This window comes from Scaptodrosophila lebanonensis, unplaced genomic scaffold (assembly GCF_003285725.1).
Source record: "Scaptodrosophila lebanonensis strain 11010-0011.00,11010-0021.00 unplaced genomic scaffold, SlebRS2 tig00001415-arrow-pilon, whole genome shotgun sequence".
NCBI lineage: Eukaryota > Metazoa > Arthropoda > Insecta > Diptera > Drosophilidae > Scaptodrosophila > Scaptodrosophila lebanonensis.
Genome location: NW_022060742.1, coordinates 8307339 through 8525112, shown reverse-complemented (window position 1 = coordinate 8525112; position 217774 = coordinate 8307339). Strand labels below are relative to the sequence as shown.

The window sequence follows — 217774 nt, the reverse complement described above, 5'->3', positions numbered from 1 at the left end:
AGGATACTTTGGAATACATATTAAATGATTCCTGCATCACAGACATCTCCACCTAACCTATCCTAGCCTACCATTTTATTGATCAAAAGCAGTCATAAATCGTTTATTTTGTGAATGAAATCTATACCTTTAGCCATTAAACTAATTAATATTGGCTGTTTTATCTCGAAGTGGTTGGTATTCCATCATATTTTTATGTGCCGCTCATTCGGGATATTTATCGGAGCACAAGCCTAAAAGGTGAGCAGTAAATCTGTCCAATTAAAGCTTAATTTAATAAATTCATTTGTCGTTATTGTCAAATTTGGTTCACAATAAGTCAAGCAATTGGCAAGTAACTACATTTTGGCCCAATCTTCCAACGCAAATGGTCTATTGCCATTCGTTTTTTTTTTTTCTTCATACGATTATATTGGGTTTGCGTTTGTGTGCATATCGAGAAACAATTTTTCACTGGCCTGCCATTTTTTCCGTTTCGAATCTACATGCAAATCAGCAACAAGAGCCAAAGTAAACGGAACGACACCCAAAAGCCAAGGCAATGCACAAAACCAAGAGGCATGCCACAATGCCATGAGGAGAGCAGCTCTTGTTTTGCTTCTACGAGGAGCAGCGACAACGGCACCGGTCATAGCTTTTTACCTCTAAGTGGGTGCGGTTGTTGTTCGGCTTCGACTATTACTTGCCTAGATTTATTTTTTGCTTTTTTGGGTGTACGAGTATATAACTATGTATGTATGTATGCATGTGTATGGCTGCAGCTGCAAAACTCGCTCAACGCCTGCGCTTGTTGGCTTGCGTGCCAAAAACTTTTGACTTATTTATGCCTTTCCACCGCTTTTTGCAATTTCTATATCAGGCCGAGAGAAAGTGTAGATGATTTTGTCTGCGAGCGATAAGTAGACGCTCCGTCTAAGGGGCTGAGCCCCAAACCTAAGACAATGCCTCGTTTCCAATAAATTGATTAAATTTTATGTGGCATTGTGCTCGTCGCAGCGCAGCCATTTACATATCGTTGCTCATTTATCGAGAGGAACATTACGTATACGTAGCATGTCAACATGCGGCCGAACGACTTGATCGATTACATTGGCATTTCAACAGGCGGCTATCGCTTTATTGCTTGCGACAGACTCCTACACACACACACACACAGACACACACACGAGTTGAAGAAAGAGAAAAAAATGCAGGCCAGCATTCCTATCTACATCTTTACACACAAACCAAATGGCCTCCTAACAACTGATGATGTCTTCGAAGTGGTCTTGAGCTCTTCTCTGGTACTGGTCTGGTCCGCTTTGCTCTGCTCTGCTCCATCAGCCTGTTGCGGCTTACATTTCTGGCAAAATTCATTTGTTGCAAGTTGTCTTTTAAATAAATTTCTTGTCAAATGTCCAAAGACGTCGTTGTCGTTATATATGTACGAGTATGTATGTCCACATTGTCGTTAGATGCTGTCCATGTCCGCTGTCTCCGACCATTACATTCGTCAGTTGGGTAGCCAGGCAGGCAGTATAGCGAACATATCGGCCATGTCGGCCAAGCCGCAGTGTGGGCAGTTGTAATAAGTCACATGCCTTGACAAAGACAAAACATTTTAAATAATTTAATGAACTTTTTGCGTTTGACAGACACACACACACGCACGCACACAATTTTCGCCATTTGTTAGCCTCGAAACAATTTCGACAACTGAGAGCAGCCAAAAAATTATACAATAGTAGACTATTTGACTGACTAGTCAGATGGCTGTCCAATCGTTTCAAAGAAATGGGTATGCCAGGGGAATAGCTTTGAGTCTATGAAGAGTTAAAATATAGTTAGAATATGGTTTGTAACAAACTTGCACTGAGTATAGATAAGACAAGCTTGTTGTTCCTAGCTGATATGGCTTAATAGTTCTCGGTTCATCATGCTAGGCATTTCCCATTTCCCACCTCTAAAGTTCAAATTATAACGTGCTATAAGCAGCATCATATAGATATATAAAAATGGATGTATGTATGTATGTTCCCTATAGACTATAAAACTGCTCCACCGACTCTGATCAAATTTTGTGGCAATTTTCAAAAATCTTTGATAGAGTCAAGTATCATGTCTTTGGTGAGACATGCTGGTGGATGTGTTCAGTGACGTTGCAGAAACGCAGATTGCCACATGCACATATTCCTATTTGGATAGTCGAAAAAAGCATACCTAATTAAATATATGATGTGCTATCAGAGCATGATTTATGGGACCGTAAAGCGTTTAATAGCAAATCAAACGGGTATTTAGCTAGGAAACATTAATTATTATATATATTACTATATGTACACCTAATTCTCTTTTTAAATGGTTTTGTTGTATCACGGTTTGAAAATTTAAAATTTGATATATGGTTACACGATTTTAAAACTTTGGTTTAACAATGTTTCACAAATGTCGGTTTAATTCAAATTTCACTAAGCGTCCTTCCTTGACTGGTCAATATCAATTGACCTCTTACTTCCCTGCTATCGGTTACTATCGATTATTGATTACTTATCACTATTTAACTATTCAATCACTATTCGGTCACTGCTTAATTATTGTTAGTGATTAGGGGTGTTCTACTATCCCATTCCTACAATATGATGTCTTTTTTACAGGATTTTTTTTTTTAACGACTTTTTTGGGAACCAATCCGCCAATTAGGTGTATATATTTTTAATGAAATCTGCATTGACAGATTTATTAATCAAATAAATTATGAAAAGATATGAACCTCCTTCTGCCTGTTATAGTATATATGTGCCGTTCATGGTAATTGATTAAATTATTTATTTATTTTATTTATTTCATCGACAAACAATGCAGTCGATGTAAAAGAAAAGAGAAAAAAAATATATACATATATATATAAAATCATTACAATAGAGAACTTAAACTAAAGAAATAAAAAAGCCTGTAAAAATGACAAAAATATCTAATAACGAATCCGACACGGTGGGGAATTTTATTTGCCAAACGGCCAGCTATGCCCCGATTCACACCAGAGAGTAGTCAGAAGAATAATTTTTCTAATTTGCCGATCTAGTTTAGAGCCTAACGGAAAGTTCGTAAAAATCTTTTTATTAATACTTAATAGCAGTTTTCAAATTTGCACACTTCTCACTATATATTGGAAAATTGTTCTGGCAGTCAGAGTGAATCAAAATTTAATAGGTTTTCACACCAACGCGTATTGAAATTGTGTGCAATTTATTGGGTGCAACATAACAACAACAACGGCAACACGTAGTTGAAAATGACGAGCAAATCATTGAAAGCCCATGCAATCATTCAATTATAATTTGCAGGCAATGAGAAGCACACACACATACACACTCACACACATACTCGCACATATATAAATATGCACTTAATGCTGTCAATGATGTACATGAGCCAAAGCAATTTCTTTGCAACGAATTGCCGGATGACTTTTCAAACAAGCAACTGCAACTGAATCACTTCAACTGCCACAGCACCAGTAACAACAACAGCACGTAGTTGACGATGAATTGTTTGCCATGTGCAACTTAACGAGTTCAGTGCAATTTTGTTGTTGTTGTTGTTGTTGTGGTTGTTGTTGCTGGCAACTCAAAGCCAAAATTGCAAGCGCAACAAAATCGAAGCAGCCGCTGCAGGCGAAAATAATTGACATCTGTATAAGTTTGCTATTTGATTTGCAACGATAGCAAGTGTGGCGAACTCAACTAAAGCCAAAGCCAAAACCGAAGCCGAAGCCGAAGCTGACTCTGAAGTCCAAGTGGAAGTGGAAGCTGCAGCCATAGCTATAGCTATAGCTCTATGGATGAAGCTGATGTTCATGGAGCGACCGTCCATATGGGGGATGCAGTGAGAAAACGTCGCGAAATGTCTGCAAGTTTGTCGTTGCCGTAGTATGCGCCTGCCACGACTGCCAGTCTATTTTTCACCTGCCTGTGCATTGTGTGCATTACATTAGATTGTATTTCAAATTCGAAAAATTACGTCGAAATGAGCATGAAAGGTGAGGGGCAATCAACAACGAAATTGTTGTACGTGGCAGCCAAATTATGTGGAAGTCTACGCTCCACAAACGAGCACACACTCGTATATGGGAGGGCGAGCTGCCTAGAAAGTGAGCAGATTTGATGACTCTACTTGTATGCCACATGCGAGTTATGACCATATTAGCAAGAAGTTAACCCATTCACATGTGCATCTGAATTCCGAGAAAAAGAGCACAGCTATTTCCACATTTCACAACCCACAGAGTAGTAGTTATGAAAATATTTAAACATTTTGTTGCATGTTGCTGGGAATGTTTCAAATAATCGAACGCCTTATTTTCTACAAATTTCATTTCATTTAATTTTCGCAAAAAAAAAAAAAATAATTCTATAAATATTTTTTATTTGCTATCAATTAGTTATTATTTTAAAGCAAATAATTGCACACAAATTGATCGAATTTTTAATTTTTTGTATGTCAGGAACAACTCCAATAGAAATAAAAGGAATTCTTTACTTTCTTACTTTCTTTAGAAGTAACTTTTTAAACTTTGGGTTCAAATAATATGCATGTCTGATCATAGCTTCAATTTTCTAAAACTGAGATTTGAATTATTTCAAATAATACCTTTATTATATTTAAAATAGCTTAAAAAACTTTCGTAAAAATTGGTTTTTATTTTTAAGCGTTAATAAAAACTGTAAATACGATTTTTGAAGACTATTGTTTTTATAAAAAAGTATTTAATTTAAAAAAATATATATATATACTCATTGTTTATCTGTGGAAGCACTGTCAGTTTTAAATTTATTTTTGCTTATTTATATATTAAGCTATTCATTTTCTGGCTAACATAAATACAAAATAAGCATTTAAAAAATATGTTTTTACTTTAATTCTAACCTCAAAGTGTGGTTAAATATTTTATCTTCTTCGCAATAAAGCAACTAAAACAGCAGCCAACGATGATTTAAACACATCCATATACATTTAACTGATTCCTTGTGCATAATTTATCAAGCCTAAGGAGTTAAGTGGCTTTATTTGGATAAATCTGTGCTAATACGCCGTCTTAGCTGCCTAGAAAGCACCGCCAACTTTTCAGTTATGGCTCTTGTTGCCTCTTGGCCGGCTTCTGATGCCGCTTGGGCTGCTGTTAGACAAATGTTGCTGCTTGTAATGTTGACAGCAACATGTTTACCGTTTTCATAAGCAGCAACAAAAATATTTGTTTAGAGCAAGCAGTCGCTGTCTACTCAGACAATAGCGACAACATTTGGCATTTACATGAGAATTGTGAACACAAACATTTGTAAATGCATTTTTATACTCTGTACATGAAATGTACAAGAGTATATTAGGTTTGCGGGAGCTGAAAAATGTAACAGGCAGAAGGAGGCGTGGCAGACCCCACAAAGTATATATATTCTTGATCAGCATGACGAGACGAGTCGATCTAGCCCTGTCTGTCTGTCTGTCCGTCTGTCCGTCTGTCCGTCCGTATGAACACCTGGATCTCAGAGACTATAAGAGATAGAGACACCAAATTTTGCACAAAGATGCGTTATGTGTGTATTCTATACGAGTTTGTTTTATTTTTTTGATTTTCCCCCCCACTTCCCCCCTATGGGGGTTTTCCCGATTTTCCATTCGTATAATCGCCTATATCTCGGAGACTATAAGACCTAGCAACACCAAATTTTAGTCCCAGATGCCTTATGTGAATACGCAGAAAATGTATATTTTGGAATTCCCCTCCCTCCCCCCTCTACCCCGCAAATCGTAACTCCCGTAATTCTTGGAATTTCGAACTAAAATTTTGGAAATACCCCCAGTTGGTTATTATGTGTCCGTATGCCAAATTTCATTATGATAGACCGATTTAACAAGAAGTTATAGCCATAAATATATTTGCTGATGCAGCGCTGCTGCAGCGCTGCTCAAGCGCTGCCCGCGGCTGTTGTTGATGTTGCTGTTTGGTTGACTGCGAAAATGCTTACACAGACACGAATAGATGCGCATAGGCATACATACACTCACACAGACGCAATTGCTATGTAAATGTGCAATTATACACCGTTTACGTGAGTTCGAATACCGAGAGAGGTAAAATCGATCACATTTTTTTTTTTTATTTTCTTAATTTTTTTATTTTCTATAATTATTGTAAACATATGTACAGAGTATTTCAAAGTCGGGACACCCGACTTTAGCTTTTTTACTTGTTTTTCTTTCTTCTTTTCGTAATTTTGAATGTTGCTGCTGGCGGCGACCAAGCAACAAATTGAGTCTAATTAATTTTCAGCAAAAAACTTAGTCAAAGTAATGGGCGACTTTTTCTGTTCAATTTGCCCCTAACGGTTGTTTTATGTTTGAACAATGCAATAAAAACAACAACAACAACAAGAACAAGAAACTGTGCAACTATGCTAAGCAAGCAGCTTAAAAAGCCACATTGATGCATTGATGCAACGACCATTCATCGACTGCTTTAGATATGCAAATGGACAAAACTCTCCGGCAGCTGATTGGCCTAAGCTCTTGCTCTACCACAGAGAGAGAAAAACTAGTTGAGTTGATCATGAAGTTTGAATGGATAAAAAAATTTGCCCTCCCAAATAGAAACTGCAATCTACTTTGAGGAACTCACTTGTTGTTTGAACATTTTAGCCTTTTAGAAAACGTTTTCAACAAATACGATCAAACCCTGGAAACGCGACATGTCTGAGAGTTTATGTTCTTTGTTTTGTTTTGTTTTGTTATTTTATTTCTGTATTTGCAAAGCATTTACTTTAAAAATGCAATCTGAGTCGCGTTTACCCAACAAGGCTTTAATTTGTACAAAAATAATATAACAGTTTTCTTACAAAGTTAAGTGTAGATTAGAGTTAGAACGATCGGTGCAGAAATCATAGTTAGTATAGTATAGAAAATATTTTGTTTGTTAAGATATAGTAAGCAAATCAGGTATCAATGAGTTTTTATTAGTGTTTTATAATAAACTAAAATTTAATCACAATTGCTAAACTAGGAATGATTTGCAGAACAAACTTTAGTTTAATGGAAAAGCTATAGAGATGAAAGGACGGGTACATGCCATACAAAAGTCGGGTTGGCACGAGATTATGGTTTTATTCATTGCTACTTACAATAGAGATGCTTTCCATAGCTATTGGCACATCAAAAAAAATCTGTAAACATGGTATTAAAGTGCAGGATCAACGCGTATCAATATACTTAAAAAACTAAAATAAACTCGAACATCAATTAATGTCAAAAGAATTTTATTTTTTCCATTCATAATAAATTTTTCCAAAATAATTGATCGATTTTATAGTTCACACTAACATAGTGTCACACATTTTTTCTGAGTGAGTGGGTTGGCTGGAAAGCGGCGATGCTGAAACGCTGGCTCTTTTGCCTAATTGTTGTTTGAATAAAATTTACATACATATAATATTGTCAGAGCTACCGTCAAAGAAAAGTGAAGTGAACTAAGCTAGTGGAAAGTGGAAAGTCTGAGCATTTAACATATTTTACGGTTTTTAAGTTTTGGGTCAGACTATGTCAGACTAAATGTGGAGAACTCAACAAAAAATCACAGGCGACAAAGGAAAACGAGTTTCGACGCAACGCGTTGTGCAAATTGACTTCTTATGTAGTTCAGAGACAGCGACATGCCACACCCAAGGTGATAGCTTCGATAGCTTCAGGCCTGGTGGCAAATAAAAAGGCGGAATATCTGAAGCAGAAGTGCGACTTATCAGCAACTTGGCCAACTGCTGCTCGGTGGCCATGCCAATGCAATTGACATGCAGCGCTCGGGCGTTGTGCTGTGGCTGGGGGCAGGAGAAGGAGGAGGACAGAGCCGCACAGACAGTTCAGCTGCTATCGTAGCTCATTACGAATGCGACAAGTTGTACGACAGCAGCAGCAGCAACAACAACAAGAACAACAACGTCTGCGTGCCAAGCTGTCGTGCTTCATGGGGCAGGCGGCAAACAAATAGGCAACAAGTTGTTGCAACAAGGCCAAGAGGCTCTTCTTCGTCGGCCTGCCACCTCCTGCTGGCTGGCCATTTTAATTGGCAAAGTTTTAACACGCTCATAAACGATTCTTTATCGATTTATGATAGTGACTCAAAACTCTTACAACAACTTGCCTAGTCAGCAGCGACAAGTCATTCAGTCCGCTTTGATGGAAGCAACAATTTGTGCCGACTCACGCCACAGTTGCATTGCAAATACTATACATACCTTCTTTAATGCACTTCTGTCAGCTGCCAACTGCCAGCAAATGAAATGCAAATTTAAATGGTAACATCCGCTTGCGATTAGTCAGCCAGTCAGCCCACATAGAACTGGTCGCCCAGTTGGCGATAATTAACACGAGGCTGTTGCATGAAGGAGCAGTGTGGAGCAATTGCAACAACAACAACAACAACAACAGTAAGTGCCAGCTGTAGCCGTAGAGTAAATAAATGTTATTACTGTCATAACTTGGCGTGCTTGTAATGCTGACTGTGCCCACATTTAATTATGCCACTCAGCCAGGCCAGAGACAAGCCAGCCAGCCAACCAGCCAGCCAGCCAGCCAATGGCACCATGGTGCATTAGATCTAATTGGCAAGCCAAAAACAAGCATTTATTATAGAGCAGCGCCAATTGAAACCAGTACTGTATCATTAGAAACTGAAATCAATAAAACTTTACCATTTCGAATAGGGGCACTCATATTAAACCACATTTACATACTTTTAAGGAACAATATCAGTCGCTAATTACTCTAAATATCGAAAGATTAGCACTATTTTCAAAGACTGTATTTTTTTAAATGCTGGCTTATAAGTTTTTTCGTACCGGATTCCATTAGATTAGGATTCCATTTTTTTTCTACCTTTTTCGTACATATTTTTAATTAATTTAATTTTTGAAAATAAGCTTTTAACTAATTTCTAAACTTCCTTTCTCTGTTAAGTTTTTCCCTTTTATTTGGTAGATCTTTTGTCGCCTCAACACACTCGGCTGTGAGTCGGGGCATAAGTAGCCGAAAGGCAAATAATATTGCCCCACCGAGTCGAAGGCGTTTATAAAATATTATTGTAAATTGATTAAATTCTCTCCTTCTTAGGCTGTCCCAGCTTATAATGCTTTTTTTACAACTTTTATATTGTTTCTTTATGTCAACAGTCATCGTTTGTTGACATTAAAATATAATAAATAAATATTTGCTTCAAAAAGATAGGTAAGCAAAAATTTTAAATAACTATTGGTATCTTGTTCTTATTCTCTGGACATTAAAGACAATAATTGAAAAATGTAATAGTATTTCCTAAACATTTTCAGCATAAAAAATTATATTCTTTGATACATATTTTCCATTTGACTATTAGACATATGCACAAACTTTCGACACAAAATTATGAGAGTTGAATTCATAACAGAAATATAATGTTAATGTTTATTTAAAAATTAAAGATAAAAAAGGGAATTTTGTGTTATTTTTTCAGGAGTTTTTTATGTTATATTTTAGATCGCTGCTTAAATAATTTCATGAATATTCTTTTTAGAGTTCTATAGAAATTGCACCAATGGCGATTCATAAAATTTAATAATATTTATTTAAAGAAAAAAGAAGAAATTTTGTCAGTTGCAGTGTTTTTTTTTTTCAGGAGCTTTTTATATTGTGATTAAGATCGCTGCTTAACTCATTTCATAGGCACACAATGATCCTTTTTAAAGTTCTATAGAAATTGCACCAATGTCTTATACAAGTATGTTTTTGTTGGCATTGTTTTAAACAAATAATATTTTCGATAATGGACTGTTGGTGATATGCCAACGAAGCTGTTTAATTGCTCCATTGTGCAATCGAGCAAGTCAGCAGCAATCCAAAATCAATATCATTTCATGGCTAAACTAATGAACCATTGTCGGTGTACACAATTTTTAGCACATTGTAAATAAGTCGCCGATACAGTTCAACATGTTTTGGTGTCAGCCAAAGAGATTGGCAGGCACACAAACAGCAACAACAACAAAAGTAACTACAACTAAAATATGGCAGACCCCATTGCATTGCTTTTGGCCGTTTTAATGAAATTCGTATTAACAACAGCAACTGAGTTGCAACTGCAGCTGTGCGCCGGCGCCAAACGCCAAACTGTATCTTGTAGTTATTGTTTTTAAGTCCACACCCAAAAATACATATAAAAAATAAAAAAAAACAATCTACAGTCGCTTGTTAGACAAGTTACCAAAAATAGACCAAAAAGCAATCGCGTTGTGGCCATAGGAAAAAAATTATGAAACAATTTTCAACGGTTGTTTTGTGGTTTGGTGCGCTCGCAATTAAAAAGCAAAATACTCCGAGCTTAGACGGCAAATAATTGCAGTGGCTATAAAAAGAAAATACAAAAAATGGAAATGTAAAGTCAATGCATGTTGGACTTTTATGGCTGCCAAGTGGCAGGCTGGCAATTTGCATATCAAGGTCGTTTGCAGGGGCGTTGCGACTGTCATTTGTCGAACCTTGCACCAATTACGTCTGCGCCTAATTACAGAGCAGCAGAGAAGTAGCAACAACACCAATAATAATAACAACAATAACTGCTTGAGAAGCATCTGGAGGGAAGTGGTCCAACAACTTGGCCATCAAATTACAGGTTTATGCGTTTGCACTGATCTGACAGTTATTATATAAAGCACATACGCTCGTTCGTGTAAATTAGCAGCCGACGAAGACATAATGAAGTTGTCTAGGCTTCCACATCGTAAGCTGTCTCTACTGTCTCTGCTCTAATCTGTACACTCAGAAAAGTACATTTTCTCCATTTCACCATCAAATCAAAAAAATAAAAAGTCTTCCATTTCGGATTTTTTCTATAAAAAATTCAAAAAAAAAGCCATAAATAATTGTATAGCTCGCAATTCGTTATTTTTAGAAAAATATTTTCTTTAACTGAGAAATCAATTTTTACTAAAATGTGCCTACCTATTTCTATATGTCTCTCCTCAGTTTAGTAAACCTTTCCTAATTCACGTCAATCTTTCGAAAAATGGGCTTGTCTCTTCTTACAGATTTTGTAAAATTTGCAAAAGGAAGCTTTAGCTTTAATTGCAAAATTGTTTTTCCGGCATTATATACTTGTATGTACTATTATTCTTCTAAATACGAACTGTGAGCGCTACATTTATATAGATTTATGTTAGATTAATAAAAAATAAAATCAAATAATCAAATCTATGACAGACCAGAGACTGATGACCACGATTAACCAAGGGCCCAAAAATATGTTTAAAAGTATAATTTTGAAGAATTAACATATAATTCAGCTTGTGGCATTAATCAGAACAACTTCAGAGGTAATGATAAAAAAGATATTATCTGATTTTAATTTAACACGGGACTTCGACTTTATAAAAATACTTAGTTTATTCTACGAAAAATGTTGAACTCGGTTATTGTATTACTTATTTTCTTTCTCGATTTCGTATTGATTGCCCATATAATTTAATAATTGTCTTCCTTAGGACAGATCTTAAATAAAGAATAAAGATTTACAAATATTGATTCCCTGTCTTACCAAAAGCCTATATCCTGCTTCTGAACAGTCTTCTTAGCTAATGCTTATTAACTAGCTTATGAAGTAGCTATGGAACTAGCTATTGAATTAGGCTCATGAGGCAGCTTCTGAACTAAATTAATAAAATGCTAATAACGCTCACGTGGGGAAATATTTGCTCAATCCAAGGGCAAAGCACACTTAATAAAATTAGAGAGCACACATACTATTAAAAAGAAAGTTTCTCGCTAACTACAACAATACAGCTAGAGGCGTATTTTCAAAAGCAATTTTGTAAGTCTAAGGGAGATTTCGGGCGATTCTTGTTCTGAGTGTAGAGAAGGAAGTGGTGGTGGCAGAATAAACTGGCTCAGAAATTGCATACAACAATTTATGGGATCAACAGACCCGTTAGTGCCAAATTACAAATGGGTTCACTGCAAAGTGCAAAACAGACGTGGAAATAACCAACAAGACATTAACCCGGCGCATGCCTGCCCCACCGGCCGACTGACTCTAGGCACAGCTGCAACTGCAACTGCAACCAATAATTGCAACTCTCATATGCTGCGCCAAACAGCTGCTGGCTGCCACTGCCGCCAACTCGAACTCGAATCAAAGCTAACAGCGATTGAAAGATATGAGTGCAGCCAATCGACCAACGGACCAGCCGACCAACGGACTTACCAACCCGCCAACCAGCCAACCAGCCGACCGTCGCGTCGTCGTTGGCCACAGAATAACGAATACATAAAAACAATAAAGTTGGGCGCTGCGCAAAAGAATAATCGCATAAATCATGCGGACTTGCGGCGGCGGCGTCTAAACTCCACTAACGGCAACAGTGCAGCAAACCGCAAGAACAACGCGCGCCGCTTTCGTGCCACAATGCCTACAGTGGTTCGAAACATAAGAGCAATTTGAAATGCTAATTTAGAGCAGCCGGCTGCCTGCTTATTGAGATAATATAATAAATAAATCCGCAGATATAAATTTGATTTCAAAAGTCCAATGTAAGTCTCTTAATCGTTGGGAAAATTGTGCTTCTTCATTAAACTCCTCAATTTTTGAAGTGACGCACTATATTTATAAGGTAGGGGAGCAGGGCATGATCTCCGCAGACCAACATTCAGGAATAAAAGCAACGAGTTGGAGAATACGGCAAGAAAGGCGAAATACACATTTGCCCCACTAATTCTCTATAATACCGTTAACAAGAAAGTCATAAACAACTTCGTTAATAGGATAAGCAAGCTATCTTCAAACTATTACAAGCTTTCACCCTTTGGGTAGATGGCATAAAAATATCTGTCACGAATATACTTATTACTGCAGAAAAAAAGCATCCTGAAAACCAACAAATATAAGCGGAAAATATGCAATTTCTTACAATTGTAAACTTCGTATATTTATTTAACTTAATTCGCTACGGATGGCTTATATTTATTACGATTTAAACTTCTTGCACACTTTATACAACCCTTCCCTTCTTCTTCTACTTTCAGTGTGTCCCTACACCCTCGCCATATCAATATACACTCGTATTCAAATACTCCGTATACGTTACAATATTATCGATACCTATCGGTGTACATTAGACCTTTACACAAATTTTACTATATTATCCAAACTTTATAAGACATAAATTTAATTGAAACGTCACACTAAAAGATAAATAAAAGCAATTGATATTAATTATTAAAGGCTGAAAATACTGTTCAGTTTCATATGACAGATCAAATGAATGATCCTTACTATTTATATAAATATAAAAGATAACTTAAAAACTTAAGTATTTGGTATAAAAGCCTATGCAACAAACATGGAATCGACCAGTAACAGCCTCGATGTTGCGTGGAATCGACCAAAGTTTTAATATTTACTGATGAGATCTTTGTTCGGTCGTCTTAAAGCTTACTTTTCAGGTCATTTCGATTATAAATTAAGCAATTCTCAATATTTTTTTCCAGGTAGCTGTCTGGTAACTGTCGGTGCGAAATTCCCTGCTCCAAAGGTATATATAAAAAACTTTTTCATCTGTACTTTAATTAAGGCATTTCTTTCAATCCGATATAATCTGGGGTACAAAAATACTCGATATTTCTGAAGCTTTCTATTTCCATTTTATACATTTTTGACTTTAAAAAATCAGAGTTTAATCATCACAGACTTGATTAGTTCGTGAAATATTAATTTGTGACACTTTTTATTATTATTATAAGTTTTATTTCTAATAGTGACCGGTCCCCAGTCCTCTAACTAACTACCTTTAGACCCATAATGGGAAGAAAGAAAACTCTATTTCAGTATACAATTCTTATTTGTTTTAATTCAAGGAATATTATATTAGTGATATGTTTGCGAAATTCAACAAATAACAGTTCAATTTCTAGATCTCAACTTTACAATTTCTGACTCTTTTTTAACTCACTATTCAATATAAGAAACTATAGGGATTTTGATGCGACTTAAATCCCATTCTAATTGCTTGCAGACCACTGTGCAGCAATGGCCAAGGCGGTGGCGGCAACACTTTTCTTGCCTTAAGCCAAATTTATAGCGATCTAAGTAGGTATAAAGCGCTCATTTTGTGGCAGTTTCTGAGGCAGCGGCTGCGACTGTGGCTGCGGAGCTTCGGCGACTCTGGGTTCGTTACGTTTTCAAGGAGTGCCCAACAGGAGTAGAACGACAATGACGAGGATGACGACCGGGGAGCGCATCAAACGGTTTAGCATTTACCTTTGTATTTTTGCCCAGTGTTCGCGCTCTTTCTCCTCTTTACGTTTTCAATGGCGAGAACAATAGAAATGCATTGCACGAAAGTTTTGGAGCGTCCGACCGGATTGGGGGCTTGGGGAGGTGACTAAATGTTGTGCACCCGCGGCCAACATAAGACTTGACAGGAAGGCAACGGGCGCGGCATATAATTCAATAGGACTTTGTGGATGGGGGGAGGGAAGGTCTCCTCCTCGCTGTGCTCACTCGTGCGAGCATTAAAACCATTTTCTTGCCGGTCTTTCGTTTTGCGGCCACGTTGCCTTATTTACACGGCCCTTGTTGTGGCTTACATTTTGAGGACTAAGCTGAATAACCAAATGGTGAGGTAAAGGGAAGGACAAAACTTTTGTGATAAAACATACAATAACAAAGTAGGTTTTAAATCATAATGCGAATCGTCTAACTAACGCACTTAATAAGGTCTGTCATATAAACATACAATATACAGTTACTAACAAGACTGAAAACTAAACTTAAAATTCTTTATTGCAATTGTGGAACATTTGAAAACTTATTTATTTTATAAATTATGTCTTTGATATATTATAAACCTACCATATACTATGTATATTGCTAAAAAAGGGCTGAATTGGAGACATTCATTAAGATAAATCTCTCAAATTTATAAGGCTTGTGATTTTGCAATTTACCATTTCTTACCATTTCTATGTAATCTTCTATATGACGCATACAAGTTATGACGAACTGGCAGCACTACTTAATAGCAAATAGGATGATTCGTCCAAAAGAAGAAAATTTTGTTTTGAAATATGAAATGTCCTCAAAGTTCTTAGTGCCTCTAAAATGCTTTATAGCCAACCCCAAGCTGAAATTATAAATATCTTTATTTTATTTCATAATATTATATGATAATATAAATCATAGTTTATGTGTATGTATCGACAGCGCTATTTGTTGATTTTCTAAATAAATAAATATAAGATTTCTTTGTTGGACTAGATTTTTATGTAATAATCGTATTATTTTAAACGTAAATGTTGATATTTCATACAACAATTTCAAATTTAAATAATTTCTTCAAAATGCCAACACGGGCGACCAATCAAAAATTATTTCGAAATTAATTTATAATAACAATATTCCGCTTCACTCTTCTCTGTAGCCACTGATGTATTTATTACGTATTCATCCAAGGCAGGGTGGGATGGGGAAGGGGGCCTTGCTTACAAAAATTTTCGCCATATGAAGTCGACAACACATTCATTATTATGGCGTACTACTTCGCCTTAAAATGGAACTAAGTTGGATTTGTTGAAATTTTTCTATTGATCATATGCAAAGGTTATTATTTTAACGCATCGTGCATTATTCAATCAAAATTAAAATTTGGAAAAAGCTGCCTTTGGAAAAAGCTGCCTACGCCCTTGTATTCAAAATTTGTAAGTTCATCGATAAGCCGCAATGCTGCCCATTAATAGCATTGAAAATAAAAAGTGCTGCCAAGCAGTGCGCTACTATTGCAATACAATAGTTAATTAGCAGAATTTAATAATTTTGATTTGTATTTCTTATCGCGGCAAATATTTGTGATGATATTCGGCCGAAGTTGTCAGCTGACGTTGTTTAAAACATACTGTTAAAAATGGGAAATGGGAAGTTTGTGCCACAGCTGTGAGTTGAATGCACCTTAATGCCTGGACAAATGTTATTCTAATGCCCCCATTGGGGAATGGCTCAAACAAAAATCACATTAATCACATATGACAAAATGCGACGAGGCAAGAGTTTGGCTTTGTTTTATGCACTCGTTGTAACTGCAACTGCAACTTGCTTCGATTGTGGCCAAGGCTCAAACGGGTTTCCAGTTGGAGCTGCTGCCTCTGTAGCTGCCTCATTATTATGCGCGCATTGTGCGTGCGTGGCAACAGGAACTGGGCATAGGAATTTCTGCGAGGCAGGCAACGCGAAGCGTGCTCCGATTCTCAATTGCAAAGTGCGGTGCATGCAGACAAACATACTTACAAATATACATACACATGTATGCCTCCAGGGACAATTCATGCGGCTGAAACAAAACATAAAGCAGCAGCATAAAAGCACAAAAAGAAAAAAATCAACGATTGCAACGCACTGCGAAAAGGAAGCAGCAGCAATGCCAAATGCAACACAATTAAACAAAGTAGGGGAGGGATGAGGAGCAACCAACGTGATGGTCACAGACAATGCGACCGGCTGCTCGACCGGCCGCCAAAACAGGCAAGATTCAGTGTTCGGGCATTGGTGCCACATTTGGTTGCATGTTATTACGGCAAGCAAGCGCGCACAGCGAAAATTTATTCAACTCTCAAAGGACTCTAAACGCATTTCCGCTGCCAAGATGCATTTGCTTTGCATTTATGTATGCAAAGGTTCCTCCCTATCAGCCCGTTCTATCTGGTGCAGCCCCGGGCCCAGCACTAACAGCCTATTCCGCAGAACTGCATCGCCAAATGTGGCTTCCCCACATGTCATATTTAGTTAGTGGAGTCCACGGGAATTGTAAGCTTATAAATAGTTACTTTTTAGTCGAGTTGGAGCTGCCAAATTAAATCGGTTTTCAAATGTATTTACTCTTAATCAAATATTAGCCAAATTAAATCGGGTTTCAAATGGATTTGCTTTTAATCAAATACTTATCTACATACATATATGCTATACGAGCAGGTCTTGCCCGTCTTTGATGGGATCAGAACTTCCAATAGCAAATTTCTTTGGTACTGTGACCATACACGTACTATGTACTTACATATAAGTAGTACATATGTATGTTGTTGGTCTGTAAGTAAATTTGTGAAAAATTAAATTATAATATTTAAAAAAAAATTAAATACAACTATAATATAAATACCAATACTTAGCGTTGGCAAATCGAGAATTAAATTGTGAAATTTCTGAAAAATTAAATAATAATATTGTGGATTTAAATTGTGAAATCTCTGAAAAATTAAATAATTATATTGTAGGCGCCCTCCTCAGCGATTCTCATACCAAGTACCTAAGCTCTGGCCAATCAACAATTAAATTGTGAAATTTCTGAAAAATTAAAAAATATTATTGTGGAATTAAATTGTGAAATTTCTGAAAAATGAAATAATCATATTGTGGGCGCCCTCCTCTGCGATTCTCATACCAAGTACCTAAGCTCTGGCCAATCAAGAATTAAATTGTGAAATTTCTGAAAAATTAAAAAATATTATTGTGGAATTAAATTGTGAAATTTCTGAAAAATGAAATAATCATATTGTGGGCGCCCTCCTCTGCGATTCTCATACCAAGTACCTAAGCTCTGGCCAATCAAGAATTAAATTGTGAAATTTCTGAAAAATTAAATAATTATATTGTGGGCGCCCTCCTCTGCGATTCTCATATCAAGTACCTAAGCTCTGGCCAATCAACAATTAAATTGTGAAATTTCTGAAAAATTAAAAAATATTATTGTGGAATTAAATTGTGAAATTTCTGAAAAATGAAATAATCATATTGTGGGCGCCCTCCTCTGCGATTCTCATACCAAGTACCTAAGCTCTGGCCAATCAAGAATTAAATTGTGAAATTTCTGAAAAATTAAAAAATATTATTGTCGAATTAAATTGTGAAATTTTTGAAAAATTAAATAAATATATTGTGGGCGCCCTCCTCTGCGATTCTCATACCAAGTACCTAAGCTCTGGCCAATCAAGAATTAAATTGTGAAATTTCTGAAAAATTAAAAAATATTATTGTGGAATTAAATTGTGAAATTTCTGAAAAATTAAATAAAAATATTGTGGGCACCCTCCTCTGCGATTCTCATACCAAGTACCTAAGCGCTGGCACATCGAGAATTAAATTGTGAAATTTCTGAAAAATTAAAAAATATTATTGTGGAATTAAATTGTGAAATTTCTGAAAAATTAAATAATTATATTGTGGGCGCCCTCCTCTGCGATTCTCATACCAAGTACCTAAGCTCTGGCCAATCAAGAATTAAATTGTGAAATTTCTGAAAAATTAAAAAATATTATTGTCGAATTAAATTGTGAAATTTTTGAAAAATTAAATAAATATATTGTGGGCGCCCTCCTCTGCGATTCTCATACCAAGTACCTAAGCTCTGGCCAATCAAGAATTAAATTGTGAAATTTCTGAAAAATTAAAAAATATTATTGTCGAATTAAATTGTGAAATTTCTGAAAAATTAAATAAAAATATTGTGGGCACCCTCCTCTGCGATTCTCATACCACGTACCTAAGCTCTGGCCAATCAAGAATTAAATTGTGAAATTTCTGAAAAATTAAAAAATATTATTGTCGAATTAAATTGTGAAATTTTTGAAAAATTAAATAAATATATTGTGGGCGCCCTCCTCTGCGATTCTCATACCAAGTACCTAAGCTCTGGCCAATCAAGAATTAAATTGTGAAATTTATGAAAAATTAAAAAATATTATTGTCGAATTAAATTGTGAAATTTTTGAAAAATTAAATAAATATATTGTGGGCGCCCTCCTCTGCGATTCTCATACCAAGTACCTAAGCTCTGGCCAATCAAGAATTAAATTGTGAAATTTCTGAAAAATTAAATAATAATATTGTGGATTTAAATTGTGAAATCTCTGAAAAATTAAATAATTATATTGTAGGCGCCCTCATCAGCGATTCTCATACCAAGTACCTAAGCTCTGGCCAATCAAGAATTAAATTGTGAAATTTCTGAAAAATTAAAAAATATTATTGTGGAATTAAATTGTGAAATTTCTGAAAAATTAAATAAAAATATTGTGGGCACCCTCCTCTGCGATTCTCATACCAAGTACCTAAGCGCTGGCACATCGAGAATTAAATTGTGAAATTTCTGAAAAATTAAAAAATATTATTGTGGAATTAAATTGTGAAATTTCTGAAAAATTAAATAATTATATTGTGGGCGCCCTCCTCTGCGATTCTCATACCAAGTACCTAAGCTCTGGCCAATCAAGAATTAAATTGTGAAATTTCTGAAAAATTAAAAAATATTATTGTCGAATTAAATTGTGAAATTTTTGAAAAATTAAATAAATATATTGTGGGCGCCCTCCTCTGCGATTCTCATACCAAGTACCTAAGCTCTGGCCAATCAAGAATTAAATTGTGAAATTTCTGAAAAATTAAAAAATATTATTGTCGAATTAAATTGTGAAATTTCTGAAAAATTAAATAAAAATATTGTGGGCACCCTCCTCTGCGATTCTCATACCACGTACCTAAGCTCTGGCCAATCAAGAATTAAATTGTGAAATTTCTGAAAAATTAAAAAATATTATTGTCGAATTAAATTGTGAAATTTTTGAAAAATTAAATAAATATATTGTGGGCGCCCTCCTCTGCGATTCTCATACCAAGTACCTAAGCTCTGGCCAATCAAGAATTAAATTGTGAAATTTATGAAAAATTAAAAAATATTATTGTCGAATTAAATTGTGAAATTTTTGAAAAATTAAATAAATATATTGTGGGCGCCCTCCTCTGCGATTCTCATACCAAGTACCTAAGCTCTGGCCAATCAAGAATTAAATTGTGAAATTTCTGAAAAATTAAATAATAATATTGTGGATTTAAATTGTGAAATCTCTGAAAAATTAAATAATTATATTGTAGGCGCCCTCATCAGCGATTCTCATACCAAGTACCTAAGCTCTGGCCAATCAAGAATTAAATTGTGAAATTTCTGAAAAATTAAATAATTATATTGTGGGCGCCCTCCTCTGCGATTCTCATATCAAGTACCTAAGCTCTGGCCAATCAACAATTAAATTGTGAAATTTCTGAAAAATTAAAAAATATTATTGTGGAATTAAATTGTGAAATTTCTGAAAAATGAAATAATTATATTGTGGGCGCCCTCCTCTGCGATTCTCATACCAAGTACCTAAGCTCTGGCCAATCAAGAATTAAATTGTGAAATTTCTGAAAAATTAAAAAATATTATTGTGGAATTAAATTGTGAAATTTCTGAAAAATTAAATAATTATATTGTGGGCGCCCTCCTCTGCGATTCTCATACCAAGTACCTAAGCTCTGGCCAATCAAGAATTAAATTGTGAAATTTCTGAAAAATTAAAAAATATTATTGTGGAATTAAATTGTGAAATTTCTGAAAAATTAAATAATTATATTGTGGGCGCCCTTCTCTGCGATTCTCATACCACGTACCTAAGCTCTGGCCAATCAAGAATTAAATTGTGAAATTTCTGAAAAATTAAAAAATATTATTGTCGAATTAAATTGTGAAATTTTTGAAAAATTAAATAAATATATTGTGGGCGCCCTCCTCTGCGATTCTCATACCAAGTACCTAAGCTCTGGCCAATCAAGAATTAAATTGTGAAATTTCTGAAAAATTAAAAAATATTATTGTGGAATTAAATTGTGAAATTTCTGAAAAATTAAATAAAAATATTGTGGGCACCCTCCTCTGCGATTCTCATACCAAGTACCTAAGCGCTGGCACATCGAGAATTAAATTGTGAAATTTCTGAAAAATTAAAAAATATTATTGTGGAATTAAATTGTGAAATTTCTGAAAAATTAAATAATTATATTGTGGGCGCCCTCCTCTGCGATTCTCATACCAAGTACCTAAGCTCTGGCCAATCAAGAATTAAATTGTGAAATTTAAGAAAAATTAAAAAAAATTATTGTGGAATTAAATTGTGAAATTTCTGAAAAATTAAATAAAAATATTGTGGGCACCCTCCTCTGCGCTTCTCATACCAAGTACCTAAGCGCTGGCACATCGAGAATTAAATTGTGAAATTTCTGAAAAATTAAATAATTATATTGTGGGCGCCCTCCTCTGCGATTCTCATACCAAGTACCTAAGCTCTGGCCAATCAAGAATTAAATTGTGAAATTTCTGAAAAATTAAAAAATATTATTGTGGAATTAAATTGTGAAATTTCTGAAAAATTAAATAATTATATTGTGGGCGCCCTCCTCTGCGATTCTCATACAAAGTACCTAAGCGCTGGCACATCGAGAATTAAATTGTGAAATTTCTGAAAAATTAAAAAATATTATTGTAAAATTAAATTGTGAAATTTCTGAAAAATTAAATAAAAATATTGTGGACGCCCCCTAAGCGCTGGCACATCGAGAATTAAATTGGGAAATTTGTGAATTATTAAATATTAATAATATTGTGGAATAATATTGTAAAATTTTTGAAATCTCTGCGAAAATTTGTGAAATTTGAGAATTTGCATTTTCAACTCGAACGCCTTCTTGATCATCATACGGAAATTTCCTTTAGTTGAACTTGAAAATTTCCCGATTTGTTTATTAGCACTCAATAACAGTAGTATTAAGTTTTCTTCTGTGGTTTCTGTTATTATTATACCATCTTTAGCTGTACCCATATATGTTTATCTCTTAAAATAAAATAAAAATACAGTATATTTCGTTTCTTTGTTTTTACTTTAATATCAATGGACACTTTTCATAAATTCTTAGCACAAAATGTTTTATAGGTTGTAAATAAAACACAACTGTAGCTGCTAAGAAAGTACTTACACAAAATTTTCACAATATTCTGTTAATGTTTATCTTAGTACTAATGTATATAACATTTGTCTTATGTTTTTAAAACAAAATCTTATGTTCTAATGAATTGTATTTAAAACTATCGGTGTTGAGGTTGAAGGAGCTATCGATATTGAGGTGAGAAGTTAGGCAGAAGGTCATCAAATTAAGACAGCAAGTTAGTTTTTATTATTTGTTGTCGCAGCTCGGCACTATCCAATATGTAATAATACAAATAATTTGAGGACATTACTATAAAAAAATATTTTAAATTTTGCCAAATCCTGCATCAATAGTTGAAAATTGGATATGTATATATGCTTCAGGGTAAGGATAAAACGTATTATCCGAGACAACTTCAAAGTTGATAAAATCGGTGTTCATTCATAAAAGTACTTCTTCAATGTATTCAAAGTATTGTCAGAAAAGAATTTCTATGTACAGAGTCTGGCACTCCACTATTTGGAAAGATCTGGTTTAGAGCAGGCAAGAGACTAACCATCCAAATTCGAATAGGGTTTTGATAGCTTTTTTTTGGTCATGCATGGCTCGTTTCGCAATTTTGTTTGCCCACACATGCAGGTGGATGCTCAACCCTCACTAATTTAATTGCCCGCCACGCAAATGAGTTTCTTTCAACGCCAATGCTAGTCCCCAAACCCGAAACAACTCCATGCCACATGAGTCGCCCGAATTATTGCTGCAGTCCTCTATCCGAAAAGCTTCAGACATGTCCGTCTCAGGCCGGCCGGCAGACAACCGATGGGCGCATCATCTGCTTCGGTGGCTGGAGTCGGTCGCCAACGTTTGTTGGTGACAATTTAACACAGAAATCCATTGAAGCGTCAAACTGGGAAGGCATAAATTTACAACATTTCAGTGCTGTGTACTGTCATACCTACTATATAGTTTGGTGTGTGTGAGTGTGTGTGTACCTTAATTTTTCCTTTTTCTTGCAGTTTCCTCCTTTTTACGTTTGCGTGAAAGTCAGTGAAGCAGAAAACTTTACAATCCATCAAATTAATGGAGCAATGTGTCACGAGAATCGCTGCCTGACTGACTGCCTGCCTACAAGTAGTTCCCTAGATCCCACCAGCCAACTGACTGACTGATAGAATGGCAGACTGGGAGACTGGCAGGCTGACAGGCTGGGATGCTGATGCTGCTGCTGCTGCCGTTGAAATGTCACCAGCTTGGGGTTGTAAATCAAACAAAAATTGATTGAACAGAAAGCATTGCTGAAAGCAAGAAACTTTACGCCTTGGATTATGTTGCTACAATAGTCGGAGCCTTAAGTAATCAAGCGACCTTCTGAAGGTTAAGTCGGGTAAGTCGTTTGATTTTTATATATTTAGCTACTCCAGTGCCGAAAAGTTAAGAAGCTGCTTCCAAACAAGATACCAAGTTTCTTAACAACTATCGACGTTAAGAAGAGTGTGTATGTAATAGAACTTAAACATAGAAGTATCCCTATATCTGTTTTTACACGGTAGATTAGTTCATAAAAAAGTCGTGTAAAAATCGTGCTAAATGGAATAAAGTCGTGTAATAGTCGTATAAAATTTTTAATTTTCAAACCGTGTTAAATCAAATTCGTGTCAAAATGCACCGTTTAAAAATAGAACTTGGTGTGTATAGTAGATACTTGGTTCTAAAATATAAGCAAAAACAAATCTCGTCAGAGTCAACAGCACTCCATCGAATGTTAAGCAAACATTTAAGCAAAACATAAAGGTTCTCAATACTTCTTTGTGGAGTGGCAAACGATTTCCGTTTGGTAACGATCCGTTTCCTACCCATCTAGGTTTCTAGTTATTAATTTCTGGATCGCCTAGGCAAGCTCTTTGATCCGTTTATCTGACCACTTCCTCTTGCGCTACGCCTGCGCACAAAGGTACGAGCAACCTCAGCTAAGGAGCTAGCTGGCTGTGCAAGGAGACAGCTGGCGAGCCGCACACTCAGTTGCTCGATTGTTGCCAGTAGCGTTTGCTGAACGATCGGACTGGAGGACTGGCGGACGGACGAAATAAGAGCAACCAAAGGGGCCAAGTTGATTTATTCTAATCTGTATAAGCGTTGCTATAATAAAGCAAAAATAGTGGACAATGCTGGCCAAAAGGCTTTCGGCTGTGGCCAACTAAATTGCAGCCGCTTGCAGCATGCAGCTTGCAACGAGCAACTTACAACTTGCTGTGGCGGCGGCTGCGGCTGGGCGGCCCTGCCCGGGACATACCGACTGACCAGAAACTGGCCTCTCTCTCCATTGTAGCATTATACACATTTTGCTCTGCGTCCACTGCATTGTAATTGGATTTAAGCCGCCGGTGCATGCGCAGCTGCAAATTCTAATGACTCAGCAGCAAAATGGCGGCAAACTTGAAGTTTTGGGGCGCACGTCAACCAGAAACCTTTCACCGTGACTAATGCGAAGCACCTCTGAGATTCAGAGCTCCTCCACTGGCAAATGAAGATGCAGACGCTAATTTATAGTGCATTAACTTCCAGTAAGTGCAAAACCCGAAGCTGCTCGTCGTACACATTCAAAATGTCGCCAGAGCCTTAAAATGTTATCGCATCTCGTAAGTCAGCATTGAAAGTGTTTGCCAGGCTCTGCACACTGAAACGAAACCTATGAAAAGGTGCGAATAGGAGCAGCAACAATTGTACTATATATTAAGAATATTAAAGTTTCACTTCACTATTGAAAACTCAGTACCCACTCATTTCCCCGCTACAACTAAAATAGACTCTGCATACTGGTACGAAACCAATAAAAAACTGCGTATAGGTGGTACATTAAATTAACTATATAGAAGAAGAAACCCAGTAGAACTTTGGAATTGTGTCAGCAGAACTCTTGAATACTCAGTCTCCCATCTTTTCCTCGCTATAACTAAAATAGACTCTGTACACTGGTAAAAAAAAAAAACTAGAAAAAAGTGCGAATAGGAGCAACATCAATTGTACTATATATAAAGAACATTGAAGTTGTCCCAAGTTTGGTTTTGAATACTCAGTACCAGCACATTTCCTCGCTACAACTAAAATAGACTCTGCTCACTGGTACGAAACCTATAAAAAGATGCGAACGGGAGGAATAATAAAGGTAAGTACTATATAGAAAAAAAACCCAGTAGAATGTTGAATACTTGATACACAGTTTTTTCCTCACCACAACCAAAATAAACTTTATTGCACCAATATTTTCTTTGACAGCTATATGATACACATAGTTTACAAATTTTTTAACACTTTAGAATATTATACTAAACCCATAAATACAAAGTTTCTTTAACATATGTATGTCCATTAACAAAAAAGTTATCATACTCAGAGTTATTGTCCACCGATCGGTCCAATCCAATTTACATAAAATAATTCTACTATATGTAAATACCTATATGGTTTATAATAATCTCCTTTCGTTAAGTCAAGTCTACAGAAATTCTGTCGATATAAGTACAAAATGTTTATATCGATTCATCTCTTCGTGCTGGCTAATAAGATTCATTCTAGAACTTAAATAAATAAATTTTATAAAAACAAAAATTATTTTAAAATATTTTATTGCAACTCAAAAGGCATCCTTCCACGACTGGGAAGATGACAAGAATTTGGGAAGCTTTTAATTCAATAATCTCTTTTCCTCTCGATAAGTCAAGTCTACAGAAATTCTGTCGATATAAGTACAAAATGTTTATATCGATTCATCTCTTCGTGCTGGCTAATAAGATTCATTCTAGAATAGAAATAAATAAATTTATAAAAACAAAAATTATTTTAAAATATTTTATTGCAACTCAAAAGGCATCCTTCCACGACTCGGAAGATGACAAAAATTTGTAGAGCTTATAATTGAATAATCTCATAAGCATATACAATAATATTTACAATCTGGGTCCAGTGTGCGACAAATTCGTGTGGCAAGTGGAGAGAAACTACAACTGTTGGCGGCGACTTCGACTTGGACGATATGCGAAGGCGTCAATGGGCTGCACGAGCGGGAACCGAGTGATGCAGCAGCCTGTAGCCTGCAACACCCACGTTGTGTTTGCTCGTCGTTGCTGTTGTTGCTGTTGCTGTTGTTGTTGCTGCCGCGTTTTATTCAAATTTGAACATGTTGCTAACACGCAGGGGCAACAACAACAACAACAGCATCCGCGAGGCAGAGCACGTAATGCGCCATGCAAACAATGCTAAAAACACTTGTGGCCCAGACGACAACTGGAAAGACTACGACTATGACTGCGTTCGGGAGGACCAAGAAGAAGGCTAAGAAGAGTCTTCGAGTTGGACATTGCCACTTCACTTGATTTTATTTTAGCGCTTTGCATTTTGCATTTTCAATGCCTGCCGCCTGCCTGCCCTGCCGCCGTGTCCGTGGCCGTGGCCGGAAAGCGCAACGCAGCGCGTCCCAACTTTATTCAGATTTATTTTCCTAGAATGCCCAAAGTATGCACATCGATGTGCAATTTGTTGTTGTTGTTGTTGTTGGCACAACTCTCTGGCTACTGCTGCGTCTGCGTATGAAAATTAATTGTTGGCACTCGTGACGACGACTTGCCAACATTTGCCGCCTGTCTGCAGTTTTGTCTCCCTGGCTGTTGAGTGGGCGGATGGGCGGTCTGGCCGTCCGGCCGTCCGATAGTCGGGTCTTTGCATATCGCTTAGATTTATGGACCGAACTTAAATGCAACCAACACTCGCGTACAGGCTACCACAGTGTCGAGAGTGTCGCGTGATAAGTCTATAAAATGTATTTTACATTTGTACGTGCAAATGGCAGTGGGCTGATTTGCATATTCGCGAAAGTTGCCGGAGGACCCTCGCATTAACCGGCTGCTGCCGCTGCTGATGCTGCTGGTGAAAGGCAGCCATCGAACCATCTTTGGAGCACCAATATGGCATGGCATCAGCCTTAAATGCCTCCAATGTGGGCTAAGTACCGCACATTAACATTTAATTGCGTTTATCAATGTTTGCTGCCTCTGCATGGGTTGCCGTAACGGGTGAAAGGTAAAAAGGGATAGCTATCTGCAAAATAAATTATAAATATTTATATAACATTTAAGAAGAGATTTTACTGCCAAATGTGTAAATATCCCCATTCCAGAGTCAACGTCTGCTCCAGTCTTTTAAATTAAGCCAGAACCTATCAAAAATGAACTCATCTTGAGTCTATACAATTCATAAAAATGTATATATGTATTTATAATTCGATGTTAAAGCCTGACTCTTAAACCCTCTGTAACCAACCTACAGTCATTCAATTGACAAATCTTTATTCCACCAATCAAGGGCGTAGGCAGCTTTTACCAAAGGGAGGTCCCCCCTGCCTACGCCCTTGCCACAAATTATTCCAATTACAGCTTTATCTTAAGTGATCCGATTTTAATACACTTCCGCTCATTGCGGGGCCGTAGTAATAACTGATAAATTCCAAATTTGTTTAAGATATCTTTACAAAGAAAAAGTTTTCTCTCTGCACCGATTGTTCCTTAATAATATTGTGAACCGCATTTACTAATACTTTAGATCATCATGAGGTGTTATGAACTAACTACCTATTAATACCAAATTTTCATTATACATATTTATAAGTAAAAAAAAATTATTCTACCAAGAGTGATTTTTCCATCGGTTCTATGACAGCTACATAAAATAATTGCGCAGTATATGGTTTGAGATAAATATGCTCTGCAGATAGATAGAGCAAAACTACATACAACATTTTGGGTGTCTAGCTGTTTTGGTTTAAAAGTTCTAGGCGATCATACAGACGGACAGACGAACGGGCGGAAAGACAGACGATTCGTCTCTTAATGCTCATATAACTGTAACATAGCGCCCCACCGCCTTCTGAATGTAACAAACATTTGGACATTTAGTCATTCTAGTAAACCCTTTAATTTTCCCAACTAGCCCTCGATTAATTCTTGATCACACTATCAAGACAATTCAATTGGGTTATTTCGATCTGCCCGTCTGTTGGTCCGTTCGTAAGTGTGTCTGTCTGAAGTACATAGGAAAGTATAAGAGCTAAAATGACCAAAGAGATATGCAACTTCTCCCAAGTTTTATAATTCCAAGTAAATGTCAAAATTAACTAAACCTTAGGCTTCGGAAGTGAAAGTGGTGTATTTACGCTCTGATTTTGTTTAGATAAATATTAAGTCTAAATGTCATATGTGTAGCATTAGTTACCACTAATTAATGCACAGGAATTTTGAGCGAATGGCAAACTACTATAGAGCTTATATCCATCTTTAATCACCATGATCATTCCCAAGCCCTAGCCTCAGCAAACCTGATTCAACTTCTGATTCCTCTTCAACAGAAATAGGAATACACGTATAACTCTAACCCCATTAATTGAATAATGTAATTAGAGAATGTGGTGAGACACTTCTGAGGTTTATTCTTAGCCATCTGTACAACATTTCTCAATATTATAGGCAAATATACATAAACCCTCAATGCCAAATAACAAAATTTATTCTTTTCGCATACGAGTTTGTGAAAATGAGCGTTCTGTGTTCCAAAATATAAACTGCTTAGCCCACATCATTAACAACTATTACTGTGCCGTACACAAAGTTCAACACTTGGAACAAGCTAACAAATTAAACGCATTCAAGTGCAACAGCAAGGAATTTTGATTGGATCGTTGGACCAAGTGCAGATCGAGCGCGGTAGCAAAAATGCCATAACAAAATGTGTCAAGTGCCAGACATAAATGCTTAAGTAACGGGCGAGTGGCCAACCAAAGGCAGCCAACCACGAACCCAGCTCCACCACTAGCTCCAATATCAGCCGCTTCTCGGTCTTTACTAACGTATTGTTGCATTGAAACCGATGCTGAGCTGGGAGTGAAGCCGAAGATGCAGCCTGCGGCCTTTTTGCTGTTTGCTTTGGCCATTCGACATGCTGTTCATGGCCTGTTCGCGATCCAACTCTGAAACAATAAATTTTCGGTGCGTCAGTTTTTGTGCGCAGACGCAGGGCACAGGCTCCTCCATTCTCCCATCCACATCGATGTTGTCGTTGGCCTCTCTGTAAGCTTTTTTCGTTGACTGTGTTTATTTTATTTGTGCCGTCTGCTTTCCAATTAAAAATGCGCACGGCTTTCAACGCAATTGGACTTTCAATTGGCCCGACTTGTACTTATTTGTAAGTTGCACGCAAGCTGGGCGCCGCTGCCCCAATCCCCGTCCCTCCCCAATCAACGCACAGATTGCCAGCAGTGCTGTCAACTTTAGAATGGCCTTAAAAGCTGGACTTAAAGACAAACATTACTGGGTTATTAGGATGTACCCAACGAAAATTTACTTTACATTCATCTTTAATGTCGGGGTCACTAAATAATCGCTAAGCCGTCCATACTGGTGGCAAGAGCTAAAATCTCTTCGTAACACAAGCTCTGGTTTAAAAACAAACTAAATAATTATCTTTTATTTATTTATTTATTATTATTAACCTATGCTAGCGTTACAAGTAACAGATTACTTTTAAGTTATTACGCTAGTCATTTCAATACATATTCATTTCCAATTTAATTCGGCCTAATTTAATTTAAGTTACAAAGTTTGATTTAATTTAATGGACGTTGAACGTGCGTGTTACAGACATGTGATATATATTACAATTTACGTTATTTAGATGTCCTGTTGTAAGTGTGCTTGAGTTTTTAGTTTGAAGTGCGTTTCGCTGGTAATTGTCTTAAGGAGGTGCGGTAAATCGTTTCACAGCCGAACAGCGAATATAAAGAAGTGCCTTTCCGAACATGATAATTTGTATCTAGTACAGACCAAATTATTTGTTCTTCTTGACGTGGAGAAACTGATTCTTTCGTACAAATAATTTGGTTCTTTACGTGTTTTAGTTCGGTGTAAGAGAATTAGAGTTCTAAGTTTTATCCAGTCGTTAAGGGTCAAATTGTAAATTTTGTTGGCGAAAGCCTCTTAATGACAAAAATGTATCGGGCTATACTATTAAAGGCTACTTTGATTTTATTCTGGCTTACAGCATCACAGTTCCCGAAGAAGAATAATGAGGGTGTCAAGTAAGTTTTAGCAATTAGGAGCTGGAGCTTAACTGGAAGGAAATGCTGCGTCAAGGACAGATGCCTTAGCGAACTATAAAGCTTTGGTTAGTTTTTCCGTTAAATAAAAAGCTAACAGTTCGCACAACACTAATGGATTGCACAAAGCCTACGCTAGCCTCACTTCTCGGGGTCTGGCTTCCCTTTTTTTTAATATTAATTTACATAAAAATATCTTAATTGCGACGCTGAGATGGTATTTTTTCCTTTTGCCTTATCAATGTCATGTCAGGCGGCCGCCGTCAACAGGATTGTCGGCTGAGTGGCCGCCCTTGGTGTACAAATTCACGACAAATTCACAGATCTCGACGGCCTTGTGGGCGTTGCGATGGAGAGAGAGAAAGCCAGACGATGTCTTGCCATATGCTGCAAAAAAGTATTTTCAGATTGCTGTTGGGTACACATGTTGTGCGACACTTGCAACTGTCCAATGCCATCGAACGAGCGATCCGATCCGATTCGATCCCTGGACCATGCATAATCGTTGATAAATGTGGCTTTCAGTGCAACAAAAATGATTTGTTGATAATTAATGCACAACGTGCAGAGCAGAACAGACAGACAGTCGAAGAAACACGCGTGCGCCCTTCAGACAGCCAAGTGGAGATCCATAAAAACGAAACCCGTTCCCTACCAGTTGCCGCCAAAGAACAGCAGCCGTCCTCGTCGACAGGACAACAATTTGTGCGAATTGTGTGCAGCAAGTAGTTGCCGTTGTTGTTGCTGTTGTTGTTGTTGTGCAATCAAGCCTAAAACGCAATCAACGCACAGTAATTCATGCTGCCTGACATCTCAGCAACAACAGACGTCGAAGCCTACGATTACGACCCAAAAAAGCAAACGCTTCCTAGTTTCGCGAAAGCGTCACGCAGCTAATTGCCAGCAACAAGCAAGCAGCCAACGTTGATTGTGGCACGATGGGTTTGGGGAGGGGGTGGCGGGGCAACATGCGCGCAATTAATGCGACCAAAGCTAGATATATGTATGTACATACATATACCTTACACAATGCACATAGCCGGAGCCTAATCATAGCCACTTCATCAATTTGGCACGCACGGACACGCCAAAGGCCAAAGACGCTTCATGAACAATGCCGACCTAAGCCAGCAGCAGTCTGGAAGCCAAACAACTCCATCTCCATTAGGCTACTTAAGGAATTATACATAAAAATGCATTCACTAATTGTAGTTGTTCGCTAGTTTTATCTTATCTTTTCATCTTTATCTAAAGGCTTAGCTCATAGTTGTCATACACCGATTCTGGCATACATAAGTATTCAAAGAGCAGCATAGGAGGGGCCTTGTTTAAATTGGTAGTATTCCTTGGCTCCAATATGATTGATAATTGATATATACCCTATTTGCTTGTCCTATTTTCACTGGCCACATCTATTGGCCCATTCTGAACTTATATTATGAATAGAGCTTTGGTTCCGCGCAACGTTTTAGAACCTTTAGAACCTCAATAAAGAGCTCCAGTTACCGGGCACGTTTTTTATGAAGTTGTGGGTAATCGTCTAACATTTCCATTTATTCTTCATCTTCGTCACAATTGAGAAAGTACACTTTTACCATACCTTCGTATGAAGCGAATCCTCTTTTTTGGAAAGCGTCTACATTATCCAAGTTGCCGCCGTTCTTGTAAATATGATCAGGTCGCAGAAATCGAAAGAGCGAACGCTTCAGATCAAATAAATACCAAGCTCTTTTATAATATAAGTAAAGAATTAAATCCATATAAATGGTATGTTGCAGCTATGTACAACGGCTAAACAAAGGGTTAATATTAAAATATCTGGCTCCCTCTGATTACTATCTATTCCCAAATCTCAAAAGATGGCTGATAAATAAAAAATTCAGCTCGCGCGAAGAGATCATTGACGCTACAGAGGGGTATTTTGCAGACCTTCCGGAAAACTACTTTTCCGATGGGATAAAAAAATTGGAAAATCGCTGGATTAAGTGTATAGCCCTAAGGAGGTTACTTTTTACCCCACCTAGTACAAATAGGTTTAAAACAAAGACTTTGGCTACTAAAATTAATTTTCTGAATCCTCTTCTTCGGATATCGTCTACATTATCTCACATCCCAACAGGCGTTACAAATAAGTTTAAGACAAAGACTTAAAAATTAGGCGTTGTATAGGTTTACTAAAATTAATTTTCTGAATCCTCTTCTTCGGATAGCTTCTACATTATCGCCACGTTTCCCGCATCTGAGATTAAAATCTCACACCCCTACATGCGATACAAATAGGTTTAATACAAAGACTTACAAAGTAGGCGTTTTATACGTCTGTCTACTAACATTTATTTTCTGAATCCTCTTCTTCGGATAGCTTCTACATTATCCACGTTTCCCCCATCTATTGTTAAAATTAATATCTCACATCCCCACAGGCGTTACAAATATAATACAACAACTTAGAAAGTAATCGTTTTATAGGTTTGTCCACTAAAATTCAACTTCTGACGTCACACATCTCCTCCCGTGTTTTCGTACCATTTGAAATTCATATCGTTGCATTTTTAAAGCTGACGTTATAATAGTATTTTTTATTCATGTTCATAACATATGCAACCGATCGCATATCAATCGATTTCATTTTTTTGAATCTGCAATACTGATATTAATCGATACTTTAACTTCTGGTAACTGGCAATACAAAGTGTTGGGAAGTTCTGAGCGGACTTTCCAAACTCCTAAGGAAAAAAGCTTTGCGTTGTTATTAAAAGTATTATTCGTAAGCGTAATTTTCCGGTGAAGTTCTTAAGATCCGTTGCACTTATAATAGAACAAAATATACGTAAGTATAAATATTAATAGTTGGTTTGTTCATTACAAATAAAATGTGACATTAAATGCAACATATTTTGTGCTTCTTCTTGTGCTTTGACAATCGCCTTCAAAATAATGGCAAAAGTCGTACGTCTTGGACATAAAAAAGAGGAAAAATTTTAATTCTATCGCCAAAACATGAATGTGGATGAATCTAAACAGGAACTGTTCCACATGGTGGTACATATCAAAATAGATTTCGAGGTATGGCACCATAATATGCTGAAGGGCCGAGACGTAATGCGCCAAATAAGCACAGTTCAGATGAAAATCTTCGAGAATGAGGAGCGCCTTATTAATGGTGGCAGCGCGTTCTTTCTCCGTTTAGTCGACAGACGTTTGAGGGATATGTACCAACGACGCGATATACTAATTGATATGATGAAAGATCTCTTCGAAGCTCTACGTCGACACAATGCATCTACTCAGTGCATGCTGAGTCGTGTCCGCATGTGGCACGATGACGAACTGATCCGGGACCATTACATTGCCTTGAACTTCAGCACCACACAATTTCTGGAGTTTCTCGAATTTCTGGCGTCACGCTACGAGGCCGAATACGAGGTCAAGGAGGTGGTTGTGCGTAAGTTCTAACATTTGAACGATCTGTCTGCCTTTTGTATTACAAGAATAGACAACAAATACATTTCATGGCAAACGGTTTTTTATCGCTCTTTCTTCTTGCGAAGAAACTTGCGATCGTTTGCTTGAAAGTGGTTCCCAAACTACTTATTTTCGAGGTTTTTGGCGGTACTTCGTCAAGATTTTGGATCAGTTATTAAACTTCTTGGTGACCACACCTTCATGGAAAATTAGATAGATAGACGTTACTCCTTTTAATGCCCAATCAATAACTCGGTATTTCTCTTATCGATCGTGCATTATGAACACTTATATTGTTTTTGGCACAACAGCCCTTTTTAAAAGACCTTCAAAAGAAGAGATTCGTGATAAGGCGAAGGACGTCCACGATTAAATTCTGAGGACCACCTTTATACTCGGGCTTTTGATGGCGTTCTAATCCAATTATGAACTTAATGCACTTTCGCTGATATCGTGTAAGAGAACTTCCTGCAAAGTACCCGATGTTCATTCTTGAAAAATAAAAGGCAACCCATGTAAACCAGGCTCCCCTTTTGGCACGTATTTATTGTTGATTGCTTTTTCTTCAGTCAACTTGCATCGCATGCGTAATGCCCATGATGTGGACATATTGGAGAGCTGCTGGCGCGATTGTATTCATGCTGGCGGTGAAGAATTTCAAGGGAGGTTTCAGGAATTCTTTTTGGCCACCACGCGTCGCAATATGATGCGCAATAAGGAGCAGCCGATCAACTCTCGCTTGCGCTCATCTACTTCCTGTAACTAATCCTAGAAGGCCTTAGGAATAGTGGTCGTAGCTCTACAGATCTCCTTAAAACGAATGTGAATCCTTAAAGGCTGCAAATCGCATGCAATATGCATGCTAATTATATTTTTGTTTTAAATAAAAAATAAGTTTTGTTTGTATTTGAAAAAGTTTTCATGTTTTAGTTTTTATTTTAATTATGATCGCCTGCTTGCCAAAAACTTTTAGAATTATATATAATTCGCAAAAAAATTAAATTACCTCTGTCGGCCTGAATTCTATTTACTCTCCGCTCATTTACTTTTGCTTATGTACTTAACGGCTGTGTTTTTTTTTTTTCTCATTATTTCTCATTAGTTTTATTTAGTTGCTACGCTTTGCTCTTTGAATTTGACTTTTGGTTTTTCTTTTTTATGTTCTTTTTGCTTTTGTATCCTTTTGCTATGCAGCAAAACAAACTTAAATTTAATTCTACTACAACAACGTATTGTTTTTGTTTGTTCTTTTGTCCATTATATAATTTTATATATATATATGTAAATATTAATTGTATATAATATGCAATTCTGTAGCTAGATTTTGACATTCTTTTCGCACACTCCTAACGCACAACTAAATCCTAAATACTCGTGTCTATATATATGTATTTGTTTTCAATAACATGTTTTCGCGCATTCGTTTTATAAACAAATGTTCATCCAACGCGTCGCCTAAGCATCAATTTTTGAATTTTTGGCCTATAAAGTGCTGTCCCGCTCTAACATCAACGGCTGCCGCTTCTCAAAATGTAACTTAATAATTGCATACTTTTAGGCTAAGCCAGCAGCCACCGACCGAAAGGAAGAGTCGCCTCACAAAACCCTCAATAGCATAACTAGTCGAGCAAATTGTTTGATTTTACTTTCCACAAATATACTTACAAAGCTGTTTCTGAGCATTTCAAATATAATTGGTCGTTTCTACATTTCAGTTTTTTTAATTTAAATCCTTTTAACCTTAAATCTAACACAGTTTTTTTTGGGCCAAAAAATGAAATTAATTGAAATTGGTTTTTATGAAAATTTGTTTTCTAAAAACAGGAAGATATTTATGTAGATATGTAAAAACAATAACGACTTTTATTAGCTGATAAATACGTAAATTTTTCAATTTCAACATATGTGTAAAAATAAAACCACAATTATAAATATTCGAAATACAACACATAACCTTCTTCGGTGTTTGGCGACTTGAGGAGGATTTATAACGATTATCATAAAAGCGTGACAATAAATAATGCCTGTCTAAGAAGAAGCCATTATGGGGCCTTTGAATAAGAATATAGAGAACTAATTGGGAAAGAATTTTATGATATAGTACGAAACAGTGGTAATAAAACTGATGATAAACGTCTTGGAGGAAAAAGCTCAAAAGAAACACACAAAGAATTTAAATTCTAATAAAATACATACAGCTATTCCTCATCGTATTTCAATTGGTACTGTCCTTAATGTTCCTTATCTTATCATTGAAAATATTTCCTTTTTATTTTCAAAATTTATTGACACGATGGAGCCACCAATTGAATGAAAAATTTATTAGAAATCCAGAGTATTTTCAGAAATTATAAAACCAAACAATTTCTTCAAGTAGCTAAGCAGATACAACGACTCGGATTGTGTCTATTCAGGTGACCGCTGGTGTGTGTGGTTTTTTAAATTTAACAATGCACTTATGAAATGTTTTTTTTTTGGGTTTTCTTTTTTGTTATGTGCCGCAAAAAATGTTCATTTTAAGCCTTGCCTTTACACTTAACTACAAATACAATTTACAATGTATAATTTGTCTTTTGGTTTTATTTTTACTTTTTAGGTGTTGTTTGTTGAATTTTTGTGTTTTTTTAGAAAAATTTCAACTCGTAAATTGAGTTGGTTTTTAAAAAAACTGTTCCCTCCATTTTGGTTTTAATTCATTTTTCTTATATATGAATGCTTGTTGTCAATTGTTGCGTTATATGTTTCGTTTCTTTTGCTTTCATTAACTTATATATGTTTTTATTCTCTTTTTTGTTTTTAATTTATTTACTAGGCGTTTCGGCTTCATCATTGGTTTTTTCTTCATATTTTTTATTGCTATAGTTAATCGCGTTTTCTTTTATGTTGCAGACAAAAAGTGTGTTATAAACAAACTGAAACCTTAGCTAGGAAATATTTTTTTTTATTTTCTTTTTATAATTATTTAATGTTAGTAAAAAGCCACGTTCGCTACTTAAAAACTGTTCTCAAGCTATATGTAAAGGCGCATAGATGTCCAAAAATGATTGTAAGCATTCATATTTACAGCGTGCACAGTTTTGTTCCAATTTTGTCTTACTGACTAGCTAACCGGTCCAATTTTCTCAATTTGATCGAAAAATGTAAAACGGAAACATTTTCTGTATTGTGTGAGGACTGTGAGTACGAATAGGAATGTTGACGTCAAATTGTTTCAATTAAAATATTTCGAAAGAACACAAACTAAATTATAATTAGATAATTGAAAGGAAGAGAAATTGTGGTCAAATCCAGACGAAATTATACACGATGATTCCATTCCTTATTGCTCTTTCATTGATCGATCTTTTCTTAATAAGCTCTAGAAGACAGTCAACCGATCTATTTTATTCTTAAACATTTCTAGAAACATGGCGAGTTGAGATTCAGGAAGAACGTGCCTGGAATCGTACTTAAAATATTCAGCTCGAAATTGATTTAGTCTACATAAATCAAGCAGAATCGTAATACAATAAAAAATTACACTTTATTTATTATTTAATCCCAAAAGATTAATATTGGCATTTTGATCTTGATATATAAGAGAGAAATGAATTGTTAGAGAGACATTAATATACGAATTTAGATCTCTATGTAAGTGTCCAGGAGACGCAAAAACTGTGAGAGTGACATTAATTTAAAACTTTTGGTATTGGTTTAAGAATTCAAGAGAGGCTACAATTATGAGAGAGACATATAAAATATCACGCTCAGCTGCGGTCGTGCTCTCAAAGATTCAGCAACTCCAATAATTGACTGCGTTTTTTTTCTTTTTGTTACTATTTATTATAATTTCCAATTGAAGTAATGACCTGAATTTTTTTAATACAAATTCTCTATATGTGGATGGAATTGAAAAAACGTACTTTAGCAAGATTTTTGGTCTTTTGGAAAATAATGTGCGAACAGGTCGTTATTACGGTTTTAACCTAAAAAGCTTGATTTTTCATTCAAGATGCCAATAATTTATCCATTTAGCATTTTTCGTAAAGATTTTCAAAAACGAGCTTTCATCATATTAACAAGGAAATTATTAAAGAATTGCCTAAATAGACTTCCATTTCTCATCAAGAATTGTAACAAACGGTCTCGATCGTTTCCAATCCCATTGGTAGGGGCTATTAAGCAAGAGTGTTAACAAATTATAGTCACAAAAAAATCAAATGTTTCTGATATATATGCAAATAATTTTTGTTTATTACACAAAAAATTCTAAAATAAAAACCAAGCTACTTAAAATATGTATGCATGTGGGGTGTATGTGTGTGTATGTATATGTATGTGTGTGTTTGTAGGTTTGGATATTTTTACATATAATAAAAAATTGCGCTGTTTTTATCCGTTTGCTTTATACAATTAAATTAAATTAATTTATTAGTGTAATAATTACTAGAAAACGTCTTTGTAAATGTAGGTTTTTGTTTCGCTTTGTTTTTTGTTTATGTTTTTAAATAGATAAATTATGCTAATTAAAATACACAGGTAAAAATAATTTCATTTTTGAATAATTTGCAAAACTTACTTAATACGTAATAAATAAATTGTATTTAAAAGCCTATCGAAATATTTTAACGTGTAAAATCAATTTGTTGTTTGTTTTGTTGTTGTTGTTGTACGTGTGCATATAAAAGTGTTTATGGATGTGGGTGTGAGTGTAGGAAGCTTTTTTCAATCATTAAAAATTATTTTAATTTGTACAATTTTCATTTAAGTATTTTCTTTTAACAATTGGCTATGTGTTGTCGGTGTGTGTGTGTATGTGTATATATGTGTTGGTCTGTGTACGAGTATATATATAAATATATATACATAAATGTGTGGGTGTGTGTTCTGAGTAAAGTACAAAAGTTTCCTTCGATTTTGTATCTCAATTTAGTTATTCTAAACGCTTGCGCTTTGTTCGCTCGTCACGAATTATTTTCTTAACACAATTCAGAAAACGACAACAGAAAACAAATTTGAAATGGTGTTGTGGCACACTTTTGGGGGGCCACGCCTATTAAACTAATTCGCCGATCCTGTAACTATATTTTCTCGTTCCCCATCCCAGCCCCCTTCCTGCTAATCCTTCTCTTTCTGCTCTGCGCTTAGCGTCGAGATATATATGTATATGTAGTTATATATGCATGTACAGTATACCGTTTCTTCTTATATGTGTTTGTGTGTATGCGGAGAGCGTCTGTTATTCAAGGTTTCTGTTCTCTCGTTTAATCTTTACATTAAATCTCTATAATAATAATTTAAACTAATTTTTGCCGTTGCTTTGCACAAGAGTTTATACAATTTCATTAATTTATATTTAAAATTAAATAGTTTTTTCGATATCTTTTTTGTTTTGTTTGTTTTTAAGCTAATTGGTTTGTTTTTGTTTATTGTTTATTATTTTTAGTTTGTATAATTACACTTTTTGTTGTTGCCGTTGCTTAACTTTGTGTGTGTGGTTGTAAATATGTACAAATTTTTTGTTGCTTAATACATAAGTTACTTTTTTGTGTATATGCTCTATATGTATATATATATATAATATATGTTCTTGTATATGTATAAATATTAAACACTAAAACGAACGATACCGCACGACAATTGCGCGGCATCCAAGCCTTAAAAAAAAATTCTTGCACTTGACATACACTTTAAAAATGTTACTCGATTTTCAGTTATCCTTTTTTGTTTTTTAGTTTTATTTTGTTTAATAAATAGTAATGCTGTTTGCTGCTCAAGACTTTACAGTAATTTCATCTACATATGATCATCATCATCATCATTATCTTCAATCATCATCTTCTACTTCAGTTTTTTCTGTTATGTATCGATAATGAATGTGTGTGTATGCTTTTTTTTAGCCCAACTGTTGTGTTGGCTGTAAGGCTGCGGGCTCTGTTAATGTTTATGTTAATGTTGCTGTAAACTGTGCGTTGCTGTTTTTCTACTAGTTCTTATTCTTTTAGTTGTTGTTGTTGTTGTTGTTGTTGTTGAACTGTTAACTTCACTTTTGCATTGTTATCTGTTTCTTTGATTGGTTGTTGGTTGACTAATATTTTGTTTGTTTTCGAGTAAACTATTGGAAGTACAGTACAAACGGAAGCTCGGCATTCGCTTAGGTGTGAGTTTTGCAAACTTAACAGTAACAGAAAGATTACTGAGTAGTAGAAGAGGGTGCATATGTACTTGTATGTGTATGCATGGGAGAGAGTGTGTGTGTGTGTGTGTGTGGAAACCGTCTTCTATTGCATAAATGTTGAATGTGAATTTGATTTGGTTCCGGCCCTTAGGCAATCGCTGCCGTCAGATAGTACAGATCCATCAAGGTTTGGACATTGATTGGTAAACAGGAAAGACGATCGTGGGTATTCGAGTCGAGTGCAAGCCAGGAGAGCGCATTATAGCCTTCCAGCACGAAGCGCAGAACATCGGCCGTCAGTGTTGAGTCGAGCGGATGATCATTCGCCGATTGATGGGCGTTGGTCGAATTCAGAATATCATCTGTTGTTTGAATATTTGGCACATGCAGGTGCAGCGCAGTCTTCAGAAAGACGGGACACACATTCTCCAGATGTGGACAGGCGGACCAAAACCAGGCGGGCATGGGACCTGTCGGTGCCGTTGAGACCATGTAACCAACTGAAATCGGCTGTTGATTGAGCGAGCCAACCTATTGGAACAAGGGTAAATAATAAGTTAAGAACTAGGAAATCTTTAGTTAAATACTAGAAACTTATTCTTATTATTCCCGTTATTTTTCAATAACTGTAACCTGATTTTATGGCGTTCCAAAGCTTTTATCACTCCTACATCTTTTGTAATTCTCACTATCTTAACTTTTAAAGAAGTTATTTGTTAAGTCCCCAAGATTATCTACTCATTTTATTGACAGTCTAATTTTAGAAAACCTCAGTCCCCATGCCCAGAGCTTACCCCTTCCACTTGCTGTTCCAATATCTCATCTTTTAAAGCAGTTATGGGATCATTTTCAAAAACCAAAACTCGTCTTAGCAAACTAAATAAGTTTTCTAATTGTCCCCCTATATTAAGACGATCCATTTATCCAATCAATATTATGTCTACTGTGCACTTTTGGCAAAACTTTTTCAGATTCCAGTCCCAAAAAACTTACTTACCACTTTATCCACTTCTTCAACTTTCTATCCAAATATCTGCATTTTTTATAGCAGTTGTAAAAAAGTTTTCTCCTTTATATATTTTAGTTTTAGAAGCTGGAATAACATTCCAAAGCTCCTCTAAGACCATCACTTTAAACCCATAACTTACCTCTTCTACTTCCTGAGGGGGCGTGCACTTGAAGTTATTACCGCCTGCGCTTTGCCAACTACGATTATCCTCCATGCGTCCTGGACTGCCGTGATTCGAGACGCGATCCATGTGAGCTGGTTGATAAGGGTTTAGGGAAATTTAGACTTAAAGTGAAACGACAAACTTCAATCATACTCACTGTCCCAGAAGAGTTCACCAATGTCGGCATCGGAGAAGTCCTCGTTGCCCTCCTCCTCGAACGTGAGAAAATCATCATCCACTGGCGGCTCATTTTGAAATTGCCGCGTAAAGGACTGCAAGAACAAGATTGGATTAAAACTTTATAAACGTGGTTGCTCTACGGTTCGACTTACCGCACACACCGCACTGGTGGGAAAGACTAGGATGTGCGTGCAGGTGACATCTTGTGGCGTTGAGAGTGGATTTTGCATGGATATCTGGGAGAAACGCTCATCGGGAGTGAACTGATCGGGCATGACCCGTAATTTGGCATCCGGCTCAAGCGTTACTAGACAGGCACTGAGAATGGTGGGTGGATACATCAGAGTACATTGCTTGCACATATCCTTGAACTGCTTGGAGGCCTTCTGGAGCTGTTGCTTGCTGAGCAGATAGCTCCAGGACTTCAGTTCGCTATGTCCGATGCGGCCAATGCGTCCGATGACGAGACGCCACATCTGTGAGGTCTGCGAAATGAGACCCATGATGAAGTCCATCAACTTTTTCAGCGCCACATAGCGGGCGGGAGCTTTCCGTCTTCTTGCGCGGTTCGGCACATCGATGTTAATGCAGACCTTCTCCAGCAGCTCGCCACGATCATCGGTAGCTGTTGCCAGCAGCCAGGCCTGGTCCTCACTCAGGCAATAGTTACAATACATGACCGAGTAGCGATGCTCGTTCTGGCCATGCATGCTGCCGGCGGCTCGCGAAAAGTCCGTCTTGTCGTTGCGCTCATGCATGGGTGCCAGCACAAAGGGTGCCGTGTACATCTTGTAGGCGCGACGATTCTGCTCGTCCTTGGTCTTGAGGAATGTTTCCATGTTGGCAGCTGTGCCGAAACCCGTCAAACTCTTTACCGATTGTGCATGCACCAAGTGGCGACGGCATTGTGAGAAAATATTGAGGGCCAGACATTTGATCTCGTCCGAGAAGCGTTTCCGATTACCGCACGGGCCCAGCTCCATGATGGCCTCCAGTGATATGATCTGTATATTCATGTTGGCCTTCACCGAGTCCGGCAACGCCTTCAATAGTTCCGCATAGCAGCGCAAGAGGGCGATCAGGGCCAAACGTTCCAGCTCGAAGCTGTCTGTAGCAAAGGTGAAAGGATTCACAACATATAGTACAATGGCCGGTGGATTTATCTCCTCTAAGGTTTCGCCCACGCCCAGCGGATCGCCAAGCACAAGCGCCGGCTTCGTATCACTGCCCTTGATATCTGGCTTAGTATCTTGTTGGGTGGCGCTCTCGCTATTTGGCGGCTCAGTGCCTGGCTCCAATTTAATTTGAGTGTCCACACCACAGTCGCCGGTAGTGGAGGCATTGTTGAGTCCATTGCCACTGTTGCTGGGACTGCCACGTTCCGTGCGCTGGCCTCCACCACTGTTTGTTGTGCCTGCTGTCCCACTACATCCAGTTCCCGACTGATCCGGCGGGTTGAGAAGCGTCTTATCCGTGGGAACGCGACTCAAATACGGAGCCAGCTGATGCAGAAAGGCTGACGCATAGCGACGTATCTGCTCGGCCAACTGAGGATGGTCCAAGGTGCGTAGCCAATCGTCAAAGGGCGTAGGTTGCTCATTGGTTGTCGCCGTCATCGTCGTAGCCGCTGGGTTTGCTGTCGACGAATTACCACGTCCACCACCCACCGTAAGAATACCTTCCCAGCCTCGGATCGGCGTGTGTCGACCCAGCTTGCACATTTCGTAGGTGCTGCTCAGCTCACGGAAGTAGGTACGCGTGCAATTGATGACGTGCTCGTTGTCCGGACAGACAACCAGATACACTACATCGCGTGCATACGAATACGGCTCAAGCAGGAATTTGTCCCAGTAGTGAATGGAATGAGGCGCCACCGATATCCAATCCTTCTCATACCCTACAATCACGGATGGTATAGGCTGGGGCTCACACTGGCCGGATGCTCGGCCGGCCAGCCGATGGAATTGCCGCCAGGTGAGCGGTCCACTGACCGTGTTATACGACGAGGCATCCTTGGAGCCTGCGGCCCCACCTCGGGACTTGCAGTGGAAGGCATTCTGCAGCATGGGTTGAATTGAGTTCATAGTACGCACAATTTCCTTGTTGCTGCGGGTAAATCCCACCGGCAGGTACGGCCACTTGTGCACAGTAAGGCGGCCACTGCCCAGAATCTGCAGTTTCTGGCGCAGTGCTGGTGGTGCTGCCTGAAAAGCGGACAACTGCTGATGATGATGCTGCGATGAACCGAACTCCATTAGATCCATGCGCTGACTCTCGAAGGCTAGGCGCGCCTGCTCCAAAGCTAATGTAACCACATCGTGGGCATCCATAAACTCCAGGACATTGGTAATGGAGGCCATTGAGGCGGCGGGGGCGCCAGTATTTCCGAACAAACGTTTCTTGCGGGACATGCGCCGTCGATGCGATTGCAGGGCTCGATGCACCGAACTGCTGGACGTTTGAATGATGGAGCACTGATCAAGAAGCAGGTCGAAGATGGTATGCGTCAGCTGTTCCAACTGCCCTTGACCGGATTTTTCTAGCGCGCCCGCTGTCGTCGCACCATCTGAGGCCTTGGACTGCAGCCCCGTCGACTGGGCTTGATTCTTGCGGCACAGGGTCTGAATGAGGCTCAAGAGTGTGGGCTGCTTATTGCGTCCTGGATCGGCCGCGATGCCCGTAATCTCCAGCTCATCTTCGTAGAAGAGACCGGCATGGTAGGAGAGACGGCGATTGACGACAGCACTGAAACCGCAGGTGCAATCCACTGGATCGTCATCCACATAGCCAGTAATGTGAGGATTACTGCTGGGCGGCGTGCATGAGGACGAATTGGAGCCGGCATGCCCAGAGCCAGCTCCGGGCAGCGAGGCGGGTGAGTCCAGTCCACCGCCAAAGGCACTGATCATACGCATGCCACCCCCACTACTGCCACCGCCAAATGAATTCGAATTGGAAGAGGCCGGCCCATTGGGTAAGCCCGCCAGCAATCGCGTTGTATTCGAGCCAGACCCCACCGTGGGAAATGGATTGAAACTGCCACCGGGAAGCGGCACATAAACACCAGAATCTGCGCCACGTATATTGCCAATCTTCTGCGTGTCCGCATTGCAGACGCACACAGTGCTGCTGTCAAAGTTGTGATCCCGGAACACATTTAAGGCCGTATCGTACAGCAAAATATTGACCAGTACGCTATTAACTTCGGGCAGTTCATTGAGCAGATTGGCAGCAGCGACACCTCCATGGCTACTGCTGGCGACGCCTGCGTCACCGGTGTAGAGCGCCATGGTGCCTGGACCTCCACCGCCACCAGCACCACCTCCCATGCCAGACACAACGTTGCCGTGAATACTGCCGGGATTGCTGTGCATAGAGCCATGAGGATGTTGCTGCATATGATGCATACTCTGAGGCGTGTGCGGATGTTCCTGCGAATTGTACTGCTTGTTCAAATACGACGAGGTGGACGTTGCCGGACTGGCCACGGCTAGCTCGTACGGTGGCGGCGGATGTATCGGCGTTTGTCGCATCATGGGACTGCTGCGGGGGAAGGGTACCACACCGGGTCCGGGTGATATGGGAGACATGCCAGCCCGCTGCATTAGATGTGTGTTGGTTAAAGCAGCTTGGGGGCAATTAAGCTGATTTAGCAGCAGATTGCTACCTCCGCTGCTCAAAGGTTGAGGCACCGTATTGGGTCCACCTCCTCCACCACCAGCACCAGCATGCATGGGAGAGGGCAGCATGGGTCCCAATGGCGTACGTGGCTGCTGTAATGGAGTGCGCGGCCCGGCCGAGAGCAGTTCATGAAGCTGCTGATGTTTGTGTTTCTGCTGCTGTTGTTGTTGCTGCTGCTGCTGTTGTTGTTGCTGCTGTTGCTGCATTTGTTGGTGTTGTTGATGCTGCTGGATGTGGTGCTGGAGTTGCTGATGCTTTTGTTGTTGCTGCTGCTGAGCTGCTGCAGCTTTGGCCGCGGCTGCTGCATGCGACTTCTGCTTCGTCCACGTGGGCTTATAGTAACAGTTCGGGGTTATTACTAGGGGTGGCAAAGTTTGACTGGGCAGATTGGTTAGTGGGGCAAAGCAGGTGGATCCCACGAATTTCTCCTGCTGTGGCGGTCGGTACACATAGGACCAATCATCGATAGGTTCCAGCACGGGACTGCCCAGCTCTACGGAATATTCCTGCTTAATGGTCGCTTTCATGCTCAGCATACCAAGGGCTGAGGGTACAGATGTCAACGTGGGCGCCACAAGAGGCACATTTGCTGTTGCCACGGCAACAGCTGTCGTTGCTGTTGTTGTTGTTGTATCCACACTGAGATCGGTCATGACGACATCCGTCTGGCAGGGACTGGAATTCGGATGCTGTTGCTCGTGCGACGGTGGGGTCGGGAACATTTTTGTCAAGTCCTCAGCCTGTATGGTATTTGCGCCAGAACTGTTGTTGCAGTTCTGGAGAGAAGCCATGGCCATTGAGTTGCCAGCAGCGACCACATTAGCCATGGCGGTGCTGCGCTTCAACTCGTCGATGGTGTTGGTAATGGTGCTGCACCCACCGTTCGAGGGGTTGTTCGAGTCTGGCGGCGTATGAATCTGCGCACTGCTGCACTCATCGTTCGAAGAGGTCTCGAAGAGCTGCTCGAGATCGTTGAGAGAGGGGTTGAGGCCTTCGGCTGTGAATAGATTACCACCGGTGCTGGTCGATTTGGATTCCTTGCAGGGTGAATGCAGACCCGGCTCGGTCTTAATGTCCAGGCCCTGAAAGTACCCGCCAGCCAGCACATTGTCACGGTCGTCGCCATTGCTGGTTCCCGTGCCATTGGTATTTGTAGTGCCACCAGCACCAACAGCAATGCCCACCAGTCCGCCACTGGCTCCAGAACCGCCACCAACTGCAGTATGTATCGCCGAACTGGCGTCAATTGAGAGCAACTGGGCACCATAAACGGACCCCGGCGAGGGCATTTGAGGTTTGAAGTGCTTGTGGCCTTCGTAGAGGTTCTTGAGATGTCGTGGCGGTCGCTGCTTGTTTGCCTCATTTAGTTTGGCTCGCTTCACAGGCAGGTAGTCCCTAAAAAAGTTCAAGGAATAATTAAATAGGTTGTCAATTGGAAACTCCATTCGATCCCCACTCACCATGAGTCTTGAAAACTGAAGTCATAGATGATATCTTTCAGCCACTCTCCGTCATGAAAGCTATCGTTGTTTCTTAGGGTTAGCTTCGGCGGGTTGTACAGCTTCAGCAGGTTGTTCATGGCCTCTGTGGTGGAAATGGTCGAGGTTGGTGCGGGCGCGGTTGTACACAGGTCACCCAGTCGACCAGAAGCAGTAGTCGGCAGCAGGCCCGGCTCCTGTTTCACTTCAACTGGATGCAATGCGGTTAAGGATTGAGGTTGTTGCATTTCCAGTTTCTTCACACTGATTGTGCCGCATTGCGGCGCCGCCTGCTGTTGGCCTCCGGAACCAGTCGTTGTGGATGCTCCCCCTGAAACAGCCCCCGTTGTAGGCGTACATCGACCGACGCTTGCTGGCTGGGAGACGCTGCTGGGTCCGCCAGTGGGTTGTGCAGCTGACGCAGCTCCTCCAGCTCCAGTTGGACCCCCGTGCACCGCCTCATTGTATGAAGGTGGCTCCACACTGGGCGTTTGATGCACATAAGGTGAGGCAGTGATGCTTTTGCTATCGTGTTGATCTGTTGGCGTTGGCGCGGGCGTATTCTTGTCAAGCAAATGGTCGATGGGTGTGGGTGGTTGTTGCAAATTCGATACGGATGTGGGTGCATGGGGACTCATATTGAGCAGCTTTAGTACGCAAAGATAAAGTTAAGAAACAATAAGTTAAGACAATCAAAATGAAAATATGCATATTTTGTTGTTTTGGGTGTCAAAAAACCTCGACTTGCACTCACTTGATCAGCGGGCGGCACCGATGTGGGCTGTGAATGCGCCGAATTGGGATGAGGCGAGGGCGCTGGGGTTGCTGGTGAACCCACCGAGGCCACCGGCATGGAAGAGTCGCCCATCGAGTTACGCGAATATGTAGAGGCACCTCCATGGGGTGTGCCATGTGGTGTATTGCTGACAGCGGCCAATTGATGTCTGTGGGTAGCACAAAAAATAGAAGAACGTGTTTAGATCCAAATCCCCAAGATAGCGTTCTATTTTTATTATATACACAAAATATCAAACTACTAATTAGCCATAAAAAACATAGTTGGTAGTTAATGCATGTATTGATAAAAATCAAAAAAGTATGTTAACAAACCACATCCATGTCTGGGCTTTTCAGTGGACATACAAAGTATTGTGTGTTGAACAAGGCTTAAAGGAAATGCAAAAAAAACTATACCAAACTATTAAATAACGCAGCTTTACGTGGCCGTCGGTTAAAAATGCAATTAATGGTTATATACAACAATGCTAGAAGGGAACTAAGTCAAAAATCAAACTGAACTACAAACCAATAAAAAATACACCTTGCTATGTTAAAGTTGCTGATTAAGTAATGCAGATGTCTGATAACAGCTTGAGTTAACATTGCTGTTATTCCCATGTTATCCAAAATTGGCGTGGATTAAACTTTTAAATTAAAATTAAAATGCAATTCGCAGGCTACATGCACCTTAACCAAATATGTGATAATAATAAACTGCGACCAATGGTACTGGTAAGTTAAAGCGAATCAACACATTGTTGTGTTGCAAGTCGGGAAAATATTCGTAATTGATTTAATAACAATTTTTGTTTTTTAACATTCTTGTTTATATGATTATATGTTTTTTTTTTGTTATGATTCTACACCATTTACCAAAATTAAAACCAAATAAATTAATTAGTGAAAATGTTTTATGTTTTCCCTAACTGCTTGATTTAGCTTCTAAATGGAAATTCAAGTATATTCCTATGGATTGAGTTGAGTTTTGTGTTGTGAGTAGTGAGTTTTAAGAAATTTGAAATATTGTATATTGTTTTTGAATGCATTTTAATTACAAATGCTTTTTATTATGCATTACTATATGTGTGTTGTTTGCTTGTTAATAATAAAAAAAATTATAAAAAGTAACCAAAGGTAAAACTTAATTTTGTATCGAGGAATGAGAGGCAAAAATAAAAGTGAGAGTCGTGCGCCAAACCAGTATTGACCCAACAATCAACGATAATAATAATAATAACGGTTTATGGCCAACATAACCAAAATCATAACAGAAAATTAACAGAGCGTGTTGTGTTGTTTGTTTATTGTGTTGGATGATTGAGAGATATTAAGTAAATAAACGAAAATGTAAACAGAAGAAGGGAAAAAAGAAAGATCGGTTTTTTTTTCTTTTTGTAAATAAACATAGGCAGCCACTGTTAACGCTCGACGCTAAACAGCAACACAAACCTTTGTTGTTGTTGTTTTGGTATATTGGTGTCTGATATAGTTGTTGTTGATGTTGTTGTAGAGTAGGAAGTGGTGTTGTTGTTGTTTGTAGACAACTTGCTTAGGTTAGATTTGAATGCAGAAGACGACGAAGTGGTAAGAGCGTTTAGAAAACGCTTATGAAACGGCACAATTTGACGCTTCAACGCAGCAGAAGATGAAGTTGACGTCGACGCAGGCGAACAGGCCGAGGAGTTGTAAGAGTTGTAACAACTAACAGCACTGTTACTGGAATGATGCACTGTTAATGTTGTTGAGCTCGCTGCCGATCGCTGATGATGATGTTGTTGTTGTTGCTGATGTTGATACTGCTGCTGTTGTTGTTGTTGTTGCTGCTGCTGTTGTTGTTGTTGTTGTTGGTGACTGCTAATGGCTTTGCTGTTAGCACTATTGCTGCTGCTACCAACAACAGCACGCAGCGCTGCATTCAGAGGTGAGCCAACGTTGCTGTTACTGTTACCGTGCTGTCGTTTGGTGCTGTTGCATTGTGTACTGAAAATTTCGGGGTTTTTTGGTTTTATATATATAAACAAAAAACAACTCAACTTGACAAACTCTCTGATGCGCGCACGTGTCAAACTTTTGCCCTACATACACTAAAAGCTGCAATTCATTTGCTAAGGGCTAGCAGGTTTGGGCTGGGAGGAGGGGTGGGGGGGTTAACAAGTAGCATGCAACATTTTTTCATAAGTTTTAAATAGTACAAAAAATAATTAAGTATATGTTTAGATATTGTAGAAACTATTTTTTAGCTAATTTAACGCTTTGAGGCGCGCTAATGAAAAAATATTTATGTATATAGACATGCCATCAAAGCGGGCGCCATTACATCAATCAATCATTCAATCAATCAATCAGTTTACACAATACGCGCTACAAATGAAAGAAGAGGCAAAAGACGCTGAGGCCAGGCTTAAGTAGTTGGCAGTTTATGCAAAAATATACGTACATATACATACTTATATAGTATGTTGTCTTTAGTAGTCAAAGAAATAATATCAAAAAAATTACAAGAAGGGCGGGATGTCACAGAAACTTTACAAAATCCTATCCAGGTGAAATCACAAAGAAAAAAGGAACGCAAACGTTAGAACAGCGTCATCTAGAGGCTAGTAACAAATGCCCCTTCTTCTTGGTGATCCCGCAGCCTATCGTGTTATAAATATTTTGATAAAACACTAATATTACAGATAAATCAGTTTCTCACTCCCGCAGGAAACCACTCCTTTATTTATTGTGATGCGAAAACCTACAAGTTCGATCTAAATAACTCATAAAAACGACCTTTTCGGTATACAATATATCTTGATATTGTAAATGGAGCTAGTAAATAAAGTGTTTCTAAAGTGCTAAGGAACATTCCACATCTAGATGCAGTTCAATAATGCCTCGTATTATATTTCGGAGTAATATATAATGTTAGAATTGAACTTTCGGATATTTAGTTTTACTGCGCTTGAATTTATCTCTGACTTTAACTTTTACCAGAGTCCTTTAGAAATCTGGCTCGTATTTTGACCAATAACTGTGACATCCCCATTCCGTGAACCGCAGGACTAACAAAAATAATGGCTCAACTTACTTTGTGCAGGTGCAGGGGGCCTTTTGCATGGGATCCACAAAGTTCCAAAGGGTTTGGCGTTTCTGCTGCTGCTGCTGTTGTTGTATTTGCTGCTGAACCAGCTGCTTGGAGTCCGGCTGTTGCTGCAATTGTTGCTGCAGCCCAGGTGGCGGCTTGTTCTGCTCATCTTCATCGGCGGCGGCAGCCGCATCCACATGCAGCATATTCGTCACAGAATCCTGCCAAGCGCGTTCGGGCATTTCGACAGCAGCCGACGCGGGTATGTGAGTATTGTTGGTGTTGAAGGTGAAACCCGATGTTGGACGTTGATCGTAGTAGGGTTGAAACGTTAGACGTTCCAAAGCGCTGACCGCATGTGAGGTCGGCTTGCGAGATGCCAGCGCCGCCTCCTTTCCGGCGACATGCATGGTACCGGAAGCTGTAGCGGCTGTGGACACTGGAGGACTGGAGGAGCAGCCGAGAGAGGCCAACATGGCTGTTTCAGCCGATGTGGTGGCCGCTGCTCCCTGCGCCTTATGCAGCTCCGTGTATTCCAAGTGCTCCATATCATCCAGATCTGTGACTAGTACATAATTCGTGGGATGATACATCTTATGACCACCTATGGGGGACGTTAAAAACCAGAAATTAGTTGCATGCCTTTGGTAAAGATTTGATGTGGGGGACACTTACCCGACACCACTTCAACCACTGGTGGCACATCCGTGTTATCCTTATTGCACAGTGGGAAAAATGAAGCCCAATCTTCCAGTATCTTCTCGGCCATCGGATCACTGGCTTTATAGCTATTGCCGGTGAGTATTGCTGCAATGCCGAACGGTGCCAGCATTACCTTGCGCGCATGCGCCGGTGTCGAAGACGGTTTGGCAGCCACCTCGCCACTCTGCGGATCCATCCCCGCTGTTGGGGAGTTTTCGGGCAGCGTTGCCGACCCTGCATTTTGTTCGTGGGAATGCGGCGACGCCGCTGATGATGATTGGGCCGCATTGGCTGCCGCAAAGGCGGCCGCAGCCTCAGCCAAATGTTCCTTAGTTAGTGGACGCACGGCCGGATGCTCTCGTAAGTCAATTGAGGCGCATACCGTGTCTCCATGCACGAAGAAGGTGAACGAGAAGGACAAGTGCTGGGAGCTGCATAAATTTAAAAAAATGTTTAACAAAGTGAGTAAATTGTTTGCAATCGTTTTAAAATAATTAATCATTTCGAGGGTCTATTTCTGTTCATTATTCAAAAGAAGCTCGGAAGAAACTTTTCGCAAAACCCACCCGATTAGTCATTTTCCGGCACGGTTAAACGGTTTAAAGATAAAACATTAAAATGTAACCTATAAATTTTTGAATTAAATCCCAGCCCAATGGTCCGACAGAAAAGTTTCTCGAATTTATGGAATATTTCATAAGTTAATAGTATCTACTATCAAAATCAATAACAACTCTTTACAAAAAATAATTCTTCTACAATCAAAGGCGCTCAGGCACGTATTTGAGGGCAAATTATTTGCCTGTCTGACAGTAGCTATGAACGGATAACTTAAACTAAACTGTAATTTTAGTTACTTTAAAGCTGTATATACATAATCATAAATGGCTTTTTGTACTGAAACTACATAGTTCATAGCTTTTAAAAGTAACCACAACTTCAGCTCTGTTTATAACTATTAACTCCATTGAGTGCTAGGTTATTGTTGACCAAATTTAAATGTCCGTCTGTTTGTGTTTTTCTGTCGTATGCTTGTAACAGGAAGAACGATGTGACCGCAGATGCTTCAATGTGATCACACAGAGTTCCTGTCTAATGTTTGCTCTGGGATGTGGCACGCTATTCAGCAAATTTGAACATTGTTATAAACTTTAAGCAATGCTTTGAGAGTTTGCAGCACACAACCCATAATGAGATGGCCTGACAACTCAGGATCTTGAACTTACCTTCGACCAAAAAGGCGATCGCTCGATGTGCAGGGCTGCACAAACCATTTGCCAAAGCGCACAATATCCTTAGTGAGCACAAATCTGTAAGGAAATAAAGGATCAGGGAATAAGTTTCTGCTCTTTTTATGCATGTAGGATTGTATGAAGGCTGTAGGATTACATACCTCTCCATGAGATTGTGCAACGCTTTAAAAAGCAACGAGCGGCACTCATAGGTGAGTTCGCCTTTCCAGGTGCCATTCCAAAGCGCTTGATTGGCTATAAAGAAAATTAAAGATATTTATTTAATCGATTAAAATTGATTTTTATACTTTCCATAAATTTTTAAAAATAAATTGAATTCTTAATTTACTTTCAAAATCTTTATTTTAAATAACAGAAGATCACAATGTAAGCTGGTAACAGCGACCTGAATTCGATTAACAGCGCGTGGGGTTCTGCTAATTAACAGACGGCCTCGATGTATGAGTTGCTTAGTGGGTTGCGCATGTAAAAACGGAAAATTACCAAATATACTGTTTCTCTTGTGTGTGTTTGTGCAAAATCAACAATCAAAAACAATGCGCACATACGAGTACATATATGTATATAAAAGGAACAATAGCAATAAATATGTGCATATGTACATACACATACTTAGGTATGTAGAATTAATGAAGAAGTAAGCGACGCGCGTTTCTCTATTTTAAAAGCAATTTATTGTTATTGTTTTGCGACGGATTGTTTGTTCATATTTTCATGCAAATATAAAAATGTATGTATGTATGTACATAAGTGCTGAGCACAGCAATGACAAGCAAACAAACAAACGGCAATCAACAACTCTCATGGAAAACAGTTGGATTAATAATAGTGCTGAGCAAAAGCAGCAGCAGCGGCAGTGAAATCCAAAACAAATACATATGTATGTTGTACATACACAAAACAAATGGCAATATGCAAATGCAACATTTTCTTTTCTTTTGGCGTTTGTATCAAAAAGAGAATAAATAAGAATAAGTCAACAAACAGAAGAGAGAGAGAGAGAGTAACACAACGGCCGTAGGCGGCAGCTTACAATTGAATCAAAAGCGGAAGCACAAACAGAATGCCACTTACAATACAAAAAGAAACGTAGACAAGCAAAAGGGACGAGCAAAGACATTTTTGGAAAATTCCAAGCATCTGAGACGATGATGTCGCTCGCCTACACAGTTGCTGCCCAGTTAGAAGGCAGCTAGATACATACATACGTACACACATAACAACAGTCGCAGCCAGCGCCGGTCCACCCTCTCTACATTAAAAAGTAATCAAAGCGTGTGACGTGCCGAAACCAACCATACAACCACAAGTGAAAAAGAGGCCAGCAGCAGTGAGCGTACGCAAGTACACTTAAATACACACACGTATGTATGTATTATATACAACAAAATAGCGCAAAGATAATTACGTAAAGGTAAACAACATTATAAATAACAAAACAGAAGAGAGCTAAGAGAGCGCCACATCAAAGAGCAAGCAAGAGCGCCAAAAACAGCGAGTAGCGAGTAGTCGGCGACAGACAGCGGCATGTGGCAACTCTATGTGAGTCCGAACAATGCAGCGCTGCCACCATAGGCAGAAAATACATGTTAGCGTACATAGACACCGATATACATACACACATACATATGTATCCGTGTACATGTTGTTTGTAGCCAATGTTTTAGTTGTTGCATATTGTTGTTGTTAACAGGCCTGCGTCACTAACCAGTCATTCAGCCAGCCAGGCAGAGACACCCGTTGGCGACGTCTTTCTGTTGTTGCTTGTGGATTGTATTGTTGTATGATTTTCTTTTAGCTCAGCTCAGCGAACACATAATTTGAGTCGGCTCGACTCTATAAGCAGAGGGCGATGTACGATTATTTATATGTGTGTGTATATGTGCGTGACGCAAATTTGTTGTTACTATGTGCCGGCTGGGGTCGCAAACGACACAGACGTCAGGTAAAGAAAAATATATATAAAAAGAACAACATCCTACGCAGCATCATCCACAAAAAGTTTAAAACTTACTCAAAACCCGGATCTGACAAGCCAATATACACAAAAACGCAAAAACTGACGACCACCCGCTCGCAAACCGACAAAAGTGTGTGTGTTCGTGTGTTCATCAAAAACAGAAAAGGGTAGCTTCGGTTGCACTGCAATCTTCAAACAAAAGAATTGAAACGAAACGGTTACGAAAAAGAGAAAAAGGCCGAAACCTATGATGGCGAATCTACACGAAATTGCCGCCATCATCGCTGTTGTTGAAGGTATTGTTGTTGTAGCTGTCGGACTTCGTCTACAAAAAAGCCCTCCCCAACTAGCCCATAACAGGAATTGACGACAACAACAACAACGACAACTAAAGCTGTCCAATGCAAATTCCAAATATACAAGTACATACATACATATGCACACATAAATACGAGTATATGTATTTTTGTACGTATATGTACACATCTGTGTATATGTGTGTTTTTTGTAGCACGTGTGGTTTGTGCACATGTTGCTGAGTGGCGGACTAGCTGCTTCTGCTACTGCCGAAACGCTCTCGTTCGCATACTCACTCGTTTCTTTAAAAACTAACAGAAAAAGAGAATAGCGGTAGCTAAATCTCTGTGTATCTTCTCATATGTACTAGAGATGGGCATGGCCGGCTTTTTTAGGTCGGGCATGATACGACCATGATAAATTATAAGTAATAAATTTGCAAACATATTAGTTTACTTGCTTCATTTATGCTTAAATTATTTTACAATGTTACGTAACTAGATTAGAGAAATGAAAATATTATTAAGTGCCCAGTGTTTATACTTTTTCAGAAAAAAAGGGCTTAAAGATATGAGCATCTTATTTTCTTCTGCACGCAATTCCACGAGGAGCCATGGATAAAAACACGCCCCATGACCACCTCTAGTTGGTGGTGGCGCTGTTCTGATCTGAGCGTTGTTTTTACCAAAAATGCCGCTAGTTTTATAAGGCGTGCTCTTACTCTCTTTACTTCCAGCCACTACATTTTGTTGTGATCAAAACGCTATTTCAGGTAAAAGTTCACTAGCAATGACAACAAATGCGGCTGCGTGTTTCTATTTACAAATCAATGCCAATACACGCTTATATTTCAGAACTCAGTTGACTGTATGAGCTATACACAATTGTATTACGAAAGCATTGCGTGTGAGAATAATAACAAGCGGCAGCAACAAATGTTTAATCAAGGTCAATAATCTGCGACGACGAACACATTTAAAATTGGTTAATAAGCACAAAAACGGCTAAGCGAGGCAATGCAAAATTGTACAACAACAATAATAATACAAATCGCATTGCAATTGAGTTTGCAAACCAGTTTCAAGCACAAAGAGCGACATAGAGAGAGAGAGAGAGAGAGCGCATGCGACGCACATGTATATACATATACTCACACACATACGACACATACGTAAATTGAGAACTCCAATTGTGGAGCACACACACACAAACGTATATGCACAAACTCGCTCACACTCAATGTCTGTGAGTGACAGCTGTTTAAGGTAAAGTGGTGTGTATAAAACAACAACAATGATAACAAGTAGCGAGGGGAGTTGAGGACGGGTGGCGCGCACATACACATATGTACAGATACAGAGCCACGCGCGTAGGTTGGCTCGTGCACTAAGTCTATAAACAAAAATACAGTGCCGGACAATTTAAAAGGTTTTAATTGTTGGTTGAAGGTATTCTTTTAAATTTAAATTAAAAATAAGGTTAAAATAACTAAAAGTTTTTGGCGTTTTCTTGAATACACATTTGTGGCCAAATCATAAATAAAATACATATTCCACTAGTGGTTCGGTAAGAAATCTTGAATATATTATGTTGAGCGGCACTGTATGTACATACAAATATGTATACTTGAGCGAGTGGCGTTCATTTCATGCGCCGGCCAACAACAGCAACAAAACTTGTGCCGCTTAACAGCCAAGCAGCAAGCAACCAAGTGGCACATACAAAATTACTTTGACTGCGGCGTTGCCATTTTTCACCACACTTACGCGGCATCGACATCGTATCTCTGGTTTCATTCACACGCACAGCATGCACACACACAAACACATTATTATTATGTTGTTGGTTGGATGTTGTTGCTCATAAAGTAAAAGGCGGCTATAAAAAGAAAATGAAAATTTGCACTCACACACACGCACTCGCAGGCAGCAGGCACAACAACGCACAATGTAATGTCAATGCAATTATTCAATGTCCTTGTCATTTAAAACAAAACAACAAAGGCTAACGAACATGCGGCGGCATCGGGGTCGACGCTAGCATCAACAATTTCACCATTTGAGGTAGCGACGTGCATTCAACTCACATATGTATGTATGTAGTTGTTGTAGCTGCCGATTTGGGTTTGCCAATCGCCCTACGCGGGCGTGTAAATACATACATATGTACATACATACATACATAAATAAACTTTTACAAAAGTTAACCGTAAAATCAGTATCAGTAGCAATGACGTACTAACGTGATTACAATGTGGCCAATGGAATTCGCCTAACACAATAAAAATAAAAACCCGTTGAAACAACACTTGTGTTTCTGGTCAGAGATAATGACACACATTCACACATATGTATGTACATACATGTACATGTGTAGCGTACAAAAACAAAAGAAGCGATAAAATTGAATAAATATTAAGCACGCAACACTGACTGATAAGCGGTCGGGGACAAAATTGTTTGTGTGTATTTAACAACCCTCAAATAGCGGCCAAGTTAATGCAAAATGTGCAAAACACCCACACAGCAAAATAGATGTTAAGAGGAAAGAGAGAGAGTGAGAGGAAAGAGAGAGAGTGAGAGGAAAATCCCATGTCGCAGCAGGAGTAGCAGCCTTTTTACATTTTATAAACCTATGCACACATGTACGTACATATGTACATAAATGAAAAAAATAAAGAAATCGTTTATCCGAAGCTGCGCAGCCACAATTGCAGTAGCAGCACGCGACGCTGAGTTAGAGGCAGACAAGTGAGCGCACTCGTTGGCGCTAACAATGGAAGAGAACAAGAAGAGATTGTACAAAATTGAGAGCTAAATGGAGCGCCACACGAAACAAAAACATTGCAAATGACAGGTGACGTTTACGTGTTTTATGTGGGCGACGACAGAAACAGAAAGAGAAACAGCGAAAAACAAGCATTGGAAGAGAGAGACAATGAGCGGGTGGGTCGTTCTGCATTTTAGCGATTAACTGAGCTACTGCCTGACAGACAGAGTGTTAAACGGACGCCACGTGAGTGACGTTGAACATTCTACAATAATTTTTGAGTACATATGTATGCATGTATATAGGTGTATGCATATGCGTGCGTATCAGCATGTCGTGAGTGTATTAGTACGTTGTTTTGGTTTTCTCATGGGTAAAAAAATTTGCGCTGCGCTGCACGACCTTGAAGTTTTATTAAATTTAAAAAATATTTATGCATGCTTGTATGTATTTTATTTATACCTATTCGTTCCGCTTGTTATTGCTTTTGCCGCCAAACTACAATTTCTAAATGCATAGTTTTTTTTTTTTGTGGCATAGATATTTTATATACATACATACATACATATGCATATTCATTTTTAACTCACCCGCTATTCTCAGCAATTCGGCATCAACCAGCTCGCTGAGGTCCGGCTCCTCGCCATACCAAAATATCCAGAGTTCCTTGGCCGCAGCCAAAGATAAAGGCGGGTGTACTTTTGTCGATGTGGTAATCTCAAAGGTTAAGGCATTTGGATCGGTGTTGTCCTGTTTGGTGGATTGAACACGCCTCCACACGCAGAGCATGTCTGCTTGCATGCATCGGGAATATGAGCGGAGTATGGGATCGGACAATGGATTGCTCGACGCATTTGGCCGCTCCACATTGACGAACTTGCGCCATTTTATTCCACACAAATCAGTCTGCAAGGCAAAAAACATAAAAAACAATGTCATATAGTATACATATGTACTTAGTTAATAAATATTGATTACTCAAAGCAATTACATCATGCTTGAAAGATAAGACCATATTTTACAATAACTATATTTCCATGTCGTCTACTGGAATTATAAATATTGATTTCCTAATGACTCATAATTGCCAATGGAACTAGGTTAACAAATAGAGTAGGACTACACAACTTAATGAAAATATACTATGGAACTTAAAGTGTTGTTAAATTAACCTAGTTGAAATAAACCCAATCGTTTTCGGTCATATTACTCTTAAGTCGAACTTTCAAAAGAATTATTTTTTTGAAAAAATAAATACCTATTTGAAACCCTCTTTGATGTCTACAGAGTGTTGTCTTTAAAAGTCGTTACCATTTAAAGATCTAAAAAAGCTTGGGTGAACCGGAACGGTTTCAAAACGCTTATCTATGCCCTTCCTAGGCGGACCCTTTGTTAAAAACGTTGGTTGGTTGCATTAAGTTTTAAGTATCCCCTTTACGGACACTGCCTTTGGACGGACAAAAGTTGAACGACGTATGTATGTGTCCAGCCGAGAGAGTTTTCACGGCACATATGTAGTTGTACCTTTATTCCGAATGCCTCCAAGAAAAAACATTATAGCCAAACAGTTTCAAATTTCAGGATTTTCCAGGATTTACATACAAAGAGCTATATACAATTTTGAACAAATCTATATATTAACATACCCTGTAATATTTTCCAATATTTTGTACACCTAATTCTGTTTTTACCTGATTTTGATATAACACGGTTTGAAAATTAAAAATTTCATATTTCTTTATAAGGAACCAATCACCTATTTCTGCATATGATCAACGTCTTTTTTACACTGTTGTTTCTGGAACCAATCTACCGTGTAAAAACAGAATTAGGTGTATTTACATTGGGTCCTAAACTATTGAATCTAAACACAATTTTACACAATATTGCAAATAATTTGGTGTACCTATAATGTTTCAGCTTTTGTTTTTAATTTCCACCGTTTTCAAGAATTTCTCTGATATGCCTCCTGCATTATTTTTGAAAAGATTGTCTAGCATTTGTATATTTGAAACACAATTTCATGTGGAAACACATTTGATGGTGATGCTGTTGCTCTTCATAAATTTGTGTTCTTTCATTACAAATAATTCGAATATAATCTATTTGCTTATACCCTACCCGAAGGTTAAAAAGGGTGTATTGAGTTTGTGCAAAGTATGAAACAGAGAGAAGAAAGCATAACAGACACCGTGACGCCGTGACGAGAGAAAAGTCGGTTTGGATGAACGCCTGGATTTTGGAAATGGCTGAGCTCACATTTACAATACTTGGTATGTACACTTTCCTTATGCGACTCTAGTTAATTGCACACAAGTACTACATATTAATGCACTATTTTAAGCTGTGTTCGTTCCCTGAAGCATAACTTCAAACATACAAAATCCCACTATTCATATATAAGTAGCGGAAATTCTTGGATTTATGGCCCCATTGTTTGCCTAAACCTGACACAGTATTTATTTCCGGAATAACAAGCTTGCACGCAGCTAAAAAAATACAAGAAAAAGCTTCTTTGGTAAGGTGTTGTAAAACGCTTCAATATGAAACGCATTTACAAGTGCAGGCAAATGGCAGCCTAAGCGTTGATCAAAACGAAAGGTACCAAGGTAAAGCCAAAGACAGCACCAAACCAAAGCTCTAAAAAACAAAAAGTAGTGGAAGACGCAGCTACAACAGACATGGCGAAACCTAAACAAAAAAAAAACAAAAAAACAACGGCACAAGAAGAAGAAAAGGCAAACTCGGCTGGTCGGACGGGTCGGTCGTGTCGTTCGGCCGTCATTGGCGGCTTCCGTTGAGAGTTGTATAGCTGCTTGGAACAAGTTGTTATTGTTGTTACTGTATATGTTGTTGTAGCTGCTGCTGTTGGTGCTGCAAGCCCAAATCAATGGAAGCACCCCGAAGCCAGCCAAATGTTGGCTAAGAGCGTAAAAACAATTCAACGCAGCAAAATAACTGCACCTCACCCGCACGCTCTAAATACAAACGAACACTTGCAAATAAACACACACACACACTCAAATATGCCAAGAGACAATTTGAACACAATACAAGCAAAAGGTATTCCCCCAAACCACAACTGACTGATTGCCGCTGCTGCTAACGACGACGACGCTATCTGCGCTGCTGCTACTGCTTATTAGCGAGCGACGGCGTCAAGAGCCCCCACACTAAACTCAAGTTAAACATATGTATGTATGTGTGCGTCTGTTCCACATTCTTCCGTTTTGATTTTATTTCGGCGTTTTGCTAGGCCACTTCTCAGTCACGTTCTCTGCATCTCTCTCTTTCTCCCTCTCTGCCTCTTAAGCTTAACGAATGCTTAGACATGCAAAGCTATTATGAATAAAATGTTCCTTCAATTAAAACAGATAAGATTCTGAAATTTAGTTTTCTTTAAAATTATACAATTTTCGGCGGCCGCTATTTCTGTTTGCATTTCGCTCCCATTGAACTGGTTGCTTCTTGTCTTGAATATTTGCCGTTCTTTTCTTTATTTTGAAAAACATACTTTACCCAAACTTCTAGGCCGGCTATCATCTGCATATACTATGTATATGTGTATTTACACTCAGACATTCGCAGCTATTTTGCGTTTCCAACATTGTCGTCATTGCCGTTTAACGTCAAGTCTACTTTGTCGTCGCGTTGGTATTACTCGTTGAGTTGCACATACCTACATTTATGTATATGTGTACCCCCGTATATGTACATTTCTGTGAGTTTGCAATTTTCATGCTCAAGCTGCGCTACATTTTAGCCTTCGGCCTTTTGCGCTCGTTTCACTGTAGGCCATATTTGAACGAGTGTTGTTTGCGTTTATGTATGTGTGTATACATATAGATATGTTTTGTTGTTGTTTTTTTCTTCTGTGTGTTATCATTCTGACGCCTGTATTTATTCACACGCGCGTGCCTCTCAAGTTCATGCAAACTCAGATATTTCTGTTGTCGCTCTCACGCTCTGTAATTGGCCGTGCCATCGCTTTTAATATACCCTGCACTCAAAGGGTGTTTAGAGATCGCACATTTTTTTTGCAACATCTAAAAAGAGACGTCTCCGGCACAACAAAGTTATATTCTTGATCAGCATGACAAGACAAGTTGTTCTTTATATACTCGTTGGTCTTCCTTAATGAGCTTGAGTCACCGTGAGGTCTCTGAAGTCCAAGTTTTTTTTTGATTTCGATACATGTTTAGGTAGACATTTAGTAGAATAACTGTTATCTTTATAAATATCGATTAATCGGTAACTTTTTCCTTTGGAATCGGTGCTCTATATTTTGTACATAGCTGCCATAGGAACGATTTCTGAAACAATGTATTACAGCTGAAGGATTGTGGCGGGTACCGAGTACGCGGACTCGAGCCATTTAATCATTCAACTCGTTCCAGTTTTAAATTAAAATAGTTCCTGTGAGCCGGGTGCAGGGTATAAACGAGTCAGGCACGCGTGACTCTAGCACTTGACTCATTTTTAAGTGTGTGTGTGTGGGGGGCGCTGGCGCTCTATTCGTTTTCGATCTCTCTCTATGTGACTCTCAGAGAAAGTTTCGCGCGTTTGTTATTGTTTCGTTATTTCGTGCGTCGCTCGTTCGTTGGCGTCGTCGTTACTTAGCGTCGTAAAGAGAGGGTCAAGAAGGGGGCGCACCGATGCTTGGGGTTTGGGGGGGGGGGGGGGGGGGGGTGGAGCACGTTGACTTGTTCACGTCGCTGCCGACGTTCACGACGCTGGCATGCTCGAGCTGTTATTTCAAAGCTTTTTCCTACACACAAGCACACACATACTTAGTTTTTCTATCCACACATGAACGAATGCGGCTCTTGTATTGTTTTCCCGCTTTTGGGTCTTTATTCTTCCCGTTCTGCCGCTTTTCGTTGTTTTTTTTTTGTCAGCGAAAGATTCATTAAAGAAATATGCCACCTTATGTTGAAAAAGCTTAACGAAAAGAAAAAAACGCTATGGCAACAGCATTCAACTAAAAGACCGACTACTTGGCCGTTGAAGAACCTGTTATAGACGGTCTCACAGTACACACAGCCTACTTGCTATTTTTTTTGTTATGTCGCTTCTTTTTTTGTGTTTCTTTATGCCACAATATCGTCATATCTTTTAGTTCTGCTGCCTTGGTTTTTACATCTCTTGGTTTTCGGTTCGCTTGTTATAAGGTAAAAACGGCTTGTTGCTTTTGTTGTTGTTGCTGCTGCTGTTGTTCTTGCTAGCAGCGTTTTAAGGCTTGTGAAAATAGCGTTATAATGCATTTCTCTGCTATCGTTCTTGTTGTTAGTGTAAAACTCGTCTCTATGCACATACAAACAACAACAAAGAGTCGACGAAACTCATCTTCATGGCCCGTTATGCGCGCATCTGCAGGTGTTTGTGCAAAAACAGTAGCTTCCATTACACACACACAAAAACTATACACAGTGTGAGTGTGTTTGTGTTATGCGTATGGGACTTTGGCTTCACTTGTAAGATAATACAACTTATTTATATCATTGTGACGCCACAAATTGGAATCCAAATATGCAATAACCAAATTGCAGACGAAGCATCGGTTAAGTTCAGCTTTATGGACAAGCATTTTATCTAGCCCTAATCCATAAAAATGTTATATGGCAATTGTAATCTCAAAATGATTTGATCTCTAAATTATGTATATTCTGAAGTTCAAATAAGTTTAAATTTGCAGTTACTTTCATGATGGGATTTTCCCGGAATTTTAATTCCGCTTATTGAAAGTAGTATCTAATGTACCAGAACTGCTATTAACAGAAATGCTTCCATATGCAAAAACGCAAAATATGCTATCGTCTTTGGATGTAAACGCACTTGAGTTCCCTCTTCACCATTATCATATATAACCAACCATCATTGAGAATTAAGTTTTATACAGGTTTTTAATCTACTCTATTCCTCAATGAAAATCAATATAATGCATCTGTTTATTCGTGAGCCAATATCAACAGGACCACTTTTCTAGGCCCACATTCAAGAATTCCTCGCAATTGGCACACAATATTTTAGCATGGTCTTAAGAACCCTGTTCTATTCATGAATACATTTAATCGTTGCTTCCTGAAGTGATTTATGTTATTAAAACTGTTCCCAACTTAATGTTATCTTAATTTAAATGGACTTCCCGGCTATTTCTTTAACAACTTAAATGTCTTTAATCAATGTCAATATAATGCATCTGTTTATTCGTGAGCCAATATCAACAGGACCACTTTTCTAGGCCCACATTCAAGAATTCCTCGCAATTGGCATACAATATTTTAGCATGGTCTTAAGAACCCTGTTCTATTCATGAATACATTTAATCGTTGCTTCCTGAAGTGATTTATGTTATTAAAACTGTTCCCAACTTAATGTTATCTTAATTTAAATGGACTTCCCGGCTATTTCTTTAACAACTTAAATGTCTTTAAAAACAGTTTCGCGTCATTGTTAATTCGTCTGAAGAATGCTTTTCATTGTGTTTGTTTAGTGACAAATACTTTTGGCAGTTTAAAACATTTGGTGAGCACACTTACCAAGGCATAAAAGTTTGTATGGCAATCCTCCAAACTTGCGCCGTTTGTCTGATGATTTTGGTGCGTCATAGTTCTTGGCTTTTAATTTTTGCACAACAACAGCACCTCATTTTCTCAAGATGTACGTTATATTTATTTTTTGTGGCAATTATTTCTAGTATTTTAGATTTGTAATCTCACATGATTTGATCGGTAAGCGAGATCCACATTCACTTACATTCATATTTATATATATACGGAAATTGAAGACACACATATAAATACACACATATATACATATACATATACATATATATGAAACGGGCCAATGGTGATGATGTTGTTGTGGTTGTTGTTGACGATTTTGTTTGTTTTGCTCTGTTCTGTTTTATTTTACTTCTTCCTTCATTTTTTGATTTACAATAGAAAAAATGATTGGCGGCGTTGCTTGCTGGGCTGTTGTTGTTGTCGTTGTTGCACTTTATGCAGCTGTTGCTGTTATTGCCGCTATTTGTGGATTATTATTATTATTTTTTGAAGATTCTTTGGCGAATAATATATGTATATTTTGCTGCATATCAATTATTTTTCATTATTTTGTATTTTTGATTGCACTGCGGCACTTTTCATTTGATATTTTGTTGTAGTTGGTTGTTGTTGTTATCTACGTCGTTGCACTGCAAAAAGATTGAGGTTGTAAGTTACACCTGATTGCTGATTTTGTTGTTATTATTGTCAACCGTTTGCTATATTTGCGCCTCCGAAAGCGAAACACGACACGTTCAGTTAAATCAATTTTGAAATCAACAATATACATATACCTCACCTCCATATACCGTAATAATATAAACGACAAAAGAGCGACACTCTGCTGAGAAATGCACTCTCACATATACACATACATATGTCGGTATATTCATATAAGTTTAAGGCATACGCGTACGCTGACTGAAAGCATCTACACATACAAAGGGGCGACAATGAAAAACAATAATTTTACGTTTTCTTATTGTATTTTTTAGCTTATTTGTTGCCACTGCGCTCGCTGTCGTTTTTACTTTTTGCTTTACTCGCACACACATACAACAATTGCAAGGGTGGACGAACGTTGCTGCCTCTGCCATTCATTCGGCTGTTGAGCGCGCGTGAGAGCGCCCAATGAGCACACTACACACACACACACATGAACACAAAAACACGCGCAACACACAAAAATTGACTTTTTTCGACGTGACGGCGAGACCAATATAGACGTATCTGAGTGTGTGTGAGCGAGTATCACACACACACCGACGCATAACGACGACAACGACGACGATGAAAGTCGTTGGTTTTCGTTAATCGTTGATGTAGACAAAAAAAATAAAATAGGTAGTTTTCAGCTACAGTTTATTCAAATTTTCATATGGGCCAAAGAAAAACTAAATGTTGCCTTCGTTTGCGACGCCATTTGTGTGCAGTGGGCTAACGAGGTTTTGTTGCAATGCACTTTGAAATACATTTTTATGTATACATTTTTTCGATTTTCCATTCACATTCACAATAAATACTTCTGTTTCAGTCCGTGCATATGTGTCGGTGTGCATGTTTTGGAAAGCAGATGAGTAATATATTTGTACTTCAAAATTCAAACAACACACTTTTGCAACCAAGCAAATCGTACGATTAGTAATGCTTACACGGTTTGAAAATAAAAAACAAAACAGACGCACATTAAGTAAAGAAATTGAAATACTTGTATTGAATACTGAAGAACGGTCCGCAAAATCGTAGAACCGACCGACCGGACGACGACAAACCGTTCTGCGCTTGTTAAATATATATTATTTTTAATTTATTACTCAATGTATACATATGTATACATTTTTTTATCGCCTTTCTTGTGTTTCGCACAAATGACGAGTCAGAAAATTTTAAACCGACTGCGAGACTGTTTCTGCTGCTTGCTCTGCTGACTGGCAACGGCAACGGCGACAGCAACAGAAACGACGACGGCGACATCGCCATACACAATGGAAATTTTGCTCGTCTAGGTTTGCTTTTGCTTTGGAGTAGTGCTTGCTGCCTACTGCTGAGCAATTACGGTAAGAAGAGAGAAGGTATAGCAGTAAAGACTGCAACTTTACTACTCTCAATGAGATGGAACGTCATCATAGCATAGGACTCTCCGGTCGGTTTTTGATATTTTTACGTGGGATTATATATGCGATTTTTATACAAACACTAATCGGTTCGATTTGGCGGCCTCTTTTGCTTCATTTCATTTCTTGCCAGCAATCAAGAAAACGCAATCAAAATCACACCACACACCACAAATTTATAATTTTAACTGCGCGGGACATGGTAACACTATTAAGCATAATGCAACATGGCTACGGAACATCATATGACGACACATGAAGAGAATACCGACAAACAGACCTGCGCACTCGAGGTTGTTTGTACCATCCTCAGCAACAGCAGTTGTATTGTTGTATATAAAGAGCGGCAGTAGTATCAGCGAGTAGCGAGTGACGAGCAAAAGCAGCAGCTTGCTCAAAAGAAGATTTGTAAGTTCTCCACACATAAACTCACTCACACGTACACACATTAAAACACAGCAGAAACAACAACAATGGACAAACACATAGTGGCTGCGCAACGAATAGCGGCTTCTGCTCTTTTTGCAAGCAGAGTGCAGGCCCAAGAGCGAACAGTTTAAACAAGTTTTACTTTATTTATGTACGTTTGTGGTTGGCGGCTCTGTTTATTAAATGCGCTCTCTCTCTCTCTCTCTTTAATGCTGCTGAGGGATGCAATTTTTGGTTTTAAAACCGATATTTCCGGCCAATAACCAGATCGATGCGGCATTGCAGCTCTGATGAAGATATTTTTAATCGTTTGTTACACCAAATGAAAAACGTCTAGAAATAGTACGTTTGGATTATGAAAATTAACCACAGTTTAAATGAGAAAGATGCTAAGCGATGCCACAAATTTCTCTTGAACAGATTATTAAGCAAAGAATCTGTTGCCTATTTATTTCATGCACTGCTCAACACTAAGCAAGCATTCCTCTCGCATTCATATGGCACACATACATATATACGCAAACGCACCTACATTGCAATGACGCGAGCAACCACTGTTTAGTGTGAGACCGTTTCAAAAAGTTAATTTTAATTTAATTTACACTTATCCGTACATTGGTTTGTTTGAAGAATTTCATTATTTGTTGCACGACACGCCGACCTGTCTGGTCCTTAACCCACACACACACGCGCTGACGCACAAAGTTGTGCCCCCCACACTCTCACACATATGCAATACATACAGACGTTATATGTAGAAGCAACAAAGCGCAGATAATGACCGCTATTACAATTATTTCTGTGCTCTGTGAAAATGCTTCGGAAATATTTAAATGTTATTATGGCTGATTTTATGTTTAAAATAATGTTAAACAAATCAACATCTACTGCACTTCACTTATTTACTTTAAACTGCTCGTTAAGCGCTCGCTCGCTCGCACACACATGCACGCGTATATATTTTTTCGCATTTCTTTTGGAATCTTCTTTGCTTTCGGTTTTATCATCATTTACATTTTTGTGCCACTTTCTATTCTCATACATTTCAATCGATTTTTTGATATCCTTTAAACGCCATTTTCAAACATTTCAGTGAGGCAGAACTTAATAATAACACGTTTAGCACGTACACACTTAGCTCTCAGTGTTTGCAGTAATTTAATTATTTTACTTCGCGAAAATTTTAATCAAAAATTTACGAGACGAGACCGAACAGTAAGTGAGGAGCTGTCAAACTATCGATAGTCTTGTCGACCCTAGAGATGGCAAGCATTATGGAAGGCGGCCATACGGCTGTTTGTCAGTGTTGTGAAATGCTATAAGCTTCCACAGATGGTGTTGCACATCACAATCATGAATTTACGTAAAGGCCTACTTGTGTCGGAAAATGTGAGTAAATATAATAATATTTGAACTGCAACGAAAATTGCTTCACAACCTTCACCTACAGATCGCAAAAAGGCTATGGTGGGCGAGTTACGCCACTGCAGCTAAGCGTGGGGCGCCAAAACAGATCAAAACACTGGATGCTGTAGGCGAATCGATCGCCTCCAAAGGGTATGCGGTTTGTTTATTTTGTTGCGATCCCTGTATTATATAGTCACATGTCCATAGCTTTTTACGCCCACACAAGCCGTACGCTCCGCCCAACGATGCGGCAGAGCGTGTTCGGGCAGTGGCAGCGTCGCTGCAGCTGGTCCAAGGCGGCGACAATCACATATTCTCAGATTTAAAGCAAAAATTTGAGTTCCTGGCTGCATGCTTTCAAGAACTGAAACACGGTGTACCGAACTCACAGGTGCACGAGCTGACCAGCATTGCCGATGTGATTGCCTTCTATACGACTCCCGTGGACACCACCGTGCCGTTTGATGCATTGAAGCGTATAGAGCTGCCAGAAAACCTCCACATACAGTATGACTACGTGCGTTTTCATCCGGAGACCGACTCTAAATTCAACGGTCAAACGGCTTTCCCCAAAAGCTCCACTTTGGTTACAGGCCTCAAGTATAGGAGCAAGTACGAAGGGCATGAGGCAAAACGATCTTGGCCATAATGTTTTAATTAAATATGTAAATGTTTACAGTGAATATAATAAAATGCGATGATGTTTTTAAAGGTACTTTGCTATTGTGTCCGTCAAATCGGAGTCGTAAATACTTTCCAAAGCAGCGAATACGCGTGGATCCTCCAACAATTGAATTAGCCTTGTGTCCTCCCGTGCCGCCTCAAAAGTGGGATACATGAGTTCATAATTGATATCGGTCACCGAAGGTTTATTCATGATACTAAGAATCTTCTTTTGCAACTCAATTTCCGGATCAATTTCTTGTAATTTTGCCTCTCCATGCTCCACGGCTAATTGTTTGACATGCCTCTCCTGTAAATATTTGATTAGGGTTTCATATTCAAATGACCGTAACGCTCGATTATCGGCCAACAGGTTTAATAGCTGCTGCATGGGTTCCGGATGTCGGTACTGATGCTGAATAATCTTTTGAGGGGGCTGTGGTGGCGGCGGTGGTGCATTTTTTGGCATTGCATTGTCCCGATGCTTTTTCAATCGAAAGTCAGTGGCAATTAATGTGATGGCATCCTCCACAGGCATATTACGATGCTCTGCCGGCACCCCATACAGAATATTTACGGTAATGCTGTTTAGCTTTTGATGCTGAGGCGTCACCAGAACCGCGTAAAGGCAACCACGGGCTGAAATGTTTGCCAAAACCTTGCCCAGCATTACGTCCTCGTTGGGATAAAGCACATCTACAAGCATACCAGCCTGCGTAAGACGTTCTTCAACAAATTCTGCGTATTTACTAATAGGGCGAACATAATAAACATGTCGACTTAAGTTTTAATGACCATCAATTTGAGTTATACTACATACGTGTTTTCTCGGTTAACCACAATGATCTCACAATCATTAATGGGAACGACTTCTGAAGGAGCGGGCACACATTGAACAGTATTTACTGTTGGTCCTACTGTATTGGCTCCAACACCAATGCCGGCTATTGTGTTTTGCAGGCCCTTTTTGCCACTCTGACTGGGCCAAGCTTTGACGCTTGCGTTGCGCACTGTTAATGCATTGGATTTGAAAATGGACTTGTTTAGGGCCGCTGCACATTTATCGGCTACCTCCTCCGACTCGAATTGTACAAAACCAAAATGAGTTTGAACCAAGGACCCAATTACTTTGCCATACGGATGGCAAATACTTTCAAGCTCCTCTCGCGTGCAGCTTGGAAGGTTTCCGACAAATATACGATTGCGCACCAGGGTAGGATCGCGTGCAACATTGTATCCTGGAGCGGTGGGATCGCGTAAAGCCGCATTTATTTTCTTTGCAGCTGCCATTTGGGGAAAATAAAAATAAATAAATGTTGGTTGATAGGCCCATAAAATACTACAACCCCATAGAGATGGGGGATAAGTCACAGTTACCGCAATAGAACAACCGTAGTACAATGTGCTATCGATAATTGGATTGCAACTCAGCAGGCAGATGCAGTATTGTAACGGTATTTGTCATTTGTAATTTGTGAAAATATTTCCGTTTAATTAATTTTTTAAATACATGTTGTATTCTATGGACTTGAACGTGTCGGCAAGTCAAGTCCCCACTTACGGTCCTGAAGCGGAGAGTATGCACAAATTGATGAGTTCACCACCATTGCGACGCTCCCAACGATTGCTGGATAAAACGGAAGCGGTAGTAGCTGCGAAGTCAATAGAAAACAGGGAGCATCGTGAGATCCGGAAGACAAAATCACCACAATTATTTACTGAGACGGATGAGGAATGCAGTCAACTGCCACCTAATCGACCCACTGGCTATTCTCTAAAAGGCGTTTTAAGCCTTGCGCTGAGTCAGGAGCAACAACCAACAGCACTTAGCCAAGTTCAAAACCATGTTGCCAATAATAACGGCTCCATTGAGTTATTGAAAAAAAAGCCGGCCGCCGCGAAACGCAGCCGTAATCCTAATCCATCCAAAGCTCGATCGCAAACTAATTGTGCTCCCAAGAAAACGTAAGCTGATACATACATACATATTTGTATGTACTTGTATATATCCAATTAATCAATTTATTTTTTCGGTTTAAGCACAAATCAAAAAAGAGGCAATTCTCGCAAGCTAAAGGAAACGGTTACAGCGTCACTGCCGGGTCCAACTACAACTGCTGCTCAGCCGATATCAGGTCAAGCCTCGTCTTCACTCTTTTCTATTTCTGGTCAGCCGACACAGATAGCGGAAGCAATTCTTTCAGCGCCGTCATCTCTGCTACAGTACAGAACGCCGATTGTAAATCGCAATACCGCAGCCCCTTATAATAGACACGCGTTTAGCGCGGCCTTGGGAGCAGCTGTGACATCCACACAGTCACTGCTCCCCGCTCAATACCCAGAACATTTCGTCCACCAGATTCCGCCATTGCAACAGGCACAGGAACAATCGCCTAATGCAACCACCTATCTGACTGATATCAAAGCCGAACTACAGCGCGTGGCCTTTCAAAGAGCCATTAATGGTGTTGGCCCACCTATACAAAAGCTAATTTCCGAAATAGATCAGGGAACAAGCCGTGAAACAACTGCTATTGCCGCTAAACTGTGTCATATATGCCCCTCACAGGATACGACACCGCTTGCACTCACTGCCACCTATGGCGAGATCTATGGTCAATCGTCAGATCTGCGTCCTAGATCTCCACAAACATCAACGTCCACTTCACCATCTCTGAGTGAATCACTGGCCGAAATATTCGGTACTACAAAAATACGCAACGCGCTACAAATCGCAAACACGCGCAAATATCGACTGCAGGATGAGCATCTGCCCGCCATAGCCGTTATGCTTAATGTGGATCTTAACAGATTGCGTGCCGTGCTCGACATTACCGAACAACTTACATATGATCAACTTCAAGAAATGTGCCTCACATACAAGTACAAATCGACACCAGATGATGAAATAGACGACGAAGAAATGCCAACTGTGCCATACAAAAAATGAATGGATTGAGAATAGTTGAAAGCTTGAGCATATGTTTTTAACCGTGTCTAAATTTGTTTTTAAAGTTTTCCTAATATTAAAACCAACGATCCAAATTTTCCATATAAAAATAATAAATTCGGGAACAGTTTGACGAACAATTAGATTCTCTACCCAAATTCAGTGAAATCTTATTTAAAACATCCTTAACAGCAGCAACAACAGCTGAGGCAACAAAGCTTGGGCAGATATTAATATTGTGGCTATAAATTTCTTTACAATTAAGATATCATGATGAAACTTAATATGGAAAATTACTAATAAGCGGAGGATGTGGGTGCATCAGAAAAAAATGTCCTTTCTCGGGATTAGAAGAATCTGGAGACCAAGTTTGGTTACTAGCTCTTATACATTCGCAAAATACTAGTATACACTTCTATCCTTTGGGTACAGGGTATAAAAAGATTTATACAGAACCAATTTTATTTTTTACCTACCGCATATATGGAATGTAGGCACTATTAAGGTTTTGTACCATCAAAACATGAATCAATACCTAAAGCACCCATCATCTAAACTGCACATGAGCTTAGATACTCATATATGATAAATGTATATAACTATCATCTCCCTGCGTATGTAGCAAGAAATTGAATCAAAAATATTGGCATTTTTTTTTAAATATCTGATTAAATTGTATATTCTCTTTCTTTGTTTTTGTTATTATTACGCATAATGGCCAGCACTTCACAGCGTCGATCCCCGTTGTTTGGATTCAGTTTTTTGTTTTTTTTTTTAGCTGCCTCGCCGGCCTTCGACGCCGTCAAGCTCTGCCGTGCAAACACGACTCAAACTTATTTAACTTGTACAATTTAATAGTAATAATTTTAATTTGCATTCGTATAATTTAGTTTGTGTATACTTTTTTTTTTGTTTTTTTCTTTTGGTTTTGCCTTAAACATTCAGAGTGCACAGAGTTCTTTAAACCGTTATAATTTTTTACGTTTCGATCTTTTCTTAAAGTTACTAATGCTACGAGTTCTGTTTAGACTTTATTATGCTTCATAATTGGTTTGCTCTGCTGCCGCTGGAAACTTACAGAAAGCGGCGACGATAACGACGAGATTGGAGTAGCAGCTGGAGTTTTCTTTCCTATTTGCATAAATATATATCTATATACATATCGGGGTCCGAGACATGCCTAATAGTCACTATCATAGCTAACATCCTGTTGCGCTTGCGTCGAGTCATCTGAGCGCTCCGAGGTTGGTTCGAAGTCGACATCCAAGGCGGTATCGCTAGCCGGACAACAGCTGGGATGGGCCATTGAATCGAAGGCATCTTTCATTTGATTATTTGCACCTTTGGGGTCCAGATCGGTGGCCCAGCTGAAATGCATTAATGCCAGATCCATGTTGCCCAGCGTTTTGTGTATTTTTCCAATTAAATAGAACACCACAGACTCCTTTGGCACAATCTCCTTGAGTTCCTCTAGCTCGCGTAACGCCTCCTGATACTTTCCGAGGGAAAAGTATATGGAGCCACGATGGAAGCGCGCGAGCGGATTTTTAGGATCCAATGTGGCCGCCGTATTGAGCGTCTGCAATGCCAAATCCTTTTTCTGCATAAAGAACTGCATGGCTCCGATGTGGACCAGTATGACAGAGTTCTGTGGATTAATTTTTAACGCCTTCACATAATGCAGTTCAGCCAGTTCGTATTTCTCCTGCTTGGAATAGATGGTGCCAATGCCAAACCAAGCATTATAATGCCTTGGATCACGCACCACGGCTGCACGGAAATAGTCCATGGCCTTGTCGAATTCTTCCGTGAGTGCAAGCTCATGGCCCAATAAGGTGTAGCTGTACACAAAATCTGCATCCACTTGAACGGCACGTTTGAAGAACTTTATGGCCGTTTCGTGTTCTTTGTGCAAAGAGAAACAATTGCCGGCCACACACCACGTTACTGGATTACTTTTGTCCTGATTGATTAGATCTTGCGCCAGTGCCGATAATTCAACTTCCTTCTGCAAATGCCAAAGCGATGTTGAATATATTTCCATATAATCCAGACGACATGGCTCCGCTTCATGTATGCGCTTGAAAATCGTAACTGCAGCCTCATAGTCGCGCATCTCATAATTGGACATGGCAATCAAAGATTGCACCCAACTGGAACACAAATGATGCTTTGGTATCGTCGATTCAAACTGCTTTATGGCCGCCTTGCATTGAAAGGTGGATAGCAATTTATAGCCGTCGCCAAGATCGCGCAGCAACGACATTAATCCATCGGCCGATTGCTTCTTCATGCCCAACAACTGATGTGCCATCGTTTGCGCATTGTTTAGGCTATTATTGAGAAGCACTTTGGCATCCTCGGCAGCATTCCGATTGTTGTTGTTGTTATTACCCGTCGCCGATGTAATTGTCTCGACTTTCTCTTTACGCGCCTGCTTTTCACTTAGCTTGTCAGTCAGATGATGGGACTTCTCCTCAATAAGCTCATTATTTAAACAGATTTTGGGCATGCGCGTCTTTGTTTTTCGCGGCGGCGAACGCGGCTGTACAAATTTATTGTTGGTTATATTCGGCGATTTGTTGTTCTCCTTAACCGAGTACGCTGAATTGCTGAACAGGCGCGAGCTTCGCCGTACAGCGGCATTTGGATTGGGAGCCACTGTGGAAAGAAAATAATGAAATATGAGTTTGATTCGTATGCTTGATACCGTTCCTCGAATTATTGCTCTTTACTTACCCCCCGTATTCGGATTGCCAACATTGTTTGGCGTGCGCGGAGTTATATTGCCGGTCTGTGTGAAAACGGCGGGTTTATTATTACTGCTAGTATCCTTGCGATTGATAATGCCGCCGACATGTGTTTTCAGCTTTTTACCCATAATCTTGGGCTCCTGATTGACTTCGACCAGCATTTGGGGCAACGGTGAGTAGCTAATGTTTAAATTGGACTGCACAGCCGACGTATTGAAGTTGGCAATGAAAGAACCATCACCATTGCCAGCAGCACATGGACTAGTTAGGGGCATGATGCCAAAGCTGGGTGTCAATGGAGAGAGGTTTGACAGATATTTGAATTGTTTGCGGAATGGTGTCCCAGCGCCATCATAAAGCTGCTGCTGCTGTTGTTGACCAGCTGGTAATGCCGTCACGCCACTTGTATCGTGCGCATACGCCATGGGCGTGTCTTCCAGCATTAGCATATTGGTGTTTTGGCTATTCTGCTGCAAGGCTATACCCCCACCGCCTCTCAGCATGGTTATTGAGCTATTGAGATTATTGTTGTTATTATTGTTGTTATTAGGGGTTATTAGATTCTGCAAGTTGGCTAGGCCGCTGTTATTGTTTTGCTGCTGCTGTTGTTGCTGCTGTTGATTCGCCGGCTGTTGATCCACTGGCGTGGACAATATATAATTCGTATTATTGCTCAGATTACTCAACAGCAGAGTCTCGAGTGCGGTTTGCTGTTGCAGCTGCTGTTGGTTTTGGGGTTGCTGATCGCTTAGCAAATGCGCGCCGCCAAACAGCACCATTGAATTAGGATTAGCATTGCCCTGGCAAGTGTTGAACACATCTGTGCTGTGGATTTGGAATATTGTTGACGTATCCGTGTCCTGACCCAGCAGGCACAGATTGGCGAAGGCATGCCACATGAAGGGATTCAATTTTAAAGCACGCCTCAATGCGCTCGCAGCTAATTTGTTGCGTTCTGTTCGAACACAAATTTGGGCAATTAGCTCATAGGCAAAACATGCCAGTTCACCAAACTCCTTTTGCAGTTCGTCGAAGTTCTTATTGTCTGCAAATCCCGTGCTTATTAACGCACATTCGGCATCCGCATACTTTTTAAGCTCGTAGGCACATTTGGCCAGCAAGTAACGACACTGAGGCGAACGGCGTGGCTTTTCCTTGAGCAGCCAATAGGCTTGATGCACGAGATTGGAACGGTAATAGCTGGTGGCTAACAGGAATATCGTCTCATCGTTTTCCACTGCAAAACAGATAAGTTTTATTTAATTTACACAAATACTACAAAACCTAGCACCAAACACATCAGCTGAAACCTACTGAAGGTTGCGACTGAGTGTACACGCCAAGGTCGAAAACTACATGCAATTTCATGCGCACGCTCACACTTACCTTCACAGCAGAGGCGTTCGGCCAGGAATATGGCATCCTTGTGATCGTAGTGGTTCAGACAATGCCATATGGCTGCCTAAATTCGGATGAAAGAAAGCCAGAAACAGGTAATAGTGTTATGTTCAAAATCAATGCGCTGTTATTGCCATTGTTCTTTATGTATCGATTTACCTGCACAGGCTCTTGTACCATCATATTTGAATTTTGAGAGAAATTTTGCTATTGCCTATCTTCTCTTTGCGTCTGCTGTCCAATTCCACGATCAGCTTTGGGATGTCCTATTTACCGTATGCAGTATGTAGTTTGATTCAAATCCGGTTTCGGTTGCTCACTGCGTTCAAAGTTTTACCAAATCAACATGCAATATTTATAACAAATCTAAACATGCCGCACTTTAAGCCGACACTGACGCCACACAAGCGGTAAAATTTACAAGAAAAACGCAAAAAAGTAAAACGGTATGTGTGTAACGAGCACGGGGTGTACGATTGGTTGGGTGCTCCTCTGACCACTTATGTTTAAGACTTGCTGCTGGCGACGCTTCTTCTTCTGCCTGCTGCTTCACTCAAGCCCACACCGTCCGTCACTTTTTGTAACACTTTTTAATGTTTTTGCTTAATGATTCGCGCACAAAATATAACGCATATGTATTTGCACAACATCTAACTAAACTTTTGCCATATTTCCATTATATAAACTACTAAAAATAAGCTGCTTTCCATTTTATTAGCAAAAAATTTCTAACTTTTATGATTTTAGTGTGAATGGCAAGGCAGCAGCAGCAGCAAAGATGGCATACTACTTGGTATCGCTAGCTAGGTATCGATGCTGGTCTTTTCAGCATTAACGATAACGATGAACATTTTTGGCACTACCTTTAGAGTAAAAATTGGTGTTCTAGCAACTACGGTCGTTTGCGGAAAGGCCATTTCAAAATTGGACCAATAGAAAGAATTCCGAAGGAAAGCGATTCAAATGTCAAGAATGCTTGTTAAACGGAATTTAAATTCAAATCAGTCGTTGGTAAGGAGCTGTTTGAATGCAAATCAGTTGCCCGAATTCTACTATTTAAAAGTCTACATTTAATTTTTGAGAAACATAAAGCCTGTCTTACGTCTTACATTAGACAAATTAATAAACTAGGTGTCCAGGAATACTCATTATGTTTTATTAGAAAGAAACCCAATTTGTTACTATTTATGGATCTATATTTTACACCTGTTTTGCACCCGATCCACAATTTGTAATCGCAATCAGATAAAGGTTGATAAGACAACGAATAAAAAGTATTCGTTATAACTTAGTATGGATTCCCCTTTCTGTAAAATTACAATCGACTGGATTCGCAGAATTTTATATACATATGTACATACATTTTCGATAAGGGCATTTGATAAGCTTTCTTATATACTCGCACATACATATGTATGTACAATGTTTTCTTGCTTCCCTTCAGGTGAAGCGCTGAGCTGGCTGATTAGTTTCTGTAATGTTCCCAGTAGTACAAGACGTACACATTCCTAAGACGTTTTCATCCCTTTTTAGCAAATGAACATGTTGTTTTACGTACTAGTTTCAATTTGCTTTCATTTGACTCTGTTTGTTATATGGTGAGTGCTACGAAGGTCAAGTCAACTATTTGTACTAACTAATAGATTAATTTCGTTCATTAGTTGGTATCTTCTAAAGCGACTGAACATCAAGATTCGGATCGGAGCAATCAAATTCCCCCTTTTAACGTTTACAAAGGTTTTCTTTAGCAATACAGTTTTTTCAGTGGTAAGATTGCCCTAACGCTTGGAAATCCAACTATTTCTTATCTTACGTCTTGTTTAGGAAATAGAGCTGTTGCATTTAGGCAGCAATCTCTTCAATCATGGCCTCTCAAAACTGATTTCTATTGACATATGTGGCTTACGATTAACTAAAAACTCTTGTAAGTCCGCCAGTAATCATTCTGTTGGACGGAAAAATGATCTCGATTTCGATAAAGTACATGCCCGAATCAGATGGCTTTCAAAGTTCATAAATGTGTATATAAAAGACTTTGGGATAGAGTTGACGATCGATGAATTAAAATCGCGCTTATATCTTAAAGCTCCGACGGCAGAGTTTTACCTGAAAACCGAATTACCCGGACTTGTTGGCCGTAATGAGATTCATGTTCGTATGCTGATATTATTCTAAGCTTCCTTGAAATAAATATACATTTTAGGTTCTCGTAGATCATCCGACAGCTGTAATCAAATTTCCCCTTTCTAAATGTCTAATCGAGGCTAAAGCGGAGAACTGTAGAATGATCATTCTGGACTATGGAATAAGCCATATTAGACCAAATGATATCAGCATAGATGCGGAAATCTTAGATATTACATTATGGGTGACGGATCAAGCTTTGTGCTTACGGACTATTCACTTAAACATTGTGCTTGATCGAACCGAAGAGAATCGTAACACACTCTCCCATCACACCAGCGTGGGCCTTAAAATTGATCATTTAGAGTCTAATTGGAGTCCATACCCGGATGAAAACAATCCTGTTCTGAAGTCGGCTTTCCCTTTTTATTTAAAGGATATCAGAGCCAAACTACGTCCTTACTGCGACTCCTCTATGGACGTATCCATAGAAATGTTTCGCATCAATTACGACTCTGTGTTGAGGGATTTTGTAGTGGAGCTCATGGATTATTGTAGAATAATTGCGGCGTTTACAGTCGATGTTGCAACGAAGAAAAAAGCCCCGAGAGTCTCGGTAATGGTTAAGGACTTCTCCGCCTATTTTGAGGATCATAAAAAGTATCTAACTTTATCGAAGTTGAACATTTTGCAAAACAGCCAAGTTTCTGAAATCGTGTTAGAAGAACTTGAACTGTTCATAAAAGATAAACCTATAATTGCAGAGAGCAAGCTAATACGGATAGTGTTTAATCAAGTAAGCAGCAGTAATGGTCCTTTCTCTGTTCAAGTACCCGACAAATTGTTGGTTCGCTTGGACGTTAACTTGGCTTTGGAACTAAAGTCGCTTTGGAGCGATTTAGAACAATTTTATAGAGAGGTTTGTGAGACGCAGCTTGATGAATCGGATTTTTCCAAAATATTTTATAAAGGCATTCAGTTTTTTTTCAATTGCCCCAGGGAATGTCTAAGTATGTTATTTGGAAAGAATACCATACTGGTAAAAGATCTTAAATTTCAACAAAACATTATTTATGCTGAGGAAGTCATGGTAACAAATGAAGGTGGTCGAATTTTGCAATATAGTCCACTTAGATATAATTTAAATTGAATAAAAAATAATTATTTTGATCTAATGAATTAATTTAATATTTGTGTAATAAATAATGCGTTTTGATTTTTCACGCAAATTATAAAAATTCTCACTGCACTGAATACATTTCATAATGAACTTAAATACGTAGATGCTAATGCTCTTAAATCTATGAGTCTCCTTACATCGCAAATTATTGCGAGTCGCTTGAGCTGGAGCTCGAGCTGTCTGTAGACATAACCTCGACATCCTGAGCAGATGACTCTTTTGACAAAGCCACCGAATTTCCCGAAGCACCCATTGTCATATGCAGCTCACCCATAGGATTCCAGTTAAATTGATTTTGGTAAGTGTTGGGCACCTCACCGCCACTACTTAAATTGCGTTGGGCGTCAGGAGGTATGCAACTGCTTTGATGTGTTACCGGTCCGCCATTGATGTTCTGCTCTGATTTACCCAATAGGCCGTTGCGCATTTCAATGTCGGTCGGATATGGTCTTCGCAGGTCACCAATACACCAAGTCAGAGGCGCACTGACGGCGTTCGCAGAGCTAATGCGGTGTGCATACTTGATGAGTTCTTCTGAGGAAACCGGACGTTTGTTGGCCTGATTAATACTGGCGAGCTTTTGACGCGCCTGAAATATGGCTGTGGACAGCACGAGCTCAGCGTCCTTGAGGGATTTCTGCAACTTCTGAATTTCACGATCCTAAAGTATAAAAGTGAAAGGTAAAGTTAAAGTGGCTGTCAAATCCTACCGCATTTGCTACTTACATGCACCTCGACCTTGGCACGCAATTTGTCCATGGATTCCTCAACCTTTGCCTGCTCGTCGGCCAGCTCTAGCATTTCGCGAAACTCCTCGTCTTTGGACACCAACAGGTCCACAAGTGACGCGTGCTCGACACTGGATATTTTCTGATGTTTGGGCATGGTGGCCTGTTCGATGAGCTCTTTAGCAATCATTTCGATGTCATCAATGAGAAGGAGCAGTCTCTCCTTTGTACTTAAATGGAACGACATAGCTTTTATTTAAAGCCTTCCGCGAACAAATAAAATCTGCGAAAGGGCTGCGAGCATTTACCAGAGGTATCGATATAATTGGAGCTGCCATCGATAACGTACTCAGTGCATATGCGTCCATCACTACGGCCATCTGACAGCTGAGAGTTGTTTTGATCCTCAGTGGAAGCAACAGACGGACGAGCGGGGCAACAGTACAATTTAATTTACCAAATTTATAGTATTCACATTATATTTCGCGCTATGTAACAGTGTAATCACCCCTAAAATGCTGTTGCAGTTGCTCGGATTTTGTCTACTGCTTTTTCTTATAATTTATTGGTGAGTACGGAGAAAAACGGCCACGAAACGCGGACGCGCCCCATCTATTTGTAGCTGATTATTGATTTGCTTTATCGCCCGGTAGGATTTTACCCACGGGCATAAGCTGGTATCTGGTTAAACGGTTTCGGGTCAAAGTACGCATCGGACGCATTGCGCTGCCCTATTTATCGCTTAAAAATGTACACATTAGCAAAAGTGGATTTTCTGTGGTAGGTGACGATTTATATATATCTGCGGTTTTCTGTTGTGGAATTTTATTGTTTATTCTTTGTCTGCCTTCAGCAAATCGAGGAGGTGTGCTTGCGCAGCAGCTTCTTCACCACCGAGGTCACAAAGCTCTTGTCCATATACATACGCGATATTCGTATAAACAAGGATATACATAGCCGGCAGGATGACGTCGGCGATGACTTGTACGAGAGCCGACAGCGCCAGAACCACCTTTATGGAAGTACCAAAAGTGTGCCCGATTTTCGCCAGACGAAAGTGCCGGCCAGCATTATAACTTTTGCACAATTTATGGCCGTGCATGTGAACAATATTTCAGTAGTTCTGATGAACAATGACTTTGATCCAGGCTGGTTTATACATGCCACGGCCAAGGAACTACATCTGGATGGCAGTATTGTGCAGAATGCTCGTGTACTGTTGGTCAATGCTGCGCTCAGTGATGCCGCACTCAAGATGTTGCGTCATTGCAATGCGCGGCGCCAGTCGCTGGAGAACCTGAACAAGATTCGCCCATGCTTAGGCGAGATGAGCTTTGATGTGACGCTAGATGCTTCACTCTTTGCACAAGGACCGCTGTCTATGGATGTAAGTAGTAAGGTAACAATGCTAAACGATGTTTTAACTATCACTAATTTGCAGACTCTTAGTTTGGTCATCAACAATGCCAAATCAGTCATACACGGCGGTCTCTATGAGTTCCTTAGCGAGGCGAAACAACGCACAAATCGGGGACACCAAGCAAAAGGCTTACAGCGCAGTTTCGCCTCCCCCACACGCAACTATGACAATGAGAACTATGAGAAGCTAGCACCCATCATACCAAAGAATTTTAACTTTAGTATAAAGGCGGCTACATTTTCGGCGGTCAAGGAGAATTCGCAGAATGACTTTAGTGCCAAACTACAGCTTTTCAACGTAAAGTTGTGAGGGGTTTGTAAAACAAATTTAATATTAAACGTTATGTCTTGCAGATCACCGGTAAATTCAATTCAAAAGTCGTGGACGAAAAAACGCTGTTACCCTCCATGCTGGCCAAGCTGGTGTTTCAGCATTTGGACATCGACACAAAGTACGAAAAGTTGTTATTTGTCGAGCAGTTCACCATTGATTCAGTGGTAAGAGTAACATCAGCTGCAATTTTAATTGTATAACTTATAAACTCATTTTGATTTCTTTTATTTTAGTTGGAGAAAGACATATTCAATTTGTATGTGAAGCTAAAGACATTCCAAATCATTTACAACCACAGCGAAATCTATGACTTTGTTAATAATAACTTTTTGGCACGTCAGCGGGCTAGCAATCCCCAAATGCTACATACGCACAAGCAGAAGTCTCTGCCCGATAATTTGGGTCTCGAAGCGGATAGCAGTTGGTTGGCTGCCTCAAAGCGAAGTCACGAGGGCGGCATTTTGGAATGGATTATGGAACGCATTGTGGTCAAGGGCTGTGCCGAATTATGGAATGTGTCGCTACTAATGAAACTTGAAGATGAACACATAGCAATGAGCGTCAGTCATACGCGATTTCTGCTGGAGCAAATGGAGGAGAAACGTAGTTCGCTCTATCGAAATAAATTCCTGAATTTGCTGCTTAATAAGCGCCAATGGAGCATGGAACTTATGGTAGAGACGCTGTGGTCCAATCTCGGCAACTCCATCAATGACACAAACAATTTGAAGAAAACCCATTCACCCGGTTCACCCTTCTTTCTGGGCGTTAGTCTAGTCAAGTTGTGCTCTTATGCCAACACCACCAAATTGGATATATCCATACACACCTTTCGCACGGAATACAGCATGCAATTGGCCGAGTTTGTGGTCAAGTCCATGGAGTGTGTGAAACAATATGGCGGTCTGAGTGCCAAGCGTGCGCAGCACTTGCCACAGGGTTCGCGCTCGAGTTCGCTGGAACAGGAGAGCCATGTGCCTCAGTCGGCCACTTCACTGCGTGTGTCCGTAAAGGTGAAGGACATCACCGCCTATTTTGTTAACCATCACAATGTCTACACACTGCTGAGCTTCTCGGAAATCAATCTAACGCGAGCGCTGCATGGCGCCACAATCAAACTGGAGGAGTTCCAAATGGCCATCATGCGTTCGATGACGGCCTCATCGCTGTGTCTCACTGATTTCACAGACGTTTTTGCCAATTGCAAAATTATACGTATGGAGTACGAACAAGCGGAAGGCACACGTGGAAAGCTATCCATTCGTATTCCGGGCAATACGGAGGCCATGTGGAATTCCAATTTGCATATGCACCTCTTGACTTTAATGCGAGATATGCAGGATCTGAAAGCAGAGTTGGCCTGGCCAGCGACAGACGCAAAGGTAGCAGAACTGACAAATACTGCCGACTTAAAGCGTGGCTTCATAATTGAACTGTTGGCGGAACGCAGCACCATCTGCGAACTGAAGCTTTCGGAACGCCACTCCATACAGTTCTTTGTGGAAAATTTGTTCTTCAGCCACAAGGAGCGCAACATCATCTATGCGGAGAATGTGTTTGTAAAGATTGATGACCAGCACATTTTTACGGTGAAGGAGGTGGATATGCAGTCGCTGCCACGATTAGAGACGCTAACGCACGAACGTCACAACTTCCCCGGCTTCGTGTTGCCATCCAATCGTGTTTGGGTCACCACAATTGGTTCCTTCAAGGCAATTTTCCCATACGATCACGACTTTTATGACGCCATTAACAACGAATGCGTCACACACTTCAAGTGGCTAAAATTGGTGCATAACTATAAGAAGAAGCCATTTACTGAACAGTCGCCGCTGCCCAGCGATTTGGTAATAAAGGTGAAGGAATTTTTGCTCGAAATTAGCGACGATCCATTCGAGGTGAAGTTGCGCGATAACTACGTCCTCCTGGTGGATGAGTATCTGGAGAGCTTGAAGCGCAAAACGTTGTTTGACAAAAAGATTGCCGAGCTCTGCTCAGAACGATTGCTAGTTCCGGCCGGCACCATTGAGAGTCTGTACGCGAATCTGGTGAAGAAGAATTCGGAGATTTACATACAGCGCTCGAAAAAGATACGCGAAAGTGGACCTGTACGCACCCGCTTGCTTGCCTGGATTATGACCGATGTGGAGATACTGGCCATGGCCGATACCTCCATACATGGCTATGACAATGTAACGCGAACTATGCGCGAAATCGACTGCGATACACCCTGGCCGGAAGAGGGCTTACAGTTTTCAACGCTCTGGTGCCGTGGCGTTAACGTCAGCTGCACGGAATGGAAGTTCATGCTGCGGTAAGTACCGGATGTGTTTCCCTGGCATACTTTTCGTCAATGATCTGAAACGATGATAGTCTGAAGGTGTAATGTCTGAAGAATAATGCGGTTTTGGCGGAACATCTTATTCGAATAGTGAGAAACTTCTTTAGGGGATTAGCTGGTTTCAATGTCGTATCACTTTATTACCGGTCCGGAACGGTCTTCATCTGGTACGCCAAATTCACCTCTTTTAGACCAATGAAACCTTTCCCGAAACGTTTGTTCACTTTTTAAAGATTCACTATACATTTCAATACGCAACCCGGGCGGATTTCAAAACTTAAGATATTTATTTATATTCGGACATATTACCATATGTCCAAGGCTACCATTAAGAGTTTTGTATCGAGCATTACTGACTAGAATCTATTATTATTTTCTAATCGCAACTTTTTACAATTGAATTGTTTTTAGCGATTTCCCCCAACCAATGTTCTATGTGAAGAGCATGCGGCTCTACGGCAACCTCTGCGGAGCTGAGCAAATAGCATCGAAGCGTGCCAAGCGGGATGTCTTCGTCGAGGTGGGCGACCCATTCGAAACGGATGTGGTGCAACGCAGCATGCCGTCCTTAAAGTTCTACCATGACTTTGATTGTGAGCTGGAGAGCTGTAGCTATGCATTTGGGCCGTGTTGGGAGCCCGTGATGGCGCAATGCAATCTAAGCTTTGAGAAAATATCAGCACCCTCCAAAGATCCGAGTCCACCCTTGCCGTTTTGGGATAAAATGCGACTGCTCCTCCATGGACGGCTGACCTTGATAGCTAAACAGTTTACGGTGTTGTTGCATGCCTCCCTGGATCCTTATAATACCACAGAGGAGATGGAACTGACGTGGAACAATTGCGGCATTGTGTGGACCAATGCTAAGATTATGTTCAAGGGCGAGCTTAATGTGAGTTTGAAAGCTGATGCTCATATTATTAGAAAGTATATAATTTTCTTATCTCTCAAGGTAACGGTGCGTACAGCCTCACGCTATGATGATTGCCGACTTCTGCACTTTCCGAATTTGAAGCTAACGTTTAAGCTCAATTGGGTTTGCCTAGCAAATCCGAATGATCATCATGCAGTCATGCCCTGCGCGCCTGATAAGCTGCCCGAGTACTCCAGCAACCAGGTGCACGATTCGTTTCGTGCGTATCGTTCTCTCAATCTTAATATTTGGATAAGCTTCGAGACGAAGCCGAAGTCTGGCGATGAAGTTGAGATTGACATACCCAGTCTGGTGCTCTACGGCAGCACCTTGCGCTGGTTCGAGAGTCTGAAACTCATCCTCTCCGGCGTTACACGTCCAACGCGACGCGGACCCGTTTTCAACAACGTCCGACCTCGCAAGAAACAATTAAGTCGGCACTACAAGAAGGCCAATCTGCAAATGTGCCTCCACAAGTTCCAGGTACTCTACTGGATGTCACATGCTCTACACAAGGGTTTCCAGTTAAATGGAAGACGTGTCTCATTCAGTTCGGAATACAGTTTAACTCTGAATCCTATCGACGACGGACTCATCCATCGTCCACGAGCCGATTGGTCTACGGTCTACATGAACTGTGAACTGAACGATGCTGAGATCTGGCTGAAGAGCATTGTTACCGAGAAAATGGACAATAGCAGTTCAGAGAATTTGGCTAGTGCGGCGGACGCATTCAAAATTGTGCGCTTCTATTTCCTTAGCGTGGCCAAAGTCTCGTATGGTCGCGAGGCGCTAATTCCCGCAGCAAGCAGCGCAGAAGAGGATGCGAAGTCCAAGTCAACGACACCCACACACAAGCTCGTCGTCTACGATTTAAAGGGTGCTTGGACGAAAAGCAATCGTGATGTGGCATTTGCGCTCTTTGATTCGTTTATGAAGTCGCAGAAACTGAAGAACAATCTGTCCACGGAGGCGGTGAAGAGCTACCGCAAGGAGGGTGGCAATTCGGCGCTCGTCAAGCACAGACGTAGCGACAGCACCATAACACTGTCCAACGCGAACACCGAGGTGTTACCGAGTAAGTCTAACTCTATCATAAAGCCGGGCTATCTCTATAACATTCTGGGAGGTGGGATTCAAATGCTCTTTACGCAATGTCATATATGTATTTCCAATACAGTTCCATTCTCCAGAAGCCTTCATTAGGTATGGTTTCAGGCAAAAAATGTCTTTATTGGTAGACCTTCGAATACCGTATAACTCCTTAGCTGTTAGATTCCAGAGATTCCCAACGAGCAGTTCCGACTGGACATAAGACATGAAGATTCGGGATATCGTGCCCAGAGAAATGCTTTCTGCGCTGCATATCCCCGTCCCCAGATAATAAAAGATCTCCACGTTTTCTGTGACTTCTCCATAGATTAAGATCTCTGAATACGTGCATTTACTCCGATAGATTTTGTGCTACCGACATTTATCTTACTGTCATTTTAGCTGCCATATCAGAGAAGGAGCAGCCATCTGCCTAATTGGGGTCATTATCCTTTACTGTATTGAAAGGATGCAGCGCACAGCCTTGTCTAATACCTTTGTTCATTTGAATACTATTGCTTTTGAACCCTGCTAACGATATTCTATAAAGCCTGATAATGCTTGTAGAACTGTTCATAACAGTACCTTTCCCTTTTCCTACAGTTGCCAATGCGAATGCATCGCTGAAGAAACCTCCGGGACAGGTTCATGCGACGGCTATGCTACAGCAACTGATCGCTGAGGCGGATCACAAGTTTAATGTGTACAGCGATGATCACAGCACGCAATCGCGGGAGCTGCAGTTACAGGGTCTAGAGGCTTGCTCCGCTCAGGATGTGATACATGAGAACTGGTCCATTAGTCTGGTCAATTCTCAGGTGCTGCTAAAGGGGTGTGAGACTTCAGGTTATGTGATAATAAGCGCCGCCAAGGCGGAGATTCTACAGCGCGTACATCGTCCTGTTTGGCGCGATCGTTCGCTCATCTCCAAGACGACGTGGAAGGGTCTGCTCGAATGCATGCAGTACTATGCCACAGTTAGTGCCGGGGAGAACGATTCGCTGCTGGAAAAGGAGATTATGTGGCTGACGGTGGACAATATACAGGACAAGGATGAGACAGTAATCAATAATATGCCCGAGGATATTTCACATTTGGTCGGCAGCGGTCGCAGCGTGGGAGGCGTGGTATCCGAGACAGTGGGTGCGTTTCTTAACGACAATTCTGGCCAAGCACAGCCGGTGCAGTTGCAACGCATTGTCTCGCGGTGCAAGTGCGAGTTCTTCTACGTGAGCTATGGAGACGCCATTGATCCGAACAGTATTACCGAGGTCCCACCGCCACCATCGGAGGAGTCGCTCTCGCCCTGGGAGAAACAGGACGATCCTGTTGATGCCTTCACTGTGATGCACCACGATCTGGACGTCTTCACCAACTCGCTGCAATATGCCATGATACTCGACATTGTCAATAATCTCCTCCTGTATGTGGAGCCGCAACGCAAGCAGGCGGCGGAGAAGCTGGCCCGCATGCGCTTTCAACTACAGCTGCACTCAACGGAGGACCAGAAGCGACCTATACAGCAGAAACAAACAATGATTCGCAGCCTGCTGATGAAGATACGTTCGCTAGAGAAGGATATACATTTGATTAGCAAGGAGCGGATTGAGGAGGGAGATACACTCGAGCTGCGCTCAGATTTTGAACGTGTCCAGCAGCAGATACGTGAAAGCAAAGAGGAGCTAAACACATATAGCGAGGAGCTGGATATGATGCTGTTGTGCTACAAGGAGACTCAATTGTCGCAGCTAAGCAAAATCTCCAATGTCCGTTCCGATAAGTCCGTGACGATGGTGCGAGCCAATGAGATTTGTTTCAAGCATGCCCAGTGGCGTCTCACCGAAACGGATGGCCAAATCGGTATAGCTGATCTGATGCTGAGCGGCTTCCTGTACACCAAAAAGTCTAAGAGCGATGATTCGGTGGAGCATCTGCTGGAGTTGGGCAACATACACATGAACAATCTGTTGCCACGCGAAATCTATCGCGATGTGCTGCTGGCCACTGAAATCCAAAAGGACATGCCGGTGGTAGACACCCATAAGCGAGTGTTGCGTGTCTTTTGTCGCGAGAAACCACCCGTTGGTGGCATTTCGGTTAAGGAACACTTCGAGATTAATGTGGCTCCCATTACCATTGCTATAACGAAGAAATTCTACAGCACCATGCTTAAGTTTTGCTTTCCGGATCGCGACGCATCTGAGACTGAGGCCAGCGACGACATCGATGACAATGCTTCCACGAGCTCAGCGTCGACAACGAATTTACAGGCCAAGTCTAACTCGAAGAAAGCATCAAAAAGCAAAAAGAGTGCGAAGGATTCGGAGTTTTATGTGAAAATCGAAAAGGACGATGTAGAGAAGATGAAGGAACGTGCGGAGAAAAACAAACTGTTTATATACATTAAAATACCCGAGGTGCCTGTCCGCGTCAGCTACAAGGGAAATAAGGAGAAGAATCTGGAAGATATCACCGACTACTCGCTGGTCATACCCACTCTGGAGTATCACAATGTTACCTGGACCTGGTTGGATCTGCTTCTGGCCATGAAGTCGGTCAGCAGACGCGTCATTGTCTCGCAGGCCATCAAACAAAAGCTGCAAATACATCGACGCCAGCCGGTCTCCTCAGCGGGTGATCGCGCAACACCCCAAGAAGAGGACAAGGCAAAAATGTTGTTCGGCAATCGTCTAATGGTGAGTGGGCCACTCAACATATACGAGTAGTCAATAATTTCTAATAATAAATATCTCTCTCTGTCTATTCTTTGCAGAACGAGAATCGCAGCCAAAGAAAGGCTGGTGGCGTCTTCAAGTTCCCATCCAGTGGCAAATGACCACTGAACCATGTATTAAATGTAACGGCCGTCTTTTCAATGCTTTAAACTGTTTATTACTGGAATATCGTAGGATTTATCAAAATACGTGCAACTCACAAAGCGTACAATATTTTTGTTGCGCCCCGAAATTTAACAAAGAGCATCGAGCATTTGAGACATTGCACGAATTCACAAACACACACACTCAAGTATTATGCTATGTATGTAATTCTATAAATATAACTATATAAATATTTATGTATGTATTTGTCTGTTACAACTGCTTTTGTTTGTATGTAGCAATAAAGGGTTTAGTGTAATTTTTACAATTCAAACGCTACTGCAAAACTTTAAAATACTTAAACATCTAGAAAATGATGAATGGACTCACACTCCCACCTTAGTTAATTGCTTAAGGGGTGGCTGTGGAAAATCAAAAGAGTATTATTAATTATATTCAAAAAAATAACACTGCCCTTCTGTACTTACCAGCACAAAGACACGCTTCGGCAGCGCACGTTGCACTAATTCGCCCAGCAACTCGTTTTGACTCTCATTCTTTTGCGGATCAACCTTAGTGTTGTATTCCAGCGTCAGCACAGGCAGCTCTTGCCAACCCACTTGCAGCGGATATAGATTGTACACCAGATCCTTCTCTTCGTAGGCCATAATGGAAATATCCAGCTGAAAATGAAAATATAGATTGTAAAGAGCATTGATTATAGGTCAACTCTTGTATGCCCTTTCTAACCGCTCAAAACCCCCCATCTAAAAAGGGCCTTCGATGAAACTACAGTGTATAGTGAGATATTTGTATTTAAACTTTAAAATATTTATCACTAATATGATTTTTTGCACCGATTGTTTAGCTATACGATGCGGGGATTAGATTTTAATTGTACTCGTGATACTTAGGTTGGTTACAAAACTGAAAGACAAAAGAGTAATTCTAGTAAGACTGATTATTGAACCAATCGCCCCTAACATAAAAGATGAGAGATGTTGGTATGACACGTTTGATATCTCCAACTGTTATGGTTCAAAAGTGCCCCACAGTATTGTCTGTGCCCGGTGCAAAGCTTTCTCACCCGATACATTTTCAGTGAAAGGTTAAGGAAGAAACTACATCAAGTTTTTTCATAGCATGGGAACAATTTTAGATTGACGAGGATTAAATAGTTGTCGCTTAATTTTTGTCCATCTCATATGTTCAAAGGCCTATTCAGAAATGTTCAAATTTCATATTTTAACGGAATAATTGAATATTTTTAAAATTAATATTATATTATTTATATTCTGACCTGTCTGTGTCCTGAGCATATGAAGTTATCGGCTTTACTCATACTTAGAGTAGCTATGAGATGCAGAACGTGCGTCGTGGGATTCTTAAGCACTATTTTGAATGCAATGGGCATTTTCACGAACAGTTTCTCCTCGATGGTGCAGTATATGTTCAATGGCGGCTCCACAATATCGAGGCCACTTATAACAAACTTGGACTCGTTCTCTTCCTTTGCACCGGCACGTCGCCAGCGTATACAGAAAATGCCGAAAAGAGGTGCCGTTGGTGGTGAACTGTCTAGTGTGTAGACACCCTTAATGAAGCCACGACAATGACCAGTGGCCTGCACGGACTCGATGGCTTTGTTGTAGACAAGGCGCGTGTTTTTCAGAACTTCCTGCGTGCCCGCCGCTGTCGTCCCATCCTCATTGTCCGCTGCCAGCCTGCCATCATCCGATTGAAAGGAAGTGCTCATGCCAGGGCCCGCATTCACCAACTGCAGAGCACCCGAGACAGCCGAGTTGTTGTTAATGATGGTCATGGTTGTGGGTATCTTGGCTATGAGACTCTTGTTGATGTAGGCGCTCAGAGCAGCAGGCGGCGCAAATGAAGATGGGTTGTTGCTCTTATCCAAAGTCCCCAGAGCGGCTGACGAGGCTGTTCGGGACTTTTGGAGGCGACTCACGAACTTGTTACCACTGCTGTCACCTTTGTTGCCACTACGCTCCAAGTCTCTGGCCGATAACCAATCCTGTAGCGTAGCATTGGTGCGCAGCACTATGACGCTCTCCAGTTTTTCACCAGCAGTATATTTGTTGGTGTACTTCTTTCGTTTAAAGCTGTAGTTCGATTGCACTAGATTGTGATCCTGTCAAAAGTATTAGAAAGTCAATTTTCGCTCAAATTTATCCGATGTATGAGTCCACTTACACATATAAAGAAGCTGTCCAATATCTCCACATCCTCGTTGGCCACCACTTCGGTATTGGCGCGCAGTAAGAAATTTTCACCCCGATAGACCTGAGATAGAGGTTGCCGGTTGAGTGTGTAGAAGCGCGCGGAAAACATAAAGTCGGCTCCACATCTCAGACTAATCGCATCCTCGCGCGATTTACGAACTCGCGTCTCATCTAGGTACTCGATTTGCACTGGTGATATGGGTGCCAAACTATTTACAATACTTTTGGAGTTCTCCGGGGTCGTGTCTGCGCTATTGGGCGTCGTAACTGTAACCGTACCGCCACCAGTATTGCCGGTTTTACGCTCCACATCCAAAGTATAGCTCAGCTTTTGCTGCAATTTGATCTCGGCTTCTATCAGACTAAATATGTAATAGGTGGCCGTATTGCTACTCTGTCCCGACAACTCGCCCACATCAATTTGGATTTGACTGTGTAACTTTTGACGGCCCGGGGATACGTCTGTGGTGAGGAATACTATATAGGAGAGAGACAAATTTCAATATTTAGAAAACAAGTATTAAAATTTAAAAACAAGAGAGACGCTATAGTCGAGCAAGTCCGGCAGTGAAATACCCTTTACCCAGGCAAACTTCCGTCTCCGAGTTATATGAGCCCTTGGCAGAAGCAAAAAGAAGAGGAGCGAATTTAATGCCTCAGTTTGTGGGCATAGTACTGGAGTGAAATAAGCTAATAACTTTTCTTAGAATTGACCGATTTGGATGAAATTCGAAACAAAGTAGATATTTGTGAATAGATTATTTGAGAAAAGTTTGGCGAAATTCTGTAGCGGGCAGAGGGGACGGAAAATCAAAAATGTAGGAGCGTATACATACCAAGTTTGGATAATGTGCGCTCAACCGTTTCCGAAATCCAGGCGTTCATCCAGACGGACGGACGGACATGTCTAGATCGATATCTATCGTTATGATTTTTTGATTTTTGTTTGATTTTTGATTTTGTCTTGCAAATTGGAGCGGCTTGGAAACAGCTGAATTAAATCATAGCCAGAGGTTAACCACTTTCTAAGATTCATTTTCAATAAATCGAGTAATTTCGTTCCATTCAAAAAACCGATTACTGCGCTTTATCTAACATGTTTTATCAGCTGGGCTTTGGCATTGTTAAGAACATTCTTTCTTTTTATATCGAACCATTTACTCTCCCACTACAAAAAATATTAACCTATGTAACCAACAAACAAAATCGTCTGCATTAGCTTTAGAATCGTTAAGCAGTGGGCTTCCGCCCCACCTGGTCCCAAGCTTAGTGCTATGTGTACACAGTGAGCGTAAAGACAGATAGACAGATGTTTCATTGACATTGTCACTAAAATGCAGTTACATTCAAACAATAATGAAAAATTGGGTGAGGTTAGTAACGGAGACAATGGCCTTTCGGAAAGTTTGGTTTTCCCCATCCATTCATCCAACTGCCGAACATAAAATACAGTAGACGAGGTCCATAAATATAAGAGTCTTTAGTCTGCGGCTGGAATCAGTCGATTACAGGCACCTGTGAAGTTAAGATCGAAACCCAAGATGCGCTTCAGCGTTCTGCTGATGCTCCTAATACTCGCAACAGTGCAACAAAAACAAAAATGCGCGCATGCCAACATCTCGGAGAACAACAATACCAACATCCTGTACATGGAGGAGGAGGCAATGCCAGAACTACATCGAGTTCGTCGCGTCGTTGGTGGACATCGCAGCGAGGTGCGCCAACAGCCTTATATGGTTAATATACGTCGACGTGGCAAATTTCATTGCGGTGGCTCGCTAGTAACGCCCCTCTGCGTGCTAACCGCTGCCCATTGTGTCTATGGGAGCGATGCAGGCAACTATCAGGCAGCGGATTTTGTGGTGCGTGGTGGTGTCACATACTTAAAGGATATGCGCAATGGACGTGAGGTGCAACGCATCTTTCTGCCCAAGGCCTACAATCGTGCCACACTGGATCACGACGTGGCAATTTTTCGATTGAATGAGCCACTACAGGGTCCCCAAATCGGAACCATTGCGTTGGCAAGAAGAGCGCCATGGGTCGGCTCCCTTATACGCGTCTCAGGCTGGGGACTGACGGATGAAAGATCTGCCCAGATACCCAACCAGCTGCACAGCGTCCAAGTGCGGGTATTGGCGCATCGTGAGTGCCAACAACTATATCGGGGCTATCGCAACATAACATCCTCCATGTACTGTGCCTCGGTGCCGGGTTTTAAGGACGCCTGCGCAGCCGATTCGGGCGGACCTGCTGTGGACTCGAACGGCAAATTAGCGGGCATTGTGTCTTGGGGCAAGGCCAATAGCTGCGCACACGAGGATAGTCCGGGCGTTTATGCAAATGTGGTATACTTGCGTAATTGGATAACGCAGACTATGCGGCAATATTGCTATCGTTAGAAGTATACTGATAGCAGCAATTTCAATCGGGGAGAGTAACTAGACTAGCTAGATCATTAAGTATTATTAAATCGAAATGAAAACTAATTTTTGTGTCTATTTAACATCTCAATGATTGATTGGATTATCTTTAAAAGAATCTCTTCCTAGCAGGGAGTAGACAACACTTATCCTTTGAGCTCGTCCTGTAGAAACTATCAAGCTCTGCTTATTGATCCTATCTTATCCATTTCATATGATTTTAGATTTGTTTACCCCTTGGGCTACTGCTGTACGAACTATCAAGCCAAGCTTAGTTAACTAGCCAATATCTCTTCTATTCCTCTTTTAAGAGAATAGCGAGGTAAGAACAGCACAATGTTTTGCTCGTGTTTGTGCAAGCTATGCGTTGTTTTCCATAACATGGCAACAAACTCTGGCAAGAACACCCCAAGAACCTAGAACACCAAAGTCAAACTTGCGCGCAAATAGGCCAACTTATTTGCACAGTTGATTATTTTAACTCTATCGTGCTTTACCGAAACGCTTAAGCGTGTCTATAAAATGCGACACAAGGTCAGCGGACGCACAGTTGATGCTGAGATCCATTGGAATAATTAGACATGCGAGTGCCTGGGGAATATATGATGCTAGGGCTAGTGTTACTGGCGCTGCTCTGCGAGGAAGCAGACACTGCGGTGCGCGCCCAAAATAGAAACCGGTTAAGACGTAATCGAGTGGCCAATCGTTTGGGAACCACAGCCCGTCGTCGCAACAATAATATAAGAAATAGAGCAACTACTAATAGGAATACTGCGCAGACTAAAAAGACATCCGCAGTGCAGCCCCGGATTGTGGGCGGTACTGAGGCTAATATTGCCAATATGCCATATTTGGTGCAGGTGCGTCGCGGGGATTCACTCTGTGGTGGCTCGCTCATAGATCCCCAATGGGTGCTCACGGCAGCTCACTGCGTCTCTGGTGCCTCCGCTTCGGAGATAGTAGTACGCGGAGGCACTTCCACATTGGATGGTAGCGATGGTGTTACCAGTACTGTCAGTTATTTGGCAGTTCCACAAGTTTTTAAACGAAGCACCATGCGCAGAGATGCGGCGCTTCTTAAGCTAAGCACCCCCCTGAACGGCACAAATATTGCAACCATTCCATTGGGAAATGGACCCAGGGCGGGCACCATGGTGCGAATCGCCGGTTGGGGCTATACGAGTGAGAATGGCGGTGTCTCAACTCAGGTGCGAACTGCACTGGTTCGTGTGATAAGGAATATGAACTGCGCGCGACGCTACAAAAACACAATCTCCATTACGAAAGCGATGTTTTGTGCTAGCACCAAAGGCAAGGATGCCTGCAGTGGTGATTCAGGTGGCCCTGTCGTTCAGAACGGACGAGTTGTGGGCATCGTGTCATTCGGCGTCGGGTGCGCACGACGCGGTGCTCCTGGTGTTTACACACGCGTGGGCACAGTTCGACAGTGGATTCAGAATGTTATGTCAAACAATTAGAGATATCAATAAAGTAAAAGTTTGTTCTTTTTAATAATTGTTAAGCAACAAATTGTAATTACTGAGGAGGCCCAAACACTGCATTAAATCGGTTTGAGGATCGACATGATGTAAAGGTCTTGCACGCTCCTCTGCTTCCATAAAGTGGAAAGAATTCATTTTTAATTTAAGGGGATCGAAATGATATAAAGGTCTTGCACACTCCTCTGCTTCCATTCATTTCATTTTAATTTAAGGGGTTGGGTTAGATTATCTTGTTAATCTTATTAAAGATGCAAAGGTTTAGTTGAAAAAATGCACCGAATTGTGAAACTTCTTATTATTAACTGCAACCAATAACAAAAGTGAATAAAAGAAAATGAACCTTACTGAGTTCCCCTAACCCAGAGTTACTTGATCGAAATATTATCTGAAAAATGTAGCACAGTGTTAAGATCAACAAAGCTAAGTTTGTTTCCCAGAACAGTTGTAAATCAAAACACAAGTAATGCTATTTGCTGTCTGACTAATTTTTGAAATATATCAATAAGTAGCCGATTTTCTCTTGAGTTTTTTTCTGTTTCGCAGAGTACTTCCCGTATTTGAATTACTTGACAAATTAGCGTTGAAACAATTGTGCAAATGTTGGTGTAATCTTAAGACACTGATTAGCGGTTGGGGGCGGATATAAAAGCAATTGACCCACTACCCGTTAATGTTAGTTTTCGCACAACATGTCGGGGACGGTTACGCTATGTCTATTTCTCTGCTCGGCCAATCTGATATTATGTTCGTCTAGCGAAATGGAGACTCCGCTTTCCTATGATGTTGGCGAGCCACGCATCATTGGTGGTTACTTTGCGAGCATCAGAAACGAGAAGTATATCGTGCAAATCGTCACCGAGGTGGAGCTTTGTGGTGGGTCTCTCATAACGCATCGTTGGGTTATCACAGCCGCCCATTGCGTGTATCGCACGCCCCTCAATAATCTGCGCGTCTATGGCAATGCCTCCAATCAGAATGGACCCAACGCCATTTTAAGGCTAGTGGACTTGGCTGTAGTACATCCAAAATTCGTTCTCCAGTCCCTGCATATGGATGTAGCGGCCGTACGTTTGGATCGGGATCTTTTTGGCCCCGATGTCGAAACCATTGAGCTTGCCAGCCAGCCCGTGCCGCCATTTGCTGTTGTCCGAGTTTCCGGATGGGGTGCCACAGATCCGGACTCATCGGCTTTGTCGAATCGATTGCGCAGCATGCATGTACCGATGTGGTCCAGAGCAGCCTGCGAGAGAGTCTATCGCGGCAGAGAGACTATCACCTTCTCCATGATGTGTGCGGGCAAGACGCGAGTGCGTGACTCCTGCAGTGGCGACTCCGGCGGTCCATTGGTCTACAGAGGGCAGCTGGCTGGTATAGTCTCATGGGGTTCTGGGTGTGCCTCGCGTTTTCCAGGCGTTTACACCAGAGTGTCGGTGATAAGAAACTGGTTTCTAAAAACCATCGCCACAAATTCTTAGCATACATATACAAGTATTTATAGATTTTAAGCTATATATCAGTTGTATAATAAATTTATGCTTAACTTTAAGTCAGCTTATCAGCGTGCAATTAGTTTTGGAATGCCAGACAACCTTGGCTATAAAAAGACACTGCAAAAGCCCGCCGACACCCAGTCAAGATGTGGGCCATCTCTCTTGCCACCAGCTGCCTCCTGATCGCTCTATTGCACCCAATTGCGGCGCTGCCCTCGGACTATTTGCCTAAAATCTTTGGCGGAGATGACGCTGCTATTTCGGATTATCCCTTTGTGGTGAATTTGCGTCGAAATAATCGCTTCAAATGTGGCGGCACACTCATATCGCCACGATGCGTTCTAACTGCGGCTCATTGCCTCGAGGGGCGTTCGCAATACGTTCGAGATTTGGAAATCTATGCAGCACAACGTTGTTTGGGTGAGCGAGAAGAAGTGAAAATAGGTCACGCCAGAAATGTTTTTGTGTCCCCCAACTATCGACCCTATTGCGGTTTGGATTCAGACATTGCTGTCATCAGAATGTGGGAGCCCTTGGGCAACAACAACGAAGTGAAAGCCGCACGCATTGACTTCAACGATATACCCGAAGCGGCCAATCTTACAGTGATTGGCTGGGGACTGATTGGAGGCCGTCGACATGACAAAAATCAGTGTTTGCAGGCCGCCAATGTGACAGCTGTGCGGCAGGAGGATTGTGCTCGACGTGTTGGCTCTTTCCATCCCCTTACAGACAACATGTTCTGCGCTTTGGGCGTCAACGGCACAGATGCTTGCCAAGGCGACTCTGGTGGACCAATTCTCTACAAAGGTCGACCAGTGGGCATAGTTTCGTGGGGCTATGGCTGTGGTAGCGGCTATCCGGGCGTCTACACCCAACTTAGCAGTCCGGATATTTCCTGCTTTCTAAAACGCGTCATGAGACAGTATTGCTAAGAAGGATTGGCATTTGTCGCGAAATAAAGATTAAGTGATTTTTATTTGAACAAAGCCAACCGTTTGATAAACTAATATTACTCTTTACCAAGAAGGGGTTAAAAGGGAACGTTCCTATTTTCTATTTAAAAGCATATAATGGGAACAAAATCTTTTAACGATCTTATAAACGAGCACCACACGGGTGCATGATAATATTTGTTATATCTGGTTTAAAGTTGGTGTTTTTATGTGAAACGTTTATACTCTATAGTTGAAATGTTACAATGTGTTGAAATGTACATATATTCTTGATTAGCATGACAAGAAGGGCCGATCTAGTCCTGATTGTTTGGCTGTGTGAACACCAGGTTCTCCGATAGAGATGTACGGTATACGAGTTTGTTTTATTTGTTTAATTTTCGGAAACGCCGTTCCTATAAACATCTATATCTCGCACACTATAAGATATAGATGCACCCAATTTTTAATCCAAGATGGCTAATATGTGTACTTCAAAATTTCCCTCCCTTCCCCATCTCCTCCGCAATTAGTTATTTCCCATAATGCCCGTAATTCTTGGAAATTGTATAATCAAATTTGGCAAATACCTCCAGCTACTGATTATGTGTCCATGTGCTTAGTTTTATTTCAATGGGACGATTTGAAAGGAAGTTATAGTCATGAAGTTATATGTAATCTCTGCTCGTAGCTGTTCTGCTTTGTTTAATATAATTTAACTTCCCCGCTTAACATCATTAGGGTAGAATTTGCAAATTGCTGTCAATTTGGAGTGCATTGTTCGGCAAATGTATGAGGTTGGCGACAGTCTGCGCCATGAACTGCCTGTGCTTGCTTTGCTTCGTCTGCTGTTCGATGGCAGCAGCGGCCGAGTCACCCCGAATTGTGGGCGGGCAGGAGGTAACTATTGAGCTAGTGCCCTATTTGGTAAATTTGCGGCATCGTGATGTGTTTATCTGCGGCGGTTCTTTGATCACGTCCAGTTGTGTGCTTAGTGCTGCCCACTGCGTCCATGGAGCGCAGGCTCAGGACTTTAGTGTGCATGCCGGTGCGAGTCGACTGAACGAAAATGCGCCCATTGTGCGTGATGTGAACACTTTTTATGTAGCTCCCAACTATAATCCGACCAATTTTGATATGGATGTGGCCATCCTGCGGCTATCCACTCCTGCAACTCGCCTGCCAGGCCAAGTGACCAGCATTGTGCCCTGCAGTCTGCCACCACCTAGTAATGCCTATGTCCGTATAAGCGGCTGGGGTGTTACCAGTGAGGAAAATCGACTGCCTCCGTCCCAAGTACGTACGGCCAATGTGCGTGTGCTGCCAACCAGGGAGTGCCAACTGGCCTATGCCGGACTAGCGAAAATAAGCGACTCCATGTTTTGTGCAGCCATACGAGGTGTTAAAGACTCCTGCTCCGGCGACTCGGGCGGACCGGTCGTATATCGCGGCCAGGTATGCGGCATTGTCTCTTGGGGCTTCGGCTGTGCGCGTGCCGCCTTTCCGGGTGTTTACACCAGTGTGGCAAGTCCACGAGTACAACACTTTATACAGCAAACGATGCAGGACTATTGTTGAGTTTAAAACTAATACGATTTCCAATTTAAAGAAAATTGAATCTTCTGATATAGATAAAACATTGGCGAGCCCACAGCATTTTTTGGTTAAACAACTACTAAATAAAAGACAATTGTTTTACTTTAAATATCTTCTTAATTTTATGTTCGCCGAAGTTACAAGACTCAACACTCTTCAACCCTTCCAACTTACTGCAAATAGGTGCCTAACCATTCTAATCCCACACGAAGTGGTTGTTGTCAAATATAGGGCGGTACTTCTCCCATTTAAATATATATAACAAGAGAGAACGCTACAGTCGAGCAAGCCCGACAGTGTAATACCCTGTACCCAGGTAAACTTCCGTCACTGAATTATATGCGCCCATAGCAGCAGCAAAAAGAGGAAGAAGAGCGAACTTGTTGCTGCAGTTTGAGGGGGTTGTACTGGCGAGAATTTGTTTTGCTAATAACTTTTCTTAGAATTGACCGAATTGAATAAAATTTTGAACAACAGTAGACAATTATATATAAATTATGTGTGCAAAGTTTGGTTTAGGTAGCATTTGAAATGTGGACGCTATTGACGAAATTCTGTAGCGGGGGAAGGGGGGGAAAATTAAAAAAATAAAATAAACTCGTCCTTTCTCGGACCTAGGAGAATTTGGATGCCAACTTTGGTTATTCTAGCTTTTATAGTTTCTGAGATCCTTGCGTTCATCCAGACGGACGGACAGACGGACGGACATGTCTAGATCGATTTCTCTCGTCATGCTGATTCAGAATATATATACTTTATGGGGTCGGAGATGCTTCCTTCTGCATGTTACATACTTTGCACAAACCTAATATACCCTTTTTACCCTACGGGTACAGGGTATAAAAATACGAGTATAAATCGTTCATTAATTAACAAAACAAATTTTAATTTGTAACAGAAATAGATAGTCCTTAGACCTAAGATACTTAGCACACCTTCTTCTGGGCGTTGCAATTATTTTATACTCTTGGAAAGGGTATAAAAAAGGAAATACGAGTATGTTAGTAATATATGAAATCCACACTACTTCTGAGGGGTAATAATATATAATACAGAAACTTTGACCCCTTTCTTATAGAAAACATGTGGAAATATTAAAAAAAATATATATATAAACCTAATAGTCCTATAAAAAATATTTAAATATTTTGATACAATCCCATTAATAATTAAATCCATTGCTCGGTCAAGGCGACAAAAGTTATAAATAAATTTTGCCACATCATTGTTCAGCTCTGTGAATTGAGGGAAGTCTCGGTTTTAGCTTCATTTTTTTTTTGCTACAAATTCGTGATCGGTCGGGTGCGATAATCAACAAAATGATTTTGTAAAATTATTATAATTAATTTTTATTTGTTCAATAAAACAATGTGTACCGATGAACAGTTTGGCTGTAATGACAATTTCCTCAAACAGTCAAATAGACTCGACATATAAAATAAAACGCAGCAAACAAACCCGCTCGGAACCAACTCGGAACCGCCGGGCGAACGAGGCATGTATTTGCGCAAGTGAAGTAAAGAAAATACTTTTGAGATACTTTAAAAGAGTTATGTATTAAGCTATTTTGGGTGTACGGATTAGACAAATATTGACGCAATGTGTTGGCCAATCCACTGACGCTAACAAATGCAAACGGCACTGTTGCCGCTGCTGCTGCCACTGCTGGAGCTGTGGTTGCCACAGGTTGGGGCAGCGTCCGGTGCTGCCGCAAACGCGCGCATTGTGGGCGGCACGCCGGTGGACATTGGCAGTGTGCCATATTTGATCAATTTGCGCCTGAACGGCGGCTTCATTTGCGGTGGTGCGCTGGTCAAACCCACTCACGTGATTACCGCCGCCCACTGTGTGAAGGGAGTGGCTGCTAGCAAATTGCTTGTGGTTGGCGGCGCCACTCTGCTCAGCGAACCGGGTGTGCAACGCACAGTTGCCAAGGTTTACGTTCCCAAGTCTTACAACGGGCGGACCCTCCACTATGATGTGGCTGTGCTCAAGCTGACCTCGCCTCTGACTGGCAACAAAATTGGGACCATCGGACTGTGCAACTCATCGTGGAATGTGGGTGATCTGGTCAAGATTTCGGGTTGGGGTCAGGTTACGGAACGCAGCCAAACTGTCTCCTTGCATGTACGCAGCGCCGAAGTGGCTCTCGTTTCACGCAAGAGCTGCATTAGTCAGTACAGGCTGCGGGGAACCATCACCAGCACCATGTTCTGCGCCTCAGTGCCGGGCGTTAAGGATGCTTGCGACGGTGACTCTGGTGGCCCGGCCGTCTACCAAAACAAACTTTGTGGAATTGTTTCGTGGGGAATCGGTTGTGCCCAACGCAAATCTCCAGGTGTTTACACCAATGTGAAGACTGTTAGGACATTTATCGACAAAGCTTTGGGCATGTAAGGGGAGGACCCTCTCCATTTAATAAAACAATAATCTGAATGCAACAAATTATACATACACATCTGAACTTTCAATAATATGAATTGTGAAGCAATTAAGTACGTTAATTCATAAATATTGTGAAAAATCCAAAAAGTCCTTAAGTGCCTAAACAAAACATGAAAGTGGTTCAAAGTGTTGGATTTACAAAAATAATACCTATCCGCTTCTTTACGAAGAATTCTCTAATTATGAAGAAAAAATAAATAAATTGAAAAATTCGCAAGTGTTCTACTAATAATAATGTTTCATTTCCTATGATTCGCAAGAAATATGTGGTTAGAGATTTCTTTTTATAAAAAAGAGATTTCTTGTTATAAAAAAAGTGAAACAATTAAAACCAGAATTCTTTAGAAGTTAGGCTTTTTATTAGGAAACTATTTCTATTGCACCAGAAACTGAACATAAAATGCCAAATTAGAAATTTGGAAAAGTCGAAGAATAACAAAAATATAAAGTTAGAGTCAAATGCGAGTCGAATTCGTAAATACTCTGTACCCACACCCATCCACAAAACTTGTATACCCTTTTGCCCTTTGGTATAAACATAATAGTCAATCAGAAGATTTTTGCAGTGTTATTGTAATTATATTTTTCCCCCTGCTAGCAACTCAAGCATGAAAACTAGTCTAGTGTTTAAAGTCATTAAAAACTGAGATCTGTATGTTTAACTTAGATTAAGATATAAGTAGGCACTGCAACCTATTTTCACATACTTGTACATATTTGACAGCAAAAAGCAAATTATAATAGAGCAGAAACATTAAGCAATAGTCATTTAAAAGCTTGAGAACCAGATGGAGTAATCACAAGGTTTTTTTCCATACTCTAAAACCACTTTCTATAGCATACATACGTAAGTAAATGACATTTTTACAATCGCAATTAAAGTTATTGCTAAAACTGTTTCATATTACAAGTTGGTCAAGAACTTAGGCGTTCTTAATACAGAAATATAAATAAATATTAAGTGTTGTAATTGTTTCGAACTCACCGCTGTTACGCAAGGCCGTCGGCACGCTTATATGAACGGTGACATTTTGCAGATAGACATTAAAGGGATTGCTAATGGTGGTCGCCACCGGATAGTATTCATTGATCAACATGGTGGCCGTTGCTGGGGTTGTTGCCGTCGTCGCCGTCTCTGTAGCCATCGACTTGGCGTTCGTGTCATTACCAAGGTTAGTTTGCGTGCTCAAATGGAATCTGTAATGGAAGTCGGTGGAGCATTAAATTGAATGCTAGATGCGCTTGTTAGCAATCGTAGCTTCCGGTACGAAGCGTTTTGACCTACGTGGGCGCAATGTAGCAAATTGGATTTATCGTCATATTATCATCTAGATCGCGGGTGCGCGTGTGATGCCGGAAGGGTTGTCGCGTATAATTAGCGCTACACGTAAGCAGAGCGGATACTTTGTCCGTCCCCATAACCGCCTCTAGACGCACCATGCGCAGCTGTGTATTCTCCAAAAAATGTTGCGCATCTGTGCTGCACTGCAGCTGATAATAACATCCGGGCTCTAATCGCATATTCTTCTCAAATGGCTTATATGCCGTGGGAGATGTGGTTTCTGCCTTCTGCTGCGCTCGCAGCTGCAGCAGATCGGGAAAACAGAAATATTTGAGGGCCTCCAGTTTGTAACTGTTGCTAGGATTACTGACATCGGCCAACACTATATGGAAACTGCGTATGCGAAGCGGGACGTCTGTAAGCACACTAAAGAGGAAAAATATCCATTGGTTGTAAGAGTATCTAATGTTGGAACATTAAGGGCTTAAACTTACCGTACAATGAGTTGTATCTGCACTACGTCGTTATTGTTTAGTTCGACTCGCTCGAACGTGGCCCACAAACCGAGCACATCGCTCACCTTATCTAAATCAATTTGTACGGGCGATTTTACACCGTTCAAGGCGTTACTCCACATTGCTTGGGCATCGGGCGTCAGTTGACTTGGCGGTATTGGGGGCACACTCTGTAATATCATTTGTCCAGTTTATTCTGATCATAGAGTTGAAAACAGCGCCCACTCACCTGAAACACTTGCCACATGTTTTCCAGCAACATCACACGCTCCTTTTGCTCGCTATGATGATGAAGTGATAATGCTTCAATGCTGCAGGCCACGTAGTCGGAGACAGAAGCTGATAGTAAAGCACAGCGGAGCGTCTTCAGCAGCACATCGGTGAATATGGTAGACCACTTCTCTTGTCGATAGTCGGGCAGCATAAGTGAGTAAAATCTGTAAGGGAAGACACTTTATGTTTAGTTTGAAAAGACTTCGGAGAATGGGCTTCAAATAGGTAAACATAATATTTTCTTTTATCATTACTGTATACCTTTTAAAATATTGATTTTATAAGTTTTAAAAAGCAGTTCCTACAATTTTCCAATAATCATTGCCGCACTTAAATGGATAATAAATATTTCTTTTCAAAGTAGAAAATTAAATATTCTTGTATTTCAAGGAATATTAAATTTTGAATAGTAGTTTTTTGTAAGTGCACAAAAAAGTATCTACAAATTATTAGGCCCTTTTCTATGTTTATTATTAAATTGTGACTTACGTCAAAGCCTTGGCATGGTCGCCACTGTTTAGATACTCCTCGGCCATGTCAACAGCCAATTTTTTGCGAAATCTCAAACATTTGTAGATCTTAAACTGTGCCATTGCCTGGCTAAGTAGCGCTATAATGGCCGCAGAATGATTGTAGCCGCGTTCCACTTCGCATAATTGCATATTGGCTTGCTGCTCGGAAACAGGATCTCCAATTTTGACCGCTCGAATGCCAAAATACTCGGTGTAGAGGGCCAATGTGTTGTTCTGGGGGTTGACGGTTGTGTCCGTTGAGTTAAGAAGAGTGGCATACGCCTGCTGTGCAGCCTCGCGTCTCTTCACCACATATTCGGCTGCCTTATGATAGTAAATGCCAGGATGTTGAGTCTGCTGTGCAGTGAGGCCATTCTTAATGGCCTCGCAAAAGAGTTCAGCAAATACTGAATGCCTACAACAAACGATTATAGATTGAGTTTTTGCATCTTAAAGGATAACAAACAATACTTACTGTGTACTTAGCCAGGCATTGTGCTCAAATGCTAGATCCTTAAAGCCAACACGATTCCTGTATTTCTCTATGTGTATGATGAACTGATTGATGGCATCTCGAGGCATTTTTAGCTTGAACATCAGACGGCATATTTTGTAATTTAGGAAACCAGCAATGGTTTTTAGCTCAACGCAATTGACATCGTTAATGTGTATCTCATCGATATTGGCATATGCTTGGTAGTAGTGTCTGTCGTTGATGATGTTAATATAAGTAGAAGTTGGGAAAAATATCTAGGAATATCGTTACTCACTTCTGCGCTGTGCTAAAGTCTTGACGCATTTCTGCCACAAAGCCCAGTTTAAATTGGTGACGAATTTTGAGCGGTGTATGCGCTGTCAACTGGTCCCGATGCGTGCGAACGCGTTTGGACATGAGCGCATAGTAGGTCTGAGCCATGTCCAAGAAGGCAGACTCCAGACGCAGGGTGTAACCCATTAGATGTTCAGTGTGCGGCAGTATAAACAACATTTTACTATTGATGCCGCATGCCGCTGTCAGACTAGCAGCACGTTCCGCTGCTAACAGATCTTCACCTGGAGGTAGTGGCGCCGCTTTTTGTAGCAGCACTAGGCACAGCCGTGTATTACGTTCCTGCAGCGCATTCCTTAGACCCTGCATGAGCGACGCACAATGAACCTGTTTCTCCGCCCACTCCGCGTCGTTCCATTCTAAGTCTTGGAAGAGCACTACAACCGAGGGCAGCACATGCAAATGCTTTAGCATCCAGTTGCGCTTGAGTATACCCTTAGGCTGGTACCATTCATAAGAGGCACGCTTCGGCTTCGCAATTGGGAATTCATAATTCGGAGGCAGTAGCTTGTATTGAACGGCAGCGCGATCGGCTGCTTTGCGTTGTAAGTTGCCGCTGAACGCATCCCAAATGGATTTGTGGACACTCTGACGCGAGACATCTAAGCCGCAGAACCCAATAAGGGGTTGTGGTGTTACGAGTAGCTCTGATGGCAGAGCTGTGGCATCAATCGTCATAGTTTTGTGTGTGTGTAATGGTTGTTGTTGTTGCCTCTCCGCACCACCTTACAAACTGTGCTCAAGGCCGGTTACGTGCGTTGTCTTCCCTTTTTGCAAGATCGTGTACTTCTCCCCCTATTATACACTCTACTCACGCACACAATGTGGGGACTTTAGACTGTTGAAAATGATTAAATTTCACGCAAAAACGTAAATAAACCGCCCCAAAAAAATGCAATAAGCAATCAGCTGTGGTCTGTGCAAATCTATCGATGACTATTAATACCTGCTGACTTTCTTCGTGACACGAATCAAATGTTAAGTTCTATTCGTGAATGGATATAAAAAGCATAATAAAATAAACGTAAAATAAACTTGGTACAAATTAAATTGCTTGCAAAGCTAATTGTAAAAAAATATGTTACAAATCTACCATTACGGAAATAGGCTAGAGTTTAATTGTTAAATTTAAATTAAAGTTTTATTAACATTTTAACTTCCTTTAGAATGTGAGCAACAAATTTGTTAAGTTTCTGCTTCCGTTCCAACGTGGATGGACATTTTGAAAACTTCAAATTAATACTAATAAATTTATTCTAAAGGATCTATTCAAAGTACAATAAGAAGTATTTAAAGTAACCTTCTAGAATAGGTCCACTAAGATTAAGCAAATAACCTTTTATTTGTTTTAAACAATTAATACAAGTAAATATGTCAGAATGTATGTTTGTTTTAGTTTGCCCTCGTTAAAAATAAGAACTATTCGATTTCTTTGGCAGAAATCGATAACTGCCATGTTGATAGTATAATCGCATTTTGACAGTTCTGCTGTCAACTGTCACTGACAACCATTCATACATACGTGTCGCGTCGTCGTTTCATCTCTCATTCTTTTTGTTATTTTTGGGCAAGAAGGTAATAAGAGCGGGTGTTTTAAAGTTTTATTAAAAGTAGTTTCTGAACTTAGAGTGTTTAAATAGCATTTAAAGTTGACCCTACGTATAAAAAACAACCGTTCCATTACTTATCACACATACATTTTTATTACACACCTGTTTGTGAAGCTGTTGCTTTCAGCGCTCGGCAAGTGAAAACGATGAAATGCACCAAACTAATGCAGTTTTGTTTGTAAACTTACAGCGCATCGTGTTATTAAAACATTTAAAGCACACAAAATGGCTCCCCCACAAAGGATGCGTGTCGCCAACGAGAAGGCTAGCAAGTATGTGACAATGCGAGGAAATGTACCCAAATCATCAGTGAGTGAATTTTTCTCTATACAAATCTGCATATTAGAATTAAAATAGGGCAATTTTGCTGAAATGGACTCAAACCACCTGCTAAAACTAGTACAATAATAACAACAAAGTGAAAACAGTACGGCTATTACAGGGGCGATCAATCGCGAAAAGTGCCACGCCGTCATTGATTTTATTGTTGTTGTTGTGCCGAGTTGAATGCGCGTGTACGTATAAACGTTGTATTATTGGTATGTATGTGTGTGTGGCTGAGTATCTGCGAAAGCTATCGCTGCTTCTGGATTTGTTTTAGCTGCTGCTTAGTGTTACCTTTATTAATTGTATTAAAAAACGGCTTATCTGTGATGCAATATTTATAAATGTCTTAATTTTGTATATATTTGTTATAGAAACCTAAGGAAGGGCAATACCCCGTGGGACCTTGGCTCTTGGCGCTGTTCATTTTCGTGGTGTGCGGCTCTGCGATTTTCCAGATCATTCAGTCAATACGTGCTGCGTAAAATTCAAACTCCCCATCAGAGCAGCGGCAACACTACTACAATAACAATAGCGTCAAAATTGGCTTAAACCGGAAGTTTCAAACCCCTCTCAATAGCTGAACAATCGGACATTATGTGCAAGGCCTCCGCGATAGGATGATTTGGCCTCTTTAGTTCTTCAATGTATACAATGTGTTTTATACATGCAAACTATGCAAAATTAGGTCCACTATTTTTATTAATTTTTAAGGTCTAAAAGTGAACATTATGTGCGCCTTTTATAATGTAAAAGCATTCCTGTATTTTGCTCCACATACTTTCACTATAACTGATGATTGCTAATTTAGTTCGACAATGTGCAAAGGCAGAAACACAATTTTATAGATGAAGCATTTTTTAGATGCTTTTACAGCAAATTTTAAATGTGCATGTTAAATTATTTAAGCGTTGTTTTCTAATACGAGAAACGATTAGAAATTATGAGTACATAAATATTGATAAATATATATGATAATTTTTTTACCTAAATAAAATTTTGGTTTTAATGTTGGATCACTAGCGTACAATAATTTTTATTCTTGCTACTCACGCAGTTTTCAGTGTATTACAGTTTGGATGCCTCTTCAAAGCAACACTGGGTACCAGTGGCACCCAAACTGTGAAACAGCTGATTTGTGTTTGCACTATCTTTTTTTTTAGGAAGTAGCGAATAAACTTAATTGAAAATGCATTTAAATTTAGTGTAAACGCTTAGTTATATTTTTTAGTTTGGAAGTGTTTATTCTATGCATCGTCTCTTTACTACATTCACCATCAAAGCAATGTCGAAGAGCAAAGCAAAAGGAAAAACAGCCGGCACTGTTCCAGCAAAGCCGCCAATTACCGAAAAAGCGCCGGTCTCCCTGGATAAAAGCGGGAACATTGCCATACAAATTCTCGCCAAGCCGGGTGCCAAGCAAAATGGCATCACGAACATAGGCGCTGAAGGCGTAGGCGTTCAGATCGCAGCACCTCCTTCCGAAGGCGAAGCAAATGCGGAACTGGTTAAGTTTCTCTCGAAGGTTTTGGGCCTTCGCAAGAGTGACGTCTCTCTCGACAAGGGATCGCGTTCCCGCAACAAAATCATTCTCATCAGCAAAGGTGTGACCACAGTGGAGGCGATTGAGCAGTTGCTGCGCAAGGAGTGCGAATCGTGAAACATATTGAAGCTTTTCGGGATTGAACAAATTCATCAATTCCCCCCGTCCCCGGGAATTCAAACCGAATAACTGAATAGCTTTCTGGATTTGGACACATTTACAAATTCCGAATAGTTTGAACGAATTTGTAACCATGCAAGATGGTTTGCTCTTGGTACCCTGGCGGTGGTCTTTCATCACCATTTTAAGTTATTTAAATAAATAAAACTATCTTAAATTTGCTCTTAGTTTTTATTTTATCATCCTTATCGATCATCAAACTTAAATACTATTGTGTTTTTAAGCTATGTACTATCGCTTATGTGTTCGGTAGTCTTCCTTTTTATATTTAAATTACATAAATAGCTGGCATTCTAAATTAGAAATCCTTAAAACGACAACTGCTCTTCTTGTTTTGGCCTAATAAAAGGTCAGGCGAGTAAGTGTTTTTATGAACTAAGCGTGTTCCTGTCGCTTATAACGCGACAGTATTGTAATTGAATAGTTACTATAAACGAACGATTTTGGTTTGAAGTGGCACGTACACAATGCACCAAAAAATTAACAATGAAGATATGAATTTGGTATAACTTGTCAAGTTAAATCAATCAAATAATAAAGGAACTAAATGAGCATGTGAGTGAAGGAATTGTCAGTATGGCCGACGATGGTGTTTGGTGGTGTACGTGCGCTTTTGAAAATATAAATTTTTTAATCGACCTCCTCCATGTGGGATGCGTCCTCGGTGTCTTCGACCAGGGAGGGTGCATCGCCAGCGCTTTGGGCATCCTCCGTAGTCATGGGCTCGTCCTCGTCAATGCCAAGACCCAGCTTAATCATGCGATAGATGCGGCTGGCGTGCACTTGAGGACTATCCAGAGAGAAGCCAGATGACAGCAGAGAGGTCTCGAACAACAGAATGACCAGATCTTTAACAGCCTTGTCATTCTTGTCAGCATCAGCCTTTTGGCGCAGGGTCTCTACAATTGGATGATCGGGGTTGATCTCCAAGTGCTTCTTGCCAGCCATGTAGCCCATCGTGGATGTGTCGCGCAAAGCTTGTGCCTTCATGATGCGTTCCATATTGGCAGACCAGCCGAATTGTGATGTTACAATACAGCATGGAGAGTCGACCAAACGGTTCGAGACAACGACTTTCTCAACTTTGTTGTCCAAGATAGACTTCATCAGTTTGCACAAGCCCTCGAACTTCGCTTTGTCTTCCTCGCGCTTCTTCTTCTCAGCCTCATCCTCAGGCAATTCGAGACCCTCCTTGGTAACGGAAACGAGCTGCTTGCCTTTGTATTCCTTCAAGTGCTGGATGACGTATTCATCGATGGGTTCGGTCATGTAAACAACCTCAAAGCCACGAGCCTTGACGCGCTCAACGAATGCAGAGTTGCTGACCTGGTCCTTGGACTCGCCAGTGATGAAGTAGATGTGCTTCTGGCTCTCCTTCATGCGGGACACGTAGTCGGACAGAGAGCAGAAATCATCACCAGATGCAGAGGTGTGGAAGCGCAAGAAATCGGCCAACTTGGCACGGTTGTTACTATCCTCGTGCACGCCCAGCTTCAAGTTCTTGCTGAACTGGTCGTAGAACTTCTTGTAGTTCTCCTTGTCCTCGGTCAACTCCTCAATCAGCTCCATGGTCTTCTTCACCAAGTTCTTGCGGATCACTTTCAGCACTTTGTTCTGCTGAAGCATCTCACGGGAAATGTTGAGTGGCAAATCCTCAGAGTCGACCACACCCTTGATGAAGTTCAGATATTCGGGAATGAGATCTTCACAGTTGTCCATGATGAAGACGCGGCGCACATACAGTTTAATGTTGTTACGCTTCTTCTGGTTCTCAAACAGATCAAAAGGTGTGCGACGTGGGATGAAGAGAAGGGCACGGAACTCCAACTGACCCTCAACGGAGAAGTGTTTGACAGCCAAATGATCCTCCCAGTCGTTGGTCAATGACTTGTAGAACTCTCCGTATTCCTCCTGGGAGATATCATCGGGGTTGCGAGTCCAGATGGGCTTAGTTTTGTTGAGTTCCTCATCTTCGGTATATTTCTCCTTGATAGTCTTCTTCTTCTTTCCCTCCTTTTCCTTTTTGTCGGCATCTTCATCCTCGCCAACATCCTCAATCTTGGGCTCATCTGTCTCCATTTCCTTCTTCTCATCACCTTCCTTTTTCTCATCATCGGCTTCATCATCGCTGACCTCCTTCTCGCGCTCCTTCTCTACCAACAATTTGATAGGATAGCCAATGAATTGGGAGTGCTTGTTGACAATCTCCTTGATCTTGCTTTCCTCCAAATAATCGGTCTGATCCTCCTTGATATACAAGACAATCTTGGTACCGCGACCCAAAGGCTCAGAGTTGTCAGCCCTGACAGTGAACGAGCCACCGGCCGAAGATTCCCAGATGTACTGCTCATCATCGTTGTTCTTTGATGTGACAGTCACCTTGTCGGCGACCAAGTAGGCAGAGTAGAAGCCCACACCAAATTGACCAATCATGGAAATATCAGCGCCGGCCTGCAACGCCTCCATGAATGCCTTTGTACCGGACTTGGCGATGGTTCCCAAGTTGTTGACCAGATCAGACTTTGTCATGCCAATACCACTATCGATGATGGTCAAGGTACCAGCGGTTTTGTTGGGAATCAATTTAATGTACAGCTCCTTGCCAGAGTCGAGCTTGCTAGGATCTGTCAGCGATTCATAACGGATTTTGTCGAGAGCATCAGACGCATTAGAAATCAATTCACGCAAAAAGATTTCTTTGTTGGAGTAGAATGTGTTGATGATCAACGACATGAGCTGAGCGATCTCAGCCTGGAATGCGAATGTCTCTGCTTCTTCTGGCATCTGTAAAAATTGAAATTAAAACAAAACAGATTAGTAATTTATTTTTGTACACATTTTGTAAAATGTGAGTGCAATTATCCCTGCTATATGAATTTTATTTTCTTTTGTTCGTGCATAAATTTGCAAACTCATTACACATATGCACGTATGTATGTACATACATACTTATGTATGTATGCATGTAGGTGTGTACATCGTAGAACAGTCTAGAACAAGAAGTGGAGACAAGCTCTAGAGTCACCACCATGACAACCAAATTGGCGCCATCCAATTTGATATACATATGCCGAATTTAATGAAAATTGAAAAAAAAAAAAAAAATTCACTTCTTTTTTGCGAATCGCCATGTGCCGGTTCAAGCGACTGCAGTCATACATATGTACAGATGTATGTATGTATGTATATGTGAGAATGAAAAACGTGCGTGGTAAATTAATTGCAGCCCAATTTTCAGTTAAGATTTTCTAGAAGCATTTGGAACATCTGTATATACATACATACATATATAAAAGCCATATCTAAGTTGACGAAAATTCGGCGAAAGGTTCCAGAACCTTCGCCAATTGCTCATGCCGGCGAAAACGGTACATGTGTGTATGCGTGAGTCACGAATTAAATTTTGGCTTATACTTTTCGTCAATAAAAGAATAAGTTATTAATGAAAATTGGCGCAGATTGGCAAATTGCTTACGCATTCTGCGTTGCAACAATCAATATATGTATGTAACTGGCATTTGGGTCAAGAACTTTTCTTTACACACACGCACACGGCATCTTTTCCCTTGCATTGCATTATTTCTATTTTCACTGATAGTTCAATATTCAGTTGCTTACCTTGATTTGTTTCTTGGTACACAGAATAGAGATTTAATAAAATGGAAAACTTTTTCACTTTTCTTTGTTACAGAAAATGAAATTCACGTTTTACTTCGCCTTCTAGCAGACGCTTTGTTGCTCACCGCACGAAATTTGTTACACGACTAAAGCCGGCACAAGTCGGCACGCTTCTTATATACAGTTGCGATGCCAAATGCTAGAAACGTCGAGATCCTTCTGGATGGTTCGAGTTAACAGGGCTGCAATTTCCGGTTGTTAACACAGAGTTGCACGGAGTTCCGAACAAATAGTGCTGCGAACTGTTCGTTATTGTTAGATATAAGGCAGTTGATGTTTAAACTCAAACAAACAACAAAATCAAAGGTGCATAAATCTGCACACCCAGGTAGAAAATAGTTTCTAAGGTAGCAATGTTCCTTAGAACAATAAGAATTTCTTGCAGTTTATAATCCAAATCTTCTGCTTAAAAATTATGTATTGCGTTTTATGAGTACTTATATGTTTATATCAAATGCTAAAATAAACGGCAAACTATTTAATATTATTAGTGAGTCCTCAATTCTGTTTATTTGAAGCTATTAAATTATAGTACCAATTGAAATCTTTTCTTGTTCATTTAGTTACTATATATTCTATATATTCTTACTATATATTCTTAATATAACGAATTAAAAAACACCCCTATTAAAGAACATTTAATAGTGTTCAAATGTATTAATAATTATAAAAAAAAAACAAATTTAGCAATTTGCAAACAAATGGTACAGTTCACAAGGTTTGGTACATTTGTACCAAATGTGGCCCAGTGCTAATGGCTGTGCATACACGAATGCTAATAATCGATATCGATAAGTTTGTAGGGTTGCATGTCTGCAGATGTGTCCAACTCGCGCAATCATTCGATTAACAAGCCGCCCGAACTATTTGTTTTGTTTACAACTAATTTGGTGTATAGTGCTTTTAGATTGTCTGGTCTGCTGTGTGCTCAAACTACCAGCAAGGGCGACGCCGCCGAAGCTCTGGAGGAATTGTGTATACTAAACAAACATTGTTGGATTTTGAATTGTCCGGATTCCAAAATGGGCGGAGGTCGCTGCATCTTCCGGAGTTGCCCCGTAACTAGCAAACGGAACCCAACAATGCACTTTTTTAAGCTACCTGTGCCTGATTCGCAGCGTGTTATGGTTTGGTTAAAAAATTCGCAAAAGCTTGAGTTGTTAAAATTAACTCCAGAACAGCAAGCAAATCGGGTGGTTTGCGCTCGCCATTTCCGATATGAATGCTTCATGAACTACAAAATGGATCGTCTTATACCGCAACAGACACCTACACTCATACGCATAAGAAAAGACCTTGCAATTGATCTTGAGAACATTGGGGATAATGGAGAACCTGCGCTTGTGGAATTACCGCCGCCTGTTTTGCCGCATTTAATACCGCCGAAAGGTTTCAATTGTCCCCTTGGTTTTGATAAAGAACCATCGCCTTTGCCTTTGCAGTCGGACATAAATGTCGTCCACACTGTTACTACGAGAGAGAGAAGTTGCAACTCATACGGGAGGATTGAACCGGAAAAAAATCCTGCGAGGGAAATTAAAGTTTACACCAGGACATATAAGAGAAAGATGCCCGCAGCTAAAAGCATTCAACCCGCCAAACAAGTAATCAAAATTGAAACTGTATCTGTTCCAGTTAATGACCTCCACCACGCCGAACATCCTTTAGTGGGAAGCGAATCAGACGAAGCACATACTACTTTTAAAAGAAGCACGACCGCAATTGACAATACCGAACCTATAGTCATTAGCGATGTTGAAGAGCCAACTCAACTACAGCCGCAGGCAACACTACTTCAGAAATCACTAGAACTGCTGCAGCAAGATCATAATGCGCTAAAGGAAAGTTTCGAATCACTTACAGCCCGCTATATCCTCTTGCAACAGTCCAATATCGAGCTGAAAGCGATGTGCAACGCCACATCGACTACAAAAACCATGCCGCCACAATTGACAAAGCCCCAACTATTTAATGGTGTCAAAAAGTATCTCGGTCCGACAATGACGGCACTCCTGCGCATGGAAATGTTTGGTGGTGCGGAGCGTGCTTGGAAACCCGATGAGAAGCAGTTTGCCATGGAGCTGTTACAGTTGGGCGATAATATCTACAAGCATTGCAGCGACGAGTGGCGTTTTCGTCTGCCTGCCATGGGTGAGATACGTAGTTGGCTTAGTGATAAAAATGCCATCGCTGATGATGTTAATCAGGACATTTAGAATTAAATTTTATTAATAAATTTAGCAAACAATAAACCGATTAGTCCAAATGACATATAATTGAATTATCCGTTGCCTGCATGACACACACGTCGGGACTGGAGGCGTCACAAAAATGGTTCTGTGGGCAAGTTCCAATCACTGTCGATGGGGTAGTGGCCCCAAAACAAAATGCAAAAGTGGTCCGCGATGTGCAGGCAAATACGCGATCTGAGTTGCAAAGGCCACAGCTGTCGGTGTCCCCACAACTGGCTGGGTTTTGGTTGCGCTGGAAACAAATAGTTGGCTGATCTGTACACACTAAGCCATCGGGGCAGACGAAAGTTTGATCTACTGTAGGACTATCTCCGCCGAAACAAAATTGATACGAAGTCTGATTTATGCAAGCCACTCCATTGCTTTGACAGACATTACAATTTCCCTGGACCTGCAGCAGCAAATTAGTGCTCAGCGCGAGGAATATGAATAGCTTATTACGCATTTTTATGCTCACAACTCTGAAGACGATATTTCTATGGGCCGGCTGACGTTTTTGGCACTGCTTTTAAATGCTTCTTTCCCATTATCACTTGAATTTAAAACATAACCACAAAAGTTTATGACGGCGCATGATTCACAGGGCCAAAGGCTTATAGGTGGTATCAAATAAATCTGGCGACCTTGATTTATATGGCGAAAAGTTAGTTTATCTTTACAATCTACGCACAATTAGGCTATATAAACAGAAATGCCGCTTTGCAAATAGTAAGACTGGTGCTCTTAAGAAACCATCATAGTCAGACCTATTTCGGTGTTTAACGAAACCACGCAACCGCCACTAGACATGCAATTCCTAGCAATAACGGTGAGTTAGGCTAATAATTAAGCACAACATTGGAAAAGCCTCATTTTTCTATCCTGATTTAGTTAATATTGCTGCTATCTAATTTCAACTGCTCCCTGGCACAGTCCAGATGCAATCAATGTTTGGAAAACGGAATAGCCTGCCTGGATACATGGCGTTATGTATCCTGTACTGAAGGTATAATACCAGATAGGGTATGAACAATGATTAGATCACAAGATTTACATATTTTGGATTATCTTAGATGTGCCCGGGATCGATGTCAATTCTTGTCCCAGCGGCAGTGTGTGCACCAACCAAGCGGAGATTTGTGCGACACCTACGCAGGAAACAACTGCCGCCTGCTCTGAGGATAGATGTTCGAATTGTGATCTGACAAATAGAGTCTATGCTTGCCTGGATGAATACACATTTGGTATCTGCTATAATCAAAATACGGTCCATGAAGGATCTATTCAACAGTGTCCAGAAGGACGCTATTGCAGTGTGGATCCTCCGATATATTGTACTCCGACCGAATCATCTGTTGTACGTATTGGAGATTCTTACCTTTTTTTATAAATTGTCATTTTTCTTCATTGCAGCCCACTTGTGCGAGTCGACCACCAGGTTAGTTTGAATATTTCTTGTTTAGTACATTGCTTTGCAAATATTCTTTAGATGTCTCTACTGAATCATCCGCTCCAACTACGTCGGAATCCACAACGATTTCAAGTACTGAGTCCTCTACGTCTGACCCTTCGACTACATCGGAATCCACAACGATTTCAAGTACTGAATCCTCTACGTCTGATCCTTCGACTCCATCGGAATCTACAACAATTTCAAGTACTGAATCCTCTACGTCTGATCCTTCGACTCCATCGGAATCTACAACGATTTCAAGTACTGAATCCTCTACGTCTGACCCTTCAACTACATCGGAATCCACAACGATTTCAAGTACTGAATCCTCTACGTCTGACCCTTCGACTACATCGGAATCCACAACGATTTCAAGTACTGAGTCCTCTACGTCTGATCCTTCGACTCCATCGGAATCTACAACAATTTCAAGTACTGAATCCTCTACGTCTGATCCTTCGACTCCATCGGAATCTACAACGATTTCAAGTACTGAATCCTCTACGTCTGACCCTTCAACTACATCGGAATCCACAACGATTTCAAGTACTGAATCCTCTACGTCTGACCCTTCGACTACATCGGAATCCACAACGATTTCAAGTACTGAGTCCTCTACGTCTGATCCTTCGACTCCATCGGAATCCACAACGATTTCAAGTACTGAGTCCTCTACGTCTGATCCTTCGACTCCATCGGAATCCACAACGATTTCAAGTACTGAATCCTCTACGTCTGATCCCTCGACTACATCGGAATCCACAACGATTTCAAGTACTGAGTCCTCTACGTCTGATCCCTCGACTACATCGGAATCCACAACGATTTCAAGTACTGAGTCCTCTACGTCAGACCCTTCGACTCCATCGGAATCCACAACGATTTCAAGTACTGAGTCCTCTACGTCAGACCCTTCGACTCCATCGGAATCTACAACGATTTCAAGTACTGAATCCTCTACGTCTGACCCTTCGACTACATCGGAATCCACAACAATTTCATGTACTGAGTCCTCTACTTCTAGTCGTCCTTCTTCTTCCGAATCTACCATGGATTCATCTACTACCCCTTCTACTGTCTCTCCGACAGATTCTGCGTCAACCACGACGCCAGTACCCACAACAGTACACCCTGTCACGTTTTGTGCCAATGTACAGATGGAAGGTAGCTTCAGAGTAGAAAGCGATCCAACGTGCAAAGAGTAAGTATTCAGTATAATTATACATACGCCTGATATGTATGTATAAAGATTTTTTAATTTGCAGTTATATTTATTGTTATGATCTATCCGGACAACTTTTGGGCTGGTTATTTCACTGTAATACTAATGAATATTTCAATTCTGAGACTGGACGATGTGGAACGGAGAGGCCGTCCGATTGTTAAGATAATAAAATGCGTTGATATTATTTTTATATTTAATAAATATTTAAAACAATTTATTGAACTTCGTCTTCTATTATAATTTTAAATAATTTGTATTGTCTTGTTGCCGTAATATATATTTTACCGATGTTAGTCGAGATTTTCTCGCCTTCAAGATTTAATTTTACAAAATACATAAATATACCATTTATATTAAATGGATTTATTTTATAGTTCCAAATTTAATAATTATATACAAGGGGAGGGCTTTTCCTTAAGACAGTAGCGCTTTACTTCATCATACCATAAATCCTTTGGGCAATTCGCTTCAACACCAATCCAGCCATCGGTCGTATGAGATTTGCATATCACATACCTAATGAGACAGGAAAAATTAATGAAATATATATAACAAATCCCGTAGGTATTACGTTTTGCATGTTAAGTCCATTTCGTTTTTGTGGAGACCAGAAACTTGGGTTTCGTTGCAAAAAGTTTGTGGATCGCGTAGTAATGGAAAAACCGTTGAGCCCGAATCAACATTCTGAGTCTTACAATTGGCTACAGTTTCCTCTTGGTTATAGCATATATAAACATCATCGGTGCAATGCATGTTCTCAGGACACACAATTTTGTCGCCAGTTGCCACGCCTGGTAACAAGTTATAAGTCAGATTATCTGATTCGGATCGTTTTCTCAACTTACCATCAATGCAGAGTGAAAATGTTGTTTCATCGTGACAGGCCATGTGGCTTTTCGATTGACAAACATTACATTGTGCATATATCTGTGACATCAGAATTGATAATTGTAGCACCACCATAAAACCCTTTATCAGATATCGAGTTTCAGTTACCTTAAAATCATTTGAATTTGCACTAAATACTTACAGCCTTCATTTTTGCTTCAGAACATCCGCAACAATCGAAATATAATAGTCAACTAACATGTTTTGCGCATGCAGTTAAAAAATATTGGGTTAGTATTGTTCGAAATTACAATAAGATAAGTTGTTTGATTATGGAGTGGCAATAATTATTAGATAAATGGCAACACCTTGTTTCTGTTTCGTGGTAAATTTTTATTTTTAGCAGAATCTGTTCAAGTACATGTCATAAAGATTTTTGGCGGTACTTTATAGTCCCACAAAAAAACAACAATAACTAAATGTTTATAAATCAATGCTGATTATGATATAATAACACCACACCCTCCTGATTACTTAATTGACTTCTCGGAATATATGCGTAGTCTGAAGAACTCATCAAATATAGTCTAGATGCAGCCTTCAGGCTTTGTATCGCTGCATTTACGGATAGTATCATCAAACCAACCTTCTCCACAATCATAAGTTTTTGGACTTAGTATAAATTCTCCATTATTCGCAAAACAATAAAAGTAACTGAAAAAGCGGAAATAGTAAATAAATAGTTTATAATATTTGGCGTGTTTTAAGGTCGATTTAAAATAAGAGAACGTCTCAATGCATGTCTCCTTTTGCATTTGTCACACCGAATACCAAATTCATTTTTCGAGGTCAAGAACTTCTTCCAATTTCGACTTCGCAAATATGATTGAATTCGGAATTACGAACGGCTTATTTAATTACCTTTTGCAAGTAGGATCGGTCTGATCTTTAAAATTGGTGGTTTGTTGCAATTCCCTGCAAGTTTCCGCTGGATCCCAAACAGCAGGTGTCGTTGATTTAGTAGTTGTAGTTGTGGGTGGTTCAGTAGTTGTAGTTGTGGGTGGTTCAGTAGTTGTAGTTGTGGTTGGTTCAGTAGTTGTAGTTGTGGTTGGTTCAGTAGTTGTAGTTGTGGTTGGTTCAGTAGTTGTAGTTGTGGTTGGTTCAGTAGTTGTAGTTGTGGTTGGTTCAGTAGTTGTAGTTGTGGTTGGTTCAGTAGTTGTAGTTGTGGTTGGTTCAGTAGTTGTAGTTGTGGTTGGTTCAGTAGTTGTAGTTGTGGTTGGTTCAGTAGTTGTAGTTGATTCAGTTGTTGGTTCCACCCAACAGCTAGATATAGTTTCATTACCTTCATAACAAATATACTTGCCGTCGTTGCAATACATTCCTTCCGGGCAGGTTATATAATTCTGTGTTGGTACGTCTAGACGTGTAGAATTGTTAACCAATTAACCAAAGAAAGATTTTCTGAGTGCGACACTTACCGTCTATGCAGATCGAGTATGTATTGACACTATGGCAGGCTGCATAATTCGGTTGGCACTCATTACAAACCGCTGCTATGCTCTGCACAAGTAGCTGAAAATTCAGGAAAACGAATTTCAGGACTTCTTTTGGTACTTTCTAAGGAATTATAAATAGTTACCAATACTGTTATTAGTTTTAGCCACATCGTAGAGATCTCTTCGCTAGCGCGGTTCACTTTTTAAACTAAAATGCTGCGTACGAAAATGTCTTTTAAATATAAACTTGCCTATATATCATTTATGGGTTTTTATCTATTTGTTTGCATTCATTTCAACAAATGATGGTAAAAGACAGTTTTATGCTTATTTGTCTGTTTTATTGCTTATTTGGGATTGCTTTAATAAATTACTTTATATTAATGCTCGCATTTTGAAAACATTCAAGTGTTTTTATCTACACTCATAGCTTTAGCAGCACAATAATTTAAATATAGTTATTAGGAATACATAGCTGGGTATACATTTGTATTTTGATCCTTTGCTCTTATAAAATTAGAAGCGTTACATTTTGGACGATATAAATTCCATAAAACGTGCATCAAGTATTTTTACAAAGAAGTTTTTCAACGTCTAGTGTCAAAATTTAAGTATTTGTCGTTTAAGTTGTATATTTGTTGTTGATAGTTATGAATTCGGAGTAGTTACCTTGTAGTCTTCATTTTTAGATTTTAGTGGACATTATTATATTTAAATTAAATACATATTATTATATTATATTTAAATACATAAAACTAATATATATATATATATATATGTATATCTGAAACAAAATACAATACAATAACACTAGGAAGCAGTATACAAAAATACACACATTTTTAACTACCCATACTATTTGCAACACAGTGCACGAGTATGGTCTTAAGGCAAATCATAGCATTTAAGAAGCACTTTTTACTAGCTTAAGGCAACATTATAAACACATCATTATATATGCATCACTATGCTCAACATTATTCAGACATATAGTATGTACGTATGTTTGTATGTATATTCGAAAAAAAATAAATTCGTTACTTTCTAAAACGAAATAATACTTCGTTCAGCAAATGCACATTAAATTCAAAATGCTTGGACGTATTAAACGCAACCATATTCGTACCAAATACTGTTACTCTTATCCTCATTGCGTTTGCGCAATCCTTTGTCATCCACCTGTCCGGCAGAACCAGAAACGCTGCCTCCGCTCCCACTTGCCTGCAATAACGGACTCTGATCGTTGCTGGTCCCTGAACCACCAATTGTTGTGTTTATGATGCGATTGTACATGAGGAAAGTGCCCGGACTCTCTGCGGCGTTCGCTTTCTGTGGCGTTTGCGTTTCCGATGCTCCAGGTGTGGGCGTTGAAGTCCCAGTTGTGCTGCCGCTACTGTTAGCGGTTGCTTGTTGCTGTTGTGGTTGCTTTTGTGTGTTGGTCGAGCCATCGGGCAGCTTTTGATGCTCATCGATTAAATAAACGGTGCGACGCGAACCAGCAGCTCCTAGAGTTAAACTGCTGCCTGTCACATCCGGCGCTTCAAGACTGCTGTGGGCACAAATGAGTTGAGAATATTATAAGGTTTAAATTAAACTGAATGGGGCTGCATTTGTTCAAAGCTTTCAAAGGCGTGCTCGCATTAGTGGTAATTAGTAGGCTTGCTTTGTCGCCGGGCACAACTTTGTCGTCGTTGAACGTTGGGGTTAAAGAATTAGAAGCATACCCGTGCACGCTATTTCTACGTGAATTATTTAAATCCGTACGTTTTTGGGCCTGCAAACTACTGCGTACTGTGCCACCGCGTGTGATTGGGTTATCCAGAAACATATCCCTATATATTTACATACATGTGGGTGTTTTGTGCGTGTGTAGAGTTGTGCGTTTGATTATACATGAAAGTAAAAGTGGAACCATAAACCAAAACTCTCCGGAAACATTCGAAATGACTCCCACTTACCGCTGCAGGCTCTGACGCAATGGTACATTTCGCTGCAACAAATGCGTATCGGAGGCTATGGAGAGTGGCTCCTCATTGCTGTTGTCAGACTCATTGCCCCCCGACTCCGAACCAATCACAAACTGCGAACTAGCACGTGCATCATCCACCCAAGAGCGACGATTCTACAATAGAGATGCATGGTTATGTAGTAGCTATTATTTGATTCTTTTTTTTTAACTTACACGACTGGGCACCTTGTTCATTAAATCCGAACTTGCCTTCTTAACGCGGCGTACCAAACTGCTGGCAAAGGGCTTCCTATAAATATACACTCGTTATTACTAAACTAATTCACTTCTAAGAAGGAAAAAAAATTACTTCTTCTGTACTGTAGACTCAGACTTCTTATAATGCTCCATAATTTTCTCTTCCAACTTTTCCTTTTGCCTCTTTAAACTGTGCACACGTTCTGTGTAGTTCTTTTCCTCCTCATGGAAATGTTTTTTGTCTTCTAAAGAAATGGCCAAAAGCTCATGATATTGCGATAAAAGTTGTGATACATTCTCCATCAAGGCCTTCCGTTCGGCATCTAAATCCGCATTGTTTTGTATCAGCATCTGTGTAATAAGTTTCGAGATTGCACCTTTTTTTTTTTAGATATATGTAAAAGTATTATTTAAGAAAAGACTAACCTCGCAGCGCTGTTGCACCTTTGTGTATTCAATTTGCAAAAGCCGAACTTGATCCGTTTTGGTATTTAGCTCACCAGACAGCTCCGTATTCTGTAGCCTCATGCGACTGTGCTCCTCGCGTATCATTTTGTATTGTTCCTGTATGTTTTTGTACTCGTTTTTAAAGCGATCGCTAGTTGCGAAAAGATTGCGAAAATCGTCTGTTAGCTTGGAGTGCTCGGTGCGTAATATGGTAAGATCCTCGCTGCATGATTTCATGGTGCTGTTCTGTGTCGTCAGCTCCTCAATTCGTTTCTCCAACTCTGTTATGTTTTCGCGGGCATCGCGCATCTCATTGCGTAAATCGCGGACGGCCGCTTTTAACTGTTCTTTGTCCTTGTTAAGGGATTCGTATTCTGCGGAGAGTTGATCGTGCAGGCACTGTAGTGTCACCTGATCTTGCAATGCATGCTTGTGTTCCTGCTTCAGTGCATCGATGTCCTTGATCAGTGTATCCTTTTCAGCAGCCAACTGGGAATTGGCTAACTGTAATGCCACATGTTGTGTATTTAGCGATGTGATCTGTGATCCTAGCGCGGCAACATCTACACTTAACCGTGCGTTTTCGGTTTGCAGTAGATCGTTGTTGGATTGGAGCTCTAGGTTATGGTTTTGTAGCTGTGCGTTGGACTCAGTAAGGCGCATTACTTCGGCCATATCGTGTGAGGGACTGAGACGTACTTTGTGTTCAAAGCGCAGCTCTTGAGGCGCAATTCCGCCCAATTCTATATTCTTCTCAACAGTGTAGATCTCCTGACGATGACAGAGCACACACATATCGGACTTGGCATGCTCACCACCCTGGGCTTCCGCTTCCTCTTGTTGCTCACGGTTGACAGTGAGCATGATTTCGCGAACAGTTTTGAAAGTCTCTGGATTGCGCACTAGTTTCTCGACCACATGCTCGACATTCAGCTCGGTTGGCTCTCCACTTGATTCGTCCACACTCAGGCCTAGTTTTTCTAGATTGTGTCGTACCTTTTTGGTAACAAGTGTCCCAGTCACCAAGTCATTTCGCAGTGTAGTGATGAGTTCCTGGTCAATATCATGTTGCGATACCAAGTCCTTGTTTTGCTTCTCCAATTCGGTTAACTTAAGCTGCATGAGTTCTGCTTCTTCCAGGGCTTTGGCCAGCCGTATAAGCTCCTTGGTTTGCACATCCAATCTGTTGATGCTTTCGTCCAGTTGCACCGATTTCTGTTCACTGCCCTCCTTCAGCTTAGATACTTCCTTAAGCAGACTGGCATTTTCCCGCTCGTATGTACACACCTTAGCCTCAATTTCGTAAAGCCTGTGTTTGGTTTGCTCATATTGCTGTGTTTTCTCTGTAAACTGTTCAAGCTCCTTGCCTTTACTCTCCACTAAACGCTCCAAGTCATCGGCACGACGTTGTATGCTCTCATTAAGGGTTTGTATGCGCTGCTTCTCTTTGTTTAGAGTTTCTACATGCTGTTCCACATCGGAAAGCTTCTGCCGATCGGCTTCACGTTCCAGACTTTGACGATCATATGATTTTTGGCGATTATCAACGGCAGCTTGTAGTTTCTTATTCTCCTCCAATGCATTTTTGAACACGCTTTCCAGTTCTACATTTTGTTGTGTTAATCTCTGTATGTTCTCCTGCATTTGCTCGATTTTCAGTGAGAGTTTCTTCTTCTCTTTCTCGAGCTCCAACATTTTGCTCGTGGACTCGTGGAAAGAGCTCTCCTTTAGCTGTTCCAAGGCGGCAGTGAGGCGTCTATTCTCCAACTCTAGCTTGAGGGCGCGTGTTTGCGCATTGTTGGTCAGTTGCTCGGATAAGCTGTTATCACCTGAATTACAGTCGTCTTCATTGTCGGAAAATGATTTGTCAAACTCTTGCGTTGAATTCAAATTTTTGGCCACCAGCTGCAGTTGAGCATTCTCCTCCAATAGCTCCTCTAACTTTGAGCGATCCACGTCCCGTTCTAAGGCCATGTCGTTAAGCTTTTGTTTGTATTTTATGATTTCCGATTCCAATGTTATTGCATGCTCCGAACGCTTTCGCGATCTTTGTAGTTGTTCCTCCAGCATATCTCTAAAAATGTTTTGTGATTTGTAATTTGTGATCATGTAATTTTATATTACTAATTTAATTGTTGACGTACTTGGACTCGAGTAGTACGCGATTGTCTTCGCGCAATTCCTCAACGCGCGATTTATAAAAGTCCGAGTCACCCAGTTTTTCGCGATACTTCTGCACCTCAATCTCCAGACGATCGGCGCGTTCGGCACGTTCTCGCAATATGTCCACTTCATCTCGATATGCGGCAGCACGCTTTGCCTCCGCAAACCACTCTTGGCTCTATAAGATGTTTGAAAATCAAATAAGAATCGACGTAGAGAAATTTCAAACTACTTACCTCCTGCCGCAGTTTTTCGAAACGCAGCTTCTTGTCATCAAGTTCTTCGCGCAACTCCAACAGATTTTCTGATTTCTCCTCGCTGTTAAATGAAATAAATTTTTAAGTGAAACATATTGAGTTTTAATTCAGTAGCTCACAGTTCTTGTCGCAGCTTTCGGTTCTTGGATCTAAGATCTGCACACTCGACCGCCAGGTGATTGCTTTCCGAATTGGATGAAGACGAAGGCGTTGAAGTAGCTGTGACGCTTGAAGGAGAGCGCGGGACTCCAGTGCCAGCAACACATTCCACACTTTCGCTAGCGTTGGCCTCCGGCTCTACACAGACAGTTTCGATCCACTTCAAGTACATGTTATCGCGCTCCTTCGTTAAACGTAATATGTGTGCGTACATATTCTCTGGCGTTAGCCGGTCCAGTGAGTCTTCGGTGAGCACCAAGCTATGGCTGTCGGTGACTTGTTTGATCAGTCCCACAATAGCATGCTGGGTCTCCAAATCCAGTTCTTTGATGCGTGCTATAAAGAGCTCTTTGTTCGGACATTGCACGGCCGCGCCCAGAAGCAATGTAAGCAGTGTCTTCATTTGTTCCAGACCATTTTTGCTCTCTGGGTAGTAGCCTAAAGTAAAGGCATCAGGCAGAACGAGTATGGTTTGACCAAGTTCCTCCTCGAACAAGGACTTTAAGTTGCGCACAATGCATTCAAAGTTCTTAGCACGAGCTATATTCAAAGATAAGCCACTCAGATCGATTAGCTCATTGGGATTGTTCTGGGGCTCCGGATCAATTTGCAGCCAAACACTATGTATTATGAGGCCATCCAGCAAAGATGTGTAACCGGCCAGTATCTCGGCACGTGGCAGACAAGATTCCAACTGAAAGCAGGGGAATACAAATAGTGAGTTGGCATTGCTTTCTATGGACAATTAGATACAAATCGACAACCCAATTAAGGTAAAAAGTCGACTTCAACATTTAACAAACATATCTTAATTAACTTTAACAAGGTATGCAGCATGGACAAAAGGCCCGGCTGGCCAAGAGGCTCATACATACACACATGTATGTACATATATAGTTCATTTAACAATGGTAATGTTTATGTCTTTGCCAGCGAAAGACCGCCGTGGGCAGCGGCGCAGACAAAAAGCAGCAAAGTCGCACTAATGACAACATACATTTTGTACCGTAGAGTCAAAGCCAGTTACAATGACCTTGGGGCCATGGCGATGCGGAAATCAATGCGCGTTGCTCCCACAAAATTACATGCATACATACATATGTGCGTTGTTATATTTATGTAAATTTAACATTTAATAAATTATTCCAAGCACGTTGCATACTTATGAGACATTTTATTTACTTACCCAAGAAACAAGTGCTCCATTTATGAATTCGTCAATTTCCATTGGCGTTGCCGTCCCAGACATTGTGCTTGCGTATGTGTGCGTGTATGACTCGAATATTAATTTAAGCCGCCGCCACCGCTGCTTCTGTTGTTGCACCTGTCACGTCCACACAGCTGCACTTCAGCTAGCGGCTGCTGTTTCTTTGTTTCTAGTAGTATATCGCCGCCGGCGCTGGCGTCTGTTTGGGCTTAATTATCTATCAGCGACAGGTTGACAGCCTCCCAAACACTGGCACACAACAACACACATATGCATATACATACATTCACATAGGGACACTGCCACACGCACATGCATGCGCAGTTGCAATGCCAACAAAATGCTAACTTAAAAAGTTGCAAGTAAAATATTAAATTTTCTTTTCTTCGCAATTAATTAAGACACATGGCCACATAGCACGCAATAGCGGTCGCCGGAGTTAACGCAGTTAGAGCACAAAACTAGTTTTTACAGCAATGGAGCAGCAGCAGTAGCACCCCTGCACTTGACTTTGTTTTGCGTTTTGCTTCAGCCTTAATGGAGAATACTGTTGTTTTTTATGTTATGCGGTCAGTTTCATTTATAAATATAAAGCTTAGAGCACTTTTAACTTAACAATCAACTTTTTAAATATTTTAATGCGAAAAGGCACTTAGTAAGTGCGTTGTTGGGGTTGATGATGCTTGCGCGTCGTGTGAATGACGAATGAATCAAAAAGAAGGGCGCCTGTTATTCGATAAATTTGTTTTTGTATTCCGAGCACAAGTATCGATCAATTTTCTTGCTGCTGGCAATGCTACAATTCTTATTAGCGCGACAGTTGGAGAACGAAATGTTGCTGAGAACGAAACGGATTATTTAACGTGCCGCAAAAATGGCCCGTAATTCGCCTGCAACTGAGAAAACAATTATGGTGAAAACAAAAAAATTGCATTATTAGAAACATAAAATAAAGTGTCGAAAATCTTAAATTTACTTTACGTCGAGTAACGGACTGAGCCAAGACTGAGCAGTTAATGTTGGCTGCCTATATATAGATACTTTTATATACATATGTAAAAATATTGCATATCAAAAAAATTGAGTATCGATATGGGTAATCAGCCTGGCAAGCTCCAAGCCCATACACAGAGTGGACGTCCCAAAAAAAATGTGCATTGGAAATCTGCAGGCAAGTTTAAGCTGTCTTCCCCCACATAAATAATTGTAAATTCCTGTTTACTGTGCTTATTATAAATAATTATAATTGGTCGTTCGGCAGTGCCACAGCAACATAGCCCACATAGATGGTGGGAGCGCTAGAAATGCAGTTATTTTTAGAAACTCACATATTCAAGTGGTTGCCGTGGCCACAGCAGCCCGCTCCTAACACACACTGATGCTTTGGTCGCGTCTGCCTGTGTGTTCGTGTTTGGCATATTTGGCCTAAAATGTTAAAAGACGGGCAAAGTAATGTTTTCGAAAATGCTTTCAAAATGAAGGCGCACATCGAGTGTGCAAATGCGAGAGTCTATTAACATAGAGTGTTTTATTTGCTTTACCTGTGCTTTCAGAAAGGCCCTCTCCGCCGGGTCGTCCAATTTTGACGCCGCTCTCCGAGCAACAGCCCGATGTAGTGAACTTGCGCTGGGAGCGTCCAGTATTGGATGGGGGCTCGCCTATCACTGGGTACGTTGTCGAGCATCGTCGTATGGGCTCGCCTCATTGGGTGCGTGCCACGCCCACGCCCATAGCAGGCTGCGAAGTGTCCATCAGTGGCCTTGAGCCTGGCTGGCGTTATCAGTTTCGCGCCTTCGCCGAGAACATTGTGGGCCGGTCAGATGCTAGCGAGCTGTCCGATCCACTGACCGTCACCTTGCAGCGTAACGCGATTACCGTTCCACGCTTTATAGACGAGCTTTTGGACACAGACGCCGTAGAGGATGAGCGCATCGAGTTTCGTGTGCGCATACTGGGCGAACCACCACCCGAGATCAACTGGTTTAAGGATGGATACGAAATTTTTAGCAGCAGACGAACGAAAATTGTCAACGAAAACGATGTCAGCGTCCTTATCATACATCAAGTGGCGCTCACTGACGAGGGTGAAATAAAATGCACGGCCACAAATCGTGCCGGTCATGTGGTGACTAAAGCACGTCTTATGGTGCAGGCACCGCCCAAAATACGGTTGCCACGTACTTATGAGGACGGGCTGATCGTCGAAGCGGACGAGGTGTTACGTCTAAAGGTGGGTGTTGCTGGACAGCCACCGCCGGTCGTTACCTGGCTTCATGAGGGTGAGGTAATAGCGCAAGGCGGGCGCTTCGAGATTACGAATACAGATAAGAATTCACTGCTGAAAATCGACAACGTGTACCGCTCAGATCGTGGAGAGTATATGGTGCGTGCTTGGAACAAGCTGGGCGAGGATATGACATCTTTTCTGGTCACAGTAACAGCACGTCCCAATCCGCCTGGCAGAGTGCGTCTTAATATGTCGTTCGGCAGGTCGGCTACGCTTTCGTGGACGGCACCCGTTGACGACGGAGGCTGTAAAATTGGAAACTATATCGTTGAATATTTTCGCATTGGATGGAATGTGTGGCTAAAGGCGGCCACAACACGCTCTCTCAGTACAACGTTACATGATCTTATCGAGGGCTCCGAATACAAGTTTCGTGTGAAAGCCGAGAACCCCTATGGCCTTAGTGAACCTTCTATCGAATCCGACGTGCTTTTCATACCAGATCCTAAACGCGGTATAACGAAACCGAAATCAGCTACAAAAATCACCGATGACAAAGAGAAGGAAAAGCAGAAGGGAAACCCAGTGCCTCCACGTCGAAAGACGTTATCACCACCTCGTCCGCACGTGGATGCGGCTACTGGAATGTCGCCAAAACAATCGCCTGCCGCAGTGCGGAAGCCACGACCTCAACTAATTGACAATGAAGAACTGCATCGCGAGATGTCTTATGGCACATCCGATCAAGCACTTAAAATGGATGTGCGCAAAAGTCCATCGTTAAGTAGTGCTGAGTCCACAGCTTTGCAGAGCTCCAAAGTAAACTCAAAGCTAAATCTGACGGTCATTACCACAACCGCAGTGCCAGATACGCCAGAATCGCCTGTGGCTAAGCAAAAATCTCCGCAACGTACGCCAACACCGTCACCTCTCAAATTGTTTAAGCCAAAATCCACATCTGAAAAGGACAAATCACCAGTCCGTCCCAGGCCTACATCTCAGAAACCTCAGCCACTGCCGCCACCGCCGTTGGCATCACCAGAACCCTCAAAAGCGCCGGAGGTTCCACCTAAACAATCGACCCTTGAACGGAAGCGTAGCCTGAGCCCAATCAGACAGTCAACACCATTACGAAAAAGTCCCACACCACCCCAGCCCATCAAGTCCACACCAGCGCTGCAGCGTAGTGCCGAGCCTGTACAATTGGGAGTTAATCAGAATGTGCGTCGTTTTGCGGGACACGCCCTGAGTCCAGCAAAGAATGTACCGTCTTTGGCAATTGCGATTGCCACGAGTGCGTTGGGTGGCGAAAAATTGCCCAATCCTATAATCGAAATCAGTGCACCACCAGCTCCGGATTCGCCCAAAGAGATTACTATAGAAGCTTCAAAAACTATTGTGCCTGAAACACCACCAATTGCCACATCGGATTCGACACCTCCTGCATCGCGTCCTCTAAGGTCAACGGACAAACATGAAGACGTCCACACGAGCAATGAGTTCATGCTCGTCGTGTTCGACAAGAATAGCAAGGTCAAGGATAAAGACAGTGAGTACAATATGTTCTTACAAAGAGATCATGATGTATTAATTTTTCTTTTGTTCAGAGCAAGATTCCTTTGAATTGGACCTGGAGGATGCCATACAACCGCCGCCAATTTCCATATCTGCGCCTGATCTAGCCTTCTTAGAATTTACCAACTTGCATACCACGTTCCCGCTGCGACGTTCTGTTAGTTCCACGGAGCTGCTCTATGAGCGAGCCATGGCAAGATTTTATGAGGCTGTTGAGCTAGAGGAAGCGGAGAAGGTGCGCAAACAAAAGGTTTCTCAAGATAAGCTAGCCACACCATCGAATCCACCTCCGCCACAGAGTATCTTCCGCAAACGCTTGGGCTCTATGAGTGAGGCGGAGCGTTTGTCCTTTGAGCGAAGAAGCGAGCTTCGTCGTCAGTCGACCGATGTGGTGCAGGATCTGAAACAGACAAACTTGGGTCGCAAATGGAGCTCACGGGAAAATATTAATGACATGAAGCCACTTTCTCGAACCACTGGTATGCTTATTACGCAACAGTCCAGCCAGGATGATGAGGAGCAAGAAGAGGACCGCACGGAAAGCACAGCTGAGGACAGCGAGGAGATGGAAGACATCGAGGATTATGAGCCACAGCGTCAACAAACCAGCAGCTACGATCTGGGCTCTGACTACACTGAAAGCACTGCCTCCTCCGACCAGGATTCGATAGAAAAATTCAAAATGGAGCTGATGGCACGTACGCATTCACCGAGTCCTCGTGATCTGGAGACTTATCATCCGCGCAACATGACAGCCGGAACCTTTACTCCTTATCGGGCCCCCACCCCCGAACAAGCTGCTGTTGTATTAACACGTCCTGTGCCATTGCCCAGCCCTGATTTTGTGCCTAAGCCTATTTTGAAGCGATCGTCTAATGAAAACGTTGAGCAAAGTACGCCCAGCAGTCCGCCTGTAGTTATCAATAGCGATATTGTTACCAATCCACAGTCAATTACACCGTCAAGTAATTTAAAACTGGACCTTGCAAAAGGTATAAAATCGTTTTTTACTCGCGACAAACGTTCAGCCACCGAAAAGAATACAGAAGCAAATCAGGAAATCTCAAATCCATTAGAGAAAACTAATGCTGCCGCCATTGCAGCCGATCTGGAGATAAAACGCAAGGCAAAGGAGGAAGAGGATCTGAAGCGTCAGGAGCTGGAACGCCTAATGCAAGAGGAGGCGCATGCCGCCGTCGATCACTACAGCGATCTGGTGCGCCAGGTGAGCAGTACTCATAAATATCACACGCCGCTTTATCTCGATCGTGACGAACTAAAACGGGCCGCGGCGCGAGCAGCAGAGGAGGCTGGTCAAAAGAGTGAAGACGAAGATGAGGAAACCAATTTGGCTACCGAACTCCAAAAGCGTCGCGCCCCCAGTCCCGATAATGATAACCTACTGGCGCCACCTCCAATTAGTCGGGAACGCCGCCTTTCGATTTCTGAGCGCGAACAACTTGTTCATGTACGAGATGCGGCCAGCAATCTAGCCATGCACAAGCCACAAACCAAGACGCCCGAAACGCCACCCATCGATGCACAGTCGGCGGAAGATCCCGAATATCCCACCTTGTTGGTCGTACCATCACCAAAAACCAAAAACAAGACTACCAGCGAGTCGGAGAGTGTTATGAGCGAAATTGTGGAGGCACGCCCAGATGCTCGGGGACGCACGCGTCTGGTCAAGGTAAAACGAGTAATTAAGCGACGTGTTCCTTCCAGCACGCGCTCTCGCGATGCTTCGCTCAATCGACCAGCAGTGGACCTAAGCCAAGCCCTCGATCGAGGTTCACAAACGGCGCTGATCCTGTCAGCCGCCGATCGTGATTTACTAGAGAAAGCAGCCGCTTTGGCGGTGGCACACTCAGAGGAGCAGGCTCATGAAAAGGTACGCTCTGCGGTCAGCTATTCCACCGATCTGGTGCTGTTTCTGGTCGCTTGCTATGTGTATTTGTTCAAGGACGCCAGACTAGTACTTCCTATATTGGCACTCATGATCTATCGCCAGCTTGGCGAGGCAATACGCGGCCATATGCCCAATTGGATGCGTCGTAGGGGTGGCGGAAACAACGACGGTAGCTAGTCACTTCATATGCCTTTATCATTTAGTGATAAGTTAGTCATCAAAATATTTACCTATTACAAATGTATCTACTATGTTTTATGTTTTAAGCTTTAAGTTCGAAAGAATCTCGCGGACTTCTAAATATGTCTAAGCCCTGGGGTTTGTTTTCATGTACACGAGTATGTATGCCTCGATTACGTCCAGTTCTTGTTCTAGGCTCAAATTAAATATATTGTGTTTGTTTGTGGGTTAGTTTCGGTCCCTGCTGCGTTATGCATTGTTCATCATTAAATTTGAAAATAAAGTACTGTAAAGAAACACAGATAATTGTTTATGACATGGTTGCTGTTGAACACTAATTGTTCTTTGTCGGTTCCTAACAACGTCGTTTACAGGATGATTTAATTAACATGCAGACTTGCACCTTCATTTTTGTAAATGTAACTTTATTAATTTTCATAGAGACTGGTCTCTATTCGAAACATGAGGTTGACAATGTGCCATTACAACTTATCTCAATAGTTGAGGTACTTTTTGATTTTAAATTGAACTTCAAACCGCTCATCTCAGTTACTGTAAATAAGCCTATACTATACTTGGATTTGTTAAGTTTTGGTCCAAAAAATGTACTGGCCCTTATACAACTAAACTTCTCTCTCTACCATATGCTCAAATCTCGTTTCATGTCCGTAATATAGAAATCATCAGAAACATATTGAGTCGGTGAAGAATAACTCCTACAGCTTATTCTCTACGGATTAAACTGGGATCCCAACCTGTCATCGTTCGTTTGTTGTTGTTGATAATTTACACAAAGAATTAAGGTGTTTTAAATTCTAGATAAGGCTGAGAATATCTGTAGACACGTGAGAAGATTCAGTGATAATTTTAAAAATGTTCAACTCTACAAATTTATTAATGTTGTTACCTTTGTTGGCATATTTTGATGCAGACCTTTCTGATGAGTAACCGCCTCCACTATAAACGGATCGAAGCAACTGGTTATCAGGCGTATTACCTAATAGCGTCAGCAGCAAAGTCAACAAATAGGATGCGGCAAATTCTTTAACGCTTATCTGATGATCAGTTGACAGAATAAACGCCAACTCGTCCAACTAGCTATACGTATATAAGGCAATAAGCTAGTTGTTTCGGAAACCAGTCATGAATATTGCAGTGATCAGTCTGTTGCTATTGTGCCTAGGAAGCAGCACCTGTGCTTTGGTGCCACCACCACCACCGCAAGGTGCAGTTGTCATTGGAGGCCCCCCCGTGGTTGTGCCTGTCACTCCACCACCACCACCCACACTCACGCAGGACCTTGATGAAATCTATAGGTTGGCTCAAATTCAGTCAATCAGCCAGCTGCTGGTTCGTTACCTCATCAACGATGCCCAGTTCCAGGGGTTTGTACGGATTGTCAATAGCCGAGAGGCATTTAATCTACGCTGGATCGTGCGTTCCCAGCCTGAGGTACTGGCCTTTAAACAGTGGGTAAATCAGCAGTTGTTGGCCTCCGGTGGCCCCCTAGAGTTGGAAGAGATTGAACTGATTGTCAGCCTGGTGAATCCCTTCCCCTATTGGTCGGCTACGGTCTTTGGTTTCCGAGGCTTTATTGATGAGCTGCAGCTCTACGTTCCACTACACACTATTCGTGCTCATATTCAAACTAAATTGCTTGAAGGAGGTATCTTTGCACAATTTTGGAGGCGCCTCAACGATTTGCAGCCAGTCTACGAACGTCTTTTGGCATCTCCCGAAGGTCAGACCCTAATAGCAGAGCTACAGGAATTGAACATTGATATCGTGCAGTTGGATCGGATCATACGTGAAACACTTGGCTGGAATGCAGTAAATACAACTGTTGCAACTGTAACTTCAACGCCAGCTTCAGTGCCAGTCGTTGTTTAATGGTAGTTTTCAATATATCTATCATATATTTTGCACAATATTGTGCCGAGAAAACAAAAACTTGTTTAGGCATTGATTAAAATTGGGACTACACTAGAAGACAAGATTGTCTCTAAAAGGATTGAACGATTATACTATTAACTAGACATGGCTATGTTGCTTGATAGACATTATAGCTTAAAACTTGAGGTTTCCAAGTTTGTCGGATACCTTCTTGGCATTTGCTGCCGGTTTTTTGGTGTTCTTTATCGGCGTAACTGCTGCAGGCTTTGGCTTCTTTACCACCAGATCCTGATGCAACGCCTTAAGGCTGGCGTCGACCTTCTCCTGTTTGGTCTTGACGGCCTCTTTGATCTGTAAAGTTGCGTGTTTTTTATAGTCGGTTGGATCTATTTAATGGGCAGGGCTCACCTGCTTTAATTTGCCCTGAACTTCCTTTGGCTTCTTCCTGCCCTTGTTGTTATCAGCGACCTTGAATATATTTTTGGCCTTTTTCGACTTACTAAGTGGGGTTTTGGGTTTGGCAGCTGCGGTAGCACCGGCACCTCCCTTTTTGGCATTCGCTTTTGACTTATTGCGACCCATGTCTGTTTTGCTGCAAATAAATGAGGCACTATAGACATATATACACTTTCAGAGTTCGATTGTAAATTAAAATCTTTATTATGCATATTTAAACACATTTAACTTTGTCGACTACGTTTTCGATATCTTCAGTCGCAATTCGCTTTCGGGACGGTACGGATTTTGGTGTTAATAGTAGATCTTTCGTAAGATTAAAAGAAACACGATACATGTCCTTATTGGGCGCAACATTGCGCACGAAGCTTATGCTCTCCAATTCATTGCCCAAAGGTGCTCCCAGATTGTCTTCCACCAGCTGCCGTACCAATGCCTTTGTATTTTCCCCCTTGGCAAACGAGTAAACATGCACAGTGGGGTAAATTACGGTTTCTGGTAAATCAGTTAAGTCCTCGGCTGTATATAGACCACGAAATGCGTCTAGAAATTCAACAGCCAATGCTGGCAGATTCATTGTAATGTGTATACTATACTTTGATTCCGAAGGCGTACGCCAATGCAGCAATAAATCCTGGCGTACATCTTCCAAAATAAACTGACGCCCATCCTTATTGTACATTTTTAAATGGGTCAGACATTTGTTACGTTTGCCATTATGCCGTAGCCAATGAAAACTTACAGGATTCAAATCGTTGGCCAGTACATGACAGCGTTTTTTCGCTGCTGGAACACTGAATGGACCAACGCCCGCAAAGACATCGTATAGCACATCATTTTCCTGCAGCAGCTTAACAATGCGCTCATGCTCGGTGGAGAGCCTTGGATTCCAATACACCTTGGAAAAGTCAAACTCAAAAGGCACTCCATTCTCTTTAGTTTCAACCTGGTAGTCGGCTTCGCCGGATATCAGTTCCAGTTGAAAATTTCGATAGGTATTGTCTATAGTTGCCGCCTTATTTACCACTGTCCGGCAGTTGGGTACCTTGTCGAGCAAGACCTCGCCAATGAGCTGTTTGTAGGGCAGTAGATGATCGCGCAGGTTTAAATGAACAATGTGTCCAATGCGCGAGTAGGACGTTAGTCCATCCTCATTGGCAGGTAGCACGCTTTTAAGTATTTCATTTGCGTTCCAATTTTCGTAGCCCAGCTGCAGTTCTGATACAATGAAATTGGACTCGGTAACTTGAAGCTTTTCCAACTCTTGCGTTGGCAGCGATTCCCAGGCTTTCACGGGCAGAGGATGTAAAAGTATTTCGCGCCCGTCTTCAACGGCCCGCACCGGCTGTAGGTGTTCCATTTTAAGCAACAACTTTTTTACCAATGGTAACACACGTTGCGCCTTGTTTTCTGGCACATGCAGCCTGGGGATTGGCACATGTTTTTTGAAGTGGTCGCGCTCAAGAATTTTCATGCCTCGCACAGCTGGAGGGGGTAAGAGTTCAATGGAGTCCATGTTGCACCAATAGTGCCGAAGGCGTAAATGAAATTCCGTCAATTCAATTCTTTTTAACAGCCTTGCGATTTTGTGCAACATCGAAAAAAACGTGCACGCACCAACTAGAGCATTATTATTTGATTGCGCTACTCAAATCTACTGCGCTTTATTTTAAAATGCTGCTCGAGATCTTTGTAGGCGCACTAAATGCGGTATGTCTTTAATTTGCGCCTTAAAGGTACAATTATTCAAACGAATTTACCTTCTTCTTAAGACACCTTTTTACGTTGGCTTCTCTGGCCGAAAATTAACTTGTAAATACTTTGAACTAGCGGTTCAACAATGGAACTACACGAAACAGTGACTTGCTTTAAAAATCGATGTGGCAACGCTGCGAGAAGCAGCTGTTATAATGAGCGCGGTACCACTGGAAGATGGAACTGTTGAAATCGTGCCAAAAAATTCATATTTAAGGTAATTACTAAATGAAAATGGGCACAATTATATCGCTCAATAACTACAACTAATTCCTTAAGAGCGGCAGAATTGATAAAACACAGAAATGTAGAAGTTGAGACGCCACGTTCCGGTCTTAAGCGTATACACAATGAAGGTACCTCGGTTGAAGACATAGAACTGAAAAACATTTATGGTAAGCAGTATTCAAAAATAACAATAGTCTTTGTCAAGTCAATTTTTTTTTAGCCAAATTGCGAGTCCAACTGTCTGTACCGCGAATTGAGCGATTGGATGGTCGAGCCAAAGCTATTTGGCACGAAAGTAAACAAATTGCGGAAGTGGTTCGAATGGATGGAAAATTTGAAAGTTTCGGATACAGCGAGCATGGCAAACTCTATTTAGAGTATTTCGAGGCCTTGTTTTTACTAGAATCCGTGAGTATCTATGGCATGCTGGCTTATATTCCTTGTTATATTCCTTGTCATCTTATAGGGACGTTTGCAATTAGAGTATCAATCCATGATTGTGTCGGTGGAGCAAGCTTATTTACTATTGCTTGGCGAAGCCGCAAACGAGAAATTTAATAATTACTTGGTCTATTCGACGTTGACACGCGCTGGCTATATAGTTGTAAAGCATCAAGTTAATACTGTTGCAACAAGAAATGAAGTAACGAAGGCAGAATGCATTTGGTCGCTGTTAAAGCACAATTTGGGAAACATTGCTATTGTACCGGAAAATATTAAAGCATCCCCACTCTTTATAGAAACTGAGGCGAGCATGGATACCATTAAACAGCAAATTATAGGTCGGAAATCAGAAGAAACTAGTGATATAAGCTTAGAAAGTCAGCCAACTGGTTTCATCTTTGACACACGGAAGCGGCCGGCAGAGTCTGACAACGTAGTCGTTAAAAAAAAGGCACGAACAGCAAACAGTCTAATTGGCTTTTTAACAAGAGAAGCGGAGTATATTAAATTTCAAAAAGTATTCTCTAAGTTCGACATTGTACAGGTACAAAACTCTACAATGACCAACGATAAACAAAAACGGCGCAACCTTAAAATCACCTTTGATTTGCATTTGCACAACGATGGATTTAAAAAGAGTATGCCCAAGCTGGCTAAGTTTTGTGTCATCATACTTCCAGAGAGTGAGTCATTCCCAACCCATGATGAGATTGCCAATTGTTGTAAGCCAAATATAGCGCCGTTGCTCGTTATATCCGTAAGCGAATCAAAGCAAATACAAGCCTTTCTATATCACATAAGCTAATTCAAAATTATATGTATAATAGTTAATTTGAATGCGCATCTGAGCAGGCTGCTATTAATAGGAAAACAAATCCTCATATGGTGTAATGCCTTACTAAAACAAACATTTTTGATAAATAATAAAACATAAATTTTTCAGTGTGCCATTGTAGTGGCTGATTTCCTACAAGGTTGATTTTATCCAAACTCTTAATTATTGTCAGACTGAGAGATAAGAGCTACGTTGGTTTTGTGCTCTTAGGTGACCTTGACTTAAGCTCACTTGCTTGGCAGATGGTCATACGATCATACAGTTATCTGAACGAAAGCTAGCGCGCTTATCTTTTAAGCTATGCTAATATGTAATGCATTGGCACTGTACAAAAAGTTAGATTTTTGGCACTCTCCACTTATATTAAGTAGCAAAGGCCAGGCATTGCTAAAGAGAAGTTTGAGCTAAGCGGACGTGCATATTTAAGTTTTGAGACAACAATAAATTATTGTGATTTACATTACATGTGCTTTTATTCAAATAGCACAATACGCTAACAAATTTACAAGAATTGGGATAATAAAAATCAGTGAAGTGTATTTGCTGTCTGGCAAGGTATGTTATTACTGCTAAATTGGTACCCTTACTAAAGTAAAGATGTTTATAGAAATTGGTCTTGCCGGTATTATCCAATAACCTCAAATTGGTGATATTCTTGAACAAGTGGTAGATACGGTTGGAGAGCACGACCACCTGAAAGCTATAATTGCTAATTCCAAAACGTGGGATATAATTTGTGAACCACGCAATATCCCCAAACTTTCTACGACCAGTCCTAATTCGACTGGGAGGCGCTCGGATCTTCCCAGACAGCATCCAGTAAAAGCCATTTGTCCAGTCACTTATTTAAACGGAATGGCCATGGATGAAATGGAAATTTAAGCTCAACGTAGCATATTACGTCACCCGTCGACCACCACTTGCCGTCCCAGTCGCAGCTCAACACCCAGCTTTAATCTTCGTTGGCGCGACTGCAATTCCATTAAGAGGATTATATAGATCTTCAATTCACCAGGATATATGTATATATATATATATATCTATGCTGCATATCTATATAGACGCATAACTAGTGCATTTTTGCCTTTTGTTTTTTTTTTATGCTGACCAGTCAACGTTAAAATTATAGATTTATTCCATCGATCTGGTCACAATAACGAAACAATAGAGATAATCTCCTGTTCATTTAAAATTAATATTAGTATCACCTTAATTTGTATACCAACTTCGGTACTTGCATTTTTGTATGGCTATATATATATATTTAATACTTAGGATCTAGCATATATAATCAACGTGCTGCGTCTTCATTGAGCTCAACGAACACCACGCCGCAGTGAGTATGTCATGAAAACTAATACCGAAGTGCATTTATATTTTCTATAATTTTTATATTGAAATTAATTATTTAATATTGGGTTGTTACTTTGGATACAACACTGAACAGAAGATTATTATATTAAATAGCGAATTTTTGGCCAATTAGAAACGACCATTAGATCTGTTTATTTCTATTCTAAGTAATCTCCATTCTGTATACGTAATTTTAATTATTTTCTTTGCCTCCTTTGGAATATTCGAAATAATTTTCTTTTAGTGGCTTGGCCAAATACTATGAAAATGTTTAATAAATGAAGTTAAATAAGAAATGATGACTTAAACCCTTTGAAGTGTCCTTACTGAAGCATGATGAAGCTCTACTAGACAAGAAAGCTTTTAGTTGTATTAGGGTCAATTCACAATCGATATATATACATGATTGAATTGCATTGGTTGGGTGGGTAAAGAAAGGGAACAGACAACACCTTGGTTCCCAAACAACAAGTAATTGATCTGATTAGGCGATCTATTCTGTCGGGTAGTACAGTAGGTTTTAGTTGGTTTTATTGATATTGCTTTTTACCGTTTAGTGCACCTAAAATATTGTGCGAGAGTGTATGTGTCTAAAGTGTAGGAAGAACCCCGACAATCCGGCGAGCTAGTTAGAGCATAGCTAGAGGTGCACGCCCCGAACCTTTGGACAATATATGTAGTTCGTTTCGTTCAACAAAATTCATGATTATTAACATCTGAGCGTTGAAAATAGATCTGGACGATCCGCTGCATAGCCACATAGGCGGCACACTAAACAATTGGCGCCCAACGTGGGGCCTCGACATTAAAACCAGAACACCAAAAAGTTATGCATAAGATCACCCTATGCATGTTCCTCCACGTAAGCTCTGGCTTTATTCCATCCAAATAGCGAAATAGTAATATTCCTAGTGAATGACTTTGGATGTTAGTGTCGGTTATTGATGTTATTTGCGGAATTTGCGATATTATTCACAAACGTTGGATATGTCGACCGGAATATATTCAGTAAAGCCGATAATGATATCGGGATATGAATTCTATTAGGAATACTTCCCAAATCAAATTATTAGTATTTTCTTCAATTCAGTTTGGCCAGTTGCAATGGTTATTTCTGGAATAAGCGGATGATAATCGAGGATTTCTTGGTTTGCCGACCGAAATATAAATCGCATACTTGGTTTAACCAGATTTTTGGGGATTTGCTTTTAATTTATCAATTTAGATGAGAATTAGTTCAGGTTTCGGAACTACAATCATCTAGATAATTTCATTTGGTGGTTGTCCAAATTTGATTTTTTTTCTCTAGCTAAATTGCAATAGAATGGTAATTCATATTGTGCTTAACAGATCAAAATATTCTTGTTGTTAGATGTTTAGTAGACGGATTCATGCTTCAAAAGGACAAACGTAATTATAATTTTGAAAACAAATTCTGTGACAATGGCTGTACGGCGAAGTACAGAAGATATCTCTCTTGCAATTAACACACAAGATCCCTTTTGTGCTGTTTGTCATGAAGTTATGCGAAAAGACCAATTAATAGCAACCACACCTTGCCAGCACAAATTCCATAGTCAATGCGCGTGTGACGCTTTACAAGCCTCTCCAAATTGTCCTATTTGTAAGACAGCTTGTAATACTGGACAGCTAACGTTCACAAACAACACTTTGGCAGCCCTTTTGTTCCGAGTTTCGTCGTCGATTTGATGACGAGAGGGATGATTTTGAGTTATGGGAATTGATTCGTAAGCGACGTCAAAAAGAGAACGAATCGTTTGATGATTTTCAATCAGCTATTGAAATCCTAGTTAATCAGTTGTGCCATTCCATAAGTGAAGCCAAATTGGTTGATATTTTGAAGCGCAATGCAAAATCAGCGCTGCGGTATGAACTTTTGCATTTAAAGATATTGGACAGATCAGAATTAAGGGCAGAAGTGAAAAAGCATGAAAACTTTTGTAGAGACATTCAATACACTGGAACTCGACCAAAATTTGTTCGTAATAATATTGCTGAAATTTCAGAAAGTGGTGATGAAACAGAAGAGGGAAGTCTTGCGGCATTGCAACGACTACGAATTATATGCTGGAATTGTGATCAAATTGGTCATCGTTTCGACGATTGCTTAGGGGAACGGCGCATATTTTGTTATGGCTGTGGAACCAAAAATGTATTCAAGCCAAATTGTATCAAATGCAATCCTACGGGAAACCCACTCCGGGATGCGCAGAACAACACCTCCTTGCCGCATCCCTAAATGATTCTAATGGTCATAGGTCAATATCAACAGTTAAAACCTCAGAACCAACCATCATATCGAAACGGACATTACCTTCCCACTCAGCTGTAAAAACTGATACCCATAGCGAGAATATCGACACACCAGCACTAGAAGTTATATATCAACCAAAGCGTTCCACTATTAGACTAAGACAATTTTGGAGAAAAATTAAGATCGTGCGTAAGAAGTTAATTCAATCGATTTTTATGAGTTCGGATAATCGATTATATACGGAAATAAATCTAGGCGGACAAAGCTATGTAGGTCTACTAGATTCAGGAGCTACCATCAGTTGCGTAGGTGGTGCGGCAGCAAAGGCGCTACTAAAACACCAGAAGGTTCAGAAATGTTCCGGTAACATTAGAACTGCAAACGATGCAACATGCCAAGTTGTAGGAAAATTGGTGATTGACGTTTATTTTCGTGACCAAGTTCACAATGTCGAATTTTTCATTATACCCGATTTGAAACAAGATGTATACTTGGGTATAGATTTTTGGAAGGACTTTGGCCTTCTATCAGACTTGCTACACCCAGACCAGCACGTGAACGAATTAGACACTGGAAAGGACCAAACATCTGGGGCCGACGTGAAAATACACACCCTTAATTTAGAACAGAGGAAGCGATTACAGTCGGTCATTTCGAATTTTCCTTCGTATGAACGTGAAGGACTAGGTCGCACTAATCTAATAGAACACCGTATTGAAATTGGCGATGTGACACCAGTGAAACAAAGGCATTGGCCAATTTCTCCAGCTATCGAAAAATTAATGTTTAGTGAGGTCGAGCATATGCTAGCTTTAGATATTATTGAAGAATCTACCAGCCCTTGGAGTAGTAACAGCGTCCTCGTGAGGAAAGGAGATAAGTGCAGGCTTTGCTTAGATTCTCGTGAAATAAATAAATATACTCGTAAGGATGCGTATCCCTTACCACATATTGATGGCATACTTAGTCGATTGCCACCGGCCAGATATATTACTGGACTTGATATGAAGCACGCGTTCTGGCAAATTCCACTCGAGAAAAATTCGCGCCAGTACACGGCTTTTACTGTTCCAAATCGGCCGTTATTTCAATATAAAGTAATGCCATTTGGCCTTTGCAATGCGCCTCAGACGCTCTGCAGACTCATGGACCAAGTGATCCCAGCACATTTGCGCACCCGTGTATTCGTTTACCTAGACGACTTGTTAGTATTGTCAGAAGACTTCGAGTCGCACATGCTACTATTACAGGAGGTCGCGTTGCACTTGCGCAAAGCTAATTTAACAATTAACATAGCGAAATCAAAATTTTGTATGCGTGAAATCAAATATCTTGGATTTGTAATTGGATATGGTCAACTTAAAACAGATCCCGGAAAAGTACAAGCTATTAACGAATTTCCGGTACCTAAAACCGTAAAGCAACTTAGACGCTTTCTTGGCTTATCAGGCTGGTATCGAAGGTTTGTCCATAACTATGCTACGGTTAGCCTTCCGCTGACAGACTTGCTTAGGAAAAATAATTCTTTTAAGTGGACTAGTGAGGCTGAATCAGCTTTCATTGACCTAAAATCCCGCTTGACTTCGGCACCCATTTTAACTACACCTGACTTTTCCAGGCCTTTTATCCTCATATGTGATGCGAGTACTAGTGGAGTAGGCTGTGTTTTAGCTCAGTTGAATGACCGTGGGGATGAATTACCCATTGCTTATATGTCGCAGAAACTTTCAAAGGCACAACGGAATTACAGCGTTACTGACCTTGAGTGCTTGGCTGTATTGCAAGGTATTAAAAAGTTTAGAGCATATGTGGAAGGACAGGACTTCCAAGTCATTACCGACCATGCCTCATTGCAGTGGTTGATGAAGCAAAAAGATCTCAGAGGGCGACAAGGAAGATGGGTAGTAAAACTACAAGGATTTAATTTTAAAATAGCACACCGAAGCGGCTCTCAAAATGTAGTGGCAGATGCACTTTCGCGTCAAAATGAACTGGCCATAGAAGAATTTGAAAATCAGGGACCTATTGTTGATCTGTCTTCGACAGAATTTAAACAGTCAGAGTATTGCAATTTGTTAGACATGGTTCGTGCCAATCAATCCAGACTCCCCGATTTAAAAATAGTGGATGATTTAGTTTACAAAAGAATAAAACAAGTCTCAGGGGATGAGATGCAAGAAAACTTGTCATGGAAGCTTTGGATTCCCTCAACTCTTGTTAATGATATTATCGTTAAGGCTCATGATCCTCCTAATGCTGCACATTGCGGAATGGGCAAAACCATAGAAAAGCTGAAAAGATATCTTTTCTGGCCACGAATGGTCACACAAATCCGAGACTATATTTCAGGGTGTACGGTTTGTCGACAGACGAAAGGTGCCAATAAAATTCTCAGGCCACCAATGGGTAAACCAATGACGTCTGAACGTCCATTTCAAAAATTATATATGGATCTTTTGGGACCCTATCCGCGTTCAAAAAATGGCAATATTGGTCTTCTAATTGTGGTCGATCATAATACCAAATTTCATTTCTTGTGTCCTCTTAAAAAGTTCACTTCAAGCAAAATTTGTGAGTATCTGGAAAATAGTTTATTTTGTACTTTTGGTGTGCCCGAAACAATTCTTACCGACAATGGGTCACAATTTATTTCTGGAGCCTTTAAAGCTTTTCTTACTCGTTTTGGAATTAGTCACATATGCACGGCTATTTATTCGCCGCAGGCAAATGCCAGTGAAAGAGTGAATAGGTCAGTGTTGGCGGCAATTCGAGCTTATATTGGGAACGACCATTCCAATTGGGACAGTAAATTACCCGCGATAAGCACAGCGCTACGAGGTAACATTCATCAGAGTACAGGTTACTCTCCATATTTTCTGGCTTTTGGCCAAAATATGATGCTTAACGGCAAAGACTACGATCTGCTTAGACGGTTGCAATTGCTGTCTGATGACACAGCCATAGAAAGACCTTCGGCAATGCAAGTGATTCGTCAACAAGCTAAAGAAAGAGTTGCTCAGGCACATGAGCGAAACGCTAAGACATACAACTTACGCAGTCGTAAAGTTCATTTGAAGAAAGGAGACAAGGTATTTGCACGTAATTTTTGCCAGAGCAATGCACTTAAGAAATTTAATGCTAAGTTAGCCCCAGTTTTCATTCCCGCAGAGGTCTCCGACAAAATTAGTCCAGTTTATTATCGATTAAGAAATGAACAAGGCAAAAGTTTAGGCGTTTTCCACCTTAAAGATATACAAATTTAAAACATCTCAAGATCATTTTTTTTCAGTGTATGTTTCGCTAATAGGATTACCTCAACATAAACTGTGGTGTAGTGGCTGATTTCCTACAAGGTTGATTTTATCCAAACTCTTAATTATTGTCAGACTGAGAGATAAGAGCTACGTTGGTTTTGTGCTCTTAGGTGACCTTGACTTAAGCTCACTTGCTTGGCAGATGGTCATACGATCATACAGTTATCTGAACGAAAGCTAGCGCGCTTATCTTTTAAGCTATGCTAATATGTAATGCATTGGCACTGTACAAAAAGTTAGATTTTTGGCACTCTCCACTTATATTAAGTAGCAAAGGCCAGGCATTGCTAAAGAGAAGTTTGAGCTAAGCGGACGTGCATATTTAAGTTTTGAGACAACAATAAATTATTGTGATTTACATTACATGTGCTTTTATTCAAATAGCACAATACGCTAACAAATTTACAAGAATTGGGATAATAAAAATCAGTGAAGTGTATTTGCTGTCTGGCAAGGTATGTTATTACTGCTAAATTGGTACCCTTACTAAAGTAAAGATGTTTATAGAAATTGGTCTTGCCGGTATTATCCAATAACCTCAAATTGGTGATATTCTTGAACAAGTGGTAGATACGGTTGGAGAGCACGACCACCTGAAAGCTATAATTGCTAATTCCAAAACGTGGGATATAATTTGTGAACCACGCAATATCCCCAAACTTTCTACGACCAGTCCTAATTCGACTGGGAGGCGCTCGGATCTTCCCAGACAGCATCCAGTAAAAGCCATTTGTCCAGTCACTTATTTAAACGGAATGGCCATGGATGAAATGGAAATTTAAGCTCAACGTAGCATATTACGTCACCCGTCGACCACCACTTGCCGTCCCAGTCGCAGCTCAACACCCAGCTTTAATCTTCGTTGGCGCGACTGCAATTCCATTATGAGGATTATATAGATCTTCAATTCACCAGGATATATGTATATATATATATATATCTATGCTGCATATCTATATAGACGCATAACTAGTGCATTTTTGCCTTTTGTTTTTTTTTTATGCTGACCAGTCAACGTTAAAATTATAGATTTATTCCATCGATCTGGTCACAATAACGAAACAATAGAGATAATCTCCTGTTCATTTAAAATTAATATTAGTATCACCTTAATTTGTATACCAACTTCGGTACTTGCATTTTTGTATGGCTATATATATATATTTAATACTTAGGATCTAGCATATATAATCAACGTGCTGCGTCTTCATTGAGCTCAACGAACACCACGCCGCAGTGAGTATGTCATGAAAACTAATACCGAAGTGCATTTATATTTTCTATAATTTTTATATTGAAATTAATTATTTAATATTGGGTTGTTACTTTGGATACAACACTGAACAGAAGATTATTATATTAAATAGCGAATTTTTGGCCAATTAGAAACGACCATTAGATCTGTTTATTTCTATTCTAAGTAATCTCCATTCTGTATACGTAATTTTAATTATTTTCTTTGCCTCCTTTGGAATATTCGAAATAATTTTCTTTTAGTGGCTTGGCCAAATACTATGAAAATGTTTAATAAATGAAGTTAAATAAGAAATGATGACTTAAACCCTTTGAAGTGTCCTTACTGAAGCATGATGAAGCTCTACTAGACAAGAAAGCTTTTAGTTGTATTAGGGTCAATTCACAATCGATATATATACATGATTGAATTGCATTGGTTGGGTGGGTAAAGAAAGGGAACAGACAACACCTTGGTTCCCAAACAACAAGTAATTGATCTGATTAGGCGATCTATTCTGTCGGGTAGTACAGTAGGTTTTAGTTGGTTTTATTGATATTGCTTTTTACCGTTTAGTGCACCTAAAATACTGTGCGAGAGTGTATGTGTCTAAAGTGTAGGAAGAACCCCGACAATCCGGCGAGCTAGTTAGAGCATAGCTAGAGGTGCACGCCCCGAACCTTTGGACAATATATGTAGTTCGTTTCGTTCAACAAAATTCATGATTATTAACATCTGAGCGTTGAAAATAGATCTGGACGATCCGCTGCATAGCCACATAGGCTGCACACTACACCATTTAAATTTTTTCAAATGGATTTTCGAATTGATTGCAATAATTCAGAATGGTAATATTTGCAGGCTAATACGCATTCTGTCAGATGAAAATAAGTTTGCTCACAGAACGTTCCAATGGTCTGGGTTGTCGGTCCCCGGGGCAGTGGTAGGACCACACAATCTAAAAAGATTGTCGAAAAGTTTGGCTTTATTCACTTAGAACCAAAAGCGTTAGTGGACAAAGAGGTGATCAACTGTAACTATAGTATTTGGTTAGATTTTGTAATATTTAAGAACGTCTAAATAGATTAACGCCAAAACAGATAAGGGCAAAGGGTTTGAAGCGGTGCGCCAACAGGGTGAAGAGGTGCCTCTGAAGGACGTAATACCAATTATGGAGCAGTTAATTATGACAAATCGAGGTGGTATCAAAGGAATCATTATTGATGGGTCTGTATAAAGCATCGTATAATATGAAATATTTAAAAATATCATATTGTAGATATCCATGTGACACTGTAGAAGCCAAAATGCTTGAACAACGCATCGGACCATGTGATGTGATAATCTATTTGGAAGCCGACCAGGTAGATTGTTTAGAAAAACTTGTAATTCCATAATACTAGTACAAATTTCAGCAAATATGCGATGCTCGCCAAGAACAATTAATCTCGAGTTCACCTAAAAGATCACAAAATAAATTGGATAAGGAGACCAAGCTATTGCGGGAGCAGTATAACAATAAAATGTTACCAATCAATGGAGAGCGGGATGTGAATGAGGTCTTTGAAGATATCGTGCCACACTTGCAGGTGCTGATTAAAAACCGCGGCGAGAGAATCACAATTGGCCGTTAGACTTCTAAACAAAATTAAAAACTTCGGAAAAAACATCAGAATTAGAATCTAAAAAAAAACAGCACATCAAAATTGAATAAAAGCTTCTTTTGACGCATACGCGGTTAAAGCTACAAGGCAAGAGCTTTCAATACATACACATACACAGAACGCGTATTGAAACCGTTAGCTAAAGCGTTTCCACTGCCAGTCGCTCTCGACACACGCTGCACTGAGGGTGGAAAATTCGTTGGACTGTTTACGGTGGCGGACAATTGGTAAACTAAGTACTGATTTTTTGGCGCTGAGAAAAATCAACAACAATAAACAACGCACTTAAGCTGTTTCGCGATTAGCTCTTCAAAAGGTCCCACACAACAGCAACGTCTATATCTAATATATATCACAATGGTGAGTGTGTGTGTGTGTGAGTACTACAAAGATGTTGCAGTTTATTTTTGCGTATGAACATTTATTCATTTTACAACTTGCATTTCTTTTTTCTAAATTCCAATACTAATCCCTTCGTCGAAATTAATTTGGAATGATGGGTGGGGGAAGTTAAGTTGCTTAGCCACGATAAGATTAGTTTGGCACAACTGACCTTGACCGCTTTCACTTGCATTTCACATAAGTGCTTTGCACTGGATGACGTGGCGCATGCTTGACCTTCGTCCACTTTACAGAGCTGATTCGCGCACTTGCGGCTCTTTTTCAAAAATATTACGCATACGCCGCGTATGCGATGCACAAACTGTTAAAGCGTCGCATCAGCTGTGCGGCGTGCGCGCTATAAATAAAGAACAACCTAACGCTACAGCCGGTTACGATGTGCCCGAGAAATTCCCAAAATCAACTCAAACATCATCATTCCTATTTCGTTTGTTTGTCTGTCGCGCCGACAATAAGAAAAAATTAGCAACACAAATTTCATACAAAGTTGGGCTAATATTTCGCTATAAAAGCAACAACTAGCTTTACCAACAACAACAATAGCAACAGAACAGCAGCAAAAGCGGCGGCAACAACAACATTAGTCGAAATTTCACATTCCGTAGACAACGATTTTTGACGTCAAAGTCCAGTTTGATTTGCATATGTATAATAAGCGACATATTTGCTGGTCATACAGGAATTTTTGGACTACGGCTTGATTCATTAGCATGTCGCCGCCGTCGCCGTTGCCGACGCCAAATTTCGAGTAAACAATAATGATGGAGCAGTTAAAAATGTGTTTATTGGCGCTACCCGAACTAGTCAGTCACCGTTGATGTTGCCGGTTTTACTTTAGTTAAAAGCCTTTATAAATTCTACACTCCTCCTTCGACGACGTGAAGTCGCGACCAATGGAATTTTTCTTAAACATGCTATATGAACATACATATATGCATTAACAAATGGAACCATTTTCAAACGGTAAAAACTTGAAAATTTAAAACGACTAATATTCTTACAAATTAAATTCTGGTAAGAAAATAGTTCTTTCCTGTTCATTGGCAACTTCTCTAATCGAAAGCAGCTTTGCACAAATCTAATAATTAACACAATACTAGATCACCAAAGTTCTAAAACTTTATTGTGAGGATAAAATTAGATGAATAGATATTAGATGTTTATAATAAAAGTATTTAAGTGTTTTCAGTTCCGTTTGGCAAGCGCGAGTGAAAAAGCAGCAGTTACTTTAATAATTCACACATTGTTGCTAAAATTTTTACACTACGTGCTCGTGTATTGGTATATACATTTCGAAATATATAAACATGCATATACTCGTACCTACAACTAATGCGTGACAAGCAACTCTGTGATGTGAACTCAGACACTTGTTTCTATTCGCCGCAAACATGCAATATATTGGGGCTTTAATTATAACTTGAGGAGATATAATTTTGTCATAGGTCAGTGCTTCATAATTAATGAACATAAAACTATTTTAAAGGGCAAAAGGGCTAATTTTGTTTTATCCTCGCATATGACATTCACACGCAGAGCCGTTCACCGAACCGTAGGGAACATTTAAAAATAAAATTACGTAAAACAAGCAAAATCTCACAAATATTGCCGTGCCATTGAAAATCATAAATTTTAACACATATGCTAGGAATTGCGTGCGAAAAGTGAGAGAAATTAAAAACAGATATATACATAGAAGCTTCGATAATATATACAGAAGTATATAAAACATAAGACATGAGGCGAAAAACAACCTGCAGTCTATCAAAAAGCGCGAAATCCATTCAAATTTTGTGTTTTTCAAAAATAAATTCTCTTTAGGTGCGACAATGCGGAACATTTAAGACATGTGTATATAGCAAGCAGACTGACTGATCTCTACAAATATATACAGTGAACAAACGATTAAAACAACTTAACACACCCAGAAAACCACAATTCTCTTAAAAATCTGACTAATATTTAGAAAATATTTAAAAGTCCATATTTAATCAGAACGTTCGTTGTCTTTATTCAACAATCAATCAGTTGGCTTGTAGTTTTAGTTTTAAATAACGTGTTTTTTTTTTATATCCTCAATCAATTTTGTTCCAAAAGGTTCTATAACATTTTTATTTTATATAATATCAATGAATATCAACATTTAGCTGTCAATCAAATAAACACTCAATAGGAAGGACATTGATAGGTATAAGTCATTAAAATAAATAACAAGTAATTGGAATTAGAGGAATATAGCAGTCGCTTCTTTTAAGGAATGTTTACTGTGCTAAATTAAATTTATAAATACGCTTACTAGTGTACTTAAGCCACCCCACAAGTAGGCCTTGATTAAGAGGAGTTGATTGTTTATATGCGGAAAGTATAATTCTAATTGCAAATATTGAATAATTTATCTATACAGTTTCAAGCAGTGCTAATATGTTAGCAGTCCAATTTCCCCAAAAATGTATTTTTGGAATAGTTTTGTTATTGTTTGATTTAGCGGCGCATGCAAATGATTTGTGAATAAATATTCAAGATCAATGTCAGAAGGTAATGTAAATGAATGGCGAATATTACAGACCACAGAGACTTGTGCGCCATTTCGTGTATATTTGTGTGCATGTACTTATTAAAGTTTATTGGCAGTTGAGTTTTCTAGCAACAAAGAGTTTGTGGCTGCTTTTTGTATTTAGCTGTTACGCCACAGAAAGCGCACAGTGGGCAAACATTTTTGGCAAAGTGCCCAAGCAATTCGAGCTATATACAGACGTATATGTGTATATACAAATTTACCTATTAACAATGAACATATTATTTTATTATTTGAGGTGTTCGTTCGGTCAAGTTCATTTTCATATTGAAACTAATTGAGAATTGTTTGAATGCTGCACACAACAAATTCAATTGAAACAACACTAACAAGCCTTTAGGTCGAAAAATAAACAAATGTATAAAATAGTTACATCATGTGCGTTCTGCCTATTCAATTCATTTTGTGTTATAATAGTTATTTATGTGTCATCAAATGGCCATGAAGAAGGAGGCCCAAGACAAGCTAAAAGCGGAGGAGCTGCGTAAGGCGCAAGCCGCTGTAAGTAAAATACCGTGATTGGGACCTAGTTGATTGATGTACTATATATGTGTGTGTGTGTGGCCGCAGTATCAAAACCGAAAGCTTCTATCAAAATTGTCGCCAAGATTTGAAGTCAACGCGCTTAAGAAATAAACTTTACTAGGCTTGCGAAAAAGTGCAGCTAACTTTTCTAACAATTGCATGAGTTCCTATGTATATTTTATTAGCACGACTTTTGATTTTGCGAGTCGCTAATGCTTAATACTTATCCTATTTTTCAGACTGAAGTACCCATTATTTGGATTCTGGGCGGACCTGGCTGCGGCAAAGGCACGCAATGTGCCAAGATTGTGGAGAAATATGGTTTCACCCATCTCAGCAGTGGCGATTTATTGCGCAATGAGGTAAAGCTAATTAACATATAAAAAGAAATGCCATGAAAGCTGTATTATAAAAATCTGAATTTTAGGTAGCCTCTGGTTCTGATAAGGGCCGTGAACTGCAAGCTATAATGTCATCCGGCCAATTGGTGCCCAACGAGCACGTACTCTCCCTGCTCAACGATGCTATTGCACGCGAAAAGGGCAGCTCAAAGGGTTTCCTTATCGATGGGTAAGCAATTCACTTTTATATATAATATATTTTAAAGAGAAAGCTTAGCGAGATAATACTTAAAAGCAGTTAATAAAAAAAAGATAAGATTTTTATTACTTTTTGACTCAATAGGCTTGAACGAATTTGTTTAATTGAATTTATAAAGACCGTTATTTTATATCAAAGTCAGACCATAATAATAAAAATTTCAAAAAAAGTTCCTACTATAGTACATGTTAATAAGGCTGCCAGACAATGAATTATTATTAATAATATTATAAGGATTATGATTTAGTATTTCAAATATTTGTTGATCCTATCTTTACACTTTAATTACATCATAAATCATGTCGTTAATGCTCTTTCCCACTAGATATCCCCGTGAGAAGAACCAGGGAATTGCGTTTGAACAGCGCATAGCACCCGCTGATTTGGCGCTCTATTTCGAGTGCTCTGAGGATACGATGTTGAAGCGGATCATGGCACGTGCCAATGCTGCGGCTGTGAAACGTGCCGATGACAATGAGGAAACCATTCGGGCCCGCTTGCAAACCTTTAATTATAACACCACCGCTATTCTGGATCAATATGTGAACATAACCGTAAAGGTAAGTTGAAGATCTCAAAAATATATAGTTCAATGGATTAATATTCTATATCTCTTAATATTCTATATCTAGATCAATGCGGAGCGTGATGTTGACGATATTTTCTTGGAGGTGGTACAGGCCATCGACTGCATATTGCAGAAGAAAGCCAAGGCGGCGGCTCAGTGCTAAAACAGACCAAAGATGCAACTTATATTAAGCCAAAGCAACCAAAGCACAGCAACAAGATCACTTTTCTTTTAGAGCATTGTAATTTGCACACATGTTGCACAAAAAGATCTAAACACCAAATACTATACTCTAGTTTTATTTGTATTATCAAAGAAGAGGCATATTTGTAGAGAATTATGTGCTTTTGCAATTTCTCAAAAGGCGCACATTTCCGCAAGTGCTTTAGTAAATTATACAAAAGAATATCTATGCTGTAACGCACACCAAAAAGCAATAATAATTTATGTATGACAATAAAAGTAAAATCAAAACAATATCTATACTTATTTCAACTGACGCTCTACAGTGTTTTTCGCCGCTCCATTATAAATTATATGTCTAGGCATAGCTTTATTAAATTTCCGCTTCTATTCCGCTGATTGTTGAGAATTGTTTATCATGCCATGCAAACAAACATGTTATATTCACTAACATTAATTGAATTATTTAGCGAAAACAATTAATTTGTTAAATGCAAATCGTCAGTAAGTCAGACTCATTGAAGGGCCCCTACAATGGCTGAGCACGTTTCAACAAAGTCACATGGGCTGCCCACTTACGGGTTAATTATTTAAAATGTATTTTATTGAACATTTGCCAAGGACACGTTTTACAACATTCGAATAATTCTTTGTACCGTAGGCCCTCGATTTAAGCGCTCACAGACTTTGTCACGCAATGTCCGGTACAACAACTAAATTTAGTGACAATAACTTGAACATTTTCTCTTCTCAAATTTCGGATAATTCTACATTTTTATTTAAGCCATATGCTTAGCAAGTCATACACATGTTGGTAAATATTTGTTGTCTTTTAAATATGTAATTGGCCGCTAAGCATTTGTTAAAAAATATTATATTTTTGAAATTATTAAAAATATTTTTTGCTATACAAAATTGAATGAAAATGCATGTAGCTGAGTAACAGCAGATGCAAAAGAGAAATGTTGAAAGAATAAAACGGTTCGGGGAGTGACAATTAAATCAAAATCAAATAAATACTGATGGCATATTAGATATTCGTATTAGATTGCTAAATCAATAGATTTATTGAGCTACTACAGTGCAATCTCTTGTCCGCTATCATTCTCAGCCAGCCGCCCACCTGTTTTATAAATTAGTTTTGCAGCTTTTAAGTTGGATTTGTTTATTTGTTTGTTTGTCTTTTTATTATGTGTTTGGAAACTAAACAGTGCCCGCTTATCTGGCATATACAGTGGCACCGGTACCACTTAGCCTAATGTGCGCACCTTGAGGGGCATTGAAAATAATACAAAATAGCACTGACATAATTTATAGCGAACACAGAACAACAATAAAAATAACAACAAATATATTGCAAGCATTCTCTATTTTATATACTTATACTCGTATAAAAATAAAAATCATATCAGCAATTTTTTTCAAAAGTATATATACATATGTGTGTATTTTGGCCTGTTGAAGAAATTTCAGAGCGACGTTTAGTTCAAACTGGTAGGGGAATAAAACAATATAGAGTTAACTGAGCAGCACATCTACATATATGTATATGTATGTAGTATTTATATATTTTTTTTATCACGGAACTAAATACCAAGCACCCAGAGATGACGTTGTGGGTCTTCTGCTTGTCAAAGTGCGTGGCTGGGCGCTCAAGTGGCGCGGCATGGCATGGAGTGGAGTTCTCGAGAGATTTTATGTAAAACAGCTCCCCAGCTGTATAATTTGGCCGATAACTTGAAAAACAAACAAGTGTGCGATTTTTTTCATTTTCATTATTGTTATTATTTTTTGCTGCCAAATTATGTAAAACGCAGCTGCGATAAAACGAAACAGTTAACTGGAGAAAATTATCACACAGACGTTAAAATTTTATCAGTCCGCGTTGATCGGCGATGTGGGAATTCCTAAAAAAAATCAGCATGACTAAAACAGCTAAGCAGAAAGAAGATAACTGGTAAAGATTTTTGTTTTCTTTTTTGTGTATATTTGTTTTTTTTTTTGTTTTTTTTTTAACATGTTTTCAATAAATTTTGTATTTTTTGTGTTTTTGTATTTTTTCTGCATGCTTTTGTGTATGCTTTCTTTTTGTATTCAGCTCATAATTTGTATGAAGATACAAACAGCTTAATCTCATATTTTGTTCGCTCATTCTTACAATTAGAATAAATAATAGACGATAAAATAAATTAACTAACTAAAAAAATTTACAAAAATTTTGGAATATAACTACGATATTCAAATATCAATTAACAAATATCACACAATGCGCACATTTAAGTTAAGTATCGTTGTAAATCAAATGAATTTAAATTTGATAAATAAAGCTACACGATTCAGTCGGTTTCACAATTGGGCATACCCATGCCCAATGCCCATTAGATTTTAGATGATGTTATTATCTCTGTCATGGTGATGCAGGTGTGGCGATTGCTGTTGCGTCTGATGTGGCTGCTGCAGATGTATTTGATGCGGTTGTGGTTGTGTTTGATGCAATTGATGATTGCTCTGATGCAAGCCCTGATGATGACCGCCAATTTTGCTCTCAATCCAGTCCAGATAGTGTGTGACACGCGTGAAACCGCCGGGTATGTTTGTTTCACAACCATCGGCAGGTCCAAAGCTGGTGATGCCCACAACCACCTGTGTGTTCTTCAGGACAAGGGGGCCACCAGAATCGCCGCTGCAGACTGTCTCGTCCTTGAGCCCTTTGGCACACAATACACCTGATGTGACTACATCGTACTCCTCCGCGCATTCGCCATTCGAAATCACCTTCAGCTCGGTATACTGCATGGGATCTGAATTTGACATCTCCATCATGGCACCCCAACCGCTGGCTACCACACTCATGCCCGTGAACTGATCCTGACGCTGTCTCACCGGCAGCATGGCGGGTTGAATGCGTGATGTAAATGTCACATCGATGGGCAACTTGACCAGCGCAATATCATTGGCCGCTGACTCCGGAGTAAAGTGCTCGTGAGCGATAAATTTATTTGTGCGCAGCACCAGACCACCCAACTGTGCCGTATCGTCGACACTTGCTGTGCCCAAATACACATCGAAATGGGTGACACCCATGGTGCAATGACCAGCCGTGAGCACCCAACGATGATCCAGCAAAGTGCCTCCACATAGAATGCGCTTGCGCCACAGCTGCTTGCCAATGAGCATCACTTGGTAGGGGAACTTTTCAATTTTGCCGAATTTCGACTGACCTATGGCATAGCCAGTCGTGGGCACTACATATAGAAGCAGGCCAAATAGGGCGCCAATTAGTGTAAGACCGAGAGTTCTGTGTATGGATGGCATTGTGTATGTTTTTCTGTTTTTTCTTTCTTTATCACTTTTCTTCACTTTTCACAGTTGACAACCTTTTTAATTGTCTTTAATATCAATATTAATTTCTTTCTTTTCTTTAGACGGTGCTCTGTGAGTTCTTTACGCTTCAAACGTTTGCTTAAATCTAAATCCATTCTGACCGAGTCGTGATATTTTATTTCGAAACTCGTATCTCTGTCGACGCTGACGTCGGCTCTAACGTTGGCGTCGCTGCCGCTCTGCCAAACTTTTGCCGGTTATCTTGTCTGAGTCTCTGAGCATCTCCCTCTCTCTCAGTTGCCATTCACTGGGGCTGAGGTTCAGGGCTTGAGGCCGACTGTGATCTTTTTCTTCGTCATTGTTTTAGTTGTTGTTTATTTGCGGTAGCTTGTTATTATGACAGCAAACAAGTCGTAAAATCTCGTTTTAAACTAAATTTTTACTTTATTTGGCAGCATCTATTCCGTTGTTTTTTTGGTACATTTAATTTGCGCACTGTTATCAATTTGGGTTGAATACAATTTCGAATTCCGTTGCAAGTCATAACCACCGGAAACGATGATCCCAATTGGATTGCGCTGATGAGTACAATATTAAAAATAGCGAAAGAGACGCCTCTTTAACTTCCAAACAGTCTTTTATTTGACGTCAATTCCACGAAAATGCCTAACTTATTACTATGGAATTATGATATGAACTTTTTTTTGAACAGCGTTCTCGAAGAGAATAAAATGAACAGGTCTGGGCAGCAGCTGGTGCCACAAAGCCGGAGAATTTTACTGGGGTGACAAATACGCTTTTAATTATGTAGCATTCGAAGACTAGTTTTTTTTTTATTTTGTTGTTATTAATTTTGTTTTTGCTGTTTTGGGCTGTTGTTGTCACTCCCATTTGGCCAAAACAAAAAGCACATGCTTTTGGACGACTCCAAAAAGTATTAATATTTGTGGCACTTCATTCAAATAAACACGACGACATACATATATGGAATTTTTTGATGAAAGTTTTGTTGGCGCACATACGTAGTTTCAAAGACATTTCTCGCTTGTAAACAAAGGGGAATCCGTCTTTCCTTTTTTGCGGCGCCATTCAAATTTTTTTATTAATACGTTATTAATTTACGCCTCAGCGAAAATATTTGTGGGTTTTTATTCTCAGTTAAACTTTCATGCGAATTTCGTATTAAACTCAGAGATGAATCAATATTTGTTTATTTTTTCGATTAAGTTCTAACTTTTTCATTATAGCTAGAGCAGAAAAAAGAAGTCAAGTTGCGGTCAAAACAAAAGCTGAATCAACAAATATTATTGTTTGTTTTAAATGCGAGCATTATGTTGAGTTTTCGGTAAATTTTCCAGTCACTTACTAAGCTGCGCAAAAAAGTCAAATAAAAATAATAATATTAACAATAAATTGAATTGGCCGAAATGGAAGCTAATTCGTTTGGCGCCAGCTTGGTATGTTGTTAATGAAAACAAACCGCGGGCTCTAACACATTAAATTTTATTAAATTTAACTAATTAGCAGACGAAATGTAAGCGAACATGCCGTTTGTGTTTTTTGATTTTTTCTTTTGACAGAAACAGAACACAACTTAACGGGCTGAAAGGTAAACATGTCTGCTCACGCTACGGCCAAGGCTGTTCAATGTCGTTCCATTCGGTTGTTGGTGCTTAAATGGAAGGTGTTCCCATAGCGGCATGCAATTTTTTTTCACACTTTGGTGGGATTTGGCTTTTAGGCACTGCGCATATAATTGGGAAAAGAGGAGGCGTCGTGTAGCATTAAAGTCTTGTCTGGAGGAGGGCCTGAGCTCTTTTATTTATGGCTTACTGTTTACGTTACTTATGAGCACATTTATGAACATTTCACAAAGCATTATAAAATTAATTGGGCATAAAGTGTGAAATTCTGTTGGTGTGTTTTATGGAGAATCGGCATTTCCGTTTGTAGGCGCACACAAATTATTTTTAATAGTGATCTCATATGGTTTATTTTTGAGGAAGAAAGGATATGATTCAACAGCTTGTTGCCATGCCACCTATTTGTGATTTTTGACAAATAAAAAAGTGAAAGTAGCATTGCGAATTTAACATAAAATCAGTGGCTTTATTATAGCGGCACTGATATGATCAAAGCTGGTTTTTTAATGTCGTGATGGAATAGAGTATCAACTAGAACTTGTCCTTCTGAAGTTCCTCTTTACAAAAACGATTCACGTTTTTTGGATGATTGTATAGTACATAGGGTATATTAACTGTTTTTTACAACCAACATAAATAAATATTCCACGTAATATGTATATAGCTTTAAATACAATGACTCAGCACAAACTATATTCTATAATCTAGACCTAATTTTCAGAATTTGATAGAAACTACTAAAAAATATATAGGATGAAAATAATTAAAGGTCTCTGGCTACTAAATAACAAATGAATCACAGAATTTCTAAATATTTGAAAACAATTCATAATTTGTGGCTTTATTAGGCACGGATCACTGTAAGATCCCAAACATATTTGAAGATGCTGTTAATAAGACTAAGACTTTAAAACGATGCGTAATTACAATAAATGAATAATAAACCTGCACTGATCTGCTTTAGGTTTATTCCATAATAATGTCTATCAAGCAAGTCTGGTTTAGTTTACTGAACTTATTCCAGCACGTGTTTAATTAAAATGTGTGTCATTGCTCATAATGTACACTGCGACAAAAATGTGTTGTATTTTTGTCATGGGTTGCAAAAAATAAACATTGAAAAAACATCTGATATAAGCTAATAATAAGGCGAATTAAGCTTTTATATCCAAGTAATGTTTGTATTTGTAAACGAAATGTTTCATAACAGATTTTAAGACTTTAAATACATTTACAACTGTTTTGGAAATGCACAGTGTTGACAAAAGATTTATAGTAGATTAATTGATTCTATACCGAAATTGTTAATATTAATATACATAATATTAATATTAATAAACATATGTGTATTATTCAAAATAAATTCTAAGTATTCTTTACGTACTCCTAATCTTATCGGCAGACGTCAGTTAGCTGTCTAGATATTTGTGCTAATTTGCCATTTAGCTGTTGGTAAATCATAAAATCGATGCGAATGCCAATCAGACATTTAATTTGCACTTATTATTAATTAGTGTTTAGGAACAGGTTCAAGTGTGTAATAAATAATGTTCACTTGTGCATTTAAACTAATTTAAATTTAATGCTGATAAAAAACATTTAAAACTCTCTTTGCGACTGTACTTAAGAATCAACAACCAACAAGCAAGAGGCCAAACGATAGCCACAGATCATTGACAGAGCGTGCAACAATTTATCTGAAATTCCAGCGTGGAAAGAATTACGATTACGACGCCAACCCGTTAATTTATGCAAATTCGAGGTTCTTCTCTGGCAATATTTAAAAAGTCATTTAATTAAAAAAACATGCAATACGCAATCAAGGTTCAATCAGCCAAAGGTAAGTCACCCATTCCATTCGTACTGGCGCCACAATTGTTGTTTACCTTGCTCGTGAAAGTAGTTGACCTTCGCGATAGAAAGTGGCCCACATAGCTGAGTCAGAATATGCGCAGTAACCTTGTTTTGGATCAACGTCGTTTGTTGAGGAGTCCAGTGCATTCACCGGACTCATCACCGAACTCCCGAATTGGAGGCCCAACAGATGAGGAATATCGAATGACGAATGACGTCAAAGAGTTCGGAGCACGCACCCGTAATTCGTATACAATATTACAATTTAATTAAATTTTTTAAACGTGCGAATACGCCTTTTAATATGCAATGGCGTAGCACCAGTAGCCGCCGCAGAAGCCGTTGCTTTGTTTAACTGCCGTGGGTGTGAGACTGAAAAGACTAAAGAGCTGCCGCCGGTACCTTTCAAAAAAATAAAAATAAAAGAAAAATGCCCGACTGGAATGCTTTCAAAAACAGTGTTTAATTTAAACTGTTTGGCTTTTTTGTTTGCTACTTTTGCTTACCGCATTAACCGACTTAGCCAAACTAGATCCGGTTGGGTCGGTTTTAGTAAACGCTTCAACAAAGTCCACAAAATTCTAATTAATTTCGAATAAACAAAAAAAAAGATGAATAAATGCGAAAATAGAAAGAAGAAAGAGCGCGGAACAAACAAGTTGGCTTAGAAATTTATAGCGCGCCAATCTCTTCGGAATTCCCAGCAGTTGCTACGAACAGCAACAAAAACAATCTCCCATGACGTTTTTTATTTTCAGCAATTCTTTCTGCTCCCAGTGAGTGTGACAAACAAATTTAGTTGCGGTCGATCGTTCGGCGGTCATTCTCTCGTAGACTATGCAAATCAGTTGATGTTTTAGTTGTTTTTGTTATTGTTGATGATTTGTTATATGGTTGGCCCATTCATATGGCCGTTAAGCGGCCGCTCCATTTAAGGCTTTCGCTAAATGTAAAGAAATTTATTGGCGCCAAGTCTCAGACTAGAGATTGATATTCGAGCCGGCATGGACTTCTGAATCACGTATTCGCACTCATTTTGAACATTTTTCGTAACACGACTCGGCACAAAATCGATGTCAACAAAGACAATAAAAGGGCTTTAAAGAAACTACAATTAACATTCCACCAAACTGTTAGTAAGATTTTCAAAAGTTTTTTTTGTAATCTGAACATGGATAAGAATATTTGTTTTTTTTTTTTGTGGAAAATTTTAATGCTAAAGATTCTTATAATAATATAGTTAGAAATATGATATGATAATACTAGAATAAAACAATAATAAATTATATGTTATAAAACTGAACTAAATTAGAAAAAAAGTAAAATCACATGATTTTTTTTATCAAACTATAAAATTTTCAACTGGATCTAAAATTCAAAAAGTTTCAAAAAAATTCCAAGAGATTTTTTTTATCGGCAGATGCAAGGAGTTTGTTCAAGTCAAAGTCTTAATTTTTACCTTTTGGAATCCACACGCCGATGACGTGGCTATGATATTTAAGGTAATTTTGATCAGGATTATAATTTCTTAGCACTTCGTATTCCTCTTAATAGAGCCATTAATTTAGATAACAATATCTATTTAATTACTTTCTATTGGATATCTTAGCTTAGACGCGTTGGGTCACGAACAAAATCCCATCTCCAGCTCAGCCAACCACAGTTACACATTAACAAACTAGCTATAAAACTGTGACAGACATCTGCAATTTATCATGGAACGCATTCTGGCGCCACTTGCAGTTTCGGTTTTGGTATTCCCCAGAAATCCGTGTGAAATGCTTATCACACAGTAAGACTAGGCGGCCAGACAGCCAGCGACTAAATTCGAAGAAAGTTGTCAAAACAAATAGTTGAAATTAATTTGCGACAGATCGCATAATACGTCAAGTTGTCAAATTAAATTTGCATATCATTAAATTGCCATCAAATACTGCCAACAAACCTTTAAAGTAGTGGTGTCTGGCGATTATAAAACTTGAAAAACTGAGCAAAGAATTAAAACTAACAAATTGGTTAAGCTGGAAAACCGCATTTGACATTTAACATGTGCTCATAAAACAAACATAGAGCAAATAGTATGTTTATGGCTCTTGTGGAATTTTTGTGTAAGCTTTGTTTGTTATTATTGCTTTTTGTTTTGTTTTTGTCATTTGTTTTTCTTTGTGGCTTTACTTTATATTGTTTATGCATGTTGAGGCGGCAAATTGGCGCCGAATTTCGATGCTAATATAATAAATTGTTGAAGTGCCCGCGACGGCATTAATATGCCATTTAGAATTTGCATTTAAATTAGAACATTCTAAAAAACGGTGCGACAATGTAGCTGCCAATACAGATATTGAATATTAAGAGCCAATATGAAAAACGCACAATTAAATTATGCTATTCTAAGGAGAAATACCTGATAAAAAACCTGATGATAATTTAATGTGGTATTAATTTTTGAAATTATGTATGTATATATACATACGTATGTATATGTATGTACATACATATATCATACTATAATCGTACTAAGCCAGAGTAGGTAGCCCACGTGTATCCAAGCACGCGCACAATATTTTGACAATGGCTGGGCACCTGAATGTGCAAATATTGACGTCAGAGAATAAAACTACAATTTCTGACGATCGTCATCAATTCCAGCAGAAGAGCAGCCCTTAACACATAAAGCTTATGAATCACGCAAAGCTGCGCCACTTTTAATTATCAGATAAATCGTCACCGGGCATCACATCAAGTTTTTGTTTACAAAACATAGCATTGAATTAATTTGACAGTTAGTCAACAAAACCTAATAGTTTATATGAGCATGATTCTTGTTTTTTTACTTCCTTCAGCATTTGCTATTGATGTTACCTGGTGATGGTTTTGTTGCACTCTTTTTTTGTTATTGCCACTGGAATTCACAATTGGCAAACGGCGCAAAATTTTGGCAAGTCGCTGAACTCGAGTCCAAGCACGTGACGCATCCTATCCGCACATGGCAATAATTTCGAAATTGTTTTGCATTTAGTATGGCGACATGTGCCGCCGAGAACATTAACTTTCAATTGTTATCAATTTAAATATGCAAAATGCCGTAATTACTTGAACGGCCGGGGCAAAATTAATAAAAATCCAAATACTTACGTACATACATACATACATATATATATATACATATATATATAAAAATTGGCAAAAAAAAGAAAAGTTCAAAGCAAATTAGCTGAATCAGCGATTGCAATTAATATGTCAATTCATTATATATTACTTATTACGTGTATTTCCTTTAATAAAGCTCATAAACTTGTTGAGCAGCCTTTTAAATTTCGCAAACTCAACGTACTTTAATATATTGACAGTATGGCAACACCGCTGAAATTACTTTGAATAAATGTTTGTTATAACTGTGAATGCTTGAGTGGTAAGAAGTAGCATGCCGGCGTAAACAACGCGGTGTTTGTTAATTTCCATTTTATTATACGATATTGAGTAAAGATTACTAATATGAAGGAAAAAGATCTTAAACGTGCTTATAATAATGTACTCTCGCAAACCATATCCACATCGCAACGATTTCTGTTTTGTGGCAATCTCCTCGGCGACATTTTTATTCTTGAGTAAGTATTTCAATTTAAATGAGTATAAAAAGGCAGCTAAACATTTCATTGGCATAGCCTCAAGGAGCTGGATAAGGGCACAGAGGAGCCACCAGGCAAGCTAAAATTAAGCGCACAGGGCAGCGACGTGGACATCAACTGCCTTGCCTTCCATCGGGACTATCTCATTGTGGGTGCCATTGGTCTGATCTATGGTCTGCAGTGGAATGAAGAGGAGCAGTTGCTTAGTACAAAACGAGCGTGGGAAGTCAAAATACCAATGCAGGTGGACGCGGTTGAGGTGCCGGATGTCAACTCAATGTGGCTGCACTCTGATACCGATACATTGTATGCGGGCTGTGGGGATGGCGTCATCTACCAAATAAGCTTGGAGGATGGACGAATTCAGCGTGAATTTCGCGGCCACACTGACTATGTGCACTGCGTCGTGGGCAATGCAAATGGTTGCATCTATTCCGGCGCAGAGGATGGCACTGTACGCTTTTGGAACGACAAGGAAAAGGAACAGACAGCCATGCTTGAACCCCATAAAAACTCACAACTATTGCGACCCGATTGGGGCAAATGGATTGGTGCCGTTGCCGTCAACGATGACTGGCTAATTTGTGGCGGTGGTCCCAGACCAGCCATATGGCATTTGGGTTCATTAGAATGCACGCGTACCTTGGACTTCCCCGGTCGTGTGCACGTTTGTGATTTTGTGGATGATTGTGTGCTGCTCGGCGGAGAACATAATCATGTACAGTTCTACACACTTAATGGAGCGTTGCAGTCCAATATACCTGTGGAGCATACGGCCTGCTACTCCAGCGTGTGGCAGACGACACCCTTCAAGTTCATGTCCATCTCTGGCTTTAGTAATAAGCTCCATATTTTAAAAGATTTTCGTTTCCTGGACAGCAAAATCGACCTTTATGGCAATGTAGAGGGCAAGGATGCGGACACCGATGAGAGTGAGGAGGAAGCTATCTTCTGTGGCGATGCCCTATAAGTTATGGCACTTGTATGTACACTCGATTTGCCTCAGTTGTCCATTATGTGAATAAATTAAGCAACAAATATGATTGTCTCATTTTGTGTTCTGTCAAAAATGAGACTGTTTTTTATTTATTTATTCTTTTTATAATAGTTTTTTCTTTCCAAAATAATTTATGGGTAAATTCACCTTTCCTTAGGCAAGTGGCGTTGCACATGTGAATGATGTTTAAAATAATGAACGGTCTAATATATTAACTCCCATTGTAGAGTGTTCCTTAGTAAAGAATTAGTTGATATTTTTTATTAAATAAAAAACTGACCGCCGGTCCAAGAAACTTAATATAATGTTGAGGACAATCAGTTCTATGGGAGCTATATGAAACCAACTATATAGTTAGAATTAAACTATGTCTGTGTAAGAATTAGTGACGTGCATTGGTTCCACTGCCTGTTATGGTTAAGTTTTCTATTCCTATTATGCTGATAAATTTACAAATATATAAAACGTGTCGTCTATACATTGTATAAGTAAGACTTATCGAAATGTAAGAAGTTTATTTGGATAGTAGCTGTACTTATCCGATACTTGCAGGATTATCGTAAATATATACATATAAGGGGCTGCTTCCATATAATTAATAAAGTTTTGTTGCTTCAGTTGAACATTTTGCAGTAGTCCATAGTTAGCCCGATTAAAACTGCGATTTCCCATATAGTGTGGCGGCAATATAGCCACCGTCTTCTTTAGTGTAAGATACTATGCATTTCCTTTCCAAGAAAAGCGACATTTTGCGTTATCCATTTCAAGGCCAAACGTCGCTCCTTTAGCTAATAGTTTCCACTGAAATTATTATTGAAATTGAACAAAGGCATTTTACTTGGAACACACCAATACGGTGTGGTATTTATTAATTGCAGTTGAAATTGAAATCATAAAATGTTATTTTATTGTGTCTTTAAAAAAAAGCTCGAAAAATGTTTTTTTTATTTTCAACAAAGATTACCGACAAGGGTTTCTTCGCTTCAAAATGTCTTCATAATAAAATTCATTTCCGTTCTTCGTTTCAACAAATACATACAGTTGCTCTGGGATTTCCGTTCTGGCATTAATTCAGTTATGCAATAGTTACAATAGCTTGTCCCACCTTTTAATTGGAATTGCTAACAAACAGCAACGCTTCTTTCTATAACTTAAAGACAACAAATAAAAATGACTAAAAAAACGTACTGGTGAATTGTTAATTCTCAATCCAACTCCTTTAAAAATTTAAGGTAAACTTTTGACTGCAACATTTTGGCAAGAGTCACTAGTAATGTTCATCAATTGTAGATACGGCTCGTTGCTATTGTTAATGAAACGGCATGTTCCGTATTGTAAGTCACCACTGTGGAATAATAACGAAACAATATATGCAGTATGACCTATAAAACGGGTTCCATATATTATATATATTTAGCATGCCGTTCCCTGTTACAGTATAGACTATAATTATATACATACAACTTACCTCGTACTCAAGGTAAATTCAATTAACATTTTGTGAAACTTATCCAATATTGATTGATCATTTGGACGCAACTCTTTTCCAACATTCAAGAGTGGAAAAAGCAAGAAGAAGTCATCACCATGCACAGTACCTGAATATGGATATCGAAAATATCAGCGAGCAGGACATTATTTTGTTGGCCTTACCGAACTGATAGTCAGTGCGCTTTGACAAAATCTGTCCTGCTCCGAAGAGTAACGGATTTTCGTAGATGAAAGCATATAAAGGACTGCGGCCGTGTTTCCGATGCAGTTTCATTGTCTCCTCAATGCCATCCTTGAACAGCACATCGGTAAACATCTTTTCCAAGGCCGGATAGTTAGCAATATTAAACGAACGATTTCCCATATAGCGCTGACGAATCTCCAGCGATTGGGCGTAAGTAGACGGACCCTGCTGTCCATTAAAGAGCAAATGCGGCGCCAAGTCTAACCATTGTGTATTCAAAACTTCTATAATCTCCTGTCCAGTGTTGGGATCTTTCTCTAAAAGTGTGGCGGCGTTATAGCCACCATCCTCTTTTGTGTAAGTTACAAGCCAAGGAACTTGGGAGCATGATCCGCTCTTCATTGTCTCTCTGGGATGTTGGGTGACAAAAGCATTTGGTGCGGCCACATCCTCAACCACAGGGCCGAACATAGTAAAAGGCACATAGCCCGAAACCTGGAATTGCTGCACAGTAGAGACAATATCCTCAGCGGGCTTGGATTGCAAACATTTTTTGAGCTTCTTTGCAATGTATCTGTGATCACAGCCCAGCATGTCGCCAATGGCAAAGGCTCGCTCTCGAGCCTGTTTTGGCATAGCCCAAGGATTAAGGGCCACTCCACTTACAGAGACAGCCGCCTTGGCTAATCTATGGAAATCGGGTCTCAAGAGTTGAAAGTTCACAGAAGCGCCACCTGCGGAGTGCCCCACGAGAAGAACGTTCTGAGGATCTCCTCCGAAGAAGGCAATGTTTTCATGTATCCATTCCAATGCCAACCGTTGATCCTTTAACCCGTTGTTACCGCTTAGGTCTTTGTGTTCAGCACTTAGAAATCCAAGAGGGCCCACTCTATAGGCTATGGCCACCACTATGGCATTGCCCAAGCTTGTAAATCGTCCTATGTCATAGTTTTTGACGCCGCCAAACATAAAACAACCACCGTGTATAATGACTATAACCGGGTGAGGTCCCTTATTTGCTTTCGGGGTGTAGATATTCACTGTGAGGCAATCCTCCACTCCTTCTAATTTGCTCTTATTTTCAGGATTTTCGTAAAGTTGATCCCATTGCATGCATGGTTCTGGTGGTTTGGTGGCATCAAAGATACTCTCCCACTTTTGCCTGTATGGCTGGGGCGATTCGAACCGTAATTCTCCCAGTGGCGGCTCTGCATATGGTATGGACTCGTAACTATAGTACGGTCCATTGTCTCGCCCACGTAACTTGCCAAAAGGCAGCTCTATAACTTGACTGTTCACAGTCAGAGCAGATAAAATAAGCAATATCCATATGAAAAGTCTATCCATTGTTTTCGGCAACCAGTTGTTAAGAAATCCGTTTTGCGACTGAGTTATACAAGTGGTTGAAATTGAGTTCAAGCCTCTTGTTGGCCAGTTATAATATAAATGATCTGACTTGTCGGACAATAAACGTTGAGGCTCACGTGTTTGCTTTTGAATATGTTCAAACTCGTTTTATTTACAGGAGCAATTTTATTTAAACCCCCTCATTCTTGTTAAATACAAACTGAATCTGGTATAAAAAGCGATCTTAACAACATTTAAAAGATAAATTTTGTTGACGTTTACGAAACATTCCCCATGGAACACTTTCAGTGTAGAAGTGTTCTCATTGTATTGTTTATAATATTTATACGAATATATGTTGTCACAGTCAAAGACTAGGTAAATAAAAAATTAGCTGGAGTCAATATCAAATAATAGATGGCAAAGAATGTTTCCTTACACTCATATCATAAAGCATATCAAGAGTTCAGTACCCACAAGGGGCGATATCTTGTAAATATACATTTTAATATTGAAAAATTGCTCATGTGTCAACAGTGCTTAATAATATCTTTCCTTGTGGGCTTTGTTTTGTTGATGTAGACTCCTCTGCCCTCTTAGTTTATTATTGTTTTTGTTCTCTCCATACCACTCTTGTAATTTCAATATAACCCTTTTTCTAATCCATAAAAGAGGTTTTTTTAAATCTAAGACATCAATTAAAAATTACTTAGATTTTTTGATATGTTGAAATAATGAGTGTCACACGTTTTAGTAAAATTGTGAAAGGTACTAAAAGGAAGAGTGCTTTAAATTATAGGGAGATTAATCAAATGTTACCCCAAAGATTAATATTAGCTTCCTTATTTTTAAGAAGTAAAACGTGAAGAAAAGTAACGTGCAGAACATAAAGTAAGCATGGCATAGAATGATATGGAATAGAATGATATAGAATACTTCGCGATTGATTCCTATTTTGGATTTTGTTTTGAGCTATATATCAGCTCTTCAACCAGCACACAACAGCACAGAAAATCGTATGCACATTATGATTTAACAAATTAAACTGCTTGTTGATGAAGTATATTTATTCCATTAATTTGTATAAAGCATATTTTCAGGCTCTATGGAAATCGCTCCAATTTCTTATTTGTACAATTATTGCGTGTGATGGACAGCAACTGAAATTGTTTTTCGTTTACATTATTCTTAAACTCACAACTGCCATAAAACAATTTCCCGTCACTGCTTCGGACAAAGTCCTCCAGCATTTTGATGAAATTCTGTGAAATCGTTTGCTCATCTGGACGCATTTTCGGATCACGGATGGAATTGGCGAAGATCAGAAAGAAATCATCGCCATGCACAGTGCCTGAAAGGAACGATCAATCAGTTAATATATAGACCACAGATGAATAACTTGTCTGCCTTACCAAAGTGGACATCATTTCGTTTTGCCAGCGCTTGTGCAATGCCAAGATCAGCGGGATTATCATAGACGTATGCGTAGATGGGACTGCGTCCGTGCTGACGATGTAGGTTCAGGGCCTCCTCCACGCCATTCTTGAAAAGAACATCGGTAAAGATGCGTTGGACCGATTGGTAGCTTGTTAAAGTAAATGTTTGGTTTCCCATATAACGTCTTTTAAGCGACACCGAGTAATCATCCATTTCCTCAACGGTCTTCATTGCGTGACGATAAAATAATAAATAGGGCGCCAAGTCATGCCAACGATCGTTGAGCTCTTCGATAAGTTCTTCGCCATGGTGGGGCTGACGTGCCAGCAACGAGGCAGCATTGTAGCCACCATCCTCCCTGGAGTAGGAGACGAGCCAAGGAATCTGAGAAAAGTTTCCACTCTTTATAATCTCCCTGGGTGGTTGCGTGAGAAAAGCGTCTGGCGCGTTGATGGGCTCCACAACTGGACCAAATGTGGTAAACGGTACATAGCCGAAGACCAGAAAGTTACGTACAGCACTTACAATTTGAGCCGCCGGCTTCGACTTTAAGCAACTCTTCAGTTCCATTGAATTGGTCACCTTATCGCAGCGTAAAATACGACCCAATTCAAAGGCCCGGGCACGGGCATTATGCATCATAACCCATGGATTCAATGCTGTGCCACTAAACGAGGCAGCGCTCTTGGCCAATTCCTTGAAATCCTCACGTAAAAGATGTAAATGTACGGCTGCACCACCGGAAGAGAAGCCCAGCACTAGAATATTTTCGGGCTCACCACCAAACCGATAAATGTTCTCTTTAATCCACTGCAATGCCAAGCGCTGATCTTTGAGTCCGTAGTTGCCTGGCAAAGTGTCGTCCTCGGCACTGGCAAAGCCAAGCGGGCCCAGTCGATAATTCATCTTCGCCACAATCACATTCCCGCTGTGCATAAAATGCTCGTGTCCATTCTGGCGAACTGCACCAAACATGAAGGCGCCTCCATGAATCAAAGCCACCACAGGATAGCTGCTCCGGCTTGCATTCTTCGGCTTATATACATTTACGGTTAGACAGTCCTCAACACCCAGCAGTTTGTTGCGTCCCTCTGTGTCCTGATCCCATTGCATGCAAGGCTCCGGCGGTTTGGTTGCATCAAATATCTCAGACCATTGGCGCACGTACGGACGTGGGGCCTCAAATCTTAGTGCACCAACTGGCGGCTCTGCATATGGTATGGACTCATAGCTGTAATACTCGCCGTTATCGCGTCCGCGTATTGTGCCAACGGGCAAGTCAACAAGCAGCGGATCGCCATTCGTTGCGGTTCCCACAAAGACTAAGCACACCACAATCGCTGATAGAAGAGACGGCCTCATGTTCCGCGCTCGGTCGAATCGCAGCTTAAACTAAATTAACCGCAACAGCAGTTGCAGCACTCCCGACTCGATTCTACCTACCGATGATAATTAGCGCGACAGGCAGGCAGAACGGCTACTACAGTTCTCTACCTAATCTAAAAGTACCCCTGATTAGATGTTATCTGCGCTTGACCCCTAAAAACCAAAACGGTGCGCTAAGTATGACAGCAAAAAAGGATCATAAACTGATTAAATTGTGCTCTAGAGCTTCACTAAGGGTTTGCGAAGTGTAAATGAAGAAATCTGCGCTAGTGACGAATGCACGCTTTTGAAAATGCTTGTATAAGAATTATAAATTATCCGTTCATTAATAATATTATTCCAATTTTGTTAGTTTATTATAGCCTAAAGGGTACGTGCTGTACGACGGTTTACTTACAATAAAAATAAAAGGATCGTAAATAGATTTACAATTAAATCTGCACAGAGTCTGCGAAGTGGAGTTTCGAATAAATCACGGTTGAAGTTAATCCATATGCTCTTTTTAGGGCATGTATAATAGACATACATAAACAATATAAATGTAACATTTGTTCTTTTCTCAAACTTTGAATTTGAACTATGTATATCAAATTTTGTAATATACATAATATTAGGTATTCCTGCGACTGATTTTTAATAGATTTATATATAACAATTTTAATCACTTGAAGCAACGACCATTTGGACTTCACTGGGTAACACTTTGTTGGTTGTTGATTTAATAAAAAAAATTAATATATTTATTACAAAATATAATTACAGTATATGTAAAATCACTTACAAATCAAAATCATTTGCATAAATCCCACTTTAATATTTGGAGTTGGCCTCTGTTGAGGATAAAAGCCACAATTTTGGTTTATATTTAAATCCAATGGCAATGAAAACGACAGACATATTATGAAATACTTATTTTGTGTTTATTTATTTATTAATATTTTTTTAAGCCTTTTACTGACCTAGGAACTAATTAATAATTAAGAAACCCAAAACTTATTATTTACTATATTAACTTTTTAACTTAAAAGAATAAATTTGTACCTGAAACGTGTTGTCCAACGCGATCGCCATTCACTATCAGTCCTCGTCCAGTGGTATAAAAGCGGGCAGTGCACCCAATTTGGGTCGTTGGCGCAAGTTGGCTGTGGATGTTGCATTACCATCTTCAATTTGTTCATCGATATGGAAAATATCAGCGGATTCGGTGGGTGGCAGCTCTTCCAGTTTATCTATAGTTACGATGTCATCACACTTGAAGTAACGCGAGGTGATGGATGATGCTTCATCGAGAACGGAGGAGGGGGTGGTTGCAACATCGTGGACCACTACGACATTTGGTTTTGGGACCTTTTTAGTTTTTGGTGACGGGACGACATTAGATTTTGTCTTGGTCCTGTGTTTGCAAAAGGCGCAACTTGTTAATTCACATTTGCCATTGCGCGCAAACTCCGGACAGACAAACTCATGACGTTTATTGCACTTAAAATTGAAAGAGAGTTAAAACAGTTATCCACATGGGAGACACAACTTACCTCAGCGGCACGTGCGCAATAGCCACGCACAAAGTCAACGCATATTTCAGCCTTGCGACTGAGTTTTTTATGCAAATATGGACAGTCCTCCCGTACACAGGCACCGCGCAAATAATAACGACACACAGGCATCTTTTCCAGCGTCACATTATGCGAGAGTAGGCAATCTGATTTGGTGCATTCGCCGCGTAGGAAACTGCAAAAAAGCAACACAAAAGCAGCAAGCAAATTTAAGGCTTCTACTCAAAAATACCATAACAAGTAGAGATTTAAAATATCCTTGCAATCAATGGCCGACATTTTGTCTTCGTTGCAGAGATAGTGGTATACTGGTTGCACGAACCTTGAACAGATGGCAACTTGACGCTTATCGTGCAACTTGCGGCATCTACCGCGACCATGGGCAGCGCATTTGCCCAATCGTTGGTAGATTGCACATGGTATGTTGGTTTTTACCAGTGATCGATTAAGGAGCTGCAAGCTGCGCTGTTTGGCAGTCATTAGATGGGCACGAGATACATGATTTGTGGTACGTATGTAGACATTTTGTGCCTTTGCAGAGGCCACATAGGTGAGACCACCGATATCGATGCGTCGCAGCATTGGACTGCTAGTTCTTCCGGGCAGATGAGTTGATATTGTGTTTACAGGTACACGTGTGAGACGACAGCCCGACGGATCCAAGACAAATTTTGTGCCACGCACAAACAGAGTGCGAGCTGAGGGCGTTGCTTTGAGTGATGGCGAAGATTTGGCAACTGTTGCGGTGGCATTTGCTTCCAATTTGGTTAACTTATTTTTAGCAGTTTTCTTATACATAACCCCATGTATGCTGACCATGCTCAAAGATTTGTTAACACTTGGTCTCAAGACATGCGGTTTTAAGCTGCTCAGAGGAGATGTAGAACATTAGTTTGCGATGTCTCATTCTTTTCTACAGACTTACCTCAATTTCTTAGCAGGATTTGTACCATTGCTGCTGCGCCTCAAAGCATAACGCCCGACAAAGTCGCATTTACGGCGCTTCTTCACCAATGGAGTATTAGTGGAGGTTAGAGAGATGGCCCGCACAAGTTTGTATCTTGTTCGTTTTTGGGGCGGAGGTGGATTCGTTTTTGTTGCTGTGGAAGCTGGTTTAGGGCTACTGCTAACACTAGCACCTTGTCGCACAATTTTGCGCTTTGTTTTGCTTAGTAGGGGGGGCTGAACAACTGGCACAGAAGTGGCCTTTATAGCAGAAATACCCACACGAGGTTTACGGACAATCGAAGTACTGGCCTTATTTATAATTTTAGCAGCTGGCACTGGTACAGATATCTCAGCAGCAGCTACATTGCGATATTCTGACACTTGTTGCTGGAAAGGCGCATTGTTGAAAGCCAATTGATATTGTCTTTGAAGAAAATAGGGATTTATATGTATGGCAGGCTGAGCTATGGTTGGATGCGCAATATGACCTTGCAGCGTTGGTATTGGTATCGCATATTGTTGTTGCTGACTCACAACTACAGCTCTTGACACTTGGCTTCTGAAATTTGGATTAATATACACTTTTCTCGCCATAGGCACCACGTTTTCCTCTGGGCTGATGTAGGGTAGCATTATTTAAGTTTATTTAACTATTTCTTTTAGCTAAGCACATTTTGCAATTATTACATTATACAAAAGAAAAGCTGACTGCGACTACATGAGTAAATTCTTGTGAAGTATGTACATATATACGTCGTATAGTCGTGTGGTGGTAGGAATTACTAATTACGTCGTTTTTTATTGTGAATGTCAAATCAGCTGATGTCTGTGTACCGTGGCGAATGGCCATCTAAGCCAAACGTGCTTTTGGCTCAGTTGGTTTGTGCTCAATTTTGTTGTGTTTTTATCTGTCGGTTGAATAAAATGGGTAAGGAACAAGGACGCAAACGATTTCAGTCGAAGCCTTACAACAAAAACAATTGGCGAGGACAGAAAAAAGAACGTTTACAACATAATTCCGGGAACTCATTCAACAGGTAATAGAAATTAGCCGGCGTGTTTGCCTAAACACTTCCGTTAATTTGATTACTATTTTTTCAGGACTTTGCAGCCTAAATCAACATTGCGCGAAAACCAAGTGGGCATTACAGAATTTACCAACCCCGACTTACCAGGTTTTACGGGTGTTCTAAAGTCACGCTTCTCCGATTTCCATGTGAACGAAATCGACAGCAGTGACAATGTGCTTGTGCTGAACGATCTAAAAGTACCAACACGTGTGGACACCTGTAAGTTTTTTCTATAGCCAATGCATATGGTATTATATTATTAACTTGCAGTACCATGTGTTGCGCCAGAGCAATTGGATGAATGGCGTAAACAATTGGAGTCCGTAGTGGGGCAGAAACATTGGCAAGATATGGCAGATCTAGCTGCAGCAAATTACAAAATAAGCAGCGAGCAGGTGCTGGAAATTGATGTTACCAATATCGATAAAGAACAACGTACTCAAATACATCAGTTGATCAAACAGTTCTATAAAGGCAAACTAATCTCCACAACTCTTGGACAATCACAGCCACTACAACAGCAACAGGTGCCGTCTGAAGCTGGAGAGGAAAAGAGGACGATACGTATAATGAAACCGAAGCCGGGACGCGGTTAGTGCACTGAGATGGGTCGGAAATTTCGTAAATTAACATTTTTTTCAAATAGGTGACAATCGATGGAGTTTTCCGGCCGAGTTTGTAACCTTTCTGGTGCATAAGACGAACACCGATACCAGTGAGGTGGCTGCCACGCTAGCTGCTCGTCTTAAGTGTGTTGAGAATCCTATTTAACTAAATACCTGCTAATTCGCAAGTGTATTTTCATTACAGTTTGCGTCCGTCTCAAGTCAACTACTGTGGGACCAAGGATAAACGTGCCAAGACCACTCAGAACTTTTGCATAAAACGCCGTTCGCCCGAGAGCATTGCAAACGCTGTGCGTGGCATGCAGAATGTGAACATTGGTAACTTCAAGTTTCAGACCACAACGCTTAAGTTGGGAGACTTGAATGGCAATCATTTTCGCATTGCTTTACGTCACATCACCGAGGATCCTGCGAAAGTGGAGAAAGCGCTTCAGTCGTTGCGTGAACGCGGCTTCATCAACTATTATGGGCTACAACGATTCGGCAATAGTGCAAATGTGCCGACCTATGAAGTGGGAATTGCGTTGCTCAAACGTGATTACAAACTGGCCTGTGAACTGATACTAAAGCCCCGTGATAATGACATTGAATTTATGCGTTCAATACGCGAGACATGGTGGAAGAATCGAGACTCTGCTGCCGCATCTGCAATGTTTCATGGGGATAAGTTTATAGAGAAAAAACTGCTGGATGGCTTGGCCAGGTTTGGGGAACATGACTACGCAGCGGCTCTGCGTCGTATTCCACGGAATATGCTACTTCTATATCCACATGCTTATCAGAGTCTAATATTCAATCGGATTGCATCACGACGTATTCGAGAGTTTGGAATGAAAGTGATTTGCGGCGATTTAGTGTATGTGGACTCAAATGAAACTGAAAATCAAGCTATGGGCGGCGAATCAATTAATGCTGGGTCGGAAGAAAAGCCGTCCGAAGAAGATGCGATTACTGCAGAGATTACAGACGAGGACAATCAGCTTGATGGCGAGGAATCAATTTTCAAACGCAAAGTCAGATCCTTGACTGCAGAAGACGTGGCCAGTGGCACATACAAGCTCACTGATGTGGTACTTCCACTGCCAGGCTACGATATCACTTATCCGAGCAATGAGTGCAGCACTTGGTACGAAGAAATGCTTGCCGAAGCGGGCCTTTCCTCGGATCTACTGCGTCATAAGGACAAAACCTATGCTCTAGGCGGTGCTTATCGAAAATTACTAATACAGCCGAGCGATTTGAAATGGGAATTCCGTCGCTATGGCACACCAGAAGATACCTTAATTGCATCTGACTGGGAGCAGCTGAACCATATTCCGGTATCGCCTGTGCCCGCCGAACCAGAAACCAAATATACGGCACTACTGTTGGAATTCTCATTACCCACTGCGGCATATGCGACAATGCTATTACGAGAATTGCTGAAATTGGATACCTCTACAGCAAGTCAAATACAACTGGAGCAGAATGCTTTAAAAAAAACTGAGAACGATACTCAACCTAAAGATGATGACAAAGCAGAAGAATTTGCTGAAGAAAGCAAAAAGTTATGTGAGGACACGGCTGTTGAACTTAAGGAGTCGCGCATTGAAAATCAATATTTCGTATAAAATCAATTTTGCCCGCGCTTATACCAAATACGCGATTTCGACATCAAACCACCACAACAAAAACAATGCGCACGTGAGTGTTTCCACTGCTCGTTCTCTCGAACGCTAGGCCCGGACTCTCTCACACACGCTCTCTCCGTAACAACTCTTGGCGCCCGCGCGTGCTTTCTACTTTGTTTGAGTACGACCACACACACGCATGCATTTCATATATGTATGTGTACATCGCCAGCCAGCGGCGAGGACTTGTAATAAAGTCCTCTGTGGCAGAATTTAGTTTGCTCTGCACCTGCAAGCAACGGCCTTTTCTATGCGCGCCTCGTTATAATCGTGTTGTGTGTTGTGCATCATTAAAGTACTAAAATAACAAAAACAAGTTGTACAAAACGCGTGTATTGCACAAAAGGAAAATAAAATAAATTCAAAAAGTAGTTTAATTAAAAATACAAACATATAAAACTATTGCAAAATATTTCGAAATCAAGGTGAATTTGGATTAATTTTAATACATAAATTTAAAATCAAATGTAAAATTTGAGCGCGAATTTAAAAAACAACGCAAATAATTACCTTAAATACCAGTGCTTACTGGCTAATATAAAAAATTATGTGAAATGAAATAAGCGTTATCATATAACTGTACAATATTTTAACTACTTTTGCGTGCTTATCGATTTTTGTGTGAACTGAAATCAATCAATAATTTGGTGTTAATACGCTACACCACATAAACTGTAGGCAGGATGGGGAAGGCGGTTGCGCGGGACAGGAGCAATAGCTGAGGCAGCCGACGCTTGTATTAGGTTGGAAGTCATTTAAGGGTGTTCGCCCTGCCCAGCCCAGCTCTTTGTTGTGTTATGGCAGTATGGGGGCAGGGGATAAGGGAGAGCGTAGCGTTGACGCGCCTTGCTCGTTGTGTTATGTTTTGTTTCGCTAATATTGCATGCTTGTGTAGAGTCATCAAATTAATAAACTAAATGCTTGTTTAGCGTCGTCCGCGGCACCACCATCCACCCACATACCTCTTTGCCTCTTTTTGCAACAAGCACAACAGACATGTTTTGTTACTTGCGCGCGCACTCTTTGACCAATAGAGCAACATACACTTCATCTAACTGCGTCATAGTAGGAGTTTTTTGGCGTGGTTGAATTCGATTTTTTGGGTCCTTTACAACCCTCATCCCATTCCAAACATAGTAGCTTTTATATGTAAATCGTTACCAGTTAATTGGTTTGATTTAAATGTTGACAACCATTTACTTAAATTAAAACTAAATGTAATGCAAATCGAAATCAGTGCGTCCACTTAATTGCTATGACAAACTTCTAGTAATTAAAATCGAACTATGCTATGGATGAGCTTCTTCTGACTACTTAAATAAATATATCATCGATTTGCTCATCGTTGAGTGCGCGTAAATTGCATTTACATAGATAAGCAACAATGCGTTTCTCTGCCTTAATACGATTCGTGGCGCCCAAACCTTCTAGCAGCGATTCAATGCGCTTCAATAGCTCTGCACTGACATGAGGTGTTGAGATAATTGGGACTGCCGTAACGGCTGCCTCCTGCACTACAATGGGGGCTGCGTTCGCCTCCAAATCTCGTTGCTCGTCCATTGCTTCCTGTAGAGGGTCATCCTCATCGTGCACCTCCTCGATAAGCTGCTCCGGATTTAGTGAGCGCCAGCTTTCAGACACATTTTGCATTGGAGAGGATGGGTGTGATTGTTGTTGTCGTTCGGTGTTGTGATGTTTTTGATGCTGTTCTACGAACCGCATCTTTGGTAACAGCGTCCAGTCTGAGCCTACGCCACCTGCCTGCTCTTTCTGCAATTCCCTTAACAGTTTTTCATGCAGGTGCTTCCAGCGCGTTATGCAAGTGTTGACTACGACTCCCCAGTTATTTTTTTATTACAACTACAGAGCTTTTATTTTACTTACCATCGGCCTTGAGCGAAGTGGCTATGCTGCGCCACAATTCCGTCTTCTTTTTCTTGGTGTGGTCGTAGGGAGTGCTTCGTAGATCCCGCACCCAAAGTGCAGGATTCGCACGTACCATATCAATTAGATGCACATCAAAATCTGTGCCACTGCCACCACTCATTGTAAACAAAATTTTTCTGATATGAAAATGTATCCGCAAAAATAAACAAAAAACATTGGTGCATTTTCGATAACGATTAATACCAGCCCACTCCTCAGTGCTGTAAAACGACAAGTTGGGACCTGCAGCCCTGTGCACCGAACATTATACAAATACGCAAAACTTCGCGCCAATTATTGATTTTAATATCGATTTTCTTTATGTGTGCTTCTCTTTTTGTAGGCAGCGAAGCAGGTCGGAGCAAGGCGAAGGCGTAGGCCATAAACATAGCTTTGGGCCCGAAGATGGCCGCCGAAAACTATCATCTTAAATGGGACTCACATTTGTCCTATTTAAATACTTCCATTGCAACGCTTTACAAGTAAGGGAACGAAATGGTTAATATATTCCCATTACCTTTTAATCTATAAATGAATTTCATAGGAATGAAAAGTTCGCCGATGTCGTACTGTACAGCTCGTATAGCAATAGCAGCGTCAACTCGGACATTCCAACGGTTGGCATATCGGCCCACAAGTTTATCCTCAGCTCTTGCAGCCAGTTCTTCGCCACCATGTTTGAGACAGCGCCGATTACCTCGCCTAATGGCGTGCTCTATATAGTGCTTCCGCCGGATCTCAGCCACCGAGCAATACAAATACTAGTGCAATACATGTACAGTGGCGAAGCCACAGTGTCCAACGACATTCTGAACGAAGTTCTTCGCGGTGGAGAGATCCTTAAAATTCGTGGACTTTGTCGCACCAGTGCTTCCAGTAGCAGCGGCAGCAGCAATGCACAAACAGCGACATCTTCGGCACATCATCATCATGGGCACGGAGGACATTTGCATCAGCGCGATGCCAATGCATTATACGTGTCAAATGGTACGCGTTCGGGGCTACCGCCTCCTCCGCCGCCACCCTCGTCAATGTCCACACAGCTTCCCAGTGATATGTATGTCAACAAATCAAGCAGCAGCAATTGCAGTTCAACACGCTACGGCCTGGATCATCATCATACCACACATCAACACCACCATCAGCAGCAGCAATTCCGTGGTCTGGGCGCCTCCGTAATGCCCAAGGACAGTCCTGTAATAGTGAAGTCGCCTAAAATAGCGGCCCATGCGGGTCTGTTGAGTGTCGCAAGCAGCAGTAAACTTCTCCCAGGGGGCGGTGGTGGTAGTGGTGGCATTTCCGTCAACAAGGAGGTGGCCATAGATCCCGAGGATAAGTGCTGCTATGGGCCAAGCCAAGTCGAAGGTCTATCCACGGCACCACCAGTGAGCACTGTAACATCCACACCAATGTCCATTTGCACGGAAGTCGGCTGCAATAGCTGCCCATTGGCAGCGCCGTCCACTGATGCCGAGGTGTCTCTGCGCCGTCGTGAATATGGCGAACGAATTCCCGATGACCATTCCCTGTGCGATCGTGACGATGTTGGTTTGGTTTACGAGCGACGATTGCGTCGTGAAAGTGCATGCGAGCGTGGTGAGTGACATTGTTTATTCTTTTAAGTATCCGCTAAATGTTCAATTTCTCCAGCTCACGAATACTTCGGTCATGATGCGCCGCATTATGAACATGTTGCAAAGTCCTATATTGGAGATCCAACCCCGTCCCGCTTGTCCACGCCACCGCATCCTCATAATTTTCTTACCATCAAACAGGAACCAACCGATTGGTCAAACAACCCACCAGCAGCAACGGCCAACAGCAACAACATTGGTGGAGTCAATGAAGTCGATAATGAGGTGCCGCTTTCACCCAAACAGCCTCTTGACTTTAAAATGAGCGCTGTCAAGCTGGAAGCAAATCGTGCCTCGCCACAGGATGAGCCCGAGGAACACACACTGCGCGATTACAACAACTTTAAGTTGCTTGTTTGTGAGATATGTCAAAAGTCCTTTGAAGACACAAAAACGCTCGTACGCCATTTGGGCACACACGCCACTGAACCCTCAGATCGGGAACGCAACGGCAGCAACATGACAAGCAGTAGCACTGGCAACAATAACAGCAGTAGCAGTACCAGCAATCTGGCCTTGAGAGCATTAAAGACCTATGTGCCAAAAAAACGACGCAGGGTATCGGTGAGTCTTCCAAAATTCAAAAAGCAGCATATATTCAACAAAATAATCTATAACTTTAAAAATCCCAGCAACAGGAGAACAATATGGATCATGTGACCCTGCTTTGCGATTTGTGCTCTACGTAAGTAATGAATTCCTTGATATTTAATGTTCTGGACTAATGGGTATTAATACTACACAGCTCGTTTGAAACGCCTGCTGAATGGGTGCGCCATATGAACAGTCAGCACACGGAAATCGAATTGGCCATGTTTAATAGCAAAAAGGATGGTGAACAGAAAAGGTGGGGGTCCTAAAAAAATGTATCTTTCCGATTCTCATTTTCCTCAGCATTTTATGTTTATAAATAATGTGATGTTTTTAGAAAGTTTTTACAAACTTTCCCATTTTCATTTTTAACAACTAAATTTAATTGTTCTACTATTTCTATTAAAAATTCATATTTGTTGTGTATGTCACAGTGGAGGATGTGACCATCTAAATTTATCTTAATGTATTTATTTTATATCAGAGTTCGTATAAAGTGCACATTATACAGGTGGCGACAATGTGTGAGAATGTCCATTATTGATCATCCCTGATTCGCAATTGCAACTCGTTTGATTGTTTAATTAATGTTTTTTTGGGACTTTGTTTTAAATTTTTGCTATTTTAAAAAATGTACACAATTATTTTATATATAGCAACAGGGTATTTCAAAATCAGAGCACCCAACTTTAACTTTTCCACTTGTTTTGTCTTTAAAATATGTATTTTGTTTATATTTTTAAAGAAGTATTTTATAAATAATTTTCTTTTATTTGTTATTTTCTTCTATTTTCAATTTTTTCATTTTTGTGACTTATTTTATTTTATATTAATTATTTTATTATTTCATTATTATTTAGATCTGAAAACGCCTCTAACTACATTGTGCTGTGAATCTGGGCATTGCTGTTTGGAGTGCAAATTAAATTCTCGCATCGAGTCGGATTCGGAATAAGATATTATAGTAATTAAATCCAAATTATACCTTTTTATTATTATTTTATGTTTGTTTTAACATCGAAAATTTCATATATAGTCAATACCAATTAACCATCAAATTCACATAAATCACCAATGCAAATAGTTTTCGACTTCCACTCCTTCCACAATTCATTACCTTTATCATTTGAAAACCAAACGCATGCTGTTTATTATAATAAAAATTCACGGTTTTTTTTTAACTTTCAGCAATGCCTCAAGCACTTCCACTGCGTCCAGTAGCCATTTGCAACAACAAGCTGCCGCAGCAGCAGCCGTTGCGGCGCATAAAAAATACGTGAGTGGCAATCGTCAGACCTTGTTGCTGCACAAACGCAGCAGTACCAGCGGCGGTGGTGGAGGTATGGGCACCAGCAGCAATGTTAGTGGAGCGCCAGCCAGCGCCGGTCTAAATGTATCGCCTGGCCTGGCGACAACGTCATCGCATGCATAATTCAAATGCGTCAACGACATATTTACAGTGGGCACAAGCTAAAGAAAACAGCGCCAACAAGCACAGCAGAAACAGAAGCAAAGACAACAAAAACAAACACACACAAACAACTATAGGAAGAACTCCACCAGAATTAACAGTCGCGATGCGACACAACTTGGGCAACGAGTGAGAAACACAGCAGAAAGATAAAGATTGAATGAAAATCTATTTCAAAAATCAAGTCGTTCCAGTAATCAAAATATAGTAATTGTATATGAGAGACAGCAAGAACCGTGATCAAAAATGCAGCAACATAGTGTATTTTATAGAAAAAGAAAACAAACAAAACTAAAAACGAAGATTAATAACGAATGGTAGGATCGTCAGGCAACGATGCAAAACAAATCAAGAAACAAAGCGCTCGGTAGAATTTTTAACATACATACTACACATAGTTTTAAACTTAATTCCTACTCGCGAATTAGTCAGTCAAGGTCAAGTGACAAACTAACATACATAAGTAATATCAACGCGCAATTTAAACAATTCAAGTTGTACACTTTTAAATGTAAAAACAAGGCGACATTGATAAAAAAAAATCGCATAAAAGCAATGCAAACACATTTGATTGCGTTCCAATTTAATATAATTTGATTTCAAAACAATATTAAAATGGTTTTTTTGCAGCTTTTTATGCTTAGTTAATATGTGTGTGTACGCTGATATATTAATTCATTTAATTAATTTCACTTACATTTTAAATCTTGTCACCGATAATGTAAATTGAGATACAGATGTGTTACATATATACATATATATATTTTTCAAGTATGTACGTTTTATATTTTTATACATATGAATTCTATTGAGTGTATTGTCTTAAAATCTACATGTAAATAGGTTAAGTCAGTTTTTTTAGTCGCCGCCGAACGAAACCCCTTTTTGAAAACTCTCTAAATGTGTGTAGTAGTTGGAAGTTCAATTAAAAAACTAGTTTATAAAATCCACAATATACACAAACAAACATATATACATATATTTACAGTCAGCGTGATTATACAAATCTAAGTAACGAAATGCGTATACATATATTCAAACACATACATACATATGTACAAGCGTATATGTAGTGAAGGCGTTTTATTCGCAAATAAACAACAATGAGAAAACGATTTTAAAAAACTTGCCAATTAGATTCTTTATCAAAGCTCTTTCCTCGCCTACATACAAAAGTGAGTAGTTGGCTCAGCAAGCTTTTTTACAGTTCAGTTGCTGCTTGGCATTGACAGTAAAAGGTTGTCCCAACATAAATATTTAAGGAAACGGAAAAACCCTGAACTTGTTAAAATCAATACAAAAGTTTAAAGGACAACATGAGCGGTGGTAAACATTTGGCCAAAGGTGTGTATATATAGTATGGTATGTGTAAATGCTTTAGAATGTGAGAAATGAAGAGATTCGATAACCGGCCGATATCGAACCAAAAGTTGTCGATTCATGTGTAGTCTTATCAAAATTAATAATATTTCTCACTGTCATTGTCTACGACGAAAATATTAATGATAAATCATGCATGACTTTGAAATTGTTATCTCACAGGTTCGACGAAACCAATTCTGCCCGATGATGGTGTCTTGCGCATTTATTCCATGCGATTCTGTCCATATGCTCAACGCGCTCATCTTGTGCTTAGTGTTAAGCAGGTGCCACACCACAGTATATACATAAATCTCACAGAAAAGCCGGAATGGCTGGTCGAAGTCAGTCCTTTGACAAAGGTGCCGGCTTTGGAATTAGTTTCCGAACCGGGCCAGCCCACACTCATTGAATCGCTTATTATAGCTGAGTATTTGGACGAGAAATATCCACAGAATCCGTTGCTGCCGAAGGATCCTTTGCGGCGTGCACTAGATAAAATTCTCATAGAGCGTTTTGGAGCAGTAACGGGAGCTTACGCGAAAATTGTCTTTTCTGATGCTGGTACAGACGATCTGTGGCAAGCTCTGGATATCTTTGAGGCGGAGCTGGCTAAGCGCGGGACTCAGTATTTTGGTGGAGACAAGCCAGGCTTTGTTGATTACATGATATGGCCATGGTTCGAACGGTTGCCTGTGCTTAAGTTCTTGGTGAAGGAGAATTACGATTTAGATGAAAAGCGATTTGTCAAGCTGGTAAGTTGGAGAAATGTCTAAGTTGATATACATATATATAAGTACAAATTATTCTCGATTGCAGAGCAAATGGATTGCCCTACTAATAGACGATGCTGCTGTGAAATCTTTTTATGTTACGCCCGAGCAGCATATCGAATTCTGGAGAACTCGTAAAGCTGGCAAAGCCAATTATGATCTACTGGCCTAAGTCACTTTTGCTTTTAATGAAACAAGTTGCATACAATTGAAATACAGTCAATTTTTATTAAAACGAATGTTTGTTTTTTTTTTTTTGATTTTTTAGAGGAAGGAAGTTAGAGTAATCTTTATTACATTACATATCTGAAAAAGGGCGTGTGTAGTAAATGACTTCAAAATGCAAATCAATCATGTACATATGTATGTATATCAAGCGTATTCAAGCGTTCCTTGCGATTTAAAAATAAAGGATTAATGTATTTTGCTCATCTTAATGCTTAAAGGATTAAGAAACGAGCTATAAATAAAAATTGTATTTCGTTGTTTTCATTCATATAAATGAGACGATGACAAACAAATACTACATAATTTAGATTAGATCTTAGATCTTATTTGTTATAAATTCATCCAAATATACATATGTATGTATGTATATAAAAAAAAACAAAACAAAATTGTGAATAAAACGATGACCGTAAGGTTTTTTAATACATACACATGCATGTCATTTGAAAACCTTTCCATTGTCTTTTTTTCTTCATTTGTAAAAAATCGAAAAAAGCTGTTACACGCCACACAAATTTAAACACTATTTGTTTAAGATTGTCCTCTTATGTCTCTACCTCTTAATTTCATAATTTATTTATTTTTAATATCATTCTCTAAGATGAACGTTTTATCGAGGCCCTGAAAATCACTATGGGATAGTTCTACTATACAAGTTTAGCTGCACTTGTTCCTAATTAAGTGTCATGCTCCACAACCACAAAGGTTGACATGCTGTTCAAGTTCGGCTGAGTAATAGACACCAGCTAGCGAAGGGCACTCAAGTGGCAACGTTATATATTAGCCAAGCATAAGCAGCTGTTTGGAGCAGTCGCACCCATTGTCCACAAACGACAGTACAACATGAGTAACGGCAGACATTTAAAAAAAGGTGAGAGGCAAGAAGATTTTAAATGCTCTATACTACATGGTGATTTCTAATCGTCAGGCTCGCCAACACCTGATGTGCCCGAAGATGGCATTTTGCGTCTGTACTCGATGCGCTTTTGTCCTTTCGCGCAACGCGTTCATCTTGTACTGGACGCGAAACAGATTCCGTATCATACAATTTACATAAATCTCACAGAGAAGCCGGATTGGCTGTATGACATCAATCCGCAGGGGAAAGTACCGGCTCTGGAGCTAGTCAGGGAGACGGGCCCTCCTGTTTTGACTGAATCGCTATTGATATGCGAATATTTGGACGAGCAATATCCTCTGCGCCCTCTTTATCCACGTGATCCGCTCAAGAAAGTGCAAGAGAAGCTGCTCATCGAAAGATTTGGTGCTGTCTTGGGTGCCTTCTTCAGGGCGTCCGATGGTGGAGACATTGAGCCCTTTTGGTGTGGTCTGGATATCTATGAGCAAGAATTGAGCTTGCGCGGGACCGACTTTTTTGGCGGCGAACAGACTGGCATACTGGACTATATGATTTGGCCATGGTGTGAACGGCTGGAACTCCTCAAGTTGCAAAGGGGCGATGACTACAACTATGATGAGCTACGTTTCACACATTTGGTGAGTTTCGCAAGTTATCTAGAAGTGTCTGAAATAATGTTAGCTCAATCGTATAGACAAAATGGTTGGAGCGTATGAAGCGAGATGTGGCTGTACAGGCCTTCTATATGGAAGCAGAAGTTCAGGCAGAGTTCTTGCGCACGCGCAGCGAAGGGAACCCCAATTATGATTTGCTGGTTAAAGCCGATGTCTAGGATAGAAATAATAGCCCCTACATAACATTTTAAAGTCTGTAAAATCTATTCTTTCAAGTTTAGAGAAAAAAATATAATTATGTGTTATTTAAAACCTCCTACTGACTCTCAATAAGACCATGAATAATTTTTCGGTTATATATTTATTTTTTAAATATACACTATACGATAAGCATAATTATAACCGTGAGCTTGCGGCTTGGTATAGCAACGTTAACGTCGCTGACTGTGAATTAAATTATCACTAAAGAACACGACTATAAGGCTACCACAAGAAGCATCATCAATAAAAACCCGTTCTTTTATTGAGCATTACTAAAAAAAATCTCAATATTCCGGACAATCAATCACCCAGCCTCGAAATATTGAAAATTTCGGATTACCGAGACATACTCGTAGTAAAACAGTGGAAAAACACAGCACTTTTTTTTATTGATTAGGTCAATAAAAACAAAAAGCGTTATAAAAGAATCGGCATCCAAAATTCCAGAAATTAATATGTCTTAATAGTTGCTTAGCAAAGGGAAATTTGAGTATTTTTTATTTTATCATGCGCTCAGCTTTACTATGTATACTGGTCGTTGAACTTAGAATACACAATATATTTCGAAAAAATATGAATAATAATAATTTTATGAACATTTTAAGTATGCTTAATCATCTGTCTCACATTTTGCTCATATTATGGAGTGGGCTTTACGATGTTTCAAAAGCCAAATCAAAATTGGGTTTCCCTTCACGCTGTAGACGCATGAAATTGGCATGAACTTCCCCATCCAGTGCGTATTGCTTAACGGCTTCATCTTGCGCGACAAGATCACGCCATTTAACCAAATTAGGATAGCGTGTCTGGTTCAGATCGTATTTATCGGGTAGCAGATGCTTTAAAGCTCCAAGGCGCTCAAACCAAGGCCATATCATATAGTCTACAATACCGATTTGCTGACCCCCAAAATAGGGCGTGCCACGTTTGGTTATCTCCTGTTCAAAAATATCCAAAACATTTTCCAGATTCTTGAGTGCATCCTCTGGTGGATTATTGGTAAAGAAAACGGGATAAACAGCACTGCCTGCTGCTCCAAAACGCTCAATGAGTATCTTATCCTGTGCCTTTCTAAGCGGGTCTTTAGCAAATAGCGGAGGCTCCGGATATTGTTCGTCCAAATACTCCGCAATAACGAGTGACTCAACCAGAGCTGGTTGACCATCAACGGCGGTCAATTGAAGAGCCGGAACCTTGCCTAACGGACTGTATTCGGTGTACCATTCAGGTTTCTCCTTTAAATCGATGAAAATCTTGTGATGAGGTAACTTTTTGGCATTCAGAACCAGGTGTGCACGTTGGGCATATGGGCAGAATCGCATTGAGTAAATACGCAAAACGCCATCATCGGGAAGTAAGGGTTTTTCCGAACCTATTAATGACAAATGTTCAATAATTTACGTAGTCGTACAGCGACCTTGACATTCTAGCGACCATTGCCATAATTCTCACCTTTCTTAAAGTGTTTAAGTGGTACACTCATATTGTTTTCCAGTTTAGTAAGTACTTTTGTTAATCGCTTCAGTTTGCGTCTTCGTTATTCGACTTTCTCAAAATAAATGACAACCAAAAGCTTTTGACTGCCGGCTTATAAATGGAAGAACTAAAATTTATCGATAGCGATAGGTGTTAGCCCGCTGGTTTTTATTTTGTTCATATACAATTCAAATTCAAAATAAATTGCAATAAAAATAAATGCAAAAATTATAGTTGTGTTCATAGCTGAGTAATAGCTTTACCATTTAACACAACCTGGGTTTCTTGGCGGGAATGCTGCATTTAGAAAAATATAAACAAAATTAGAATTTAGAAATAGAGAAAATGCTCTTGTTGCATTACTAGAGCATATCATATTCCGTCTCGCCAGCGCGACGGGAACGCATATACTTTGCATGAGTTTCTCCATCCAAATAGGACTTTTTTACAGGAGTATCATCAAGCATCAAATCGCGCCACCTAAGCTGTGAGCATACCAATGTTAATATTTAAATAAACTACTTCTGTAGTAACTACATACCAAATTACCAAAGCGTTTTGGGTCCAGTACTATTTCAAAACCCAGCTCATATTTAAGAGCCGGAAAGCGCTCACACCATGGCCAAATCATATAGTCAAGCATACCAGGTGCTTCCCCACCAAAATACGCAGTTTCTCGGAGATTCAACTCTTTCTCGTAAATATCCAAGCCGGCATACAAATCGGTAGTGCCTAACTCAGTGGGGCTATTGGGCAACAAAAGCTTATAAATATCATCAATAAACTGACTAAAGCGCTGGATAAGTATCCTATCCTGTGCCCGCCTTAGTGGATCCCTAGAATATAACGGCCTTTGCGGATATTTTTCATCCAAATAATCGCAGATAATAAGAGATTCAACTAGTGTTGGAGTTCCAGATTCTGTGGGAAGTTCCAATACCGGAACCTTGCCGGTTGTGCTAACATTGTTGACAAACCAGTCTGGCTTTTCCCGAAGATTTATGTTAATTGTGTGATGGGGAATGTTCTTTGCGTCTAGAACCAAATGGACGCGGTGCGCATAAGGACAAAAGCGCATAGAATACAAATGCAACAGGCCGTCGTCAGGAAAAATTGGCTTCGTGGATCCTGATTGTAGGTAAAGAATAAATTAAATAATAATAAGTAATAATCAACTGTAAACTTACCAATGCCGAGATGTTGTCCGGTGATCATTTTTTGGACAAAGTGCTTTTGGTGTTAATACTTTGAATAAATTGGATTTGTTTATGCTCTTTGTGTTTTATTATCGAAAGCACGATATCTATTCGATTGGATGTTCAGTATATTATATTGAAATTAGATTCAAAGAATTATGAAAATTAGTTCACGTATTTAAGTAAACTGTATGACCAGCTTGAAATTTGTAATAGCGTAAGTGCTTTTATGAATTAAAATGTTCGTCACGATGAATGCCATGTTATCGCGATTCGCATTTTGAAAAAAATACTGACAAAGCCATCCCTGGATATACTAGAACATGTGGCCATTCAAAAGCATGCGTCATGTCTTTCCTGTGAATAGCCATTACATAAAAAAGAAGCATGGTTATAAATCGGATCAGTTTGTTGCGAATATTTGCTGATAATTAGCTAAATACCTTAAATTTTTTCTGTCCAACACAGTGCTGGGTCCTTAAAATGTCAACAGCCTGTAGACTTTATAATTACACGCATTGTGAAATTGTGCGGCGAAGGTGCTAGTCGGGCATTTACTTAAATTATTTACATTTACCGCTTTTGCTCAATTTTATATAATTTAATAAATAAAAACATCTAGTATTGGAACACATTTTGCATTTGATGAGCAACACATGTTGATTTATTCCCTGCATTTATAATAATGCAATATTAACAACCGCAACAACAACGCACAACGAAAAGTAATGCAATCGGCAACAGCATCCGAGCGGAACAATTTTTGGGAATTGAATATATTTATTAAAAATTATACAGGTGAGTATGAAAAACTTTTGCATTTCATGGCCATATGCCCTTGTGCCTCTTTGCGTGGGCAGACCCGACGACAGACCGCACTTTTTTCTGCACATTTGTGCGTAGGTGTGAGTTAGTTCGTTGTATGCATGTGTGTGTATGTGCGTGCGGGTGTTGATATGGAGGACTGCAGGTAGCTTTGATTTTCTTATATTCATATTTATTTACATTAATAATACGTTATCACCAAATAGTTTTGCTGCAGAAGACCCTGCCACCCAAAACCTCCGCCCATCCCTTCATTATTTATGTGGGACTTATCACTTATGTATGTATTTATAGCGTGCCTTCCATGATATTTTGACACCCGCGCACGATCACCTACTTTTCGGCATAGATACATTTGTACACACATAAATACATATATACATATAATTCAGCTCATCCGTTTATGCTATTTTCGGGCATATACATACAACATATTCTCGACTAAACTTGTAAGGGTAATAGAAACGTCATCCCGTTCGCTTGACTACAAAACAAACTGTGTTAATAATACTTATAATACGTACATATACAAGTATATGGCTTACAATCGAACATCTTGCAGGCAATTGTATTTATTCAATACTTTTGCAATACGTTTATACATATATATACATATGTGTATGCATGTATGTATGTATAAATAGGCCTTATCGGCATTGACCTATCAACATGTGTTCGTTCTCTACCATACTGGCTGCCGATCATTAGGGACTTGAATAAATGATCAAGAACTTTAAAAAAGACTTAAAAGTTAGCTTACTTTTCTAGTTAACTGACTCATACATAAAACAAACATATGTGCGTTGCATGTACTTTTGTTTTTCGGCGCCGCGTGTTTTAAATAATTTGAGCTTTATCAATGCAAATTATTTTTTTTTTACTGCTTTCCAGCAATTTTAAATGGAACGCGCCTATTTTGTAAATTTATTTATGCCCTTGCATTGTAGCAGTTGAAGAGAAACAACTAATGGTCTGTGTATAGATGCAGGTTAATTAATTATTCATAGCTGCATTGATAAAAATAAAACATAGTTAGGTCACATCAAAAGTCAGGCTTGCCGCACAAACACAAATATAAGGAAGCGACTATTACTACTTTGATGCTTTCGACATCCCAATGAATTATTTATGCGACAATTTGCTATTTGTTTACAAAGCACTGACAATCAAACAGCAAGCAAGCAGCCCTTCGACAGTTGTCTGTTCTGTCTGTCTGTTCTGTCAGCAGTAGTGTTTAAAAATTCGTGTAATTTCGTCGTTTTATGACTTCTGTGTACACTGTGAGAGGTGAGGTCAGTCTCAAGACGTGATCGGGAATCATGTCGTCGAAGGAAATAAACTAGTGGATCATCTGCCTTTCAAGTGCCTTACATGTGTGATATGCCAAATACATGCTTTATTTGCTTACTCTTTTAAAAAATCCGGCCCATAACTTGGTCCAGAAAGTTTGCAACGCATGTTTCGCACGATACTTTGGAATTCGCTTAACCATGTCAATCGAATTTCATAGCAAGTTTACTCGAGTGAATGTTACAGCCCAACTATCGCGACTGTTAAATATTCTACTAAAATAATCATACTTCTTGGCGTCATTTATTTCGACAATTACTTTTCTAAGTATGAGTTGATGAAATAGTTGAAAACTGAAGATGAAATATTTACAACGTTAAAATCGCAATAGCTTGACTTTTATATACCCTTTAGTCTTTCCTGTCTCTCCCACAGTCCGTAAAAATCGCTTTAAAAGCAACTATATGATATGATCGTTCCTATGGCAGCTGTATGAGAAATGAAGCTTTAATTAATGTTGTCATCCGTATAAATAAGACAAGTTATATCAAATTTGGTGTAATGTAATCATATATTTTGGTTTTTCCTAAGTGTAGGGAAACTTGTGATACCTATTTTAAATCTTAAATCGAAGGACAATATATACTATTGTTTTATAACAATAGCACGCGTAGTGTACACCAGTTTCTTCTCTTTTTTGCTCCACTATAACTGAGTCATATGACATTTGCGTCGCTATAACTCCATAATAATATCTAAACAAATTTGTATTTGGGTGGCCTGAAATGTTTTTATGTTATGCATTATGTGGAGCTTTTTTCACATTTAAGTTATCACTGTCTGTCGCCGCTGTGTTAGAGAACTTTTAGTTGTCAGCAGTATCATTCGTTTTGTATATGCTACAAGGCGTAAGATAACGCTATTTGAGCCAATTTGAGTAACTAATGCGTTAATGTAATGGGTTCTACGTTATCGCTACGTGTGTTAGTACGTATGTGTGTGTGTGTATGTAGGGTTCATTGCTTTAGCAAAGTTTTTGCGTCTGAAATTTCAGTTTTCAGACTACGTATGTCAGCTAAAATAAATGAAAGACGATTTCTGTGTGGTTGAAAGTCCAGCCCTGAATTTTATTGACTCAGCTTACTGAGGAAGGGGCTATTATGGCCATACATATTTGTTTATATATATGTCTGCGGTAAAGATAACCTGAATAGATACCCCTGTGTTAATGTAGATACAGATACGAAATTTCATCATAACTTCATAATGAGAATGTTCTCGAAATAGCAAAGTCGTGCTAGCAGTTTTTAGTTTACATTTTTGCTTAAAAAGCTCACATTAGCAAAGAGCTCTTCTTTCTAAATTGATTTAAGGATTGGTCGGTAATGTGTATGTAGATTCTTATGGAGTTGGGCATGACGGGCTTAAGGAAATAGCGGCTGTTTCTATGCCTTTTCCACTGTTCATATACTTTTTTTAAGACCTAAACCTTTACCTTCCTAAACCTTTTTCCATTACGATTATATAAGAGTCATGCCAAAAAGGTAGCATTTCTAATACCAAATGCCTGGTGTTTCTAAAGTTTTTATTTTTCGAGTGTTGAAGAGTCATGCCAGAAAGTAGAATGTGCAGTACCTTTCTATTGTATACTTTTTCTTTTTCGGGTGCTTCTGAATCACGCCAGGCAGATGGAGTCTCCAATACCAACTGACTTGCTGTTCCTATAACTTTTATTTTTCGAGTATAAAAGATTCATGCCAGAAAGCTATATATCAAATTCTTGAAGGTTGAGTGAAGTGAATCATCATTCAAATCTATAAGTTTTTATTTAAAAATCGTAGTATAATTTGTGCATGTCTATAACTTGTTGGAGATTCCTTTCTGATATGCTTTTTTGCCTGGAGCCGTTGTAATTTGATTAGCTTCTTATGGTCTTGTTCTAATGTTACGTTAAAATGCCAAACGCTACGCCTTAATATGACAATCGTCACTCGGAGGGGCGCGAACCACTGCCACAAACGTTGATTGACTATAAAGTGTGCTTGGAACGACGCGCCTTGCTCAGTTGTGAGGCGCGCTTAAAGCTCGTAGGTTCGTTCGCTTCTACCACATATTACGAATACTACTTCTACTGCTAATTAAGTTTGAAGCTCGAGTGATAATCAATGGTGACAGCAGTTAAGCCTAAGGTTAGGCTCAAAGATAATTGAACTGCGCAGGCGTGCCAGAAAATCTGGGGAATTGAAGAAAGCATAAATACTAAATCCGCATCGGGGAAAAATAAAATAATATCGTTAAATTGATTTACTTTCTGTGTTAAAATCGCGGACTCACACAATTTTGTGTTTCGTCGACTTTTTTCGATTTCATGAGAATCATGCGAACTGAATATAAATTAGCTCCGATGGCAGCAAATGCCGTCCGTCAGGCGATGGAGCGGGCGGGTGAGGCTGCACTTGACCAATTGACTGAGTCAGTTTGATTGGACAGACTTGCAAATTGAGACAGCACCAATAACAAGAACAACAAGAAGAGTAAATCATCTTTGAATATTGGAATATATGTATATATAAATATTTACGTTACGTGCGTGTGTGAGAAAGTGTTATCGCCTTGATTTTTGCTGAGACAGACGCAGTTTTAGCAAACATGCCGACAATTTGCATACGAAATATATTTCTGATTTTTGATTGATTTTAATTGTTGTGTAATTGATTGAGTGCTGTCGCCTTTTCTGACTTTCATTAAACATTTCGGGTGCCAGCGCTAGATCTGTGGGTTGGCAACAAGTGCGCCTCCAACCTTTCACCTTCACACAAGAGGGGCTGTCCGCCTCAATGCCAAACTGCAGCAATGCATAGGCATGCGATAGCAATGGCATTGGCCATGACAGGCACGAAGTCTAAAACACACACACACACTCATTCTCCATATCCTTGCAAACCCTTTGGCCTTTCAGCCACCCACCCGCCACGACCTTCACGCGCCCAATTATATGCAACACACAATGGTGACGTTGTATTATTAAGTCGATAGCTTGATATTGCGTTTTCTGCGTACAACTTTAATACACCCACAAATAGACTTATAAATCTCTCACCCACTCAGTCACCAACGTGCCGCCATAGCTTGTTTGTAAATCTAAGCCAAAGTTTTATCAATAAATGGATATTCGAATCGTTCGTATTCAGAAAACTACGCTGCCTACCTCTGCCTATTCTAATTGCTTATAGAGTTTGATGCACAATTCAAAATTTGTTGATCCCACCAACACACACAAACATTCGAAAGTGAACAAGAAAAAATGTTACAGTGGAACTTTACCGACTAAGGAATGCCCTATAATACATTTTATTGTTGTACTATTATTATATTGAATCTTTGGTAAGAAACTACACTTATTAATATTAAAAAGCTTCATCAAATAATCAAACATTGTAATATCAAACCGATCTTTCCTTCACGTATTTCAAAACCTTGAAACAAATAGTTCTGAGCTTAATTTAATTTTGAAGTACCCCTTTTCGTGCTCTGTCCCTTCTTAGACTGGAACAGGCCTGATTACTTGATTTTGAATAATGTTTAAAGTAATTATATATATTTATATATATATTTTATATAAATCTTTATTTTATATTTAAGATCTAATGTAAATATGAAACAGTTTTTTGTTTGTAGCTTGGAATTGTTCATTGAGTTTGAAAACATATTGTTAAATTCGGAACAACACATGGCTTCAGAACTTTCCATATTCGAAAGGATATACACAATCGAAAATTAAGGGAATGAATAGATTATCGTGCTCTGTGCCTTCTTACACTGGAACAGGCCTGATTACTTGATTTTGAACTGTTTAATGTACATTTTTTTTTATAAATCTTTATTTTGTATAAGATCTAATGTAAATATGGAACAGTTTTCTGTTTGTAGCTTAGAATTGTTCATTGAGTTTTAAAACATATTGTTTAATTTGGAACATGACATAACTTCACAACTTTCCATATCCAAAAGGGTATCCACAATCGAAAATTAAGGGAATAAAAAATGAAATCTTTGAATGCTTTAATATTAATGGAATCTTCAAATATCCTCCTTTCATCAATTATTTCATTAATTTGTTAGTGATCTACACTTTTTGTGAAATGCGTTATAAGCAGTGCCATCTAGTTGAGATACCCTTTCCAGTGTATTACAATGAATTAATGTTTGCAACAATAACAAAGCAATTTGCGGTCACACAACCGCACTACAAGTATATATGTACATCTACATATATACATATGTATGTATGTATATCCATTGGCCCTTTTACTGCATCGGTATTTTAAACTCGAAATTGCGGCATTTGGCGCGTGTCGTTGCGATTGAAAGCACGTGCGCTTGCGGTTATCAAACGCACTTCAAAAGAATAAAAATAATGACGTAGTCTGTGGTCGTTGGTGAATGAGTGAATAAGTGGACAATGTTATAAAATAGGAGTCGTCTATTGTTAACCATCTACGAGTTTATGGTCAGTTGAATGGCAGCACTTGATGTCCATTTTGATAAAATTGACAAGAATAGACGGCATTTAATAAATTGAATTGCATTCAGTCAGTGAGTTAGCTTGCTAGGTAGTTAGTTGGTCGGTCCAGTCTTAGTCGTTGCCTTTTAAGTGCATGTTATTCTCAATGCGTATGTGTTGGCTGAGCCGCAAGTTGGCCATATTTGGAGCCAGCCAACTGAACTTGAACTTCCGCTTTGTTGGCTTTAAATATGGCTGGTATTTATTTGTATTTTGTTGTTTTTACTTGCTTACTCGTCGTTGTCGGCGTCTGACACTCGTTATGCAATGAAATTGTAATGGATTTCAGCAAAATCAACAATGGCACATACGTAATGAGTGTGGGTTTTTTCAATTTTAATTTCCATCGATACCCAAAGCTAAGCTCAGCAAACTTGTCATGGACAGTGGACTGTGTCTGTGGGCTGCACGCTCGACTGCGCCAATTCTAATTGACCGATGTGGCTAAATGTTTTCTAATTTCGTTTTGATTGACTCTCCTCTATATGTTTGCAGTTTAAGCTGAAACGCGTGAATTGATGACTATAATGCCAACACTATAAATAGGCAGATCAACAAATACTAAGCTACAGCAACACCAACAACATAAGCATAGGATTAAGCATAAAGTTCAACGAATACTAACCAGCACGTTAAACAAAACAAAAACCTCCCCACATACCACTGACTGAGCACCAAAAATTGGACAGCTATGCAATATGGCGCGACACATAATGGCCGTTTGTGTGGTGTGCCTGCTCTTCGCCGATCACCTGCACTGCCAACAGGATCATGTTGGCAATATCGAGCTGATCCCAGCGATTGGCTTCAATGAGCAGCTGAATGCGAGCGTCTATCCAAGTCCCTCCAATGAAACCACCGAACAAAGACAGCTAGGCGTTGGAACGCCCAATTACAGCATAAGTCCGCCATATAGAAGAAGTAAACGACATGCAGGACATGAGCACGGACATGAGAGATTGCCGTACATCACGTTACACTTCCTGCAGGAATTGCTACGAAAAGGTACGGATAATGCGACAACGGAGTCAATGCGTCCGAAGATGAAGACAACAGCATTCCAGCATTTACTGGAGCAGCTTAATTTGTATCGATTGGTTGACGGAGGCGACAGCAATGGCACGGTAAGTTGTCGCTCCAAAGTCTCGCAAGTCTGTTACTGAGAAACTAATCTGGAATGGAACTATGCGTTCAAAATTGTCCAAGCTTTTAATTCTGGCTCAATATTTGTACATTTGTAGAGCTTCCTTTAGTAAATATTAGTAAATATATTAAATACTTAATCGTAACTAATATAAGTGTTATTCCAAAGAACCCTGATCTAACAGTATAGATATTAAAATTTCATTTCAAGAAAATTTAGGTAAATTTTTTTTTGAACTTACTATATTGTCTCTTTTCTGCTCAAATATTTTTTTGAGAAACTTTAGATTACAAACTTAAGAAGTTTTTGCTAAATAATTGTCAACCATTTTAGCTCTCCTCCAATCATATTATATTTATTTTAAATTTTTTGAAGGCACTTTCTTCGGAGTTTCTTCATCAGTTCATTTCAAGAAAATTTACGTAAATTTTTTTTGTACTTATTGTCTCTTTTCTGCTCAAATATTTTTATGAGAAACTTTAAATTACAAACTTAAGAAGTTTTTGTTAAATATTTGTCAACCACTTTAGCTCTCCTCCAATCATAATATATTTATTTTAAATATTTTGAAGGCACTTTCTTCGGAGTTTCTTCATCAGTTTTTTTTTATATAAATTTAGTAACCCTTTAACAGATCATTGACAAAATCTCCACTCTTACTTTTAGTGCGTGACGGATAGTGAGTTGGTGCATCATGTGCAGAAAAACCAACATAGTCATCATGAAAACTCTTTGGAGTTGTCCGGAAATTGTACGGAAAATGACTCAAACTCGAGTACAGCCTGCGCTTCCATACAAAAGAATGAGCATCATAAAGACTATGAGCTCAGTGAAAATGATCTTCTGAACTTGTGCCCAGTACTTCTCTATCAGTTGACAGCGCCGGAAGTTACAAGAAGCGCTGGTTGCATAGATCGCGTGTTGATGCCAACAATCGAAGAGTTCGAGGAGCAAGATAATAGACAAGTTAAAGGTAGGTGTTAAAAAGTTGCGAACCTGTTCAATCAAATATAAATATTTTTCGGATCTGCAAGAAAGGCTGATCAGGAATTTTGTGGAAATAAGGTTAGGTCTTTTACATGGGAAAAATTTTAATTGTTGTTAATTGTTTTTATGGCATGGTTTTAGGCTAATAACATGATCGTATCTAGATTCTCCTTAAGCGGGTATATAACAATTGTATAGTCTTTCTTCAGTGCACCTGACTCTCTTCTAGAATACATACATACATATGTGTATACATATATATATTATTCATAATAATAGTCTGACAGTCCCTACTAGTTTTCTGTCCAAAAATATATATAATAATCATTGCAAGATCTTTAGACCTTTACCTCTTAAAAATTAAAACATTAGTTTGCTTAAAATATTGTTTAAGGTATGCTTTTGCTTATCAATTACATTTTTTTTACAGTTTGGATCTACGCCTTCACCTCGGTGTTTTTCTGCGGCATTTTGGGTCTTGTGGGAGTGGCAATCATACCATTTATGGGCTCACGCTACTATAAGCATATTATACAGTATCTAGTGTCCCTGGCCGTGGGCACCATGACCGGCGATGCGCTCCTGCATTTGCTGCCGCATGTAAGTAAACTTTAACTTCATAGTATATGTATTTAGGCGTCTGCTAACTTTTCATTACACTTTTTATGTAGTCACTGGCTGGACAAAATGAGGAGGGGATGATCATGAAAGGTCTGGCCTGCTTGGGTGGCGTTATATTCTTTTATGTGACGGAACACGCGCTCACAATGATTTCAGAATGGCGCAAGAGCGTCGAGAAGAAGGAGACGAAGAAACCGTCGAGAGCCAAGGTTATGCGGGATCCGGACTCCTCCGTTAATAATTCCGTCGCCGGCGATAGGATGTGCAAACAGAAGTACAGCTCCTACCCATATTGCTACGATGAGATTACCACTGACAACAAACAGGATGTGTGGATGCATTTGCCTGGTAGCGAAACTGCGGCCCAAGCAAACGCCGCCGGTGCAGGCGTGGTCGCAGCAGGCGGATCAGATGGCAGCAATTTGCGCAATGGAAAGGCCGAGCATGATGGGTCCACTGAATCGGCGGCGGCAGCACAATCTCTGCTCTCGACATCACACAACCACTATGCCGAAATGAATCATCATAATCACAAGCACAACAATCATCAGCAGCAGGAACAGACGCAAACACAGGCACTGGACAGCACCAACAATACAATAACTAACGATCTCGATGGAAATGCAGTGTTTGCTGTGAATAACAGCATCAAGGATAAGGATCTTGAGCACGATAAGAACGATCATGTAACAGTCATATTGCGGGAGCATGAATCTTCACATCATGGACACAGTCATCGTCATGGTCATGTGCATTCGCCTCCTGAAACGCTTAGCGCGGTGGCCTGGATGATTATAATGGGCGATGGACTGCATAATTTCACCGATGGCATGGCCATTGGTGCGGCCTTTGCCGAAAATATTGCTGGCGGTTTTTCAACTTCAATGGCGGTATTTTGCCATGAATTGCCGCACGAATTGGGCGATTTCGCGATATTAATGAAAGCGGGCATGTCTGTCAGATCGGCCGTGTATTATAATATGTTAACTGGTGTGCTCAGTTTCATTGGCATGATCTTTGGTATCGTATTTGGACAGTCACAGGAAGCGGCCAAATGGATGTTTGCCGTCGCTGCTGGTCTTTTTATCTACATAGCGCTGGTGGACATGGTTAGTGTTAATTAATTGATTCATTTTACTTGTAAATATTTGTTAATTGCATTTTATTTATAGATGCCTGAAATCTCGGCTGCTCACAAATCGTTGGCACAATTTTTATTACAAATACTCGGCATGTTGAGCGGCGTGTTGATTATGCTGCTTATTGCCATATACGAGGGTGATCTGATGAGCGCGTTTGGCACATCCTCCGCCGCCGGCGTCCATCATCAGCATGTGCATTAGGAAGACAAGCGGAGTTCGAAAGTATAACTTGTAACTTGTAGTGTATTATGTGTATTTTTCAAGCATAGATCATTAGTTTTTAAAATAATTGTAATGAGTTTTTGTTAATCTCAATACAACACACAAACAAACACAAATTCACACACACACAAACACATACAACAGAGTCATTAAGTTATAGTTACACAGCCATTTATATATGTACGGCAATAACTTATTGCATTCGTTAAATGTTTATGAAACACACAAACACACTCCCACACACACATATATATATCTATACACAGAGAACACATGCAACGCTAACTGCCACTGAAGTGTTGTACACAGCTTTTTTTTGGTTCCTAACATTCACTCCCACATAGACACAATGATTTGCGTTCAGTTTGAAATATTTTGCATATACATGTATATTTAATAGTAGGCCCAAAAGTGCATGAGTTAGAAAGTGATTTTGAATTTTTGCAAAGCAAACCATAAATTTGCTCTAAAATTACAAAAGAAAAGAAACTATTAACGAGTAATGAAATAAGAGATGCGCAGATAGGTGAGAAATCATATTGTAAAGCGTAAGTCTTTTTCTTATACACAACCAATTATATATAGATTATAGTATATACATATAAGTATATATACATACATGGATTTTTGTATTCTGTAGTCTAGGGTGCGCACACAATTATTTTATGCCAATTTAACATTCTTGAAAGCAACAAACAACCAACGTAATCAAATGCACGCGATTATATTTTGTCAGTACTTAACAATAGATTTGAACGTAATTATGTACTTCATGCAATCCATTAATTTATTTGAACTTAATTTATGTAAATTCAAGTTTAAACCTCTCTCATCTCTCGGCACATTATTACATTTTTGTATGAAATTAAATTAAAATATATTTAACCATATTTATATTTTATACAAACGCTTTTGTGTTTTATTTATTTGCTTCTGTTTTTGTTTTCTATGGTTACATTTTCCTTCAAATGCGCGCACACAACTAAACGAAAGTGATTGTGATTCAAATCGACTAAACGTAAACTAACATTTGTAAAATGGTGCGACTTGGCGCAGAAGAGTAAAAACTAAAAACACCTTGCTCTCCTCAGCGATGTTCATACATACATTTTTTACACTGACGAATACACCAAGCTATCACTTAAGCTGAACAACTAATAATAAATAATGTAAAACCCACACTATATGCTAATCAGGCAGTAAAACCTATAAATTAGCTATAAGCTCTAAACTACATACAAGTATATGCCAGATTTTTTCAAAAAATGAAAAACGAAAACTACTTTGGTGATATCAAGCAAAAGGCAATTGAACTAAACGAAATGATTTTGTAATAAGTGTAAACGTATGTTGCTAAATTTTATTTCAATATTTACCAAACGTAAACAATTTATAAATTTTCAAATAAATGTTTTCCACTCATACAAGACCAATTTGAATTTTAGAAATGTCGCGCAGGCGCAATGATCATTAATAAAGAATGGGTAAACAAACAGCACAGTTGGAGAGTTTAAAATTTGCATCTATTTGAAATCAATTATATTGCTTACCACATAGGCTTTTTATACAGATTGAAGCGGGATTTATTTCTGCACTGGTTGTGGGGTGGCAAAGGATATGTCGCCTGGCCGTTTACTTCCGCTTATCAACACTGCCGTATTTTTCGCGCTCCAGCACTACTATTATGCAAAACTTTTCAGCACTGCCGCCATTCGTTACACCCTGTCTGTATTGTGGCCACAACAAATCAATAACAAAAGCTGTTCTGCCCAATAGTATAATTTTAAAGGTATTTTTTATAAATTATCAAATACATCAATTATATTAAAGGTCCTTTCAAAACGCAGTCGTGTTGCTTTATAATTTTCACACTTGTTCCACAAAAATTTGCATTGAAACTTCGCCATCACTTCATTGCAATATTTGGGAAAAAACATTGATTTTTAAATACTGTGTATGCATAGCATTAAAATCAATGTCATTTTGTTAAAAAATGCAATGAAAAAGTGAAAGGCGTTATGTCAGCATCAGTATAAAAGACCTTAGATTAAACGTATTTGTGTACTGATTAGCGGCATAATTATAATTGGCAATATTCATACATATGTATGTGCATACATACATAGAAACGTAGATATACTAAATATGGAAGAACAAGAAAGTATAGCCAAAAATTTTTTTTCTTCAAATTTAGTAACGACTAGGACGCACCTACCCACACAAAATGGAGGAATTTAGGAATGATACGCAAAAATGTGATGTAGATATGTCGCCATTTATTTTGGATGATCTGCAGTTGGCAGCTGAATTGGGTAAGACACTGTTGGAGCGGAACAAAGAGCTTGAAATATTACTGAAGGAGCACAAAACCAAGATGGAAGAGCAGGATCGGGAAATAATGCATTTGCGCAAACAAATCAATGCCATGAGCGAAGTAAACGACTCTCGATTAAGAGTCTACGAGCAGCTGGAAGTCGGAATACAGGAATTAGAGCACAGCAATCATCGGCTTAATGTGGAAAAAACTCAAAATAAAAAACAAATTAAATTGTTGACAGCAAACGTGGAGTCACTGGAGACGCGTTGTGAGGAGCTTAGTAAGCAATTGGATGAATCAAAGCAGACACTCAGTGCGGAGCGCCGTAAAAACGAAAAAGTTCTCCAGGAACGAAGGACCGCCTTACAGCAACATAGTTATAAAGATCTCACTCCAAAAAAGCCAACAACGCCCAATGCTAATGGCAACGAACATGAACAGTCGCGCTTTGATGAAAGCTTGATGACCGCAGAAAACTTAAGCTTTGCTCTTGAGGAACGGAATAACGCCAATTCGACCGGGGTCAATGAGTCAACAGTACAGAATGACAATTCCGTAGTATTGCCCTCGGAAGGAAGTCTAAATGAGGGACGTGGAATAGTCAGCACTGGGGAAGATAATGAGGAATTGTTGAAACTCATCTCTGAATTGGAATCAACAAAACGTGCTTTAAACTCAGAGCAGCGACGATTTGGAGAACTGGAAGAGCAGCTGGTGGTCATAATTCAAGAAAATCAAGCGCTACAAGGGCGTCTTCTACAAAACAGCACAAATGAGGAGACGATGTCGATTCACGATGAATTGTCCTTGCTAGACGATGTTCAACAAGAATTAATGTGCAGCCGTTGTTTGCGTGCAGTAGAAAAACGTGCGGCAAACAACGATGAACTATTATCGGTAGCGCAAACCGAGGATGCAGAAGAAGATGATGAACGCAGCTTTCTTGAACTTGAGAGCCAACGTGACAATGATCAAGGTAGCGAGTTCAGTTCCGTTACGGGAGCCTCTCGAGCCGGGGCCTCTACCAATCGCTCATCCGTTGCCGTTGATTTATCCAATGCCCCCAACCCATACCGGGACTTGGTAGAAAAATATGAAGCACTGCTGCAGGTGCAGCGTTCGTCGATTCCGCCAAACTCAGTTGGTCCGAGGAATGAAAATACGCTCGCCGATGAATTTAAAGTAAGCGCTCAATTAAACCAAACGCCGTCAGCAAGTGGTAGTAGTCCGCAGACAGCCACAGCTGAAAACGAGGGGAAACCAACGAAAAATGTGCGAAGAACGCCTACAGAATTTTCTGAGGCAGAGACTTCGTCGTCGGGCTTTATGGATGAGACGAGCAACAAGTACACTCAAACAGATGAGCGGCCCGGATTCTTTTTGTGCTCAATTGGCGATGGCGAGAACTGTAAGTTTAGCATCTACGATGATGCCAGCCCCATCGATTCACACTTTCGCGACAGACCAGAATATCGCGAGCTCTTCAAAGAGATATTTGGAGTACTAAAAAAAGCCGCTGACAACAAGGAAGAAGGCGAAAACCTACCATTGTTAGATGATAATAAAGCGGCAATGCTCAATGTTAAAGTGCCCCCGGTTACACCGGCGAATGAAGAGCTTCCTTGTGATTTTGGTGACGACACAGAAAGCATAATTTCTTCAGTTGTGTCTGAACAGTCCATAGCAATGTCCGAATGCATCACCAAGCTTGAACGAAAAACCGCTAAAAAGCAAATTAATGAGAGCAAAAACCAAGGAAACAATAGACCATCAGCTATCTCCTTTGCCAATGTAACTGAAGCCAGTCCAAGCAGGGCTTATAAGCCTGGAATGCAGCAAATAATTGAAAATGGTAGAGTCTTAACGCCTTTGAAGCGGGAGCCGCTCGAATATTTGACTGTCGGTGTTGGTGTCAAGAAGAAGAATCGCCGTAAAAATCGCGGCTTAAATAGCGGAGGGGATCGCGTCAGCTCACCGCTGGCTCTGCCACCTTCACCACGCGTTGGCCAAATTGGTAGTAACGGGCCCAATAACAGCCGACGTACCCGTAAGGACTTCATTCCATTGCCCGCTGATATTTTAGCACCGGGGCCTAGTCGTTTGGGAGGTATTCCCCGCCATATGGGTGCCGCAGGTGATTGGAATGGTTCGTCAATGATTGTTTATAACAAAAACTTAAATCCGTCACGTGCCATAAGAAGTCGAGAGTTTGAAGTGAACGGTATTGAGTATCGCTTTAATACCGTTTCGCAGGAGCTGCATAAGCTTAAAAAGCTTGATCTATCCTATGCAGAGGTCCTGCGTCGAGCCGATCCCTGCGATCATCAAAAGTCACAGAAGCGGGGACCAGTGCCACGTCAACATAATCGCCGCCGAAATGGCAATAACGGAAGCAGCAACCCAAATGTGTAATTTTATTTTAAGTCTAACATTGAACTATAATACTTAATAATAAACTATTTGGCCATAACTATATATTAACTCTTTTTCATCTCTGCCTTAACGAATCAAATTTGCCTCTACCTAGTCAGCTGTTAAATACAGTGCTGCCACAGAGTCGTATGTTTAATACTCATACCTAGAACGTAAAAATCTGGCACTACTTGCTAATACAATAAAAAATTTCCCATTTAGTTGAGTAATGCAGTGATAATAATTTTACAAAGAAATATACCATAAAAATGGGAGCTTAAAATTGACTTCTCAAAAAGTAAGCATAATTTTGGTAGAATGCTGGCTCTTAAAAATGAATCATGAACCAATCTGCGGTCAGCTGCGATTAGAAAGTCATAATGCAGCCCTGGATGATGTTAGAGCAGTTCGGCTATATTGTCGCTGTCAAACTGTTGTCAACGTAAAGATGCAAACGACCGGGTCTAAACTTGTTCTGCAATTTTTGGCTTTTTTCCACATATTTATTGCACAAAACTATGTGGCGGCCAATCTGAACCCAAGTCCAATCGGCGTGCATAGGCGCTTTGAATACAAGTACTCATTTAAGCCGCCATATCTGGCCCAGAAGGATGGCACTGTTCCGTTTTTTGAGTACGGTGGAAGTAAGTATGCAGCAGCTCCACGTCAGTTGTTTTGGCCGTCTCGGGCTGTTTTCGCTACGGTGTGTAGGTGCGAGCGAGACGGAATTACAAAGTGGTGGTGCTGCAGAGCCAGCTATTTGGCAACCAGAGAAGCAAAGTGTACACGCAGGCACTTTGTTTAAAAATAAATTAAATGCACCGCTTTAGTCCCAATGTATGCAACCTGTTGCTTACTTACTTACAGATGCAATTGCCAGCTCGGAGAGTGTTCGTGTGGCGCCATCCCTGCGCTCCCAGAAGGGCGCCATCTGGACCAAAACGCAAACGAATTTCGACTGGTGGGAGGTAGAGATTGTTTTCCGTGTAACAGGTCGTGGACGCATTGGCGCTGATGGATTGGCCTTCTGGTATACTACGGAAAAGGGTGATTACAATGGGCCTGTATTTGGTTCATCAGATCGCTGGAATGGTCTGGCCATTATTTTCGACTCTTTCGATAACGATAATAAGCACAATAATCCGTACATAAGTGCCGTACTTAATGACGGCACAAAGCAGTACGATCATGCCAATGATGGGACAACGCAACTACTCAGCGGCTGCTTACGTGACTTCCGTAACAAGCCCTTCCCGACACGGGCGCGCATAGAGTACTACAACAATGTGCTGACGGTGCTCATCCACAACGGCATGACGAACAACAACGAAGACTACGAGATGTGCTTGCGTGCGGACAATGTGCTACTGCCCAAGCACGGTTACTTTGGCGTTTCAGCAGCCACCGGTGGTCTTGCTGATGACCATGATGTGTTCCATTTCTTGACCACGTCACTGCATGCTGTGGGCCAAATGCCTCAAGACGCGCAAAAGGTTGACAATCAGGAGAAGCTGACTCAAGAGTACAAGGAGTATCAGGAGAAACTAGAGAAGCAGAAACAAGAGTACAAAAAGGAGCATCCCGATGAGGCGGTAAGTGTGGCGCACGCACGCTTATCATATTGCCCAATTACTATTGACAACGTCGACAGTTAATAGTAGGCAGCGTTATCTCTGCGCGCTCGCTTCTGATAATACATAGCTCAACTGTAATATATTGGATTTTAATTTATGCCATTGCAGCACAAAGACGAAGAGGAGTGGGAGGAGTTCTATGAGTCGGAGAATCAACGCGAGCTTCGTCAAATCTGGCAGGGTCAGAGTCAAATATTTGAACATTTGCGAGAGCTATCCCGTAAAGTGGACGAGATCATTGGTCGCCAAGAGAACACTTTGTCACTGGTCTCACGCGGCTTGGCTGTCAACGCGGGAGCTGCTGTCCCCTCAGCTCCTGTAGCGGGAGTGCCACAACAACAGTTTCCAGCTGGCGCAACAATCACACGACCCGATGTGGACTTGCTTATTGCAAATCAGAACATGCTGCTTAGCTCCATACGCGAAATTCGTCAGCTGGTCGGCGATATTAACGTACGCACTGATAGCATACAGACGAATCAGAGAAATGCGCCTACTGCACAGATACAGTCAACGGGCTACGATGTGCAAACGCTGATAGCCGAGATGCGTGATGGCATGAATCAGGTCAAACAGGGCATATCACATGTGGGACAAAGGTGGGTGAAGCACAATCTATTTTAGTTACAATATAATTTCGTGAATTTCTCGTCTTTGCAGATTGGGTGCCTCTCCGCAGGGAGCGGCGCAAGTCGCGCCTTGTCCCACAGGCAACTGTGTGGGTGTTACATTGTTCCTAAGCGTAACTGTCGTGCAATTGCTGCTCGTATTTATATACAATATTTTCAAGTAAGTAAACTAGCCAGTTCTCCAAAAATTAACTCCACTATCAATATTTGCATTTGGAAATTTTACAGAAACCGCAGCGAGGCGCAAGCGAAAAAGTTTTATTAGGCCAATTGGGACACTCAGTTACCATAAACAATAATCCACATACAAACACACTCACACACCTGACTAGGCGGCAACTAAATTTAGTTGAAATGAAAATACTTAAGACTACAGCGTAGAGTGCTCTACATATTGTATGTATAATTGTTTTTATATAGACCTATTTTTAAATGATTTATGCGAGCAAATAGCAAACAAACAAAAAAAAGTAAAACAAATCCCGAATCGAAAGATGTCTAACTGAAATTTGAACAACATAATGGAACAAGTCAAGACAAAAGCCACATGACAAAATGCAATATAAGCAAGGAAATAAGCCACAAGACAAATTAAGCCAGACTTCTATTGATAACTAATACTAATAGTGCTTCTCGTTTTGTAATCTGTAATTCTGTTCATCCAGTTTAAAGTTTCACTCTACTCTCCCAATTGTGCATATCACTGTGCAGCGTTTAATTTGGTTTGCCACTTATTTAGCGCGTTTCTATAAGAGAAAAGATAAATTCCGTTAATTTAGTCAAAAAAATGTATAAACATAATATCAATATAATGTATAATTTGAGTTAAAGCGTTTGATTCTCCAACTATTTTCCATTTCATGCGCTTAACTACTCAAAAAAAAAATGAATAAATAAATAAATAGGGTTTCTCTTTTGTTATTAGCATCAAGTTTAATTTATGTAATAAAAATTTTCTCAATAAGTTTTTGTTTTCATTGTCGCGTCAACAATGCGTAAACGATTTTATACTGAATATTATACTGCATAATTATAAATAATATAATACAGAGGAGAAATATGTTTTGTATATGTTTGTCATTCCAAGTCTCGATAGAAATGTTTAAATGGAAATAAAAATCAATTTATAGAAAATATGTAATGTATAAATTGCAAAAAGTTTTCTGACTTTTCTCGTATTTTTATGGCTAGGGCTATTTGCTCTGACAGAAGATTAAAATACGAAATGATTTCGTTTCATTTTTTTATGTTTTGCTGATATGGCTAGAAAAACTTTATTTCTGCGAAAATAAGCATAAACTAAAAACGCCGACGACAATGCGGCAAAAATGGCGCCACATTGGCGACATTGTGTGGGGCGAAAAAACTTTGGCCATAAAATGTTACTGCCATTGGTGGCATTGTGGGTTAGGCATGAGGTTTTCGGGCCAAGTCATCGAAAAAAGAAAACTGGCAAAAGATAAATGGACAGAAGCCAACGGCGGCAACGGTGGTATAATAAATTTGATGTGGGTTTGGTTTGAGTTTCGTTGGGCAGAAGCTGCGTCCTTATACATACACACAATATATGTTTGCTTATGTAAACGCTTTTTAGTACATTATGTACATACGAATTGTGACAATGCGCAGGATCACCGAAACCTGGGGGAAGTTCAGCGGCTGGTAACATTTTATAACAGCCAATCAGAACGAGCCAGGCAACCATACAAAATGGCTACGATTATGGATGGTGCAAAGTTTTTATCAAATCTACAGGGGGGTGCTGTATTACACTGAAGAAAATAGAGAAACTATGGCAATTTTGAATTTAAGGTTTTTAATTAATTTAGTAACGGGCAAGTTCTTCAATAAACGGTGAAAGCTGCCGATTAAAAGAAAAACGTTCATAACATTTTAGTCCCATGTAAATCACTACTTGTAAAAGAGATTTTTTAAATGGATTGTCAAATATAAATATGGTCGCCTTACAAAATAGAGATTTTTTTCTGATATTATTTGTTACAATATTTCTTTTCCTATATGTACATATACATATTAAAAATCTAGCTGGCTCTGACATCGGTTTCTTTAAAGGAAGATTGAGATTAATTTAAACTAAAACAAGGCTTTTTTAGTTTGACAACTCATTATTAATAAAAATATTTTCAGTGAATTGGCAGAAACCCAAAAATTAAAAGAAGAAATCATTTTAAAATTTTGTTTTAGCCTGCTTGTTTATATTACAGTCTCCCAATTCCTTATATAAAACTGCCACATATCAGTTTTGATTGAGATAATTTAAAAACAGAAAAGTTATTGTAAAATCGGTCGATTGAATCCATGCATTTTTTGAAAATTAATTTAATACATTGCGGAGCAAATACGGCATGGGCTTAAAATATTTTTAAAAAAGTTGTTCTTATGTGCGTTGTATACTGTATGAATACAGTACATATATTATTATACGCTTTGATATTTAGATATTATATATAGATATTTTTTATGTTCAAGTTTATTGCTATTGATTTATTAAAAATTATTGAAGAAAAATTTTCCAAAATTTAATTACATTTATTTAGTTTTTTTTACCTTTATTGCATTCTTTTAATGCAAAACTGTGCGTTTTAAGGTAACATCAAGTTCTGCGAACTTCATACAACTTCACACAAACATTAACAAGTTAATCAGCGTGAAACGAAAAATAATGTTTATTGAATTAGGCACCCTTGTTGTTTAAGGTTCTTCAAACCGTAACGATCAACGATAGTGACAAGAAGCCTATCGAATAGCAAAATACATCGATAAATGGAAATGAGCACTATCGGCAGCAATTGATCGTTTAGCTGAAATGCCGACAAGTGCCGTCCCTAGATCAAGCTATCTACCTTTTATCTGCGCTGCGTAGAAACCTAATTATTTGGAGTTCCCCGAAGATGGAAATAGCAAGTGGAGCCCGGACAGCACGGCAAGTGCAGCAAACTTTTGCCGAAACACTTGGATTTGGTTTAGAAATAATTTGGGACCTGTAAGTTTTACCTACATGTGTACATATTGCCTTTATGTTTATATGGCATATGTATGTACTTAACTGTAAATGTGATTTTTGCAGCTTATCTGAAACACAAGCCGACATATTGAGATTCAAGATCAAACAACTGATACCGGATCGAAATGAAAATGACAAACAGCAGAGGGTCATTGATGAAATGCGGCAGGGAATATTCAAGAGTGTTTGGGAACAGCGTAAATACTTTGAAAGTATTTTTTTATTTAATGGAAACTAACTTACATACATACATACATACATGTGTATGTATTTGTTCCGGTCCGGCAGGCAAATACACTAATGGACAATCGCTGACATCGCTGATTTATGTGCTTGTCGCGAGCAAAGCGACGGATCCGAATCTTGCTGGGGATGCAACGGAGTGGTCTTGTCATCCAGTATTTCGGGACGCATTCAGCTGGAGAAGTGTATGACGCCAGCAAGCACAACTAAACGCCAAATGATCGATATACTTGACAAGACATCGGTTGTTGGAGGCCTCAGCTCGGCATTGTTGACCGGAGCGGCGTTATTGTCGCTGCCCATAACCGCACCCATTTTGACATTGGCGGCAGGCGTTGGACTGGCCTCGGCTGGATATGCCACGGCACGCTCAGCCACACAACTGGTTGATCGCAAACAGCACGAGCAGTCAATTAATTTGAGGGATAGAGCAGCACGCGGACATTGGGTCGGGGTCGCTGCAGGAACTGTAGGTTTAGGGGCTACTGGAGCAAAAAGTGTCCTGGCAGCCGCAACTACCGCCGGCTTCGAAGCAGGAACTGTAAGTCAGTTTGTGGTTATTTCGAAACTAATTCATCTGACCCATCTTTCTTTTATAATTTTAAAGCTCACGCAACTGGCAGTTAACGGCATGACTATATCTTCCGTCGTGTTGTCCGGTACTGGGGTGGCTAACGGGATAATGGATTTACTTTTGGTAAAAAAAAAGTCTTGCAACCTATTTGAATTCTGTACTAAGCTCCCTTCTCTTTTGCATAGAAACATAGAGACGGCGACGATGTTTCTGCTTTGGATATTCTTCCACTATCCGCATCATTGGTGCTCTTTACGCACAGTCTTTACAATTTCCGCCTGGCCTCGACGATTATTGCTAAAAATCAACAAAATTTGACTGCTAATTATGGTGACACTTTGCGCGATCGATTGGGGTAACTGGATTCGTGCAACATTTCCAATCTACTAGATTATAGTAAGCACTTCTTCTTGCAGGCGAACCTTTGAAAAAATCACCACTGAGACCCAACGCTTACTTGGCAAGACGGATATCATACGGAATGTGAACGAGGTGCCTTCTTCGGAGCAATTTAAAACATTGTTTCAGTTGAAGGAAAGCCCAGCAGCTGAACAGACACAGGGTCAGAGCGTCTCAATGCTGCAGACGCCGGACTCTAATAATTTGGGTGTAGGTGTGGGAATCTTACAAGCGAGTTCAGTTTTGTTTGCCGACGGTACACTCATTAAGCTGATGAATTATGGTTCCAAAATTTTCGATCACATCGTTAGTGCCGGAAGCTTTGAAGATCTAATTATCGCAATGGCTAATAGTTTCCGAGCAGAAGTATTCGAATTCATAATGAAATTGACGCGTATATTTATAGAGAATTTCATGGAAGATCTGCACACTGAGTTGAAAATCTTTATATCCACGGAAACGGTGCTATACCAAATAGTGAAATATATCTTGGACAGATTCTCTTATAATGTCAAGTGTGAATTCATTGAGAAGAAAACTGCTGATATCTTAAGAGCTGTGGAGCTCTACTTCATGTCCTTAAACCCCTACAACTTAAATGTGTTATTTGAAAAATGTAAGACATGCAAGGGATACTATCAGGTTAGTAAAGTTTAAGCTGTGCACAAATAATTGATATATGTATGTGTGTATACTCGAGATATACTACTACTGTGTACAAAAATTATCCGGAAATGTGACCCTCGTGAGCTAAAATCGATGGGGTGATTCGTTGGGGACAAATCTGTCACTGTAAGCTGTGTAATAATTTCATATATAGGCTAATGTTTTCTGAACATCCTACAGTGATTTTACGATTTTTTCAATGTCCGAAATTATTTAAATTAAATTATTATTATTATTTTTTTTAATTATTGCATAGCTAGAAGTTAAACAATATGCCAATTCGGTGGTTGTGGAACGATATGCGTCTTGTTTTTGGCGAAGTGAAGAAGAATTTGGGGTACACAGTAGTACAATAATATTCGATGAAAGGTGCTTAACATGACAGTTACAGTCACAAGTGAGCGAATTATTCACAAATAACCATTTTTATTTTTGTTTAACATTAATCTAACTGTTGCATTTGCTTCACATCTTACTATATTATTCATATCAATCACAATTCGAATATTTTGATAAACTTAAAGAGACCTGCCCTTATTTGCTTTGTATTGTAGTTATGATAAGTTTATACAATTTACATTTCTCGAATTGAATTAAACAAATATAATCTGAAAAACTTTTAAATTTTTGCTTAGTATTATTTGAATTTTTGAAGTCAATTACGAAGTGTGTTGCTATTCCAATATGAGAAAGTTTTAATTAACAGATTACACTAAATTGGTTATACAAATCAAAACTTTAATAATCGGCTGCATAAATTTACACATCTGTGAAACTTTTCACTTACCACAATCCATTAGTAAATGAAATTCATAAATCCCCTGCACCCTAAAACATTTTGCAACATTTGCCAAACATTGTGGAAAAAGGAAATAAAATCAAAGTCAAACCGGCTACAATGTTTCTCCCGGGGAGGGTAGAGCTCTGGTCTGGGTATTGACATATCCTTTAGCTGGCGGAGCAGCGTGACAAATGTTGCGCAAACAAATGGATTACTTTGTAGTACCGAGTAGTCAGCTCAAATGAAACGAAATGAATCATAAATTTCCATAACTGTCATCCGATCCAGGCAGATTTGTTTCACATGCGGGAGAACAAGAGACTTAGCGATGCTTCTAATAGGGATTAATATTTTGAGCATTTGCTTATCTCCTTAGCTGCTTCGACATACTATACTTAAATACATGCACCATAGTTTTTGGACTCTTTTTTTCCTCTACTATAGTAGAAGTGGTGCATTATCATTAAAAACTATGATTTACGTTCTATACTGTCATTTTTATTCAGTTCTACGATTTAAAAAAGGAAATAAAATGAATGAATACAAAGATAGACAAAATTGTCTGCAGCAATAACGTGTATATCTATGTATTGCTGAGATTTCCTATTCATTCGTAAGATTGACTATTTAAATTACAGAAATTTTAATATTTTCTGAAATCCACTTTGACGCTACAATATACTGCGAACGAAATTGACAATTAGGAGAATTGCTTGAGTACTTGTAAGTCTTTATCTCTTTCGGAGTCCTTAAACTAAAATAAACTTTACTACAACATTGGTCCCTATCGTAGCTTTAGGACATAATTAGTGCTCTGATTTCTCTGAAAAAAAATTAAAACTTTTTTTTAAATATAGTGACAAATACAAAAGTTAGACCGTAGAGCTGTACAATTATAATTGTACAAATAGTTATCCATAAGGGCAAGATATGCTTACATAGTATAAAGTTTTGTGCCCGATCTAAAGTTATCCTATTTAGTTACCCAAATTTTGGGTAGTGGATATAACTAGTTTGCCAATCGAATTACAATGTGTATGGATAGAGTAGTACATTCATAGCACTGTTTGGTATCACAAATATTTGAAAAAACAAGAAAGGAATGCTTAAGTCGAGCGAGCTCAACTCTTAAATATCCTGTACCTCCCACCAAAAAGGAAGAAATAAAAAAAAAAACGCCTCGGCTTGTCACCCTGATCAAGAATATATATACTTTGTGGGGTCTGACACGCCTCCTTCTGCCTGTTACATACATTCGCATGAAACTAGTATAATCTTTTACCCTTTGGGTACAGGCTATAAAAGGAATGCATAATAAATCTAGAAATTTAAAATTATAAAAAGCTATATAGTAAATCAATGATTTCCCAGCCGGTAAATCATTTCGATATTACTTGTATATTTTAACTTTAATAAGCTATCATGCATATTAATTATATTGAAGATGTGAGACCTATTTCCCAAGAATTCTAAAAAATAACTCGGTAACATTTCCGGAAGGCTCTGAAGAATGATGGCGCGATTTTCGGTTTGGTTTGCAAATCCTTTCTGATAGGATAATTCCTTGGGAGAGTGTTTCGGAAAATGGAAAAATTGTCACATGTTCGATGTTTGTGCAACTGCTTTAGTTTCTCATGCCATTAAGTCGAGTCGTCTGTGACGACAAATGACAAAAGCGATGCCATTAGACACAAGTCACAATGCCAGCGATGGGAGGGGGGAGGGAAATGGAAGCCAATGCGACACCCTTTGTGATTTTTGCGAAAAACCAGAACAAAAGCCAAACTGCATTATATTTTTCGCTTTTTGGTATGACGAATCCACATGTCATACTTTGCCAGAGTTGCTCTTTTGGTAGAAACTACAGACCCAGCATCCCCCTCTCCATTCCATTCGAACATCCGTTTAGCGGGCAATCAAGCGTGTAGTGCAATTCAATAAGCAAACGCCCGAACGCCCGAGCGCCCGATCGACCCACCGAGGCAGCAACTTGGAGAACTTTATCAACACCCATGTCGGCATTAGTTTTGTTTACAAACTTTTCCGTTGCCTTTTTGACGTGCGTCGTCGCTATCGCCGCTATCCTCGCTGGTTGGCTGGGGTGGCCCACACTAGAGATGGACGTGGAACGTGTTTTTGTTCGTGGCACTGCGTGAGGACGCTTGTTTGAGTATTTATTATACTCTGTACATAAAATGTACAAGAGTATATTAGGTTTGCAGGAGCTGAAAATATAACAGGCAGAAGAAGGCGTGGCAGACCCCACAAAGTATATATATTCTTGATCAGCATGACGAGACGAGTCGATCTAGCCCTGTCTGTCCGCCTGTCAGTCTGTCCGTATGAACACCTGGATCTCAGAGACTATAAGAACTAGAGACACCAAATTTTTCACAAAGATGCCTTATGTGTGTACGCTGTGCAAGTTTGTTTTATTTTTTTGATTTTCCCCCCCACTTCCCCCATATGGGCGTTTTCCCGATTTTCCATTCGTTTTATCGCCTATATCTCGGAGACTATAAGACCTAGGGACACCAAATTTTAGTTTTTAGTAGTTTAACATTGGCTGTTGACATAGGAGGAAAATATATAAAATTTATAAAAAGAATCTTATAAGCTAGAAAAGCCTACAAAGGGAGATCTAAACAAATTACAATAAAATCTAATTAACACCACCGACCCGGTGGGGGAATATTATTTGCCCTTCGGCTAGCTGTGTCCCGTTTCACAGCCAAGTGTGGTCAGAGGCGTCAATAGATCTACCGGTACAAAAAAAAGAAAAACTTAACAGAGAGACGAAGCTTAGAATTACATGAAAGCTAATTTAAAAAAAAAAAAAAAGGAATATCAGACCCGGTGGGGGAAGATTTTTTATGTTTGTTGGGTTTGCATATTTCTCCTTTTTTATAACAAACAGTTTTTCAGCGTTTATAAACACAAATAAATACAAATACAAGCACTTAACACCTATGGGGTATAGGTTTTCTGGGCTCATTAAGTACATCGATAATATCGGAATTTACGAAACAGTGACAAAAAAAAAATCATATGATACAAACAGAAAAGTTTAAAAAATCACTCATACTTAAGAGTGTATTTGAATACCTAAATTAGGAAACTGTACTTGAAACAAGTGTTATCTATTGGCGTTCTTCGAACTTGGTTTTTCAACGAAAATACAACTGGATTTTTCCTCTATTTTCTATCTGTGTGTTTGTATTTAAATTATTTCCACTTTCCACAAAAAATATTTTTGCATTTTACAAATTTCGTGCTGGACCGGTTATACATCATTAAAAGTGAAAAAAGTTGTTTCATAAAACCGACCTTGGGCCATCTCTAGCCTGCACGTGCTTGCCGGGGTTGCTGATGCTGTATTTTTATTTATGAGCACTTAAATCGAAGCGCAAACTAAAATTGCACATTGCATCTACATAAATATGCAATTGTGGCGTGTATGGGAGAATGTTGCAGGCACGCGGGATAACTTTCCTTCCTGATAAATGATGGAAAAATTATAAATAAATATACAAAGTGGTTGGCTGCATCCCCCCCGTTAGGACGATTCTTATATTGTCTGTTGTCCGCTTCAGTCCATCCTACCCCTACCTCTATCCCCCGCACAATTTAGATGACAACTCCCGATAATGGTGACATCAATTTGAAACTCAATTGAGCTTACGTTGTTTTCATTTTTAGCTGTTGTTTTTCTTTTTGTTGGGTTTGGTTTGGTTGATAAATGTCGAGCTATCAGGGCCGTTTATCGTAGAAAGACATTTTGAATGGGTGCGACAAGTCAGCGAGTTGGAAACACTCTCTGACAGCAAGGACCAACCCTCACAATAATGAGTTTTTTTCTTAAGCCTCGTAGCTGGGGCATTACGAACAGTTACATGTTTAATGCTTGTTTAATTGCTGACTAGTTCAAGTAAGTTGTTAATGGCTTGGCCTTTCGAAACTGAGAGACAAAGTTGTATTAAATGGCGAAGTAGAAAAATAAATGCTTTACAAGATCATTTATCATTGGTTTTTTTTTTAAATCATCAAATTGATTGAGATTTTAAATTACCATGAAAACAATGGGATGACAAAATTCTAGGTCATTCCGCAAAAGCTTCTGTAAAATGAAAACTTTCCCAAGCATTAATTCTTTTCAAAGAATATGTTATTCGATTGTTAATTTCTTACGATTGATCTTTCGCAAAAGAGCTTCGTAGTTTGAAATAAAATTCCAACTGTGAGTTTAAGAGAGTTCCTAGATTTCATCACTATGATATAAAATCTCGTGTTTGATTTGTTGGCGATATTTCTAATTAATGTTCTATGTTTTTATGGAAATTGTGTTTAAATCATTTTCTTCACATCGATTATACAAAGACAGAAAAATAATTAAATTATACAAGTATTATAGTTCGGATGTTTAACTAAAAACTATTTCTCAACGAGAAACCAGAGAATTGGTTCATGTAACATATTGATAGATAATTAGATACTTTTTTTATTATTATTATGATCTAATTAGATCAAGAGACAGAGATATGTACGTTCAGCTAAACACTGAAAATTTGAATATTAATTCTTATAACTATCTCCTATGTGTTAGGATTTGTTCTGATCGGTCTTCGTATTCAAGTAAAAGTGAATGGGCTATAATTTTATCTTTCAAAATGTATTATAGGCTAACATCAAAAGTTCTGTTCGAATGAACGTGCTATAATAAAATAAATTATTTGCCATCCACAAATATTTGCAAACACCCAAATAAATTTGGTTTCTTCACAATAAATAGTTAAAAATATAATAAAAATCTTGTTTTAAGGTTCAAATTGTTCAGCTTCCATTTGGCACCTGGGACTTATCACACTTTTTTTTCGCCGAATAGCATGAATAAAGAATTGCCGCTGAGAACAGCCAAACTTTCGCCGTATATTATTTATGTTATAAAACGTAGTTTTGCAATCAATAATTTTTAAAAAGCACTTTCCAACAAAACTATTCGACTGCACCATAAACTAAACAATTTGGATAATTGCATCTTTAGAATTTGTGTGCATTGATAATTGCTTGTTTGGTCCTTAAATTGTTTAAAATATAAAAAGCATTTAGTTAATTTTAAGACTTTGCTTAATCAAAACTGACAATTATCTTCTGTATATAAGTACTTTTATGATCGTGATTCTCTTGTGTATTTTAATAAACAACCTACTATACTACATACGTACAAATTTACAACAAATTTTCGAGCACTCAACGCATTTGAATATAAAAACTTGTATTGAAAACAATAAAAATTTATGAAAAGCCATTAAACGGCGCTGGAAAACAAGCGAAACAAGCAAACAACTACAAATTGCTGCCAGCCGTCTCTGATGGCCGTCTTACCCCTTACGTTTTGAAAAGGGAAATTTTTTGGTAGTGCCTGTCATTTTCCTTCATGGGGGTTGGAGTCAAAGTCATAGACCAAGGCTACGAAACAAAGCCACAAATTATTTTTATAGCCCAGCTCCGAGCACGAGCGCTCAGTTATGCGCATTAGGGATCTGTGAGTGGATTTGCGATGAGAATGAGGATGAGGATGTGGATGTGGCGAACTGTCATAACTTAATTCCGTGCAAGTGCTTGGATAGACGTCTGGGTCGTAAAAAGATGCGTAGAATGCACACTGTACTATAAGTATATACTCTCTATATATAGTTATATTGCTCGAATGGGCGACTTATGCAATGTCACCACTGTCTGCTCCGTCACGGAAGAGCAAAAATTTAATTGATGACAATTTCATTAAAATTTTGGGCCTGGTTGTGGGAAGTGGGCTGTGGATTGGGGAGTGGAGGGGCGGCAGGCGTTAAAATATACATCCTTACTACATTTGTTGAGCAATAAAAAAGCAAGTAAACAACATTGGACAGCGTGTGGGCGGCCTATTGCCTTGTTGAGGCTGATGATGATGAGGCGTTGGAGACTGCAGGGATTTGGCCAGCGAACGAACCGTGAAGGATGCAAAAAGTTAATCGCTCAGGCGGACGGCTGGCAGTACGTATCTGGACAGATGTGTTAATGTGCCCATTTGCCTGCACCGAGAACTGGGGTTACTTTTTTTTTTTATTGCTCTCGCCAAACAATGGACCGGATGTGTTTGTGTGTTTGCTCCTGCCGAGAGTCGTCTGTTGGCCCGTTGGTCCGCAAAACCCGCTCGCAATAAGTGAATTGCGCAAATTTATAGCTGCGTAAATTGTTTAATGACTCAACAGTCTATTTATCCGGGCTATGGCATGCACCGACATGGCCTAATGGCTGTTAAAGTCTGCGCGTGTGTCTGTGTGTGGTGTGAACGGATTTCGCTTTTCAAGTGCAAGTGCAAGGACCTCGGAAAGTAAATAAAATTAGATGACGGCAATAGAAATGCTGCTGCGAGCACTTAATTGTTCTTAGTTCTATTTTAACATTCAATTGTGTCTGATTAGTAATATGAATAGCTGACTGCCTCGGATAAATTATCCAAAACTACAACTATATATGAACTAATTTCATTTTGAAAAATTGTATGAAACACTAGCAGCTTTTGGACATTAAAGGTAAATCAATCAGTTTATGTAAACTTCTCCCTCGCTTCTTGGTCACTAGAGCGCAGCGCAGACTGACCCTTTGATTTTTGATTTCGTTGTATATTTTTACCAGCTGTTGATGCTTAGAGTCGGTGCCTCGTATGAGAAGCGCAGAGGAGGGCAGTCTTTTTAATTTAATTCCTAACAATTATTATTTATTTAAAATTTATTTATTCTTTTGAACTTATTTTCCAACAAAAATTATTCATTTATTTGATTTAATGGGCTTTCTATGCTGATGTGGCTTCGCTTAGGTTCCTTTTATGAGAAGCGCAGAGGAGGGCAGCCTTTTGAATTTAATTTCCAACAATTATTATTTATTTACAATTTATTTATTATTTTGAGTTTAATTTCCAACAATTATTGTTTGCTTAATTATTTGATTTAATGGGCTTTCTATGCTGATGTTGCTTCGCTTAGATTCCTCTTATGAGAAGCGCAGAGGAGGGCAGCCTTTTGAATTTAATTTCCAACAATTATTATTTATTTACAATTTATTTATTATTTTGAATTTAATTTTCAACAATTATTTGTTTAATTATTTGATTTAATGGGCTTTCTATGCTGCTGTTGCTTCGCTTAGGTGCCTCGTATGAGAAGCGCAGAGGAGGGCAGTCTTTTGAATTTAATTTCCAACAATTAATATTTATTTAATTATTTGATTTTAAGGACTTCCCATTCTGATGTGGCGTCTCTTAGGTGCCTAAGTCAAAGAATTATAAAACAATAAACAAGAAAAGTCGTACTTGGAAAACAATCCTATTTTTCAA

At 39.8% G+C, this 217774-nt stretch overlaps 41 protein-coding genes and 1 pseudogene across 47 annotated transcripts; 26 read left to right on the top strand and 16 right to left on the bottom strand.

The window, feature by feature from the left end:
* The first annotated feature begins 32423 nt into the window (after nucleotides 1–32423).
* Nucleotides 32424–34331, top strand: LOC115632961. Its single transcript, XM_030530261.1, has 3 exons — nucleotides 32424–32793; nucleotides 32911–33408; nucleotides 33998–34331. The coding sequence occupies exons 2-3, from the start codon at nucleotides 32964–32966 to the stop codon at nucleotides 34192–34194; spliced, it is 642 nt and encodes a 213-aa protein (XP_030386121.1). The 5' UTR covers nucleotides 32424–32793; nucleotides 32911–32963; the 3' UTR covers nucleotides 34195–34331.
* Nucleotides 34332–38022: 3691 nt separating this feature from the next.
* LOC115633065 (mediator of RNA polymerase II transcription subunit 13) lies at nucleotides 38023–63965 on the bottom strand. Of its 2 annotated transcripts, XM_030530429.1 has the most exons (13): nucleotides 63464–63965; nucleotides 57515–57830; nucleotides 52039–52132; nucleotides 51872–51955; nucleotides 50619–51076; nucleotides 49947–50547; nucleotides 48326–48856; nucleotides 46851–47040; nucleotides 46079–46743; nucleotides 41090–46013; nucleotides 40915–41029; nucleotides 40734–40849; nucleotides 38023–40116 (listed from the first exon to the last, which is right to left on the bottom strand). In XM_030530429.1, exons 1-13 carry the CDS (start codon nucleotides 63530–63532, stop codon nucleotides 39733–39735), a joined length of 8547 nt encoding a protein of 2848 aa, XP_030386289.1. In that variant the 5' UTR covers nucleotides 63533–63965; the 3' UTR covers nucleotides 38023–39732. The 2 variants fall into 2 exon arrangements, with proteins under 2 accessions (XP_030386289.1, XP_030386290.1); XM_030530430.1 differs by lacking the exon at nucleotides 48326–48856.
* Nucleotides 63966–67281: 3316 nt separating this feature from the next.
* LOC115632385 (39S ribosomal protein L50, mitochondrial) lies at nucleotides 67282–68134 on the top strand. The gene is made up of 3 exons (XM_030529514.1): nucleotides 67282–67401; nucleotides 67463–67569; nucleotides 67627–68134. Exons 1-3 carry the CDS (start codon nucleotides 67345–67347, stop codon nucleotides 68066–68068), a joined length of 606 nt encoding a protein of 201 aa, XP_030385374.1. The 5' UTR covers nucleotides 67282–67344; the 3' UTR covers nucleotides 68069–68134.
* Nucleotides 68067–69404, bottom strand: LOC115632384. Its single transcript, XM_030529513.1, has 2 exons — nucleotides 68903–69404; nucleotides 68067–68831 (listed from the first exon to the last, which is right to left on the bottom strand). Exons 1-2 carry the CDS (start codon nucleotides 69370–69372, stop codon nucleotides 68126–68128), a joined length of 1176 nt encoding a protein of 391 aa, XP_030385373.1. The 5' UTR covers nucleotides 69373–69404; the 3' UTR covers nucleotides 68067–68125.
* A 167-nt stretch (nucleotides 69405–69571) lies between these two features.
* Nucleotides 69572–71277, top strand: LOC115632868. Its single transcript, XM_030530132.1, has 2 exons — nucleotides 69572–70047; nucleotides 70123–71277. Exons 1-2 carry the CDS (start codon nucleotides 69593–69595, stop codon nucleotides 71030–71032), a joined length of 1365 nt encoding a protein of 454 aa, XP_030385992.1. The 5' UTR covers nucleotides 69572–69592; the 3' UTR covers nucleotides 71033–71277.
* A 418-nt stretch (nucleotides 71278–71695) lies between these two features.
* Nucleotides 71696–75886, bottom strand: LOC115632494 (cell division cycle protein 27 homolog). Its single transcript, XM_030529671.1, has 4 exons — nucleotides 75343–75886; nucleotides 75172–75247; nucleotides 73772–75022; nucleotides 71696–73693 (listed from the first exon to the last, which is right to left on the bottom strand). The coding sequence occupies exons 1-4, from the start codon at nucleotides 75364–75366 to the stop codon at nucleotides 72213–72215; spliced, it is 2832 nt and encodes a 943-aa protein (XP_030385531.1). The 5' UTR covers nucleotides 75367–75886; the 3' UTR covers nucleotides 71696–72212.
* Nucleotides 75887–76084: 198 nt separating this feature from the next.
* Nucleotides 76085–78477, top strand: LOC115632522. Its single transcript, XM_030529718.1, has 5 exons — nucleotides 76085–76194; nucleotides 76628–76781; nucleotides 76845–76950; nucleotides 77008–77334; nucleotides 77387–78477. The coding sequence occupies exons 2-5, from the start codon at nucleotides 76720–76722 to the stop codon at nucleotides 78455–78457; spliced, it is 1566 nt and encodes a 521-aa protein (XP_030385578.1). The 5' UTR covers nucleotides 76085–76194; nucleotides 76628–76719; the 3' UTR covers nucleotides 78458–78477.
* On the bottom strand, nucleotides 78472–79492 carry LOC115632523 (mediator of RNA polymerase II transcription subunit 4). Its single transcript, XM_030529719.1, has 2 exons — nucleotides 79214–79492; nucleotides 78472–79148 (listed from the first exon to the last, which is right to left on the bottom strand). Exons 1-2 carry the CDS (start codon nucleotides 79460–79462, stop codon nucleotides 78633–78635), a joined length of 765 nt encoding a protein of 254 aa, XP_030385579.1. The 5' UTR covers nucleotides 79463–79492; the 3' UTR covers nucleotides 78472–78632.
* Nucleotides 79493–79645: 153 nt separating this feature from the next.
* Nucleotides 79646–88398, top strand: LOC115632658 (protein KIAA0100). Its single transcript, XM_030529889.1, has 10 exons — nucleotides 79646–79783; nucleotides 79869–79995; nucleotides 80069–80602; nucleotides 80657–80932; nucleotides 80989–81132; nucleotides 81202–83282; nucleotides 83721–84201; nucleotides 84262–85300; nucleotides 85918–88010; nucleotides 88088–88398. Exons 1-10 carry the CDS (start codon nucleotides 79731–79733, stop codon nucleotides 88148–88150), a joined length of 6891 nt encoding a protein of 2296 aa, XP_030385749.1. The 5' UTR covers nucleotides 79646–79730; the 3' UTR covers nucleotides 88151–88398.
* Nucleotides 88184–105077, bottom strand: LOC115632659 (trafficking protein particle complex subunit 11). The gene is made up of 11 exons (XM_030529890.1): nucleotides 104117–105077; nucleotides 103822–104052; nucleotides 103324–103761; nucleotides 102791–102998; nucleotides 102541–102731; nucleotides 102050–102472; nucleotides 101750–101961; nucleotides 90345–90850; nucleotides 89434–90282; nucleotides 88622–88816; nucleotides 88184–88555 (listed from the first exon to the last, which is right to left on the bottom strand). The coding sequence occupies exons 1-11, from the start codon at nucleotides 104851–104853 to the stop codon at nucleotides 88520–88522; spliced, it is 4026 nt and encodes a 1341-aa protein (XP_030385750.1). The 5' UTR covers nucleotides 104854–105077; the 3' UTR covers nucleotides 88184–88519.
* LOC115632594 (trypsin alpha-like) lies at nucleotides 91915–92775 on the top strand. The gene has a single exon (XM_030529818.1). It carries the CDS (start codon nucleotides 91915–91917, stop codon nucleotides 92773–92775), a length of 861 nt encoding a protein of 286 aa, XP_030385678.1.
* LOC115632593 (seminase) lies at nucleotides 97540–98301 on the top strand. The gene has a single exon (XM_030529817.1). The coding sequence runs from the start codon at nucleotides 97540–97542 to the stop codon at nucleotides 98299–98301; it is 762 nt and encodes a 253-aa protein (XP_030385677.1).
* On the top strand, nucleotides 99949–100738 carry LOC115632592 (seminase). The gene has a single exon (XM_030529816.1). It carries the CDS (start codon nucleotides 99949–99951, stop codon nucleotides 100714–100716), a length of 768 nt encoding a protein of 255 aa, XP_030385676.1. The 3' UTR covers nucleotides 100717–100738.
* LOC115632660 (stress-associated endoplasmic reticulum protein 2) lies at nucleotides 101544–106864 on the top strand. Of its 2 annotated transcripts, none has more exons than XM_030529893.1 (3): nucleotides 101544–101611; nucleotides 105976–106094; nucleotides 106484–106864. In XM_030529893.1, exons 2-3 carry the CDS (start codon nucleotides 106011–106013, stop codon nucleotides 106592–106594), a joined length of 195 nt encoding a protein of 64 aa, XP_030385753.1. In that variant the 5' UTR covers nucleotides 101544–101611; nucleotides 105976–106010; the 3' UTR covers nucleotides 106595–106864. The 2 variants fall into 2 exon arrangements, with proteins under 2 accessions (XP_030385753.1, XP_030385752.1); XM_030529892.1 differs by lacking the exon at nucleotides 101544–101611 and adding an exon at nucleotides 105693–105750.
* A 423-nt stretch (nucleotides 106865–107287) lies between these two features.
* On the top strand, nucleotides 107288–107999 carry LOC115632919 (UPF0235 protein C15orf40 homolog). Its single transcript, XM_030530210.1, has one exon. It carries the CDS (start codon nucleotides 107359–107361, stop codon nucleotides 107767–107769), a length of 411 nt encoding a protein of 136 aa, XP_030386070.1. The 5' UTR covers nucleotides 107288–107358; the 3' UTR covers nucleotides 107770–107999.
* A 157-nt stretch (nucleotides 108000–108156) lies between these two features.
* On the bottom strand, nucleotides 108157–111598 carry LOC115632918 (heat shock protein 83). The gene is made up of 2 exons (XM_030530209.1): nucleotides 111451–111598; nucleotides 108157–110616 (listed from the first exon to the last, which is right to left on the bottom strand). Exon 2 carries the CDS (start codon nucleotides 110614–110616, stop codon nucleotides 108463–108465), a length of 2154 nt encoding a protein of 717 aa, XP_030386069.1. The 5' UTR covers nucleotides 111451–111598; the 3' UTR covers nucleotides 108157–108462.
* Nucleotides 111599–112425: 827 nt separating this feature from the next.
* On the top strand, nucleotides 112426–113947 carry LOC115632197. The gene has a single exon (XM_030529243.1). It carries the CDS (start codon nucleotides 112533–112535, stop codon nucleotides 113724–113726), a length of 1194 nt encoding a protein of 397 aa, XP_030385103.1. The 5' UTR covers nucleotides 112426–112532; the 3' UTR covers nucleotides 113727–113947.
* Nucleotides 113948–114003: 56 nt separating this feature from the next.
* Nucleotides 114004–116632, top strand: LOC115632196 (flocculation protein FLO11). Its single transcript, XM_030529242.1, has 6 exons — nucleotides 114004–114570; nucleotides 114633–114747; nucleotides 114815–115098; nucleotides 115155–115179; nucleotides 115231–116395; nucleotides 116460–116632. The coding sequence occupies exons 1-6, from the start codon at nucleotides 114550–114552 to the stop codon at nucleotides 116578–116580; spliced, it is 1731 nt and encodes a 576-aa protein (XP_030385102.1). The 5' UTR covers nucleotides 114004–114549; the 3' UTR covers nucleotides 116581–116632.
* A 2573-nt stretch (nucleotides 116633–119205) lies between these two features.
* LOC115632484 (girdin) lies at nucleotides 119206–125784 on the bottom strand. 2 transcript variants are annotated; one of them, XM_030529660.1, is made up of 10 exons: nucleotides 125162–125784; nucleotides 123936–124669; nucleotides 123796–123877; nucleotides 123541–123737; nucleotides 121376–123470; nucleotides 121062–121300; nucleotides 120926–121001; nucleotides 120702–120865; nucleotides 120468–120575; nucleotides 119206–120289 (listed from the first exon to the last, which is right to left on the bottom strand). In XM_030529660.1, exons 1-10 carry the CDS (start codon nucleotides 125222–125224, stop codon nucleotides 119848–119850), a joined length of 4200 nt encoding a protein of 1399 aa, XP_030385520.1. In that variant the 5' UTR covers nucleotides 125225–125784; the 3' UTR covers nucleotides 119206–119847. The 2 variants fall into 2 exon arrangements, with proteins under 2 accessions (XP_030385520.1, XP_030385519.1); XM_030529659.1 differs by having other exon boundaries at nucleotides 119207–120292.
* Nucleotides 125785–126015: 231 nt separating this feature from the next.
* On the top strand, nucleotides 126016–131374 carry LOC115632455 (titin homolog). Its single transcript, XM_030529611.1, has 3 exons — nucleotides 126016–126353; nucleotides 126736–128958; nucleotides 129017–131374. The coding sequence occupies exons 1-3, from the start codon at nucleotides 126275–126277 to the stop codon at nucleotides 131068–131070; spliced, it is 4356 nt and encodes a 1451-aa protein (XP_030385471.1). The 5' UTR covers nucleotides 126016–126274; the 3' UTR covers nucleotides 131071–131374.
* Nucleotides 131375–132216: 842 nt separating this feature from the next.
* On the top strand, nucleotides 132217–133023 carry LOC115632747. Its single transcript, XM_030529995.1, has one exon. It carries the CDS (start codon nucleotides 132217–132219, stop codon nucleotides 132961–132963), a length of 747 nt encoding a protein of 248 aa, XP_030385855.1. The 3' UTR covers nucleotides 132964–133023.
* Nucleotides 132917–135247, bottom strand: LOC115632461. The gene is made up of 3 exons (XM_030529617.1): nucleotides 135183–135247; nucleotides 133375–133558; nucleotides 132917–133317 (listed from the first exon to the last, which is right to left on the bottom strand). The coding sequence occupies exons 2-3, from the start codon at nucleotides 133546–133548 to the stop codon at nucleotides 133141–133143; spliced, it is 351 nt and encodes a 116-aa protein (XP_030385477.1). The 5' UTR covers nucleotides 133549–133558; nucleotides 135183–135247; the 3' UTR covers nucleotides 132917–133140.
* On the bottom strand, nucleotides 133603–135160 carry LOC115632456 (tRNA (guanine(37)-N1)-methyltransferase). Its single transcript, XM_030529612.1, has one exon. The coding sequence runs from the start codon at nucleotides 135017–135019 to the stop codon at nucleotides 133637–133639; it is 1383 nt and encodes a 460-aa protein (XP_030385472.1). The 5' UTR covers nucleotides 135020–135160; the 3' UTR covers nucleotides 133603–133636.
* Nucleotides 135248–135272: 25 nt separating the features above from the next.
* LOC115632457 lies at nucleotides 135273–144256 on the top strand. Its single transcript, XM_030529613.1, has 4 exons — nucleotides 135273–135394; nucleotides 135457–135572; nucleotides 135626–135813; nucleotides 135872–144256. Exons 1-4 carry the CDS (start codon nucleotides 135333–135335, stop codon nucleotides 136652–136654), a joined length of 1149 nt encoding a protein of 382 aa, XP_030385473.1. The 5' UTR covers nucleotides 135273–135332; the 3' UTR covers nucleotides 136655–144256.
* A 1506-nt stretch (nucleotides 144257–145762) lies between these two features.
* Nucleotides 145763–146510, top strand: LOC115632460 (adenylate kinase isoenzyme 1-like). The gene is made up of 4 exons (XM_030529616.1): nucleotides 145763–145883; nucleotides 145945–146087; nucleotides 146140–146224; nucleotides 146276–146510. Exons 1-4 carry the CDS (start codon nucleotides 145773–145775, stop codon nucleotides 146492–146494), a joined length of 558 nt encoding a protein of 185 aa, XP_030385476.1. The 5' UTR covers nucleotides 145763–145772; the 3' UTR covers nucleotides 146495–146510.
* Nucleotides 146511–146595: 85 nt separating this feature from the next.
* LOC115632458 (adenylate kinase isoenzyme 1) lies at nucleotides 146596–151482 on the top strand. 2 transcript variants are annotated; one of them, XM_030529614.1, is made up of 6 exons: nucleotides 146596–146884; nucleotides 149919–150002; nucleotides 150266–150388; nucleotides 150454–150596; nucleotides 150952–151186; nucleotides 151259–151482. In XM_030529614.1, exons 1-6 carry the CDS (start codon nucleotides 146882–146884, stop codon nucleotides 151355–151357), a joined length of 687 nt encoding a protein of 228 aa, XP_030385474.1. In that variant the 5' UTR covers nucleotides 146596–146881; the 3' UTR covers nucleotides 151358–151482. The 2 variants fall into 2 exon arrangements, with proteins under 2 accessions (XP_030385474.1, XP_030385475.1); XM_030529615.1 differs by lacking the exon at nucleotides 149919–150002.
* A 2280-nt stretch (nucleotides 151483–153762) lies between these two features.
* LOC115632746 (brachyurin) lies at nucleotides 153763–154692 on the bottom strand. Its single transcript, XM_030529994.1, has one exon. It carries the CDS (start codon nucleotides 154690–154692, stop codon nucleotides 153763–153765), a length of 930 nt encoding a protein of 309 aa, XP_030385854.1.
* A 6918-nt stretch (nucleotides 154693–161610) lies between these two features.
* LOC115632666 (THO complex subunit 6) lies at nucleotides 161611–162870 on the top strand. Its single transcript, XM_030529900.1, has 2 exons — nucleotides 161611–161806; nucleotides 161864–162870. Exons 1-2 carry the CDS (start codon nucleotides 161694–161696, stop codon nucleotides 162795–162797), a joined length of 1047 nt encoding a protein of 348 aa, XP_030385760.1. The 5' UTR covers nucleotides 161611–161693; the 3' UTR covers nucleotides 162798–162870.
* Nucleotides 162871–164051: 1181 nt separating this feature from the next.
* Nucleotides 164052–165846, bottom strand: LOC115632745 (esterase-5B-like). The gene is made up of 3 exons (XM_030529993.1): nucleotides 164478–165846; nucleotides 164293–164422; nucleotides 164052–164169 (listed from the first exon to the last, which is right to left on the bottom strand). Exons 1-3 carry the CDS (start codon nucleotides 165844–165846, stop codon nucleotides 164052–164054), a joined length of 1617 nt encoding a protein of 538 aa, XP_030385853.1.
* A 1046-nt stretch (nucleotides 165847–166892) lies between these two features.
* LOC115632325 (esterase-5B-like) lies at nucleotides 166893–168673 on the bottom strand. The gene is made up of 2 exons (XM_030529429.1): nucleotides 167259–168673; nucleotides 166893–167197 (listed from the first exon to the last, which is right to left on the bottom strand). Exons 1-2 carry the CDS (start codon nucleotides 168643–168645, stop codon nucleotides 166950–166952), a joined length of 1635 nt encoding a protein of 544 aa, XP_030385289.1. The 5' UTR covers nucleotides 168646–168673; the 3' UTR covers nucleotides 166893–166949.
* Nucleotides 168674–169610: 937 nt separating this feature from the next.
* LOC115632323 (zinc finger CCCH domain-containing protein 3) lies at nucleotides 169611–171889 on the bottom strand. Its single transcript, XM_030529428.1, has 4 exons — nucleotides 171148–171889; nucleotides 170545–171087; nucleotides 170202–170397; nucleotides 169611–170148 (listed from the first exon to the last, which is right to left on the bottom strand). The coding sequence occupies exons 1-4, from the start codon at nucleotides 171801–171803 to the stop codon at nucleotides 169747–169749; spliced, it is 1797 nt and encodes a 598-aa protein (XP_030385288.1). The 5' UTR covers nucleotides 171804–171889; the 3' UTR covers nucleotides 169611–169746.
* Nucleotides 171890–171941: 52 nt separating this feature from the next.
* Nucleotides 171942–174487, top strand: LOC115632321 (pseudouridylate synthase 7 homolog). The gene is made up of 5 exons (XM_030529426.1): nucleotides 171942–172207; nucleotides 172272–172459; nucleotides 172511–172831; nucleotides 172887–172989; nucleotides 173051–174487. Exons 1-5 carry the CDS (start codon nucleotides 171978–171980, stop codon nucleotides 174474–174476), a joined length of 2268 nt encoding a protein of 755 aa, XP_030385286.1. The 5' UTR covers nucleotides 171942–171977; the 3' UTR covers nucleotides 174477–174487.
* A 363-nt stretch (nucleotides 174488–174850) lies between these two features.
* On the top strand, nucleotides 174851–180893 carry LOC115632322 (broad-complex core protein). The gene is made up of 7 exons (XM_030529427.1): nucleotides 174851–174961; nucleotides 176806–176944; nucleotides 177007–178058; nucleotides 178113–178660; nucleotides 178729–178781; nucleotides 178842–178943; nucleotides 179876–180893. Exons 2-7 carry the CDS (start codon nucleotides 176868–176870, stop codon nucleotides 180117–180119), a joined length of 2076 nt encoding a protein of 691 aa, XP_030385287.1. The 5' UTR covers nucleotides 174851–174961; nucleotides 176806–176867; the 3' UTR covers nucleotides 180120–180893.
* LOC115632326 lies at nucleotides 175678–176605 on the bottom strand. Its single transcript, XM_030529430.1, has 2 exons — nucleotides 176421–176605; nucleotides 175678–176365 (listed from the first exon to the last, which is right to left on the bottom strand). Exons 1-2 carry the CDS (start codon nucleotides 176581–176583, stop codon nucleotides 175851–175853), a joined length of 678 nt encoding a protein of 225 aa, XP_030385290.1. The 5' UTR covers nucleotides 176584–176605; the 3' UTR covers nucleotides 175678–175850.
* Nucleotides 180894–181374: 481 nt separating the features above from the next.
* LOC115632365 (pyrimidodiazepine synthase) lies at nucleotides 181375–182529 on the top strand. The gene is made up of 3 exons (XM_030529483.1): nucleotides 181375–181502; nucleotides 181701–182272; nucleotides 182337–182529. Exons 1-3 carry the CDS (start codon nucleotides 181475–181477, stop codon nucleotides 182460–182462), a joined length of 726 nt encoding a protein of 241 aa, XP_030385343.1. The 5' UTR covers nucleotides 181375–181474; the 3' UTR covers nucleotides 182463–182529.
* Nucleotides 182530–183361: 832 nt separating this feature from the next.
* LOC115632744 (pyrimidodiazepine synthase) lies at nucleotides 183362–184209 on the top strand. The gene is made up of 3 exons (XM_030529991.1): nucleotides 183362–183389; nucleotides 183447–184015; nucleotides 184072–184209. Exons 1-3 carry the CDS (start codon nucleotides 183362–183364, stop codon nucleotides 184207–184209), a joined length of 735 nt encoding a protein of 244 aa, XP_030385851.1.
* A 510-nt stretch (nucleotides 184210–184719) lies between these two features.
* On the bottom strand, nucleotides 184720–185833 carry LOC115632354 (pyrimidodiazepine synthase). Its single transcript, XM_030529464.1, has 2 exons — nucleotides 185705–185833; nucleotides 184720–185624 (listed from the first exon to the last, which is right to left on the bottom strand). The coding sequence occupies exons 1-2, from the start codon at nucleotides 185733–185735 to the stop codon at nucleotides 184906–184908; spliced, it is 750 nt and encodes a 249-aa protein (XP_030385324.1). The 5' UTR covers nucleotides 185736–185833; the 3' UTR covers nucleotides 184720–184905.
* Nucleotides 185834–185861: 28 nt separating this feature from the next.
* On the bottom strand, nucleotides 185862–187044 carry LOC115632509 (pyrimidodiazepine synthase). Of its 2 annotated transcripts, XM_030529698.1 has the most exons (4): nucleotides 186916–187044; nucleotides 186270–186856; nucleotides 186092–186213; nucleotides 185862–186025 (listed from the first exon to the last, which is right to left on the bottom strand). In XM_030529698.1, the coding sequence occupies exons 1-4, from the start codon at nucleotides 186941–186943 to the stop codon at nucleotides 185995–185997; spliced, it is 768 nt and encodes a 255-aa protein (XP_030385558.1). In that variant the 5' UTR covers nucleotides 186944–187044; the 3' UTR covers nucleotides 185862–185994. The 2 variants fall into 2 exon arrangements, with proteins under 2 accessions (XP_030385558.1, XP_030385559.1); XM_030529699.1 differs by having other exon boundaries at nucleotides 185954–186213.
* Nucleotides 187045–187344: 300 nt separating this feature from the next.
* On the top strand, nucleotides 187345–197835 carry LOC115632835 (zinc transporter foi). 2 transcript variants are annotated; one of them, XM_030530090.1, is made up of 6 exons: nucleotides 187345–187722; nucleotides 194099–194727; nucleotides 195414–195720; nucleotides 196165–196334; nucleotides 196406–197464; nucleotides 197528–197698. In XM_030530090.1, the coding sequence occupies exons 2-6, from the start codon at nucleotides 194302–194304 to the stop codon at nucleotides 197696–197698; spliced, it is 2133 nt and encodes a 710-aa protein (XP_030385950.1). In that variant the 5' UTR covers nucleotides 187345–187722; nucleotides 194099–194301. The 2 variants fall into 2 exon arrangements, with proteins under 2 accessions (XP_030385950.1, XP_030385951.1); XM_030530091.1 differs by lacking the exon at nucleotides 187345–187722 and having other exon boundaries at nucleotides 194302–194727; nucleotides 197528–197835.
* Nucleotides 197836–199418: 1583 nt separating this feature from the next.
* Nucleotides 199419–202511, top strand: LOC115632198 (cerebellar degeneration-related protein 2-like). The gene is made up of 2 exons (XM_030529244.1): nucleotides 199419–199508; nucleotides 199914–202511. Exon 2 carries the CDS (start codon nucleotides 199944–199946, stop codon nucleotides 202446–202448), a length of 2505 nt encoding a protein of 834 aa, XP_030385104.1. The 5' UTR covers nucleotides 199419–199508; nucleotides 199914–199943; the 3' UTR covers nucleotides 202449–202511.
* A 385-nt stretch (nucleotides 202512–202896) lies between these two features.
* Nucleotides 202897–205660, top strand: LOC115632743 (protein ERGIC-53). Its single transcript, XM_030529990.1, has 5 exons — nucleotides 202897–203092; nucleotides 203316–204040; nucleotides 204191–204681; nucleotides 204743–204871; nucleotides 204940–205660. The coding sequence occupies exons 1-5, from the start codon at nucleotides 202897–202899 to the stop codon at nucleotides 204974–204976; spliced, it is 1578 nt and encodes a 525-aa protein (XP_030385850.1). The 3' UTR covers nucleotides 204977–205660.
* A 1922-nt stretch (nucleotides 205661–207582) lies between these two features.
* Nucleotides 207583–210003, top strand: LOC115632899 (annotated as a pseudogene).
* Nucleotides 210004–217774: the final 7771 nt, after the last annotated feature.

What these genes read in the sequence shown, in the direction of transcription:
- LOC115632961 (XM_030530261.1), top strand. Translation starts at nt 32,964, where the DNA reads ATGAATGTGGATGAATCTAAACAGGAACTGTTCCACATGGTGGTACAT. An exon ending in GGTCAAGGAGGTGGTTGTGC is followed by an intron (nt 33,409 to 33,997) that starts GTAAGTTCTAAC and finishes CTTTTTCTTCAG; the next exon opens with TCAACTTGCATCGCATGCGT.
- LOC115633065 (XM_030530429.1), bottom strand. Translation starts at nt 63,532, where the DNA reads ATGACGCACCAAAATCATCAGACAAACGGCGCAAGTTTGGAGGATTGC. An exon ending in CGGTGCCGCCCGCTGATCAA is followed by an intron (nt 46,744 to 46,850) that starts GTGAGTGCAAGT and finishes TGCGTACTAAAG; the next exon opens with CTGCTCAATATGAGTCCCCA. An exon ending in CCACCAGTGCGGTGTGTGCG is followed by an intron (nt 41,030 to 41,089) that starts GTAAGTCGAACC and finishes TTGTTCTTGCAG; the next exon opens with TCCTTTACGCGGCAATTTCA.
- LOC115632385 (XM_030529514.1), top strand. Translation starts at nt 67,345, where the DNA reads ATGGTGTTGCACATCACAATCATGAATTTACGTAAAGGCCTACTTGTG. An exon ending in GCCTACTTGTGTCGGAAAAT is followed by an intron (nt 67,402 to 67,462) that starts GTGAGTAAATAT and finishes CTTCACCTACAG; the next exon opens with ATCGCAAAAAGGCTATGGTG. An exon ending in GAATCGATCGCCTCCAAAGG is followed by an intron (nt 67,570 to 67,626) that starts GTATGCGGTTTG and finishes ACATGTCCATAG; the next exon opens with CTTTTTACGCCCACACAAGC.
- LOC115632384 (XM_030529513.1), bottom strand. Translation starts at nt 69,372, where the DNA reads ATGGCAGCTGCAAAGAAAATAAATGCGGCTTTACGCGATCCCACCGCT. An exon ending in GTGGTTAACCGAGAAAACAC is followed by an intron (nt 68,832 to 68,902) that starts GTATGTAGTATA and finishes TCGCCCTATTAG; the next exon opens with TAAATACGCAGAATTTGTTG.
- LOC115632868 (XM_030530132.1), top strand. Translation starts at nt 69,593, where the DNA reads ATGTTGTATTCTATGGACTTGAACGTGTCGGCAAGTCAAGTCCCCACT. An exon ending in AATTGTGCTCCCAAGAAAAC is followed by an intron (nt 70,048 to 70,122) that starts GTAAGCTGATAC and finishes TTTCGGTTTAAG; the next exon opens with CACAAATCAAAAAAGAGGCA.
- LOC115632494 (XM_030529671.1), bottom strand. Translation starts at nt 75,366, where the DNA reads ATGATGGTACAAGAGCCTGTGCAG. An exon ending in CGAACGCCTCTGCTGTGAAG is followed by an intron (nt 75,023 to 75,171) that starts GTAAGTGTGAGC and finishes TCTGTTTTGCAG; the next exon opens with TGGAAAACGATGAGACGATA. An exon ending in TGGCAATCCGAATACGGGGG is followed by an intron (nt 73,694 to 73,771) that starts GTAAGTAAAGAG and finishes TTCTTTCCACAG; the next exon opens with TGGCTCCCAATCCAAATGCC.
- LOC115632522 (XM_030529718.1), top strand. Translation starts at nt 76,720, where the DNA reads ATGAACATGTTGTTTTACGTACTAGTTTCAATTTGCTTTCATTTGACT. An exon ending in TTGACTCTGTTTGTTATATG is followed by an intron (nt 76,782 to 76,844) that starts GTGAGTGCTACG and finishes TTCGTTCATTAG; the next exon opens with TTGGTATCTTCTAAAGCGAC. An exon ending in GCAATACAGTTTTTTCAGTG is followed by an intron (nt 76,951 to 77,007) that starts GTAAGATTGCCC and finishes CGTCTTGTTTAG; the next exon opens with GAAATAGAGCTGTTGCATTT.
- LOC115632523 (XM_030529719.1), bottom strand. Translation starts at nt 79,462, where the DNA reads ATGTCGTTCCATTTAAGTACAAAGGAGAGACTGCTCCTTCTCATTGAT. An exon ending in GTGCCAAGGTCGAGGTGCAT is followed by an intron (nt 79,149 to 79,213) that starts GTAAGTAGCAAA and finishes TTTATACTTTAG; the next exon opens with GATCGTGAAATTCAGAAGTT.
- LOC115632658 (XM_030529889.1), top strand. Translation starts at nt 79,731, where the DNA reads ATGCTGTTGCAGTTGCTCGGATTTTGTCTACTGCTTTTTCTTATAATT. An exon ending in AAGGACCGCTGTCTATGGAT is followed by an intron (nt 80,603 to 80,656) that starts GTAAGTAGTAAG and finishes ACTAATTTGCAG; the next exon opens with ACTCTTAGTTTGGTCATCAA. An exon ending in CCAAACTACAGCTTTTCAAC is followed by an intron (nt 80,933 to 80,988) that starts GTAAAGTTGTGA and finishes TATGTCTTGCAG; the next exon opens with ATCACCGGTAAATTCAATTC.
- LOC115632594 (XM_030529818.1), top strand. Translation starts at nt 91,915, where the DNA reads ATGCGCTTCAGCGTTCTGCTGATGCTCCTAATACTCGCAACAGTGCAA.
- LOC115632593 (XM_030529817.1), top strand. Translation starts at nt 97,540, where the DNA reads ATGAACTGCCTGTGCTTGCTTTGCTTCGTCTGCTGTTCGATGGCAGCA.
- LOC115632592 (XM_030529816.1), top strand. Translation starts at nt 99,949, where the DNA reads ATGCAAACGGCACTGTTGCCGCTGCTGCTGCCACTGCTGGAGCTGTGG.
- LOC115632659 (XM_030529890.1), bottom strand. Translation starts at nt 104,853, where the DNA reads ATGACGATTGATGCCACAGCTCTGCCATCAGAGCTACTCGTAACACCA. An exon ending in AATGCCTGGCTAAGTACACA is followed by an intron (nt 103,762 to 103,821) that starts GTAAGTATTGTT and finishes CGTTTGTTGTAG; the next exon opens with GCATTCAGTATTTGCTGAAC. An exon ending in GACGGCCTTGCGTAACAGCG is followed by an intron (nt 90,851 to 101,749) that starts GTGAGTTCGAAA and finishes TCTCCTATATAG; the next exon opens with TATTCCTCACCACAGACGTA.
- LOC115632660 (XM_030529893.1), top strand. Translation starts at nt 106,011, where the DNA reads ATGGCTCCCCCACAAAGGATGCGTGTCGCCAACGAGAAGGCTAGCAAG. An exon ending in GAAATGTACCCAAATCATCA is followed by an intron (nt 106,095 to 106,483) that starts GTGAGTGAATTT and finishes TATTTGTTATAG; the next exon opens with AAACCTAAGGAAGGGCAATA.
- LOC115632919 (XM_030530210.1), top strand. Translation starts at nt 107,359, where the DNA reads ATGCATCGTCTCTTTACTACATTCACCATCAAAGCAATGTCGAAGAGC.
- LOC115632918 (XM_030530209.1), bottom strand. Translation starts at nt 110,616, where the DNA reads ATGCCAGAAGAAGCAGAGACATTCGCATTCCAGGCTGAGATCGCTCAG.
- LOC115632197 (XM_030529243.1), top strand. Translation starts at nt 112,533, where the DNA reads ATGGGCGGAGGTCGCTGCATCTTCCGGAGTTGCCCCGTAACTAGCAAA.
- LOC115632196 (XM_030529242.1), top strand. Translation starts at nt 114,550, where the DNA reads ATGCAATTCCTAGCAATAACG. An exon ending in TTATGTATCCTGTACTGAAG is followed by an intron (nt 114,748 to 114,814) that starts GTATAATACCAG and finishes GGATTATCTTAG; the next exon opens with ATGTGCCCGGGATCGATGTC. An exon ending in CTCCGACCGAATCATCTGTT is followed by an intron (nt 115,099 to 115,154) that starts GTACGTATTGGA and finishes TCTTCATTGCAG; the next exon opens with CCCACTTGTGCGAGTCGACC.
- LOC115632484 (XM_030529659.1), bottom strand. Translation starts at nt 125,224, where the DNA reads ATGTCTGGGACGGCAACGCCAATGGAAATTGACGAATTCATAAATGGA. An exon ending in TCGAAAAACTGCGGCAGGAG is followed by an intron (nt 123,738 to 123,795) that starts GTAAGTAGTTTG and finishes AACATCTTATAG; the next exon opens with AGCCAAGAGTGGTTTGCGGA. An exon ending in CGTAGAAATAGCGTGCACGG is followed by an intron (nt 120,293 to 120,467) that starts GTATGCTTCTAA and finishes TTGTGCCCACAG; the next exon opens with CAGTCTTGAAGCGCCGGATG.
- LOC115632455 (XM_030529611.1), top strand. Translation starts at nt 126,275, where the DNA reads ATGGGTAATCAGCCTGGCAAGCTCCAAGCCCATACACAGAGTGGACGT. An exon ending in TGTGCATTGGAAATCTGCAG is followed by an intron (nt 126,354 to 126,735) that starts GCAAGTTTAAGC and finishes CTGTGCTTTCAG; the next exon opens with AAAGGCCCTCTCCGCCGGGT. An exon ending in CAAGGTCAAGGATAAAGACA is followed by an intron (nt 128,959 to 129,016) that starts GTGAGTACAATA and finishes TCTTTTGTTCAG; the next exon opens with AGCAAGATTCCTTTGAATTG.
- LOC115632747 (XM_030529995.1), top strand. Translation starts at nt 132,217, where the DNA reads ATGAATATTGCAGTGATCAGTCTGTTGCTATTGTGCCTAGGAAGCAGC.
- LOC115632461 (XM_030529617.1), bottom strand. Translation starts at nt 133,548, where the DNA reads ATGGGTCGCAATAAGTCAAAAGCGAATGCCAAAAAGGGAGGTGCCGGT. An exon ending in TTCAGGGCAAATTAAAGCAG is followed by an intron (nt 133,318 to 133,374) that starts GTGAGCCCTGCC and finishes GCAACTTTACAG; the next exon opens with ATCAAAGAGGCCGTCAAGAC.
- LOC115632456 (XM_030529612.1), bottom strand. Translation starts at nt 135,019, where the DNA reads ATGTTGCACAAAATCGCAAGGCTGTTAAAAAGAATTGAATTGACGGAA.
- LOC115632457 (XM_030529613.1), top strand. Translation starts at nt 135,333, where the DNA reads ATGAGCGCGGTACCACTGGAAGATGGAACTGTTGAAATCGTGCCAAAA. An exon ending in AGAACTGAAAAACATTTATG is followed by an intron (nt 135,573 to 135,625) that starts GTAAGCAGTATT and finishes ATTTTTTTTTAG; the next exon opens with CCAAATTGCGAGTCCAACTG. An exon ending in CCTTGTTTTTACTAGAATCC is followed by an intron (nt 135,814 to 135,871) that starts GTGAGTATCTAT and finishes GTCATCTTATAG; the next exon opens with GGACGTTTGCAATTAGAGTA.
- LOC115632460 (XM_030529616.1), top strand. Translation starts at nt 145,773, where the DNA reads ATGGTCTGGGTTGTCGGTCCCCGGGGCAGTGGTAGGACCACACAATCT. An exon ending in AAAGGAATCATTATTGATGG is followed by an intron (nt 146,088 to 146,139) that starts GTCTGTATAAAG and finishes ATCATATTGTAG; the next exon opens with ATATCCATGTGACACTGTAG. An exon ending in TCTATTTGGAAGCCGACCAG is followed by an intron (nt 146,225 to 146,275) that starts GTAGATTGTTTA and finishes TACAAATTTCAG; the next exon opens with CAAATATGCGATGCTCGCCA.
- LOC115632458 (XM_030529614.1), top strand. An exon ending in GCGATTTATTGCGCAATGAG is followed by an intron (nt 150,389 to 150,453) that starts GTAAAGCTAATT and finishes TCTGAATTTTAG; the next exon opens with GTAGCCTCTGGTTCTGATAA. An exon ending in ATGTGAACATAACCGTAAAG is followed by an intron (nt 151,187 to 151,258) that starts GTAAGTTGAAGA and finishes TTCTATATCTAG; the next exon opens with ATCAATGCGGAGCGTGATGT.
- LOC115632746 (XM_030529994.1), bottom strand. Translation starts at nt 154,692, where the DNA reads ATGCCATCCATACACAGAACTCTCGGTCTTACACTAATTGGCGCCCTA.
- LOC115632666 (XM_030529900.1), top strand. Translation starts at nt 161,694, where the DNA reads ATGAAGGAAAAAGATCTTAAACGTGCTTATAATAATGTACTCTCGCAA. An exon ending in GGCGACATTTTTATTCTTGA is followed by an intron (nt 161,807 to 161,863) that starts GTAAGTATTTCA and finishes TCATTGGCATAG; the next exon opens with CCTCAAGGAGCTGGATAAGG.
- LOC115632745 (XM_030529993.1), bottom strand. Translation starts at nt 165,846, where the DNA reads ATGGATAGACTTTTCATATGGATATTGCTTATTTTATCTGCTCTGACT. An exon ending in GCGCACTGACTATCAGTTCG is followed by an intron (nt 164,423 to 164,477) that starts GTAAGGCCAACA and finishes ATCCATATTCAG; the next exon opens with GTACTGTGCATGGTGATGAC. An exon ending in GAATTTACCTTGAGTACGAG is followed by an intron (nt 164,170 to 164,292) that starts GTAAGTTGTATG and finishes ATTATTCCACAG; the next exon opens with TGGTGACTTACAATACGGAA.
- LOC115632325 (XM_030529429.1), bottom strand. Translation starts at nt 168,645, where the DNA reads ATGAGGCCGTCTCTTCTATCAGCGATTGTGGTGTGCTTAGTCTTTGTG. An exon ending in ACGAAATGATGTCCACTTTG is followed by an intron (nt 167,198 to 167,258) that starts GTAAGGCAGACA and finishes CGTTCCTTTCAG; the next exon opens with GCACTGTGCATGGCGATGAT.
- LOC115632323 (XM_030529428.1), bottom strand. Translation starts at nt 171,803, where the DNA reads ATGCTACCCTACATCAGCCCAGAGGAAAACGTGGTGCCTATGGCGAGA. An exon ending in AATCCTGCTAAGAAATTGAG is followed by an intron (nt 171,088 to 171,147) that starts GTAAGTCTGTAG and finishes TCCTCTGAGCAG; the next exon opens with CTTAAAACCGCATGTCTTGA. An exon ending in CAAGTTGCCATCTGTTCAAG is followed by an intron (nt 170,398 to 170,544) that starts GTTCGTGCAACC and finishes GCTTTTTTGCAG; the next exon opens with TTTCCTACGCGGCGAATGCA.
- LOC115632321 (XM_030529426.1), top strand. Translation starts at nt 171,978, where the DNA reads ATGTCAAATCAGCTGATGTCTGTGTACCGTGGCGAATGGCCATCTAAG. An exon ending in ACCAACACGTGTGGACACCT is followed by an intron (nt 172,460 to 172,510) that starts GTAAGTTTTTTC and finishes ATTAACTTGCAG; the next exon opens with TACCATGTGTTGCGCCAGAG. An exon ending in GAAACCGAAGCCGGGACGCG is followed by an intron (nt 172,832 to 172,886) that starts GTTAGTGCACTG and finishes TTTTTCAAATAG; the next exon opens with GTGACAATCGATGGAGTTTT.
- LOC115632326 (XM_030529430.1), bottom strand. Translation starts at nt 176,583, where the DNA reads ATGAGTGGTGGCAGTGGCACAGATTTTGATGTGCATCTAATTGATATG. An exon ending in CACTTCGCTCAAGGCCGATG is followed by an intron (nt 176,366 to 176,420) that starts GTAAGTAAAATA and finishes GGGGAGTCGTAG; the next exon opens with TCAACACTTGCATAACGCGC.
- LOC115632322 (XM_030529427.1), top strand. Translation starts at nt 176,868, where the DNA reads ATGGCCGCCGAAAACTATCATCTTAAATGGGACTCACATTTGTCCTAT. An exon ending in CTTTGCGATTTGTGCTCTAC is followed by an intron (nt 178,782 to 178,841) that starts GTAAGTAATGAA and finishes AATACTACACAG; the next exon opens with CTCGTTTGAAACGCCTGCTG. An exon ending in AAGGATGGTGAACAGAAAAG is followed by an intron (nt 178,944 to 179,875) that starts GTGGGGGTCCTA and finishes TTTAACTTTCAG; the next exon opens with CAATGCCTCAAGCACTTCCA.
- LOC115632365 (XM_030529483.1), top strand. Translation starts at nt 181,475, where the DNA reads ATGAGCGGTGGTAAACATTTGGCCAAAG. An exon ending in TGGTAAACATTTGGCCAAAG is followed by an intron (nt 181,503 to 181,700) that starts GTGTGTATATAT and finishes GTTATCTCACAG; the next exon opens with GTTCGACGAAACCAATTCTG. An exon ending in AAAAGCGATTTGTCAAGCTG is followed by an intron (nt 182,273 to 182,336) that starts GTAAGTTGGAGA and finishes TCTCGATTGCAG; the next exon opens with AGCAAATGGATTGCCCTACT.
- LOC115632744 (XM_030529991.1), top strand. Translation starts at nt 183,362, where the DNA reads ATGAGTAACGGCAGACATTTAAAAAAAG. An exon ending in CGGCAGACATTTAAAAAAAG is followed by an intron (nt 183,390 to 183,446) that starts GTGAGAGGCAAG and finishes TCTAATCGTCAG; the next exon opens with GCTCGCCAACACCTGATGTG. An exon ending in AGCTACGTTTCACACATTTG is followed by an intron (nt 184,016 to 184,071) that starts GTGAGTTTCGCA and finishes TCAATCGTATAG; the next exon opens with ACAAAATGGTTGGAGCGTAT.
- LOC115632354 (XM_030529464.1), bottom strand. Translation starts at nt 185,735, where the DNA reads ATGAGTGTACCACTTAAACACTTTAAGAAAG. An exon ending in ACTTAAACACTTTAAGAAAG is followed by an intron (nt 185,625 to 185,704) that starts GTGAGAATTATG and finishes TGTCATTAATAG; the next exon opens with GTTCGGAAAAACCCTTACTT.
- LOC115632509 (XM_030529698.1), bottom strand. Translation starts at nt 186,943, where the DNA reads ATGATCACCGGACAACATCTCGGCATTG. An exon ending in CGGACAACATCTCGGCATTG is followed by an intron (nt 186,857 to 186,915) that starts GTAAGTTTACAG and finishes ACCTACAATCAG; the next exon opens with GATCCACGAAGCCAATTTTT. An exon ending in CAAAACGCTTTGGTAATTTG is followed by an intron (nt 186,214 to 186,269) that starts GTATGTAGTTAC and finishes GTATGCTCACAG; the next exon opens with CTTAGGTGGCGCGATTTGAT.
- LOC115632835 (XM_030530091.1), top strand. Translation starts at nt 194,302, where the DNA reads ATGGCGCGACACATAATGGCCGTTTGTGTGGTGTGCCTGCTCTTCGCC. An exon ending in GAGGCGACAGCAATGGCACG is followed by an intron (nt 194,728 to 195,413) that starts GTAAGTTGTCGC and finishes TCTTACTTTTAG; the next exon opens with TGCGTGACGGATAGTGAGTT. An exon ending in TCCTGCATTTGCTGCCGCAT is followed by an intron (nt 196,335 to 196,405) that starts GTAAGTAAACTT and finishes CTTTTTATGTAG; the next exon opens with TCACTGGCTGGACAAAATGA.
- LOC115632198 (XM_030529244.1), top strand. Translation starts at nt 199,944, where the DNA reads ATGGAGGAATTTAGGAATGATACGCAAAAATGTGATGTAGATATGTCG.
- LOC115632743 (XM_030529990.1), top strand. Translation starts at nt 202,897, where the DNA reads ATGCAAACGACCGGGTCTAAACTTGTTCTGCAATTTTTGGCTTTTTTC. An exon ending in AGGAGCATCCCGATGAGGCG is followed by an intron (nt 204,041 to 204,190) that starts GTAAGTGTGGCG and finishes ATGCCATTGCAG; the next exon opens with CACAAAGACGAAGAGGAGTG. An exon ending in ATATCACATGTGGGACAAAG is followed by an intron (nt 204,682 to 204,742) that starts GTGGGTGAAGCA and finishes TCGTCTTTGCAG; the next exon opens with ATTGGGTGCCTCTCCGCAGG.